The sequence below is a fragment of the Bacillus rossius genome, chromosome 10 (assembly GCF_032445375.1).
Source record: "Bacillus rossius redtenbacheri isolate Brsri chromosome 10, Brsri_v3, whole genome shotgun sequence".
In the NCBI taxonomy this organism is placed as follows: domain Eukaryota; kingdom Metazoa; phylum Arthropoda; class Insecta; order Phasmatodea; family Bacillidae; genus Bacillus; species Bacillus rossius.
The window spans coordinates 9,819,606-10,107,963 of NC_086337.1; the positions used below are offsets into that span (position 1 = coordinate 9,819,606).

Below are 288,358 nucleotides of genomic sequence, written 5' to 3' on the forward strand. Positions count from 1 at the left end.
GGAATAGTTGTTTGTTAATTTTGGTTGATGGTTTTAGTAAATATTGCGTATTTTTGCCGCTGAGGGATATGAAAAGTAGCCAGATTATAAAAGCCCTTGTGGAGAAGGTGTGGAGTTTGTTTGGTGGGCCCGAACAGGTTGTAACGGATAACGCCAGTTATTTTTGTAGTCAGCTGTTTCAAAGCATGTGTCTTAATTGGGGTATTAAACACATTAAAACGAGTCCTTATTATCCGAACCCAAATCTTGTTGAAAGGGTAAATAAAAATGTGAAAATAGCAATGACTATCTTTAGTGAGAAAGACCATCAAAAATGGGATGAGCCTTTAATTTTTTTAAATATGGCTTTTAATATGACGAAGCATGGGGCTACTGGATTTACGCCAGCGTTAATATTCTTGGGGCGAGGCATCTGCCATCCCCTATTAAATGTGTGGGGCATTTCACCAAAGAATTTGTTAATTCATAGCCCACGTAAGTTGGAAGAAGTGTGGGTAGATGCCGCCATGAATTTGGAAAAGAGTAAGGAAGTAGTTAGGGGTCAGTATAATAAAGGGCGGTTGCCGAACCCGTTTACTGTAAACCAGGAAGTTTTGTGTAGGGAGCACCATCTCAGCGATAAAGGAAAGCATAAGACGGCGAAATTGATGTATGCCTTTGGGGGTCCTTATGTAATTAAGAAATTTTTGGGGCCCGTTACTGTTTTGTTAGAAGAATGTGGGAACCATTTTCGCGTGAAAAAAGCTCACCTTTCGCAGTTGAAGCCCTATTGTCGGGGGTAGTCCGAATGTAATTTGGTTTCCAATTGATATAAAAGAGTTGTGATGTTATTAAGTGAGAAAATTTATATACTTTCATATCTATATTTATATTTAATTTATGATTGTAAGAATATATTTCGTGATTTTTGAAAGTGTTTTAGCGAGTCTTTTATATTTACATATTGTAATGTTTGCCGTGATTTTGGCAGGAAGCCGGATTTTTGGACTCTAATAAATTTAGTATGTATTAGACGTTTATGTGAGTTACCTATAGCCATTTGTGGAAAATTAGTTTGAAAAGAAAGTTCAATGGTCGCTGTACTTTTTTAAATGGTTAAATTTACATCCAGTATTAAATTATTTTAGTTTAGTTTATTTTTTTTTGTAAAACCTTTGGAGAGTTTAGCTATGGGTCACGCTTTATAGTTAGTGTTTGGTGCTATTTCGAGTTTGCTTTCTGTGTCTTAGTTTTGTGTTTTTCTCTTTCGCAGCTCTTTTGAGTTTTTCTTACTTCGTCTTCTACGTGTTGCTTTTAGTGTTACTTACTTTACGCGGACCTAATAGTTGAATAACTCAAAGGGGTATTATAATTTTTTTTATTTTTTTTTTGTCGGGGTGGTTGAGGCCATTTGTGGTGGCCTCAGTCGTCTTGATTTTTACTATAACTTTTATTGTGCGTAAACGTTGTTTTAAGATGAGTAAATTGTTTTATAATATTATTTATAGTATTCTATTAGTTAATGGTGTATGTAAATTATTTATTTGTTGTTTTGTTGTACGTTTATTTTCCTTATTCGGTAGTGGCAACCGCTAGATTTAACCAGAACGATCGAGCGGAGTCAGGGGTGGCAGGACAGGAGGGGGGGGTGATGTCACCTGACGAGAGAGGGGAGGCGCCGGCCAGCTGTTTTTGACGTTCGGACAGACGGTATGTGTTGCGCGCGCGCCGTGGAACTATCCGGCAGAGACGAGAATTGGCTTTTCAGCGATGAACTACGAGTGCGACGTTACGTGATTACGTGATGACGGTAATGCCATACACCCTCGGCGAAGTTACACCAGGTGCGGTGTATGAAAATGTGATATCGTGGGCCTAGTGCACTGGTCATCAATGTAGCGCGATGCTACAGGCGCTACAAGGTGAGCGGGGTTTACATCCGACCCCGGCGCACACCGACTACAGAGGTATGCCTCTAGAACAAGTAAGTGCAAGAACTGGATTTGTAACTTTTGACTCCGCTGGTTTGACTTGCAGGCAACGTGTTTAAAACAGAGTGCGGCGATGGAAATTACTGGTAGAACTATCTAGACGCCACTATTTCGTTTTTTCACCCTCCCCTCCTCGGTAATAGACTTTATGGGACTTTGGTTTATTTTAAGTATAGTGTAAGAGTGTTTGTATGTGAATGTCACCGGCGTACATTAAATTTAATTATAGCAATTGAAATGGTATCACGAATTGGATTTATAGGTTGCTTTCCTTTTTTACCGTACTTAACGCTGGTCATTCTATTTCTGGTAATTCATTATATATATGTTAACTATCACAATAAGTTTAGCAGGGCTGTCGGTCAATTTAGTACGTTAATGATTGCTTTTGCGCACTGGTCAAATTTTAAGCCAGTCCATGCGCGTCTATTTAAGTTAATTTTACGACACTATCATTTTCAATATGTCAATAGAGACGCGTATACGGGACTGGCGTGGCGGGTGCGGACGTGTTCAACTACCCCGGTATAAGGGGGGTTGGCCACAAGTCTAAACTTGGTGGCGGATTAGTTAATAGTTTGATAAACAAACTACCATTCGAATTACACATTCCAGGTTATAACTACTGTGGCCCGGGCACGAAATTAGCTAAGAGACTTAGGCGAGGAGATAAAGGTGTAAACAGACTCGATAATTTTTGTAAAAACCACGACGTTGCATATAGTAAAAGCGTTGATTTAAAAGACCGGCACGAGGCTGACAAAATCCAATCGCAGGCAGCGGAGAATTTGTACAAGGCAGGCGATACTAAACTAGGCGAAAGGCTAGCTTCATTTGCTGTTTCGAAAATCATGAATTCAAAAGTGAAACTTGGTATGGGACTCAAGAGAAAACGAAAAGTCAAAAAAAATATTAAGAAACGAGTCAAGAAGGGCGGATTCTTACCATTTCTTCCCGCTATTGCCGCACTGGCCGGGTTGGTCGGTGCAGGAAGCGGAGTAGTTAGGGCAATTAATTCGGCAAAGACCAATAAAAAAAACTTGGAAGAAGCCAGACGTCACAACGAGAAGATGGAGGCACTGGCTGTAGGTTCAAAAAACGGACAGGGAATGTTTCTACGTCCATATACAAAAGGAGGCGGGAAAATAAAGAAAAAACCGCGAAAAAACAAGAAGTAATAAATTCAATATCGACTCGCGCATTATCAAACGCGGAATTAATAAAATACGCCCATAAACTAAAAATCAAGAACTTTAGAGGTGTGTTTATGAGAGATGGACTTCCATTAAAACCTAATGTTAACGAATCCTCGATTGTTAATTTAGATAGTAAAAGTAACGAAGGTACTCACTGGACGGCATATGTGAAACGAGGTAAAAACGTAATTTACTTTGATAGTTTCGGGGATTTAAAGCCTCCAAGAGAACTCGTAATTTATTTAAAAGGCGTAAAAATATCATACAATTACAATAGGGAACAAAATTTTAACTCTGAAATTTGCGGAAAACTATGCTTAATATTTCTGTCGAAATATTCGTGAAATATTTCATGTAGCAGCCGCAGACAGTCACCAGTGTGTCGTCACCAAACTTTACGTGAAACATCTGCGCGACTAATGATAGTCTCCGCAAACTGGGGTGCGCATTCCGCAACTCTGACGTACACGAAATACGCACACGTTCCCCGACGAGCTGTGACACGCCAGGAGGTTATTTAACGACCTCTCTAACAACTTTCTGCAACCACAGCTTGCTACTTTATTTCCTAGAGTGCTGTGATACTTTGAAAACTCTACAGGTAAAACTTTTCACGTGTAAAAAAGTATATAAACAGCTGCATGTAAATTTATTAGTCAGTTAGTTACAAACATGAGTATTACGGCGATATTGTCTGGCACGAGCAGCGAATTAAGTTCTATATTCTTTCCACCAATACAACTGTAAGGAAACTGGTCAGTTGCGCTGACAGATTTACAAACTTTTAATTCTATAGCTAATGTCGACGAAACGAATAATGTTTTCAGATACAGACAGTCTGATGAAAACAATTTTAAAGAAATAAAAATACCCGTTGGATGTTACGAAATTAGCGATATTGAAGATTACTTAAAAAATATTTTACAACCGAATGAAACAATAATTCTTACCGGGAATATAAATACCATGAAAAGTATTTTAGTTAGCAGTTGCGATATAGATTTTGAAGGTCACAGTAGCATAGGATCGCTTTTTGGCTTCGAGCCTAGAATATACGAGTCGGGGAAAGTTCACGAATCTATTAATTCAGTAAATATTTTACCAGTAAATGTTGTTCGAGTAAATTGCAATTTGGTGGGGTCTTCCTTTTTAAACGGTAAACCAACTACAACAGTAGTATATGAATGGGCATACTGGGACAGGCTTCAGGCTGTGGTGCCTGTGGTGCCGACCGCCATATTGGATTGTGACGTCACGGCGGCCATCTTGGATGGTTGTGACCTTGACCTTTGACCTTGACCTTGACCCCGGCGGCCATTTTGAATCCGCCATCTTGGATCCGCCATTTTATATGACGTCATTGTGTTCTCGAAAATTCCGGCATTGTGTTTTCCGCCATATTGGATGATGACGTCACCATTGCAATTTTCGTTACGGCCGCCATCTTTAACTTTTTTATTTATTATCCGATTTTAACGAAAAATTTTTTAAAAATTATAAAAAAATTCAAATAATAAAATTTTAATAAATTATTTATAAAAATATACTTTTACGACACGGAATTCGGAGTCCTCGGTTCGAACCCGACGAGTGCAAAAAAAATAAAAATGGCGATCGATCCTTCCCTCACAGTGGACGCAGGCAGAAATACCCCCACCACTTTTACCAATGCATATATATCGTCACCTAGTATGACGTCATGTCCGCCATCTTGTCTTCGATGCTGGAGACCGCCATCTTGTTATCGTTGGCTAGAGTGCGCTGACATCATGTTAGTTTAATTCTTACCCCCTAGAGTGCAGTAATCATTTATTACTGTGACACCCGCCATCTTGTCATTTGGCCGCCATTTTGAAAATCCGTAATTATTTAGCTAGAAATTCGGGAAAAATTCCAAAATTCATTAAATAAATCACTCATTAATTTACATATTGATTCGATGGATCCCCGTCTTTGGTTCGATACCCGATCGATGCAATAATGTTTAATTTTATGTAAAAAAATAATAATTGCCATAAACCATGTTCAAAATTCATTAAATAAATTTGTAATCTATATACTGATTGAATAGATCGAATAAGGTCCTTGGTTCGATCTCTGACCGATACCAAACAACTTTAATACTTTAACAAAGTACCACTAAAGTGACAGGTTTGAGAAAATAAAAAACACAAGTTCTTTTAAAAAAACTTTTATTACACTACTACAAGTACAAAAAAATACACAGACAAATTACTAAAGTTTTTGGTTAAGATTTATTTCCGCATTTAATCCTGTGCTGTTCAAGACACTGTATAGCTGTGAGTCCTGATTTTCGAGGTCGATTAGCGAAATACTTAAAGCACATCTTACACATATAAATCTTCTTTTGATGTTTTGTAACCTGGGGTCTCACAAGTCGGGAGAAGTTTTTGATGTAGCAGTAGTGTGCAGAACCGCTTTCATTTGTCACAAGCAACAAATCGAAATGATTTTTTCTTTCTTGTTTGGTTACCCGAATCGGACACACCTTATTATCCTCATTTAGCGCATACACATTAACTGAGACTTCAGAGTTATTTTTCTCAAAAACTTTTATCTGATTTAATGGTGTCGGATAGCACAGTCCATCGAAGTTGTACTTATTCTCCAAAGCATAATACCTCTTATCAACACGGTTTTGATGACTTCCCTCGACAAATCTTGCCAAAATACTCCATTTAAAACAAAACTGGTCCTTCAAGTTTTGGCAATTCACTACTGCTCTTTTGTTGACTATCGCCTCAGGTAAGGCAATAAATGATGATGTCTGATGGTATGGAAGCATACTATCACTTGATTCGTTTCCTATGCACATAATCTTGTGACTATCCAGACTGTTACAATGCAAAAAAACCTTATCGCATTTGTCGCACTTATATGTCTCTCGAGAGATTGTCAGAGACCTACTGCAGGTTATTGATGCACCACGATATTTGCATTGACGCGATGTACGCTCTTCATTAACTGATGTCTGGAATGCAGATGATGAAACGTCAGCTGATGGTGGAACAGCATGTATCGTTGTCTCCTCTGCAGCAGGTATCGAGATCCTCACAGCTGTCGATACCTCAGCCATTGAGCTCTCTGCTGCCGTGGTCTCCTCTGCAGCAGGTATCGGGATCTCCGTCTCCATCATCGTTGCTGCCATTGAGGTCCCCGCTGCTGTCGGTAAACTTTCTATTCCGGTCGACATAACTAAATCTCACGAAACTTACTGGAGAGAGCACGTCCGTACTGCACCGTGGTCAGAGGTGAACTGCGGGTCTAGGCGTCTGAACCTCGCTTATATATCCGCGGTCTACTGGTATGCTACATGAGTCAAAATAATGTCTGTATTTAAAATTATTTTTTTTATTAGGTACCTAAAAATTATAGAAATAAAAACACACACAAGTTCAAGTTTTACAGATTTATTTATAAAACATACACAAATACATATTAGGTTAAGGAATCAAGCATTTTCACAAGCAAAGTCTTTAATGCCGCACACACTGTAACATCGACTCCGGTTCCAACTGGTTCGTTGATTCCGGTTCCAACTGGTTCGCCGGTCACGCGATCAGGAACACAGGTTTCCAGCTGGTCATCTTCTGCGACGTAGACAACTCCGACGAGACATGGTCGATGACGTCTGTGACCACGTCTACGCCTGGGCTTTGGCTCAGTGCTAGTTGGGACAGATTCACTGCCTGAACTTCGACGACGATACGCACACCGTTTGGACGTCTGCGTAGAAGGATCACAGGTCGCAACAGGTTGCAACACGTCCATGTTTGGTGTTGCACGTGAAGACGAGGCGACTACCTCAGCGATGCTAGCAGGAAGGATTGTGTGTGGTCTCATGTGATAGACGGCACAGTTTCCAGGTTCGCAACAATCTATCAGCTGCTGAGTCGGTTCGTAGGACACAGGAAAGTGCGCAAACCGCCAATGCTGAGCGCCTCCATCACAGGTTTCTGTATATGTAAGTAGATACCCGGAATCCCAGTAGCTGTACTCGACACTGCTGAAGCTAGGTCTTGCGCTCACGTACACGTTAGCAGGATGAAACGTAAACATCTTCTTGCAGGTCGAACGACAACTGAAGGCGCATACGTAGGTACGACTTTTATATATGCAGGCTCCTACTAACACTGTGTGTGCCATTTTTGCATTAGCTGCGAGTTTGTGCAGGCACAGACACGTTCAAACTTGTCACGTGGCTGCACGCCGTATATTGCACTAAGCTTGCGCAGGGAAGGACAGCCGTAGTCGGTCTGTATATCTACGATTTCAGCTGCTCCGTCGTCACACAACTTGCTCAGCCATTTCTTCTGTTCAGGTACGGCAACGTAGATTATTTCGTTTTGCAGTAGTAAATCTTGAAGTGTGTTTTTCACTTGGTGGTACGGAATTTTTTCTTCGTCCCACTCTAGTCCGTGATAATATTTACATAGCCATTCATTCGACCGTTTACTTTTTTCGTCTAGTAGTTTCCACGGATACGGAGGTCGGAAGCTGCGGGTTCGAGTCTTGTCTCCGGAGGTGACGCTAATTTCCTTGAGCACGAATCCATTTTGACTCTGGAAACCTTGCAGGTTGCAGTACATCTTGTCGCTAGCAATGCTCGGTCGTAACTAAATTATCATAGAAAACGAAATGGTATTTATGTCAGAATTTTCACAAGTTTGTCTCGACAATTGTACGATGCAAGCCGATCGTGAAGTATCAGACAAAAAGCATAGGTGTTTGGCGGAATATTTCCGCTAGTCGTTATCTCGATCCTACAGTCGATGATGTTTGAATTTATACGATCATCCTGTTTGGAAACATCAAACACCATTAACGGAGCCTTGTTCTTGAAACTGTCGGGACTCAGTATCGGTGACTGTCTCCGCCCATAGTAAGCTTGCTGAAACTTGGCGTACATTTGATATGCGAGAAGAAATCTTCCACTTTCAAAGTCCATGTTCATGTCAACGTACGGATAACTTTCGCTGTTTAAAAATATTTTTACATTGCGTATTTGACAGTTATCGAATACGGAGCGACTTACTCCTGCATTGAGCTGTCTTCCGGTCTGAAGCCCAACGATGATGTATCTTGGTTTTTCCGTAGCGAAGCTGGACTTTACTATCCAATTGATACGCTGACTATGAGGCAAGCCAGGATAAGTTTCCAGGCTCCAGGATCGGAATGGCACATCGAATTTCTTGCCATTTTCTATGTTCTTCAACATATTTACTCGTTCAACGGTGCTCACTTGGATGTGGGGCAGCATCCACTCGATAGACTGTAGTGTTAGCGAGACATCTTGAGGGTTTTCTGCAGCGGCGACAATTGCATTAATGTGCGTGTTGGCTAGAAGCAATACGAGCTCTTGTTTCGAATTAATGATTATATGCTTGTAGTCCTCAGCGAATCCAAGAAGCATGGACAGAGGAACACAAACTTCGAACTTCCCTTCGGCATAAACCGGAAGCTTATATTCATCCTCGAGAGCCCAACCGGCCATCTTTGCAGCAGACAGTTCATTTGGCGTGAGCGAAAGGTAATTTTTCATAGCAGATGTTATGCCTACAATTCTCGTCTGATCTACCTCGACGCCATTGAGTACATAAGTAATGCGCTCGATTAGGTGAAGAATACCATTGCAGGATATTGATGTCGTTGTCGGGTGCGTACCATCCGCTTTGGTAAGTGTGCCTCTTATACGTAGAAATGACTGCGAAGGTAAAGTACAAATATCTTGGTGCTGTACAGCAATGCGTACTTCCGATGGTAGTGCGTACGGTCCGAGCAGGAAAGGCTGGTACTCGTGCAATTCCATTTTCGTAATGCTGTCTTCAAAAATGACTGGATCTTCCACGTTGAGGATTTCGTCTTCCATATTTATTCGGCACTTGTCCAATACTGAGAAGATACTTTATGTTGTCAGGTGTTAACGCACCGATGTCTGGTAGAGAACTGTTCTTATTCACGACAATACGATTTCTTTAATAACTGTTCGGTGTTACGAACTTTATGCCCATCGCTTCAAGTGCAGACGTAATGTAATTTCTTCGTCTTGAAAATTCACCAATCGTCCTCGCTGGTCAACGATTCTGACGACGACTTCGTGTGCGCACTTCACGACGACTGGAACGTAAATGATACTTTGCTGTACTTCTACCAGTTTATATCCTGGCGGGACCATCGGCGAAAACTCGTGCAGCATGTTGCTTAGTCTTCCGTTGAGATACGTTCCACTTGCCAAATTACAGTTTATTCTTATGACATTCACAGGCAAAATGTTTACTGCGCGCGTAGATTCGTACGTTCTTCCTGTATCATACACCTTTGATTCGAATCCGAGCATCGTACCTATGGTCCCACGTTTCGTAAAGTCGACATTTTCACTGCATGTTAGAATGCTTTTTTGAGTGTTTGGATTTCCACGCAGTTGAAAGTCTACATCTTGTGGTAACATATCCCTGATGTATTTTGCAATGTCATCTATTTCGTAAGAGCCAACAGGTAACTGTATTTCATGAGCGGTCCCATCGCTTTTCAGGAAGCAGATCTTGCAATTTTCTTCGTCAATGTTCGGTATGGCATTATACGTTTGAAAATATACGAGCCCGATACACCATTCTCTGTCTAAATCCAGAGGCGGGAAATGAACCGCCCGCAGCTCAGATGCGTGACCTGTCAAGGTAAGTGTTATCGACATGACTAATAAATTATCTTCACTGCACAACCTTTAAGTAGCAATTTTTATTGGTCAGCTAATTTTTGTTTGTTAAAAAGCGAAGACACAAGTGTCCGCAATTTGTTTGATTAGGCTTCTGCTCCGTTTCGTAATTGTAAAACATCGTAGTGGACCGGCCCAGGTACAACCTAAGTTCTGGCGGAGGTCGTAAATTTCCAAAACTATCGTAGTACTCGGCCATGTTTCCAGTCTTTACATAGGCCACCCAGTGCGTGCCGCGACCCGCCGACGTGTCTAAATTAATTATAGCGCGCTCGCGTGTTTTCGGCTTGCTGGGCAAATTGTCTCGCATAAACACGCCGCGGAAATTTGGTATTTGCAGTTTTCGTGCGTACTTTATTAAATCTACGTTGGTGAACGGTCGTTTCGGTAGGGAACTTAGGATTTTCTCTTTACTCGTTTCTTTTTCATGCCTCGGCCTGTCTTGTGAGGTCGTAAGTACAGTCCTGCACCGTTTTTTTTACCCATGGCAATGGCTTCCATGCTGGCATTGTGTCGCTGTGCTTCTTTTAACTGCTTGCGTTCATTCTTCGAAGTGTTGACTGCCCGCACTATACCGCTCGTTGCACCGATTAGGCCGCCGAGAGCACCCAATGCAGGCAAAAGCAAAGGAAGAAATCCTCCTATAATCTTCTTGTCGAGAGTCTGTAATTTTTGCTTGGCTTTTTGCACGCCTGCACCAGTCTTGTGTTTGTTCTTGCGTGAGTTAGTCGTTGACTTGATGGAGCTGGCTCGTCGAGCGCCCAGTCCTAATTTCGTCTTTGCCTTCATGATTTTGGAAACGCCCCACGCTGCGATTTTCTCTCCAAGTCCCGCGTTCTTCGATTTACTTATATCTTCGGCTTCCTGTGCCAATATCTGATCTGCTCTGTGCCTAGATTCCAGATCCTTGCTTAATGAATATGCGATATCGTGCTGCTTGCACTTTTCGTCCAGAGAATTAATTCCCACGTCACCGCGAGCTAACCTTTTCGCTTGTTTAGTCCCGGGGCCGCAATATCTATAGCCGGGAATGTGTAGCTCGAATGGTAGGTTGTTTATCAGCGAGTTTACGAGTCCTGCACCGATGTGTTTTTTGTTCTTACCTCTTCGAGTCATTACGCACAACTGACCAGAAAGTATAAATACGCTTCTTTTATACAATTACTTTAGTACAATGCAGGTCGTCAAGCAAGACGTGTGTTTGCCCGTGCGCATTACGCAAGACGATGTATTTAGTGCGCGTGAATCACGACATGGCTTACTGTTGCCTTCTGCCGTACGATGCATAATGGCGGGTCCGTCCAACTGCGGCAAAACGTGTGTTTTACTGAGTTTACTGGAGGAACCAAACGGTCTTCGGTTCGAGAACGTTTACTTGTATTCCAAGTCATTGCAACAGCCAAAGTACCAGCGCCTAGCAACTGTTCTACGCTCGGTGGATGGTCTGGAGTATTTTCCGTTTAGCGATAATACCGATGTTGTACCTCCAAACGAAGCAAAGTCTAATTCCGTGTTTGTTTTCGACGATGTAATGTGCGAGAAACAAGGCATAATACAATAGTACTTTTCCATGGGCAGACACGTCAAGGTAGACTGCGTTTACCTGTGTCAGACGTACAGTAGAATACCAAAACATCTCCTACGAGACAACGCGAATGTCATAGTACTTTTTCGCATGGACGAACTTAATTTACGCCTCGCTTATGACGATCACGTAAACGCCGACATGACATTCCAGGAATTCAAAGACATATGCTCCTTGTGTTGGAAAGAAGAACACGGATTCCTAGTCATAGTCAAAGACTGGCCTCTATATAAGGGCAGGTACAGACGAGGTTTCGATCAGTTTATTGCCAAACATGAGTCATAGCATTTCAAAATTCGGTCGTAGCAGTCGAGACTTACGTACTGCTCTCAAGTCTCATGACTGCGATATCCGCAAATACATTTCGCTACTGGCTCAAAAAGTAGACAGTGTGAAAAAGGAATTACTAGAGTATCTCGTTGCCATCGACCAGCGTGTGGAAGCCTCGGATTCTCGCATTCGCGACATGATCGAAGTATCGAATGCACAAAGACGGGACGATCTGAGGACTTTTCAAAGTAGTCTGAAAGCATCACTATCTCACTTCACGACAAATTCAGATTCAGCCAAACACAAGAAAGAAGTTTCTGCGAACGAATAAAAAAGTATAAAAGGAGGTCTTGCAATAAGTTTTCAGCCAGTACAATGTCGGACCTGGCCAGTGACCTTCATCGAGCTATACAGTCTGTTCGTGAAAAATATCTACTTGCTAGACGAACCAGACTTGCACGTGAGATGGAAAATGAGGAGATATTTAAACCAATCACTAGTCGTCTCGACGAACTTAAAAACAAGGAAGAACCAGCCATCATTGTGAAGACAGAAGTTGAAGATGAAATGCCAAGTGTAAAGAAGAGAAAGAATGAACCAGATCGAGAAGAAGAGGACTTAACAAGTACAGAGTCCATGCACAAGAAAAAAATACCGAAAAAGGGACATCAAGTTAATGCTATGGTCCGACCATACCTGATATCGTTTACGAGTCGGAATAATGACACGACCTACGGAGTGTACAGAAAACATAATAAGTGGTTCCTCGGTGCTAAAGAAATAGACTTTCTACCAGGAAATATCGTGCGCGTAGCAGAATTCAAAACACGCGGGACTCCGGGTCTGTACGAATTGCTGTTTCGCAGGGAACCTAAAGGATATTCTCACAAAGACTTACAGGAGTACAAAAAACTGCTAGAGCTAACCAATGCACATTTTCGCGATAACGATCCAGATAGTGGTGTATATAAAGACGTAGATCATGAAAAAATGGACATTCTCGCTAATCTCTTCAGTGAACTAACAATACATGGCGAAGGTTTAAAAAAGCTAGAAAGTGGTCAGATATTTGACTATGTATATTGGGATGATCCCAATGAATTAGTTGATCGCCTTAGAATTCTACATGCTTCGCTTAGTGTAGGAAACTATTCGCACATCAATGAAATAGTCTCCATACTTGAAGAACTGAGGGAAGCCGGCTACATACAATGAGTCGAACCGGAATCGCTCGCGAACTTCATGCTCCTGCTAGACGGAAATACCTTCGTCGCAAAGTCATAGTTCGTGGAATTGACGATTTATTCCAGGCGGACCTGGTTGAGATGATACCGTATTCCCGATTGAATAAAGGTTTCAAGTACATGTTGACAGTCATCGATGTTTATAGCAAGTTCGCTTGGGCTAGACCTGTCAAATCAAAGACTGCAACTGACGTAGCCAAGGCCATGAACTATATTTTGCGTGATGGACGTGTACCGTCGCACCTGCAAACGGACCTCGGGAAAGAATTCTACAATGCGACCTTCAAGGCTTTGATGAAGAAGTATGGCATCAAACACTACTCTACATTTAGTAACGTCAAAGCCTCCGTTTTCGAAAGGTTTAACAGAACTTTGCGTTCCAAGATGTGGCGACAGTTCACGGCTAACGGAAATTACAAGTGGCTTGACATCTTGCCGAAACTAATAAGCGAGTATAATTCCACTGTGCATTCTACCACGAAAATGAAGCCAAAGGACGTAAAGGACAATCACCTGCTTCAAACAGTGTTTTCCAACACGAAGAAGAAAGATCCACGAAAGCGTAAAGCTAACGTCGGCGACATTGTGCGAATCTCCAAGCAGAAAGGTATCTTCGAGAAAGGTTTCACTGCGAACTGGAGTCCCGAACTTTTCCGTGTGACACACGTTCGTGAATCAGAGCCTAGGACCTACTACCTCGAAGATTTGGACCACAAACCTATCCATGGCGGCTTCTATGCCGAAGAGATTCAGCCTACGTTGTATCCCGATACGTACTTGGTGGAGAAGATTATAAAACGAAGAAATGGACTGTCCTACGTCATATGGTGGGGCTTTCCACCTCGCTTTAATTCGTGGGTGGCAGATGCAGACATCGAGAAATCCACAAGACTTTAGTAATTAGTCTGTGTATTTCTTTTGTACTTGTAGTAGTGTAATAAAAGTTTTTTTAAAAGAACTTGTGTTTTTTATTTTCTCAAACATTACACTTTTCTGGTACTTTTTTAAAGTATAAAAGTTTTTTTTATCGGCCAGGGATTGAACCAAGGACCTTAGTCGATCCAATCAATCATTACTTTAATGAGTGAATTATTTAATGAATTTTGAACTTTTTCCCGAATCTATAGCATTAATTTTATGAATTTACAATATGGTGGTCTTGATGTCTGATAGGATGATGGTAGTAGAGGATTTAAAGTCTCTTTACGAATGTTGAACATGGTATATTGAAATTATTATTTTTTTACATAAGATTAAACATTATTGCATCGATCTGGTATCGAACCGAGGACAGGAATCCATTGAATCAATATGTAAATTAATGAGTGATTTATTTAATGAATTTTGGAACTTTTCCCGAATTTCTAGCTAAATAATTACGGATTTTCAAGATGGCGGCCAAATTTCAAGATGGCGGGTGTCACAGTAATAAATTATTACTGCACTCTAGCGAATAAGAACTAAACTAACATGGTGTCAGCGCACTCTCGCCGACGAAAACAAGATGGTGGTCTCCAGCAACAAAGACAAGATGGCGGACATGACGTCATACTAGGTGACGATATATATGCATTGGTAAAAAGTGGTGGGGGTCAGTCTGCCTGCGTCCACTGTGAGGGAAGTATCGGTCGCCATTTTTTTTTTGCCCTCACCGGGTTCGAACCGAGGACTCCGAACTCCGGGTCGTTAATGTTTGTTTTTTATAAGTATTTTATTTAAATTTTATTAAATTAATTTTTTTATAAATTTTAAAAAAAATTTCATTAAAATCGGATAATAAATAAAAAAGTTAAAGATGGCGGACGTAACGAAAATTGCAACGGCGACATCATCATCCAATATGGCGGAAAACAAAATGGTGGAAAGTTCGAGAAAACAAAATGACGTCATCCAAAATGGCGGATCCAAAATGGCCGCCGGGGTCAAGGTCAAGGTCAAAGATCAAGGTCACAACCATCCAAGATGGCCGCCGTGACGTCACAATCCAAGATGGCGGTCGGCACCACAGGCACCACAGCCTGAAGCCTGTCCCAGGATGCCCATTCCTATACTACTTACAACGATACACGAGTTTGGAATAAATGTTCCTCCAGGCTACCGTTTGATTGAAATACCAAAAACTGCAATCTATATTCCGGTGATAGTTAAGTCAGTCAGTGAAATAACAGTTCAGCTCGTAGATCAAAACGGAAAACCAATACATTTTAGAGGAGAACAGATTACTTTGAGACTGCACTTGAAGAAAGATGGGAATTAATTTTAACAGAAAGTATAAAAGCGCGAATATAACTAAGAAAATAGTTAGTTTGCGAAAGAAGGTCAGAGGGTTAACAACTACTAATCAGACCTTTCTACGCGGTCTAGGGTATAAAGTAAGCAAGTATGGAGTCAGAAATCCTCAATCTTAATGAGGGAGTTAGCTTTGATGATTCAATCACAAAGTCGGAGATACATAGCTACTCTCCTTATATTTCAGGACCGTATTTACAATCTTCCGAAGTTATAATAACTATTCAGAACGAAGATATGTATACTCTTCCGAGTCAGTCTTTCATTCGAATAAGAGGTGTGCTTTTAAAGAGTAATGGTCAACATCCGACAACTACACGAATCATTCGAAATGGTGTTCTACACTTATTTTCTAAAATATCATATAATTTAAATGGGATCGAACTTGATTCTGTCAGGGATCCCGGAATTACAAGTACTATAAAGAATTATTTAAATCTTACGAGGAATGAATTGTCTGTAGCAAAGATGTCGGGTTGGGGTATCGAAGAAAATTTCAAAGTAGCTGTGTACGAAGGTGGTAGATTTGAAATTTGCATACCGCTAGCCACAATCCTAGGATTCGCAGACGACTACAAACACATCATAATAAACTCGAAGCAAGAACTAGTATTTTCTCTTACAAATACATGGAATAATGCCGTACTTTCGGCTGAAGAAAATCCAGAAAATATGATTTTATCATTATTAACAATCGAGTGTATGATGCCACATTTGGAGGTTAAAACTCAAGAACGAATAAGACTGCTAAAGTTTGTAGAAAAGGGGAAAGATATTGAAATTGCTTTTAGATCGTGGTCGCTGGAAAGCTATCCGAGTTTACCTCAGTCACAAAGTATAAACTGGAACGTGAAATCTACGTTTGGATCAGAGAGACCGCGATTCATTATATTAGGTTTTCAGAAAGAGAGGGAAAACACGATAACAGCCGATAAGTCTATTTTCGACCACGTTAATATAAAAAATGTTTCTCAATTCTCAGGCATATCCCTACTTGGATTTAAATGCTAATTTTAATAATGGTTTGTTCCTAATGGCGTATCAAATGTATTCAAGATTTCAACAAGCATATTTTGGTAGACAAGCATCTGCTACACTTGACCCGGAAAAATATAAGAAAAAGCACCCCTTCTAGTTTTTGATGTTTCCGCACAAGACGATCGAAATTGTAATGTTTAAACATTAATATTTTGCTGCTTCATTCCTTCTTTATTTCAGCTAATTACGTTACATTCATTTCCAATACAATTGATCGTTACATCTCATCACCACTTCCTGCGTGTCCGTCATTGCCAACTGCTGCCGCACTCTATATCCCTCACACAATGTCCAACCTTAATACTATACATATACCACACTCTCCTGCCTTAATTCACAATACTTATTTAAATTTAAAGAATTTTAGGTTTTTACAACTTAGCATAAAACAATTCAAAGTATTACAATGTTTCACTTATTCGTACAGTCTTATTCTATTTTCTGCAACATTCACACTCTAATGACAATTACAAATCCAGTATTTGTCTAGGTTTTACTTGTCTGCCTGACCTCCTTACTGTTTTATCCATATTGGCATTCTCCACTGCTTCATTTCTCATTACTACAAAACCTTTAAAATCATCGCTCTCATTCCCACTGACTTCTGCCTCCTCCTGACTACCCAACGGTGAATGAACACATTCATTCCCATAACAATCACCTACCCCCTCACTGCTATGTACATTGCTGTCAATAGGAATGTCGATTATAGATGATTTTTTTTTTACAGAAGGATTGTTCAGACGTTTTACCATTTGATTAACATGCCGTTTGAACACCCTGTTATCACTAGTTTGTACCTCGAACATCACATTACCTAACTTTCTAACAACTTTTGCAGACAGCCAAGTTACCGCTCTGCTTGTATAGTACTTGATGTACACTGGACTACCCACAGTAAAGTTACGTGTCCTATTTCCCAAACTATCTTTGACCTGCTCCTGCTGTTGCTTCTCAAAGATGTTATTATTGTCAGGAGTTAGCAAGTCCAATCTTGTGCGTAACTTACGGCCTAACTGAAGTTCCACTGGAGCGCATGCAGTCGTTATATGGGGAGTGATTCGATACATAAACAAGAACGACTGAACTGCTTTCACTGTGTCTGCACCTTGTAGTATTTGTTTTTTAAAACTAGCCTTGAATGTCTTCACACAATTTTCTGCAGCCCCATTAGATTGAGGCATATATACAGCTGTAGTTATATGCCGTACCCCATTATTCTGAAGGAATGTTGCAAATTCGCCTGACATAAAACTAGGTCCATTATCTGTCACAATCAACCCTGGTAAACCCCATGTACAAAAATATTGCCGGAATGCAATAATTGTCTTGGTTGATGTAATTTTACTCATCTCAAACACATCCACCCACTTTGAATAAGCATCCATTATCACCAAAAACATTTTACCGTGAATGGGGCCACAAAAATCAGCATGTAATCTTCTATTTGGTCCAGATGGCCAAGGCCATTTACTCAATTCTGCCTTTGGAGGATTTGTCTGGAAATGTATACAAGCATCACAGGCCTTCACTTGTTTTTCAATGTCTTGGTCTAAGGACGGCCACCAAAAATATGACCTTGCCAAGCTTTTCATTTTTACTATGCCCATATGACCAGTATGCAAGTCTGTTAATAATACCCCGTAAAGTTTCCTCGGAATCACCAACTTATGGCCCCACATTAAACAACCTCTGTCTACACTCAATTCATGTCGCTTATTCTGAAATGGTTTAAAAACTTCTGGCAGTTTGGTTTCCGGCCAACCCTTTAGAACAAATTGCATTACTCTATTGAAAATGATATCCTTCTTGGATTCATTTGCAACCTCCTGAATAGTTACCGCAGGTACCTCATTTGCAACAAAATTAATATATGAAGACCCGTCTGCTTCAATTTGAGTTTGATACACATTACTAAGTGGTAATCTAGATAACCCATCAGCCCGATTCTCTTTAGAAGTCACCAGTTTTATTGCATACGTAAATCTCGATAAAAATACTGCCCATCTTTGCAGTCTACTAGCTGCCATGGATAGAATTCCTTTTTTAGGACCAAATATCGATACTAGTGGTTTGTTGTCAGTTACCAACACAAACTCTCTTCCATATAAGTACTGATAATATTTTTTTACTCCAAAAATAATTGCTAAAGCCTCCTTTTCCACTTGAGAATAATTTAATTCTGCCTTCGTTAATGATCTCGAAGCATAAGCTATGGGTCTTTCATTTCCATCTTTACCCACCTGGCTAATTTCAGCACCTAAACCATAACTGCTTGCATCACAAGTTAAAATAATTCTCTGCTCTGGATCATACTGTGCCAGCACTGTGTTAGATGATAAAATCTCCTTAATTTCCTGAAATGAACATTCGCATGCCTCCGACCACACCCACTTGGCATCTTTTTTTAAAAGGTCATACAAGGGCCTCAATTTTTTAGACATATTTGGTACAAATTTAGAGTAATAATTTACTGAACCCAGAAAGGCTTGCAACTGATCTAAATTTCTAGGAATTGGTGCATTTACAATGGCCTCCACTTTATCCTGATCCATATGAAAACCATTTTCATCCACAACATAACCAAGGAATTTCACGTAATTTTTTAGGAATTCACATTTGTTTAACTGCAAGGTTAAACCACAATCTCTCAGTCGTTCCAACACCCTTTCAGTTCGTTTTATTACTATCTCTGTTGTTTCGCCACTGATTAATATATCATCTATGAAAACAACAGTACCTTGTATATCTTGCAACAATTTCTCCATTTCCCTTTAAAACCAACTAGGTCCAGATGCCACACCGTATACCAATCGTTGATATTCAAAAATACCCTTGTGTGTTGAAATATTTAGTAATGGTTTACTCTGCTGACTCAATTTAATCTGATTATAAGCTCTTGACAAGTCTAGCTTTACAAATTTTTTGGCTCCATTTAAAGTGCTCAATAGATCATCTACTTTAGGAACTGGATACCTGTCTACTTTCAAATACTGGTTAACTGTGATCTTAAAGTTCCCTGCTATTCTTACTGTTTCATCATCTTTCACAATTGGAATAATAGGCGTACCCCAATCTGAGTGATCTACTTGTTTTAGTACCCCCATTTCTACCAAACGATCAATTTCGTTTTCAACCTTGTCTTTCAAAGCATAGGGTATTGAATATGGCTGATAGTATATTGGCTTGGCATCTTCTTTTAATTCTAAGTTTAGCTCACTTCTGTTATATAAGCCTAACTTATCTGTAAACACTTCTGGATATTTTGCTGTAAGGTTCAAAACTAAGTTGTCAGCTTGTATGTTATGTATTGTCAAACCAAATTCTTTCATCCACATTCTACCAACCAGGGGTTTTGGCCCCCCATTTTTTATTACATGCAATAACATTTTTCTTGTTTTACCATTCAATTTAACATTAACCTCAATCATCCCAACACATTCAATTACATCCCCTGAAAAGCTTCTAAAGTCCCTTTCAGCTTTTTGCATTTCTACACCCTCAAATTTATTAAAATACATGTCCTCGCTTATTGCTGAAACATTTGAGCCACTGTCTAATTCAAACTTAATTAGTTTACCCTCAATTAGTACTTCTATTTCAAATTCATCTGCACTAACATAATTAATGTCAGTTTCAACATGACCATTCTGCATATTTAGTAAGTAGTCAAAGTTGTCCTTCCTACTTGTAGTACTACTGACCTCTACAGTTTGTTGGGGTGTTACCTTATCACTCAGTCTTCTGTATTCCACATTTCTGTCTTCACTAGTAGTACATTTGCAGTTTTTATCATTTGGTGCAGCTTCTATCTTGTGTATCTTCCCTTCACGAGATCTCACTTCTTGCTGATTCCTACACACTGCTTGCAAATGACCCTGTTTGCCACACGCCCTACAGTTATATCTTCTGTACTTACACTGATACGCCTTATGATTTGATCTACCACACACGAAACACGATACTGGCGCTTTTTCTGTTGTCACTTGCTGTTTAGGTGCCATATTTCTGGAATTCCTTTGAACTCGTGTATAATGAATGTTTATTCCTTCGGTGGAATCTCTTTCATTCTTCATTCCCTCTACTTCACGCACTGATGTTTCAAATGCTATAGCCAGTTCAATAGCTTTTTCATAAGTCAATTTTGGTTCACTAAGTAATCGTTTTTGAAGTCCAGACTCGCGCAATCCACATACTAATTGGTCTCGAATATTCTCTTCTAGGTTTGAGAATTTGCAGTTAAGCGATAATCGCTTTAGACTAGCCACATATTCTGCAACTGATTCATCTGGTAGTTGTTTTCTCTCCTTAAATTTGTATCGCTCTGTTACTTCAGATGTCTTTGGCTTCAGGTGGTTCGTCAAGAACGTCATAATTTCTGGTAATTTTAATTCTGTCGGCCTCTTGGGTGTACACAAATCCCTTAGCAAGGCATACGCTTCATTATCCAACAATGTCAATAATATTGGCACATGTTTTTCCTCAGCAACTTCATTTGCTATAAAATACTGTTCAAGTCTCTCACACCATATTTCCCAGTCGTCTTCTCCCAGCTTAAATTGCGTAAAGTTTCCGGCCGAGAGATACCTCGTTGCTTCAGCCATTTTGGCCTCTGTCGTTTTCTTTCGATGGCGATATTCCACATGAAGAAATTAAAAACTATTTCAATAAGATTTTATTTGGTGATGTACATGTGGCGGGGATCGAACAAAAACGCCTGTTAAATAAGTACTGTAAACCGGAAATTAACATAATAGATATTCAGAAGGAGTATGACTGTCCCTCGCTTGCACAACTTCGAAAAGAATACTGTGGGCAGGTTGAAACAAGCTTGCGGATGAATACATGGGTTCTGTGGAAATGGTGCCAAAAAAAAATAGTTCCGAGGTTATATATGGAAGCGAATTCAAAACGGATGAGTCAGTATCAGAATGACGTGTAACGTGCAAGGACTGAACTCACAGAACGGGTTCGTTCTTAAAGAACTTGCATTTACGGGTAAAGATGGTGTGACTACAGTAAAAACATTTAAGCCACCATACGACTGGAACTACCTTCATCAGCGATGCAAGAAAACCAACATTCGACTATCCTGCACTCAACATGGGCTTCGCTGGTGTCAAGGTGAACTTACATTCCGCAAGATCGGTAACACTGTAAGAAATCTACTAAGTGGTACGATCTACGTGGCTGACCGTCAACAGAAGTTCTGGCTGCAGAAAATTTGTCGAGGTACTGTAAATAGTGTTAATATTGTCGACCTACAAAGCGAGTTTTGCTGCCCGCCACTTGCATACCTTGTTGTGAAATATGCCGATAAATTACATGAATGTCAACGGCGTAAAAAGAGGTTGCAGTGTGCAGAGTGTAATTCGAAAGCTTTGGACGAATGGCTGGCCGATAAGCCGACTTGGGCTGTTTCTGACAACGAGGACGATTCCAGTTCCGACAATTCCATGGATGTGTCAGACTAACATGATTGTGCAACGACAAAAAATGTGCTACGAAAAAACAATGTCTGCCATTCTAGCATTTGGGAAGTGTGGTATGCTTACTGAACTCGACAAGACAGAAGAACTACCCTACTTACCTAAAGAATTTTTGCTGGTGTATGCAGCCAATCAAATAAAGTGGGTATTCGACTACTTGTCTACAAATTTGAAAAATGATCCGAACATAGTGGATTGCCTGCCATGCACCGAGTGTTTCGACAATGACAGGCCTGAACAAGACACACCTTCAACACCGCACAGTCGTGGATGGTGCAAGAAACTACATGAAATTATTTAAAATAATGTGTATTACATAATAATGTCTCAGTACGTAAAATGTTGCGCTACAGTGAGGACATGGATTATGTGATTTTATTAAAGGGTCATAAAACCATTACTTATAGTGTGGATGGATATGTTGTGTTCTCTGAACAATGTAATGATGGTTGTCATGTCGGCTACTTGCATGGAGAGAAATCAACAATAAAAATATTTGAAACTAAAACTTGCGATTCTTCTATATGTCCTGTGTTCAATATTAATTCCTCAAATAATGAACCTAATGCCGAAACAAGTTATACAGATATTAATTGTGATTGTAACTGTCATCACCACTATCATGGTTTCTGTGAATGTATTCGACGACTACTTAACTATTTTTTCAAGCGATGAGTCATACAGACAGGTTCTAACCGGTTATATGTAAAAGCCGATCGGTATATGTAAAAAGCCTGTCAGTACGAGTTTGGAAGCCTCAGAATGCAGACGTTTCATCCTGCTAATCCGTACGTTAGTGTGAAACAAGCTTTATCCCAGGTAAGCTATTCATACTGGAATGGCGGGGACTTAAAAAGCTATACGGAGACATGTGACAGTTTATTTCATACTTTGGTTTCCGATGACTTGACTTCATACGAACATTGTCAAAATATTGTTAGTTACCAAATTTACGGACAGTGCCCTGTGTTTTACATGAGGGAACAAACAGTGCTACCGAGTTCTATCGATCAAGTAATTGAGTTTGCAAAAAATCAAGAAAGACTGCCTCTTCATTCTCCCGAATGTGCTACTATACAGTTCTACAATCCTGCAACAAACTGTATTACTACGAGCGAAGTGGGTATTCAAACCATGAAAGATCAAACTTCCAACGTGCGAAAAGTGTACCAGAAAGAAAAGAATCCTCGCAAGCCTGCTAAAAACAATTTGAAAACTACAAGTACTTTCTTCGGTCTCGAACCAGCAGCCCTGCATACTGCGGATGTTCAACTGATTGTACGCAATGAAATGCAAAATATATTTAAAAGAATGTCGGAGTTAATAAATGTGGAATAAGTTTATTGTTTGTAAAATGTCTGTAATGTGTTCTTACTTTAAAATAAATGTATTAAACTTACCCGATTTATTTTATTTCCTTGCATTACCTGTATTATCATTTAGCTGCTCGAGTGTCAGCTGGCGCCACAAAGTCGCAGACCTTTTGTAGCATGTGCGTCATGACTGCAGCTCGAGTGCTTGGACTGTTGACGAGCTGTTTGTGGCAGGCTCAGACATTCCTGAGCACCTCATGGCGCCACAAAGTCGCGGACTAATGGACCTGCTACGACATGCACGGTCACGTATATTGTTCGGGCCCCCTCAGCACTGCGAGACGACATTCCTGAGTGATGAGTCACGATGCATGCAGTGCCTCGCGCCTTATCACCTAGGTCATTAGTGGTTTTACCCGATTCGCGAGTGCTCCACACCTCTCATAGACCTGCCACGACCTGTGCATGAGTCATGCCGGGTTTTTCCGAAGACAATGGTACTTACCCACAGATACATTCCTATTGGTAGGTTCGGTAAAAATACTCTGTTCCTATTGGCTGTATTGGGAGGTCCGCGACTATAAAAGGACAGGATTATGGGTCGGAGCTTCATTGTGAGTTTGGAGTTTGAGTGAGTTAGTTCGTGTGTGAGTTTCGCTGCTACCACGATTCCTGCCGCCAACGCTACATCGCCTTCTACAGCTCCACTGCACCATTTTCTGAGGTATGCTACATGTTTCATTAGTTTCTCAGCTTAAACCTTTTTGTAGGTTATCAGCTTAAACTTCTTTTAGGTTATCAGCTAATTTTTTCTGTATACTTTAACTTTTATGTATGCTAGCAGGAATATTTTTTTCAGCTTTGGATTTTCGACTAACTGTTTCTCTGTACTTAAACTTTTGTATAAGCTATCAGTAATATTTGAGTCGTATAGTTCCAAAACCTGCCTTTTCCACTTTTGGTGTTTTTACAATAATCAAGGAAAACGTATTCATATTGATCACACAATAAATTTAGCAAGATTTGTGTTTATATCAAAATAAAATGAATCAAAGGGCAGTTTTTTCAAAGCTAAATGTTCAAAAAATGTTAATTGTGAGCATTATAATGAAATCAAAATTGAAGAAGGCATGTTTTGGAATTAACAGTGGTGTTAGGAAACTTTTGGAATAAACACACATGGATATGACAGCTTTTGAAAATAACAAGAAAACTTAAATTTTCAGATTTAGGTTTTGAGGTGTTTTGAAAATACAAAATTTGAAGTTGTAATCAAGAAATACGTATCTCTATAGACATGACGATGTTACAATTACATGCAATTAAATATCTTATACATAAATATTACTATAAAATACAGTTACAATCTGTCAAACAAATGTAGCTTAAAATAAAAGCACTTTCAATGTTACACTTTCATTGTAAAGAATATACATATTTAAAAAATATTTATATTCTCAAATCGTTTTCTTCATAGCCACCTTCACAAAACTCGTGCTCCTGGTATGAACAATCCTCAAACTCATTATTACCACTATCTAAATTCTTGTAAAATGAAAGCACTGGCAGGTTTTGCCACAAATCTCCAAAATGTTTTTCAAGCAACTTATAAACATCTTTTACCTTCTCCTTTTTTATTCTGTTTTTGCAGAATGGGAGCACTGAGGCACTAATTTCTTGTACTGAATTATGTTTCTTAACAATGGACCTATTAACACATAAAATGTCACTTCTGTATGCTTCTTCTCCCCTGACAAGCACTAAAGAGCTTTTCTTAGACTTACTGAGGATAATACGTTTACTAGGTTTGAATTTGAAGTGCCATTTCCCAGGTGGTAGTTGGACGTCACTCACAGCTGTTTTTCAATCATAGACTGGGCATTCGGCAGAACCTAGGCAATGTAAAGTTCCATGGTCAGAAAATATCTGCATGTATTCACATGGTTCAATTATTGTATCCTTCCGTTTAATCACTTTCTCAATACGAGCAAACACTCGATCTGCAGGCATGAAAGAATGACCTGTCACGGGAAATATAAGTTCAATGGTATTCACATTTTTTGGTGCCTTAGAAAGAAGCCACTTTGAAAGCATTCCGACGGTAATACCATTCTTGTTTTGTCCCCCGCACCCATCTGCAAATAACCTAACCTTATTTACAGAAGGATCCACAGGATATGAACATAAATTATGATATACAGCACTTGCTATTTCATTCGCACCTTTAGGATGATCCTTTTCAGTCCAACAATAAACAAATACATTCCCTTTATCCAGTGTGTCTCGAGATGATCCTCTGCAAACAGTAAAATTAAATATAAATATTTGTCGACTATAGTACGCTGACTGGTCTGGTACTTTAGGCAAAACATGATTTTTCTGGCAGTCATATGACAGAACAAGCGTTTCCTCATTTTTCTCTTTCAAAAGCTGAAAAAATGCTTTAGCTCGCATTGAATGTACTCGCTTCTTAATTATCAGCTCAGATTTCTTTTCACTGTCGTGGCAACGTTTAATTTGCTCTGTTAACTGAAGACACTGAGAGCAAACGTCCATTGCCGGCTGGCCAAAACCTATAATGAAGTTTCTATTAACATAATTCCTGAAAAAAGATTTTGTTACTTTCAAACTTACTTCAGTGCACTGGGTATTATACATTCTCCACAGTGTATTGATCGACAAATCGCTTGGTAAATAATGCCTATTGCTTTTACCTCTGCAGTAGTGGGATTCAAGTGGTTTTAATTGCTCAATAAATTGTGCAATAGATTTGCGCTTTGGTTCATAAGCTTTCGACCTGGTGTCCCCACCTCGGCGTTCATTCAACACCTCACATTTCATGAAATGCTTCTTACAAATGTTTTGTACTCTTGTCTTTTTAACTCCTAAAATGCCTAAAAATGTCTTTTGGCAGACAGGAATCTTACCAGGTTCTCCTGGTCTCAATGTTGCCTTCTTAACGTAATACGTTATTGATATACCTTTACGTGAACTTCCTTCTTTTACTGCCCTTTTTCTTTTCGGCAACGATGCACTGCAGTACTTAATAATAATATAATCCTGTACAAGTTTATTTGGTGTCTTGTAGAAAAGAGCATTGAAATGATTTACATCCCTTTTTGTCAATGTGCAGCACTTGTATGCGTTTGATTTGTGACCACATTCGGGCTGCTTTGGTGGACACTTGGACGTGTATCTGAAAATAAATGACATTTTTAGAGTTGTACAATTGCAAATGTAATAAGTATTTATATTCTTTATAGTTATATTTGTATTAATGTTTTATAATGTGATTTTTCAAAACAAAAGCTTGCAAATAATATTTCACCCATTGGTGGCGACAATACTTACCTTTCTACTTTCTTTATGCTTTTTATCCACTTTGCAGGATCTCTTGTTCTCTTCCTCCCCCCTTCTGTAGTTTTGATGACAGAAACATCTAGTTCAGAATGTGTGTCCATTATGTGAGATTTATGAAGAAAAACACTATTTAATCTACATCACAGCACAAACTTCTTTCAGATATAACTCAGGAGCACAGGAACACATGATTTCTTTTCTGCAACAAATGAATGTGATAAATTCGAATACAGCCAGAATGTACAGCCTAGAAAAGAAAAATTATTAAAAATACAATTGTTCTGAACCATTGGTAGTTTCATAATAATAATCTTTAAATAGGCATGTTTTGGAACAGAAATGGATATGGCAGACTTCTAAAAATGAGGATAAAGCAGCATTTGGAATAAATTGAAGTAGGCATGTATTGGAACTAATTTAGAAAGGAGAAGGCAGTTTTTGGAAAAAAACTTAGATTTGCTATGGTGTTTAAAATAGGAATAGATTTTTTTTGGTATAATCTGACAACATCAAAGGATGCGAATTCAAAAACAGAAGGTGCCAGTACCACCAACTCATTTTGTGATTTTTGGGGAGAAGGCAGGTTTTGGAACTATACGACTCATTTTTCAGCTACTACTTCTCTGTACTTGAACTTTAGTGTATGTCAGCAGGACTTGGACTTAAACTTATGTGTGGGTAACCAGGAATTGTTTAGCTTAAACTTTTAACAGTACTTTAAATATTCTAGCATTGTTAGGTTGTGTATTAGACTAGTTTTGAACATGTTTAGTTAACATTGAATAATTTTTCAGCTTTAACTTTTATCAGTACTTTAAATATTCTACCATTTTTTAGGATTGTACATGAAGGAGTAGCTTTGAGGTTATGTTTGTAACTTTTTTTATTTAGTAAAATTGCTAACAGTTTAGGCTAGTAAGCTTGAGGACTAGAGTTTTGAGGGTATGTTTGCAACTTTTTTTATTTAGTTACATTGCTATCAGTTTAGGTTAGTAAGCTTGACGGCTAGAATTTTGAGGTTATGTTTGAAACTTTTTTTATTTAGTAACATCACTATCAGTTTAGGTTAGTAAGCTTGAGGGCTAGAGTTTTGAGGTTATGTTTGTTTTCGTGTTAACATCTAGCAACATTGTATTCTTAATTATTTTGTTACAGTTCTCCGTACGTCGAGCTTCCTTCGCGTGTTCCGTACGTCGAGACCGGACTACAGATAGCTGTGATGGCATCAACCATGCAGAAATGCCGTTTCTGTCCTGCTACCTTCACGGCAGGCAACAACCGCTACCGGCACGAGCGTCAGTGTGCTGAAAATCAGCTTCGTGACTTCCAACAGTGCCACCTGTGTGGGAAGATGGTCGCACGCAGCGACAAGATGCAGCAGCACCTTGTATCATGCACTGGAGCTGTCGCCACGACATCAGGCACCCGGTGTAGCTTCTGCTACAAGACCTTCACCTATGCTAATGATGCCAGACGTCATGAGAAGTCGGCTTGCGGACTAAACCCTACCGCAAAGCACATTCATGTGAAAACTGTGCTAAGGAGTTTTCCAGGGTAGATAAGTTAAAAGCCCACATCAAGGTATGCAAGGGACCTGCTCCACCTCCAACCAAAAAGCAGAGGATGGCAGCACTCAAGCCTACAGTTACGCCCAAGCCTTCGACCAGCCGTACAAAGCTGGTGACTGGTGCGGGTTTGGCCAATACCCACGGCTTCATCACCGCCAAAGTAGGTTTCAAGGGTAACTTGAAGACGTACATTGCTGTAAATACCTCAAGTTCTGAGAAGGATATCTGTACGTACCTCAACTCCATCAAGAACAAAATAATAAGCCAGCTCATAGAGGAGATAGAGGAGAATTGGCCGCTGAAGTTTAACATAATGCTGGAGTGCGACTACGAAAAACCTACGGATGCCAGCGAAGACAAGAGGGCATTCAAAACCATGAATGTCCCCCTCTACACAGTTCATGAGGTGGAGGAAGCAGTTACTGAATCCATCTCTAAGATCTGCAAGGAGGAGGAAGATTGCATGGGAAAGGGGTCCGGATGGACTTTGTCAGCAGTCAAGCGACTACAGCTTCGCATAAATAAGCTCGATCCACTCTGTGCCAGCTCCTACATTGAACTGCCTACCACCATCGAGTCAAAACATGCAGTGATAAATCCGCAGAACCTCGAAGATCACATGTGCTTTAAGTGGTCGATTCTTGTGAAGTACGTTGAAGGCGAGCACCCAGAACGTGTCAACCAGCGCTACAGTGACCTGGAGGGGAAGTTCAACTTCAACAACATTGACTTCCCTACTCCAATCAAGCAAATACCTCTGTTTGAAAAACATAATCCTGGAGTATCCATCAACATTTATAGTATCGACGAGAATCTGAATGTTGTTCCTGCACGAGTCACTCCTGAAGAGAAAGAACATCATTTCGATCTGCTGCTCTTGGTCAATGACAATTCGTCCCATTTCACCTACATCACTAATTTTTCTGCCCTGGTTCGGTCCCAGCTTACTACACACGAGCAACGAATTCATGTATGCAAAAGATGCTTCAAGCATTACGGTTATCAGGATAGGGTTAGCGGGCTCACTGGTATTCAGTGTTTGGAAAAACACAGTGAGCTCTGCAAACAACATGCTGCTGTTAGGATGGAAATGCCACAGCTTGATGAAAATGGCCAGCCACCTGTTCTGAAGTTCAAAAACTTCCATCACAGTGATAAGATGCCTATTGTTGTATACTGCGACTTTGAAGCTATTCTAGAGAAAATCCATACATGTCACCCGAATCCTAATGAAGCATACACACTGCAGTACCAAAAGCATAAAGCGTACAGCTACTGCATTTATGTGAAAGCAGATAATACAGTCATCCCTACACACCTCACTTCTTCTCTCCCATCAGAGCCTGAAGTGTATCGTGGTTGTGACGCAGAAGATAAGTTCATTTCCCGCATTGTGGAGATTGGACATGATGTCCAGAAAATTTTTTCTACGTCTGTTCCAATGACTCCGCTCACACATGCACAGAACACTGCTTTTCTGCAAGCAAGTGTGTGTTGCTACTGTGGAGGAACGTTCGGAGGGGTCGCAAAGAAAGTCCGTGATCATAATCACTTCACCGGCGAATTTATTGGACCTGCATGTAATGACTGCAAACTTCTCAGGCGCAGACCAAAAAAGTTGATTGTGTTCTTCCACAACCTGGCATACGATCAGAACTTCACTATCAGGAAGTTGGGGTACGACACTAAAGACATCTTCATAATTCCTAATTCGGAAGAGAAGCTGATAACTTTTTCCAAGAAGTTATGCGATAAGTTCAGCATTCAGTTTGTAGATACATTCCATTTTATGAGTCGGGGTCTTGCTTCGCTCGCTGAGTTCTTACCTGCATACAAGTTTGTCAGTACTGCTGAGTTTTTCGCTCCTGATGAGTTGGAGTTGGTTACCCACAAGGGAGTATTCCCATATGATTTTGGGGATTCTTTTGCTCGACTAGACGATACTTGTCTTCCACCCATCGATGAGTTCTACAACAGTCTGACCGATGCTGGGATTTCAGAGACGGAGTACGCTCACGCAATGAAAGTCTGGGACAAGTTTCAGTGTGCTACCTTAGGAGAGTACGCTGACTTGTACCTAAAGACGGATGTCCTGATCCTAGCAGATGTGTTCGAGAATTTCCGTTCCATATGTTTGGAGACATATAGTCTAGACCCGTCTCACTACATTTCTTGTCCTGGTTTCGCTTTCGATGCGATGCTTCGAACCACAGGTGTACAGCTAGAGCTTCTTACCGATTACGATATGTATATGTTTGTGGAAGCCGGTATTCGAGGTGGTGTAGCGCAAAGTATCAAGAGGCATTGTGTGGCTAACAACACATACGTCTCAGAGACTTATGATGCTTCCAAGCCATCCATATTCCTAGAGTATATTGATGCAAATAATTTGTACGGGTGGGCGATGTCTCTGTCGCTTCCTATTCGTCATTTCAAATGGTCAGATACATCCGTTGATGTCATGTCTATTCCGGAAAATTCACCTACTGGCTACATAATTGAGTGTGACGTGGAGTACCCTCACGAGCTCCACGAAAGTCACAAAGACCTTCCGTTTCTCACCGTGAATCAATATCCTCCCGGCTCAAAACAATCAAAGCTGATGACAACGTTGGAAAATAAAGAGCACTACATTGTCCACTACAAAAACCTCCAGCAAGCAGTATCGCATGGGCTGAGAGTGACTAAGATACACCGAGTCCTCCAGTTTGAGCAGTCGGCATGGTTGGAGCCCTATAAACGACTGAACACCAACAAGCGTAAAGCAGCAGCCAACGAATTCGAGAAGGAGTTCTTCAAGTTGGCTGTGAACTCCACCTTCGGAAAATTGATGGAGAACAAGAGGCGGAGGCTCAAAATGGAGTTGGTGTGTTCCGAGAAGCGGTTCAAGAAACTGGTGTGTCGCCCGTCCTTCAAGGACCGCACAATGTACGAACCGAATTTGACTCTAGTCCACCTGAACCACGAGACCATAATTTTCGACAATCCGATCTATGCCGGACTCACAGTACTTGATCTCTCAAAGACCCTGATGTACGACTTCCATTACAGCACAATGAAACCCAAATATGCAGAAAACATTCACCTAGCTTACATGGACACTGATAGTTTTGTCTATGAGATACAAACCGATGATTTCTACCATGACCTCAAAGCCGACCCTATACTGATGGGGAAGTTCGACACCAGCTGCTACCCGCCCGACCACCCTTGCTTCTCCCCAGTCAACAAAAAGGTTGTAGCAAATTCAAGGACGAGTGTGGGGGCGAAGTAATGAGCGAGTTTGTCAGTCTGCGGGCCAAACTCTATGCCTACAAGTACGGTGGCATGATCGAGAAAAAGGCCAAGGGCATCCAGCGTTGTGTGGTCAAAAACCGCATCACATTCGGTGACTACCTGGATGCCCTGCAAGACCACCGCACTAGGAGGGCAGGCGTTAGGGCCATACGCTCAAGGCAGCATGTGCTGTACAGTGAATACAGTAATAAGCTGGCCATAACATGGGAGGACGATAAGCGTCGAATATGTGAAGACGGTATCAGCACGGTCCCCCACGGGTATGTCGGTGATGACATGTAAATATTTTTCTGCGAATAGTTTGGGTGTTGCTGTTTCAATTTCTTGTATAGTTTCAGTTTTTTTTTGTTGTATAGTTTCAATTTTTTGTATAGTCTCAATTTTTGTTGTATTGTCTCCATTTCTGTTGTATAGTTTTCGTTTTTTGTTTTATAGTTTCCGTTTTTTGTTTTATAGTTTCCGTTTTTTGTTTTATAGTTTCCATTTTCGTTGTATAGTTTCCATTTTTGCTATATGGTTTCATTTTTTGTTGTATAGATTCGTTTGATGTGTATGTATTTTTCTTTAATCCAGAATTTGTTTTTGTAGCGTTCGAGGTTATTTAAATAAATATGATAATACCTACATACTGCTTATTATTTTAAATATAGAACCTTTATTCAAGTTAATCAAAATTTAAAAAATGTGAAATTGTACGTAAACATTTAAATATCTGCTTCCATGCAGCTTTTAAACACGAGTACGCAAACACGGACTCTGAAAAATTTCTGGTCCGCTAAGATGGAGTAATAAATTTATATTTTTTAAAATTATCATTACTTTAACTATCGCATCCGCAGCAATGAAATAATAACATATATGTTAGTTAAAACCTGTAAATGATTATGCCTTTAAGAATAAATGGTTGTCACAACAACAAAATGACTGAGGATTTTATGGTCTATAAGGATCATAACAACATTGGTACGGGATAGAAAGTCGGCCTTACATACACTAAGGTGCTTTAGGATGGTGATGACATCATCGGATGAAATCAATATGGCGGAATCCAGGATGGCTGCCTCCAGCAGACGATAATGGTTTAGATTATTGTTTTTATAATAAATTTATTTTAAAGATGGTGGTGTTACGAAAAATTGCGACAGGGATGAGTGGGGTGTTCGATGATGTAATCGTAATGTAGAAGAGTGGGGCGCTCGATGATGTAAACTTAATGTATAGGAGTGTGGCGCTAGATAATTGTAACATTTAATTAAAATTTAATTATTAATTTTTATTTTTTTAATTAAAATCGGATAATAAATAAGGATTTTCAAGATGGCGGACATGACGTCATAATAAGGTGGAATGTTCTAGAAAACAAAATGGTCGTCGGGGTCAAAGGTTAAAGTCAAATCCAAGATGGCGGCCGGAAGTGACGTAATCCAAGATGGCCGCCGGAAGTGACGTAATCCAAGATGGCGGCCGGAAGTGACATAATCCAAGATGGCCGCCGGAAGTGACGTAATCCAAGATGGCCGCTGCGGGCTAATTTAAAGCTTACTGTAGAGCAGAAACATCCCTGAAATATGTATTTTATGCTTACTACAAGACAAAGTGGTTTTTGTACCATTACATATTCAACCCTGGCTACAGACTTGTCAACAAACATTCAATGAAACGGACACACATTTGGATAAAACATTCAACTCAGTAGGATACGATATCTAGGATACATTAGCTAAAATACTAAAGGAAACGATAGGATCCAGCTCAAGCAGGCTACAATGCCTCCAACCACATTTGGCTCCAATTGATTTTAGTTACAATGTAGCACGTACCCACCACAATTGCCGTAAAGATGTTATTATGACTCTTCATTATGTTAGTCATTTATTACGAATTTTACATCTTTAAGTTAGAAGTTGTACTACGAGAACCCTACCATAGCTAGAAATTAGATTACAATAAATAAAACAAACTTTTTTATCCAATTTTGCTTTTCGCTTTTTATTATTGTATGTAGCACGCATTTCTTATTTCACGAAGTATAGACCATATTTGTTTGGTATTGGGTAAATTTTATTCATTTTTGCGAGGCAAGTAGAAGTCTTAACCTATCTACCAATATGTTAGAATTTTTCCATGTGGTGTAATAAATCTCTTCAGCTTCTAACATCTTACGTAAATTTTCATTAGGGTACTAATACTTTTAAGACCTCTGATGTTCCTTTTTTAATACCAGCCTCAAAGTCATTAAAATTGCAATAGCCCCACTGACCATCATATGTCTAATCTGAATAATTTAGTTTAATAAGTAGTTTCCATCATTCTGGTATCAACACTTTATCACAGTATTCAATCTTGTGAGCTTCAAGTTCTTAATCATAGACTTAGTTCTTGTAAGCTTCAGGTGAAACATCGCAGTCTTCGACATTTTCAGCTTTAGGCTGTTCTAAAGTGCTCTCAATTTCATGGAGGCGACTAGAACTTGGTGTAAATTTTTTTAATTCCCCATGAAACTGCTACTTTCTTCGTTAACTTTTAGTTCCAAATAGTTAACAAGACCTGGGATAGTACATTTAGAATCATCTTCTCATTTCTCGTGATCATTAAATATTTTGCTATCATTTCACTTCCTTGCTTTTATAGACACACCATTCTTAACATTAACCAGCCTTGTTTTACAGATAGAGGGCTCTGCCAGACCTCAAGGGGGAAGAGAATCATCTTACAAACGAGTGTTTCTCGGCTGTACTTAACCTATTTAACGAATGAGTAATGGATATTTTTATTCCAGTGCCATCTGATTAAAATGCGGAAATTTCTTATTTGGTGTCAGGAATTCAAAATACAAACGGATATCTCTCAATATATTCCAAGACCAATACAAAAAATAAAACTCAATAAAAGATATACGACACAAGAAAAACTGGAAGCACATTACATTAAATTAATTTATTAACTCAGAATCATTCCTTTATAATAATACAAATGTGTTTATTACTAATGTGAACACACATTTAAAACACTAATACTCATATTGCAAACACAAATCAGCATATTTCAAAACAATAATCTACACAATTCACCAAAACCGCATATTTCAAGACCAAGAACATAAGTTTGAAGTGATGTTCTTTTCTCTTCTAGAGCAGCACGTGATGTTACAATCATCTAGTTTTCGTCGATGCTATAGATGTTTATGCAGGCACGAGGATTCTGTTTCTCGAACAGAGGGATCAGGCGAAGTGGATTGGGAAACTCGTTAGTGAAGTTGAACCTTCCCCCCAAGTCATTGTAGCGCTGATTAAAATGCTCAGATGCTCACCCCGCATCTAACTTGACCAGAATTGCACACTTAAAACATATGTGCTCATCTAAGTATTTACAGACTGACCACCGCATATTTTTCTTTGATGCAGGTAGGTATTTCGATGTAGGAGCTAGCTCGAAGTGGATCAAGCTTGTTAATGTGTAGTTGTAGTCGCTTAACACCACACAAAGACCATCCGGGCCCCTTTCATAATTAGTATTCTTCCTCTTTACATATCTTAAAGATGTATTCAGTAATGACATCCTCCAAATCGCGAACTGCAAGGGGTGGAACATTCGTGGTTTTGAAGGCCCTCTTGTCTTCACACGTACCCATTGGCTTTTCGCAATTGCACTCAAGCACGATGTAATATTTGAGTGGACCATCCTCTTCAATTTCCTCTAGAAGTTGGCTTATTCGTTTAACTTTGATAGAGTCCAAGTATGTACATGTGTCCTTGACAGAACTGGTATTATTTTCTACCACACAAGTCTTCAAGTTACCACAGATTCCCACTTCTGCAATGATGAGGCCGTGGATCTTGGCCAAAACCTACCTCTGTCACCAGCTATGTTCAGCTGGTGCTCGGCTTAGGTATGACTACAGGCTTAAGCGCGGCCATTCTCTGCTTCTTAGTTGATAGTGGATCAGGACCCTTGCACACTTTGGTATGTGCTTTCAACTTACCAGCCCTGGCGAACACTTTAGCATAGTCCCCACTCGAATACATTTTATGGCTAGGGTTGAGACCACAAGCCATCTTCTCATGATGAGGGACATGACTGGAGTTTTCGAAGGTTTTGAAGCAGAAGCTACACCAGGTGACTGAAGTCGTGAGGGCAGCACCAGTACATGTTGTAAGATATTACCGCAATTTATCACTGCGAGCAACCATCTTTCCACACAGATGACACTGCTTGAGGTCATGCTGCTGGTTGTCAGCACACTGATGTTCATAATGTTAGCAGTTATTAGCTGCCGTATAGGTAGCAGGTCAGAAACGTCATTTCTGCATGGTTGATGTCTTCACAACAATCGGTAGTCTGTGCTGAATAGACGGAACACGTGAAGGAAACCCGACGTACGGGGAACTATAACAGAAGTCTTAAGAAAACAATGTAGCTAGCCATTACATGAAAATGTTTACATACATAACTTCAAACCTACAAACTACAGCTTCAACAAACCAATCCTTAAGTTAGCACTACCTTGCCCGAAAATAATCTTAAAAATCACTAAAATCAAAATGTTAAAGTACTGTAACTGACAAGTTACACAGAAGTAGTCAAAAAATATTCAATGTCCTGGTAACTGGTAAATTTTACAAATTTTTAAGTACAGAGAACCATTTAGCTGAAAAATATTCAAAGTACACACAACCCCCTCTTCACACAAATGTTTAAGTACAGAGAAGCATTAAGCTGAAAATATTCAAAGCCCTACATAGTTACATTTTCACACAAAAGATTAAGTACACAGAAGTATTTAGCTCAAAAATATTCAAAGTCCACACAACCCCCTCTCCACATAAATGTTTAAGTACAGAGAAGCATTAAACTGAAAAATATTCAAAAGCCCGCACAGCCGCATTTTCACACAAAAGTTTAAGTACACAGAAGAAGCTAGCAGAAATAATGTTCAAAGTTCTGATAGCTAACAAAATTATTTAAAAGATCATATAGATAGCTATCCACAAAAGGAAAAAATAATGAATACACAGCCTCAAATCCACTCATTTACACGAAATCCAAAAATTTAACCCACAAACTACAACTTATCATACTACCCCTCAATATAACAAAGAATCCCCTTGCTTGAAACCAACTAAACCTAAAAATTGTTACAATTTTAGCACAAAACGTAGCTCATGTGCAGGTTTTCATAACAACTCCTGAGTTTTGGTAGGTCTGTAATGTGTGAAGGGGTATGGGGTAAAAAAATGTAGCAACCATGCAACAAGTATGATTAACCTCTATAGCTTGGACCAAGTACAACCACTATTGGCTTTACCAATTAGAGATGGGCTCGCGAGATACTTTCACAATCATGACTCATCTCTCAATAATGTCTGAGAGCCTGAGCTATCCACAACATTCTTAAGCAATTCACGGCATCGTGGACCCAAGAGCCCCTCAGCACACAGCCATTATCTACACACACAGTTAAACTTCTACATGACAATACTTGACATGGTAAATGTTATAGTTATGAAGGAAATAGTTAGAAAAATTGAAATCTAAATCTTTTTTGGATTCAGAACATACACATACATGTGTGAAACTAAGCATGGGACTTGAGCGTAAACATTAGTTGCTCACGAAACATCTTGTGTAAATAACTTCATACCTACAAACCCACATTAAATCCATAATTCATAGTGATAAATTATCAAACCAACCCACAACACCATCAAATTAATCCGCACATTAGCATATTGCAGTTACCCCCACCGCCCTTTGAATTCAATCTAACATAAAAATCACTCAAATACCACGAATGTAAAAATTACAAGTCGAAAAATTATGCATTAATTCAGGTATGGAGGTGATCTCATCCATATCAGTATAGGCTCCTACACAAAAAGAAACAATTAAATGTATCACCCCGGCCACCAAGTTGAAAATTCAAGCTATTGTGGTTTAAAAAACATGTAGGGGAGAGTGGGGGAATGAGGCCCAGTGGGTAATTGGGCCCACGTCTTTGTAAGAGAAACTACTGACAATTTTCCGCTCCGTTTAGTGCTGCCACATAGCGACTGTAGTGTTTATTCTATAGTGGAAATATGGCTGTCAAGCTGTACATTCGCGCCTGTCTGTGATGAATTTTGTAAATCGCGCATATTTCTTCTAGTTTAAGTCCTTCTTCTCTTTGAAGGTAAGTCTCATTTTACTGAGCGAAATGTTTCAGTTTTTATTTGGTTACTATCTATTTTCTTTTAAGAACATGCACGTGTGAAAGAAAAACCGCCTTTGTTAGCAGGTAACTATTGTTGTCTAGGTTAAACATGACATGGCGTCGAGGGGTTATGGGCTCAGTTGTGGTTCTCATTACCCCTCAAGTGAGCCCCATTTCCCCACATGAAATTAAATACGAAACCTTTTCAACTTATCTAATTATAAGAAAATTATTTTATGCTAAGTTTTACAAATATTTAAATATATATAATTCACATTTCATAGGTACATAATTTGTATATGAGATAAAACTGCTTACAGACGTTGTTTGTGGAAAAATACCTAATTATATACTAACAAAGTGCAACTTGTAAATGTTTACTGTGATAAAAAATTTTAAGAAGTGTCTCTTGTGAAAACACTCAAAATAGCAAATTTTCATTTTTCGTGAAGTAGACTTCAGATTAATAAGCTTATTTGGTTTATTTTATTTGCATAAAATATGAAGTTTTCGCTGCTGGTACTGATAGCTTCTGTGTGTTTATCTAAAATGCCTACGTTTAATCCTTTGTCTACAAAATTTTACAAACAATACAAGGGAATCTTTTATTTCAGATGCCACGTATTTTTAAAAGGAAAACAAATAAAAGCTGCCTGGTCCGCAGAAACACTACAGGCTGTCATGACTGCAGTTGCTGGAGGGAGAAGGGTATTGTTAAACATCCTGCTGCAAAGCTAATAAAAAATAAAAATAGAAAAAAGGTTGTGTGGAAAAAAGTCTGATATTTGAAGAGTAATCAACAGAGCTTATGGGATTCCCTACACTACTCCGAGAAAACGCATCAAATCAGGTAACAACACAGAAGTTTCTCTAGGGCCGAAAGCAGTATTTTCGGAAGAACAAGAGAAGAAAATTGCAGACCACATTTTGCTTTTATCAAAGGTCTTTTACGGGCTAACGCCTTTAAAGGTACGCCGCATAGCATTTGAATTTGCTGAAAAGAATGAAATTGCACATAATTTTAATGTAAACAGTCGTTTGACAGGTAAGGACTGGTTGTATAATTTTTTTGAAAAGAAACCGCAGACTCAGTCTTCGAAAACCAGAAGCAACCAGTATAAATAGAATTACTGCCTTCAACAAGGAGGAGGTTGGTCGCTTTTATGAAAATCTGGAAAATATTGTAACTAAATTCATGATTGAACCAAATAGGTTATTAAATTTCGATGAAACTGGTATCTCCACCGTGCACCATCCAAGTAATGTGTTTGCAGAAAGAGGCCAAAAACAGGTTGGAGCAGCCACAAGCTGGGAAAGGGGCAAGGATGTCACAGTTGGGTGTTGTTTCAGTGCATCAGGAATATATATTCCACCGATATTCATTTTTCCTAGATAGAGAATGACTCCCCTTCTCCAAAAAGATGGCCCTCTAGGTGCTATTTATGTTGGTTCAAACTCAGGCTGGATGACTGAAGAGGTGTTCGTAATATGGTTAGAACATTTTAAAAAATTCACAAGTTGTAGTGTAGAAAATCCCGTGGTATTGGTACTCGATAATCACTGTAGCCACATATCACTGGCTGCTTACCAGTTCTGCAGAAGCAATGGCATACATATGGTCTCTATACCTCTACATACCTCTCACAAAATCCAACCATTAGATGTAACGTTTTATGGACCTTTGAGAACAGCATTCCATCGAGAATGTGGTCTTTACATGAAGTCACATATTCATGAGAAGATAACACCATATGAATTGGATATGTTGTTTAATAAGGCCCATAGTCGTGTTGCTACGATTGAGAAAGCAACTAAGGGTTTGAGGTAACTGGCATCTTCCCATTTAACCCTTATGTTTTCTCAGATGAGGATTTTGCTGCAGCCTGTCATCAAAATCAAGACTTTGAATCAACACACGGAACATCTAGGCCTAATGAAGACGAAAATACCCAGCCTGATGGTAACAGAGAAAAAGAAAAAGTAGAAAATGAAAATACTTCCTCTCAGATGACAATCGTATTTCCAATTGAAGAGATTTCTCCAATTCCTGGCCCATCAAAAAAGAAATCCAAAATAGCTATAAAGAAAAAAAATTCCGAAGTGCTTACGGTAACACCGTTAAAAGTATGCCTATAAAGAAAAAGAACAGAAGAAAAGACAAAATATGCCTATTGTTAAACATCCTGCTGCAAAGCTAATAAAAATAAAAATAGAAAGAAGGGTGTGTGGAAAAAAGTCTGATATTTGAAGAGTCATCAACAGAAGAGGAAGACTACAATGAAGAAGAACTTTGTGATGATGAAGACGAAGAAACACTGAATGTGAGCAACGACGATAATACCTGTGCTGTTTGTGGGGAGTTTGGACAGAACCAAGAACTGTGGTATAGGTGTACGATGTGTGGTGCTTGGGCACACTCTGAATGCAGTGGTTTTGACTCTCCAGCAAATTACATGTGTGATTTTTGCAAGAAATGATTCGCAACCTTGGATTGGTGTGCAGTGTTTCAATTCTCATGAAAAATCTAAAAAAGGAAGAAAATAAAGTATCTAAACAAAAATAGTAAATTATTTTATGCAACTTGTTATTTTGTAAAACTTAAATGTAATGCATGTTTCACTCTCTACATTTGTTCATACTGTGAGCCCCATTGACCCTCATGGTTGGGTAATGGGGCTCAGTGCAATATGTTGCATTTTAAATTAGTTTGACAAACTGGAATACTTAACATGAATATTTAATATGTCTTCTGCACAGTTGACATATGACTTATTACTCACATGAAAAAACAATAGAAGAAAGATCTGTAATTTTCAAATTTAAGAGCATTTCATCTAGAATTTTGATTTAATTTTTTTTTACGATGTATGTATTTCAAAGCAAAAAAAAATATGTTAAGAGGTTTGTTAAAGTTCTGTTGTCTGAATTGCTGCGTTTGCATTCACTAAAAAGAAGTTCATTTCAAGGTAGATCTGGACCAACATATTGGAAAATTCGAGGGGGAAAAATTTGTAAGTACCCTTTAAACATTTTTTATGGAAAGAAAAAAAAAACATTTTTCAAGATTGTTAAAATTATACGGATATAAATATTAACTAGTAAACATATCTCGTTTATACTGCACAAAAATATAAACAAGTCAATGTGTGAATGTATTTAGGCTATTTAACATTCTAAATTCAGCTTCTGATTTTAAAATTTATCAGCCCCCCCCTCCCTAATATTAATGTCTGGGCACGCCTATGCCTACAAGGCCCTGGATTCTGATTGGGTAGGACTCGTACTTGGTAGTGGTGCTCCGATCGCTTGGAGCAGGCTCCAAGGGTTCCCTAGCCCGATGCGGAGTCAACGTTCTGAGCGACGACACAGCTCCAGTACTAGCCTGGACAGCTAACAGAGGTTGGATAGGCCTCCACCAGACCACGGGTTCACTGGGTGTTTTGAGGGGTCCCAGCATGATGTGGGAGATCGGGGAAGGCGCCAGCAGTGCTGATTAAGTCCTAGGGCTCAGGACACAGCCAACTGTCTGGTTAGCTGAGTGTGGTAGAGGGGCTGAGGGGCTGACTTGCTGATTTGGGACCCCAGCCACTGGTCGTCTCTAAAGCTCTAATGCCCTCCCAATCAACTACAGGGAGTGATCCCTAACAGTTCTATATTATTAAAAGCTCTGGAATGATTTTTAAACTGAACTGGAAGTTACTCCCACACTACCCTTCAAGGCCGCATTTTGGGAGCCGCAAGGTCGGAATATATCAGTCTATGTGGCATCCGTGGAAGAAAGATCTGTCGTTTTTTTATTTTTTGTTCTTACCGGTTTCGAACCAAGGATGGGAATCGATCTAATCAATCAATATTCTAATAAGTTAATTTTTTGATGAATTTTGAACTTTTTTTCATTAAAATCGGATAATAAATAAAGATTTTCAAGATGGCGTCCGTAACGATAATTTATACAGTGATGACTTAATTCAAAATGTCGGGGTGATGTAAGATATTTATATTACTTTTTATTGAGAATTTTTTAAATACACTAATAAATTACTGGTTTACTCACGCCGGAAATCGAACCGAAGACTGAAAACGTTTAAATAACTTAACATTTGAAGTAGGCAATTTTTAAAAAATTTTTTGGAATTTTTTTGGAATTTCTAGCATTGAAATTACAGATTTTCAAGATGGCGGCCGTAACGAAACATGCATCTTTTTTTTTAAATATTTTAAATCAAATTTTGACTATTTTTTATAAATTTTAAAACTTTTTTCATGAAAATCAAGAAATAAATATAGATTTTCAAGATGACGGTCATAATGTCATACTAATTGACGATACATATACTTTGGCATAAGTGGTGGGAGGTCAGTCTGCCAGCGGCTACCGTGGAGGAAGGATCGGTCGTCATTTTTATTTTTTTGCCCTCACCGGGTTCGAACCGAGGACTCCGAGCTCCATGGCGTATGTGTACATTTAAATTTTTTATTTAATTTTTATTAAATTCGATTATTTAATTTTTTTTATAAATTTTAAAATTTTCCCCGTTTATCCGACACAAAAATTACGGATTTTCAAGATGGCGGCCGTAACAGAAATTGCAACACAGTGACATAATCCAAGATGGCGGTCATAATCCTAGATGACTTCAGAGGCTTATAGGAGGCTTTAGACATGGATGCTTAAGCCTCTTTTAGAACATTGTGTTCTTTCTAAGGCAAAATGACTTATGAGGTTTTTCGAAATCCTAATTTTTGAAATGTGGAATTTTTTGAGTTTTTTGACGGGATGTTTTAAATAAAAATGAAAAATTTGGCTAACTTTTCAATTCAAGGCCTATGTTCAAGGTCAAGGTCATCCAATATGGCCGCAATATCTCAAATCCAAGATGGCGGTCAGCTCCTCGCTCCTCACCCAGTACCCGTTTTCCCGCAGACCCATTTGTATACTACTCTTCAAGTTCTTGCTTTTATGCTACTTATCGTCGATCACCTCAAGCTGTGCAGATGTTAAGTTTTCTGTTGATGTGCGCATGTGCGCATGTTTGTGTTTGCTTAACTTGTGGTGCAAAGCCAGTGCCATATCCCTGTGATTTTTCATTTAATTTTAATATTTAGTATAGTCAGTTGCTATTTTTATGTAATGGCCCTTGTGTATGTTTCCATTTCAGCACTTAAACAATAAAGATAGAGCAGTGCTGCACACTTGGGAATTCAGAATGTGCCCTGTTCCAAAATTCATTTTACATAATTATATAATTTTAGAAACGTACTATCTACAGAATATCATGAAAGGGCTGATCTTATAATTTTAATAGTTTTATTGAATCATTATTTTTTTTTGCCTTCTGCATACTTTTGAAATTGACCTAACGGACAATCTAGTTTAGTGTTCGGCAGCTTCCTGCGGCCACGACACCTCGACCTCCCGTCCCCTGCTCGCCACACCCCAAGGCCTTCACTTCGTGTTCACTGATCTGCTGTTTCTGCCGCTCAGGGCCTACCTCGAGGAGTAGCCTGTTTAATTTAAATAGTTAATTTATTAGTTTACGGATTTAAGCTTCTTACTAACAACGAACACAACTTAGTCCACACTACGAGCTGACCTGAACTGCAAAGTTTACGAATTCCATGTCAGTAACAATAAGCTTTTGAAACTGTTAAGTTAACAAGTTGAAACTATTGTGTGTGGGAAGCATTAAGATAATTAACAGTAAGTAATGTAAGTAGTGTACCTGACACACAGACTGGGCCAGGTCTTGTGGTTGAAAGGGGGGCACACTCATACAGGTCACATCACTGCCCTGTTACGTAGTCCAGTTTTTTTCAATCTTTTTGATTTTGCGACCCCCTTTACAAGTTGAAAAATTCCGGCGACCCCATTGTGTCACAGAAAGACAAAGAAATTATTTAATTAAAAGACTACGTTAATGGTATTTTCTATTTTGGTACAATTATCTATTATTCGGATCTACACTCTGCAGGAAGCCGCGAGAGTTTTGAAAGTAAGTACGAGTTAAGTTGGTAAGGCTATGTGCGACTTAACTTGGACGCCAACTCGCGCGGGCCAAACTGTGTCGGCGACGGCCACGTTGCCACGCCGCATTGTCGTTGCGGCGACAGGAAGCAACCCGCGCGCGCCTCCCGCCGCCGCCCACAATGTTCTTTTGTTTCAACTCTCATCTCACCCAGTTAAGCGTAGTCACCAATGAGTACGGACGTCATTCTTTTGTTTTTCACTTGCTCGGCGTGTTTGTAAAATGGATAAGTTTCTCAAAAGATCGCAGCCTTCAACATCTGGTACGAGTGTCAATAGCGGTGGTGGTGAAACAAACCCAAAAAAAATAGACATTACGATGACAGTTATTTGAAATACGGGTTCACAGTCATAAATAATAAACCTCAATGTGTAATTTGCGGCGATGTTTTATCACGTGAGAGTATGAAACCGTCAAGGCTTATGCAGCATCTCACAACCAAGCATAAAAAAGAAGCTGATAAGCCGTTGGATTTCTTTGAACGAAAGTTGAAAGCTCTTAGTCAGCAGCAAAATACTATGATTCAGGTAATACAAGTTTCCCTAGTCTCCACAAAGTGTTGTTAAGACCCTCAAAACGCTGTTAGAACCTTGATTTTTCTTTCAGCCGGCGACCCCCTGAGTAAGGCTTCGCGACCCCCCTCGGGGTCGCGACCCACAGATTGAAAAACACTGACGTAGTCTCTCCTGGTGATACACAAGGTAACCGACAGACGCCACCTGCCGTATGAAACTTCAAAACCCCTTACACCCCAAGGAAATTGTGTATTATTTTATTTGTCTAAAGACATCATGAGTTAATAGTTAATTTGTAAGTTTATTGACTAGGTTGACACACAATTCTTTTTAATTTTATTCTGTTATTTCATCCCTTTTCAAGACTTTCATTTTTTTGTTTCTGTAACATTTATGGTAATAATAAAAGCATGGGAAAAAGAGTATATGTTAAAATAGAGTAGTAAGTGGCTATAAAAGAATAAAATAAAAAATCCTGAGCTTACTTCCCATTTAATAGTCTTAAACATTACATCATAATATAATATTTCTGACCATCATGTTGAACTATCCAATCAACCAGCCAAAGAGAAATAAATTCTTGCACAGTTGTCTTAAAGAAGTCAGGGAAATTCAGAGAAGACTCTATATAGTGGCTGATTTTAAAAATGATGAGCATAACAGAATACAGTAAAACTCACTTAAGATGTTTCCACATAACACATTATCCTGTTTATAACGTTTAAATAATTATTCCCTAGATTGCGTCCATACATCCCTACGTTAATTTTTCCTATGCAAGGTGACCGAATTTATAGATGCTTACCGCATATAACGTTTTTCATTCAAGGAATAAAATAATGTATTAAAGTTTATACTGACACTATAACAATATTTACCATTAAAAAGAACTGTAAAAACCCGAAATAATTAAAACAGCTCAGATTATGAAAAACTTGTGCCTTGGGTATAAACAAACATTGTCGTGGGAAAAAGTACACAAGATTGGAGGGGGGAAAAAATGTTTTTGAGTGATGATGTTATTGCAATAAAGTTTATTTTAAAGGCGATAATTTGTAGCGTGTGCTTCCTCAGAAATGTACAATATATTTTGTTTATAATCTAACATGACATTGATTTCAGTTCTCTTGACCAAGATGTTTATGGTGCTTTAACTGCTATACAAAAATAACTGCGTTCGGTATACATTATATTTGTAATTTTTTTGAACGTCCCATTACTGTAAACATATTATTCACAGTTAATTAGGTTTGTGCGAATATCAGTTTTTCAATTAGAATCAAATACTAATATCAAATTTAAATAGTAAGAATGAGAATTAGAATCACAAGAAAATAGTTTTTATATTAAAGTGAAAGGTTGGTCAAGTTAAGTCAGTTCCACGCACAAAAAAGCATGACTCATTGTCACGTTCCGCCTGAGCCGAGCGTGAAATAACCGGCCAACCACTGTGCAAAAAAATCTTCTATAATATCAAACAGGTTAACGCGGGCTTTTTAACTAATATTTCGTGATTATAATCAAACAAATTTGCTAAAACTGTAAATAATATTTGAAAGTTAAAAAATATGCAATTTTTCATCAATGATTTCTTATGACGTCACGTAAAATTATCGTCCATAAACAGACTTTACAGACAACCCCCTTTTTTTACTATATTTTGATCTCAAAAATAATCATGACCACAGTTAAAACAATTTCTTGGTAATGTAAAATTATTCTCAAAGCTAAAATTTTTTATTATGCCGCAACCTAACATAACCTAACCATCCAACCAACCTTTAATTTCAGTTCCTATTCGCTGTATTTTCCACAACTTGCTACTCTAAATTGGTATTAATCCAGAAAATTTTCGTGACCCGCAAAATACTGAGTTTCCAAATTAGTTATTGAATGAGCTCATATTTACATATTTAAACACGAGTTTTTGTTAACAGCAGCCCGGTAAATTGTATTTTAATTCAACAATATTATGAACACATTTTTTCTTATTTCATTTGGAATCTTAAATCATTATTTACTTTTTTCATATATTTTTGAGTCGCAATGTCCATTTTTTCATAGATTAATACAGCTAGTAAGCTGCTCCTGTATCACTTTGTGTTAAGATTGATTTTGACTATCAATTAATAAATTGTTGAAACTATTTCTTTTAATGCCCATTTGAGTGAAGTGTCTTTTTGTGTGTGGTGTTGTAGTCCATGGTTGTTAACATTTTTCCCAGTTTGGTGCGTGTGATGACAAAAATTACAAATAATATTTTGTTTTCATGTTTGAAATGACAAATACACCATGTTTTGAATTGTTTACACAATTTTTTCTGTTACTGTTTAGCAAAACGGTAGCGAAAAAAAATAAACTTTGAATGCTTGTAGCATGTTTAATACATTGCTTATTGTTCATGTTTTTGTTTATGAAGTCCTATCAAACTTCAAAGGGGTATTTATATTGCACAAATGACAATCTCAGCAGTTTACATAGGTATATGACAAACTCACGAGGTATGCTATGTCAAGTATTCGTAAGCAAACTAATACTCATTTCGAAGTGTTAGTTCTCAAGGTCGAATCTAATACAAATAGTTTATTATTGTATTTGAAAATTTGCACAGGCCTACAGTTAATCCATAAATAAAAAATTTACCACCCAGTAAATTTAGATACATGTATTAACGACAAAGACTTTACAGGAAATGTTTATAAATTTTGTAATAATCTTAAAGCAAAATTAACTAATGCTGCAAAAAAATAACTGCAGAGGTTAACACTAGTACCAAGAATGCTGTGTCGAAGACGGCTCTATTTGACCGCACAGGTGGGACATCGTACAGAGACCCTAGGGCCTAGGATAACAGCAGCCTACGTGATCCCATGCAACTAAGGCCAATTCCATCCCAGTGTTATTTTTTACATCAACATGTGCAATGAAACCAATTGAACTGATACATAGGGGCCTAATGGAATCCCCACAAACAGCACAATTTTAAAGGAGAAAGCTGAAAAAATAGCGCATAACCAAAGTATGACATTTGAGTGATTTTTTTATGGAGAAACTGATCTTTACTATTTTGCCTTTTACTAAGTTTTCCCTGTAAATAAGTTTTAATCATCCAGTCCTTGAAAAATGTCGTAACAGGGTTTTACTGTATATCCCAGAGAAATGATTGTGTATCAGTAAAACTTAAAACTAGGTCATTTAAGTGTTGAAATATCAAATGACTAATTTAGATGAGCTGCTTATTGAACTCACAGAGAAACATCCAATTTTTAAGATGGGAAGTTTAATGCTTAAGAGTTAAGAAATGTGTACCTACTAGATGAACAAGTGGCAGAGTGTCAAGACAGGCTTAAGGTTCGAGCAATACGACATTACAAATGGTGGACAGAGATAACTACACTGAAGAATCAATCGATGAGTGCTCTGGTCCACCTAGCAGACAAGCTGGATTAGAAAGCACTTGGGAATGTATTGTTCACCCAGACGTCACCGAGAACATTTAATTCGTATTACAAGATGAAATCCAAGGCCTTCTGGGGAAACCAGCAATGGTGCAATATTTATAAAAGATAATCACGTAAAGAGTCATTGTGTTTGCATTCTTAGTGATTACTTGTGACAACACAGTGGCCATCAATGCTTTTCAAACACATCTCTTTAAAAACATGTCCATTGCCCGCAGATATTCTGATGGTGTAGCTTGGCAGTTCATTAACATTGTCATCATAATGAAGGTTTGTGCTTGATGCAGAGCTTGCCACGAAGGAAATGTGTGCAGTGAAAAGGCAGTTTCAAGTGAGACACACGCAATGGATGAGCGAAACATAGTTTAGTTGCGACTTAAATTCATGTGAAAAGTGAAGCTACAATACTGGCCCAAATTGCAGGATCTACTGGTTTTCAAAGATACAGCCATGTTTGGAAATCCAACATTAACTTGATGGTTTTTGACATCAAAATCTGGAAAGTTTCAGGACTTTCAATTGTGTATACTGAGTAAAACAACTCAAGTGCTTGCGAAGGTGAACAATTCAGTTTACGTAACTAGGCTGTTTATTAACATCATCTATCCAGAAGGACCCAGAGTATTGTTTTTGAAGTTAGCAGAATATATGAGGGTGGGTAAAAACAGAAGATATTCTAAGAACATTGACACCAATGGAATTAATTCCTAATGGTGGATGTAACATTTCTTAAAAAAAACTTTGCCATGAAACATCCCATATATTCAAAACAACGTAAACTTTTAAGATACCTGTCGGCGGTGGATGCAAATAAGTTATACACTTGTAGTTTTATAGTCAGTTATAATGAAGTCAACAACCTATAATTGCTTTGTATGATATATTTCAACTACAGGTTTTGTTGAAGTGATTTACCTGGCATAGCTATGCTTTCAGTGGAATATAAAACTAAAAACTTTTTACTGGAGTTAAATACCAGATGCGAAACTAAAAATTTTATCACGTCCCACCAGCGATATTAACAGCTAAGTTGAACAAATAATGTGAACAGTAACAGATTTGGTGTGGTAAAAAAATCGTGGCTCAATTTTCCATATAAACCAGCCTAACAAAGGTACTTGCAAAAACATTACAGACTTGATAATTTAAAATTTAGCAAGAAATTTATGTAAAAAAATTTAATTTTCAATAAATTGCATGTCAAGTTAAGGATGTAATTCAAGGCATGAGGAAACCAGACAGCCAAATTGTACTCACAAAACAAATGTAGACATCTACAACGTGCCAAGAACTATTTTTTTTCCAGATTCTTGTGACAAATATACCTGAAACATGACCTTTAATACAAACTTTATAAATGCAAAAAAAAAAAAATATGCACAGCATTAATATGAAAATAATTCATACCATCCTGTGATATCAAACAAAGTTGTAAGAAAATTGAAATGTAGCAATTGGTTGGCCAGGTATTGAATAGTGTTCTGTGAACACACGGTGACGTGAGCGCCGGGTGAGGACGGCTCATGCAACACAGGGTCACAGTGAGAGACGCAACACAGGGTCACAGTGAGAGACGCAACACAGGGTCACAGTGAGAGACAACAGCAACTTGCTGATCACAAAGTTTTATTGGAAGAATTTTGCAGCGAGCAGCTGCCTGCACTCCTGAGCCATACAAAATTGTGGATTGTGAGTTACTGAACCTTTAAAAATCACGTCTTGATTAACAATAAAATAAACAATATTAGCACACAAATTAAATGCTACATGTGATTATGTATATAATTTAAGAAAATTAATTTGGTAGGCTCACAGCACACACTGAACAAATTAGATTCAACACAGTACCTGCATAGCAAAGAATACAAAAAGTAAACCACACGTACGGGTCTCCAAGTTACGTTTTTAATACTAGTGTTCTCTTTTTTTGTATTTTATAGTAAAAACTTTTTTTAATTGATTCATCACTCTGTTGTTGCCAGTGAAAACTGCCTTCTGACACGATACAATATTTATTTCATTTTAATACTCTTGAATTCACATTTTCCTTCCCTCCCTTTAAGCCAACATTTTATAAAACTTAACTTTGAGTTCGTTCTCGAGAAAAGCGTCTTCATCATTTGAATTATTATTATTTTTCTTTATACCAAAAAAACTAGCACAAAAATCTTGGTCTTCTTACTTCTCTTCTTGTAGGCAAGCAGAAGGGTGTGAGGTAAAAATGCTGATACATCGACTTGCTGCACATATTCAACAGTCTTTCGAAAGTCAGCACTTTCTGCATATATATAATATACATATTAACCATTAAATACAGATGACAGTATTGCAACCAAACAATTACAGTACTTTTGGTGCGGGAGCAAAATATTGCTTAGTAACTGTGGTTTCCTACGGACTACTGCCTGCTGCCTCTAGCGTAGCTGCCTCCCCCTCCGCGGCCGCCTCGGGGACCCCCGCGCCCCGCGGCGCTGCCCCTCGGACCTGCAAGCACACCACACAACCATTACATGCACATCTTCAAACCACTTTACATCAACTTTTATTCCGTTTTATTACTTACATGACAGCCCCAACATAGTCTTAAGTTAGTGTATACAGTACACTCCCGATTATCCGCAAAATTAAGTGGCCACTGCGGGTAGTGAAAATCACCAATAATCCGCAAAAGAGCCGAAAATAGGAAACAAAGGAAACATTAATTTCAACTTAAAAATCTAAAAATTTATGTACAGTAAAAGTTACACTTAACAGTAAAAAAAATTTAAATTATGCTAAAATTTTAGTATTTTACTGAATAATTAACATATACAATACATTTCAGTAATGTTTTACTGTATACTGCACACAATACACTCATCAGTAGAATTCAAATTTGCTCACTTGTAATAAAATACAGATTTACATACATATGTGCTGTATTTGTTCGTAGCATGCGCGGATACTCCGCACCGCAGATCATCCGCCCACGGATAATAGGGAGTTTACTGTAGCTTTAACTTTACAAAAATTGATAAAACAGTTAAAATTTTCACATAAAAACACAAAAATCAATGTTTTGACAGATTACTTATTTAAGTAATCAAATCATAACCATTCAATTAACAAAACTCTAACTAATAGAATGAAAAATTAAATTAATAAATTACACAACACAGCTTAATGCATCTCACAACTCAACTTAATGAAACACACACAACTTTATCAACAACTCGATCAAACATTCAACTCTAATTATTTTTCCAGCCAATCAGCAGTTATTACACAGTTATGTAAGATTGTTTTGGTAGAAAAGTATTGCAAGTTCTAAATAATAAGATCTCTTAATAATTCGCTACTTTATAAGAGCTGTGATATGATTGGTCAGCAAGACTACATGACACTTGTACTCCCGGTATAGATGCATGTAGACCTACTAGCAGTGTTTCAACCGTCTGCACTCAGATTAAGGTCGCGTCAGTCCTTGGCTCACGAACAAACACAAGAAATGTAATTTGGAGTAAGTTTAGCCTTTTCTGTCTAGGCTTTGCTGGTATTTGAACCTTTGTTTTCCAATTATTTAAATTATAAGTTTTGTCTGTAAGTGTCAGCATAAGCCCGAGTTATCATTTGCATTGTCCCAAGGACATTGTGTGTTTTCTAGGCATTACCGTGGATACAAGATGATCACTGTATTCCATCAGTGAGAAGCATATTTAATTTCTATACATTAACTTATTCAGTTTTTTGACATATTCAAATCACATTTCTATGTGAAAATTTTATTCATTTTACTTCAAAATTGTGTACGGAGTCCATCCTCAATTCATGAAGTTTCCGGATACTTTCGACAACTCCAAAATTATTTAAGTGTGTTGTGTACTGTTGCAAGTGTGTTTTAGCAGGACAATCCTGTTTAGTTTGTCCGTCAGCACTCCGACCCTCAACAAACACTCACTTTCCTTCATTACACGCATTATAGTCATGTAACATACTAATGTAATAAGGACCAAAAAAATTGAATATATAATGGTAAATACATTAGTTGGACAGTTTGTTTGAAAATTGCTATGCATAAATTTAATGAGTGGAAGGGAACACTAAAACACGCTATTTTTGTTAAGGAAACACTGGCTGAAAAGACGCATGATCGCAGCGCTGGCTCTCAACGTCTGCGCCTAACTTGTCGCCTGCTTCCCACACATCCTTTTCAGCCAGTGGAGTACGACTGCCTGAATGAGTGCAAAATTCAAAATTCCCACGCTATTGTTCACGCCTGTATCTTTGCAGGGTTTAGTCTCCAGACAAACACAACTTAACAAAAATTGCTAGTTTTGGCATTCCCAACCACCCATTAAATTGCTGCGCCACAATTTACGAACATCCTGTATTATTTGCTAGTCTTTGCACGACAGGTTAACTTTTACAACATGCAAATGATATCTCTCCACATAATCTACTGCCTTGTCATGTTGCATCACAACTGGCACAACATTATTACACTTTTTGGTAGTTAACACTACAATTATCAATCACTCACTAATGCCCCAAGTAAGCTGTTATATGGTGTCACATGGTGGTAGGTCATTTGTGACTTTCTGCTATAGTCAGAGGCGAAGCGTCCATGGAAGCTGTGGAAGCGGCGCTTCCCTTCCATTAACCAGTAAACAACAATGAAAATATTTAATTTTTATATTATCTAGAAAATGTAATAAGCAACAAAAAATATTATCTAGAAAATGTAATAAGTAACAAAAAAAGTCATGGGCAGTGTAGATGCATGTCACAATCTAACCGTACGAGCAGTCCGCCCATACAAACAACGACCAGCTGCTATCTGCGCGCGCAGCTGGACTGGTGCTTCTATCTAGGAGGGATAAAAGGAACTACGAACTGGGCTTGCGGGAGTTGCCGTTGGCCTGGAAGCGGCCTCGCCTGCAGCTTCCAGTTGTGCAAAAACAGTATACGAACCACATGTGAAATATAAAGGATAAAACATTATACGTATGTTTTAACGTTAACTTATAAGTATCGCGTATCTTAAAATATGCTTAAACATTTTGTTTTGTTAAAGTGAATAGTGTTGGTCTATAAATAAACCGTAAACTTTTCTTTCAATACACGAGCTGCGATATGCATACGTAGTGTGGCGGGCTATACCGCGGGCTGGAAGCTGCGGTGAAGAAAGCTTCCACGCCAGAATAATGGCGAGTAGTGAGGTTTCTCAACCTGGATTTTCAGGTAATGCTTTTTTGTTGGACTCAGAGGAATCGTGCGTCAATAATTGTAAATGTATTATAGAAAAACTAATAAACAGTCCATTTAGTGCTTTAACATTTGAACAAAAAAATGAAATAATCCTCAGTGGCAGACCTATACCTCCGTTAGCTCTGGAGACAAAAGTAAAAGCATTTACTAGGCATTTTCATCCACGCACTTACGAACATACAACTTGGTTATGTGGCTGCAAGAAACTGATGAAACTTTTTTGTTGGCATTGCTTACTCTTTTCAAAAGAAAATTCAGTGTGGAGTACTTCCGGTTTTTGCGATTTAAATAATCTTCAGAAAGCAGAAAAACGGCACAAATTATCCCACAGCCACATTATGTGTTTGAAAGAACTCAAAAAGTTCGGTAAAACACGTATTGAATTTGCGGTAAGCAGTCAGTATCGGCTAGGCATTGAGATGCATAATGAGAAAGTGCGGAAAAACAGACGGATCGTGAGCCATCTGATAAGAGCAACTTGTTTTTGGCTAAACAAGAACTGGCTTTTCGTGGTCACGATGAGTCTACTTTGTCACTTAACAAGGGTAATTATATAGAATTTCTTAATGAATTGGCTGAATATGACAATGAGCTCAAAGCTCACCTTGAGAACTCAACAGTTTTCACAGGTTTATCGAGTGACATCCAGAATGATATTCTGTTTTCTCTGTCCGACTTACTGATACGTAAAGTAAAAAAAAGAAATATCGGAGTCACCTTTTGTGGCACTGATTTTGGATCAGACAACCGACATAGCAGTCAAATCTCAATTATCCTCAGTACTACGCTATGTTACAAGAAATGGGGATGTTGAGGAAAGATTTTTAAAGTTCGTGGATGTCAGTGATGATAGAACAGCTAATGGACTTTACCAACATGCCATAGAAATTTTAGAAGACTTTAAATGTGTCGATAAATTAGTAGCGCAGACATATTATGGAGCTGCAGTGATGGCTGGAGAGCATGGTGGACTGCAAACAAAACTTAAAGCAGTCTGTGATCAAGCTATTTTTGTTCACTGTTACGCCCACAAGTTAAATCTTGTTCTTTCACAGTCTGTAAGTTACATCAAACAGTGCAAGGTATTTTTCATCTCTCTAACAGCGTTTGGCAGTTTTTTTGGAAAATCAACGAAGAGGATGCAGGCTCTAGATGCAGAGGTGAAAAAGAGGTTTCCTGCGCTTGCTCCAACTCGCTGGAATTACAATAGTAAGCTTGTAGAAACTGTGAACGAACACAAGGAAAATATAGCAGATCTTCTAAGAGCTATGATAGAAAATGCTGACAAGTGGGATTCCGAAACATTATGTTCTGCCCGTGGTCTTTTATCACATTTGAATGATTTCGATTTTAATTTCTTTCTTGTCATATTTTCGTACATTTTCCCGCATTCTGATTCAATTTTCCAAATACTTCAAGCTAAAATCAGTGACATAAATTTCTGTATGAAGAAGATTGAAAACTTTAAAACCTTTCTAAACGATTTAAGAAATGATTTTGACCAAATGTGGGGAAATGTTTGCTCAGAGTGTGAAAATACTCTCCCAACAGCAAAACGCGCTCGTGTAGATTTTTCCTCAGGTGAGGATAAAAAAGTTATTTACAGAAGACTTTTTTTTCCAAATTGTGGATGCCATTATTGTGCATGTAAATCAAAGATTTTCAGAAGTACCCAAGCTAAAATTCGTAAGCTTGTTGGATAGCAAACTTTTCCTTCAGCATGCACTAAACTTCCCTGAAGAAGCTTTCGTATCTCTAAAGAAAAACTACGGGAAATTCTTTGATTTACCAAGCTTAAGAAGTGAGTTGTACGTTTTATTCACGGACAGTGACATGCACAAATGTACTGTGTCAGATTTCCAATTGTATTTGGTAGCATCCGAACTAAGTGACGTATTTCCAGAAACACTAAAACTGTCAAAGCTTATCTTGACAATGCCAGCTACAAATGCTTCAGCTGAAAGATCATTCTCAGCTTTGAAGCGAATTAAAGACTACTTGCGGAACAGCCAGCGTCAGGAAAGATTGTCTGCCCTTGCACTACTCAGCATTGACAAAAAACTGCTGCAGAAACTACGTCGTGGATCATCTTTCAATGATGATGTGATCGATATCTTCGCAACTAAAAACCGCAGAATTGAGGTGAAATATAAAATTTAAGGTAAGAAGTACATTTTTATGAGGTTCTTCTCTTTATTTAAGTACTTACTTTGCCATGTGTTGTCTGTTTATATATTTTGTACCAGATATTGATGATACTACACTCCCAATTAGTATATAAATAATGTAGAGTAGGTATTTTATTATCAGAATAATGTAAGTCAAACATTATTATTTTTCAAAAATAATTTATAATTTTTAAAAAATGTCAATTTTTCTACCCGTGGAATAGTCAATGTTCAGTTAAGAAAACTACATAAATAGCACCCTTTTGTACCTTGGAATCCATATTTTTCCGGGGGAGGGCCCCCGGACCCCTCCCCCCCCTCGCGGACATGTTTTGGGGTGAACGGAGTTGTTGCTTCCCCTCATGTAAACCTCACGCCTCTCCACTGGCTATAGTCCATGTTGTAGACATTTATTCACTAGTCCAAGCATCAAAAATAGTCCCTTTTCAATTGTTCAAACAAATTTACTACTGTTTCACAAAAAGTAGTGAAATAAATTTAATTACTTGTTTTATGCTTAAAATGCTCAGTGAAGTTCTTTTTTTAAATGCTTAAATTTTTTTTACACCATTGTTTTTTGTTTTGAGTTTTAAGCATTAAATGTTGTAACGTTAAAGACATTGCCTTCTCCAGTTTTTACAATAAATTTGAAAATATTAAATATTATGTTTTTTTTTCAGTAATGCAAAAGATCAGTTTCAAGGTCATTGTGACCTAGTTTTCGTACTTGTATTTTATTATTTGTTATATTCTTGTAATTAGTTTTAATATTTAAGGAATTTATTCTGAAGGCCTTTCAACTATAATTTTATTGATTTTCAGTTTGTTGGTATGGGTATTAATTAAGAAAGTGTGAATTTCAGGATTTTATTGCATTAAAATGTTCTTTTTATAATAATAATTTTACGTATATGTTTTATAGTAGTTTTAAGACTGTGAATATTGTATATTGAAAGAGAGGGACAGACATTAGGCCAGACCGTGGGAATATCTTAAAAAGAGACAGAAGGTGTGGGAGAAGAACAGACACATGTCACAGAACTGGGGAAAGGCCCGCGGGGCGGGGAATCATTTAATTGTAATTATACGAGTTAATGTTGTAGCCAATAGTATGGCAGTATGTCGGGGTTAAGTCCCCAGCTAAGTGAAATTTTCCAAGTGTTTTGTGATGTGCTGTGTTTGTCAGTCATTGTTAAAGTACTATGCCAAGAGGTCGTGTGGGTGCAGCAGCTCATAAGTATGTATAATGTTATGAGCTGTTAAGAAGGGACAACTTCATATCTGGGTGTTAAAGCAGTGCCGCAATAAAGTTTTCAACAAGTGGTTTTAACAATTTTTGAAGTTTTTAATAGAATTTGGAAACCCCAGACGTGCGGCATAAGCCCGGGTGGTCCGCTGGCCCACCAGCATTTATTTTCCTGTGTATCTGCGTACTTAGACAACGGAGTTGCTAAGGACTTTATTTTGTGAAGGCACAGAGTGAGTGTGAGTGTGAAAGTGAGTGTTTTCTGCCAGATTTTATGTGTTCTGAACCTGTAATAAGTTTGTCGTCTAGTTTATTAAAAGTGAAAATTAATTTTGGATGTTTTTATTTTGCAATTATCACTAACAGTTAAAAGTCAGTTAACAGTCATATCCAGAATTTTACACCCCACTACTTGCAAGTCATCAGGATAATTATTTTTTTTTGTTTGTGCAAGGAACAGTCGTCATCTTAGCTGGGCATGATTGTGACTTGTCACAACGTGTAGTCACGGATTCGGGACGACTGAATTGCGCCCCATTGGAAAGGGAGCCTTTCAGGTTTTTTCAAGCACTCACACAATTATTTAAATCCTGATAGGCTGCCTTTCCAAAAAGAGTTATTAACTGAATTTTAAACCGAAAAGAATCCTGAAAATGCCCCATTGGAAAGGGTGCCTTTCAAGTTTTTCTACATAAGCAAAAGAATTTGTAAAATCCTGATAGGCTGCCTTTCCAGAACGTGTTACAGACTTCCCTTTAAGACAAAAATTATCCTGAAATATGCCCCATTGGAAAGGGTGCCTTTCATGATTTTCTTCATATGCAAAACAATTTACAAAATTATGATAGGCTGCCTTTCCAGGGCTTGATTTTTGCTTTGTTGTTTGCGGGAAAATATCCTGAATTGTGCCCCATTGGAAATGGTGCCTTTCAGAAATTTTTAGTCTTCGTTAGATCATTGTATGCACTGAATTTTGCCCCATCGGAAAGGCCGCCTTTCAGGTATTTTCCTTGTGCGCATACAGTTCGTAAAAACCTGATGGGTTGCCTTTCCAGAGTTGGCTGTTCGCTTTGTTTTAAGCGAAAGAAAACCCTGAATTGTGCCCCATTGGAAAAGCCGCCTTTCAGGTTTTATCCTTGTACGCATACAATTCGTAAAATCCTGATGGGCTGCCTTTCCAGAGTTGGCTGTTCGCTTTGTTTTAAGCGAAAGAAAACCCTGAATTGTGCCCCATTGGAAAAGCTGCCTTTCAGGTTTTTTCCTTGTACGCATACAATTCGTAAAATCCTGATGGGCTGCCTTTCCAGATTTGGCTGTTCACTTTGTTTTAAGCGAAAGAAAACCCCGAATTATGCCCCATCGGAAAGGCCGCCTTTCAAGTTTTTTCCTAGTGCACATACAGTTCGTAAAAACCTGATGGGCTGCCTTTCCAGAGTTGGCTGTTCGCTTTGTTTTAAGCGAAAGAAAACCCTGAATTGTGCCCCATTGGAAAAGCCGCCTTTCAGGTTTTTTCCTTGTACGCATACAATTCGTAAAATCCTGATGGGCTGCCTTTCCAGATTTGGCTGTTCACTTTGTTTTAAGTGAAAGAAAACCCCGAATTGTGCCCCATCAGAAAGGCCGCCTTTCGGGTTTTTTCCTTGTGCGCATACAGTTCGTAAAATCCTGATGGGCTGCCTTTCCAGAGTTGGCTGTTCACTTTGTTTTAAGCGAAAGAAAACCCTGAATTGTGCCCCATTGGAAAAGCCGCCTTTCAGGTTTTTTCCTTGTACGCATACAATTCGTAAAATCCTGATGGGCTGCCTTTCCAGATTTGGCTGTTCACCATGTTTTAAGTGAAAGAAAACCCCGAATTGTGCCCCATTGGAAAGGCCGCCTTTCGGGTTTTTTCCTTGTGCGCATACAGTTCGTAAAATCCTGATGGGCTGCCTTTCCAGAGTTGGCTGTTCGCTTTGTTTTAAGCGAAAGAAAACTCTGAATTGTGCCCCATCGGAAAGGCCGCCTTTCAGGTTTTTTCCTAGTACGCATACAGTTCGTAAAATCCTGATGGGCTGCCTTTCCAGAGTTGGCTGCTCGCTTTGTTTTAATCGAAAGAAAACCCTGAATTGTGCCCCATAGGAAAGGCCGCCTTTCAGGTTTTTTCCTTGTACGCATACAGTACGTAAAATCCTGATGGGCTGCCTTTCCAGAGTTGGCTGTTCGCTTTGTTTGAAGCGAAAGAAAACCCTGAATTGTGCCCCATCGGAAAGGCCACCTTTCCAGAGTTGGCTGTTCACTTTGTTTTAAGCGAAAGAAAACCCTGAATTGTGCCCCATTGGAAAAGCCGCCTTTCAGGTTTTTTCCTTGTACGCATACAATTCGTAAAATCCTGATGGGCTGCCTTTCCAGATTTGGCTGTTCACTTTGTTTTAAGCGAAAGAAAACCCCGAATTGTGCCACATCGGAAAGGCCGCCTTTCAGGTTTTTTCCTAGTGCGCATACAGTTCGTAAAAACCTGATGGGCTGCCTTTCCAGAGTTGGCTGTTCGCTTTGTTTTAAGCGAAAGAAAACCCTGAATTGTGCCCCATTGGAAAAGCCGCCTTTCAGGTTTTTTCCTTGTACGCATACAATTCGTAAAATCCTGATGGGCTGCCTTTCCAGATTTGGCTGTTCACCATGTTTTAAGTGAAAGAAAACCCCGAATTGTGCCCCATTGGAAAGGCCGCCTTTCGGGTTTTTTCCTTGTGCGCATACAGTTCGTAAAATCCTGATGGGCTGCCTTTCCAGAGTTGGCTGTTCGCTTTGTTTTAAGCGAAAGAAAACTCTGAATTGTGCCCCATCGGAAAGGCCGCCTTTCAGGTTTTTTCCTAGTACGCATACAGTTCGTAAAATCCTGATGGGCTGCCTTTCCAGAGTTGGCTGTTCGCTTTGTTTGAAGCGAAAGAAAACCCTGAATTGTGCCCCATCGGAAAGGCCACCTTTCAGGTTTTTTTCTTGTACGCAATCAGTTCGTAAAATCCTGATGGGCTATTCAGACAGTTTATACTCTTTATTTTATTCCAAGACAATTTTGAATTGTCCCCTATTGTTGAATGATCGGCGCAGATAAAACCATTTTACACACAAAATGCAATCAATGTAGGCTATGTCTATACAAATTATTATTCAACTTGTGGTGTACGACAAAACGAACAATTTTAGTTTCCTTGTAATATTTTTTTAAGCACTAGCAGCAATACCCGGCGTTGCTCGGGTTAATAAACATCGCATGTTTAATGGTATAAAAAATATATAAGGATACGTTTTTTAACATAGATATTATAGATTTCTATTTTCGATATTGAGAGACTTATTCGACCATTTAACATGCGGTATATATAGAGTATATCTAGTAGAGTAAACTAATTAACGAATTAAAATAATTTTAAGAAAAAGTATAGTAAATGAAAAATTCATGTTTTATTTACATATTTACTTATTATATGATTCATATAGCCTACATATTACATGTTACATTATATATTTACATTTATTATTTTAGTATTATTTTTTGTTTTGAATTTTTTTTACAACCCTTGCTTATACACTACATTTATAAATTTCGAGGTGATCCTACTCGTGAACATGCGACGTATAATTGGCCGTGTGCAAAGCATGGTGTAAGCAAACTTCACCGGGAACTGTAAGCATTTAAAAGTAAAGGGCAATCCATTTGATGTTAAAGGTATCCGTGGTATAAATACTATCTTTCCGTTTTCTTAACCAGTCATTATACTGGCTTCGATGACATTATTTTGTAGCTGTTTGATGCAGTCTCTCGTACCATTACACAGTTTCGGCGAGTTCAGATTTCGCAATAAAATAACTGGTTAACCAATTTTTAATTTAAGACAGTGTAATGGCATTCCTGGAACAATTAATGAATTTAAAATTTCAGTAGGAAATTGATACTTTCTAGCTCATCAATTGACATGTAAATTTTCGGAATAATTTCCTGGATGATGTTGTTGATGTCGTTGACAATGTCGTTCTTCGTGGCTAGAATAATTTGGTCGCTTAACCATTCTGAATTGGTATAATTTCCAACAATATTTGGATATACTTCATTAATAAGTTGTTCAGGTGTTTCAACAACATTAATAACTCATTAGTTAATGTTATTTGGCCAGTATTTTCGTCTATTGGATAGGTGCCTTCTCCTATTTATAAAAGTTTTCAGAAAATTCTTGTGCCTTTTCATCTCCTGAAATGTGCGCCCTCATGTTCGTTGTTAATTTGATTATTTTTGCGTGTTCCCATATGGACAACTTATTTAAGCAAGCATTAATTTCATCTGCCGGCGTCAATTTGGGAATAACAGGAAGCGTTTGACGAAAATCACCTGATAGTATTAACAACACACCTCCCATTATATTCGTGTTGTCGCGTAAATCTTTAAGTGTTCTATTGAGTGCTTCTAGTGATTTTCTATGGGCCATTGTGCTTTCGTCCCATATAATGGCTTTGCACTGTTAGTCCAGGCATTTTATGAGAAAAACGGGTCGATTTATGGACAAATTGCAAGAAAAGGGTTTATTATATCAAAATTTGCAGAACAATTCGTAGAAAAAAATATTCAAAATCCACTTTATTTTGGTAAAGTTTTTTCCGGGATCTGTCCCGGAAAAATGCGGGATAAATTAATAACTGGAAAACGTGCATTCTACGAAGAAAGGTATAAACAATAAAGTTAAAGCGAGCCAAATTTACCATAACATATCAAAAATGTACAAAAATCTACTAATAACTACTATTTTGTTTTCTGGAATTTGTCCCGGAAAAACCTAAAATATTGAAATCAATTGAAAATGGCGCATTTTACAGCAAAATGTTTCAGGACAAAGTTAAAGTACACAACAATTTCATAATATATTACAAATTCACAAAAATCAACACAAAATAGGTTTTTGGTTTTCCAGAAAATTTCCTGAAAAAAAAAAAAAAAGACAAAACGAAAACGTTGTATCGTACGTTAAAGAAAGTCGTGACTAAAATTAAAGACATTTTTTTGTATTAAATATAATTTCAATTCACCAAAATCTACTCATATATATATATATAAATTTATATATTTACATATGTATATAGTTTTTTTATGACTCGTCCTGGAAAATCTTTAAAAATTCAATAAAACGAAAACGGAACATCGTATTGAAAAAGTTTCGGTGGGACAAACAGAAGCACGCAAGATTTCCTATACTAGATCCTTAATTCACTGAAATCTGGTAAATAGATTTTATTTTGCGATCGGCCACGGAAAAAGTATTGAATATGTATGCTAAATAACAGAAAGCATTGTATCCCATGTCAAATTATGTCAGATCCGAACTATATTCATTTTCCATAATATATTTTAAAGTCACTTAAATTATATTCCTTTTTCAGTTAGTGATGTGTTAAAACATTTTTGAAATCTACCAAAATTATTTTCCAGAAGAAAAAAAACAGACTCATTTCAACTGCTTATCGTTTGAAAGAAAAATTCGACACGTCCATTCTTACAAAACAGACCATACAATTAAATTTACACAAGATTTCCAGTGACCTGTTTCGAGAAGAAATAGAAAAATATACACACATTGGGATGCACTCTGCAACACACAATACTAAATAAACATGCATGGATAAGTAGGAACACCCTACCTTAAAAGCCGTCACAGTAATTGCATTCCTCGGTAGGTAATTCACGCCAGTTTTTACAGATTGATCCATGACAATTTCCATAAACCGAAGAACATGAGATGCTGTGTTTCCTACAACTGCAGTTGGATGCACCGCAACCATCTTCCTTGCAAGTGCACCTGATTACCTTCAAAATGCATTCCGGAGTTTGGCTTGTCTGTCGAAATTGGCAAGAGAAGGTGGCCACATTTTGTCCATCCCCATTCTTCTGGATTCATCTTAATTCTCTTCCATTCTTGTATCTGATAGAAAACCCTTAAGAAATGGAAACGAGCTGAAGCAATAAATGGAGGTAACTGTTCTGGTTGTACACATTTGGAACTAGTACCCTAGCTGCTCTCTCACTAAACACTTTAGAACGCAAAGTGTCGAGTGTGGCACATCTCGACCCATTGTACAGGCGTACTAGCAGCTGTTCTCCCGATTTTACAATGTCTTCTTTTGACACACTGGGAATACTATCTGAAAATAACTTCGCAAGTTGACTGAAGGCACTGTCATTCTGGATCAGATCCATTATTTTCCCTTTTCCTCTACCATAGATGTGTGATGTTGTGTCACAACCCATGAATGCATGGCAGAAAAGAATATTACTACAAATTTCATCACCGAGCTTCAGCTTTAGCTCCTTAATGTGAAATGTTTTTAAGCCTCCTAGGTGAACATAACAACTTAATAAAAAAATAATTTTTTTTATCCTCCAGAATTTTACTATAGTTACGTTGATGGAACTGATAGTACGCGATTACACTGGTAAAACAAGTTAACAATAGTTTACTCTTTTGAAAAGCCTCTGGGAAATGATCCGTCCTAAAAGTTTTATTACATAGTTTTCTCCCACCTTATTGTCCGACGCGTCCGTTTAGTTTTCCTGCGAAGCGTTGCAGAACGTTGCGGCCGTTGCAGCTGATGGAGACGTCATCCTCTTCGTCACCCCAATCTGACCACCACCATGGATGGACGGCGCCAGCGCAGCCCAATCGGCAGCAACTCGTTCTGCTACAATATTCATAGCCGGGTCACTGAAGAGCCGATCACCCCTTTGCAGGCTTCCTTGTCGAACGGTTACGTTTCTGCTGCCCGAGGGACCCTCGATTGCTGTCCCCTCCAAGTCTCTTAGCCCTTCACTGTGTGCTCGCCGAGACTTCCAGCACGTCGCGTAACGTCTACCGCCTGACCACTCGGTCTCTCCTCTGCCACCTTAACAGTCCTCGCCGCCCACCACCGCTAGTGGCGCTGCCATCGCCTTGCGCATGCGCGACTACCAACCTCCGTGTAACTTGAGCCCACCTGACGTCACAGCGGCGCGGCCGTTTAAAACGTATTAACCGTTTTATTTTCTTCTGCCTTTGTTCACTTTTTAAACACAAGCAGTTATGTGATTGTGGATCAAAGTAGTAGAGTAAAAGGACAAGTAAATCTGTGTATGTTCCTATAACTGTTGTCAACTGTTCTTTTGCACATTTTAGAGCTTCTTGGACAATGTAAATATCTGCATCACCTGGTGCTTTGACAACAGGACATTCTGCTTCGCGTAAATGTATTGCTAATAACCTTAAAAATTGTCCTTTATTTCGCTCGTTCAAAAGAAACATATCTTTACGGAGTGATAGTTGCATTTCTCCTGTGAATTCAACTACAGGTGATGCATTACCTCTTGTTCTTCTCATATGTGCTGAGTCTTAAGTACTGTGAATTTTCCCATATCCATCAAATACAGTAGTTGCTAATCCATAATTGTGATAAAGGTCAATTATATAATGCAATTTTTTTGCCTTTAATTTAATTCACGATTCATTTTGAAGTACGGTGAATGGTTTCCGTTTTTTTATATAACTTTTTTTCCGGGGCATCTCCTGGAAAACAAAAAAAAAAACAATTAAATGTTGATCGGTGTGAAATTCTAATATATTATGAAAAACATTATTTACGTTATCTTTTTCTTAAACCATTATGCTGTAAAGTGCACAATTTTCGATTTATTTCATTTTTAATACATTTTTCCGGGAATAATCCCGGAAAACGAAGCAGAATTTATAAGCGGATTTGCTTTAACTTTGGATATGTTATTGAAAAGTTAATGTTCTTTAATTTTTGTCTCTACAGGGTTTGTCGTCAGATGCACCGTTTGAGTTTTTTTTTTTTCTTTTTCCCCACGTTTTTCCGTGACAAAACCCGGGAAAAAAGGTACCAAAAGATAGTGGATTTCGGTGGATTTTGGATATGTTATTCTACCAATTTTTCTGCGAATTTTTATGTAAAAAAAAAACATTTTCTTGCAATTTGTCCATGTTTTATTCATATCTTTCCTGGACTATGTTTCAATATTTGTCCACGTGCTGATGATTTTGTGATGTCACATACCGGAAATTCATAGTCAGCTACATTTAATGGTAATTTCAAACCAGAATGCGCTGTTCGTCCACCATCCATGAGTGTAGCCGCTATACCCAATGATGCTAGGGCGAGAACAATTTCTTTATTTGCACGGATTTCAGCTAGGATTAAATTGATCAAAAATGTTTTCCCGTTGCCGCCAGGTGTCTCTAAAAATATTGTGCCACCTTGCTGTTTTCTATAATAATCCATATTATATCATATGCCTATTTTTGACTCTAAATTAATAAGAGTTTGTTGTGTTGTATGTAAAGCTTCAAATCGTCGATATTATAATTTGTTTCTTTTAAAAATTCACTGTTCATAGCATCCAAATGACTTCGTTTAGGAGATTGAACACCTAGTTGTACTAACGTTTGGTTAGATATTGTTTAACATTTATCTTCCATCAATATCAAAGCTTTGTTAAAAATTTCTTCATTGAAATCAATTTCTAAGTCCGGTTTTTTTTGTCGTAGTTCAGCCAAGATTTCATTGCTCATATATTCTCGATATTTAAGCAATAGTCAATTTGGATTAGAAGGATTAGATGTAGTTAATATAATTGCAAATAGCTCACAAATTTTTTTTCGCTGTTGCAATTTGGACTACTTCGTTCATAGCTAACTCCCAATGATTATCGTTTTCTAGTAGACCTAACCTTTGATATTCCTCTCGATATGTTTCACAAATGTAACCATTGATAGTTTTTAGGTCTTCAAATCACGTTGGGCCACGAATAGTGTGTAGTAATAAACGTAGACAGAAACATTCAGCGTTTTTTGGATGCACTGTGTAGACTCGTCCTATTGTGTTACTCTTGAATACTCCATCGTGTCCTTCTACTGGCATTCCACGTTTTCGAGAATTAAATTGTTTACTTGTTGTATTCCATGTATAATAACTTGGTACTTCTGAATAAAGTAAAGTCTTAGCAAATGGATCTTTCTGGCATAATTGGAAAAATGCTGTTAAAGTTGTTTGTGTTGGTGGTTCTGTCGCAACATTTTGTGCCGTTTCTGTAGCGAAAAACATTTGTTGTCCATTTTATAAGTGGACGGATAAATAGAGAACCGGCGGATCTCGATCGTGAATGTAAAAACTTAAAATTCGCCAAATCGCTTCGTTGGTATTCATGTAACGACCTATTTGATACTGTATTAGGTATCTCATCATGTTGGTTTTCTTTGGTTACCGTAAAAACAGCCATATCACTGCCTTTATTAATATATTTGCACACATATTTTAATCTTTTTGACAGAACTACAGTATTCAACATTGATATGGGCATTAAACATTTTGGATAAAAGTGGATTGTATGGAACTGCCCATTGATTGTTAATTTGAATTTCTTCATTGCCTCGTACTTTAATTTTAGCTGTAAATCCGCCTTGTTCTGGTGGTCGACGTCTGTATTTCGGATATCCGTCTTCGCCAGTGACTGTTTCGTTCAAAAGTGGCTTCGGATAACGTTTCGTACATTTTTCATCTTTCATGCACGGAGATCTTCTATTTAGTTCACCACATGGGCCATGAACCATGTTTTTCACTATTATGTTATAAAGATCAGGATCTTCTTCCGGGTTTGGAAACTCAGCCTTGATGATATAATCTATGTATTTGATTCGGTTGAATTCTATTTTGAACCAAATTAAGTTGTGAGAATGTGGCAATCCTCATTTCTGCCATTCAATTGAAAACATGCAGCAGGTAACAGCACCAAATATTTGATTTTTTACGATGGCGTCAATAAATTTAATTTGTTTTTGACGAAAAACTCGGGCAACAATATCATGTCGATCACTGGCCGCCTTTCCATATTGTAATTCGTCTTTTTTTTTTTCCCCACTCATGAATAATTACATGTAAATGTTATAAATAAATCTGGTCGCCGTGTTTTCTGACAAAGTTATCGCATCTTGAGCTTATTCATGCATGTGACGTGGACTTACAGTAAACGTAGATGGTAAGATGACCAATTTTCCCATGTTATCGACGTTTCCATCATTCATCATAGCATCTTTCAAATGAATGTAGCCTATTCATCCGAACGCAACTTTCGTTGATTATGGCGAATAAATTCTAATCTTTCCATCTCAATTTTAGATACATATCTACAATAAACTGCTGAAATAATTGCGGACAATGTAAAATATGATTATATTCGCCATTTCTCGTCATAATTTGATAAGCATAAAATTGCATAGCCGATACTTTTTTGTTAGTTTCGACATTTGTAGCTGGATCGATTTGTTGAATATTAAAGTGATAACCATCCTTACCTTGCCAAAAAATTAGCGGATACTGTAGTGCATCATAACTACGATGTGTTTCAGCAAAACGTTGCAATTGATTACTTCGGCGTTGGATAATAATATCACGACGACTATATTCGTTATCAACAATTACTACAGCAACTTCGTTCGTTTGAGATGCATTGAACCTTCGTTCATGTTGACCGGCTGGTCGTTTATCTGCACGAATGACAATCTTATAATTGTCTGCAACCATTTGGTCTAAAGAAGTTTTAAACATATTGATTAGGTGATTATGATTATGAAGTAGACGTTGTAATTTTTTAATAACGTCTCGTTGTAGTCCCTGAATGTGAGAGCAAATTTCAAGGTCTTCATCACCAATAAAGTATACTTGAAGAAACTTTGGAGTCTCATTAGACATTGGCATGAGTGACCCTACTCTGTGATAAATTTGACCTTGAACCTTGAAAACTGGACTGAAATTTTCTTCCTGGCATATTAAAGTACAGTAAGTCCTCGGTTTACGTCGGGGTTACGTTCCTGAAAACCGCGACGTAAATAGAAATGACGCAAAATGAGCCAAGTTTCATTCCACCGGCCGGCCACGGCCCAAGGTCGGCCGGAAGCGCTGGCATACAGACGTGACAACGGGCACTTTTATCAGCAAATTACAACCGACAGCGTGGGAAACAAGTCCAACTAGTACTTCTCAGCTTTATAGAATGGTTATTTAACCAGCTGCTTTATTACCTTTATTGATTGAAATATAAAAACAGATATATAGTCGTTTGGAAGACATCTTATGAAGAAAAAATCATAAATTGCAGTGAGCTGATACTGTAGGCCTACTACAAACGCATTTAATCACGATAAAGTTAACAACGGCACGTTTAAAACTCCGGCCAACTCAATGATATCATAGCGACTGAAGTGTAGAGCTGTAGAAAACCGTATGTATTCGTTACTGAGTAACGGGTGCGGCATCTAGTAACGAGTAACGAAACGTTACACACGAATGCATTTCGTTACTCGCATTTTTCGTATGTTTTACGCATGCGCGCGCTTATTTGTTACAAAGAACGATGTTTGTTTGTTAAGAAAAGTATAATTTGGAAATTCGTCATCCAAGTTTTTTACTGTTTATTAAAGGTATTGTGTGTGTAGACAAAGTTTGAGATTGGAACAGAAACAACGTAAGAAAGTATTTTTTACAAATTATAAATATGTATGTTTTTGTTTTTTATTATCGCGTACTTTCACGTTTTTTGTTCTTATCGTAAAAGAGATATTATAATAAAGCTGCTCTAATGAGATTTTATTGTTTCTTGGTTAACAAAAGCTGTTAATTATCAAATACTTTTAATTGTTTATATTCGATTTATTATTATTTACGCGACGTCTAACTGTACGCGTACGAAATACGACTCGATTCGTTGCTGTTACATAACATAGCATGTTATGCGGTATCAGAAGTAACGAGTAACGATACGAAAGTAACGAGTACTAATTGTTATAGTAACGAATACATACGGGTACACTTTTTTTAGTTACTTTTACACCTCTACTGAAGTGCCAAGGAGTTGGACGAAAAGGGGTAGGAGAAAATGCTGTGTCGTTGCGGGAAGTAGATAACACTTCTACGTGCGAGATACGTGGGTGGCCGAGCGGGCGGGCTGGTAGTATTGCATCACCGCGCGGAGAGCAGCGGAGAGCAGGAAGCGTCCCTCATGATGTATGATAAGATAAGGCGGTGAACGTGTAGCTTACGCTACATAGCATAAATTAACTACCGAAGGAAACAAAGAATTATAAACGAATTATATACGGTGTTTTGGTTAAAATAAAGATTTACGGTCATTGTAAACTACGTTATTGTGAATTGGCGACAACTTAAATTGAAACATGAGTACTCAAACATTAGCGACGTTAATCCGAAACGACGTAAATCGGTACGACGTAAATAGAGGACTTACTGTAGCTCCAAATGAAGTCATTTGAAAACAACAGTTGTACCAACGTATAATTTGTAGAAAATGATTGGAATCTGGTGATTCTCCATTAATATATGCGAGTAATTCTGGTGGTGGTACATTTAATGCTGGTAAATTGACTTAACCATTTGAGCAGCACATACCAGCAGTTTCTCCCTTGAATTTCCGTGCATGGCAATACTCGCATATCGTATCCATTTTTCCTATGACAATATTTGATGGTCACAATATTTTTTTTGGCAATCATAATGGAATGCCTGAAGTTCTAAACTCTCATGTGTAGCAGCTTGTTGTTGGCGTAGAGTGACCATTGTTGCTTTACTTTTTCTCTTTTCCAATTCACGTTGGTCAGCAGACTGACGATTTCGAATCGATTTGACTCGGGATCGGGTTTCTTCGTTAGTGCGTGTTCTTTCTTCTTCGGTTTGATTTTCTCTAAGTCTTTTCACTCCTTGACGAATATTTGAAAGCTGTTTTTCCCTTTGTTCTTCTGTTTCATTTTGACGTGTTACTTTTCTTCTTTGTGAATCCACTTCAGATTTTGTAAATACTTTTTTCCGCTTTGGCATTTTAATTTTGCACATATATAAAAACGATGTAATAAAGTTACACAAAATAAATCTCTTGATTGTTACAATGATAACACTGACAAAAAGTCACTGCATTTCGGTTTATATACCATTAGAGACCGAAATTTCTAGTATTAGAACAGTCCAGACCATTCAGATAGTTTGTTCTTTTTCACTTGTGAAAATCACTTGAATTTTTTTCTGTAACTGTTTACTCTTGATTACAATTGATATTCACTCGACTGCAAACAATTGAATTGACAAAAAGTCACTGAATTTCGGTTTATATACCATCAGACACCAAAATTTCCAGTACCAGATCACTCTAGAATATTTAGATGTACATCACTTCGATTTTGTTCTTTTAGATCAATAATAACACTCGTACACATTTTGGACCTTTCCATATCAATCCAAAATTTTTTAGAACTTTCTCAAACATTTTAAATTGCTTATAATAAATTGCACTCATTTTAGAATTTTCTGGATCATTCAAGAAATTTCTAGAACTTTCTCGAACATTTGAAATCGCTTATAATAAATTGCACTCATTTTAGAATTTTCTAGAACTTTCTCGAACATTCTAAATTGAACATAATAAATTGCAATCTTTTGGAACTTTCCAGATCATTCAGGAAATTTCTAGAACGTTCTCGAACATTCTAACTCGATAATAACAGTTTTGTACATTTTGTAACTTTCTAGTTGAAGCCAGAAATTTGTAGAACTTTCTCAAACATTCTATATCGATTATAATAGTTTGCACTCATTCTAGAATTTTGTAGATGGTTCCAGATATTTCTAGAACTTTCTAGAACATTCCAGATCAATTATAACCGTTTTACACATTTTGGAACTTTCTAGACCATTCAAGAAATTTTGAGATCTTTTCAGAAGTACTCATGCATTAGAAAAGAACAGAAATATATGTTTTAACATTTTCGCCACCCACAACCACCCACCGCGACCAAACTCCCTTACTACCACCTGGAGACCAAGGGGTATTTACCACCCCCACGGGAAGTTGATTGGGGTTGGTGGTGATTGAGAAAACTGTGTATTTACGTACTAACAAAACATTTTATATATATTAGATTAGATTAGATATAGATTAGATTAGCTGCCCGGCTGCGGCTTTGCCCGCGTGGAATAATGTAATCCAAACAGTAACTCTGTTTAAAATATTGGTTACTGGTTATACTTACGTTCTTTGTATGTCATATATGTGTTAATATGTTTTAAACAAAACATTTACGCTGCAATCAGTCCCTCCAAAACTATCAGCCATCCAAATTTGTGGCAATGTGAGCAATACTTATTCAAATTCTATTCGTATTCTAGCTGACCAGACAGACGTCCTGTCCTTAGAATTTTTCCAATATTACTTATCTACGAACCTACTCTGACATAGCTACCCACCACCTACCTCCCTACCTTGAAAGACTGACTGATTATTCGCATATCTGTTAGTGGTAACAGCGCACCTAGTACATTAGCACGTGAGGCAGCTCGATCAATCGCGCAAAGTTTTCTTTTGATAAATTTTCTAATTTTCCACGCAACTTCATAAGAACCTTCTCCTGACAATAACAAACAACAAAAAAAAGGAAGTAGCGAAATCGGTCCAGCCGTTCACTCGTGCTACCGTGACCAAAGGAAATAGGGATTCACGTTCTGGCAAAAGATAGCAATAAAAATTAAATAAATAAAATGTATTTCTGAGTGATCATGTTATTTATGTCTCGACAATAAACGACGATTACTTACAAAAATATTTTTTTTATTTTGTACACTACAATACTTTATAAATGTGTTGATATTCATTCTAATGCTTTATGGCAGGGGTCGGCAACGTGTCGATCGCAATCTACTGGTAGATCACGAGACAATATTTAGTAGATCACGAGCGTTTTTGAAAATTCACAAATTTTTCCACCCACTACGAACCACTGCAATTCTTAAATGAAATTTAAACATCAAGAATATAACAATTCTTCGTTAGCTGATTGAGGAACAATTTAAAAAAACACTAAAAAAAGTACAATAAAAAAATGTGTTATTTTGCAAACTGTTTTTGTTATGTAACGAAAATATAAACAAACATGATACTCAGTTCAGCAGTGTAGCCATCTTGATCTCATCTTATAGCAAATGTCACGGATGTGGGGCTACATTTTGATGTTTTCTACACGCTAACAGAAAGGAAATTATAGTAGCAGAAAATGTATTGAAAGCGAAATAATAAATCTCTTGCTCTTAGGAAGTTATAATAAACTCATTTTCCGAATTAGATATTTTCATGCAATGTACTTAGAGAATTTTTGTGGGTACATATATTATATGTTGGCAATCCTGCTAGAATAAAAACGTAGTTTAAACGTTTCCTTGTGTATAACGGTTAATAACTTCAAAACCATCAAGTATGTAACGAAAATAATGGCTTTAATCATGATGTTTATTTAACGAATGCCTTTTAAAAATACACAGCCACAGTTTATGCATACGTGTATGACGAACCCATGTTAAAAAATAAACGAGATTGTTTTTTTTAGACCAGAGTCGTCTTGTGATGACACCTCTTATCCCTGATCGTATTCACAGCCATTGATTTATAACGCCAAATACTCTTATAAACAGGACACAACTGCGTGTAAATATTGTTTTCTGATATTCACGTGACGAATGTTGGCCATGCAACAACGTTTACTATTACATTTATTTTAAGCCCACATTTCTTAATTATTAACTGGTGTGATAAGTTAATCACTTATGATGAGTGCACCAAAGAAACAAAAGACTTACAACTTCCATGCAGAATGGGAGCATGACTTTTTTGTCACTGAAACAAACTGCAAATGCATTTGTTTACTGTGCAAAGTAAATATTGCATTCGTGAAAAAGAGTAATGTACAAAGACATTTTGAAACAGTACATTCAAACATAAATAAAGAGTTTCTCCCGAACTCAGAACTGAGGCGAGAGAAAATTAAGAAATTGAAAAATATGTTGTCATTACAACAACACATGTTTACGAAAGTGACAGATAAGGGCACAGCAGCCACAAGTGCTTCTTATCGCATTTCTTATGTGTTGGCAAAACATAAGAAGCCATTTGAAGATGGGGAGTTAATTAAAGAAGCATTTCTTGAAGCTGGTGATGATCTGTTTGAAAATTTCAAAAACAAATCTGAAATAATGGCAGCTATTCAGTCCCTGCAACTTTCAGCTAGAACTGTCACAAGAAGAGTTGAAAATATGGCAAGTGATGTCATATCTCAAATAAATAAAGATTTGGATGCATGCTGCTACTTCTCTCTCCAGCTGGATGAGTCAAATGATGCAACTGGCATTGCTCAGTTGCCAATATTTGCCCGACTTGTATTCAACGACTTTTCAGTCAAAGAAGAATTGTTGAAACTGATTCATTTGAAAGGTCATACTAGTGGTGAAGATTTTTTTTCTTTCAGTGAAGCAGTTTCTTATATCTGACAAAATTCCAATTCACAAGCTTGTGAGCATTATCACTGATGGAGCGCCTGCCCTTATTGGTTCAAATAATGGCTTCTTGGCTCAGTGTCGAAGAGATAAAAGCTTTACAAAATTTTTGTCATATCATTGCATCATACATCAGCAATCTCTGTGTGGAAAGTTCTTGAACATGAATGAAACCATGAAAGTAGTTGTGCAGATTGTTAACAAAATACGGGCCCATCCTCTCCAAAGACGACTCTTCAAAGATTTGCTGGATGAATTACAACTGCAGTATGGAGAGCTACTTCTGCATTGTGAGGTGCGTTGGCTGAGTAGGGGCAAAGTTCTTCAACGATTCATTCAAATGCTACCTGCCATTACAGCATTTTTGAAAGAACAGGAACACTCCATGGCAAATCTTCTTGAGGATGCAAGGTGGCTTCATAATTTAGCTTTCTTGGATGATCTCACAGAAAAACTCAATGATTTGAACATTAAACTTCAAGGGAAAGATAGGGAAATGGTTGAAATGATATCTGAAGTAGATTCTTTCATTGAAAAACTTAAATTTTGGGAGAAAAGCCTAAGAGGAGGTGATTTAAGGCACTTTCCTACCCTGAAAGCTCAAGTAGAAGCATTGGAGACCCCATATGAAAGAGAAGAACATGTAAAACTTTTGTCTCATTTGAAAAATGATTTTGACTCCAGATTTTCAGAATTAAAATATATTTCTCTGATATTCCAGTTTGTCTCTTTTCCATGGGCAAACCGGAAATTTGAGGAGTGTACTTCCTCAATGGAGACGACATTCAACATTGATAGAACTGCTACAGAACTCGAAATTATTACATTGAAAAATGACTTGTATGTGAAAAGTGTTGCAGAGCCAAAGACCTGTTGGCAAGTCATTCCTCAAGAGAAGTATCCGGTGCTCACTGATGTTGCACTTCGAGTGAGAGCCTTGTTTGCTTCAACGTACCTATGCGAGTCTTCATTTTCCAATATGAACTTCATCAAAAATAAGTACAGGAGTAGGATAACTAATGAACATTTGGAATCATGCATTCTTCTCAGTGTAACCAGCTATTCAACAAACATCAAAGCCAAGTTTCCCACTAAGTGGAGATATTTTTCAATGTTATTTTAATTTTTAGTGTTTCGTCTATAACTAACAGACCTCATTTAATTCAGTTATTTCTATAATTATTTCTTGATGTAAGTTTTTGGACATACCCCATTGCTAAGAACTTTTTCATAGCCAATGGTTACCCTGTCAACACCATCAAACAGCATATGAAATCCAACAAAACACTCAAATCCACAGAAACTGAGAAACCTGCAGGAACCCTAGTCATTCCGTATGTTCAAGGGCTTTCAGAAAAAATAAGACGCCTGGGAAACAAATATGGACTTCAAACAGCATTCCGTTCTAAATCTACTATTAAAAGCATTGTCACCAAGGTGAAACCAGCCATAGAAAAATTACAAACTCACAACTGTGTGTATCAGATACCCTGTGAATATGGCCACATGTACATAGGTGAAACTGGCAGAGCTCTATCCACCCGAATCAAAGAACACAAAAACAACTGCAAGAAGGGTGAAACCCTAAAATCCAGACTTGCTGAACATACATGTAAAAGTAGCCACAAAATTCTCTGGGAAGACTCCACACCACTCATACAGGAATCCGTAAAAATAAAAAGGAAAATCAAAGAATCAGCCTTCATTATTAGCAATAAAAATATGTTCAGCCAGCAGAGCATTAAATTAAAAAATATGTGGATCCCTTTGATAAAGAGAGAAACATCCCTGCAGCACAAAACAATAGCCAATACTCAACCTACTGCTTTAACTCCATGGTGCACAGCCAATGGGGAGACAGCTCGTCTGCCATTGGCTGAGCAAGATGTAGCCCTTTCTCTGATAAATACCCTCATTTTCCAGCCCCTTCTCAGTCGCACCTGTGTTTCCATACCATGTGTGTCTCTGCCCAAGGACGGGAGCAGATAGCAGTTCCCGAAACGTCGCTTGTTTCTGTTTTGGTAAAACTATTGTGTTCGTTTGTCTTTTCGTTTTGTCGTGTTTTTGTCTCGTTTCAACTGTTGTGCTGAATTATTTTGGGTTCAATATTTTTGTGTTGTCATCATTTGTGGGTTTTTTTTTTCCATTCTCTTAGTACATTTTTCTTTGTTTTCTTTGTTTGTTGACCATATTCCTGTTACGGAATATTTTGTGGTGTTCATATTCTTGTTGACAACAGCAATTGTTTGCTTAATTTTGTGTGTTTTTGTCTTTTTTGGGTATTTTTATTTATTTCTTTATTTTAGTTTTTCTTCAACAGAAAAAGTTCTTAGCAATGGCGTATGTCCAAAAACTTACATCAAGTCATGCACTCCCATTGCACAAATCTTTTAAAGATAATATAATTATTTCTTTATGCACTGTAACCATAAAAAGTATGGCATTTTAAAACTACCAGGAAAAACCAAATAGAGAGACTATTTTGTAAATGTGTGAAAGTAAACTTGTTTATGTATAATCAATAAAACAGAACAGTAGATCATTTCAACATGTGGCGACTTAACTGTATATCACCTACATTTCCAGGTTGCCTACCCCTGCTTTATGGTATACGATATTTTTTGTTTCATTGCCTGGCGCGTAAACAAATAAAGCTGGCGGTTTCCCAACGCGGGAGCAGGCGACATACAACTGTCCATGAGAGAAACATGGGTTTTCAAGATTAACGCCGCAAACACTCAACGCCTGACCCTGGGATTTATTTACAGTTGTTACCATTGGGATGCGGGGTATCAACACTTCTTCTCCCTTTCATTTTCCTTTTAGAATTGTTGCTTGGATCACATTTTTAAGTAAAAATTTCACTGCTAGACGTGTACCGTTACAAAGACGCGGAGGGTTAATATTTCTTAACATTATTACTACTGATCCTCCTTTCAATTGAAGATTATAAGGTGGCAATCTTGACAAATCCAATGAGTTCAAAAATTCTGGGGGATAGTTGACATCATCTTGATTAGTTGCGCAATCAACTGATTTGTAATATGTCCTTAATTTACAGGCAATTTCATTTTGAATTTTGAAGTTTATTTCATTTACATCCGTGTTTTTTGCAGCTGATATAGCACGTTCGCTCAACCAAAAATGATCTTTGTGATTTTGAGCGACGTTTGGGAACACCTTTTGTATGAGCTTGGTGTTTGTTTCAGTAAACTGACAAATATTGACAGGAAATGAAATGCAGCCAGTCAAAATATCTACAGGGATTTTGCTATTACCAATGTCAATGAGTTGTTTAGAAAATATTTCTCCAGATCGATCATTTTGCAATTCCACACGCACATTATTGCTTAAATTTAGTATCTTAACGTATTTCCACAAAATGGAGGACTAAAACATGCACCGAGTTCATCCGCTGGCGTTGACTGTGGAATCACTGGTAATGTTTGACGATAATCACCTGCTAAAAAAATCATCGCTCCACCAAATATGTTTTTATTGTTTCGCAGATCTTTCATAGTTCTGTCTAACGCCTTCAAAAACTTTTTATGTGCCATTGTGCATTCATCCCACACGATCAACTTACATTGCTGGAAAATGTTTGCATTGCTTTTACATGGTGGCCACTCACAGTCACCAAAAATATTCCCTGATTTGGTAAATATTTACTTGGGCGGTATTTCCGAAAAAAAATGTTAAAAATCCGAAAATACCTTTATATAATGCTCTTCAACTTCCTCTTTTCATTAAAAGCGGCTGAGATTAGAAATTCCAAATACTTTAGGAGATATCGAATTTTTAAATTTCTTCATATGTAGTTGAGCGGTATTTGCGAAAAAAAATGTTAAAAATCCGAAAATACCTTTATTATATGCTCTTCAACTTCCTCTTTTCATTAAAAGCGGCGGAGATTAGAAATTCCAAATACTTTAGGAGATATCGAATTTTTAAATTTCAGCACAAAACCAGCGCATTCCTGTGGCGTGCGTGGACCATTGTTTCTTGTTTACGTACGAGTATTTTTTTTTTTATTGGATAATGATGTCACGTGATTGTTCGTGATAGGCCAGAATTCAAATTAACTAATACGTGATTATTTAGTTCAATTATTGTTTAAAACGGTGTTTAATTACCGCCTCCAACTTAGGTGAGTTTTTAACGTTTCTAATTTTAAAGTCTTATTTGTTATTTTGATATTGTTGCGCAAGTAATTAGTAACAAAAAAATTTACCTCAGTTGTTACTGTACATCCTTTGTTACGGGTTTGTTAGGTAAGGTCAGTTACATTATAAATAATTTAAAACTAAGGAATAATTAAAATTAATTCACATTATTTTTAATATCACCTTAGTTTGAAAGTATTTATAATGTAACTGACCTGACCTAAACGACCATTTTAGTTTACTGTTCACCCTTTGTCCGGGTTTGTTTGGTCAGGTCAGTTACATTATAAATATTTTAAAACTAAACAGCCATTAAAATTAATTCACAAAATAATTTTTAATGTCGGCTTAGTTTGAAAGTATTAATAATGTAACTGACCTGACCTAATCAACCATTATATTAGTTACGCATTCACGATTCACGTATTCACGTCTCACGAACACACGGCAAAATAACAAAAATGGCGCCGCTCGAATGGTTCCACAGGTCTTGTATTGCTAAATTAAAAAATTCGATATCTCCTAAAGTATTTGGAATTTCTTATCTCCGCCGCTTTTAATGAAAAGAGGAAGTTGAAGAGCATATCATAAAGGTATTTTCGGATTTTTAACATTTTTTTTTGCAAATACCGCTCAACTCTAATGATGAAATTTAAAAATTCGATATCTCCTAACGTATTTGGAATTTCTTACCTCCGCCACTTTTAATGAAAAGAGGAAGTTGAAGAGCATAAAATAAAGGTATTTTCGGATTTTTAACATTTTTTTTCGGAAATACCGCCCAAGTAAATATTTACCCCTGATTTTTCCCTGATTTCCCTGATTAAAAATTCAATATTTCCCTGATATTTACAATTACAAAAAAAAACATACTTTTGATGAAAAATATATTATAGAAAGAGATTACTCATATTTTAGCACCCTGCTGTATTTTCTTCATTATATACATACGGAAGTTCGTTAAATAACAAATACATTTTAAATATGTCATTTTACATTATAGCGTCCCGTTCAATGACATGCAGTCTGTGTTTTGTTTTATGTAATGAGGTATTTCAGTGGCGAGTGCTCAAACATTTTTTCACACAACTTTTGATAACTGTTCTTTAATTCATTTTTGAAGTGTAACATTTCTAGTTGTGAAACAACTAATTGATAAATCTTCACTGCATTACAATCAGTACTCCCATCTGTAGCTAAAGCAAATGGTCCACTTACTAAAGATTCAACAGTTTCAATTTAGTTTCACCAGCCATATACTCCACTAAAGCAGATGTTTTTGCTCTCGCACAGCTGTATTTCTGTGCAATTTTTGAGTCCGGAAACATAGCTCTATACAAATTATCCGAATGATCGGCTACTGCTATCGGTAAATTGTGTTCTACCAAAAAACTTGTAAACAATAACTCTGCGTTTGTTACTTTCGTTTCTTCAGATGTAGCGAAAAACGACGATAAGAAATTTATTGCTCGTCACGGCTTTAAAATGTTCTGCATGTTTCTTTGATTCAATATGCCGTCCTCAGTCATCCCTTCCACCATGCGCAATCGAAAAGTCCCACGTGCATACATTACAAAAAGCGTGGCGTTCCAAAACATTTGAAGATGACAAGCATGGCCATTCTTTTATATAGTTTGGTCGAAAGTTCTGAAGAATAACGTTTTTTTTTTTGACCCAGATACACATTGTTCTGTCACACGCTTCATTTCTACAACCGGCACTGAAGAACACAACACTATCGAACAACATAAAAAGGTTTCACATCTGTACACACGACAAAAACACTTTGATGGAAAAAATGGCTTTCAAAAAAGTAAATAACACAAGACAGGTTAGCCAAAGTACCGTACAAAAATTATCGTGATGTAAGTAGCTATTCTCCGTTCACTCTTACCTGAGTTTTGGAATAAACAAAGCCTCTTGTAAACAAACATTTTCATTGGCTTCCGGCCGCCGCGCACATTATTCGTGCGCAAGAAATAGTCCCTTGGTTACGTACCATTTGTAAGTATTTTTACACTGTCTTTTTTATAACAATTGTTGATATATAGCATTATAGCGATTCATCATTAATTTCCAATACAGTTTAATGTGTCAGCAAGTATGTACTTACAATTATGTTAGCAGACGCCGTGTGTACGGTGGCATAGACAAAAGGTACTGTACAGTGTACAGTTGATGCCCGGCGCAACAGTTGCATTTCGGATTCGCGCGCGCACGGTTTGTTATGGCTGACGTCGGACCAAGTTTTGTAAAACACAGAACGGGAAAGCCTTTGAAAAGTGCACAGAAAACTATTGTGTTGAGTGTTTTTAAAACATTTTCAGACAAATATCCGGATTGTCGTGTGAACGATATTGCGAGTTTAACTGCGGAATTTAGGCGTGTTTCGATGAGCAGTGTGCTTCGTGCAAGGAAAGAATTACAGGACACCGTGACATTAACATCTTCCGGGAAGAAAAGGAAACTTGAGTATCCTGTTATAATAACTTGTGATGATTTTGTGAAGACGGTTATTAGGCGTAAAGTGCATAGTTTTTTCTTCGCAAATGAACCACCTACGCTAAATAAAGTGCTACGGTGCTTCCTGTTATATTACGTCTCCGTTATTTTATTAGCACCGACTGTACTGAAGTGTGTGTGTTGCAACTAGTGCTTGGCGCGCCAGATGAATTCAGCCTATCACTTGCTGACGCGGCGCAGTGATACGGCGGTGTTTGTTTATTTCAGAACTCAGCTAAGAGTGAACGGAGAATAACAGACGAAAAGTCCGAGAATATGTACTAGTTGTATCGTACAACGGACGTAATACCGTACCATTTCTATTACAAAACACAACAATTAATCTACTTATTTCGACAGTACATGCGCACATTTATCAGTTCCGTTATCTGCGCAACCACGTGATGTATTCGAACTGCGTTCACGAAACACGCACACCAGAAACGGAATTTTTTTTCCGTTACCCAGCAGCACAAAGCCTCGTTTCCGTAATAAACCAGCGATGTTCCGTAATTCCGTAATATTGTGTTAAATCCGTAATAATTACGGAAAATCCGTAATGGTTGGCAGGGAAATATACATGACACAAAAAATTCCCGGTTATTAAAAAAATTCCCTGACATTTCCCTGATAATTCCCGATCAACGTGATTTCCCTGATAAATCCCGGTTTTCCCGGTTTTCCCGGTGAGTGGCCACCCTGTTTTAGAGCCGTCAGTAGTTGTTTCCGGAACAATGAGTATATAATATGTTACTGGTCTTCAATACTAGAGAAGCACTCACTTCTTAAAGTAACAATTACGCGCAGGCGTATTAAAATTCTGTAAGGAATGGAGGTCTATACTATTCCGAAACTGAATTTCACCCACGGTTAATATCTAATGTTTAATTGTATTTGTATAATTTTGTTCAGGACTGATTTGGCTTAACACAAATAGACCAAAATATCTGGGAAGGCAGCCCATCAGGATTTTACGAACAATATGCGTACAAGGAAAAAACCTGAAAGGCGGCCTTTCCGATGGGGCACAATTCAGGGTTTTCTTTAGCTTAAAACAGAGCGAACAGCTAACTCTGGAAAGGCAGCCCATCAGGATTTTACAAACCGTATACGTACAAGGAAAAAACCTGAAAGGCGGCCTTTCCGATGGTGCAAAATTCAGTGGCCACGATGATCTAACGAAGACTAAAAATTTCTGAAAGGGACCCTTTCCAATGGGGCACAATTCAGGATATTTTCCCACAAACAACAAAGCAAAAATCAAGCCCTGGAAAGGCAGCTTTTCATAATATTGCAAATTGTTTTGCATATGAAGAAAAACATGAAAGACTCCCTTTCAGGATAATTCTAGTCTTAAAATGAAGTCTGTAACACGTTCTGGAAAGGCAGCCTATCAGGATTTTACAATTTTTTTGCATATGAAGAAAATCCTGAAAGGCACCCTTTTCACATTTTTGGGTGCAAAAAACGTAAGTTACAAATATGGTGAGTAGGCCTTCTGCGTTACACAGTTTAAACCCCACTACAGCCAAAAAAAATGTAACACTACTTCCACAAACCCGCAAGAACATAGACAAGTTGTCACAGCAATCTTTATAAAAGCTCAGTACTATCCCTATCCGAATGTCAACAACAAAACTGCCGTGTGCCTGTGGTGCACATCTACGGCCGTACAAGACGGTGTAATGCCCACTGGGTGTCCTCAAGCTCCGTGGTCTTATTCTGTAATAGTACCTAACAATAAGTTGCATTATAATTTTATTTACGTTGCATTTCCTTCACATATAGCTTTATGATCTCTTGGGTGATTGTATAAGCGTCGATTTTGTTTCTGATGGTAGAAATCAGTCAGCAGATAACTATAATGCTTAAATAAAATATTACAAGGAAACTAAAATTGTTAGTTTTGTCGTACACCATAAGTTGAATAATAATTTGTATAGACATACATTGATTGCATTTTGTGTGTAAAAGGGTTTTATCTGCGCCGATCATTCAACAATAGGGGACAATTCAAAATTGTCTTGGAATAAAATAAAGAGTATAAACGGTCTGAGTAGCCCATCAGGATTTTACGAACTGATTGCGTACAAGGAAAAAACCTGAAAGGCGGCCTTTCCGATGGGGCACAATTCAGGGTTTTCTTTCGCTTAAAACAAAGCGAACAGCCAACTCTGGAAAGGCAGCCCATCAGGATTTTACGAACTGTATGCGTACAAGGAAAAAACCTGAAAGGCGGCCTTTCCGATGGGTCACGATTTAGTGTTCACAATGATCTAACGAAAACTAAAAATTTCTGAAAGGCACCCTTTCCAATGGGGCACAATTCAGGATATTTTCCCGCAAACAACAAAGCAAAAATCAAGCCCTGGAAAGGCAGCCTATCATAATTTTGTAAATTGTTTTGCATTTGAGAAAAACATGAAAGGCGCCCTTTCCAATGGGGCATATTTCAGGATAATTTTTGTCTTAAAAGGAAGTCTATAACACGTTCTGGAAAGGCAGCCTATCAGGATTTTACAAATTCTTTTGCTTATGTAGAAAAACCTGAAAGGCACCCTTTCCAATGGGGCACATTTCAGGATTCTTTTCGGTTTTAAATTCAGTTAATAACTCGTTCTGGAAAGGCAGCCTATCAGGATTTAAATAATTGTGTGTGCGCTTGAAGAAACCTGAAAGGAGCCCTTTCCAATGGGGCGCAATTCAGCGTCGCCACGGATTCTAGGATATAAGGTGAAAAATTTTCCGACACTTAACTATTAATTTTGATTGCTGGCTGGCATTGCAGCAGACATGTGCACTGTGTAAACTAAATACACTACACAGGTACAGCACACTTCTTTACTGCAATGAGCTAACTCCTAAGTTGTGATGTGGTTATTGTGACGTTCCCTGGAATTTGGCATCAAAATAAGATGGGAATAAACCAAAATATATTTCTGTAAAGTAAGCAAGCATTAAAAATCATGAACTTTTACAACTGATTTTAATCAGAAGATACCACAATTTGTAATCAATAATTTGTCATAGTTAAATAAAGTTGAGTCCAGCTTTATGACACTATGATTAATGAATACTTGTATTTAACATTATGCAAAATAAAACTGTTTTTAAAATGTAATGTTATTGCTGCAAGCACCAGCTGCTTCAGTAGATTCACAGAATGTGTCTGTCCTCAAGGTCCTTTCTGCTCCTGTAGAGCAATGGGAACTGATGCCGCTTCTAGCCTGTGCAGACCCAGTGGGAGGTAAAACTAACTGAGAAGCTTCCAGTTACTATAAGCATTTTACAGTAACTCTTGAGAAATATGGAGTGTCTGTGGAAGGTTTAGTAGCCTCCTGGCCATTTTCATGGGAGGGTTTGTGAGGTCATGTTCCTGGATGAATAATTTATTTGCATAAAAATTATAAATTATTATGTTTAATAAATGTAATTAATAAATTAGAATAAACATTATTAATTAAAATTCATCTCAATTATTTCAACAAATTAAATAATAAATTTTATGCTTGTGTTTATATTAATACTGAATACTCAGTATTTATTTAATTAAATTTTGTTACAATAAATTTCAAAATAGTTCAGTGTCTTAAATTAAAAGAAGTATAATTTCTAATACATAGATTAGATAAGTACCATTATTTTTGTTTATGCAGCCAACACGCTAGAATCAAGAGATTTATTTTACGAACTGCTGATAGATACAGGATATTTCTGACATAATACATTTTATCACATATAGAGTGGAGCAGTGTAAAAACTTGAGTATTTTTGACTCAAATTTGAATAGACAGCATTTTATTTTTTTGCATTTTCCTTTTTAAGCTCAACTAAAATTAAAAAGTGCACTGTGCAGAGAATCTCATGATGGTTTTTTTAGTCACTATCATAGTGCTAAATGCATAATAGTCAAAGGAACTACCTTCAGTATCTATATTTACAAAATAATTTTACGACTTTATATTTCAATGTAAGTTAGCTATTTGAATTTTTATTTCAAAAAAATTGCAAGCAAACAGTAACTACCCCAATCCATCACTTAGCACATCTTCAGATTAAGCGAATTTATTTAGCACAATGTTATTTTCACTGCTCCAGCCCTTAATAGCACGTCTGTTAAATTTCATTAGCGCGGAATTTCCGCAGGCAAAACAAAAAGTCAGGTATGATGCCACCAAGTCTGTTTCAACTTCTGTAAACAACAGATGTGTCATGGGATACAGTTAGCCATACAAGGGGGGAAGAGATACACACACAGGTCTGACTACGCTATCGGCTGGTGTACAAACATCAGTTATGCAAGTTAAGTTATGGCTATGGAGTGTAAAGGACCAAATGTTTTTACGTCCGTGCGTATGCCTCCATGCTGTACCATTGTCGCCCAGCTAGAGACTGGGCCAAGATGAACTTCAGTCTAGCCAGTGGCAGGGAACTCGCATGACACCAAGCAACGTCTGCCCATTCATCTGCTGGTAACTGTACGTGCGCAAGCACCTGCAGTGGGAATTATAGTGGAATCATGACTTCCAAGTGAAGCATAATGCATCAGGTTCAAGCGTTTTGAGACAAAACTAGAAGTATTACGGCGTGCAGAAGTCAACTGTGCGCACAATCGTACAAAATAAGGACTTTATCAAACATTTATATAAGTCTGATGCTGTTGGTTCTACTAGTGGGAATATATATGACTTTAGATACCAGAACTAAAATGAAAAGATGATTCACATGGAAAAGGTTATCACATGAATGGTGCAATGAAAAAAAAATCACGGGCCTGAGAACATTGATGTGAACTAAGAGGTGATAAGCAAATAAGCACTTTAATTTTTGAAAGATTAAAATGTAAATATCCAAACAGTACTATTGGTTTCACTGCCAGTAAAGGATGGTTTAGAAAGTTTGTGGAAAGTTATGCGATGACAGTTGAAGGTCACGCCCGGGCGGGCAAGTCAACCAGCCAATTGATGATAACTATTTCCCCTTACACTATGTCAAATTTGTCATAAAAAGTATTCAATGTTAGGCTTATAAAGATAAATGGTGCGACATATTTATCATCGAGTGTTATTCTACACATTTATATTACGTGAAGAATATTTGCCTACACATTTTGGAACACATTAAGTATATTAGCCTAAGCCTTGTATTTATGGAGACCAGTGCTTCAGAATACGCAATTTCCGATAACACAAACATTTTTAGGAAAACATTAGTCGTGCTTAGTGAGGGATTGGTGTATTAATAAAAAAAATAGAATAAACTCTTTCAAATTATATGATGGCACACAAGGACTAAAATATGTCTTTCGAGTTGCATTGCAGTTAGAGAGAGAGAGAGAGAGAGAGAGAGAGAGAGAGAGAGAGAGAGAGAGAGAGAGAGAGAAAGAGAGAGAAAGAGAGAGAGAAAGAGAGAGAGAGAAAGAGAGAAAGAGAAAGAGAGAATGAGAGATAGAGAGAGTGTGTGCTGTGTGTGTGTGCACGTGCGTGCGTGAGTGTGTGTGTGCACGTGCGTGCGTGAGTGTGTGTGTGCACGTGCGTGCGTGAGTGTGTGTGTGCACGTGCGTGCGTGAGTGTGTGTGTGTTGGCCTAAGGTACCTTCCGAGGACATTCACTTGTTTTTCGAGCGTAACTACGAGGACATTTTTCCTTGTGAGGACTGGCTCCCGGTCCTCTCAAGGAAATTCACTAAGAGCTGTAAACTACTGGTGATGACAATGTCAAATATATATATAACATCGTATTTCGAGCCGGTCCTCGCTGCGCTGTTTTGAATACGGAATCGTAGTTCCGCAGTTTTCCACCAGACGTTATCCTAATCGACAACGATGCACACTTTTTCGAATCTCTAGATGTAATGGGGGGACCATTTTCCACACATCTGAAAGTGCGCAGATATGTATCTAAAACATATACTGCGAGTACCGTTCGTGTATAGATCAACCAGTACCAGATATAATAAATGAGGACCTTTCAAAGTGGCCAATGAGAAAGCATTATTTGAATTTTCAAAATTTTGTGCATGCATGTTGCTCAAAAAAGAGAGTGCGAGGACCATCTTAAACACATCTGGTCGCAATTTAAAGATATCAAGCGAGAACCAGCCTAAATAAGCACTATATTAGGCGTAACCACGGTCTAAGAAGGGGAGGTCTGGACACTCCCCAACCAGGCCAGCATGCATAAGTGGCACACCTAATGTCTCCGTAGTTCCGCTCTGCTCCACCATCTGGCCCGTAGCGCTGGTTGTTCTGCGGTGGTATTTTAAGCTTTGTTGTTATGAACAACTCAACATAATAATCATTTAAATGTTCATTTAAATGTTAAAAATGCATTCATCTCCAGATATCAATACAGTATTAAATTGGATGTGTTTATTTTTTATAAGTTTGGGAATTATTTCATAAATTAGGTAAATTAGGTTACAAAGTACAGTTTCCACATTGGCATTTGCGGGAAGCCGGAAACTTCATTGTGAGCAAGGAGCATTGATTGTTAGTAAAGAGAATAAGCGTATATTATTTTAATTGTGAAAATGCCTAACCATTGTGTTGCACCTGGGTACAAAACAAATTATAAGGCAAAATCGGACGAGAAAGTTGTAATATTCCGAGTTCCCAATGATGACAATGTTAGGCAATTGTGGCAGAAAGCAATTCCATGAGACAAGTTTGTACTTTAAAGATCCCATTATGTATGCGAAAAACATTTTGTGGAAGACGACATTCGCACAAAAAAAGGAACACAAAGATTAGTTCGGAAACGTCATTGGAATAGTAAGTTAAATTTTATTATTTGTATGAATGCAGTCTAAAGATTACTTATTTTTATATAGGCCCGACTTTTTTAAAAATGGAATGTATGATGTCGAATTTTATTAATGACCAGCACAACCCTGATAAAACCTGTTTGTAAGTAGTTTGACAATACACCATTTTTTATTAAAATACAATATTTGCAAAACGAGTGCGGTCTCTTCCTTAAAAAAGATAATAATAATCCCAAAAAAAAATTATTCAGTGCTCTAAACTTTCCTTTGTTATTTCAAATGGCGCAGATACGGAATCCCAACTCGTTTAGGAGTAATCGCTGTTTGTAATTAACATTACAATACCTGTGCATTCATGTGGTCGAAGCCATTATTTTTGCTTGCTGTGTATGTGCGTCTTGTTTGTTTTCGACAACTTATAAAAACGTATATATTTTTTACTTGGATATTGTAATGCAATGTAAATGAAAAATTAAAAAAAAATACGTCCCTACTATGCACCCAAGCTAAAGCGTCAACCCTTGACATGAGACACAAAACATTGACGATGGCACTTATTTGTGTAGCAAATAATGTATTGTAAATGCAGGTTTGGTATTGTTATTCAAATACGTAAATCAGCCAAGTTATGTAATTTGATTCAGCCTTTAATTTTAAATGTTAAAATATAGTGTAATTATATTAAAATTCATTGCAGTGCATCAAATACTGTCGTAACTCTCTACGTTTGTAATTATGGAGTAGAGGGCCACCATGGAAATAAAAAAAGTAAAAAAAAAACTTATTTTTACTTCCTTACATGATTCCTGATTATTCTGCAAAACGGCATTGCGATATTTCCAGTAATTTGCATTAAATTACCGTTTTAAACGAGTGTATTTTTTTAAAGTTTTATAGATATTAACATATTAGTTTACGGAAACGTGACTCTTTGCCCGATTATCACGTTACTGTGCATCCTCCGGCGATGATTTTAAACTATCGTTGTATCGTATATTATTTACCTCTTGTTTGTTTTTCACGAGAATTGACAAATTCATCATAACACCTAGTGATATATTTCCACCGCAAGACACCTAGCGCTAGAGTTGAATAGCGGACGTCGAACGAACTATGGAGACAGTAAGTTGTCACTTTTATCTGGCGAGTGTCCAGACCTCCCCTTCTTAGACCGTGGGCGTAACCAACGCGCTTGCTTTTGGCAAGCACATTTACTAAAGTATAACAGCAGTTAATGTCTAGTAATGGTGTAGGCTAATTTCTGTTAGTTTTTTTAGTTTATGCATTTTCATCTTACATATTTAACTGTATCGATGGTCCAATGTACGCGTATTTGAATTCCTTACGAGTTCAACTGATATCTCGCAATCTTTTCCATTTATGCGATTCTTGACTAAAAACAGTTTTGTAATGAAATAATTTCATTCGGAATAATTTCACTTGCTACTTTATTAGTGAGATCACATCCAACAACCTTCTTTGACTGAAAATTGTTCTTTAAAGTAGCAAAAATATTTATTTAGATGCAAATGAATTAAGTAATTCATCCCGGCTGATAGTAAAATCAAAGAAAACATCAACACATTCAAATAAAGTACAAAATAATTAATCACAGGCAAATGCTGTTATTCTCAAAGGGATCTTCGTAAATAAAGTTTAAAGTTTTTAACTAACGAAAATGTATTAAGTTGTGTTCGATATTATATCATTTACTTCACAGCAGTTTTAAATATATTTACCAAGAGTTATGATTTCTAACGTTTGAAACATATATATATATATATATATATATAAATTTTTTTTGAGACACATTTGTATTTGAATTGATTTATTGTCAATTTGTAAAGATGGGCAAGATTCATAACGCATTATCAATATAGGTTTTGTTATTTGCTAAATAAGATATGGAATAACATTTTGAAGGTTTTTTGTGGCCTGCACGGCTAACATCCCCTATTTCAAAATAACAGGAGTGGAAAATAATATTTTCCCTCCCTCCTCTTTACATCATCAATAAATTCAGGACATTTTTGTACAGTTGTGAAATGCCCAAATAATCGCAAAAATATTGCTATAATAACGCTTAAAATTAATTTAAAAAAACAGACAGTTCTTTTACTATGTAGTGCGAAAAAAGAAGCAGCGAAATTATTACACCCATGTTAAACCTCTTTCCTTATTTAAGAAACTACTGCCAACCACACAGCGCGAATTGTACTTAATTAAAATATTCTGCCGAAACATTTATTTACTGTGGAATAAAGAAAAAACACTGTTATTTCACTATTATGAGATTATTTATGTGAATGATGTGCATATGGGCAACATAGTTTCTCTAGAGCATAATAAATTTCAAAAGGAATTTGTTTTCACCCCTCCAGTGCATCATCCACAGCCACATAATTGTGCTAGATTAATAAATAATATTTTTAATATCTTGAACCGCGATTCATTTTTTTTAAATTTATTAAAGAAAAATAATTTATTTTTGTAATAAAGTAAAGTACATAATTAGCAATTACTTCACGTGTACATTAACAAAATGATTTATTTAAGTTTATATGTGATTGTAATGTTGGTATATGAGGAAGTTTTAATGCTCAATAAAAAAATTCATAGGCTCTATCTAGTGACACGGCTCTGTTGTGCCGTGTATTAGGGATTTAGGCACGTTTTATTTAAAATTTTGTAATCTTAAATATTTTTGGAAATATTTTTTTTTCTCTCATCTTATTTTCTTTACGGCCAGGCCCTCAGCCTCTGTTCTCAGAGGCGACCTGATTTTTTTTCCCAGCCTCATGCTAGGCTAGCATTCTGGCTAATATTTCTCCCGCCTACAGGCACGTCGGGGGCCGGTAACTTTATTTCTTTGCGTGACTACTTTTGCCTATAGCAGCTTGTGAAGCAGTGCTGAGCCCTGCTAACTCTGTCACGAATCGGTATAAGGTTCACTAGCAGCAAGACACGACAGGAGGATCCCGTGGGCCTTGCGTCCCACAGACCATGCGTTTTTTGAAGCCATCCCCCTCCTGCTCACCATCCCTTTCTTCTCAGAAGTGAAGCTAGGAGCGACGACCGCACGGGTACGTTAACCGAAGTCAAGGCCATCTCAGGCTTGACAGCCGCAGTTAAGATTCTGCACTTTAACGACATCTAGCGACGGCTGTGGTCACTAACGCCACTTGTGGGCGTCGGCAGCGCCGACACTACCGCGCTCGCGCGGAGGTAACAACAACCTTTCTCCCCCTTATGTCTCAGGCCGCTAGGTGGCACCTCTGGTTACTCCATTACCCCCTAGCTTGACACTCTCGTCGGTCACAAGTCGATTGATTAGTACTTCTTCTCGCCACCAAAAGATAGCGCCTCAGTCACGCAGTCACTCCAGTAAGATCTAATTTTTTTTATGCCGGACACCTTCGGGTGGGCTCGGTAATTTTCGGCTCAGAGCCTACCCCCCCTCTCATTCTCTAGAGACCCCGCGCTTATGATATTCTGGTGATATCCCGCTCTGAAGTGACTTCGGTGCGCGCCTCCTGACTGACTGGTACCGTTAATAACTGCGATCTTCGGCGAATCATCGGCATCGCATCGTATATTATGTAGTCTTTTCAGACTAGAGGGATGAAGTCCCTATCTAAAATTAATATTAACCAGTCAGTAGCTTAGTTGAAAGTAGAGAACCTTAGTTTTTTAAAATTATATATATATATTTTTTAATTAATCATGATGACTTCCGTGTCTACCGCGAATCGTGGTTCAAGTTTTCGGAGACGAGACGCCCTCTCCTGAGCGCCAGGACCAACACCCTGTTTTGGTAAGTCTTGACGTCATCCCCCCCTTTAATTTCCCTCTATTGGCCTTTTGCGCCATTTAAGTATACTGTCTGGAAACAGGTCTAATTCTTTGGAATTTGGACTTCTGTTTCAGACAGGGTTCCAAGTTTGGGGCAACCAAAATCCTCTGCCAGAACCTCTGGAGTCGGTTCCTGAGCAGAATCCACCATCTTTAGACCTACTACCTCGATCACCGTCTACCTACAGCTCCGGGTGATACCCGCATAATTCTATTATTCTATTCACGAACTCAAAAAAAAATAGTGTAACCCAGTTAAGACAGCGGACAGTAAAAGCAGTTCGAGGAGAAGAAATTTATATTATGTTTTGCAAGGACTATATGTACAACCTTTAAAGTTACCAATGTTGATTTCATTCATGTTTTTAAGTATTGTTATTTTTGTTAAACATTCAGGGCCGGCCCGATAGTAAATAAGTTCAAAGAATATAATATAATAAGAGTAATTGTGAGGAATTTAAGTAAGATCACTATCAATGAAAAACAGATGTTACCAAAGAAAATTTAATCTATAAAAAAAAAGAAAGAACAATGATTAATAAAATAAGGAAGTCTATAGACTTAACAGTTGTTTTTATTTATTTAATATATAATAACGATCCTTTTTCTTGATGTAAGTTTTTGGACATACGCCATTGCTAAGAACTTTTTCTGTTGAAGAAAAACTAATAAATAAAATAAATAAATAAAAATAAAAATAAAAATACTCAATTTTTTTATTTTTTTTTTATTTTTATTTTTATTTATTTATTTTATTTATTAGTTTTTCTTCAACAGAAAAAGTTCTTAGCAATGGCGTATGTCCAAAAACTTACATCAAGTCATGCACTCCCATTGCACAAATCTTTTAAAGATAACGATCCTTTTTCTCCCAAGTGTTCGTAGGGAGTCTCTAAATTTTCTTTGTTTACTCCTAGTGTCGCCTCTGTTGTTGACTTTTTATAGTTATTAATTGAGGGACCCAGTATTCAGAGTTTCCAAATATTTTAACCTACTTATTTAATTATTCTTAAAGACACTTGTGGTATTACACTGTCAAGATAGTGAGTGGGATGCAGCCCTACCATAGAAAAGTACAAAATGACTGGGTGACATCACGCGCCCTCGCCCGAATTTCCGTTACTCTAAACGACCAGGAAGGCCGGGCAAAGCTTTGAACACAACATGGCAGCTTACCCTCCCTCCCAGTCAGAGGGTGCGTCACCTACACTGAGACTATCGCCAGGAGCGTGAGGCTGTATACCTGGCGAATGACTGGTCCCATTCCAAGGATCTGTCATATATTTTGTAAAGTTCCTCGGTTCGCTGGCCGTGGTCTTTGGTTTGATAAAGGCTTTCCGTTATCGCTTGCTTTCAGATTGAAATATTATTTTATATTTAAAGACGCTTCTGAGACATCAATTGCTGACCTAGGATCTATTTCTTGATATTCAAAACACCGCAAAAAGTTTCACATCTGTGGAATGACTTGAAATGGATACTACTTTCAACTTTTTTCGTTACAATAGGCTTATAAACACTTATTATAAATATAAATTAACAAATAGGTAAAAACGCAAACTGTAATAAAATACGTTTAAATGTGTCCATGAGAGTATTTGGGCGGCTTTTAACTGCGATGTCATCAAAGGCGATGAGGGTGAAACGAGGTCAGTATGGAACAGCTCCGGAATGCAAGGGCGGGATAAGCGTGATAACCCCGAGGAAACCCACGGAGCAGCGACATCGTCCCGCAATGGAAACACCCGGGTGTGATCCCGCCGGGGATTTTTCCCGTATCGTCTTGGAAGGCGAGCGTCTAATTGCTGCGTCAACCGCGGCCCCTCCAAAATGCGTCCGTGTGATGGCCGAGAGCGTTAACACAAATTCACTCATAAGTCATAAGTCATAACTAAACAACCAGAGCACGCCACAATAGGCATGTACAGAGGGGGCGGGGGGGGATGGCTGCGTCAGAGCTTATATACATATTTAACAAGTGTGTTAAGTTTTATAATAATCTTTCTGGTTGAGTGAGAAAAATAAATTATAAGTTAAAGATTCAAAAGCCTCAAACAGATTTTTTTCTGAATGTCAGTTTTTAGTGTTAATACAATCTCTGGAAAGTTAAAAGCTGGCTGTTAATCTTATTCTCTATAATTAGTGATGTAATTGCATTGTTTATAACTGTATTGTGTGAATTGTGTGTGAAATGATATTTACATAGTAAGTGAAATTAAAATTATTTTCTCGAATAATTTTGTAGTTCACGTGGCAGTGGTAGAAATTTGTTGAAGACAATCTTTGTTTTGTTCATCTTCCATCGCAGATACCACGGCCCAATTGTTACATCTGCTGTTAAATACACTACTACAGTGTCATTATGCTAAATTGTAAGTTGACGTTCAGCCGTAAGGTACAACAATCGAAGACTTTAACAGTTGACTTTTACGTTCCTGTGACTTATACTTACTTATACAATATACAATACTAGCGCTACTACCGCAAAGTTAAAAAGCTAGACTATTGACAATCGATTATGAAATCATTGAAAAGTATAAATATTTCTATATCAACCTGGAAATTATTTTATGTACTATTTCCGCAGATAGGGTTACGATTCGTAAGAAATCCTTTGTTTGTAAAAAAGAGCCTGCCAAATGGTCACTTACATGTGCCGATGATTATGTTTTGCTATCTATATTTCTGAGAATGGATGGAAACTTCAATCAAGCGTGCCATGCTTCCTTCCACATTAGCTCCGATTAGTTCTCAACAAACCGACATCTTGACTTAAGAGACATTTCAGTTTTTCAAAAACGTGATCAAACCTACATGACTTAAGCTTCGCCAGCGCTATTGTGTGTCGCTTCCTTACGAAACAACGCGTTGAAAGTTATCGTAAAGTCAAAGGTGCACGCTAATTTTTTTGTGTAATCACCTATATGCGGTAAAACAAAAATGCATATGCCCATTGTATGAAATGCTGCCAGACGTATGATACACAGCAAATGATAGTAATATCCAAAAATAAGAATAAAAAACTCAGGGTTGTCCGAAGTGTTCTGATTGGAATAACACTCAATAATTAAGTAGTATGTTATATACATTCCATGTATGTTGCTTAAAGAATTTGTACTTAAATAAAATTATAAATGCCTGCTCAATCTTAGGATTTTCAACAAAAAAATTGGTTATCTGTAAAGTCGGTTTACGGACGATAGTTTACCGTGACGTCATTAAACATTGATGAAATGATTGCATACTTTTATGAATAACATTGAATAATTTTTATTGAATTATCACTATTTTGTATGGATACAAAGGAGTGAAATGAAATCTACAATTTAATTGATAAGTTTACTTTTATTTACACTCATTAATTCAAATATGTTTATTACTTTAACGAACAGATTATTTAAACTATAACTTTTATACATGTTTGCTATTTAACGTCTTCCAATCTGTGTTATTCTGTTAAGGATAGGATGATGATAGGAAAAGTAGGAAACGAATGGGAGTGTTTCAAGGATGATGTGAAGGAAAATGGCTTACCCAACACCAAGATGCTGTCAAAAATAATATATTTGCGCCACGGACTCTGCAGCAATGCTAGGAGGAACGGGTTAGCAAAGAGCAATGAAAATGTTACATTGAAATGCATGAAAACAGAATTACACCACGGACTCGGTCGCAATGCTAGGAGGTACAGGTTAGCAAAGAGCAATATAAAATGAGCGTAACGGGACACATTGAAACGGGACAATGTGCGTAACGGGACACTTTTTTGTGCGTGCAGCCAGCGTTCATCGATTTATTAGACGTCACGTCAAAAAAAATCATTACAACATGTTTACTGAATACTGTTATTGTAACATGCTATCAGTATGACATACCTTCTCCCAATTACTTTACTTTTAGTCTAAAAGCATAAAAATCAATATGAAGTTATTTAGCATACAACTACACATCAACTATTACTCGACGTTCTGTTACACTTGTCCTGATGCCCATCAAACTGCATTGTATTTAAATGTGCAAAGTGATGCTGATCTTGAATAAAGAAATTATCTGTCCAAATTATTTGCAGGGTTTTAAGAATATTATTTTCTAAGTTATGAGGTGTTTATCCATTCACACAAAACTGTCCACGGAATATTCAGTTACAAAAATGTTTTGTCTGTGAGATAAATTGGCCTATGAATCTACTATTATATTAAATGGGTTAAGGCGGGCTTTTCAAAAGTAGCTTTTAAATTTAGTACTTTAACTAAACTATCATTACATCAATGTTTTGTTATGACGTTGTCACGTTAAACTATCGTCCGTAAACTGACTTTACAGAACCATTTTTTGACGTGACGACGTCTAATAAATCGATGAACACCGGCTGCACGTACAAAAAAGTGTCCCGTTACGCACATTGTCCCATTTCGCTGTGTCCCGTTACACTCATTTCATATTGCTCTTTGCTAACCTGTACCTCCTAGTATTGCGACCAGGTCCGTGGCGTAATTCTGTTTTCATGCATTTCAATGTAACATTTTCATTGCTCTTTTCTAACCCGTTCCTCCTAGCATTGCTGCAGAGTCCGTGGAGCAAATATATTTTTTTTGACTGCATCTTGGTGTTGGGTAGGCCATTTTCCTTCACATCATCCTTGAAACACTCCCATTCATTTCCTACTTTTCCTATCATCGTCCTATCCTTAACAGAATAACACAGATTGGAAGAAGTTAAATAGCAAACAGGTATAAAATTTATAGTTAAAATAATCTCTTTGTTAAAGTAATAAATACAGGGTGTCTACCAGATCTAGTAAAAAATGAAATTCCCTGATTATTCCAGGTTTTCCTGGTCTAAAACTGAATTTTTCCAGGTTTTCTTTAACACAATTACGGCGTTCCACGTAACTTAAAAAACTGCATAACAGTACATTGACGGATTTCAAAGTATTTCAACTCACTTAAATTAGTAAAAAAAATTACCTTCTTCCAGACGTGGCCAAAGTGATTTAATTGATGGCAAATAAAACATGCTGTAACAAAAATTTCACACACTTACTTTTGCAAAAACATTAGTATGTAAAGGGAGCTCCCATCAATTTGGCAGTGACACTCAACTTTTGCGTCTATTGCACTTGCTTCAGATTGAGCCAAATCCAACACTCGAGCCTTCTTCAACTGCAATGTCTTGATCTCCTCTTCAACTCTTCTTCTGTAACTTCCTTTTCTTTTTGTTATGTTTGCAGGGCTTCCTTACGCCTACAACTAGCATTTCTTACATACTGTAACATGGACTTGGTGATATCAACATGCTCTACACCTCCAGAACGTTGAACAAAGTCGTACACTTAATTTTGTGCAATCCATGTTTCTTCCTGCAAGTTTTCAGTCAGCAGATTAGAATTCACTGAAAATCCTCTTTCCAACTACAGGGTTCCCACAGAAATATGAAAGTCAATTTCCCTGACTTTCCCTGACTATCACTGACCACTTCTTACAAAATTCCCTGACCATAATTAACATGGTTATACCAACACTTTATCTAATGTACTCTTTTTTACAGCCTCCACCATCCCCATAGCTGCCCATCACGCTCCTGTTTAACAATATATATATATAAATGTATTAATTTTTATTATAAATTTTTGAACTCAAAAAAATTAGAAATGTTGGTATAAGCATTTTAAAAATTGAGATTATTGAACGAGAATACAAACTAAAAAATAACATTATCATGATAACAGTACCATAAAATTTAAACAATTCACAAATCTTTCCCTGAACAAAAACCTATTTGAATTAAAAACAAAAATATTGCATTTGCCAATGGTTAACCATCATATGCTGCTTCAGTCCAGTATCTTTTTGTGTAGCAAATTAATCTGTGCTGAAATGGTTTCTTCTTCATGCTGTTTTTCTAACCTTAAAATCTTTCTTCTTTCTTCTAGTTTCTTTATTTCATTTTAGAGTTGCTGCTTTTGTATGGTTCCACCTTCTTCTTTCTTGTTTCGGTTTGCATTGTCTAGATGCTCACTATACCGTCTTCGAGAATTTCTGACATAAGACAACATCTTTTGTGTTAGCCATGGTGGCCACTCACAGTCACCAAAAATATTCCCTGATTTTTCCCTGATTTCCCTGATTAAAAATTCAAAATTTCCCTGATATTTACAATTACAAAAAAACATACTTTTGATGAAAAAATATAATATTATAGAAAGAGATTACTCATATTTTAGCACCCTGCTGTATTTTCTTCATTATATACATACGGAAGTTCGTTAAATAACAAATACATTTTAAATGTCACTTTACATTATAGCGTCCCGTTCAATGACCTGCAGTCTGTGTTTTGTTTTATGTAATGGGGTATTTCAGTGGCGAGCGCTCAAACATTTTTTCACACAACTTTTGATAACTGTTCTTTAATTCATTTTGAAGTGTAACATTTCTAGTTGTGAAATGTTCTTAGTCTTAGTACTCTCAACAAGGGATAACAGTACAGTGCAAATTTTACCTTGTGTTTGATTTAAAAATGAAACAACTAATGGATAAATCTTCACTGCATTACAATCAGTACTCCCATCTGTAGCTAAAGCAAATGGTCCCCTTACTAAAGATTCAACAGTTTCAATTTAGTTTCACCAGCCCTATACTCCACTAAGGCAGATGTTTTTGCTCTCGCACAGCTGTATTTCTGTGCAATTTTTGAGTCCGGAAACATAGCTCTATACAAATTACCCGAATGATCGGCTACTGTTATCGGTAAATTGTGTTCTACCAAAAAACTTGTAAACAATAACTCTGCGTTTGTTACTTTCGTTTCTTCAGATGTAGCGAAAAACGACGATATAGATTTATTGCTCGTCACTGCTTTAAAATGTTCTGCATGTTTCTTTGATTCAATATACCGTCCTCAGTCATCCCTTCCACCATGCGCAATCGAAAAGTCACACGTGCATACATTACAAAAAGCATGGCGTTCCAAAACATTTGAAGATGACAAGCATGGCCATTCTTTTATATAGTTTGGTCAAATGTTCTGAAGAATAACGTTCTTTTTTTTTTGCCCCAGATACACATTGTTCTGTCACACGCTTCATTTCTACAACCGGCACTGAAGAACACAACACTATCGAACAACATAAAAAGGTTTCACGTCTGTACACACGACAAAAACACTTTGATGAAAAAAATGGTTTCAAGAAAGTAAATAACACAAGACAGGTTAGCCAAAGTACCGTACAAAAACTATCGTGGTGTAAGTAGCTAACAAACGAAAAGACCGACAATATGTATTAGTTGTATCGTACAACGGACGTAATACCGTACCATTTCTATTACAAAACACAACAATTAATCTACTTATTTCGACAGTACATGCGCACATTTATCAGTTCCGTTATCTGCGCAACCACGTGATGTATTCGAACTGCGTTCATGAAACACGCACACCAGAAACGGAATTTTTTTCCGTTACCCAGCAGCACAAAGCCTCGTTTCCGTAATAAGCCAGCGATGTTACGTAATTCCGAAATATTGTGTTAAATCCGTAATAATTACGGAAAATCCGTAATGGTTGGCAGCTCTGCGGAAATATACATGACACAAAAATTTCCCAGTTATTAAAAAAATTCCCTGACATTTCCCTGATAATTCCAGATCAACGTGATTTCCCTGATAAATCCCGGTTTTCCCGGTGAGTGGCCACCCTGGTTAGCGGGACCTTGTGTATGGTCTCGTAATATTTTATGCCATCATAAACTTTTCTTTGAGCTATGAGACTTTCTTCCTGTAGATTTTCAACCAACAAGCTTTTGTTGATCGAAAAACCACTCTCAACTGTTGCATTGCCATGTGAAAATATAAGGCACAATTTCACAACTTCCCACAGTTCTTGGTATTCAAGTAAAATTGAAGAATAAAATTCATCTAAGCACTGAGAAGACTCTACATTATTTTCTTCTAGGAATTCACAAAACTTTTTCTGAAGACCACACTGTGCTTCATCACAAATGCCAGAGTACTGAGTCTTTGCTCTTTGTGCAACAGTTTCCGTTATTCTATTATGTGAATACAGAACATCTAAGAGGATATCAAATCTAATTTTTCCTTGCTCTGGCTGTTTATGAATAATTTTTGGGTCCAATGAGGACAACCCCTGAACTACTGGATATTTTAAGGGACTCCGTTCAAGTATCTTCTCTGTCATTCTTGTTAGTATTTTTTGGCAATCTTTCTTGAATTCAAGAACTTCGCGATCAGTTGAAACCACCTCTCTAAGAAGTTTCTTAGTCTGAAATCCCAGATCAATGTTTTTGAGTTCACGTAAATTCTCCGCACAGTGTAAATCAACAGCAAGAAGTTTCTTGACTGTAGCAGGCATCTTGTTTGACTTGACAAATCGTTGCATCAAAGTTTCAATCAAGTTTTTCAAGTCTGAGGACAAGTATGGAGCGAGTGGACTTGCTGTTTGATATTTCTTCAGGAAAGGTTCACAGTCATTTGATAATGACTTGAAAAAAGAAAGTTTACACTTCATGAACTTGTCTTTAGATTGGTCTCTAACATTGAGTAATGTCTTGGTTTTTACAGCCTTTGTGTTTTCGATAAATTTCTTAACATCATCAAACAGAAGTAAAGCTCTTTCTAAACATGGAACATTCTCCAACCACCTAGTAGTACAGTACTTTCGAGGAAACTCTTTTCTTCCAGTGACAGAAGTGAAATCTGCACGCCTCGCAGGTGATTCATTAAAGATAAAATAGATATCGCGCAGAAAAGTAGGGACATCCCAACCAACAGAATTCAGTCCTGTTCTTATTGCACCATTTACAACATGGAGACCACAAACACCAGTGTTCACAAGAATCTTGCCATCTGGTTCCGATTCTTCTCTTATCTTCTCATCAAGTTTCTTAAGGAAACTTAAGTTTACGTTGGGCCCATCCATTGAAATACTCAAGATTTTGTTTAGTGACATAGGTTGAATGCCAGATGTAAAACTGTGGAGAAGGTTTTCTGCTGAGGCATGTCCTAGGAATACACTATTATAGTACTGTGTACAAACCTTATTTCGATTGACATCAAAATATCTTACGAACAAGTCCATTTGTCCTCTCTGAACTATTTTATTTATAGATTCATCAAAGGAAACAACATAATCTTTGCATTCACTTAAACGTTCTTTCAACAGCTGATCAAAATATGGTGCAAGTCCATGGTTAATAACATAAGAACATTTAGTTTCACCCATTGAGAATTTTGAGGCAATCCCACTGTCTGGGAACATTGAACGAAATATTTCACCTAAATCTGCGGTTGAATGCAATGACATATTTTGGGTATTCACAACTTTCAAAGCCCATAAAACCTCGGCTCTTAAAACATCATCTTTCAAGCAGAACGAGTCTACTGACACCGAACAAGCAGGTATGGATACAGTTTTAATTTCAAATATAGAAGACTGAGGGTCACTACTGTCCAACTTAGTACACTCTTCTGAAATGTCTGTAGTTTTACTTCCAACACTTGTATCTGTGTTCGCTACATTTGAGGAGGATGATATATTCACTTCACGACTACAAAAAAAGGTCTTCACTGATGTCTGGGAATTCACACATTTTGTTAAGTTCGTGTGCTTCTTTCCTTTAGCATGTGAGATCACAGCTTGACGACCCATGTTACCCAATTCAAAGGACTTTTTACAAGCTCTGCAGTAAGCATGAAAAATATCTGGACCTTTACATAACCATCCCACAAACTCAGGACTCTGCTTAGAGTCAAGCCATAGTTCATTAAAGACTGTTCTTTTTGAGGTCATGTTACACTATTTATAAAAGCTTACTGGATACTGAAAAAAATGGAAAAGAAACAATTAGTAACCCTGAAGTAAATAAGATAATGTTTTTACACATTATCTTCAGTCAACCTGGAAAAAAAGTTATTAAACACAACACACATACACAAAATTGCTGCCCATTAAGAATGCCATTAATTATAAATTATATTCCAAGATAAAAAAAAAGAAGAAAGAGAATAGAAAAACTAAAAGCTGAACAAAGAAAGAAGCCTCCACAGCATAAAAGAAGTGAAAGCTGTGGAGGGGCAGTTTAACGTCATACCCAGGACATATTCACTGACTTTCTGCTATCTCAGCACAATTTTCCCTGACTCACCGGGTTCCAAAACATATTTCCCTGACTTTCCCTGACCAATTTTATTTTCACTGACTTTCAATGACTTTCCCTGACTTTCCAGGTCTGTGGGAACCCTGAACTATGCATTCCAATGGGAAAGTACCAACATCATCCTCACAAAGGCTTGTTTTGGCAGCTACTATGTGCCTTAAGAATGAGCATCCACAAGTGATCAAGGCTTCTCGAGAAAAAGACGAGAACAGTGCTTCAGAATCTTGCGAGGAACATACCAACTGACATGATCACTCAATGTTATCAGCTTCTTGTCCTGATAGCCACCTGTTTCGAAGACAACATTCTAAACTGTACTTCACACGCTGTTTCCTCACACCCGAATTTAAAGCCACAGATGGACATAAGCAGGAAATCCCCTTGGTAAGTTTGCACTTCAGGGGACTTTTGTCTTGAAGTTTTTTTACCATTACCTTTGGACAAGTCCTAACATCCTTTTTAGTAACAGGACAGACTTTTCTGGTACTTTCTCTTTCTTGATGGCATGGTGTACTGCATAGCCCAACTTGATATTGTTAGCAGTCAATAGATTTTCCTGGTTATCTACATCCAATCGAGATACATTGTGTTTCTCCCTAAAGCTCTTCAGTACCTCTGGTTTCACAAACTTTCCTGCCAAAGCTAATAAAATGTCTACCAGTGAATCATAGAGAAAAAGTGCCATTGGTGCTTAACTTTGGAACATTGTAAGAAACAATTCCATCTCTGATGCCAAAGAGTGGAATAATGTAAATTTTACTTCTAGAAGATTATATTTAAGAGCTCTTTTCACTACATTGAAAGATACAGATTAAATAGAAAATTCACTAACAAATTTCTTTAGGTGGGGTAACGTTTTCATGGCACGCTCAGCAACTGCAGTATTTTCTAACCATCTGATTGCACAAAATTTCTTGGGAAAAAGCTCTGATCCAGTTATTCTAATGTAATCTGCCCTCCTTGCAGATACATGCTTAAACAAATAGTAACTGTGCCTCAAAAAACTAACAACATTCTATTGTGTAGCAGAAATTCCAGTTTTGAAAGCACCATGGACCGTATGAAGCCCACAACTACCAATTTCTAGCAATGATGGCGAATCTTTACCAAAAGTGTCGGTGATACATATTTTTAAAGCTAACAAAAATGCCCAGTTTACGATGGGGGAATACATAGATACTTAAAATTAAATGCACCTGTCGGTATAATCTGAACGTCGGAAGCAATGCTGCAGCATGTCACGTCAGCAGGATAACAGACCAGCTTGAACCAGTTTGTATCATGTGAATTGACGCCACTTCCGAATCCGATGTTAAATAAAAGAAAATGGACGTGGGAACTGTTCGTTATTTGCCATTCAAAAATAAAAATGGGAGGGGAGACACTTGATGCTACGTCAATGCAAGCTGATCAATAAACAAAAAACGTATTGCCAACTACAACCTACCAAACAAAAATTCCCCGATTTTTTAAAAAATTCCCTGATTTTTTCCCTGATTATTCCCTGATTACAATATTCCCTGATTTTTCCAGGTTTTTCAGGGTTGGTAGACACCCTGTAAATATATTTGAATTAATGAGTGCAAATAAAAGTAAATTTATCAATTAAATTGTCGATTTCATTTCACTACTTCTTTTTGTCCATACAAAATAGTGATAATTCCAAAAAAATTATTCAATTGTATTCATAAAAGTATGGAATCATTTCATCAATGTTTTGTTATGACGTTGTCACATTAAACTATCGTCCGTAAACCGACTTTACAGACCACCAATTTTTTTTTGACGTGACATCTAATAAATCGATAAACGCCGGCTGCACGAACAAAAAAGTGTCCCGTTACGCACATTGTCCCATTTTGCTGTGTCCCGTTACGCTCATTTTATATTTCTCTTTGCTAACCTGAACCTCCTAGCATTGCGACCGAGTCCGTGGCGTACATAAAGTACATATACACAATAAAAACATGCGTAATGTTTTGATCAGCAATTCTTCAAATACATATTAGAAGATTGTTACTTAGATTTCAAATTTATAGCCACAAAAGAGGGTATTAAATGAAGCTTGGAAATACTGAGGCAAGCAGAGTTAATACTTTCAACACTTTCACTTTTACCAACATATACAGATGGAACAACAATTTTTAATAATAAACATGGAGTCGGAAACAAGTCGTTAAGTTACTATGGACATTAACACTCCATCTAAGTCAATATTGAACCAGTACATTATCTTTTATAGTCCATGCTCTACAACATTTCTATTAATCGCCGTTATTTCTTGGATGGTGAAGGAAGGCGGCGGGGCACAGTCCCCTTTTAATTTTAACATAAAATTGATATGTCGAGCACACATATGGTTGTCTACTCAATGTTTTATAATGAATGGTTTTTTTTTTTGTTTTTTTTTTTTTAAAAAGTTGAATGGTTGAGATACAGATACATTCCTCGAACTGGGTGGAGCAAGAAGAAAGAGACCTTCGCAGATTATGACTGGGTGAGGAAGAGAGTAGCAAATGGACTCGTCTCTTGTCCATGTATCACCCAATGTAGAACCCAGAGCCTGCCCCAAGGGCAATATTCGACATGCATTAAGAGCCCTATATAGCATGTTTTGTGGATATGTTTGTAGTGCATTTTTAGTTTGTAGATTGACACCTTCCCAGTGCAAATAGAAACCCCAAATTTTTTCCCCGCAATAGTTAAAGGGTTAATAAAGGTGCAATATTTTTCAGTTTGTATTTTTTACATTAATAGCATAGATAAAATAATTCTCATAATTATGGTATTTGCACTGGGATTTGCAGCTCACCTGTATATACTACCCAAAAAAAAAAAAAAAAAAGTGGTGAGCAGAGAATAGAAAATGCTGATTAAAATGGCGTGTTGAAACCCCTATGTCGTCGCTTTAAAACTCTCGGAAACTTCAGACGAAAAACAGTATTTGCACATTTTTCTGTGTCCGGGAGTTGCTTCCCTCGCGTGGCCGATGTTCAGGCAGTCGACGTGGGGCGCGTTAGTGGGGGTAGCAACCGTCCTTGGCTGCGAGAGGGGAGGTTATCACCCGCAGCACTCATGTTCAAGGTCGCTCAGAGTTGCCACCGATACCTACCTTTCTCCAAGGGGGGTGACAAGCTCATACAGACTGCCAGCCAAACAGGGTGGGCTTAGCCAACACCACCGACAAGATGACAAGGCCTGAGCGCTGGGGAAAGTTTAAGGCGTGACGTCACGCACAGTAGGCCGACCCTTAGCCCTGCTACCTGAACGAGCGAGGCAGTCATCTTGTACTTGCCTTGACGCGTTGTTGTGTTGTGATTTCTATTGCAGTCAGTAGTTTGCATATAGTGTTGGTGGTTTCAAGTGCACATTGCAATTACATAATATTTTAGAATGGTGTACAAGTGCTGTGTTCAAATTTCAGAGGAAATATACCAACGGGCCAACAGTGCACGTTTTTAAATTTCCTCAAGATGAAGACGCTAAAAAGAAATGGGTTTTAGCTATTCCAAGGGAAAATTTTGAGCCAAGTCTACGGTCACGAGTAAGAAATTATCTTTAATTTCGAAAGAAAGCACTACTTTTATGTAAACTTCAGTTTTTATTTAAAAACAAATTTATTCTTCTGTAGATACGTAGTTCTTTGAATTTTAAAGCCCGCACAACATAAAATATATAACATAATTCAATTCCCCTCCCCCTTTCCAATATTAGCTGTAACTATAAGCATAATGCGGAATATTTGAATGTTTGTTTCAGTACCTCTCATTTATGGTATGTATTACTATACACCGTAATCATACGTTAACATTCGAGTGTATTATAGAAACACAAGGCGCAGGTATCATTCACATAAACAAGCATTTCGAAACATAAAAATTTGTTTTTGAATTCTTTAAGCTCACACGTGTTGTTTTAAAATGTAGATCTACATATCTAGGTATACTGCCTAGTATCCCTGTGATGCAAAATTTTACATTGTACTAAAAAATAGTTGTGTTGGTTAGGCATTAATAATAATAAATAATAATAATATTGTTAAAAAAAATTCCAATGCCGAAAACGCACTGCGGTTAATTCTGTAGTTAACTCAGTCAGAATTTAATACTATGTACATTTAGATTAAATATATTAAATGTAAAATTAATTTATTGAAGTCTCTTTGCTTCTCCGATTGGATACTTTTGTGTTTAAAACTAAATTGATTTTATTTTTATTTATATATATATATATATATATATATATATATATATATATATATATATATACATACATACATATATATATATACATACATACATATATATATATATATAGCTATGAAATGCATACGTTGTATTAACTGTTCATGCTTAAAATCTGATGATTAAAATTAAATTTTCATACGAGTTATAAAAAAAGTTGAGAAAGATATTTGCAATAGTCTGAGCTATTTTAATTCACAACCATTGTAAGAATTTTTTTATCAATAATTCAATTTAGATAATTATCCGAATACAGAAATACGTATGTATAAGTTTGAAATGTGTTTACAGTCATTTGGGGAAATATCAATTTAAGTTTTTTGTAGAAAAAATTTATTTTATCTTATGTTAGTTCATAATATTTGCGAACTGTGTCATTTAATTCGGAATTATGTTGCTGTGTTGGTCAACAACTATTAAAGGCGTACACATTTTGTGCGTTATTGCTTACCTCTTTTAAAATTTATTAAATATTATTTTGTTTATCAAAAAATTTCACAAAAATATAAAATAACCCTATTTTAAATATGAAATGTCATCCAAATTATTTGGATTTCTTAAATTGTGTCAGGGGATATGATAACTTAGAAAATGTGTTTGCATAATGTTTTCCTTGTGTTAAGAATACATGAAAAATAGCCATGACACTTTTTTGACTTTTATATCAAATCATCATTGATATCGTTTATCGAATAAACGCACTTGCCATACAGTTGATATATTAGTGTATACATTTTATTTTATATAGTTCAATGGAAGCTATTAAAATCATACTTAGGTGTTACAGGGATTTGAACCCAAGATTTAATATTTTTATTATTTTATTACATTTTAAGGACTCAAAGTAACGTATTTTTGTAAGTCTGAAATTGCATTCGTTCTTTTAATTATTCTTGCAATGGGGAAGATTAAACATGGTTGCTACAGAAATAGAATCTTAGAATTCCCTGACTTTTCCCTGTTTTCCAGAAATTTAAGAGAAAAATTCCCTGACTTTCTTATGAAGTACATACCATAAATATTAACGTGCATATGATTAAATGTAATATAAAAATTTCATCATGAGGTAAAATAAGGTTTTTTGGTAAAGATGTAGTGTACGGATTAGCGCCAAAAAAAAATCGTACAAATATAAAATAACTTTCATTATATGCTCTTTTACGTCCTCTTTTCATAACCGCCTGCGGAGATAAAAAATTCCAATTACTTTTGGAGATATCGCCGTTCTTATTTTGCAATACAAGCCCAATGTAATCATTCAACAGACACCATTTTATATTTTGCCGTGTGCGTGAATGCCTAAACAGAAATTTTCCATTAGGTAAGGTTAGTTACACTATAAATACTTCAAAATAAACGGAAATTAAAAACAATATCAATTAATTTTACTTGTATAGTTTTAAGTATTTATAATGTAACTGACCTGACCTAACAAAACGGGACAAAGGTAGATTAGGTCAGGTCAGCTACAGTATAAATACTTTGAAACTGAACGGACATTAAAAATAATAAAAATTAATTTTAATTGTTGTTTAGTTTTAAAGTATTTATAATGTAGCTGACCTGACCTAACAAACCGGGAAAAAGGATGAACAGTAGGAACTCACGTAATTTTCTTTTTACGTGATGTAGGTAGTCGTTCAACTACGTCGCGAAAAAAAAAAAATCATACTTGTAAACAAGCAACAATGGTGAACGCGGGAAGCCTACGATTCACTCATCCTTCTGGACATACCCGAATACTCACGTTGGCAAGCCTTCTTTCAACAGACGAGAGGCAAACGCTCGATCGGGAGATAATACTTGGCCCGATCGTGCATCTTCGGTTTTTTTTTTGTTTATTGTAAATAAATATGCAACTCATGAAAACTAATGGTCAATTAGGTTATGTTAACTACATTATAAATACTTTAAAACATTGTGGATGGTTGATTTGGTTAGGATAGCTACATTAAAAATACTGTGAAATCGTGTGAACGGTTTCCTAGCCATGGATAGCTACATATTAAAAAGTTATTTGCTAAGCAACCATAAAATGATTTTACAGTTTTTTTAATGTAGCTATACTTACCTAATATAACCAACCATCCACAATTTTTAAAGTATTTATAATTACTCTTGCTAATTTTAAGAAAAGAAGGCTTGCCAACGTGAGTATTCGGGTATGTCCAGAAGGATGAGTGAATCGTAGGCTTCCCGCTGAACGCCGCATCAGTGAACAGCATGAAAATTAAAAAAATTCCATATCTCCTAAAGTATTTGGAATTTCTGATCTCCGCCTGGTTTAATGAAAAGAGGAAGTTAAAGAGCACAGAATAAAGGTATTTTTGGAATTTTAAATTTTTTTTAACAAATATTACCCAAATATGAAAATTAAAAAAATCAATATCTCCTAAAGTATTTGGAATTTCTTATCTCCGCAGGCGGTTATGAAAAGAGGGCGTAAAAGAGCATATAATGAAAGTTATTTTATATTTGTACGATTTTTTTTGGCGCTAATCCGTACACTACATATTTACCGGTTTTTTTATTGTGTTATTTTGACGGCAGAATTGCGAATATTTTTTTTCCTTTGACATGGCTGGTGAGAGCTCTTCGGCCCATATTGCTGAGTTGAATACTTTTGTAGCACAAAGTGCAGTATGCAGAATTTATGTTTTTAGCAGAGGGTTTGATATGCTGAAACTGTGACTCCTTGAGCCAATTCTCCTTAAAAGTAGTTTTCTTCGACATCTAAGCTAAAAAAAAAGTACATAATATTTTTAGGTTAGGTTAAAAAATTATTGTTTATGCATTCTTAAAAAAAATATTACTACACAAATACAAAAACTATTACAAATTCACACCTAGCAATATAACGGGCCTACTTAGAGAATTACAATAGCAGCATTACAACATGCAATACTCTTACATTCTTACAATGTTAACTAACGCTTAAGTGTCACGCAACAGAACTCACGGATTATAACGGTTGAAAAAAAAGTAATTAAAAAAATAGTTAGAAAAAATGCAAAAACATAACCGCACACAAAACCCACCTGTTTTCGTATCAGCTTGGTAGTTTTCAAAATGAGAATTAGTATTGCTTTAACAAAATGCACTTTATTTTCTTATGATCGCATCAAAAACTAATTTCACTTGAAACAACACCTTTAAATTCACGTAATAAGCTTTTTACTCATCTTATTCCACGTGAAAATAAGCCTTAAAAAGATAAACGACGCCATGCCCGTTCTGTAGTTCACTGCATGGAACGGAACAAAACACAAAGTCTCAAGGGCAAATTAAAAAGGATCAAAACACGAACAAATGAAGGCCGGGTTCGCTAGTGAACAAACGAGTGCCTGGATTGGCCAGAAGTTATGGTGGGTGGTTGTAACAGCCTATTGCAACGGACAATCGTATACCGAGTAAAAATAGTTGCAGTTGCCGTGTGCCTTAAGCAGCAGCCTTTTAGCGGAGACGTTCGGTAGCGGTACGAGCGCATCAAAACAAAGCTTTGTTTGAATTATAAGCAACTTTAAAATTTCCAGAATTTGTAGAATTTTCCCTGACTTTTCCCGGAATTCCCTGACCATTTTAATTTCCCTGACATTTCCTGGTTTTCCCGGTTTTCTAGTCCTGTAGCAACCATGTTAAAACATTTTTATGGATTTTATTTTAAAAGTTGATTTTTGTTGTGTGTATGATGTAATTTTGATGTTGTAAATTATGGCGGTAAAAGTGGCTATATGTAATAGGAAATGACTTTGAAAAAATGTGTAAATAAATACTTGAGATAAATAAGTTAACACTCTCAATGGTGAATTAGAATGCAGATCACTTTAATGTTAATAATAATTTTTTTCTGTACATTGCTAGCTACTTTGATATGTGCTGCTTTGATAAGATTGTCAGATTGATTGTGAATTACCTTAAACAGTTCGAAGGATATGTTTTCAGATTGTCATAAAACAAGAATAAATCATTACAATGTAAGATTTTTTAACTTCCTGCCAAGCTATTTTTTTTTAATTTATTTGACCGTTCCACTAGTTTAAAAGTGTATTAAATGGAGTCATTGATTTTTAAAAATAGCATTGTTTTTATTGAATTACTAAATCATCAAAGAACTGTAATTCAAAACCTTTTTATCCACAGTGCCAATAAATGTAATTATTTATGTGTTGATACTTAGATATAAGAATATATAGGCACCTACGTAAAAATTCTAACTTGTAGTACACTGTTATTTTAATATCATACAATTTATTTTCACAACAGAAAACTCTTTTTCTAAATAAATTCTTTATACAATACCTTGTCTAAATTGTAGTTATTAAAAAAAACTAAATTCAAAAGGAAGTTATATGAGTTTAAAAAAAAAAACTTGTACTGTGTTTCATGTCGTAACTGTTTTTATAGAAACTGAGAGACTTTCTACATAAAAATGTTTGTTAAGTTATTACTCTGCAAAAAGCAAACACTTGATACAAAAACCTAAAATCCTTCTGTGCAAGTTTGCCGAGCTCCTGTAACGGCCAGCACTGCCGTCTGAAGGTGGCCTCGGCGGGGGAAGGATGGCCTACTGTGGATGACGTCACAAGGATGCGCGCAGGCCTGAAGTTCTAGTCGGTGTTGGCTTAGCGCGAGATGTTAGTAACAATGGCCGGACAGCAAGCAATCAGAGCAGTCGCCTCCATTTTATCTGGAATATCCCTAAAACAGGGGGGAGGGGATGGAATCATAACATCAAAACTTGTTCAGAAATTAAAATTTGGATGTCATTCGCACTCCCGTAAATCTAGTCTTGTTTAATCACAATAAGGTAACTAAGTCAAATTTATATTTGAATTAATGAAATAAAATTAGATCCGGTTTAGGTACTAATTATTTTTATCACTGTAAACTTTTTTCATTTAGGTTTTGAGCTTCATGCCTGGTTTATGCCATTATACCGCAAATTATTGCAAGCATTACACGTAAGACGGTTATCGTAAATTACTAATTTTGATTTTTTGTTTCTCATTTCAGATTATATTTTTGTCACTGTTTGTGTATCTGGTCATTGCAATACATACCTAGGTGACTGTGAATTAGAGCAAAAATAGGTGAGATTTAAGATGGTGCTCGTTCTACATTCACACTTTGACATTTGTGTAACGGGTCCTCGCAGTTTATGTCAAAGCTAAACCCGTCAGTAAAGCAAGCTGTATGTAAGACGGTTCTGGTATCGTTATAAGTAGGGACACCTGTATTTCGCAATTTTATTTCATGTCAAGGTATTTCACAAAACACTGTAGCTTTTTCTGAGAGTCATGGCAAATTGTGAGGGTGCAGCAGTGCGGTGACCACATTCTAATTGGCCCTGTCAAGAGCGGGACGACACCTCTCCCCGACCTGAGCCAATAACCACAGGAGAAAAGCTACAGTATTTTGTGAAATACGTTGACACGAAATGTATTCGCGAAATACACATGTCCCTAGTTATATGTCAGACTTATCTCTTTGGCCACTAGGTCGGTCCTCACTATATATCCAAACATGCTCATCGCTTATGTTCGCAACATTACAAAACTCAGTAAACAAAGAAGTGTGTAAGATGGTTCTCGTATATTTTTTTTAATTTTCCAATACTCTGATATCATTGGCCACATAGATCAGTCCTCATTTAACACAGATAATTCACCAATAAAGTGTAGCTTAGTCTTCAAAGTGTATGATAAAATAAAAACGTGTGTATAGTCACCGTACATCTCCATTCGTCCTTTCTGTACCACACATATATGAATTGTTAATATTTTCATGTTTGAGCATTTCAGAAATAATTGTTTCAAAGGAACATGTCTATTCTTCTTGTCATAATTCAACACTTGTTATTTCTCAGAGTGTTTGGTTTGTTCACAATCAATTATTAAAGACAATCAAAAAGGATAAACTTCGCGCACGGCGAGTATAATGAAAGTTCTGTGTAACACGGTCCTCATATTAAAGTGTACGATTTGTTATGATGTGTATTTCACTTTGAGTGGTGCCCGGTCCTCGGAGCGCTGAAGGTCTTCGCGGTGCCGGAGAAAACCCATGCGCTGGTCCTCGCTTCATAAAATATTCCAACACGCACACGCACACGTATTTCCATGGCAAATTCAGATTCCGAATAGGCAAGGAAGCCACTGTAAAAATTGCTTATTTTATTTGAGCACACAAAATTTAAAAAAAAAACATTAAAGCCTACTCCAAACCGGCGTGTTCACGATAAAAATAAATGTATCATTTCAGTCTTGACATTTAATGTTACAGTAAGTAAGTAAACGATAGTGGAAATTAATCTTTGGTAGAGCTTATCACCAAAAAAAAAAAGCTATACTGTGTGTTATCTTACATTTTTTTAGAAATAGTAAGTCGAAAATTTGATTCCATGAATTAGGTACTGCTCCTCCATTCGACAAAAAAGAAATTACTATCGAGATCATGCAAATACATTTTAAACTCATATGTTATTTTGTTTGTGTTGCCACCTGAAAAAAAAGATTGTTTAAATTTAATAGAATTAAAAATAAGGTAGACTACACAAAAAATACAATAAAACTAAAAGAATTTAAAAAAAACATTTTGGTTCCGAAATCTTTGCAGTGTAGCCATAATGCACACGAACCCACATAGCATTGGCGCATACCGAGGACCCGGTCCTTACTTTTACCTGAATTGTGTGGAATATATAATGAAAATCTTAGTCGGTCCATACTTACAGCATTTGAACGAGCTGTGTAAAGATTCTGTTACAAAACTAGGCTGGTTCTCCCTCTGTGTGTTCTGAACTCTTGTGTGAAAAGTTCGTTACTTTTCGTAGGACCTCGTAAGGCCTGGCTAAAATCATGGTCCTAACAAGATACAATATATTCACAGTTGCAATACACAAATATTTAAATTGCGTAAATTTCCAAAATTTTATAGTGTGTGTAAGATATGTAAAATCGCCCCATTTCATCGATTACTTATATAAGATGTAGATATTTATTTCCTAGTGGTCCTCGTATGTTATCTTAAATTTCCGGTCCTCGGAAAATACTATGGTCCCGTATAAGTGTGTGTGTGTGTGTGTGTCTGTCTTCGGTGTGTCTGTCTGTGTGTGTGTGTGTCTGTGTGTGTGTGTGTGTCTGTCTGTCTGCGTGTGTCTGTGTGTGTGTCTGTGTGTGTGTGTCTGTGTGTGTGTGTCTGTGTGTGTGTCTGTGTGTGTCTGTCTGTGTGTGTCTGTGTGTGTCTGTCTGTGTGTGTCTGTGTGTGTCTTTCTGTGTGTGTCTGTCTGTGTCTGTGTGTGTGTGTATATAAAGAAATTAAATGCAAAATGATTTTCACCAAACTGTTTTCTTTCCTTCATTATTTATTGCAAAAACTTTACTTATAAAATGTTTTGCAATGTTTTAATAAAGCTAAGCTATAATATAATTTTTTTAATTTTACATATGGCTGGAGAACCTTTCATTCTCACCATTCAGTTTAAGACCTAAATGCTGGTCGTCGGTTCATTTTAATTCAAATAAATTATTTCTGTATGAGGTTCTGTTCAGCTCGGTTCGAAATTTTTTTGCTATGGTTCAATTCGGTTCGGTTCGGTTCGAAACCAGAGAACTGAGGTTCGCCCAGCTCTAGAAAATTGTATACCTAAACTATATTATGAAGGTTGTAACGCCCCTCATGCCTCAAAATTGAATTATTTTAAATTAATTAAAAAGAGCCTTGGAAACTTGCTGGGTAAGAATAATAAGAAAAATAAGTTTATTGACCAGAGGTGGCACGAGGTGGAGAACAAGACAATTTGGAACTCCCTGACACAAGCAACTGGGAAGCTGGTGGATCGTTTAAGGGAAGAAGGTATATCGTAAATAAATTAACACTACACAAGTAGCTTGGTCTATAGGTTCCCTGTTTTATTTAAAAATGTAAATAATGAATTCCGTTTTCCATTTTATTTGGCATTTATAAGTTTCCCAATTAATGATATTAACAATATACTTTAGTTTTTCGAGAAAGGGCCGGCCCTATATTAGTATAACAACACATACTCAACTTTCCCAACAAACAATTACATAAACAAAAATTTATAAGTATCACACCAAAATTTGATTTGTCCAATTATTACATCGATGATTAGTTTTATTGATTCTACATATTCTTGAGGAAAGCACTGTTCGCTGGTAGGCTATTCATTCGATTAATGTAGTTCGTAGCTAGAAGGTGGGGGGGGGGGGGGGGGGATGTTGATTTCACATTACCACCCGGGTCTTCAAAAGATAACGTCGGGTCGCGGAAACATCTCTTCTAACGTGACCCGCAGTGGAGGTGCAGGACCACGAGCTAAGAGCAATTTGTCTCTTCAGCACTTCGACCTTGTCTGAAACCCAAATCAAATTCAAAACGAATTAGACTTGCTTCCAGACAGTCCTACACCGTCGGAGCAAAAGGCCAACAAACGGGAATGTGGGGGAGAAGGCCGGATTACTCACCAAACAGGGTGTAGAGTACGGAGCTCACTAGGTGTCTCGCGCCGACATCAGGATGCCGCGGACCGAGAAGACGCGGATGCGCGAACGAAGCCGAAAATTTAGGAAAAAAAATTAAAAAACACTAAATCTTAAAAATTAGAGACATGACTTGAACTAATTACTACTACTGACCGACTACTGAAACAAATGGGATCACATCCCATAGATCAACTGACTACATCTCTTCTGCACCCGAAATCGCAATTCCCGCGAAAAACCTCCTAGCGCAGAGGACGTCGAGAAGACATGGTCAGTAGCCGCGATCAAAGGACTGAGTGCCACGATGGCGGATAAAGCTCCTAATTAAATCGGGCGGTGAGGCACCGGGTCAAAGGAGTGGGGAGGTTCGGTTCTAGGCCGAAAATTTCCGAAGGTGCCCGGGTGGTTGTACGCACGACTTCAGTAGTTCGCGCCAAAGGGCGACTGCTGCGGTCTCTACTGGCAGGACCGGAAGCAACCAACAATCGACTTCTACAGGTCGGGAGGAAGAAGCATAGGGCCATAAGGCGTAGCGGCGCTGCGCTCTGGCGGTGTAAAGGGGAACTAACGGAGGCAGTGAACTGACTCGCCGCCAGGTGTCACGGCGTAGTCTCAGCTCGCTGGCCAACATGGGTGAAGTTGCTTTTTTCTGCCGCTAGGTTTCGCGGAGGTCTCTTTAGGTCTCTTGGCTAAGTTCATGTCAGGTCACTGCTCCTTGATTTCTCAGAACTAAGGGGGGAGGGTGGGGGAAACAAAAGGGAAGGGGCTTCGGTCCACTGGCACAAAGTTTAAATCCGTGGCGTACACCGGCCTAACAAAAAGTAAATCACCCCCATTAACAACCAGATAAATTAAAAAATAAGAAACCCCAAAAAATTTTAAAATTATAGAAAAAATTAAAAAAGGTGACGAAATGCCTAATTTCCGGCACAAGGTAACGGAAATGGCACAAACATAAGATAAACTACGCTGCATTTTGTCAATTAGCATAACTACTCGATCATTTCCAACCTTCAATAATATAACATCGCAGAAAAAAAGTAACTTTTTTTAAATGGTGTCTGTTATACAAACGTATTTTATTGAAAACATAGGAAGGATTAATTTAACAGAGAATTAGACAGATGCAAACTTACATGTGTGGTTTTTGAGGTTATTAGTCTCTATTTTATATCTGTTGTATACACTATGCACTGATTTTATACATGTGATTTTTTTTAATACATAGGCCTATGTAATTTTTTAAAATAAATGTGTGATTTTTTTTTAATAACATATGATGAAGTTTAGTGTGGGACTGGGATTCGAGATTCGATGACAAACACTGAGGATTCGAACAAGGATTCGGATTAGACGAAAATGTGGATTCGTCCCATCCATAGAAAAAATTAAACATTATGCAGAATTATTTAACCCTTTATATTTTTTTTTAAAAACAAGGATTTTGACACGGTCTGGATCAAGACGATTCCATTTTTGGTCACATATGTTTCCTACAGCGCTGAACACTGTCGCAGGTGGTGAACACAAATATTTTTTGGACAGTTTATGTAGCCTGGGTGAACACACAGACTGAGTTTTCCAGTATTCGAGGATGTTTATTTCGGGGTTAACTGTAGGATCACGTAAGAATCTGGTCACTTCATCAATTGCTGTAGAATCCGATTTGGTGGATTTAAGGCATTCAGGCATTATCTGTGAGTACAGTGATTCATGTATCCACGGAAATCGGAAAACGAAATTCAACATCCGACGGAACAATATTTTGTAGTTACCAACTTGACGTTTGCAGGGTGTCTACCAGATCAAGTAAATGAAATTCCCTGATTTTTCCAGGTTTTCCAGGTCTAAAACTGAACTTTTCCAGGTTTTCTGTAACACAATTACGACATTCCACGAAACTGAAAAAACTGCATAACAGTACATTGATGGGTTTCAAAGTATTTCAACTCACTTAAATTAGTAAAAATAATACCTTCTTCCAGACGTGGCCAGTGACTCAATTAACATGCTACTGCAAATATTTCACACACTTACTTTTGCAAAAACATAAGTAAAAGGAAGCTCCCATCAATTTCGCAGTGACTCAACTTTTGCATCTATTGCACTTACTTCAGAACGAGCCAAATCCAACACTCGAACCTTCTTCAACTGCAATGCCTTGATCTCCTCTTCAACTCTTCTTTTTCTGCTTTCTTCTTGTCTGTAGCTTCCTTTTCTTTTTGTTTTGTTTGCAGGGCTTCCTTACGCCTACAACTAGCATTTCTTACATACTGTAACATGGACTTGGTGATATCAACATGCTCTACACCTCCAGAACGTTGAACAAAGTCGTACATCTGTCTTTGTGCGATCAGTATTTCTTCCTGCAAGTTTTCAGTCAGCAAATTAGAATTTACTGAAAATCCTCTCTCCAATGATGCATTTCCATGGGAAAGTACCAACATCATCCTCACAAACTTTAGAAGGCCTGTTTTGGCAGCTACTGTATGTGCCTTAAGAATGAGCATCCACAAGTGATCAAGGCGCCAGTCTTCTCGAGAAAAAGATGAGAACAGTGCCTCAGAATCTTGCGAGGAACATACCAACTCAATGTTATCAGCTTCTTGTCCTTATAGCCTCTTGTTTTGAAGACAACATTCTAAACTGTATTCCACACACTGTTTCCTCACACCCGAATTTAAAGCCACAGACGGACATAAGCAGGAAATTCCCTTGTTAAGTTTGAACTTCAGGGGACTTTTGTCTTGAAGATTTTTTACCATAACCTTTAGACAAGTCCTAACATCATTTTTCAGTAACAGGACAGACTTTACTGGTACTTTCTCTTTCTTGATGGCATGGCGTACTGCATAACCCAACTTGATATTGTTAGCAGTCAATATATTTTCCTGGTTATCTACATCCAATCGAGATACATTGTGTTTCTCCCTAAAGCTCTTCAGTACCTCTGGTTTCACAAACTTTCCTGCCAATGAATCTACCAGTGAATCATAAAGAAAAGGTGCCATGGGTGCTTCACTTTGGAAAATTGTGAGAAACAATTCCAGCTCTGATGCCAAAGAGTAGAAGAATGTCAATTTTACTTTCTTCAAGAGCACTTTTCACTACACTGAAAGACACAGATAAAATAGAAACTTCACTAACAAATTTCTTTAGGTGGGGTAACGTTTTCATGGCACGCTCAGCAACTGCAGTATTCCATCTGATTGCACAAAATTTCTTGGAAAAAAGCTCTGATCCAGTTATTCTAATGTAATCTGCCCTCCTTGCAGGTAGGTACATGCATAAACAAATAGTAACTGTGCCTCAAAAAACTAACAACGTCCAATTGTATAGCAGAAATTACAGTTTTGAAAGCACCATGGACCATATGAAGCCCACAGCTACCAATTTTGTAGCAACGATGGCGAATCTTCACCAAAAGTGTCTGTGAAGTGTATTTTCAAAGCTAACAAAAATGCCCAGTTTACGTTGAGGGCATCCATTGATGCACCTGTCAGTATAATCCTAACGTGGGAAGCACATGCTGCAGCACGTCACGTCAGCAGGATAACAGACCAGCTTGTATCACATGATTTAACGCACTTCTGAATCCGATGGTAAATAAAAGAAAATGGACGTAGGAACTGTTCGTTATTTTCCATTCAAAAATAAAAAAATGGAGCGCGATTCACTTGATACTACGTCAATGCAAGCAGATCAATAAACAAAAAACATATTGCCAACTACAACCTACCAAACAAAAATTTCCTGATTTTTCCCTGATTACAATATTCCCTGATTTTTCCAGGTTTTCCAGGTTTTCCAGGGTCAGTAGACACCCTGCATTTGTTTAAAGTCCCAAATGAAAATAAACGCTTTCCTGAAATATTTAATGGAAACTGAAAGGCACCATCTTGGCTTCAATGGTTTTAGGCCATAAGAAATAAGAAATATTGTTGTGCGTCTTTTTAAATTAAGCCTCACTAAAGCATAGTGATTAATATGCCCGAAGTTAAAAGTGACGGGGTGTTTTCTCTAGTTTACCCATTAAAATTCTTTATATTAATATTAGTTATTTTTTGTGTTGCTCAAAATGATTGGCTAACAAATTCATTGGTTGGCCATCATGGAATTCTCAGGTAATACATATTTTAATGTTGGTAGTCTACACAAACCAAACTTGGTCCTAAAAAAATTCATAAATAAAATGTGTATCAGAATAATTAAATTGGAATCGCGATTAAAATAATAATTGTATAATGTATTAATTTTTGTCATTCATTATTATTGTTATTACTACATGATTGTGCGACCGTAACTTGTGATGAAAGTCGGCATTATAGTTATAACGGTTCGTTATATATAAAAGAAACAGTTCAACGCCGATTGTATTTTTTGTTGTTTTTTATTTTTTTCCAACAGAATGCCCCGACGAATCCAAACACTTACAATGGTTCATTCACTCGTTCCACATGTATATCTGACTGTCGAAAATTGCTCGTAGTTCGCGTGATGAGAATTAACGGAAAAAATAGCGTCCTTCAGTAATGTTTTTACTAGTACACGAAGATGGTGCGACCTCAAACAGGGCCGCACCCAGCGAAAACGAATTTCGCTACGAGCCGAATGCCGACGAAGGTGGCCGTAATTTCTAATTATTGTCCGAAAGAAAATAAAACAAATTAGGTTGACTTAATACTCGGCCTGGCTCTGACCACCAACGTTAAGTTATCCATTAGCACATTACATCATAATTTAGCGAGAAGCCACCGAACGCGACCTACTGGGGCAGCGATCGACAGACGACTGGTGAAGTCCTGATCTGACTGTCGAAAATTGCTCGTAGTTCGCTTGATGAGAATTAGCGGAAAAAATAGCGTCCTTCAGTAATGTTTTTACTAGTACACGAAGATGGTGCGACCTCAAACAGGGCCGCACCCAGCGAAAACGGATTTCGCTACGAGCCGAACGCCGACGAAGGTGGCCGCAATTTCTAATTATGTACTGTTCGAAAGAAAAAAAACAAATTAGGTTGACTTAATACTCGGCCTGGCTCTGACCACCAACGTGAAATTATCCATTAGCAAATTACTGCATAATTTAGCGAGAAGCCACCGAACGCGACCTACTGGGGCAGCGATTGACAGACGACTGGTGAAGTCCTGCCACACTCTTCTCCACGCAGGGAGTAGACGTCACATGACCTCACCGACCAATCACATGCACGCTTCATTCATGCTACAGGTACAAGGCAATCACAGAACAAGTTACAATACATGAAAAAACCATTTACACACAGAACTCTGGGCTTCCCCTGATCTATCTCTTTTCAATTACACATCGAAATCGGGGACTCCCATTCTCGTTCTCTCTCCCACACCGTGAGACAGCAGTTATCACTCAGTTCCCACGCAGTGGGGGAATTACCGTCTTTACCTCGGTTGGCGAGGAAGCACTGTTTCTTTCTCACTTACACTTACAGGCCTCTCATGCCTCTCTTTCTAACCATCACACCAGACACAGTCCCTTGTTCTAGAATCATTCCATACGTTAATGAACATTATAAACAGCAATTATAATACAAATTACTTTACAACATTAAAATCATTTAGAAATAACCTGAAAAAGTAGGTTATTATTTTATTAGACATTTTCAATCAGTACTATTTTTTATGTAATTATTCACAAAGAAGTCGCTGTAGTAGAATTTTACCTGTTTAGCCCTACTTTTTCAGGTTTTTCTCAATAAGTTTAATTTTGGTAAAGTAATTTGTATTATGATTGCTGTTCTTAATTTTTATTAACGTATTGTAATATAATTATAAATCACGGGACTGTGTCTGGTGTGATGGTTAGAAAGAGAGGCATGGGAGGCCTGTAAGTGTAAGTGAGAAAGAAACAGTGCTTCCCCGCCAACCGAGATAAAGACGGTAATTCCCCCACTGCGTGGGAACTGAGTGATAACTGCTGTCTCACGGTGTGGGAGAGAGAACGAGATTGGGAGTCCCCGATTTCGATGTGAAATTGAAAAGAGACAAATCAGGGGAAGCCCAGAGTTCTGTATGTAAAAGATTTTTTCATGTATTGTAACTTGTTCTGTGATTGGCTTGTACCTGTAGCATGAATGAAGCGTGCATGTGATTGGTCGGTGAGGTCATGTGTCTTATTCTCCCTGCGTGGAGGAGACGGTGACAAGACTTCACCAGTCGTCTGTCGATCGCTGCCCCAGTAGGTCTCGCCAAATTATAATGTAATTTGCTAATGGATAATTTAACGTTGGTGGTCAGAGCCAGGCCGAGTATTAAGTCAACCTAATATGTTTTATTTTCTTTCGAACAGTACATAATTAGAAATTGTGGCCACCTTCGTCGGCGTTCGGCTCGTAGCGAAATCCGTTTTCGCTGGGTGCGGCCCTGTTTGAGGTCGCACCATCTTTGTGTACTAGTAAAAACATTACTGAAGGACGCTATTTTTTCCGTTAATTCTCATCAAGCGAACTACGAGCAATTTTCGACAGTCAGATATACATGTGGAACGAGGGAATGAACCATTGTAAGTGTTTGGATTCGTCGGGGCATTCTATTTGAAAAAAATTAAAAACAACAAAAATTACAATCGGCGTTGAACTGTTTATTTTGTATATAACGAACCGTTATATAGTTGTATTACTAAGTAACAGATTTCTCGGTAAAGTTATTAAAAAAAAAAAAAACAAGATTCATATTACTAGTCTAGGTCCTAAATGTGCTTTATTTTATTTTTTAGAATATTCAGAAAATACATGTGTGATTTATGCCTTATTTAATGCCAATGTAGCGACAATGCATCCATGTTCATGAATATAAAGTAAGTTTCCCAAATCAGTACATGCTTCATAATTTTTTTTATATAATAACGAATTAAAAGTACAATACAGTCAGTAGAACCTCGTTAATCCGTGATGCGCTAATTCGGGAATTAAATAATCCGGGACGATTTATAAGAGCAGAAAAAAATGATAAGTAAAAATTGTCTGCGCTTAAAATTAACATCACGCGGGCCAGCGGCCGGCAAACACTGCAAGCCATCGGGTGGGCCGCCAAACTCTGCAACGATGCCCTTTGTGTCGCCCCCCTTTCAGCTGTTACATTTGTCACTCTTTAAACTTGAAGGGGATGTCCTGACTTCTGCTTCCCATCTCCCTTTGTTTGAATGTTTTTTCACGTGCTGCTGAGTTATTTTCCACCCGCCAACGCCAACACACGGCAGGCGCACCTGGCGAGTGGTGTCTGGCTGGCATTCGGCTGTACGAAGGGCGGGGGAGGGGGGGCCTACCCAAAATTTATGTGAGCAAGGTCAGCACAATCTTATCTTTCTCTCTTTGGCTGTTGTAAATGACCATGAACTAATGGCTACGCAGTGCTGTATTTTTTTAAGCCGAGACACTAATTCCAAGACAGCCGGCCCTTACCGTGAACGGATTATCCGGGTTTATTAATTTTTTTACAGGATTTCAATTATCCGGGCATCTGCAGGTCCCATATAACACGAATAATGGGGAGTTTACTATTTTTTATTCATCTAATGCCAAGGCGCAGTAAGCCTCAGGAGATGTTATGTCACATGACCTTGGCCTTAACTCAGCTGCACACCGGTGTCTGAGAAACTTGACAAGACCTTCCGGGCTTTTAATCGCTAGTCCGTGAAATTCGGTAATCCGTGATTATCTCGGTCCAGACCATCACGTATTAACGAGGTTCTACTGTACCTCAATAGGATGTGTTCCAAGGAAAACGTAAACAGGCCAAGTAAATTGTAAGCATTTAAGTTTTTAAAGTACTACATTTACATCAATATTTTTCCTCGAATCCCGAATCTTTTCCCTTGAATTTCGAATCTTTCGAATACTAGAGATTCGATGGGATTCAAGGATTCGAGGATTCGACAGGCCCATCCCTATTTAAAACTCAACTCAATATTTTGAGTACTTGTACCCCACTAATCTCCAAAATTCTGTAACTGGTCATCTAAAACAATAATTATCATGGAAAATTATCTAATTATTATTACTCTTATTTCACAGAAGCCACACTACTGAAAAATTACAAAAATATTAATGTATTTCTAAATAAGGCAAAATCAAGATGCCAATAAAATCTGTTTTGTTAATACAGTATATCCAAACTGGTAACAACGAGAAACTATAGGGGGAAAAGTTAAATCTGAACCGTCTCTCTTATCGCTGCGCGCATGGGCTGCCTTCCCCTTTACCGCCCCTTAGCGCAACGACAGTGTCTGGAGGGGAAGGCGTGGCGACCCCTCCAAATCAAGGCGATGGAGTGTCAGCCCGTCTTACATGAACGCAACAGAAGGGTTATAACACATGAACTGCATCATGTAATCACAACTGGAAAATACACTACATCGTTAACCAATGTCCAAATCATTCAAACACATACATATTTACAAAAATAAATCAAGTTAACAGAACATCAGTATGCTAACAGTCACGCTATTTGTTTGCAGTCATAAAAAACCTCTCTGTGAAAAAACTATATTGTCATAAACAAAAATGCTGCATGTGTTAAATTATTCTTTCTTTGAAGGCTTAGTTATCAAATTATCATTTGGTTAAGGGTTCTGTAAAAATAGCATTTTCTTAAAGGTAAAATACAGAACATTTGCGTTTTGTCACTACTTTTTCCGTCACTAATGTTCGACGCAAAACTGCGTGTTGATAATAGATACATAATTTTAAGATGCCAACGTAATATTTTAATAGTTAGATTGTTATTATAGTAGCTATGTTATTTACCTAATCTGAGTCTGATGTGAAGCTGGCATTTTCCGTTTCACTTGAGGAATCTTCGTCTGTAGATTCTTCAAGATTAACAATAATCTTATCTATTTCAGTATATAATAACCTATCACTGTTCCAGTATTCATTCTCAATTTTTTCCACATGCCGGCAGCATTCTTTCCATTGCTCTTTAGAGTAGCTACTAAACAGCTGTTCACATAATGTCTTCTTGTCTTCGAGTGAGGATGATATTTCTTCGCACTCTTGTCCTTTAATATATCCCCACACTAACTCAATCGGATTGAGGTCCGGATGATAGGGTGGAAGCCTGATTACTTCGTGGGAGTTCATTTTAATGATTTCGTCAATTTTGTAAGTTTTGGAAGTGGGCACTTGTTTCGCAAGTAATAGTAGGTTGGCTTTTGTTAGGTCAGAGGAAAAAGTTATGTTGTTTATTTTTAGCCACTCTTGAATCACTTGTTTGGTGTTAGCGGAAGTCGGCTTCTTATTTGTCTGTACATTGTGATAACTTGTATTGTCGAGAACAATGACGGAGTTTTCAGGTAAATTTGGAAGCAGTTTATGTGTAACCCATTTCGAAAAGTTTTCGAAATTCATGTCATTATGATAATCTCCCGTTTTTTGTTTTGACCGGAATATCAACAATGCATTCTGTACAAATCCCTCCTCTCCTCCTGCATTCACAATTATTAAACGCTGGCCTTTCCCGATTGGCTCTGTAACACCCATTTATTAAACGCTGGCCTTTCCCGATTGGCTCTGTAACACCCAGCTCATTGTCCGATTGCCAACAATAACTAACGCTGTGGGTAGCATGGATGTACGTTTCATCTACATAAACGATTGAACGACCATCGTTTCGAAACTTGCCCCCTCCATGCTGCTATATCAGGCTTCTCAATCAAAATCCTTCTCCTTGACTGACACTTCGTCCAACGGAATCCCAGTCTCTTTAACAGTTTTCTCAAAAATTCTTTACTGCAGTCCAAAACACCATCATCTCGCAAAGCCGTCTTTAATTTATTTAAAGTTGGAACAGTTTTCCTGACAGTGTAAAATTCATGCACTTTTCTCCTCACAGCACCACACGTAAAATCGTCGACTTCTAACCTTTTTTTGCGTTCTTTTTTTTTTTGCCAGTAGGTGTTGAAAAGTTCAGACCAATTTTACTTTTTACTTTCCCCTCAGCCAAAATTCTTTTTACCGTTGATTCAGACACACCCGTCGCAGCACTTGTCGCTTCAGTAACATTGTATTTTAAACCGTACAGCAACTTCTTTTCTTTCAGATGCGTCGCAACGTTGTATACAATTTCACGCGCCTGTCCTCGCAAGGGTCGTCCTGGAATAAGGTTCGACTTAATTCCCGAGGTTGATGGGATAGGCTCGCTTGTTGTACCGTGTAACCCAGGTCCCGGCATGACGCGCTGACGCAATCCTCACGCAGCCGAGTGAAGCGCGTAACTGACCCCCTCCACTTCCCCTGGCGGCTATCACGTGACGGTAGTGTGCGTCAGGCCACGAATTGGGGTCTGCGCAGGTTCACAAGTATCTTGCCGGGCTATACTGTATTTACCAGTGTATAGGTAGCACTTTTATGTTGATTTTTAGTTTAAAAAATTTTAACGTGATCCTTATATGTGAGTTTTAAACCTTGGGTTGAAAAATGTTATATTGCCTGCGTGGTTTAACATGAGCCCAAATAAATAAGCTACATATTTAGGTTTTTAATAAATATAACTCCATGAGTAAACATAATTTGTTTAATCAAAATATATCAGCAGTAGTGTGAGCTCCATGAGCATCGCACGCCTGCCGTGCTGCCGTGTCGGTGCCGGCGAGTGATGTGTGTGTTGCGCTGCAAGGGTGAGGAGAGGAGGAGACAATATAAGATAACCCCCCCCCCCCCCCTTTCCCAGAGAGAGAGAGCAACTGTGTGTGTTCTCCCGCCCTCTCATCGTGGCGATATCCCTGACCTGGAACCCACACAACTAAAGTGTCTATCTGGACAGGTGTTCATGATGCGACTGTGCCCAATCATTATTGTTTCTGTGTGACTAATATCCCAACGCTTTCCACTGAACATTCACGAAAAAACATCAGTCATCTTCGGTGTTTATAAGTACACATTTTATATTCCTCCAGCCCTGCAGTAACGCACGTGCTAGTTTTGATGGAGGAAACTGACAGAGAGTGGCTGGCAGCCTCTTCTCCCTCTGCCGCTAAGGGGTGGGTAAAAAATAAAATACACTAGACCAAAGAGAAACAATAGGTATAGAAATGGCAGTCTTCTCCTTTTGTCTTTTTGTTAGGTAGATTGAGAACTGGAATGGTAATAAATATGGAGGGAAGAAGAAGGGGAAGGGGAAGGGGAAGGAGAAGGGGAAGGGAAGGGAGTGTAAGAAGGAGGGAGTGAGAGTGGGCCACCTTTAGTCTTTAGTGAAGACAAATATATGACGTGAGGGCAACCTTACGGTGAAAATGTTAGAATTTTTTGCCCAAAATTGAAGGTGCGACCCATACAAAATGGCAACCCTTGTGCAGGTAAATACAGTACTTTCAGCATTGATCAAAATATTTCTGTACTAGAGCTGGGCAGGATAGGGTAATAGGTTTGAGAAAATATTGGACAGGAAAAAAAAATTTACAGTGGGAAACACAATGTGATCGGTAATTATTTTAGGTTAATAATTTAAATAATTTCCATACTATTTTCAAAGAAAAATAAGGTCTTTTTTGTTGTTTAGGTCCAAATCAAGTGATCATGCTTTGATTGAAGTATGTAATTTTAAAAAAGACTGCAAACTACCACAAAACAAAGCTAAGCTTATTTAATTTTACGATAACTGTTAAATTAAAACAACACAACTGGCCAAATAGTGACAAAATGTGCTCATATTTACACTTATCACTCAAATTATTAAATTGTTTTAGTTATTTACGATGGCTATGTACCACTTTGGTACAGTAGAACCCCGATTTTGCGAACACGGATTTAACGAAAACAGCGATTTAACGTAAAGGTTTTCAGGAACCATCAAAAAAACACCAATTTATTAAAATAATAATATAGATTTCCAAAACATGAAAGTAAATAGTAATGGAATCTTATTAAAAATTACACTCTGTGGTGTCAGTAATAGAATGGAGGTACTATATATTAATATGTGTCTTTGCATCATCTGTCCAAATACGAAAAAATTAAAAAAATTGTTCAAATTGCTTAAAAACTCCGGGCGCTGTAACTGAATTGCGTAGGTGCGTGCCATTGCGTGCGCCTGGATAGATAGACTGTCCGCGACACATGACGTCATGAAGGGTTTCTTTGTCCGCATCCCCCTCCTCCATCAATATCCCTGGCTTGACTCACCACGTTATCTTCCAAACACGCCCACATAGTAACAGTGCTAGCCAATAATCACACGTTTCCAAATATTGCTTTTCCCATCCTCCAGGGTTTTTCAACTTGTGACCACGTCACACCAATACGCCATTATCATTATTCTCTAGAGGTGTAAAAGTAACGAAAAAAAGCGTCCCCGTATGTATTCGTTACTATAACAATTAGTACTCGTTACTATCGTATCACGTTACATTACTCGTTACTTCTGATACCGCATAAGATGCTATGTTATGTTGCAGCAACGAATAGAGTCGTATTGCGTACGCGTACAATATGACGTCGCGTAAATAATAATAAATAGAATATAAACAATATTTGATAATTAACAGTTTTTGTTAACCAAGAAACAATTAAATTTCATTAGAGCGGCTTTTTTATACTATCTCTTTTGAGATAAGAACAAAAAAACATGAAAATACGCGATAATAAAAAACAAAAACATACATATTTCTAATTTGTAAACAATACTTTCTTACGGTGTTTCTGTTCCAATCTCAAACTTTGTCTACACACACAATACCTTTAATAAACAGTAAAAAACTTTGACAACGAATTTCCAAATTATACTTTACTTAATAAACAAACATCGTTCTTTGTAACGCAAATTCATCGAATATGCGCGCGCATGCGCGCATGCGTAAAACATACGAAAAATGTGAGTAACGAGAACGAGATGCAGTCGTGTGTAACGTTTCGTTACTCGTACTAGATGGCGCACCTGTTACTCAGTACCGAATACATATGGTTTGCTACAGCTCTATTATTCTCAGTAAGAGCTTTGTGCACGGTGTTTAGTTTTTGGAATACGTTTTTTATATGTGCTGCGCAGCTCAGCGAACAAAGAGAGTCAGCCGGCGGCTACGCCGCGCCGTAACAGCAGCTGACCGAGTACAATGACCTTTCTCGGCGTACGGCGCGCTATTGACGGAAATTTTTCATCAATTTGCGACCATTTTTTTTTTAATTTTTAATTTTTTACTGTGACGCAATGTGTATGTAGCTCGTATTTGTTATAAACGCTGCAGGTTGCGACTGTATTTTAATAAACTTTAACGTATTTCTTACACTTTACATATTTTTAAACTTTTTTCTAATTTTATGCCTCATTTTTCACAGTTTCTGAAAATCTGTATGTACGACCGAGGTGTACGTACGAACCGGGGGCCGTACGAGCGAGATTAAAAGACGTTGAAGATGTAAAGTTGACGAAGTCTGAGATAGCACGGCAGCACAAGATATCAGCGTCGACCCTGTCTACGATATGGAAACGTAGGGACGTGATTATGAGTGCGGGGGGTCATTGAAAATCGGTAAATCGGATTAAACGAAACATCGATTTAAAGTAAACATTTTCGGTAACCATAGCACTTCGTTAAATAGGGGTTCTACTGTATTTCATTTACAGTGAATGTCCACTCTATGGCACTTTATTTACTTTTACGTTCGTTTTTGTTGCTTTCAAGGCACAAGTCTCAAATATCTTCAGTTAGATAAATGCAGCAAGTAAGTTACTGCCGTGTAAACATGGGTGGTAAATTGATCATACTGTAACTATTGATTTTAACATAGTTTGAAATACCATGTTCACATTTTGTCCATAGCACAACATGTAATCCATGGTCAAAGCCAATTTTGTTTATACATTTTATTACTTTCAGATACTGGTATGTGATACAAAACAAATAAATAACTATTCATCACACATTTCATACATCTAAAATTTGCGTTTTCAATCGTGGATGAGATTCGTACTGCAGACCTGCCAACATTCAAATTTAAAAAATCATGAGGTCCTCGATAAAAATTTTCAGACCCATAAATACAGGTTAGATATAAAAAACAACAAATGAGAATCTTTAAATTTAAGTGACATACCTGTACATATGTTACATGGTCTCTGCTTCAAAATTTATTTCAACAAATTATAGGTTGCAGATTTAATTTAGTTGAACATAATTTAGCGCTGTCGTGTAGTGATCATGCAGGGCCGCAACTAAAAAAGATGTAAAATAACATTCTGCTCGTGTAACACTAAATCACTGTTCACAGCAAAATTAATTTTTTTATTGGAAGCAATACACTTCACATGTTAGTTGTGTTTTTTTGTAGCGACATGTTTCACAATGTCTCCTCTTCCACTATGCGAGATAGAAAAATCAGCATGGTACACGCTACAAAACGCAAAATTGCTTCCTTTACGTGACTCGAGTATTGATGGAAACTCGTTACTGTAAGCTTTCGTAAAACTTGTTTTGTATCTTTTACAAACAAAATCTTGGGGCCCCAAAAAATCGTGAGGAAACACTATTTTGGCGTGAGGGCGTGAGATGGACCTTAAAATCGTGAGCCTCACACCAAAATCGTGAGAGTTGGCAGGTCTGGTACTGCTATCGTATCGTGACAGTAGTGAAATAACTTTGATTATTTGGTATGTTTCAAATGATGAATAAAGTACTTATATACAATTGTGCCTTTGAATATACAGCAAAACCCCTTATTTGCACTTTTCATGGGGACAAAGTAAAAAAGTGTAAAAAGCGGGAAAGTGTAAATAAAGGGAAAAGTATAAAAAGGAGTACAGTTTACCTTATTTAGAATTTTTTTCCTTTTGTTTAATAGCACATACTACAATGCAGGTACAAACACACTAACAACAAATTTTACTTTAGTATTTAATCAATTATTAATTTACCACATTTGACAAAAATAAAAAAAGAATGAAAGCCAAAATGTTTTTCTGATTACTTCCTAAAAAATAAATTTGAAATTTTCTTCTGCTTGCTTTTTTGGCTGTTCAAGGAGATTATTTGCCTCTCCAAATTATAAATACAGTTGCAACCGGCAGGGTTTATAACAAATACGGGCTACATACACATTGCTCACAGTAAAAAATTTTTTAAGAAAAGGCCGCAAATTGATGAATATTTACCGTCAATAGCGCGCCAAACGCGGAGAAAGGTCATTGTACTCGGTCAGCTGCTGTAACGACGCGGCGGCGCATGCGCACTCTATGCTCCGCCCAGACTCATGACGCCATCAGCCGCCAACCAATAGATGCGAGCTTAGCGGAAAAAAATATAAGCTCCACCTCCCGTGTACCAATTTTATCCAGTTCTAATACCAGTTTATTGGTATACGCACCAGTTTTCTCGCTGCCGTGACATGTTCAAGTTTACGTTTATCATGATGTCTTGATACCAATAATTAATTATTTACGATCCCCAGAAATAAATGGTTAGTTTAAAAAATATGGCGTCAACTGTACAATACTTCCCAAATTATAAAAGACGTATAAAACAGTTACCAAGACACCGCTCATTTTATCTTGTGAAGTTTATGTCTCGTACCAGTATTTCGGCTAAGTTGTGACATAAATACAGTATCAGAACTTACAAGCAGCCATGTTTGTACATTCATGAGTTTACGTTTTTCCCTCGTGCATTTTAGATTGTCTCCTGCTATAATTACTCGTACTTTTACACGCCTAGGCTTAAATTATTACATGTTTAGAAATAAAAGCAACTTTTCATGTTATAAAATATGTATATTTTGCTATTTAAAATGTTCATTGCCTACTAGCTCCACGGTATTTTCTGGTTGTTTATGGTTGTTCGTGACGTAAATAGCGGGATTGATTCGATTTTTGAGACGTAATTCGCGGGAAAGTATTGTATTGGACTATATGGGAACCAAACGGGACCTGAAGAATATAGTGCAAATAACGGGAAAACGTAAATAACGGTAACGTAAATAAGGGGTTTCGCTGTATATTATGCCAGTGTTAATTGTTTGTTTGAACAGCTGAAAATAGTGTATTTGTTAACAAAATTGTTGGCCACTGACATAAACACTACCAAAATAAAATCGTGAAATGAGAAAAATCATATTCCCCTTCTGACTTTTCGGGAAAAATACATTCCCGGGATAACCGGGATCCCGTCCAGTTCTAGTCTATACTAGTAAGTCTGTAGATGCATTATTTATTTTGACACAATCATAGCATAATTGCAATATGCTATCATGCTATATGCATTAGAAGCATAATCCATTATAATACTTCACCTAAAAACAAACCTTCAGCAACTATTCAAATGCAACTATTTTTAAGTACTCAACAAAAAAATAATCAAGTCTAAACTCAAATTTCAACTCAAATTTCAACTCAAATTGAACTCTGCTTGAATTTAAACAAAAATTTGTACTCGTCCGTCTCTATATTTCACAACACTAAGTAGCAACTACACGGAGCGTGGACTCACCGCCCCTGTCTCCGCCGCGGGCTGTTCCCCCTCTGGGGCCGCCCCGCTTGAAGCCTCCGCCCCCGTAGCTGTTGTAGCCCTCACGCTCACGCTGCTGGTAGCCGTTCTGCTGGTAGTAGTTGCCACCCTCGCTGCCACGGTAGCCGTAGTCTGCAGCATCACATGCATTCACGCATCAGCAACAACAAGAACAGAGCTGAGCTGACCCACCGGCTGGGAACCGCTGAAATATGTGGTATTGGAACGGCTCGTCGAAAAGAAACTGTTTATTTTTTTTCCTCTGCAGATTTCAAATTACTAATGTATTTCAAACACTTCACGTTATTAGAAACATTGTTCATACCATCATGACAAATCATTTAAATCACAATAGCGCACACTGCAAACCGCACAGTTCGGGGCTTTTTGCAATGTGATACATTTGAAACTGTTCTGAATATGCCAACCTAAACAAATGTCCATACTGTTTTTAGTGTTCGTTAAACATTATGATGGCACAAGCAACCTCACTGAATAATAAATATCTTAACATACAAGCATTAAATTTCCAAAGACGTACAGAAAAATACAACCTAACAACACACGCCGCCATTTACGCCACGGAGCTAGACGTCATATGAAAAGCGTAAGATATGCAGAATTTCCATACCACCATAATGTAGATTATTTTACGTAAACATTACAAATAAAAAAGGTAATAGTTGGCGGATGTAAAATACTATTAATGCAATTTCAAGTATTTTCATACTATTTTTTCAATTATTTTTAAACAGAACTTAACTGGTCTTGTTTTATGAAACTGATTTTGGAATACCGTACAGTAAAACCTTTTTATTGCGACCCCTTTTCTTGCGACCACCTTTCTATTACAACCCGATTTCGAGGAACCGTGAAAAAATTGCCGAAAATCCGAAGAAAATCGGACAGAAAATAAGTTTCTTGTGGTGAGTAGCGTGTTACTGCGTTTCTCTTGCCGAGTGCTGTACTGCCGTAGGCAGCGCATATCTAAAAATAGATATCACTTCCTGTCGACCGCTGTCAGCGCTTGACAACCCACATTCCACGAATCACGTTAACTGCTTCATTTTAACGAGAGTAAAAATATATTAGAACTGTCAGCAAATTGATAAAAGCTTTATGTGTCCGCAAAACAGGGCACAACACTGGCCCGCCAGTTGTTTTCATTCAAAACGTGGCTAAAGAACTTGCATGGATCAGGCTGAAAACATCTGTCAATACGTGCAGATTATAAGGAATCTTGTTATGAATTGAGATGTTATGTTTTTCGAGTAGATATACACAGCGACCGACTGGATGCACGCCCGCCTCGACTCGTTTTAACTGCCGCAGCGATGTTTATTTTGACAGCTCAAGCAATTATCTTTTCATGTGGGTTGACAGAAAAAGGTCGCTTCACCCAGCATAAAAAAAAAGGCTACGCCACTTATTCCCCACGCAGGAAACACACTGGCTGCCGTCTGTCACCCCCGCATTTATCTTTCTTCTAACATTCCACGTCTCGCCTCCGCGCGAGCAATAACGAAGCGACCACGCATTGGGCTGTTTTATGCTTTATTTGGTGACAGCAGCTTGATTTTATTTGGTATATTCTTTGCCAGAGATGACTGAATTCGAACTTGGTGTGAAAAGTGACATATTTTGACATACTTTTTTTTTGGGCGTGTTTGAGGGGGAGGGAGTGTTCCGAAAATATTTACAACGATCTTACCTCTCCCTCAACGCTTTAGTACCCCATTCATAATAGCCAAATTTTACGGGAGAAGATAGAGTGAAAAGAGTATTTTCTCACTGAAGGTTTTTCAAAGGGGAGCCAAGTTGAGGTGTGATAAGGGAGGACACTAGATGGTTTGTGTGTCTGGGAGGGATGAGCTAGCCTTGAAGAATGTGAACGAGGGGAGGGAGGGTTGAGCTAATGTGTCATGAAGCCGCTGCCGCCAGCCAGCCGGGCGAGCTTCGTCGCCCACTCGCGTTGCGAACCTACTGCTGCCATATTTTTAAAGGAAATGTCCCATTATTTTTTTTGTTATTCTTACATTGTTGCGTGGCTGGCTCTTCTCTGGCTCCTCCAGAATGGCCTTAAGCGCCAATCTTTAATTTGCTGCCTGGGTGAGAAGGGATCGGCCTGACTGGCGCGAGTAACTTCTGGCTGGAGGTTCCTAAGAGGGTTAGGTAGGATTCTCCCCCACCTTGGGATGCCCTGAAAGTGGCTCCCAGTGTCCCTCGTCGAATGCCTACTTACGGGCTGCGGCTGGTTTGGCTCTGCGGTCTCCCAGTAGTAGGGCTGACCTGCTTGCTGGCTGGCTGGCTGGCGGGCGGTTGGCTGGCTTGCTGGCAGGCGGGCGGCTGGCTGGCTGGCTGGCAGGCGGGCGGCTGGCTGGCTGGCGGCGGGATAGGTCCCCGTGGAGCTCCCTCACCCCGAAAGGACACTCTCAGATATGCGGTACGAGATTTATTAGAGTACTCGCGGTTGGTACCGACAGCCTCCCGATACACACTAACTCGCGGACTCGGTTGTCGGTCTTCTGCTCTTGGCTGGCAGGCTCGGCTGCCAGCAAAGGCGCGGTGAGCGGTTGAAGGCGCGGTGAGCGAGGCTCGGCTGCCAGTGGTGCCTCGAGGGCACCGACTGACTTCCTGGCCCAAAGGCCGGCCTTATATACCCCTCCTGAGGGCCAGGGCGTGACGTAGGAAGGGCCGAGGGTTCCAAGAATCACGGGCGCTTCCAGGAATTCCAGCCGGCCTACGTGACTTGGACGGACCTCGGCTTGGTGGGTGAGGGGAAGGCGGATGGAGGCGGCTGGGCAGGCGGAGGTGGGTGAGGAGGGGGAAGCTGCGCGCGCACTCGGCTGGCCTGGCGAGAGAGGGGTAGGCGAGGGGTGGCGGCCAGTAGGAGTGTGCGCGCGCACCCAGCTGGTTGGCATGGCAACCAAGAACGCGGCGCGGTCGCCCTGGCAACGGGCGACGCGGTGGTGGCCGGACGGTGACAGCTGTCGCGGCCGTCAGTGGCGGCGGCGCGCACACGTGTTTAGGAAGGAAGGGGCTGACGGCTTCGTGATTATAGACGTGCGCGGCACGTCGCACGTCAAACCCCCTCTCCTTGAAAAGGCGGCAGCCACTTTCCACGTGTGCGGCCTGATCTTCGGGGTGGTTCCTCCATCCTTCCCTCCGTCTTGGGGATGATGCCTTCCACGGTGCTCCGTCTTCTGGGAGGTGGGGATACGGGTAAAGGCAGGGATGACCCTCAGGTTGGGCGTGAATGATGGTGAAATGATACATGTCCCTCCTACCTGACTGATGATAGGGGGGAAGAAACAAGCTCTGCTTTCCGATGTGACTAGGGGGCTCAAATCTAAAACTTGCAGCCTAGTTCGAACTCTTTGCAATATCTCTAACTGGATGAGGCTCTATCTTACACGCTAAGGAACCAGAGCCCAGGCTACACCATCATCATCGTTAGTGTCCTTGGAAACATGGTGTGCCCTGCCAAGTTTACAAAATTTTTTAATCTTGGGTTGGTTCCTATCTATTTACATATACACATTATGATTATTGGGCTCTAACACATGTTTAAGCTTTATATACACTCTCCTTCCCTGGGGACGGCTGTCGGCTTTAAACATTTACAATTTTCACATAGGTACAGGTACATTTCTTAGAGTGGAGCTCTTCTTTCGCTCTTACTGCTATACATTGCATGGTTTGAAAAATGTCTATCGTAATTGTCTTTGTCATTCTTGCGGCTTATTTCTTTTTTCGTTGATCCTGCACCCGCACGCAGGAGTTGTCAGGTGGCTTATCGAAGCCCCTGAGGTGATGAGGTTTGCGACCCCATACCTTGTTTAAAAATGGCCATTCGCGCACTCACTACACTTACTGTTGGTGCGGGGGGCGGCCGATCCGGTACCTCCCGGGTCGGTCCTCGATGGCCGCTCTGCATACTCGCCATGGCTGCTCTCGTTGCTGGGGTGGCAACTGGCTGGCGGCAGGGTGGCGCCATGCTTCCGCTGGCACTGGGTCCGTCCTCTGGGTAGACTGCTGGTTCGGGGTTTCTAGTCGGGGTAACTGGTCCAGGGTTTGGACTGGCATACCCGGGAGAGGTGCGCTGTTGTCCTGGTGGTCCGCAGTCCTGGCTGGTGGAGTCATCTGCTCCACAGCCTTCTCCTTGGCTGCTGGGCCGGACGGGTTCAGGAGGTCCTTAGCTGACTGGTCAGCCTGGGAAGGGATCTCCTCGGGTTCCGGCGACCTTGCCTGCCCTTTCTGGGTTCCTGGTGATGGGCAGGTCGAGGTCACCGGGACGAACGGCATTCGGGTGGCCGTGGCTTCACTAGTATCAGAGACCCTGAGGTTTATTTCTGTGGCTGGGTCTTCCACTAGGTCGACCCGGAGCTTCTGGGGATGGGGCAACTCCTCTGAGTGGGTTGTTACGTTAGGTTCTGCCTGATGCGTTGGTTCGAAGCCCCTGAAATCTCCCTCGTCTTCCTCTTCTGCAGGTGTGATGGGACCTTGGCTGCCATCGGGATCCATAACTTTCTTGATTTGACTTAAAGGCACTTTCCTCATTTTACCCACCTCGTCTATGACCCACCCAGTATTGTTCTGGATGCGGTGGAGAGTTGTGGGGCCTTCCCATCTGGGCGCAAATGATGCACAGAACCGCTTGCCCTTGCTGCTGAGGGGGTGGTTTCGTACCCAGACCTGGTCCCCCTCCTTCAAGGGTGGTGACTTTCTTTCTGGTTGTGCGTATTTCTTTTGGATGTATTCCTCCTGATTTTTCTGCGCCTGCTCTTGCCTTGCTTGCGGGTTCCCCCATCGGGGTTGGTCCTCTGGTGGTGTCTCGGTCCACCTCCATTCCCCTGGCCGTTTCAGACCTTTTCCGAACAATAGTTCACTTGGGGACATCCCTGTGGCCTCGTTCCTCCGCCTCCTTAGAGTGAACAGAATGGTGGGGATGTGGGTGTCCCAGGAGGAGTGGTCATCTTTGATCCGAACCCTGATTCCTTTCTTGATCTCCTGGTTCCGACGTTCGGTCGGATTTGCCTGCGGGTGGTACGTGGGGGTGGTCCATTTTTCCACGTCCCAATTTCGACATGCCTTCTCCCATGCTTTCCCTGTAAACTGGGCTCCATTGTCAGTGAGTATTTTTCTGGGATATCCCCACCTAGCAAAGACTTCGTTCTCCATCAGGGTTACTATGTGCTTCGCCTCTGACTTTGCTATGGGGAATCCCTCGACCCATCTTGAGAAGAGATCGGTGACTACCAGTAAGTACTGCCTTCCCCGTTTGGTGCGTGGATATGGCCCCATTAAGTCCAGCGCTACAGTATCCCATGCTACCTTTGGTCGTCTTGGGTACATTTGTGGCTTTGGGGTTGAGTGTGCCTTTGCTTGGGCACAGGTTGGGCACTTCTGGACGTGGTCCTTAACATCTCGTGTGACTCCGTGCCACCAGTATCTTTCTGTTATTGCTTCCAGGGTTCCCTGAGTGCCTGGATGCCCTGCCTGATCGTGGTCGTGCATGTGGTAGAGTAGTGATTCCCTGTAGGATGGGGGCACCCATAGTTTCCATGTCTGTCTTCGGGGTGAGGTGCGGGTCCAAATTATCCCGTCCTTCTCTTGGTAGTGGTCTGGGTACTGACTGAGGAGGTTCCTAACTTGGGGATCTCCTTGTTGAGCCCTCAGAAACCGTTCTTTTTCAGTTTTGGTCGTGATGGCTTGGAGGAGCACTATTGTGTCAGCTCTAGGTCGGGGTGTGAGGGCTGGTGGAAATATTTTTCCTGTATCGTCTTCACCGGTGTCCTCCCTTGGGGAGTGGTTTGGAAACCTTGACAGTGCATCTGGGAGCTCGTTCTCCTTCCCGGGACAGTGTTCCACGTCGAAATCGAACTCACTTAGCAAAATAGCCCATCTGGCTAGTTTTGCCTTGGTGTCCTTGACCCTATGGAGCCATGTGAGGGCCTGGTTGTCTGTCCGGACTGTAAAGGGGGCATCCTCTAGGTAATACCGGTAACGCTTAATCGCCCAGACTATGGCTAGACATTCCAATTCGTTACTGTGGTACCTCGTTTCTGTTTCATGCAAGGTGGCTGAGGCGTAGCTGATGATCAGCTTCTGTCCGTCTTCTCCTCGTTGGTACAGCACCGCCCCTAATCCTTTGAGGCTGGCGTCTGTCTGCAGAATCATTCGCTTGTCTGGCGTGGGCCGGTGCAGGGTGGGCAACTGGGCGAACAGTTCCTTTGTTGCCTGGAATGCTTGCTCCTTCTCTGCTGTCCATGCCCACCTCTGACCTTTTCGCAAGAGGGGTAGTAGTGGCGCTGTCACTGTTGCCATCCTCGGTACATAGTCCCTTAGCCAGCCGCATGTCCCTAGGAAGCTTTTTAGCTGCTTGGAGGTTTTAGGTACCTCAGCCTCCTGGATAGCCCGGATCTTCTCCGGCAGGGGCTTGTTCCCTTTTGGCGTAATTAGGTGCCCCAGGTATTTAATCTGACTCATCCCAAACTCACATTTTTCCATGCGGCAGGTGAGGTTGTGCATCTCTAATCGTTCTAGGGCTCTCTTCAGGTGTGTCTGGTGTTCTTCCCAAGTCTTGGAAAAAATAATGATGTCATCCATGTAGGCGACACAGAATGTTGCCATGTCTCCTGTCAACACCACTGTTGACATGAGGCGTTGGAAGGTACATGGTGCATTTTTTAGCCCAAAGGGCATCACCCTGAACTGCAAGCTTTCACCATTGGGACTGGTAAAGGCAGTATATTTCCTGTGCTCCGGGGCCACTGGAATCTGCCAGTAGCCGGCCCTTAGATCCAGTCTTGAGAAGATGTGAGCGTCTCCCAACTCCCGCAGGGTGTGGCCAATATCGGCCATGGGTGGGGCCGCGCTAAAGGTTAGTTTATTTAGGGGTCGATAGTCGACACAGAAGCGCATTCCGCTACTGCCCTTCGGGGTAAGAACTATACGTGCGTTGTAAGGGGAGTTGGCAGGCTCCACTATCCGCTGCTGCTTCATTTCCTTCAATTGTTCGAGAATGATTTTCCGTTTCCCTGGGGAGGGCTTTCCTGGCCTTTCATACACAGGCTGTTCCGAGCTGAGGTGAATTTCATGCGCTGTGGTTCTGGTTTGCCGCAGGGGCCCGTTGTCCTCAAATAGCCCCCTGTGCTGGTTTAAGGTATCCAGGAGCTGTATGACCTGGGAGGGTTTCAATTGGTGCTTAACACCTTCCTTGTCTATTTCTGTTGAACTCCCTGATGGCTGGTCTTCTGACCACTGTTCTGTTATCCGAGTCTTTGTGCCGAAATGTACACGCCCGGTCCCAAAGTCCAAAATGCATTCCTGTGTGTGTAGCCAGGGCTGGCCCAGGATCATCTCTTCCTCAATCTGTCCAGTTACAAGGAATTTGACGGGCTGTGTCCCTATCCTTGTTTGGAGGGGTAGTTCGATGCTTCCCTCAACATGTATTTTCTGCGTGGGGTCCGCTAGGGAGAGACTGACTGACGAGGGTTGAAGTCTGTCCCTTAAGGTTAGAGGGATTTGGTCTGTCTGAATAAAGTTGGCAGAGGCTGCTGAGTCGAGGAGGGCCATTACCTCCTTTTCTCCGATGCCCACGATAAGTCTCGGGGTGACTGTCCTGGTATCTCCCAGCCCAGTGCAGTGGAGAGTTGAGACCTTTATACCTTGCTCGGGTCGGTCGGCCTCTCGTTCCTTCCCGCCTTCTCGTTTCCCTGCCTCTGCAGCTGTCCCCTGGATCCATCGCCGGCTATTGGCCCTTGGTTGTCCCTGCGTGTGGGGCAGTCTCTGTTTAGGTGGTATCCGGGGCAGTACCAACATCTGGGTGGCCTATTCTGGCTGACATGCTCGGGTGGCTTGGTTTGCATTACTCCCCTCTGGACTGGTCCTGTGTTTGCAGGCAGTGGTCGGGGAGGCGGTTTCTCGGGAGGCTGTCTGCATATTCGGTCCCTCTCAAGTGCTCGGGCTCGATCGACGAGCTCCTCAATTGTTTCTGCTCGGGGGGCCCGCAGAAACGAGCGGAGGTTCGGCAGTAAAAGTTCGATGATGAAGGGGATCCCTGTCCCTTCCGGTTCGTTGGGGTGCAATCTCCGATATATTTGTATCTTCTTTCGTATGAAGATTTCTGTTTCTTCGTGCGGGGATTGTTCCTGGCTATAGAATTGGCGACTCAGGTCTGCTACTAGCTCTGTTCCTGCATATCGAGCTACTAGTCGGGATCGTAGCTCTGCCCAAGTGGACACAAAGTCCCCGTAAGTGTTCCACCAGGTGGCCGCATTCCCTCTGAGTTGGCGTCGCCCATGTTGGAGCCAATGCCCATGAGGGATTCCCGCTTCTATTAGTTGGCCCTCGCACTGATCAAGGAACTCGGTTGGGTCCTCATGAGATCTTCCTGCAAACTCTGGAAGCATTATGCCGCTCCCATTTGTGATGACAGGGTGGGGCGGAATTCTGGAGTTAGCCAGTTGTTGGGTCCTGCAAGTGGTGCACGTGTATTCCAACCCTTCAATATTCAGCACTTCTTCCCTCCATCCTAGACAGGTCATGTGGTAGGGCCTAGCACAGTTTCGGCAGGTCACGCGTTCCTGACCGTCGCCTCTGCAGCTGGGGTGGGAGCATTTCCGGGCTTGTATTCTACAGTCTGCGCACTTGAACTCCATCCCCTCCCAGTCTCTGGCTTCGTCTGTCCAGCCTAGGCATCTGCCATGAAATTTCTTTGTACAGGTGTTGCATTCTAGGTAATACAACCCCTCTCCTGTGCAGCTGGGAGCGGGGCACTTTTGGGAGGCCTCTAGGGCCTGGGGGGAATAGTGGCTATCTCCCTGTGGGCTGGCAGTAGCCATGGTGTTTTCAAGATAGGTTTTCTGGGCGCCACTGAGTTTTGGGCAGTCTCAAAACTGGCTGATGAGTAAGTTATCTCAGGGGGCAGCTGTGGGTGGCCGTCTACTGACAAGTCCTAGAAGTGGCCCCACGTTGGGCGCCACTAATTGTCGCGTGGCTGGCTCTTCTCTGGCTCCTCCAGAATGGCCTTAAGCGCCAATCTTTAATTTGCTGCCTGGGTGAGAAGGGATCGGCCTGACTGGCGCGAGTAACTTCTGGCTGGAGGTTCCTAAGAGGGTTAGGTAGGATTCTCCCCCACCTTGGGATGCCCTGAAAGTGGCTCCCAGTGTCCCTCGTCGAATGCCTACTTACGGGCTGCGGCTGGTTTGGCTCTGCGGTCTCCCAGTAGTAGGGCTGACCTGCTTGCTGGCTGGCTGGCTGGCGGGCGGTTGGCTGGCTTGCTGGCAGGCGGGCGGCTGGCTGGCTGGCTGGCAGGCGGGCGGCTGGCTGGCTGGCGGCGGGATAGGTCACCGTGGAGCTCCCTCACCCCGAAAGGACACTCTCAGATATGCGGTACGAGATTTATTAGAGTACTCGCGGTTGGTACCGACAGCCTCCCGATACACACTAACTCGCGGACTCGGTTGTCGGTCTTCTGCTCTTGGCTGGCAGGCTCGGCTGCCAGCAAAGGCGCGGTGAGCGGTTGAAGGCGCGGTGAGCGAGGCTCGGCTGCCAGTGGTGCCTCGAGGGCACCGACTGACTTCCTGGCCCAAAGGCCGGCCTTATATACCCCTCCTGAGGGCCAGGGCGTGACGTAGGAAGGGCCGAGGGTTCCAAGAATCACGGGCGCTTCCAGGAATTCCAGCCGGCCTACGTGACTTGGACGGACCTCGGCTTGGTGGGTGAGGGGAAGGCGGGTGGAGGCGGCTGGGCAGGCGGAGGTGGGTGAGGAGGGGAAGCTGCGCGCGCACTCGGCTGGCCTGGCAAGAGAGGGGTAGGCGAGGGGTGGCGGCCGGTAGGAGTGCGCGCGCACCCAGCTGGTTGGCATGGCAACCAAGGACGCGGCGCGGTCGCCCTGGCAACGGGCGACGCGGTGGTGGCCGGACGGTGACAGCTGTCGCGGCCGTCAGTGGCGGCGGCGCGCACACGTGTTTAGGAAGGAAGGGGCTGACGGCTTCGTGATTATAGACGTGCGCGGCACGTCGCACGTCAACATGAACATTATTGAAAGTATTAAAACCAACACAAAAATACGCTGTGTGTTAAAATTAACAGATTTTAATGATCTTTCATTTCGTTTTTATTTTTTTTTTTTTTCTGATTTTCACATTTTGGTAAAAATGTCCAATTTTTTGACGGTTCCCGAGAATGTATTTGTAAAATCACTCCTTCGTTAAATCTGGGGTTCGTGACATCGGGGTTCTAGTGTATTTAACTACAGCAAGCAGTCAACAACTGTCTTGACATATTTTCTTTAGAGGTGGCCTGTAGGGCGACGGACTTGTCATGAAAGTTGAAGTGGGTTTAAAGCAAAGCCGTCTAGCATTGTGAGTGACAGCATCCTGCCATTTTACGGCTTAGCGGTTTGGGTGAGTGAGAGAGAGAGAGAGAGGGGGGGGGGGGGGGTTGAATCAACTGAAAATTTCGGAAAACATCTATTACGACCCCCTTTCTATTAAGACCCTATTCCTGGGAACCGTGAGGGGTCGTTTCAGAGAGGTTTGACTGTATTTACTCACGAATTTCGAGGAAAAAATAGATTTTTCTTTTTTTCAGATATGAAAAACTAATATTTAATAAAAGCAAAATGAAATACCACCACAACTTATTTAAATGCCAATTAAATTTTGATTAAGTGAAACAGCTGGCGGAATGACTGGCAAGTCGTGCATCTTTGTTTAAATGAGGGAGGGCGGGGGAGGCAGCGACGCGGCAGGAGGGAGAGAGAGGCAGCGAGTCCGCAGGGGGGGAGAGAGGCAGAGGCGTGGCTTAACCTCCCTCCTGCCAGCTAGCCAGCCAACCAGACAAAGGAGTGTTAGAAATACCACACACTTCCCTTCCTCCTTCACTTCCCCTCTTCTTCACCGACAACACTGCACATCAACACAAGCGCGCGAGTCCAGCTTTCTTTATCTTTATGTCGTTTGAGATACGACTAACTGCGTACGTCTGTCACGCCTCACGACAGTCCTACTGAGAGCGGACAAACTATAATACCAGTCTCTGTATCACTGCCGCTTACAAAATCACCTCCCGCCACTCACAATACATGGCTTGCTGTTTGATGCATGCCCAGCTGCCCTGCCCTCAGATAAACCCAGAAAAACACGTTTTTAAATTTTTTTTTCTCAAAAATGTTTGCAAAACAAGGAGGGGGGGGGGGGGCGTATACGCGGGCGGGGCCTTTACGCGAGCAAATTCGGTGAATACTTGCTGTTATTTCACGGAAATAATTACTAAACAAATATTTCAAAGAGAGTTAAAACTTTTCTAATTTCTTTTTGTGTTAACGAAATTAAAATTTTATATTACTTTGTCTAAATGTGGATCAGTAAACTACAATACTAAATTAAGTTTTAATTTTCTGAGGCATCCAACATGTGATACCTAGGTTAGAGCAATATTAACAGCAGAATAAAATTGTAGAATTGGTTGAAAAAAAACCATATTGGCTCAGCACTAAAAGACACGATGCAAAAACTACGATGGTCAAGTGTGACAACTTATCGGGAGGGCAGGAAATACTCACTTGCACCGCCACGGCCATTCTGATAGCCAGCACGCCCTCTGTTGCCCGAGTAGCCACCGCCAGAAGTGCCAGAGCCGCGCCCCGCACGGTTGCCCCTTCCGCCACGGCCGCCGTAGCTGCGCGAGCCACCCTGCGTTATGTAGCCTGCAAGCAGTCGCGAGAATCAGCCTAGACACTTCCAACGTGTCACTATGTCATGGAACTAACACTACATACATACAGGCATAAATTTATAAATAAATACATAATGATAACCAACGTGCCAACAGGATAAGATGAGCTATACCTGTAGTTTTGAGTAGTTTATGTATAAGTGCTTGAGTTATATTTGTATCTTTGTACAGTGTTCAAATTGAAGTTCCGCCTCTTTTAAGTAACTACTGTTAAGAAGTGCTAACTACGTCTTGAATACCCTTATTATAATCAATGACTTCATCTTGCTTTGGTTTAACATTTATTTCAAAATCAAGACTTCTAACCTTATAACCTTGACCTAAAATCCTATACAAACCATGTCACTTCTCTCCCGGGAAACTTCAAGACTTGAGCCATTGCACCATTAGAATCCCTGCACCTATAAGAGCACACCGACCTTAGGTCCCAGGCAGACAAGCGCGATGGGAGTCTGGGAATGACACAAGCAACGCACACAGTTGACAACAAAGTCAATCCCCTTGTCAACCCATCTCCTCTTTATTAGCACCCAGGTGGACCCAACTCCCAAAATGCACCCAACTCAGTACTGTTTCTTGCGTGACTACACTGTATGTTCAACATGCGCTGCCGATAGGTAGAGACCCCGAAAAATGGTGAAGCACGAAATAACGCGAAAATTTGATACTTTAAACGTATTTTGCGACTTTCCTTTGATTTCGACATAGTCGCGAAATTCACGCTTTTTCACACCAAATAATGCAAGTTCTATTTATTTACGCCATCATAAACATAGGCGTGAAATAAACATAGACTGAAAGACTAGTGCCGTGATATTTTATTTTTGACACGTTACTGAAATCCATGTAATTTTATTACTCTGTTTACAAGCAGTAAATATTGCCATCACAAATGAAAACAAAATGTAACAAATGTCAACAATCGATATGTGCGCACTACCAACATAACAAAATTGACTGTCCACAGTTTTCGTGTGTTGAATAATGGTCGTTTCTGCCGCAAGGCGCACTGGTGTCGATTTTTCTAACCTAATTTAATCGCATGGAGCTAAGATGACAGTCATTTTTGCGTGCACTTATCTATGAGTGTTTACAAATACCGTCCACATTTTGTAAGTTTTGTGATACAATTTATGACTAAGATGCCGAAAACTTCGACAATCTTTGATCGCGAAAGAGAGATGAAATTGCATGGATTTTATATTTTTGATCAGCGGGACAAAATTCTGATGTGCAAGTTCTGCAACGTGCGGGTTGACTGGACACACAAAGACACGTGCAAAAAGCATGTGGCAAATGACACACACAAAACAAAACAGAAAAGACAATTATTTTGTCAAGCAAATTCTACAGTGTCTAAACAAATCTCGATAGGCGACAGCGTGAATAAAGCAAACTCGCTTAAAAGTGCAGAAAACAAGAATTTGTTTCTGATTTTGTTAATATGATGCTGTAAGTTAACATTCCTTTGGAAAAAGCTGATCATCCAGCTATGAGGGAATGGTTTAACACCCATGTTGAAGAAGGTTAGCCTTATTTATTTAGAAATGTTTTTCCCCTCTAATAAAAGTTCATAAGCATATGTAGGCCTACAATATTATCGATTAACTTACCTGTAGGTCCAACTTACCTTTACTTCAAATAAATATGCAAGTACCTCAGATTAACAAACACATAAATAGGATGGATTGCATTGTGAAATGATGAGCACACCACAAGAAATTTTTGACTGATTGATTGATTGATTGATTGATTGATTGATGGTTTGACTCTGTAATCCAGCAGTAAGTTAATATTGAAAAGGTTAGGTTAGGTTTGGCTAAGAATTGTTTTGAGTAAATTAGCCCATTAATATTTTCAGCGATAACCTTATAAATGCTACCTATTTATAAGTATATTGTAAGTTATGTATACATTTTATGTGCAGGGGATTTGCCATCATCAGCCAACACTCTTAGAGAAAATTATGTCCTAAAATTTGGCTAGGCAAATAAGGAAGCAGTAAGGCACACTGTAGAAGACAAACTGATTGTATTCTTGTGTGATGAAACGACAGACAAAGTGGGCCGATGTAAGGCAGAGACTGCTACTTTGTAGTGCCTATGAAAGATACTATGGTAACTGTTGTGTTACACATTTGTGTACCAACCAAACCTGCAGGGGAGAATTCCTAGTATGTACAGTGAGATAGGCTATAATTGAATTTGGATATTGAATTAGTGTGTATTGTATCTTAGGATTTTTAATGGAATATCTTTAATGTTTTTACTTTCTTAAGATGTGTTTAGTCTTTGTAAAGCCCGTGTTCTTTAGTTTACAACAATTTTTTTATTTTCAAAATGAGACATCACTTTGATACTGTATAAAAAATACCGTATTTACTCGCATATAGGTCGCGGCAATTTTACCAGATATGATGGGGGGAAAAAAAAGTGCGACCTATATGTGAAGAAAAAATTTTTAAGATTTTTGGGGAATTTTTTTCGCAATACAGTAGAATCCCGCTGATGTGACCGCCCTCTGATGCGTCCATTCCGTTTATACGACCGTTTTTTTGAGGAACCGTGAAAAATTTGAGCAGAGAAAGTCGAAAATTTGAGTAAAATCGGCTGAAAAACAAGTCTGTTACACTTTGTAGGGCGCTATGTGTTCACGTTTATCTTGGCGAGAGCTGTACTGTAAGCAGGCAGGCATTAAAAAACGGCTAAAAATAGATACCACCCCTCTAGACTGTCCACGCAGCAGTGTCTAGCCGAGCTCGGCGCGTCCACTATCGCACGAAAAGCCGTCTCAGTTGTCATTTTATCCTACACCTTCTGCGTGAGAAACTGTCAGCATCCTCCTCCCCTCCCACACCGCGTGCGGCAAAAGCCAGGTTGTATAGTCCATTCTTGGTCAAATAAATATGTTTATGGGCTTATACGACTGTCCTTTGCCGTTAATAAATACTTTATAAGTTTAAGTTATCATGATACTATTTTTTTATTAGTCACACAGCAATTTCTGCTGAAAAATCACTAATACCTCGAATTTTATTGAATAGAAAAATTTAGCAGGGCCGTAAATATATTTATTTTACTGCATAGTTACTTTTCCATCTGCATTTGAACGTGTTTTTTTTTTTTCCTTTTTTTTACGCTGTGAAGGGTCATGGAAAAGATAATTGCTTGAGCTGTCAAAATAAACATCGCTGACGGCAAGGGCGGGAGCGCATCCTGTCGGTCTGTCGCTGTGATTATCTACTCTAAAAACATGTCACAGCATTTCAGGATAGCATTGTTCTTATATCTTTCGTTTATAGCCGAATGTTTTCTACCTGATCCACACAAGTTCCTTCGCCACGTTTTGAACGAAAATAACAACCAGCCGGCTAGCATAGACCAACTCGCGTGACGTGAATTCACTTAGCGTGAGTATTTATCAGAACCCATAACGAAAACCGCTGTAGATATAAAAAATTATAACAGGCCTTTTTTATTTGTAATTAAATTTACTACAACTTTTATTCTGTGCATTTTTTCAATACAAAGCACTGTTTTTGAGTTACAGTCAACAATTAAGACATTTTAAGAAGTCAGGAATCTAACTTGACTTCAATTTTCTATATTCGGTTATTACGAGTACTTGTTGTTACAACAATTTATCACGCCATTATCAGCTCTCGTAGTAGCGGAGTTTTACAGTACCTGTTAACTCTTTCGTGCACGGTGCGTCGGCCGTTCGCGTCATTAAATTACCGGTGCGACCTATATGGGGGGAATCTTAAATACCAAATTCAAGACCTCAAATTATGGGTGTGACCTATATGCGAGTAAATACAGTAATACTGACTTACAAAACAGGTTTTAAAACTGTACCAAAGTACCATGTGAGAATAAGTATTTTCTTGAGATGAGTAGTACCTAGGTATCATATGTGAAGTATTGTAATCAAAAAGTATAACAATGTTGAATTGAATGAATCATTTCACTAAGTTTTTACATTTTTCCTGTTTATGTAAAGAAGATTTTTACATACAAAATTTAACAGCTATTTATAATTGTATTTTTATGTACAATATAACATATTCGTAAACACCGCTTTCCTTATTTATATGTACCGCTATGAGGTTTTTTTTACACCGCCAATGGCATAATTTTTTCACAATTTTTTGGGGTCTCTACTGATTGCTTATTTTTACACCAATTTTTTGCACCGCTTGCTTATTTTTACACCGATTTTTTGTACCGCTTTTGCCATTTTTTTACACCGAAATGAGCCAGTTTTATTTACCATTTTCTGGGGTCCCTACTTATTACTACAACAATTTCGGCAATAAAGTTTAATTATTCTTGCATTTTAAAAATTTGATTAGTTGATTACTAGTATAATTTCAAGTACAGCAAAACCCCTTATTTGCACTTTTCATGGGGACAAAGTAAAAAAGTGTAAATGAAGGGAAAAGTAAGAAATACGTTAAAGTTAATTAAAATACAGTCGCATCCTGCAGCGTTCATTACAAATACGGGCTACATTACACATACGCATTGAACCACAGTAAAAAAATTTAAAAAAAAAGGGGCCGCAAATTGGAAATTTACCGTCAATAGCGCGCCATGCGCGGAGACAGGTCATTGTACTCAATCAGCTGTTGTTACGGCGCGGCGTAGCCGCCGGCTGGCTCTCTCTGTTCTCTGAGCTGCGCATGCGCAGTATAACTCACTCAACGCTCTGCCCAGACTCGTGACCTTCCATCAGCAGCCAGCCAATAGATACGAGCTTAGCGGAAAAAAATATAAGCTCCGCCTCCCGTGTACCACTTTTGTCCAGTTCTAATACCAGTTTATTGGTATACGCACCAGTTTTCTCGCTGCCGTGACATGTTCAAGTTTACGTTCATCTTGATGTCTTGATACCAATAATTAATTATTTACGATCCCCAGAAATAAATGGTTAGTTTAAAAAAATATGCGTCAACTGTACAATATTACCGAAATTATAAAATACGTATTAATCAGTTACCAAGACTCCGCTCATTTTATCTTGTGATGTTTGTCTCGTACCAGTATTTCGGCTAAGTTGTGACATAAATATAGTACCACAACTTACAAGCAGCCTCGTAGTCGTAACATTCCCGACATTCCCGGTACGTTTATACGTTCGTAAGTTAGTTTATATTTTTCCCTAGTTCATTTTAGATTGTCTCCTGCTATAATTACTCGGACTTTTACACGCCTAGGCTTAAATTATTATATGTTTAGAAATAAAAGCAACTTTTCATCTTATAAAATATGTATATTAGGCGATTTAAAATGATCATTGCCGACTATAAACGTTACGTTTTTCACAATGGTTTTAGGCCTACTATGGTTGTTACGTGACGTAAATAGCGGGATGGATTCGATTATTGAGACATAATTCGCGTGAAAGTATTGTATTGGACTAAATGGGAACTAAACGGGACCTGAAGAATATAGTGCAAATAACGGGAAAACGTAAATAAAGGTAACGTAAATAAGGGGTTTCGCTGTATTTATTCTTTTAATATTAAAATAAAAATGATTCAATTTTATTCATAAAAGTTTGCAATCATTTCATCAATGTTTTGTTATGACGTTGTCACGTTAAACTATCGTCCGTAAACCGACTTACAGACAACCAGTTTTTTTTCGTGCGTGCAGCCGGCGTTCATCGATTTATTATACGTCACATTAAAAATTTCTGTTGTCAATAGGATATAAACACCACATAATAATCCATAACAGGAATATAGTCAACAAACAAAGAAAAACAAAGAAAAATGGACTAACAGAACGGAAAAAAAAAAACCCACAAATGATGACAGCACAAATATATGTGTTTTCATACCATGTGCGTCTCTGCCTGAGGACGGGAGCAGATAGCAGTTCCCGAAACGTCACTTGTTTCTGTTTTGGAAAACTATTGTGTTTGTTTCGTCTTTTCGTTTTGTCGTGTGTTTGTCTCGTTTCAACCGTTGTGCTGAATTTTTTTGGGTTCAATATTTTTGTGCTGTCATCATTTGTGGGTAGGGATGTACCGATTCGAATCCCGATTAACTGTAATCGCCTGATAATAGAGAATCGGTAATTAATCTTAATCTGCGATATTTCAACCGATTATTTAGACAAAATCGTCAACATTTTCTCTTTATATTTATCATAGTGATCTCTTAGCATTATAAGAAAAACATGCCAATGATGCTAATATATTCTTTTAAAGGTAAATAGTAAACTCTTTTAAAAAGTTTAGTTCATGAAACACCGTTCAGACTGTAGGCCTACACACGCGCTGAAAATTTCAGAAACTTTGTCGTCTAATAAATTAAATATACTCTTATTTTATGCAATTGACGATTTTCTTCTAGCATGTATGGCTAGTATTTCCATTATTGTTAGCTCCATGCATCAAACAACTGCTTTGAGTGCCGCTTGTAATAAAATACAACACATAAAACAGTATAAAACACAACAGCATCACCACAAGATCTCCATTTTATGTGTAGGTTACGTACGTCATGTGATGAACAAAAAAAATTTGGCCAACTTATCTCACTTCACCGGAATTTCCGTTGTATACGTGAACCTTTTTCTATTATTTTTTATTATGATTGAAGTCGCTTTAATAACGGGAAAGTCTTCTTTATTTTTTATTTTTACTGTATATTAACAACAAAAATTTAACCAGGAATAAAAGTTCACGATTGCAATAGTTGGTGGTCGGTTGTAGGAATATTTCTGTTTGAGACCGAAATTAATTTATCGAATATTGGTAATGTCTGTATTAGCGAATACGACTCGGAGACTGTAGATTGTTTTATTGTTTTCTAGTCACGAATGCACGTCCATACATTACGTCAACGGAGTGACGAATTCTTTGATCAAATATTACAGTATATTTTGCTAAGTTTTCTATTTGTTGGCATTTACCAAAATAAATATTTGTTAAGAGCTGTTATACATTGCATTCACTATTTAATGTTGCATAATAATCATGGGTTCGCTAGTCGCAGTGCTGTGTGGAAATACTTTTTTTAGGATCCGGGCCGGATGCTAAATATGCAGTGTGTAAATATTGTTCTCAAAAAATATCACGTGGTGGCGTACATGGAAACAAAACGTCTTTCACTACAAGTAATATGTGGAGCCACAGAAAAATCTAAAAGCTATTAACTGTAGCTTGACGTGGCCGGGGGTTGTTGTTCGGATGTTAGGCTGTAATTTAATGGGCGCCACCACGTGTAGGGGCACGTGGACCCGGCAAGACTCCGATCCCAGGGCGTGACGTCGCCCGTGTGGAGACGTGACTCGTTTTCCCCCGAATACTGCCTATGCAATAACCAGACCTATAGCCCGCTCTCAGCGTCGGGCACGCTTTAATCCCTACCGTGGGCTCTTAAGGCGTCCCACACGCCCCTAGGTACTCGGGTAACACACACGTGGCCAATCACAACACAAGATACGGATCCGGGTTTTTATTGGCCTTGCATACACATAGACACGATAACTCCTTACACACTCCTAGTCTCGTCGTTTAACAGTCAAAAGCCTTACGGCGCAATAGGCTTAGGTGAGGCCGGCCACCACGTGGCCGTGCTAGAATGTTCGCGAAGGTTTCAAGTCCCGTTACCGGAGTTAACAGCTATTAATCAAACAGTCGGCTCCCGAGGTAGGCCCCGGGGATATACGAAAACGTTTTAGATTGCTTACGAGTCGACAGAATTACCGGATCAGTTGAATATCAAAGTTGAAGTCCCCGGAGTGCGGCGTGCTTCCTACCTCGGTGAGCGCTAGAGATCGACTGGGGCGAGCAATGGCCGTCGGGGTGGCTAGACAATGACGCAGCGCGCCAAACGGAGGGTACCGTTATTCGGGCCGTATTGCGCCGAGGCTTACTCAAGAAAACCCTAAAAGCTATTCTTTAATTTCTTACATAGAATTATAAAATATAAGAATTACATTAGAAATTTATTATACAGTTCTAAATAAAAGATGAAGATCGGTTTTGCATTATGGCCTCGGCAAGTCTACGTCTCTGGCGGCCTGCAGGATATTTCATCAATACACTTAAAATTTACGTTAATTATTGAAATGACAAATATTATAAAAATAACAGGGGTGAAAAAGAAAAGCGAATTACAAACATCCAATTACTAATAATTTAGGGGTCGAAGCACTGATTCTACTGGGCCCTCTTCCTGTGGTTCGCGGCACTCTCACACGCACACACACTAGTGTTGGGCCGATTCCTAAAATATACCGATTCCGATTCCATTTTCGATTCTTAAATTAAAGGGTCGATTCTTCGAATCCGATTCCGATTCCTTAATTTTTATCTGACAATGTTCAACAGAGTAATATACTAAGAAAAAAAAGGTTGTTTATGATTTTAAAAATGTAATTATGTTGTGTTTCATTTTCTGTGCAGAAATTAACATTATATACAGCTTATATAATGTTAAAAAGTATGTTCATTACCATCAAGTTACGCTACCTTGTATTTCTAGCACAATTTGGCCTTTTAACCTTGCATATAGTTAGACGAAACACGTGTTCAAACACTGCCAATAATCAAAGATGTCTAATGACTTAAATTGTAAATAATGTTATAACTTAACAAACTTTAGATACCTTACATTATCAACTCAATTAATTAATTGTAAAAAAAGAGGGTTTGTACGGTTAGGTTAAGAATTTTATTTTCAAGCACAACTAAATAATGATCCAAATAAAATGTCAATATAACCTCGTTTATACATATTTCAAGGGACCATGGCGAAAAAAAATAAAAAAGGGAAATGTAAAAATAAAACTTTATTATCTCATTATGATGGAAATGACAAACAAATATGCACCACACTAAAATAAAATGTCAGAGATGCTTACGTTTTAATATATTACCTAGAACTTAATTATCTCACTTGGTTAAAAGAATAAATCCATCCAGTCTTGCAGTTCCTCACAATCGTAAAGAGAAAATAAATTTTCGGTTCTTGATTAAGAAAGTTCTGTGCAATTTTTAGCATCTCAAAATTTTCACATTTTATGGTGAGATTTTCTTACACAAAATATTTAAACTCTTCAAATAATCGCGTGTTAACATTTAATTCATTTCAGAAATTTATCGGAAACAATTCTGTTAAACTAACACAACTACTTTCACAAGATTGTTTATGTTTGCCGTTTGGTAATAAAAATTTACGAACGTTTCCGCAGCAATGTTTGGAAATTCAGACTTGCCAACTGCCTTTCCAAAATATATCTAACGTAAAACGAGCATCGCTGAACACGCACAAGAACGCCGATTTAAAGCAATTTGGTTATGTTGCTTTTAAACTTATTTTAATATGGTTGCAATAATCCACTGTGAATTTGGGTAAAATTTCATTCAAAAATTATTTCATTTTAATTCTTTAAAGTTTAATGTGTAGAGATGTTCACGTTCACGTCACCAAAGATTTTGTTCATGGCCGTATGGTTTACCATGGCAGGTAGCACAAAAAAAAATTAGGTTGTTTACAATGGCAAATGTAGCTGCCATGATCAAATAGTTAACGTTTACATTATTTGCCGTTTACATTTACATAATTTTCTTTAAACATTTATGGTTTTGTCTAATTATTTTTGAAGGTTTGCTATTAAATGCAGTGCTGCTGCAACGTAATTTCCTAAAAATGCTTTCGCTTAAAGTGGGAAAGTAGATACTGCATTTGTACAGTAGGGAAAATGGCGGTGCAAGTAAATAAATACGTTAATCACCGTAATAAGTAAATCAGTTCCGTAAAAAAAGATTGTATTATGTAGTTTTAAAAATTATATTTGCATGCATTTTAATATTTTCTTACGTTGCGTAGATTATGTATTTTGCAAACTTAAAAACAATGCAGGAATCGGTCATGGTCGATTCCAAAACCATTGTATTCTGAATCCCACGATTCCAGTGGAATCGGTGGAACCGACCGATTCCGGAATCGGAATCGACCCATCACTAACACACACACATGTCGGCGGGAGATTCAAACGCCAGGGAAGGAGTGGAGTGGTGGGGTGTGATGGCATATCGAGCTGGGCGTAGCCCCGGACGATGTCAAGCTATTAATGTTATGTGCAATACCTTAGCTAGCTTACCAAAATCTTAAATATTTATGTAAATAAAAATGATTTTGTCTGCATTCTATACATATGTATGTACACTTATGGTCCATGCCTCCATTACATCAATTTTAATCACAATGTTGTTCTCTTTGTTTTCTTTTTTAATTTATGTATGTAATAATCGGGAAAATATAATCTGTATTCTTAATCGGTTTGGAACATCGGCTGAATTTGAATTTTTTAGTGAATCGTTAATCATAATCGGTAACCGGTTTTTCAATATCGGTACATCCCTATTTGTGGTTTTTTTTTTTTCATTCTGTTAGTCCATTTTTCTTTGTTTTTCTTTGTTTGTTGACCATATTCTTGATATGGAATATAATGTGGTGTTTATATCCTATTGACAACGGCAATTTTTTACTTAATTTGTGTTTTAGTTTTTGTCTTTTGGGTTTTTTGTAGTTTTCTTCTACAGACATAAATGAGCTTAGCAATGGCGTATGTCCAAAAACTTACATCAAGTCATGCACTCCCATCGCACAAATCTGTCAAAGATAGTACATTCATAGGCCAATCGAGTGGGAGAGATGCGGCGCAAGAGTACAATGAGTGTAACGGGACAATGAGCGTAACAGGACAATGAGTCATCCTTTTTCGTGCGTGCAGCCGGCGTTCATCGATTTATTAGACGTTGTCACATCAAAAATTAATATTTGCACTTATAGAAATTATTAACTAATTTAGAACATTTTCTATCATAGTTCCTAGTTTCGCATTACAACTACTTCAAAATGTATTCAAGATAAAGTCCGGTATGTATTATAACACCATTTTTACTTTTGTGATTATAATATACTAATATGAAACAAAACTAAATAGAATAAGTGAATCACTTTAGTGTACATATATACGTAAACGTAGCATCATTGAATATGTATACTACTTGAATAGCGCCCCGAATCACGAACGTATTTCTCCATTAGGAAGCGACTTCTATCCATATACATATTCAATGGTAGCACTGTGGCTGTGGCTCGCATCAGTTATTGTGCATCCGTGGTCTCTGGAAGGGTTTATCTTGACAAGGGGCCCGCAAGGTGGGGGAAGAAAGATAACACCTCGTGAATGGTGTGGAGAAGACCGTACGAGAGCGATAACTGACGCCTTTTTGTCTCCTCCTTTTGCTCTATTCGCGGTCACACACATACACCCAAATGCAGATGCCAGGCGCGAGCTGAGAACTTGCTGCTCTGATGAACGCTCTTAATGAATGCACAAAATATGAGATCCGTGCCTTGGTAAAGCGCGTGCACCATTTTCATAATCATTGCTAGTTTGCACCACTAGTCTCGCTTAGTGCTGGCCATAGATGCTACTAGCGAAGTGCACAGTCTTCTTGATACTATCCATATCTATGGTGTGATAAAGTTATTTTCTTACGTTTGCAAAGGTAAACAATGAATGTTTTTCAAAATAAAAGCACTAAAACGTAGTTTATCAGGAGGAATATAACAAAAAAAATTTGTGCATTTTAGGACTTTTCCGCTTCCTAAAAACGGATCTAACGGGAAATTAATGATTTTATAAGTGTATGTTCCGGGTAAGTAAACCATTGTAAATATAGTACTTTCGGCAGGACCAAAATTAATAGAGTTGGGCCGATGCCGATCCCCGATCGTAATAATCGGCCGATTTTGTTAATTTTGCCGATCATAATGATCGGCAAAACGTAGCCGATTATTTGAGCCGATCATTGGTCTCCTACTGCAAACTTATCACATTGAATAATTACCTGTACCTAACAACTTTCCATGTTTGTTTACGGTACTTTTCGGGAAGAAAATTTGATTATTCATCGAAAAATAATAGGATTTAATAATTTAAAACTAACCACACACGAAAAAAATATACCAATAAAGTAAACAAATACCGTAAGTTTTATAATCATTGAACAGTTACATACCTAAGTATCAATTTCCACGTATATTTACGGTACTTTCGGTAAAATAATTTTCCATTATACTATTTGCAAAGTCATTTATCATTTACGAACCGAAAACTATGTATTTGTTTACCATTTACGGTTAATATTACCGGAATGGCGAATGGCGACTGTTGTTTAGGTTGGTTATGTGACGCCAGAGATTAGAGTGACGCGCGTCGCGCGACGGAATTCGTACGGATTAATGGCGCTAGTAGTCATGTGGTTAGTAAACAACTACTCTTCGGGAATGCATCTATTTAGTTTTTTCTCGCTAAATATGGCCTATTGAAAGTTTTGTTTAGCGAAATTAATATTCTTATCCTGTTTAGCGGGAAATAGAGCTTAACTTTCTTTTGTATAAAACCTGGTTGATGAAGAGTTTTGTTTCCCACAGTAGAACCTCGTTAATCCGTGACGCGCTAATACGGGAATTGGATAATCCGGGACGATTTAAAAGTGCAGAAAAAAAAGAGAAGCTAAAATTGTCAGCGCTTAAAATTAACGTCACGCGGGCCGGCGGCCGGCAAACAATGCAAGCCATCGCGTGGGCCGCCAAACTCTGCAACGCTGTTTGTACCGACCCTTTGTGTCGCCCCCCCCCCCCCCCCCCCCCCCCCTTTCAGCTGTCACATTTGTCACTCTTTAAACTTGAGGGGGATGTCCTGACTTCTGTTTCCCGTCTCCCGTTTGTTCGAATGTTGTTTCACGTGCTACTGAGTTACTTTCCGCCCAACGCACGGCAGGCGCCTGGCGAGTGACGTGTCTGTCTGGCATTCGGCTGGTCAAAGGGGTGGAGGGGGGTGGGGAGCTACCCAAAATTTATGTGTACAAGGTCAGCACGATCTTATCTTTCTCTCTTCGGCTGTTGTAAATGACCGTGAACTAATGGCTAGGCAGTGCCGTATTTTTTTAAGCCGAGACAACAATTCGAAGGCGGCCCTTACCGTTAACCGATTATCCGGGTTTATTATTATTATTTTTTACATAATTTCAATTATCCGGGCATCGGCGGGTCCCAATGAACACGAATAATGGGGAGTTTACTATTTTTTATCCATCTGCTGCCAAGGTGCAGTAAGCCTCGGTAGATGTTACGTCACATGACCTTGGCCTTAACCCAGCTGCACGCTGGTGTCTGAGAAGCTTGACAAGACCTTCCGGGCTTACCTGTATAATTGCTAGTCCGTGAAATTTATAATGTCGTGATTTTTAAGTAATCATGTCAATGAAAAGTAGTTTTGTCTGGGAATATTTCACAGTTTATAGTGATCCGTCAAAAGCAATGTGTAATCAGAGGTACTTGAAAGGCTCTAATCGGCTCAGAAGATCGGCAAGATCGGCAGCAGATGATCGGCATCGGCATGATCGGCAAAATAGGTGATCGGCCCAGCTCTAAAAATTAATTGGAGTATGACACGAGAAAATGTATGAAACGGGAACATATCATCGAGGTTCTACTGTAGTTGTATTTTGTCCGATGGAGACTCAAAACTTAATTCAATACAAATGAACAAGCATTACGGTATCGAAAAAATGTATCGAACTTACAGTTTGGATACTCGATACTTTTCGATACCGTCAAGTATCGAAGGTATCGAGGTATCGAAGTATCGAAAATCGCATCACTAGCGATAACCTTATAAATGCTACCTATTTATAAGTACACTAGAGTCCCGTTATAGCGAGGTGTCACGGTTCCGGGTTTGATCCTCGCTATAACCGTGTCCTCGCTATAACCGAATTTGACAAATTTTGGCCCCCAAAAAATAAAAATTATCCGAAAATAGCATAAAAATTGTGTTTAAACCTGTATAATTGGAAAATAACAGGTTATATTAACGAAATCTTAATTTCTGTGAGCAGATGTGTGAATTCTCTTTAAAACGATACCCCATAAGTACGGATGCGATCACCGATTGCGTCAAAATAACCAGAATACCCTGCCACGCCACGTAAGTATAGCATCTCAACCCGCGGCCGACGCAGCATTGTGCTGCTATCTATCGTCGACGCGGGCGGTCTGCTGGCGGCCATGTTGGTTCGGGATGTTGCTAACAGGTGGTGCTAGTGTAGCGCAACGATTTAATTCCTTACAAAAAAGCAGGAGTGCGGCTGCGGCAACGCACGTACGCCTCAAACGTAATAGTCGCTGGAAAACTATACTTTTTTCATTTAAAGAAACCTGTCAACTTTTTTAGAAAATAAATTTGGGATTAAACTCAAACCATCACCACCCCTTTCCCGGACAAATACCCCAACCACTGACCGAAACAAAAGTTACAAGAAAACTGCCCTAGCGATTCGGAAATAAATACGGTAGTGCCTACTAGAGATGAAAAAGTAACGAAAAAATGTGTATCCGTATGTATTCGTTACTATAACAATTAGTACTCGTTACTATCGTTATGTTACTCGTTACTTCTGATACCACATAACATGCTATGTTATGTTGCAGCAACGAATCCAGTCGTATTACGTACGCGTACAGTATGACGTCGCGTAAATAATAATAAATAGAATATAAACAATTAACAATATTTGATCATTAATAGTTTTTGTTAACCAAGAAACAATTAAATCTCATTAGAGCGGCTTTTTAATATTATTTCTTTTAAGATAACAACAAAAAACGGAAAATACGCGATTATAAAAACAAAAACATACATATTTCTAATTTGTAAAAAATACTTTCTTACGTTGTTTCTGTTCCAATCTCAAACTTTGTCTACACACGGCACAGATAACTAACGGAAGTTTGATAAAAGAAAGAAAGGATGGGATTCTATTTTTAAGCCACGCACTTAGGTGGCGTCTGCACGGCTGAAGAATGTGACAGGCGTCAACGGCAAGATGTCTAGTGGCGAGCGAGAGGGCTGGAGATAAAGCAGACAAATAACAAAAGCGCGCTTCAAGCGATCACGCCGTAAATTCCTCAAAAATACCTCGTTATATCCGTGTTCTCGCTATTACCGTGCTCGCTATAACGAGATTCTACTGTATATTGTAAGTTATGTATACATATTAGGTGCAGGGGATTTACCATCAGCCAACACTCTTGGAGAAACTTATGTCCCAAAAATTGGCCAGGCAAATAAGGAAGCAGTAAGGCACGCTGTAGAAGACAAACAGATTGTATTCGTGTGTGATGAAACGACAGACAAAGTGGGCCGATGTAAGGCACAGTCTGCTACTTTGTAGTGCCTATCCGCTATGAGGTTTCTTTTACACCGCCAATGGCATAATTTTTTCACCATTTCTTTGGGATCTCTACCGATTGCTTATTTTTACACCGATTTTTTGCACCGCTTGCTTATTTGTACACCGATTTTTTGCACCGCTTGCTTATTTTTACACCGATTTTTTGCACCGCTTTTGTCATTTTTTTACACCGAAATGAGCCAGTTTTATTTACCATTTTCTGGGGTCCCTACCGATAGGCACTGCACATGCTGCACTCGTTACCCCTCATCCCACCAGATTTTCATTAAGTGGGCGTGGCAGCTGCGATTGCCAGGCACGACCTTATCGCAGACTCCCCTCATCGCCTTTTGAGACTCATCCTCACATCTCGATACTTCCTCTGCACTTCAGACACCTGCCCGCCGCTGGTTTGAACGTCCCTTCAGGCCTTTACACATGTTTCATGCTCATAGTCTCCCACCTGTTTACAGTCATCATTTCCTGGAAGGTAACAGTTCTTGACAGTATGTTTCTGGATGGGTCATGACAATATCATGAAACGCAACTGCTGTCGACAGCTTCTTTGTCTAGAGACGCATTGTGCAGCTGGCCATCCTGTTTCACGTCCTTGACTTGGTTATTACTACAAGTGCAGCTGTCAGTGTGTGTCAAAGGGGCCAGATTATGTTACATTAGAACCTTATTTTTAATTACTCGGGATTTACCAATTCCTATGATTAACATATTTTTCACTTGCAACGTCATTTTCTCCATAGTAATAATGCATTATTTGCCCACTTTATGCGAAAGCATATCCTGTCATTTACGTTGCAACAGAACTGCATTTACTAGCAAACTATTAGAAAAGTTTAGTGAATAGTGTTAGGTTTATTTAATATACGTTACTGTGTGTACTTGTGGTCACTGCCACTTCATTTGCCATTGAAAACAACTTGCTATTTTTTGCTACTGCCATTGTGAACCCTACGGCCATGAACCAAAACTTTGGTTACATGAACACGAAAATTAAGTTCATTTGACATCTCTCCCCTTTAAACTTTAATGTATTATGAATGAAAATAATGTTGTATAAGGGTTTTTTTACTTTTTACATAAAGAAACAGTGGATTACTATGCTCTTATTAAAATAAGTTTTAAAGCAACGTACCAAATTATACCCATTAATATGGCGCCTCTGTACATGTTTGGCGATGCTTGTTTTAATTTGGCAGCACTGAATTTCCAAACATTGCATTTGAATTTTTTTTTCCTAAACATATTTGTGAAAGTAGTCATGTTCTTTTAATAGAATTATTTCCGAAAAAATCCGAAATTAATTAAATGTTAATGTTCTATTATTAATAATGTCCATAAATGAATTGTGTAAGAAAATCTTACCATAATAACTAATAAGAGCTTCAACATACACATCTCTTATTCATGAACCAAAATGTTCATGTTCCAAAATTAAACAATTATGAATTACTGAAAGATTTGATGGAATTATTGCTTTTTACCATGTGAGATAATGAAATTCTATTCAATATAAAAAAGTAAGCATCTCTGACATTTTATTTAGTGTGATGTGTATATGCTTAATGTTTCCCATCACAGTGACAATAAAACTAATTATTTTTTTTAAAACTGCCCTCTCTTTACATTTTCCTGGTTTTTTACATATTTCTTTTTCCTGGTCCCCTGAGATATGTGAAGATGAGGTTCTACTGTATTTTTGTTCATACGGCATACAGAAAAGTGTTTCACGGGAAATTGCCTCGACCAGTCATTTACAGACGGCAGACCTTGTGTATGCTCTGGTGAGAAACCATCTTAACAGGACACTGCCTCGCATGCCTCGGACGAGCTGGCCGCTGTGACCCTGATGCATGTCACAATCCTCATTACCCTCTTACCGGGAGGGGCTATACTAACATAGTTGGTGGTCTCACCGTCGCTCTGGTCGCCGGGCTGGGCGCTCCAGTCGGCGGTGTTGGTCTGGTCGCTCTGCTGGCTCCAGTCCCCCGCGTTGTCGCTCTGCTGGCTCCAGTCCCCCTGGTTGTCGCTCTGCTGGCTCCAGTCCCCCCCTGCGCCCCCCTCCAGCTTGCTCCAGCCCTCCCCCTCTGCTGCCACCAGCGCCGGCTGCTCCGGCACGCCGCGGGCCTCCTCCCCCTCCTCCTGCCACGCACACGATAAGCAAACACTCTACCTGTATGGGTATTTAGCATGTGCCACGATGATACGATCACACAATACATAATTTTGCAAACATTTTACAACATAGTCTTTTATTTACATTCTTGTGGAGTTTTCTGGAAGTACAGGTAATTTAACATAGTTATACTACCCGAAAACCGTATATACTGACTGATTATGATGTTTTAAAACATTGAAAAACTACACCGTTTCGAAATGGCTTTATGTACATCATGGATTGCAACATAGCACTCAAACATAGAAATAAAATATTTCAATGTTTGGAATATGGTTATTTTCTACCATCATGGCAATTAATAGTTTGTTTTTTTTTGGCACAAACACAAAAGTGATACATCATGCATACAGCATGTGTCCATATACTTTTGATTATCTAGTCAAAATGGTATCTCGCTTCACTTTTGTTTACAACAAACATTATGAATTTTCAACCAAGTTTAATGCAGCTTCTTTAAAAATACATGAAAGGACGTTTGATAATGCCCAAGTACCTATTGTTGTTGTTGAAGTCCGTATAATGTTATGTAGAGATGTCAAAATAAAGACATTTCATCAATTCCAATAAGTCGACTCTTACCTCGATTCCAATTCTGGAAATTGGTTTACAAAATTTGTAGTTTTAATATTAATTACACAATATTTTGTGTAATGTAACAGTTGAAGTTAAATAATGTCTAATATACAGTAGCTTTAAAATAAAAAACCTATATAAAGACTACAGCACTTTTAGTACAAATGCTCTTTTTTCAAAACTATGTTGTGCCCTACTACATCCCAACAGAATAAAAACCTAATGTGCAACTTGTCTACATGAAAATATTCCCAGAATTTAAACACTTTACTGTAGCAATTGTTAGATGAAATAAAATTATAGTTACAAGTTACCGTATTTGCCCCTGCGTATGGATCGCACCTATAATTTTGGGTATAAAAATTTAACATTTTCATTGTAAGGGTCGCCCTCAAATAACTGTCGCACTAAATATCTGTCTTCAGTACAGTTCCAAAGATAAAAGTGAAGTCTTTCAAGAAATTCTGCACTGGTATTGAGACTATCTTTTTTTCTGATTTGTCATTCTTTATTACTGAGAGAGGGTATAAGGCAGTTCTGCGATCACTTCTCCCCTCTTTATGGCCCCTTTTAACTCTAACCTAACAACAAGACAAAGAGAATACTTTTTTATACCATTTTTTTCTCTACTCCGCTATTGTAAATGCTTTTTTACCATCCCTTTTCTCAAGAGAGAAAATGCAGCAAGATACTGTTTCTTGTAACATCCTATAAAAACTATCACGTCCATTAAGGTCAGGGGGTAACGTGTGCAGGAGCTGGAGTTATAAATTTTACCCTTTTAGGCCTGGTTTTAAAAATAAATGACAAGAAAAGGTTTAAATTATTACATGGTAGCCAAGATGTTCCTAAAAAAAATTCCAAATAATGAATACTTGTACCGTGAGTGAAAACTTGATGAGCAAAGCAGTCACTAGGGTTCTGCGAATATTCGAAATTTCCGAATTCGAGTTCGATTTTTTTGATATTCGATTCGTAAATTTGAATCGAATTCATTTTACAATAATTCGACTTGCAAAATCTGGCCTGGGTACACTAATATAAGACATCACCCTCCCCCAATTTTAAAAGAAATGTAAATGGACGATTACAAAAATTATACATTGAAACCCCTTATTTACGTTACCGTTATTTATGTTTTCACGTTATTTGAACCATTTTATTTCTGTCCCGTTTTAACCTCATTTGATGTAATGTAATGAATTCCCGTTGTTTGCAACGCTCCTATTGCTTTACGCAGTTTACGCCGTTCGTTCTGATAAAACTGCTTACTAACTTAATTAATCCTATTACAAAATAATCTGATGTGTAAATCGTGTTTTAAAGACGTTTTTAAAAGTTATAAACTTCATCTTTAACATCTCGGGAGTCGCTTTATACCGCTAATAAAAATGTAAGCAGCGTCAGTTCTGTTGTGTTGATTCCTGTATTCCCGTATACAGCGCGCGCACGTAGTCGAAAATTGATATCCATAGCTCGCAGACTGCATGCGCGCGCGCTTTCTGTCAGTAACAGAGTTAACCCGCACGATCGTTATGCGTATAGTTACAAATCACGTTCTTGTTACTGGTTTCTATTTTTTTTTTTACGTTGAATAAAATGGTTTTATTGCATCACTCATAAATTTAAATTATTTAGCCTGCTTTCGTGAAGTCTACTTTATAAATAAACGTACTTTCCATGAATAGGTTTTGTTTTTATTGATTACTTTACGTTTTTTTTTGCATAATAGTATTCTCCGTTCATTCTTACCTGAGTTTTGGAATAAACAAAGCCTCTTGTAAACAAACATATTCATTGGCTGCCGGCCGCCGCGCACATTATTTGTGCGCAAGAAATAGTCCCTTGGTTACGTACCATTTGTAAGTATTTTTACACTGCCTTATTGTAACAATTATTGCTATATAGCATTATAGCGTTTCACCATTAATATCCAATACAGTTTAATGTGTCAGCAAGTATTTACTTACAATTATGTTAGCAGACGCCGTGTGTAGTGTACAGTTAATGCCCGGCGCAACAGTTGTATTTCGGATTCGCGCGCGCACGGTTTGTTATGGCTGATGCTGGACCGAGTTTTGTAAAGCACAGAACGGGAAAGCCTTTGAAAAGTGCACAGAAAACTATTGTGTTGAATGTTTTTAAAACATTTTCAGACAAATATCCGGATTGTCGTGTGACCGATATCGCGAGTTTAACTTCAGAATTTACGGGTGTTTCGAAGAGCAGTGTGCTTCGTGCAAGGAAAGAATTATAGGACACTGGGACATTAACAACTCCTGGGAAGAAAAGGAAACTTGAGTATCCTGTTATCAAAACTTATGATTTTGTGAAGACAGCTATTAGGCGTAAAGTGCATAGATTTTCCTTCGTAAATTAACCATCTACGCTGAACAAGTGCTACGGTGCTTCGTGTTATATTACAGTCAAACCTCTATCTATCGTTTTTCAGGGGACCAACAAAAAAATTCAGTAGATGCGGACATTCAATAGATGTGGACTTCACTCTTAGATTTTGAAAAAAAATATTTCAACCTCAAAATTAGTGTCAGAAATATATCAGTTACTTGTCATTAAAGTTTAATCATTTGAAAAAAATAAAGATGGAAGCATTTTACTTAATTCAATTTACACTTGCAAAAAAAACACATACACACAATAAACCTACATGGAAATTAAAGTCTTTTTCAATATCCTGAAGTCTGAAATGTTTACTCATGCCATCAAATATAGATGTGTACTGAAGAAGCCGATTTTGCCAATATTTAGTTGAATCGGCATTTCTGCCTACTTCCGATACGCTTGTTAATTTTCGGCCGATATTACTAAAAAAACGTGAGAGACTGCCATAACCTAAAAATCCACGAGTACCCTTTTCACTTTTCGTAGTAGTACTGCATTCTTTCAGATCGCATTATTTCTTCGCAACATGTGCTAACCGTACATATAAATATTTAACATGCTTTTTTTTCAGTAATGTTCTTTAATTTTAATATGTCTTAAATAAATACGTACATTACCATCACGGTAAATATACATTTCGGTTGTTACGGTAACTATAGTGCAAATGTGGTAGCTATCGTGCTTCTGTAGTATTATGGTATCAACAAAGAATCTGTAGTTCTTTTTATGGTAATTATCGTAAGATAACAATTGGGTTTGTACTGTAGTTATGGTACATCATCCATATTTCTTCGTAGTTTGTTGTTCATTTGTCTTTTCTTCATGTTTACGTGCTCCATTACTCGGCTGCAGATTTAAGGTGATTTTTACTTATACAATCGTTACTGTTTTTATGACGGTTTCTGTCTAAGAAATGGTTATTTCTGCAAAATATTTATGGTTAAACGATCATTTATTATAATTTATAGTGACGGGACCACATATTTTGTACGATCAATGCGGACAAAACGATAATTCGAACATCGGTACAAGCGGACTTTTTTAACCTTAGTTGTATGGCAATTTTGGCGGGACCGTAGAAAGTATACGATAAACACGGACAATCGATACATGCGAGTTCGATAGATAGAGGTTTGACTGTACTTCGTTATTTTATTAGCACCGACTGTACTAGAAGTGTGTATGTTGCAACTAGTGCTTGGCGCGCAAGATGAATTCACCCTATCACTTGCTGACGCGGCGCAGTGATACGACGGTATTTGTTTATTTCAAAACTTAGCTAAGAGTGAACCCACGGTCTCACCCCTAATTATAAACTTGATTTTAGAATAAAATGTGCGATGCCTACGCGATAAAAACGGTAAATTTGTTATTTTTCTTTTGTACCACTTCCTTGTGCTGTGATATTTTAATTAATATTTTTATCCTTGAAAGTCAAACATGCTAAATAAGGTGGCAAGTGAGAGAGTTTTCTCTACAGCAGGCAACATATTTACCAGCCGCAGAGAATTGTTGTTGCCGCACCATGTTGATGAACTCACCTTTCTCCATGACAATTTGAAATGATTAGCGAAGTGTTAGTGCTATAGAGATATAATTTTTAATTTATTTTGTAATTTTTGAGAATCTGGGGTAAATATGAAGTTGAGCGGTATTTGCGAAAATAAATGTTTAAAATCTGAAAATACTTTTATTATATGCTCTTTAAATTCCTCTTTTCATTAAAGCCGGCGAAGGTAAGAAATTCCAAATAATTTAGGAGATATCGCCGTTCTTATTTTGCAATACAATACAAGACCTGTGTTTATCAGTAGACCGTCGCAATTTTTTTTTTATTTTGCTGTGGGTTCGTGAATGCCTAATTAATTAAAATGGTCGATTAGGTCAGGTCAGCTACATTATAAATACTTTCAAACTAAGCGGACATTAAAAATAAAGTGAAGTAATTTTAATGGTTGTTTAGTTTTAAAGTATTTATAATGTAACTGACCTGACCAAACAAACCGGGACAAAGGATGAACAGTAGGAACTCACGTAATTTTTTTTTACTTATTACTTGCTAAATAAAACATTAAAATTTGAAACGTTAAAAACTCACCTAAGTTAGAGGCGGGTACAATTCCTTTGCCATTAGTAGAAAATGATTTAGTCGTTCACCTACGTCACGAAAAAAAAAAATTCATACTCGTAAACAAGAAACAATGGTTAACGCCGCATGAATGCACAGGTATTGTGATGAGAATTAAAAAATTTGATATCTCCTAAAGCATTTGGAATTTCTTATCCCCGCCAGGTTTAATGAAAAGAGGAAGTTAAAGAGCATAGAATAAAAGTATTTTCAGAATTTTTAAATTTTTTTAAACAAATATCGCCCAACTATGAAAATTAAAAAATTCGATATCTCCTTAAGTATTTGGAATTTATTATCTCCGCCGGGTTTAATGAAAAGAGGAAGTGAAATAGCATATAATAAAAGTATTTTCGGATTTTTAACATTTGTTTTCGCAAATACCGCTAAACTACATATTTACAAGTTTTTCAAACGTGGTATGTTAAAATTTTTTAATCTATGTTATTTTAATAAATATTCCCAAATTCGATTCGAAAAAAATTCGAAACTCGTGAATTTTTTTGAAATTCGATTCAAATTCGTTTCGAACTGAAAAATCACAATTCGCAGATGTCTAGCAGTCACCTTGTGCGCGGCCGTGGGAACCGCTGCGAAGCTCTGGTTGGTGAAGGTCTGGGTGGGAATGGGTGCAACAGGCAGGGCGGCGACGGGCGGAGGAGTGGCCGCCAGCCGCTGCGGCACCAATAATGGTCCACTCAGGATCGCCACTTCCGACGAATCCAGCTCCGACTCCTGCCACACACATCCAGGCTCCGTGGCTAGCCACTCAACTTTCTGGACCCTTCATGGTCTTTTCCTGATCAAAATTCAACAGAGACAAACATAGGAAACAACTGACAAAATAAAAAAAATTACAAAACTACCTCGGAGACTGAGCCAGGCTGGGATTCTCTGGCTTATTCTCATACTTATACTACAGTAAAACCTTTTTGTTGCAACCCCATTTATTGCGACCACCTCTCTATTACAACCCGATTTCGAGGAACCGTGAACAATTGCCGAAAATCCGAAGAAAATCGGACAGAAAATAAGTTTCTTGTGGTGAGTAGTGTGTTACTGCGTTACTGCGTTTCTCTTGCCGAGTGCTGTACTGCCGTAGGCAGCGCATATCTAAAAATAGATACCACTTCCTGTCGACCGCTGTCAGCGCTTGACAACCCCCATTCCACGTCCCTTTGCTGGCAGGGTGCAGATAAAGGTTTTTGTGGCAACGTGTTTACGTTTAGCTTTTTGCGAGTGTCTAGTGTTGTACGCAGTTCAGGCAAAGCTACCTGCTGGATTTCTCTTGATTTTGATTACTATTGGTTGACAATGTTTGCTTAGTTTTTGAAGTCCGATTTGCTATATTTTCTGGCTTGAAATTGTGAACTAGACTTAATAAATAAAATACCATTAAAATTAATTACTATTAATACAATGCAAGAAAAACCCTCCGGCCGCAGCGTGTGAACATGGTAGTCGGCCGCTCACTCGCCCTTGCTCACCCTCTCCCCGTACCGTGCACTGCGGCCGACCTCGGATGCTGCTTGTATCTACTTGTTAACAATCAAGTTATCTGCTTAATTTTAACTAGAGTAAAAATATATTAAAACTGTCGGCAAATTGATAAAAGCTTTATGTGTCTGCAAAATAGGGCACAACACTGGCCCGCCAGTTGTTTTCATTCAAAACGTGGCTAAAGAACTTGCATGTATCAGGCTGAAAACATCTGGCAATACGTGTAGGTTATAAGGAATCTTTTTATGAATTGAGATGTTATGTTTTTCAAGTAGACATACACAGCGAACGACTGGATGCACGCCCGACTCGACTTGTTTTAACTGCCGCAGCAATGTTTATTTTGACAGCTCAAGCAATTATCTTTTCCCGTGGGTTGACAGAAAAAGGTCGCTTCACCCAGCATAAAAAAAAGGCTACGCCACTTATTCCCCACGCAGGAAACACACTGGCTGCCGTCCATCACTTCCGCACTTATCTTTCTTCTAAAATTCCACGTCTCGCCTCTCGCGCGAGCAATAACGAAGCCACCACGCATTGGGCCGTTTTATGCTGTGTTTGGTGACCCGCAGCTTGATTTTATTCGGTACAGTAGAATCCCGCCGATGCGATCCCCCTCTGATGCGTCCATTCAGTTTATACGACCGTTTTTTGAGAAACCGTGAAAAATTTGAGCAGAGAAAGTCGAAAATTTGAGTAAAATCGGCTGAAAAACAAGTCTGTTACACTTTGTTGGGCGCTTGTGTTCACGTTTATCTTGGCGAGCGCTGTACTGTAAGCAGGCAGACAAAAGATGGCTAAAAATAGATACCACCCCTCAAGACTGTCCACGCTAGCCAAAACCGGTAAACTGCGCACATCACCTGATAGCATCTACGCGCGCGTCTATTGCCGTCCCGGTCCTGGTCCCGTTTGACGATTGTGACTCGTTTTTCAATTTACACGGACTCGTGGATTCGTGAAAATGAGTATAAAGCGAGCCAGTTTGTCGCTAATGAAAAATTATGAGATTTTCCAGCAAGTGGATAAGAAGACAATTTCCAAGACGAAGATAGCACGGAAATATGGTATTCCGAAGTCTACTCTCTTCAGGATTCTCAAAAAAAAAAAAAAGCTAGCTTGTAAACTTATCATTGTTGAGCAAAGATAGAGTTCTAGTACAAGCTAGCAGAATCTGTTTATGTATTTTTTGTTTTTATTTTAAATTTTTTTATTAATTTATTTTTATTTTTAGATATTTTTTTTCGGTAATTTTATGATATCAAAGAAAACATGTGTCGTTTTTCTCCGTGTGCTCCTGATTATTCTTGCCAATATTATAATGGTTTTCTCCGTGTGCTCCTGATTATTCTTATCAATATTTTGATGGTTAATCCGTGTGCTTGCGATCATTCCTGCGGTTTCGGTCAAAGATCAAAGTCACACCCATCCAAGATGACAGCCGTGACGTCGCAATCCAAGATGGCGGACCGTGAGAAATCTGAGAAGCACTAGCAGGAAGGACGAACTTCCTTCTCCTTGAAGACTATCGATGCCATTCTTCTTATGCGATCGATAGTGAACAACCCGCATCCCGCATAAAATAAATAAATATTATTTTACCTGCAAGCAAAACGTGACGTCATCTGATGTTGAAAAGCGGAACTGCTTGCAGCAAGTACCTTTGCATGAAATAAATTAACTCTCACCACTGAATAGTGCTATTGTAGTCAGTTAGAGACATAAAGTTTCGTAGCCATGCGGCCAATTAGTCATGCATTCTCGTAACCATGCGTTCTGGAAGCTTCGTAGTCCTATAGCCTCGCGACGACGTAACCTTGAAGACTTGCAATCGCATAGTCTCGTAACCTCATGGCTCGTAGTCTCGTAGTCATGATGTATTGGAGCCTCGTAGACTTGAAGCTATGTAGCTTTGTAATCTTATAACATAATGCTGATGGTGTATATGTAGCAAAAGAGAAAATTCCATCGAAGACAGATGTGTCAATTGGAGCCTTGTAGACGAGTAGCTTCGTAGTAAAGAACTCATGCAGACTTGTATTCCTGTATCCATGCAGTCACGTAAGCTCGTTTTCTAGAGGCTTCGTAGCTTTGTAGCCTCGCAGTCTCGTAAACATGAAGATTCGTAGTCACGTAATCTCGTAACCTCATGGCTTGAAGTCACGTAGTCATGAAGTCTTAGGACCTCGTAGAATTGAAGCTACGTATCCAAGTATCCTCGTAGACTTGAAGCTACGTAAGCAAGCGGCCTTGTAATCTTATAACATAATGCTGGTGGTGCAGTTGGAGCAAAAGAGAAAATTCTGACGAAAACAGATGCTGTAATTGTAGCCTTGTAGACGAGTAGCTTCGTAGTCAAGTACTCATGCAGACTGGTAGTCCTGTATCCTCGCAGTCACGTAAACCTGTGTACCAGAGGCTTCGTAGCTCTGTAGCCTCGCAGTCTCGTAAACTTGAAGATTCGAAGTCACGTAGTCTCGTAACCTCATGGCTCGTAGTCGCGTAGCCAGGATGTCTTGGGACCTCGTAGAATTGTAGCCTCGCAGTCTCGTAACCATGCGTTCTGGAAGCTTCGTAGTCCTATAGCCTCGCGATCACGTAACCTAGAAGACTCGCAATCGCATAGACTCGTAACCTCATGGCTCGTAGTCTCGTAGTCATGATGCATTGGAGGCTCGTAGACTTGAAGCTACGTAAGCAAGAGGCCTTGTAATCTTATAACATAATGCTGATGGAGCAGTTGGAGCAAAAGAGAAAATTCAGTCGAAGACAGATGCGGTTACTGGAGTCATGTAGACAAGTACCTTCGTAGTCAAGTACTCTTGCAGACTTGTAGTCCTGTATCCTCGCAGTCATGTAAACCTGTGTACTAGAAACTTCGTAGCTCTGTAGCCTTGCAAGCCATGTTTAACTCGTAACCAGCTAGATCATTTAAGACTCGTAGCCATGTGGTCTCATAGTCTCTTAGACTCGAAGAATTCTAGCCTAATATATTTGGAGCCAAAAGACTTTTGGGACCAAAAGACTGTAGTTGTCAATGACTGATGGAGCCAATGAATATTGGAGTCAATGAATATTGGAGCCATTGAATATTGGAGCCAATGAATATTGGAACCAATGAATATTGCAGTCAATGATTATTGGAGCCAATGAATATTGTAGCCAATGACTATTGGAGCCAATGACTATCGGAGCCAAAAGACTGTTGGAGCCAAAAGGCTGATGGAACCTTTTGGAGCAATTCGAGCCAATTGATATTGGAAGCCATGGATATTGGAGTCAATGAATATTGGAGCCAATGAATATTGGAGCCAATGAATATTGGAGCCAATGAATATTGGAGTCAATGACAAATTAATGTGCTTCCTTTTCGTCGATGGTGCTGCCTTTCCGTTGTCGGTGCTTCCAAATGTGCTTCCTTTTCATTGGCTGTGCTTCCTTTTCATTGGCTGTGCTGCCTTTTCTTTGTCGGTGCTTCCAAATGTGCTTCCTTTTCGTTGGCGGTGCTGCCTTTTCTTTGTCGGTGCTTCCAAATGTGCTGCCTTTTCGTTGTCGGTGCTGCCTTTTCTTTGTCGATGCTTCCAAATGTGCTTCCTTTTCGTTGGCGGTGCTGCCTTTTCTTTGTCGGTGCTTCCAAATGTGCTTCCTTTTCGTTGGCGGTGCTGCCTTTTCTTTGTCGGTGCTTCCAAATGTGCTGCCTTTTCGTTGTCGGTGCTGCCTTTTCTTTGTCGATGCTTCCAAATGTGCTTCCTTTTCGTTGGCGGTGCTGCCTTTTCTTTGTCGGTGCTTCCAAATGTGCTTCCTTTTCATAGGCGGTGCGGCCTTTTCGTTGATGGTGCTTCCTTTTCGTTGTCGGTGCTTCCAAATGTGCTTCCTTTTCGTTGGCGGTGCTGCCTTTTCATTGTCGGTGCTTCCAAATGTGCTTCCTTTTCGTTGGCGGTGCTGCCTTTTCTTTGTCGGTGCTTCCAAATGTGCTTCCTTTTCGTTGGCGGTGCTGCCTTTTCTTTGTCGGTGCTTCCAAATGTGCTGCCTTTTCGCTGATGGTCCTTCTATTTTTAATGTTGTTTTGACTCTAGTATTATTGTAAATGATTCTTGATTTGACTAGCGTATAATTCCATCCGGAGCATGTATATAAGCGAGTCCTAGACAGCAGGTCGCTCAGTTTGTTACTGTCGACGACGGTGTAAGGATCATCTAGATTATTTCATCTGGTGCATAAGTCGCGTAATTACCTGTTCTTGAGAACTCGATGGCATCTTTACCGACTTTAACGCCGAACTCGATGGACGTTGTACCATCGTCTACGGGAACCTTGACGTCAGCGACGACAATGGTGGAGCAGATCTCGTTGGCAACGACGACGACGTCAACATTGGAGGAGATTTCAACAGATGTGATATCACCAGCAGAAGATAGCTTAATGACTACTGAGCTGGATGTGCAGGAAACCACGACGATCGACGATACGACCTCGATGGAGACTTCAATGGATGCTGATTTGACAACTAGCGAACATCGGTGATGTTACTGCGACAAGATTTTCTCAAACAACAGCAATGCTCGACGACATGAGAATAGAGAATGTGCCAAGAACCTATATCGTAAAATGTTTGTTTGTGAGAAATGTCATAAGCAGTTTGCCAGAAAAGATAATATGAAAACGCACATGAAGGCATGCAAAGGTCCTGCTGTTCGGCAGAAAGTAAAGGTTTCGGCGCAACAACGATGCATTGATGTTCATAAGAGTATGCCTGGAGATGGTGCAACTGCAGCAACGTCAGTATCTGGATCGGGTCTGAAAGGTTCGTCTTCATCACCACGGTATCCTTGCAGCTACTGTGATACGTCGTTCGCATTTGCTCATAATGCACGAAGACACGAGCGGAGCAAATGCACGAAGAATCCATCTCGCATGAAGTTTCGATGTGATGAGTGTCATGAATGGTTTACTCGAATTGATAATTTGCAACAACATGCGAAAAACTGTAAAGGTGAAGTCCGTGTGCCTACTGCTGAACTACCTGCAGAAATTTTGATTCCTCGATTTAGGTTGAAGGCTCGTGAGCGTACAAGCAAGAAAACCGATGTGCAGCAACCGATTGGTATGACGTCTGAACAGGAAAATAAACCTAAGACTGTGTTCGGCGCATTACAAGTGAACGATAATGGCTTCTACTTGGCGCAGTCTTCATTTCGTGGAACATTGAAGGACTACTATTATTTAAATACGTTAGGTGAGTCGAAAGACATTTGTAATTTTCTTGATGATATCAGAGAGGACATAATCAATCAGCTTACTGATGATGTAGCAACAAACGGACCTTTGAAATATAACTTGTGGTTGGACTGTATATATGGAAAGCCATATCCGTTCGATGACAAAGTGAAGAAGTGTGCATTCAAGACATCGGCTGCAGTAATTTACAGTTCTAACGATGTGAAGCAAACTGTTAAAAACGGTATCCAGAAACTCTGTCAAGAAGAGGTGGACTATGTCTGTAAAGGTTCTGGCTGGACTCTGTCTAGTATAAACCGATTGGAGCTAAGAATTAGTCATTTCACACCGCTGCGGAACTAAATGATTATAAGATTGCTGGCTTTCACAAATGATCCTGTAGTAGAATAGAAATTATGTAATAAATATTATGTTTGTAAAAGAACTTGTGGTGTTTAATTCCTCGAACCTGTTACTATTATGTTAAATTGATGTTATATTTTTTTTGCATCGTCCTAGATTGTACCATGGACCTTAGTCGACCTAATCAATAAGTATATAGATTATAAATTTATTTAATGAATTTTGGAATTTTTCCCGAATTTCTAGCTAAATAATTACGGATTTTCAAGATGGCGGCCAAATGACAAGATGTCGGGTGTCACAGCAATAATAAATGATTACTGCACTCTAGCGGATAAGAATTAAACTAACATGGCGTCAGCGCACTCTCGCCGACGATACACTGATGATGGCTTCCAGCAGACGAGGACAAGATGGCGGAGACATCATACTACCTGACGATATATATGCTTTGATAAAAAAGTGGTGAGTCAGTATGCCTGCAGCCACCGCGGGGGAAGGATCAGTCGCCATTTTTATTTTTTTTGCACTTGTCGGGTTTCAACCGAGGACTCCGAGCTCCGTGTCGTAAATGTTTGTTTTTTAAATATTTTATTAAAAATTTTATTATTTAATTTTTTATAATTTTAAAATTTTTTTTCATTAAAATCGGATAATAAATTTAAAGATGGCGGCCGTAACGGAAATTGCAACGATGACGTAATAATTCAAAAAATGGCGGATAACACAATGCCGGAATGTTCGAGAAAACGAAATGACGTCATCCAAGATGGTGGATCCAAGATGTCCGTCGGGGTCAAGGTCAAAGGTCAAGGTCACATCCTGATAGAGGCTTAACTGAGGCTTGAGTTAAGGATGCTTAAGCCTCTATCAGGACATTTCTAGCCGCTGGGATTTTTGAGGAATAAAACGGGAAATTTTCCCTCGAAACGGGAATTTTTCCCTTGAAAACGGGAAATTATTTCTTAAAACGGGAAATTTTGAGTCATTTTGAGTCAATTTTGAGGAATTTTGTGGAATTTTTGCCGCCATGACGTCACAAATCCAAGATGGCTGACCGACAATCCCAATCCACACCCTGAACCCTGATCTCGGACCGGCAGTACAGAAGGAAGGCAGCAATTTGAAATTGAAAAATTTGAGGGGTGCGACGTATTAGGTGCTTCAAGTGTGCGTGAGAGATAAGATAAAGAAGGTGAAGAGGGCGAGACCTGCCAGCCAATATATTTGTGGGAGGGGGAGACAGAGATAAAAGAGAGCGAGCCCTGCAGTAAGCGAAAGTGTTCAAGGTCGACATTTACCGTCACACTCTCGCTAGCTAACGATGCTGCTGGTCGCCAGCCTCACACACACACACACGCACGCGCGCACACACGCACGTGCGTGCCGCCAGACGGTGGCGACTGGCGAGTAGATGCGTGCGCAGCCAGCAGTTCCGCTCTCCTTCCCCTCATTTACCCGTCACACGTGTTTTTTTTTTTACGCTGTGAAGGGACGTGGAAAAGATAATTGCTTGAGCTGTCAAAATAAACATCGCTGACGGCAAGGACGGGAGCGCATCCTGTTGGTCTGTCGCTGTGATTATCTACTCCAAAAACATGTCACAGCATTTCAGGATAGCATTGTTCTTATATCTTTCGTTTATAGCCGAATGTTTTCTACCTGATCCACACAAGTTCCTTCGCCACGTTTTGAACGAAAATAACAACCAGCCGGCTATCATAGCCGAACTCGTGTGACGCAAATTCACTTTATAATTGGGGGAATGAGGAGGGGGGGGGGGGGGGGGGGAAATTGGCCCGAATTCTCTATTGCGACCATTCCGTTTATAAGTCCGTTTTTCCGGAAACCGTGAGGGGTCGCATCAGCGGGATTCTACTGTATATTCCTTTTCATAGGACCCTTGCTATTAAAATACATTTATATTTAATTTTGAAAGCTTGTAAATTCCTTGCCAGAGATGACTGAACTCGAACTTGGTGTGAAAAGTGACATATTTTGACATACTTTTTTTTGGGCGTGTTTGCCGGGGAGGGAAGGGTTCGAAATTTTTACAACGATCTTACCCCTCCCTCACCACTTTAGTACCCCATTCATAATAGCTCAATTGTACGGGAGAAGGGAGGGTAAAAAGAGCATTTTCTCACTGAAGGTTTTTCAAAGGGACCGAAGTTGGGGTGTTATAAGGGAGGACACTAGATGGTTTGTGTGTCTGGGAGGGATGAGCTAGCCTTGAAGAATGTTAACGAGAGAAGGGAGGGGTGAGCTAATGCGTCATGAAGCCGCTGCCGCCAGCCAGCCGGGCGAGCTTCGTGTGCGCCCACTCGCGTTGCAGAACCTACCGCTGCCATTCTTTTAAAGGAAATGTCCCATTATTTTCTTGTTATTCTTACATGAACATTATTGGAAGTATTAAAGCAGACACAAAAATACGCTGTGTGATAAAATTAACAGATTTTAATTATCTTTCATTTTTTTTTTCTTCTAATTTTCACATTTTGGTCAAAATGTCCAATTTTTTGACGGTTCCCGAGAATGTATTCATAAAATCACGGTTTCGTTAAATCAGGGGTTGGTGACATCGGGGTTCTAGTGTATTTAACTACGGCAAGCGGAAAACATACATGTAAACTAACCAGTAAAAATAAACCGTCTTTTGACATATTTTCTTTAGAGTGGCCTGTAGGGCGACGGACTTGTCATGAAGGTTGAAGTGAGTTTAAAGCGAAGCCGTCTAGCATTGTGAGTGACAGCATCCTGCCATTGTACGGCTGGTTTCTTAGCGAGTAATGGTTTGGAAAGGGCGGGGGGGTTGAAATCAACTGAAAATTTCGGAAAACATCTATTACAACCCCCCCTCTATTAAGACCCTATTCCTGGGAACCGTGAGGAGTCGTTTCAGAGAGGTTTGACTGTACTTCCCTCAGGCCATCTAAGTTTGCCACACCAAAGCAAGCCCGAACCTGTATGAAGTCGATTCCCCCGGAGCTGATGAACTCGTTGAGCGGGGTGGGCGGGGGCTGCGAGGGGTTGCTGGGGAAGGCCACCGGGACGGCAGCCGTCGTGAAGAAGGAGCTCTCGACCACCGCCACCGGCACGGGCACGGGCACGGCCTGCGGGGGGACCAGGCCTGGAACACGGCAGAGCTGCATGCCACCACACCCCGTACGAACACGGCTCCCAGACATACATACATACATACATACATACATATCCTGAGACTGACAAATAAATTATCACCACCGTAATCTCCTTGAAAGTCCCTATTTGACTATGTGTGAAAAACATTTAAAAGATAACGACAATTTGAAATGCATAAATAACTGAATTCAGTAGAGGTATACCGATTTGAGAGAGCATTCATTTCAATATTCTGAAAGCCCCATCGGTCATCAGCAAACAAAATTACGTGAACTACAACTTACTATGGTATGAGATACGTTACGAAAAAAGTTTCATAATTTTTCTACACACAGAAACTTTATTGCCAAAAATAAATATACCATGGCATCGTGAACTATACACCTTGCACTATTTTTCAACTGACATTAAGACATTTATCGTAGTGTGCAATCAGTTTGAAGAAACCCCTCTGGTAAAAAATCGGTGCTCTGCGATTCAAGGAATTGTCCCACAGCCTGCTCCACCTCAGCATTGTTTTGGAAGTAACATCCCGAGAGTGTGGCTTTCAATGCAGAAAACAGGTGAAAGTCCAATGGAGCAAGATTGGGGCTGTAGGCTGGGTGATCCTATCTCTCCCATCTGAAGCGATGAATCTGATTGTGTATGAGCCTTACTGTGTGTGGTTTTGAGCACATCTTCGCTCAAGAGCCCTGGCCTCTCATCGAATGACGGACCTGAGTTTGGTGAGGGTGTTGCAGTAGCATGCCTCATTGATGGTCCATTGATGCAGGAAATCAAATCTTTCACATCCCAGAACACTGTGGCCATAACCTTTTTTGTGGAGGGTGCCACTTTGAATTTTTTCCTCACTGATGACCTGGGATGTTTCCATGTCATTGAGGCAGCCTTGGTTTCCGGGGTAAAGTGGTGAACCCATGTCTCATCGCCTGTGATGATTCTGAACAGGAACGCATCAATGATCGAGACTGATTCACATTTTTCCACTCTTGTGATGTGGGGTCAGAATTCTCTGCACCCATCTTGCAGACATTTTACGGTAACCAAACACATCATGGAGCATGTGAACGGGCTGAGCACGACCAATACGCAGTGTGGACACCACGTCTGACACCATAATGCGCCTGTCCGCTAACACCATGTCCTGAAATCTAGCAATGTTGTTTTCATTCGTGAATGTGCCTTCCTTCACTGAACATGCAACAACAGCGACCAACCATTTGAAGAGACATGACCTCCTCCCTATACACGGTCTGTTTAAAAGACTTGATGGATTAATTTGTGATGAATGAGGTTACAGATGTCTAAACCACGTGTTTTTTTATAGTGATAATTAACTTTGTGATTATTATTTTTTTTTTTTTTTTTTTAGATAATGAATAATAGAAGCAATTTCTCTCACTACCTAAATCAAAATTCTTAATACAACTGACAAGGAGTTAACCGTTCAAAGAAATAATTCATTTCTATATTTTACAATCAATAATATAGCATTATAATTATTGTAGTTTTACAGTGAAGAATTCTAAACTATATAACTGCAATTTACAATTTACATGTTCTTAATGCTTTTTTTATTATTAATTTACATTTACTGAAGTAAATTAGGACTGATTTTAAGTTTAATCTTCATATATCTTTACTGAAGACTTGTAACAACCCAAGTTAATGCCCTTCCCACTTGATTAATATGTAGTTTAGTTTACAATTTATTATGTTAACTTATGGGAAATGCTAAGGTTTGTTTTCATTTATTTCATTTAAGTAACAGCTTGTTATTTTTTCTAAGAAGCATATTTGTGTTCACCAGTTGTTTATTGATTGTATTTTATATCATTTCATGCTTTGCTATTTATTTTACCAATTTGCTGACTTTGTGTTAAATAAGCCTCTAGATCATATTTTTACATGTTGGTTGGTCAATTTATGTTTTTAAGTGCTTTAATGTAACATATTAAATGAGGCGCTGAAAGGCCAATTGGTGTAAGTGAATTTTTGCTACAAATTTAGTTATACACAGTAAAGGACAGTTAAAAGTATTTTCTTTTAAATGGCATAGTGATTTATGTCATAGTTCTGTCTATGATCACAAGACAGCAGCACAAAATATATGTAATAAATACAAATAATGTTCTGTTAATAGCCAAACTGGTGTAAGAGAACTTACACCACTATGCATCTTTCCAATATCTTTATTACATGTTCTTATGGCTGTATCGTTAACTTGCTGAAGCCATTAATAGCCATTTGTTTGCATTGTATTGTGCATGTCTTTCAGTCTGTGTGCTTTAACAATGGAGTTTATTGAAGCAGTAGAAGATGATGAGCAAGATATTGAAAGGATTTTAGACAATAGTAGTTCAGAATATCAACCATCATAAACAGAATCTAGCTCCCTAGAAGAGAGAAAAGTAAATAGGAGATCTAGGAAAATATTGAAGAGTATTAGTAACAGAGATGCTATGAAAAAACGAAGCAACTCTGGGAGGGGTTATACATCAAGGAATGGCAGCATAGTGCAAGGTAAAATATTTGCTAACTCAGACTGTGAGTGCAGAATGAAGTGCCATAGCAAAATTGATGAAAAAAGTAGAAAAAAAGTATTTCAGAACTTTTGGAAAATGGGTGACTTTCGATCAATAAGTGCAGATGAACTCAGAAAAATGGAAGTATAACATGAACTTCACCTACGTAAAGCCGAAAAGGCTAGGTCGTGTCTCCAAGAAGACAGAATACTATCCCCAACTTCAGAAAACACCTATGCATTCACTTTCGATCTTGAAAAAGCTTTGCCATATCCGAAAATTTCGTGTTCTTTGGCGTATTACAAACGTAACTTATACTGTTATAACTTGGGCTGCCATAACCTAGCGTCAGATTGTGCTGTTATGTATGTATGGGATGAGACAGTGGCCTCTAGAGGCTCCCAGGAAGTGTCATCCTGTATTGTAAAACATGTCAGGGATTGTGCTGGTACAAAAAAACATGTAATCATGTATAGTGATGCTTGTACTGGCCAAAATAGAAACATCAAAATTGCTCTGTCATGTATGAAATTGGTTCAAGATTCATCACTTGAAATAGAAGTCATTGATCACAAATTTATGGTATCAGGACATTCATTTCTTCCCAACAATTCCGATTTTGGTTCGATAGAACAGTTTTCTAAAGGAAGGTTAATCTACATTCCTGATGATTGGATGGACATTATCACAAAATCAAGGAGGAAAAGACCATTCATGGTAGTCAAGATGTCTCCAGGTCCAGAGCTTTTCTTCTCAACATCATCTATAGAAAAAGTGGTAACTAAGAGAAAGAAAAATGGAACTGAACGAACAAGTTTCGTGGTTAAAAATACAGTGGCTTCAGTACAGGTGATCAAACCCCCTAACAATTTATTACAAGGAGACTTTGAACAAGGACATCGACTTTTGTAGCATAAACTTGGCACAAGGAAAGAGAGTGGGACAACCGGGGAATCAGGGTTTTGCCAACATTACGCAAGAAAAGCTTTACGATGGAGTCAGAACCATCAGTCACAGCAAGAAAAAAGATATGCTAGATCTTCTGCGGTTCATACCACCTATTCACCACGAGTACTTCCTAAGCTTAAGAGCATTATGTACCCCTTCACAAAACTTGGAAAACAATTACATTGTTTCAATCATTTTTTGAATGAAGTATTAAAGATAGAGCCTTGAAATTTTTAACCTTGCGAGAAAAATGTTGGCTTGTAATATCTATCAATTTTAATTTCACACGTCACAATGTTAATTGCCTCAAAAAATTTCAAAAACAAAGAAATTTGTGCCTCATTTCTTGTCGCACTTATAGAAAGCTGTAATTTTTTCATCAGTGCGACTGAAGTACACAATCATGTGAACAAAATGGTATCATAAAAGTTGGTGGTCACCGATCTGAATTTCCATGAAATCGTTTGTGAAAACTAGGTATTTTCGCGCGCCCAGTGTCAGCTTGGTGCTGCTTGCAGCGGAAGCGATGGTTGACGCTAGAGGTGGGTCGAAAAGTATCAACATGATACTTTGTCACTGATACGCGCTTGTATCAGGAACGGCAAACGAGTACACTTGAAAAGTATCAGAGACTTTAGTATCAGTTCAGAATTCACCTGGAACAACACCACGGCCAATGAATACAGTACCCGATCGCAGATGACGGTCACTTGGGCGGAGCTTGTGAAAGGGGAGGGAGCAGGAACGACGAATAAGGGATAAAGAAGGGAAAGAATGTAGGGGAGGAAGCGCAGGGGAAGGCGTTGAAGCCTTGAAGGAGAGGCGCAAAGCGATATTATTGTTACAAGCAGGGCTGCCATTCATGGGTTTTTCCACCCAGATCTGGATTTTTCCAATGGTGTTTGGGTTTCTGGGTTTTTAAATAATGAATTCCAACAATTCTAGGTTTTTTATAATTTTAATTATTTTTATACCTAAAACAATAATAAAGGTAGTAGCTACTGTATCTGTTGCAATATCTGTTTGATAAATGCAAACAAGTCTATGTGTTTCACACACAAAAATACATATAAACACAAAACTAGTTTTCAAGAAGCTAAGTCGAATATTAAATTAGACACATTCTTCAAAGAGGCTTGCAGAACACAAAACCAATGCAACAATTAACCTTCAAACCAATCTTGTAGAATCAGACTCTGAATAAAGACTAACGTACATGATGCAGTTTTATAAAAACAATTACCAGTTTAAAGAATGCAGTGATGGTGTTTTTTTTGTCATGTATATATTTGTAGGTTTTTTTATGATATGTGCTGGTCCAAGAATTACTTATACAGCCATTTTGCTGCAATGTAATTTTCTTGTATTGGTTGTATTTAACCGTTTTCAGTCTTGTAAGGTAATTAATTGTTTTATATTAAAACCAGTTATGTTTATATTTTTGAATTAGTACGCAAACATTTTCAACGATAGCATTTTAGACGCATCTGGGTTTTTTACCCATGTGTCTGGGTTTTTTTGTAGGTTATCTAGGTTTTTCATGAATATCAGAGTGGCAGCCCTGGTTACAAGTCGTTTTGTTTATTGTCCTACTTCAAAGTACGCTCAGTGCGCAGTGCGTGCACCGTCTCGTTCAATAATAAAACTAATGAAATTTTAATATTAAAAAGTACATTAATACAAGATATAATATTTATATTTGTGCACCTAACATCTATGAAAATGCAAATAAATTCTCAGTTGACACTAATAACATATGTAATCAACATATGGACTTTCTTTTTTCGAAAACAATTAGTAACTAGTGTTTTTATACATTAAAAATTCACGATTTTATCAAAAATAAAAAATAAAAAAACAGATAGGTACATTAGTGAGCATACTATATCAATGTTTACGTTTCAAATGTTTCTTCAGATTAGTCGATGATTTATAACTCAGTTTTTGTTTACACAAATTACAATTAGCAAACTCATTATTTTCCGTGAAAAAATTCCACACAAATGAAGTCTTTTTCGTGCACTTATCCATTCCTTATTTCACTATAAAGATACTAACTACAAAGCATGACAGCCCGCAACATGGTGATACACGGCCAGGACGAACTGCAGTGAATGTTGAACTGATTGATACTGGCTGTATCAGGCGGGCATGAGAGTATCAGAGATAGAGAATTACCAGGCGTGATAAATAATGTATCAGATTCTCCTTCCGGTCGCACGGTCTGCGTACGCGGAGCTTTGTTGCCTCCTGGGACCGTCTGATACAGAAATATCAGAGACTTGTAACATGGTACAATGCTGTATCAGTATCAGGTTGGAACAGATACCGAAAATTGCTGTAACAACCCACCTCTAGTTGACGCGTGGCGTGGCCGAGCAGGGAGGGGATAACTGGCGGCTGGAGGCGCTGGAGGGGAAGTTGTCAGGCGAGTTTCTGACCAGCAGAGATCACACCCTCACACAATGATAAACTTTCCTGCTACAAGGGCGTTTGACGTACCACTTTCTTGGTATACAGACCAGTTTACAGGGTGTTGTTCCAAGTACCAAGATACTATCGGCTTGGTACGAGAAAATACCAAGATTTCAGCATACTTGATAATTTCAACAGAAATCCCTCAAATCTGAGGGAAAAAAATTAATTATTAATTAAAATAATAACTTAGTATTTATGGTACAATCGACTAACTTAGGTATACAGGTATCTATATTTTCAAGCATTGCTTTGAGCATTCCAAATATCTATTCGTCTTATTCATTTTGTGCTGGCAAGTGCTTGCACATAAAAAAATGCAACTAAACCATCTGTTATCTAGGATACAGGTGAAAAAAAAATACACGCGCTACACTTATTGTCATATTCCATCTGGCACAAAGCTATGTTCTCCTAGGATCACGCATGCGCGATGTGCCAACGTCACATCCATGATCACTGAGGCGGGGGTGTTTTGTTAAAACGCGGGAAACAGTCTACGCGATGGAAGCAACAACCGCCGCCGTTTTGCTGGAGGAAGAAGCTGATTAGGATTTATTGTTCTCGTGCTTCCTAGACGATGACAGTGATATATTTAGAAGAAGAGATGACGAAGGGTGTTATAACATATTGATTTTACGTCGCGTAAACGAAAACGAAGCTAAATTTAAGGAATATTTCAGTTTTCGACAGAAATTTTTGATACAGTATTAGGCTTTGTTAAAGAAGACATCACGAGATCGCAGTACAACAGAGTCGAAAGACTAATATCTGTTGAACAGAAGGTGTGTCTTAACTCTCAGGTAAACAAATTCAACTAATTAAATTTAATGTTAAGTTTTTTTTGATGCATAGATGCATTACTTAAACAAAACTACTATCCAAATTGTTACTTAACGAAACTGAAATTATTGGTGTTATAACCCATTTAAATGTATTTATGTAAGTATTTTATTTATTGTATTAATTGATATGTCTCTGCATTCATTCACTCTGTGAAATTATACTGGTTATATTCTAAATGAGTCTCACAAAGCCTCCTTCTACATTAGCATCGTTACTGCTATTTCGGCCTGAAGATATGCAGACTTGAGTGGGGTCTATGACAAATACAGGAAAACTAATGTCAGTATCCACGTTTTGATAAGGTTGTTGTTCGTGATATGGATTGGTCTGTTTCTGCTGCTCTATCAACGATTTCAGTTCCATCTGACACAACTTGGCACACCTTTAGTCTAGTTTCCGCAATTAGTTGTTGAGAAAATTGCTTTCACTAAATCAATCATTTATTCATCCTGTTATGCAGTGAAACCCTTTGCCTCCATTATAAAACGCACGCGTGATCACGCTGAAGTTGGCGGCCAGGCAATTGCTGCGCGATACGCAGTTGCCGGAACGGGGAATCCTGCTTGCGCGTCCTTGAAAACCAGCCCCGTATCAACGCACAGACTCGAGTGCTGCGTGGTCACACAGTGACGCATCACGCACCACGCATCGCGCATGCGCGATCCTAGGAAAACGGAGCCACATTCCTGTATCCTTCAGTGCGCGTGAATCTGGTTCCGTGGGATAGCGGATGATATTCAAAGTGCGAGTTCCTACTATTGGTTTTAAAGGTTTGCGTAAAATGCTAACAGCATCGAAGTTTGGAAGAATATGTCGCCGACGCCAGACTACTAGTTGCCGAAGTTTGGTGAAGAATATTATATATTCTCCTGACATTCTCAACGTTTCATCACTGCCATATGGAAGAAAGTACGAGCCAACAGCTATCCAGCAGCTAGAAGAAGAAAACATTTCTGTTCAGCCTTGTGGTCTTTTTATAGATAAAGATTTGCCTTTCCTTGGAGCTACGCCGGATGGATTGATTGAAGAAGATGGTTTGGTGGAAATAAAATGTCCTTCGTCTGCAGCAGGCAAGGAACCCAACGAATCAGTGTTACAAGGAAAAATGCGGTCTTAACATGCAACATGGGTACAAATGAAATAACTGGTTTGAAAATAAATTACTTTTTTTCAAATTCAAGGTCAGTTACATATCACAAACAGGAAATTCTGTCTTTTGGCTATTTGGACATCTAAGGATCATCCTGTAAAAGTTACAAAGGTAGAAAAAGATGACCTATTCTGGAAAAATAAAATGAAACAGTTGGTTCAGTTTTATAATGACTGCTTGGTTCCTGAACTTGTTGACCCTCGCTACAAAAGAAATATGGAAATACGAGACGTGGCTAGTTCGTGTAAACAGAAGAAAACTAGCCAGAGTAAGCTGAAAAGTGTGAATTCTGTACTGGAAGTGATATCTATTGTTTACAGTTTCACATACAAAAATTTGTAAATAATTATATTACATTTGTATACTGACAGAAGTTTATTTAGTTAAATAAATAATAGTTTGAAAAAACTAAAAAACACGCTTTATATATAAAACCAAACTAAAAAGTAGAAAATAAATTTTAATAAATCTGAATTAAGAATAGTGTAAAAAATGTTAATAAATATAAATTAATAATAGTGTATATAAGAAAAAAATGTATTTTATTAAAAAAAAAAGTGTGGGGTGCTTTTTAAGATATTATTGAAATGATAATCCTTCTACTCATATATGTCAATAAAATATTTATAACTATTGACACCATGCACCCCACGCGTGTTTTTTTAGTTTTTTTAAACTATTATTTATTTATACTTTTTAGTTTGGTTTATTTATAGTTTAAAGTGATACTTCTTTATCGACGTATGAAAGAAATGTTATAACAATGTAAAAAAAACTTGATACTTATTACATCAATTTACTATTAAAGTAGATTTTGAATAGATTTTGGCTGCAGTTAAAATAAAATCGATAAATATTGTTATATCTCCGAAGTGTCTCTAGATGTGGCTCAATTTTTTATTTATTACATGACTTTACTATTAAAGTGTTTGAGTAGATATTCGCTGCTTCTAAAACATACCTATATCCAATATAGCGTGTTGAAGAACTACAGTACTCAATAATTTCAATATCCTGCTATGAAAATCAATATATTCGGGAAGTCATTAATGTTTATTCTAAGTCAGCATGTCTGATGGGTGACCATTCTGTGTTTGCAAATGTCTCACAAAAAATTTTCTCCCATTTGTTCCAGGCGATTCCACTGTAAGTTTCATTTGCATGCAGTTGTACCAAACTACACTGGAGTATTCTAAGAAATGTTTTAAAATTTATATTTTCTTTTTGTCTTCTTTGATTAGGAAACGTTCACATTCTTTGTTGAAATCTTTAATCCACTGGTAAGCATATGAGTTTCTGCCCGTGAATTTCTCAATCATGAAATCTTCTGCAATTTTCCCTAAATTTTGAGTTTCAGATATAGTTTTTTTTTTCTTCAAGAAATTTTTCCAACAGTTTTTCTAATTTTTTATTTGATCCACTAGGTAGGTAAAGATACAGCACTTTTTGTTTTTTCCTCAATTTCTTCCAGGTAAAAATCCTTAAACTGTTAGTTTTGCTCTCTATCCAAATATGTTTTTGACATATCATCTGTCAAACTTATCCATATTTTTCGTGTTTGATGTCTTTTATCTAATGATTTACTGACCTTGGCATAGTTTGGAGTATTTGTAACTGCTTGGTGTTGACGTCGTCCGGGCCTGCGGCCCCTTTGAGCCCGATATGACACCGCCCAACCACCATCTCTATTCAAACCTCCCGCTCGTGCGTGCGTGTGTTTCTTGCCCAGCAAGAGGGCGCTTAGATGCAGTGCGCTGCACCCCTAAATGTGTTAATTGATATTGTAACCCTTTTTCTTTCATTCTCTTGCCCCAGTGTTTTGTACTCATGTATTTCTTTAATTTAAATATTATGTTAATTATAAAACTATAGACGTTGCCCGGGCGGACCCGAATAGGCACGGACTTGGACGAGGGTAGGAATGTTTTATATAAATTCTCATTAACAACGTAAACATTATTGTATTTTAAATTGCCAGTAATTTTTATATATTTATTAATGTAATCTATGATTTACTTAACCTTCGCCGGGGCATGGAATCGCAGAATGTTGTAACGGTAATTGGGTTCGGCGCGAAGGGCGCCATGTTGCCACCTGCAAACCATGAGCTCATCCCAGTCTCTCTCTCCCGCCGGCCGAGGGCGGTCGTGTCACTGCCTTGAGGCGACCACGTGCGTGGCTCGCCTCATCACCTAAGCCTATTCGTGCCTCGGGCGTTTTTTCTCAGTTGTATCAGTGAAGGAGCGTGTACGGATATAAATCGTGAGTAGAATAAACCAATTAACTGTGTTACGTGTTTTTGTGTTCGGGGGGCCACGTGGGACCCCAACCTGGCCGGCGGCGTGTGGGGCGCCCTGAGAACCCACTGCGGATTAGAAGCGTGCCCGACGCTGAGAGCGGGCTTAGGTAGGGTCGAGAGCAGCGCGTTTAATATCTAGAGGGCTAAGTATCTCGCCGCACACGGGCCACGTAACGCCCTGGGTTAGAGTCTCTCGCCGGGTCCACGTGCCCACTCACGTGGTGGCGCCCACTATTTAGTACCGACAATTTCTCCATAACACCGTACGCCCTCAGTGTAAATTTGCAGGTTGGTGTTTGAGTGGAATTTCAAAAATCTGCCCATCAGGTGGAACTATTGAGGTTATGCATATGGTGTTTGATTTCCCATCTGCTGTTGGTTTCACAGCAAAATCATACCTAAATTTTTCCATGTTTCGTGAAATATTTGCAGAAAATGTTGTTTTATAATAATGTTTCACTTTTGGTTAATTGGTAAAATGAAACAAAGACGTAATTGTGTTTCTCTATTTAACGAAAGAAACAACATTTAAAGCCCTTATTTCATGTTTTTTTCATATTTTTAAAAATATAGATAATATTCTCTTCAAGAAAGTATACTTATTGTTCACAATAATCATAACCCACTCTCACTTTTCATTTAATTAAATGTCACAATATTTAGTAGGCTTTGTTTATATCGCGCTAATGACAAACTGAAAGAAAAGAGTTCGCACATGAGCAAAATGGTTTTCTTTACAATGTGCGAACTGTTTTCTTTCAGTTTGTCTTTGGCGCGATATAAACAAAGCCTACTATGTATTGTGAAATTATATAAATGGACAAAAATCTTATTTTGCAAATTGAATAATGGAATAATCTTATCAAATTAGTGTATTGTCATCGGTCCTCGATAAATCTACAAAGTTTGAATGAAATCTGGCCGTTTAAAGTGGGTCAAAATCGCACCAAAAGGAGTCAGTTACAAACATACAAACAAACAAACAAACAAACATACAGGTGAAGCTCATATAGAGCGTGTAAAAATGAGGATTCTGTAAGGGAACAGGTTTGTAATATTTAGAGCTTCATTTTCAAGTTATATTAAATGTGTACATTGACAGGAGTTTATAATTTTGGAAGCAGATTTCCAGTGATGTATGCTATTTTTTGTTTCTACGTTTTCCATTTTTGTATTGCTTATATATCATACCGTTGTAATTGTAGTCAATTGCTTACTTGTAAATTGTACTAGTGAATATTTACTACCTATTACCAATTGATTTTTAATTGTAAACAAAATATTTTTAAAAGGAAATGCGTCTGGGAGCCACAAGATTGTAAGTTTGCATCCTCGTCAATTCGAATAAAATAATTTTTTTTTACTTATTATTTAATTATTTTATTGAACCTTCGTTATGTCTAAATTAAAGCAATTTTTACAATAAAAGCAAGCAACACTGAAAAATAATATAACAATATGACCGACAACCAACAATACCTCACAAACCACATAACTGACTGTGCTTGTGTGTCTTCCTAATGGCCCGTCTGCTTTCTGATGAGTTACCTGGCTGTTTTAATGTTTCTTCCCTGTAAATATTAATTTTTTGGTAAAATATTTTTAATTAAATTTATATTTTTGCCCTAAATAATTTTATTTTTAACTTTCAGTGACGATAGAACCAAGAACTGAAATTGATTTAATTAATTATTAAATTAAAAAGGCGAATTTTTTATAATTTTATTTTAACTTTTCCGAATTTCTAAGCTGAATAAATTACAAATTTACTCTTGCTGGGAGTCGAACTAAGGATTGTAATCGTGTGACTTAATTCGTAAATTAAGAAGTGAATTTTTTTTAAGATGTTTTGTTTTTCGAATTTTGTTCCTTCATACAATAAAAACCTAAATTATGTTGATATTTTACCTTTTTTGGTCAATTTTGGCAAGTGACGGAAACTCTCGAATGTGGGCGAATACATACGAATGGCAGCCACAACTGACGCAGCCACCAAAATCGTAGTCCCATAAAAATAGCATTGTGCTCTTAGCCCCATAATGATACGACTACTTTATTAAGTATTATGAGGCTACTATTATCCAAAATATTTAAAGACCATATAAATTAATGCAATAGATAAATTTAATAGATTACAGTGTTCTGATAATACCAGCAAAAATTAAGCTTTTTTTATTCTCATACCAGACTGCTTGCTATGTTTCGCGCAGTATTTTACACATTAGAATTCTACTTGAATACCTAGAAAAACTTAAAACTCATTAAACTTTTTTTGATAAACTATTTTTTAAACAAACATGGTATTGAAATCATTATTTTCAGATGTAGCAATTTTTTCTTCCCCCCCCCCCCCCCTCCTATAATCTTAATTTCGGTATTGTAAACTCTTAGAGTAAAAATATTTTACTCTAAGAGTAGGTTTACGTGATTGTAAATTAGTACCTAACTCTAAATTTTATTTGGAAAATTATGTTGAAATGGCCATTATAAAAACAATACTTCAGCTCATAAAAGACAAAGTGTTTCTGTGAATAACCATAAAAAATATAATTGTTTATACTTCCCCTTCTTTACCGTGGAACATATTGAATTTCAGGCAATATATAGTGATTGATTCCTTCAAGGACATGAACTTCCATGAGAGTGTTATTCGGACAGTTGATAACTGCCTGCAAGCCAGTGTCGCCAGGCACTCCACGGCTAAGGAAAGGAGGGGTGGAAACCCTGAGACTCTCCCCACCCCGGCAGCCGGCCGCACGTACGTCACGGTCGCGTCTGCCCATCTGACTCTGCCCCCGGCTGTAAACCACGCCTCCCGGAGGGCAGAAACGTGTGGCCGGCTCGGCTCATCGCTGTGAGGGCTCCGCTCCATAAGAGTCTTAAAGGAGAATCCTGAAGAACACAATGAAGTTGAACTTGGGCATCTTGAAGAGGATGATCCTGAGTGAGGTCTTTGGTGAATGATCACTTAATTCTTTACGAACCATAATACTATTGAAATAAATTATTTTTCATGTCACTTTATGGAACACGTGAATTGTGATTATACATACTCTTTTCAATTTTAAAAAAAAAGCAATCAATTATTTGTAATAATAATAATAATAAAACCAAGTGATGTTTTTTAATATTAATGTATATTGTTGTACACATTATTTTTGCATTCACATTTATATGCAAAGTGGTGTAAGTCACAGATTTTCATTAAAAAGTCTAAAGCCGCTTATGTTTTACTTGTTGTAAGATGTAAGCAATAGATTTTATAATTGCAAAAGATAAAATACATCATTTGAGAATAACTAATACCATTGAACTGCGGTAATGTTGTCTTAGGAATTTTCTGTCAATCAACAACTTTAAACCTTAATATCTCAGATGTATCAATTAATGACTTACACCACTTGGCCTTTCAGCGCCTCAAATATTGCTTGTTTCTCTTGGCTCATAAATAAGAACGGTAACGTAATTTTTGTTCCCACCATGAGTCATTGTTTGAAAGCTGATGCAAGTGTAGCTGGTGGCACGAGATGAGAGACAGAGCTCAGACCGTGAGAAGAGACACTACTGTTCGTCAGGCCAGTGTTGCCATGCGCCATGATTGGCCGTTTGTTTTAAATTGCAATTTTCGATTGGGTGGTGAGTAGGCTTCTGCGAATCTAGGATTTTTGTCTCGAATCGAATCACGAATCAAATCTTTAAAGATTCCTGAACCTCGAATCTTTTTCGAATCATGAGAATTTTTTCCCTGCTGAAATTTGACACTTGACAGAAGTTTTTTCAGCTAGGTATTCAGTATAATCAGTTACATGGCATCTTTGAATTTGAAGAATAAGACATGTTGTTGTACCTAGAGGGGCAGGTCAGACATTCAATAATTCAATGTATTGCATATTTGCATGAATTTTACATAAAAACATAATACCTGTATACTTTGAAACCACATTAACGTTTAAGTTTAAATGTAAACAATTTACAGATTTTAACATCCAGTATAAATACAGTAAACTCTTGATTATCCGTGTTAATTGAGACCTTCCGATGCCCGGATAATTGAATGCCCATAAAAAAAACCCGGATAATCCGTTTCACCACTTAAAAATGGTATATTTACTGGCAAAAAAATGTCTCTCTTCAGTAGAATTCTATGAGTACAAGCAAAAGCTTTGTATACCGTGTCCCAGCTTATTGGACCGTAAACATTACTGGCAATGTGTTGCCGCCATCCTTCTCCTGTCCCCTTTATTGCTACGGGAGAGCGAGCTCAGAATCTCCCTCCACCCTTTTAACGACCTATTATCTGGGGTCACTACAAAATAAGTGTCTGAACCACAGCACAATATTATACACCTTTTTTTCCCCCTTCCAGCTATTGCATTTTATTTTTCTACCTTGCGCGGCAAGATATTGTTTCTTGTTAATTCCGCCTATTAAAATTAGGATGCACTTTACAGTCATAACTACGAGTATGGGATACTACGAGACCTTCGAAGTTACGAGTTTTGAAATGCACCGTCAGTTTGACTACGTAAATAGTAATCCTAAACTAATCTGGTTATTACGAGTGCTTCCTTGTTGGCTCTTTCGTAAGAAAGAGTGATTTAAATGGCATCTTCAAACAAGGAAAAATACCGTTGGAAGAAAAAAAGGTTCACGCAGTAAACTAAGGCTGCAAAGCGAGAGGGCCGTGGCTATGCTGGCGCCGGGGCTGTGGACCATAACTCGCCGCTAGCTGTCGAGAAAGAATGAAGGCTGTTGTTGGGTGAGGCTGTGGGGGGAGGAAGGGGTGTCTGGTGGCGAACAACATCCGGTACAGATTCTTGAAAGCATTCAAGGGAACAAAATGCCCCCTTTGTCAACATCTGCGTGGGTAGATGTTTTCATGCTTTTACGTTTAGAAGACCCTGCCACACTGTCTGATCTACTAGCAAACTGCAAAAGTTTTTCTTCACTTTTATTAATGTCTCGCACGGTTTGGATTCCAATTTCATATTCCTGTGCTAATTTCGCGGCAGTTTCTCCTTTTTTTAACCTGTCCACAACTTCTAACTTCTCTGCTATTGTCAGCACTTTACGTTTCCTTTTACCAGACATGATTACAAAAACAAATGTGCCTGGGAGAACTTATGTAAATAACTGCGTGAAAAATGCCTCTTCCAGCCGTCAGGAGTGTGGGAAGGTAAAAGAGGTAGAGGGACCTTTTTTTTTTTTTTTTTTAGCGTGGCGGGGCGCTGTGAAAAGAACACTTGAAAAGAAAATTAAAAAAAGGAGGGGGGGGGGGGGGTTGAGCCGGAAGCAGCAGTCAAGGCATTCCTTTATGGTTTAAAGTAATGGTGCACCGATATGACTTTACCGATTACCGATTCGATTACCGATTATGAGAGCAATAATCAGCAGATACCGATTCAGTTACCGATTATAAAGAAGAAATTTTTTTAAGTGTAATAATGCAAAAAAAAATTTATTCCCATGTGAATTTAATAACAAGATTAGGTAAAATCGAGAATACAGTTATAACAACAGTATAAAATATATAAAATACACTATTAAGTCATTGCAAGTGTAAATTAAATTAACTTCTATTTATATTTGTTATTGTAAACAACTTGAACTACAGTCTAATAATTGTAATTTACAATGGGTAAGTTTTTGTTGCGGAAAACTAGCATTATTATCGACTATCACATAAGGTTGCATCAAGAAATTACCGTTTAACAATGTAAACATGTTGCTTTATTTTGTTCACTTGAGTTTATAGAAAAATGTTTCCACACTTCACTTTTTTTCTCCCTACTCGCCATCTCACTATAATTATATAAAAATGACTAAAAACCAATTCTAGCACATGTGATTTTATTTATGTTGACTGAATATATAAAATTATAAATACTTTTTTACTTTTCACGTCATACAAATGACAAACGGATAATGTTACCAAAGACGCCCATAACGAGTTTGTAAAACGCAGTGATAAAAACTAGAAGGTATCGGGACCACGATTTTGAACCGCTACTACGACTCGAAAAGATTGATTGTCATAGAATCCACTGCAACTGTTTGTGGTATTTTGATTGCGTGCCATCTATTTTACGTCTCTGGCTATAGGTAATGTACAAGGCCACTAAACAAAAGACGAAACGTAAATAAACGTGTAGGAAAAATGTATTTATTATTGTTCGAGGCAATGAGATTTATTAAACTTAACGAAATATCTGTAATTATCATATGACGGAGTTAGATGAATTTTGTAATATATACAAATATTACCGTATTTTGTCCTTAAATGTGTAAGATAATATTATACGGTAAAAACCTACTTAATTACGCCGGGACGTAAATAATCGGCAAAGTAATCGTTAAGATAATCGCCGATTACGATTAATCGGTAAGTACCCATAATCGCCTTTTACGATTCATCGGTATCCGCATCGGTGCACCACTAGTTTAAAGTGTGACAAATTGACGGGTGATGATGGCAGTGGGAACGAGGGTCTGAAGAGTCAGGTCAAGTAGCTACACCCCCGTATTTTTTTTTACAACTTCATAAAAAAAGAAGCACGGATAACCCGAAAACCGGATAATCCAGGCCCGGATAATCGAGAGTTTACTGTATTGATATTTTAGTTAAGCGAAATTAACTAACAATGATACCAGCAATTACTCATTAAAACATTAATATTTTGTTTTAATTTTTATTCATGGTGCACAGAAAAGGTCAAAATATTATGTTGCTGCACACTTATAGTTAACAAAAAAATTAAATAACCACGATATTCGGTAAAGTAGATAATTACTTGGAGTTTTGGTGTTCTTTTTGCAATGTTTGCACATTGCTGTTTTTTCATCCACAACTTCATAGTTTCCACAAAGCCTTGTTCAATTTTCCTTTTGTTTTTGACTCAATCTCTGGCTGGATGCTGCCGCTCTGTACCGATTCAGGCTCAGAGGTACTCTGGTCTTCCATTGCAATCTGTCCTGTATCCATGTCCAATACAGTAAAACAATGGCCACGGCAGATGGTACACTGCTAGGGTAGACAAGCGTGGCCGAGCCAACGTAAAAAAAAATTAAGTAGATTCTAGTTGTCCTGCAATTTAGTAAAAGTGAATAACATGAATTAATAACGCATTAGAGTATATTAACATTCAATAGTATCGGTATTATGTGGCAGTAAATGTTTCAAGTCACTACAAAACACTGCGCAAAAAGATATTTTACGAGTCCGCATTCTGTGGTACGCTCAGACGAATTTAGCATAATGTACCATAACTATGTTGCCTTTTGTCAACAGGAGTCGTGTCTGTTGGACGCAGTTACATACAATACCTGTAGTACACCAGGAGTATTGGGGTATGTGTACCACAGCTATGGCATTCGTGTACAAGAATATTGCACGCTACTTTAATCACATGATGCTGATGAAGCTCAGCTGTTCACGTATGCGCAATGCAGTCAGTCTTGCATCGCCAAATACAATAGATTCCCGATTATCCGGGGTAATGGGTCCATGGATAAACAAAAAACACGGTTAACGTAAAGCCGAAAAACACAGTAATCAAAATTGTTTAGTCTTAACTATCTAGATAAACACTGCCGCGCCCTAATTAATTCGTTTCAAGAAAACAGCATTATTCAAATAAGTAACTTTTTTTTTCTTCATAAAATGGTTTTGTTAATCAAAATAATTCATTTTACAATTTGATAATTTAAAAAAATCTCGTACCGCATTGTTTACATAAGAGGTTTTGGTCTTGGTCGTAACATTCTTAAGTAGGCGCTAAAAACAGTAAAAACATTTCAGACTTATTAAATGATGATGTCATAATTATGGGAGTTATATTTTAGTTCTTTTGAGATTTTAAAAACTAATAAACGTAATGTTTTCTATTATTAGAAAGATTATTTAACCTGTTAACATAATTCCCGTTTACGTTTCCTAAATGCGTGTCCGCCATGATTCGTCATCATCACTAGCGCATCCTGGTGGGCACGATGCAAACTAGCTCTGGCTTTTGTTTCCAGAGCTGCTGTTTACATGTGGAATAGCGTATTATACACCATAGAGTAAACATTGGCTTAACACACTGGCGTCGTCGGAAATAAATACGCTATGATGGAGATGAATAGCTATTACTGAAAGAGCAAAATAATGTTGGTTGATTCGTCACATTATTAATTCGTTGCATTGCATTTAATGCCACACAAGTGCCTTTGTCAGTGTGCACGCACGGAAATTATGTTTGTGTTTATGGTTTATGTAAATGAAATATGGCACTAATCTTTTTAAACTAAGATTCAATCTGTCGAACCACACGAGATTCGATTCGAGATTCGACATTCTCGAAGCTTCGCAGAACCTTAGCGGTGAGAGCTCATACCAGCGTTCCCGCCACGAAGTGACACACAGTTGCGTGCTAGCCAAGTTAGTCATTGCCTGGACAATAAAATAGTATTTCATTAATATAATTTCTCTTTCTGCAAAGATGACATATAAAGCTATCACACACCATCATATTATAAAATGAGCAAAAAGGCTTCAAATGGACCAACTTTCAAAAAAATTGAATAGTATTATGTTCTATGAAACACATTTCTTCCTAAGTTGTAAGTTTACTATACTTCCATTGATTCAGTGAGTAGCTTCCGTTGATTAATGCTGACGGTGACTACCTTTGGGGAATGTAGTCTCCGGCTGCGTGGGTGCTTGCTCCTGTACTACCTCCTCCACTTCTTCCATCGCTGCCGCCTCCTCCACGACTTCAGTCTTCACTTCCTCCACCTACACACAACTCACACTTCTCTCTCTGGACTTTGCATCTGCGTTTACCACCAACACTTATGGTTATGGCTTTACTATAACATTATTACAAAGGTAAATGGAATGATGGATAAGTGATTTTAAGAAAATAAAAACTAAAAAATTATTCAATTAACACTATTTCCAACTTATTACTTGATCAATCAAATTTTAAAAAACATCAAATTACTAACTTAAATACTCAGATAAATATTCTCTATCTTGCTTAATATTAATACTACACTATGTACGAAGGTTTTCTGAAAAGTTTCCAACCTCAAAATGATGATGGCAGCAATTAACAAAAAAAATTAGGGAACGTGTTTGCTCAAGCTTTGGAACATAACCTCTGAAATTTTAGCCATTTCTGTCAACATGAAATTATGTGCAGTCTGGTTTTTCATTTGATATTGTTACGATCGCAGGTTCGTAAAGGATAGTCCAATTAATAGATTTTACTACACACTACACAGATTTATTGATGGCCACTACTTATGTCACTTACAAATAATCTTCTAAAATAGCAAATAATCAATTGCACATAAAGAAATGTCTCTTCCCCAGTCACTTGTTTTCACGCACCGCACACCTCGCTGGGCTGCACCTCTGACGCAACACTTGTCGCAGCACCCCTCGTGGGTCTCAGCCGCGGGACTCCGCCGCCGCCGTCACACCTCCCTTCGCTGAGGACCCACTCGACGCCTCGCTTGGAACTGAACTCTTCGCCCTGGAACCTTCGTCCAGGGATTTCGCCACTCTGCCACACCCGCGGCACTATCGCCCCGGAAACTCCGCTGCGGGAAAGCTCCCGCCTGAACTCTGGCTGTCTCTCCCGCTCGAGGCCGCCGTCCTCGTTTTATATATCAGCCGCAATTTCCAGAACTCGTGAGCACGGCCGGGGCCAGTCGCGTCATTCCGCGCCGACCCGACGGTAGAAATCTCTTGAAACACTTGTCGGCGTACATGTAACTCCGCAGATGTCCGGTGTCAGTTACGTGTCAAAGACAGGGTGCCGTGCGGGGAGTGGTGGGAAGGAGGGGGGAAAGCGAGAATCCTTGTTATCTTCCAGGCGCGCGCGGCACATATCATATTGTGGCAGCCGCCAGCCAGCTCTGCACCTGCACGTGTCACGGCCCTGCTCACGTTCATAACATTGCCACCTCCTTAAACCTGTTCATCCCGAACAGGTAACACTGTGCTGTTGTGAGCAATGTGGCGAAGCCATCCTATGCAGCAGGCAGATGTACTGAATAGGGCCCACTTCCTGACAGATGTAACATCGTGGCCATCTCTGACTCTTCGGGTCTGTAGGCCAGCTTTGCGGTGACTATGGGACTCACTCTTCCGCACCTGTTGCTGTGGCGCTTCCCTTTCCATTAGGCAACCCCGCTGAACACGTTCCCATTCCGGGCACCTCCCTCGAGAATGTCGGCACACAGAAAGAGAACACCGTAGGCGACTTCCCGTTCCTTTGACCAGTGAGTTACCACCCTCCTTAATCCTGCTGTCACATCGATGTCCTTCCTCCTTCGGTTTCTTCACACGATTCGGGCAGTCATATTGGACATGCCCTCTTTCTCGACACGTGTAACATCGTGGACGACCTCTTCTCCGTCGGACCGGTAGACTCTTCTCCTGTTCGATCGTTGTTTCACAGCATTGTACTTCTCCCTTGGGCTTCCTACCACGATTCAGACACTCGTGCCGGATGTGTCCTAGTTCTTTGCAGACGAAACACCGCTGTCTTCCCATTGTTTTCCGAAACTGCGATCCACTCAACAGCTTCCTCAGTGTTCCAAGTATAATCTCTTCGTTAGTATCTGAGCGGCTATTCGCTTGGTGGTAAGGTTCTATCACGGCCAGTTTCACTCTGATACTCATGTTTCTTGAGGCAATGCAGGCACCTTCGATTTCCAGGGCGTGAACCAGAGCATCGCGAATGTTTTTGTGGCGGGCCAAAGGAAGAGTTTGTTGAACCTCCGCATCTCTGAGCCCAACTATAAAAGCACTAGTGGCTAGCTGCTGGCAGAACTCTCTTGGTGCTTCTGGGTATGCGAGGTGCACGAGTCGCTCAATGTCGGCTTCGAATTCTTGGAGGGTTTCCGAAGATCTCTGTTGATGTGTCCTCAGGGCTGTTCTGTACACCTCGCCCATGTGTCGGATACCATACCTCAGCTCAAGGGCCTCTACTAATACCCCATATTATTTCTGGTCTGTAACTGGTATGGTCTGCAGCAGCTCTAGTGGAGATCCTTGCAGGGCCAAGACGAGTGCCGTAGCCTTTTCTTCATCATCCCACCCATTCACTTCAGCCGCTCCCTCAAACTGTTGCCTGTAGACAGCCCACGACGATTGCCCATCAAAGGTGGGTGGCTTGAATTTTGGGTGACCGGTTGCGCCTTTCACCTTCACACCTCCAGAATAACAGCTCCTTTTCGTAGCCGATGCAGCTTCCGGCACTCTTCAGTTACAGCTGCTACTTGCTGTTCAGTGGTCTTCTTGACCTGAACTAGCTGTTGTGCCATTCGCTGTTCTGTGATGTGCTTGAGTTGGGCCAGCTGTTGCGCTACTAATTCTTCATGTTCTGCTAAATGTTGCTCTTGTTCTGCAAGATGCTGCTCCAAACAATGCACTTTGCCTTCCAAATGGTTGCTGATTTCATCAATCTTCTTCTTCATTTCTTCTTGTGCAGCAACTATTTCGTTTCACATCTCTTCTTGGTTTTTCTTGATGTCTTTGATCTCGTTCTTCATAGCATTCTTAATCTCCTCTCGGCAGTTATCAATTTTTTTCTTCATTTGTTCCTGGCAACTCTTCATCTCGTCCAACCTATTTTCCATTTTCTCCTGGCTACTCTTCATTTCTTCCCTGTTACTCTTCATTTCTTCTCTCATTTCAGACAGGAATGCCATTAAATTCTTTTGTTCGTCGGCAGCCATCTTCCTTGTCCACATATACTACAAGCCTAATACTAATGTCTTATGAAAACACTAATACCTTCTACGAACTAACCAAAACCCCTACTACACACTAACACTAATTTCCAAACTACTACACTAAAAACTAACTACACTTCCTAACACTTGTTGCAATCTCGAAAATCTAATTAAATTTTAATGCAATATAAACTAATCCTAAATTCTTTAAATTTGGGCTTTCCCACTTCTGACACCAAAAATGTTACGATCGCAGGTTCGTAAAGGATAGTCCAATTAATAATTTTACTACACACTACACAGTTTTATTGATGGCCACTACTTATGTCACTTACAAATAATCTTTTAAAATAGCAAATAATCAATTGCACTTAAAGGAATGTCTCTCCCCCAGTCACTTGTTTTCATGCACCGCACACCTCGCTGGGCTGCACCTCTGGCGCAACACTTGTCGCAGCACCCCTCGTGGGTCTCATTCGCCGCCGTCACACCTCCCTTCGCTGAGGACCCACTCGACGCCTCGCTTGGAACTGAACTCTTCGCCCTGGAACCTTCGTCCAGGGACTTCGCCACTCTGCCGCACCCGCGGCACTATCGCCCCGGAAACTCCGCTGCGGGAAAGCTCCCGCCTGAACTCTGACTGTCTCTCCCGCTCGAGGCCGCCGTCCTCGTTTTATATATCAGCCGCAATTTCCAGAACTCGTGAGCACGGCCGGGGCGTCGCATCATTCCGCGCCGACCCGACGGTAGAAATCTCTTGAAACACTTGTCGGCGTACGCGTAACATTGTAAAAATAACAAATACTAAATATATTCTACTTGAAAATACTTGTCTTGATCTCCTTCCCATAAGAAAGGTATGAACTGAAATTTTATTACAAGTCTAGTATATTCTACTATTTTTCAATAACTCTTTTAATGTGCAGAAGCCAGTAATCTCCATAATTATTGGAAATAAATTTTGCGTTGGATTGATGCTAAGAGATACCAAATACAGTAGAACCCCAATTTTACATTACTACATTTTATGTTTTCACGTTATTTGCACCAGTTTATTTCAGACACATTTTAACCACATTTAATGCAATGCAATAAATTCCCGGTGATTACCACACGCCTATAATCTGCTTCCCGCAATTTACGCTGTTTGTTTATGCTATACATACATAAATTCATCATTCACATGTTTGTCATGGATATCTTACCTATGAATATATCACTATCGTGTGAAATACCACATCAAAAATGCTGCTGGGAATACTAGCGTTGTAGCTCGGGAATTTTTCAACATGCTTTTTCATCAAAAACAGTACCGACAGACTGTCAACACTGGACTAATAAAGGCAGACTTCAATAAAATGTTAGGACACGATGCTGGCGCTACAGTTTATAGGAATTCCTACTGTACATCGCTAACTTATACATTCAGGATTACGTACTGTATACATTTCCAGTATTAAATCTTTGTGAACTTCTGTTAAGAATAACGAGGTCAGCAATACATAACATTGTAAATAAGAGAAAAATGTTTTTTTCTGTACGTATTTTTACAAGATGGCAGCATGTAAAAAATGGAAAACATTTTCGTTTGATGAAAAACTCAACTTTTTAAAGGCGTGGACGAGCACAAAGGTACTCGTGTTTCACTCGCTGAGGTTAGGCGTGTCGATTTCAACTATGAACACAATTATAGTGAAAAATCGCGAAACGATTGAAGAAAATGCATCTTAGTGTGTGGTGGTTTTTCTAAGAGAAAATACATTCATGGATCAAAATATGAGGAACTTGAAGTACTTTTGAAGGAACGGTTTGTGGGTGCAAGGGCCTCGAATGTACCCATTCATTATTTTTTGAGAAACCTTGCTGTATTTTTTTTTCTTTGAAAAATATAACTTTTGCTTTAGTAAACTTTCCTTATGCTTTGTGATATTATTGATAATATTCTTAACCTGTAAATGTCATATTATGAATTACTAATTTAAGTATGAAAGTATATACATAGACTGTATGCTTACCTATACACTCTACAGAATGTAAATATGGGATTTAAGTGTATAATAATATTCTTTTTATATATGCTTCAGACACTCATAATGAATAATTATGTGTAAATCAAAGTACAATATGTCTAGGTCATATAATATCAGAGTTCTCTGAGCAAAAAAAATTGATTTTTCATACATTTCCTTTATTTTACAACATTTTTAAACCCCTCCCCCCCCCCCCTGCCCCACGTCAACAGTGTAAAAAAAGGGGGTTCTACTGTAAATGGAAGCATAGCAAAATTAACACCACTTGTTTAACATCACGTGTTTGTAAACAACTGCTATTTAACTTGTATGTAAACAAGCAGAAATAAGGTTTACAGGTATTTCCTGATTATTTTAATTTCCCTGACTCTTCTTTGTTTTTAATGTTCATGATTCAGTACACTTCTAAATAGCTAAGTGGCACTCAAAGAGCAGGCAAATCTCAAAGTCTTGTAACCAGGTTACCTGTTCCGTCGGAGCTTCCTCAGACACATGGTCGAAATAGCCACACGACTGTATCGTTCCTATCAGCTCCTTCAGTTTGCCATACGTAGTCCCGACAATGTCCTTCACCTTGCCGTCCACAATGGACAGTAAGTGCTCTGCACACTGCTGCAATTGTTCCTGCACAAACAATATGCAAGCCGTTTGTACACTGCACAAACTTATCATGATTTAAACCACTCACTACATAAACCAAAAATACCAGAGGAATAAACTTGTTAATCTTCATTATCAATCACTGCAAATAAAGTACCACTGTCCTCCACCAGTAATGTTACACACTGCTACAAGACCGGAGAGCCATTTGGTTATTTTAGTTGTTAGAAAATGAGGAAGGTGCATTCCAGATAGTATGAACAAGCTGAAATGACCTCAGGAAATCATCATGGTCCGTAGCAATGCAACATACCTGGATTACTATCGGGACCATATTAGAATACATGAATGTAAATTTTAATACATCTTTATGCTGAATACAGCTATATACATAATCGCTCATAGTGGCTACACAAAGAGGAAACAATTCCTCATACAATTATATAATGAAAAGGGACAGGCTCTTTAAGCATTATTAAATATTAAACATATGGAAAAATATAAGCAGCAGACAGTTCTGCTCGCAATTCCAACTCGGAAAAACTGTGACAATTCACAATCAAGCCTGGCCAAGACGACGACCGTTCCTTGTAACACACAAAAAACACTTGTTAGATGTTGCAGGAAGTTGGTTGTCAAATTCTGTTTACAACAGTTAGTTTGCTTGAAAACTGTTTATGGTTATTTTCAAATAAAAGAGTTTGAAATGAATTCAGGTGATTGATTCAAGCTTCTCCTGACGAAAATACACGTACATCAAACAATTCCATTATGTACCAGAAAATAAAAATGCACGATGTTGTCACTTGCTCGTCGGAGCCCTGTGCCTTGATAAAAGAAATGTCCCTAGCGACTGTGTCGTCTGCTAGGTACAGAATGAAAAAAAAGGAATTAGGTCCCAGTGAACCACCGGGCACCTGAGCTTGCGCTGCATGTCTGGGGCCTAATTACTAATTGGAAACATCCAAAACAATAAAAACTACAAATGTTAATCTTACAGCAGCATGGCCATGGCACCCACACGTGATATTAATTACCTCTATGCATTCATTGTTTTGTTATGAGCCGTCAAACAGCACAACCCTGATAATTTTACCGCCTCCTGTGGGAGCAAACACCTGCCAATATTCCCATCGCAACAACAGACACCGAAAAAGCCAAATTCTCTCTGCCAACTGAAAAAAATGTCCAGAAAATTGGCATCACCTGTCTCTCGTACTTCCTTTTGCCAAACCAATGTGAAATGTGGTAGAAACATAATGAAAGCTTCTAAATAAACACATACATAAAGTAAAAGCACAAAAACCATACTGAAATTATATAAAATACTGAAAAATGCATTTAAACAAATACTAACCTAAAGAACAATGTGAAAACCAGCAAAATTAAAGTTAAAAGGCTTTTTTTACATAAAATAACTAAGTAACAGAAACTAATCTAAAAATATTCATGTCAAAGTTCAAATACAACACTATGTCACCATGAACTTGAACCTCCATGATCAGCTGATATATAGCCTTACTGAAAAGTATTACACTTAAAGAATACTCTGAAAGTTGGGGAGAGCAGGTTTCTGCAATGCCACATAGCCCCTGACCCCTCCAATGAAATGCTTGCACTCAGTAAACTGAAAATTAGTATAGACAAAGGGTCATTCCATGTAAAAACAACCTATGATCAGACTTTGATGTCTCAGATTTCCATGATTTTTGGTACTTACATTGTTCCTATGATGTACATTAATAATATGCATTTAATTTTTTTTTCAGTAAATACTTTTTATCAAATAAATTATTTAAAATGAGAAAATATCATTTTCTGTCATATGTTCACTAAAATAGCTCTGGTTTTTAACCACTGTACCCAGAAAACTCAAATAGAGCTAATTAAAAGCTTTTTAAATATATACATAATTATGTTACATGGACTTTCTTGTACATGCTGGTAGGTATGTAATATTTCAGGATCTGCGAGTACTCAAAAATTTTGAATTTGAATCAAGTAATTGTGTATTCTATTCGACATTTCAAATCGAGTAATTTTTTCAATTATTTGGTACTCTTAGATACTAAAATAACCCATGTAAGTTCTATAGAAGTTTCGTTTCGTTAGCTGTCACACCTATACATAACATCACATCATTAATCCTGGCCTTGCGTGTAGTAAAAAGCCAAAAATAACTTTATTATACCTTCGACTTTTCTCTATGTCAAAATCAATAATATCGGACATCTTGATCACTAACATCTGTCAGTCATCTTTTAATACAAGCAGTTTTACGAGAGAGTAAAAAGTCTTTACAGAACTGAAACTTTTAACATGCTACTTAATGATTTTTCCTTTACCAAAGAAAATAGTACCTACTAATCCCGTTTCATTTTCTTTGTGCACTTAACCACATTTATCATAAAATCTTCCAGTATTTGATGTACATTGCCAGAATATAATTTTTTAAAAGTATTATTACACAAATATTTACTCAGCAATGCCTCTCTTCAAGGACTGTGATTGTTTCACGGTAAACTGACAGTTAACTTTTAACTTTGTGTGTCCTCAAACTCCACGATGGTGGTTCGTACGAACACATGTCAAAAGTTTTCATTCGTGAGCGGTGATATTTCAACAATCAATATCTCTACCATATATCGACTAACAATATCTAGAGCCTCAGCACGAATCGACTGTTAATATCTCTGCGCTCTGCTTCATTGAACACGTTTTCAGACTTGTTTACATCGTATATCCAAATAATTTTCATATCGTTATCATCGAAAGTGTTTTCAACTGAATGGCCTAAAGTATTATCATTATGAAGGAATAAAAAACATTAAAGAAAAAGTGCAGATTTTTGTGGAAATATTACCAAGAAGGTGATGGTTATGCAAAATGTTTGTATTGTCCACAGAAACTAAAAACACAAACAGGTTAGATAACTGAACCTCAAATTACGAATTATTTATGTTAATTCCATTAGGACTCTGTATATTGAATACATTTTTTAAGTGCTATTCAAATAAAAATTAACTCATTCGGCCCGCATAATATATAACAAATTTTATGTACTTTTACAAGCTATTCTATGGGCAAGGTTAGTTCCTACAGAATGATTTTCTGCCATTAAGTCTTACCTTTGTGTTTTATTATACCAAATAATTAGGCCTAAGAGTGTTTTTTTTTATGCTCACCCATATAATTCAAACTCAAGTTACTAAAAGGTTTCTTTGACCACATCTCTGAAAAACCATCTTTACCATCACCATTTCGCCCAGTACCAGGAGTTTTTGAAACAGTCAGACACAATGTTTGCAGCCACCCATCAACATCAAATGCAGGCAAGCAACAAACAGCATCAACATTCATGAAATTACCACTACAAGGTAAAGAAGCAAAAACCATAAATACAAAAATTGCCAAAATGATTGCAATGTGCCATCTCCCATACAGATTTGTTGAAGAAAAAGGTTTTGTTGAATTAGTAAATTTCTAGAAACCAAGTTATCAAATGCCAGTGAGTACAACATTCTCGCGGTATCAGTCTAAAAGGTAAAAGTTACAGTTGGTACTCAAACACGGTGTGATAGAGGTAGCGTCAGAGCATAACCCTGTGTGTGTTGCTCTCACAACTGATAACTGGACATGCCGTTATCTACATCACTTTGAGTACAAGGAAGTTACTCTGGGAAATGTTGCTGTGCATGAATCTCACACAGGAGAAAATCTCCAGCGAGTGTTAGCTGACGAGTAGCACCTACTGAACCAAGTCCTGTAAAAATATTCATCGTTACAGACAATGCCACCAACATGAAAGCTGCCATTAATGGGACAAATTAATTCTGTTTTGCCCACACGTTATAGCTTGCAATCTCTGATGCTTAAGACTTCAACCACCAACATAGCACACCTTGTATCGAAAGCAAGTAAAATAGTGGGTCATTTACAACAGGAGTTCAACAGCCAGAGCTAGGTTGCACAAAGTTCAGGAAAACATGCAACTTCCTAAACTGAAACTTATTCGGGTTGTTGACACCAGATGGTGCAACGAGTATGCCATGTTCAAGCGGTTATTAGTTTTGAGAGAAGCCATTGCTGTAGATCTTAGCTCATCAGATACAGACATTGATTCTCAATCATCAACTGAATGGAGACTGGCTGAAGGCATGGTAAACGTTTTAAGACCTTCCACAGAAGCGACTAAGGAGTCCAGTGGTAACCATTACCCAACAGCGTCAATGGTGATACCTATGATTAACTGTCTTAAAGCAGCAACAGAAAATTATGTCATGAGAAATATTAGTGAACATGGTACAGGTGTCCCTTTTGCGAGAAATCTTTTAAAGGCACTCAGTAGTAGGTTTCCACTATTCAAGATGGATGATGTAAATTGTCTATCGACCATTGTTGATCCCAGATACAAGGATGCACAATTTGACAATGAAGCAGAAAGAATGCATGCAATAAGCCTATTGAAGAAAACATCCAGGGTGATTCAGTTGTAAACGATAAAGTTCAGACTAATGATCTTGAAGCACAAAAACAGACTGAATCATTATGGGATGCTCTAGACAAACTTCCTCTGAAGCTTGATACACATACAGATGAGAACGACTACATAACAGAAGCAATAAATGCATACCCAACAGCACCATGTATAGCACAACACTGAAATCCACATGAATGGTGAAGAAAAACCACTACCTTTACTCTACAATTGCTAAAGTTGCAGCCAATAATCTTGCTCTGCCTTCAACACAGGTAGCAAGTGAGAGAGTGTACATGTTTTGGTAAGTAATTTTCATTGTTATTTTAATGCACATCAAGTGGGACTCATAAAGAGTTAATTTAAAAAGTGTAACATATATTAAGCAAAGAAAATTTATTTACACATGGATTTGTTAACATAGTACATACATAGTAAGTAAGTTTTCATGTTTTTACGTAACCACTTGTATTAATAACCAGTTTTATAACTTTAAATTGTATTTGTTGAGAAAATCATTGACAGGTAATTAACTTTATTGTATTTTACACCATACTATTATGGTTCCATATAAATATAATATATTTCCAGTTTTCCAGTACACATATATCTATCTTTTAACTGTTTACCATAAAAAAATTTTTGGACTCCTTAGATTTGCAAAAAAAAAAAAATTACTAGATTTTTTAATTTGATTTGAAAAATATTAGTTATTTGTGAATAATTTGATGTTCAATTTGAATTTTAAAAAAAAACTATTCGCAGAAGCATAGTAATAATGTATCTGCTCAAATCTGCACAATAGTGTTCCATTTTGCTCAGCACAGTTGTAGTTGTCTCTATGGTGTAGTAACTTCTCTTGTGTACTCAATGAGTATCAAAAATTTCTTTAAAATTGTAGGCTAGAGAATTTTTTATCATGGTGGGCAGGACTGGTCAACTTTTGCTGATAAGTGCTGTAATTCTTTTTCCTTTTGAATCTTTCATTAAATTTAAAATATTTGAAGAATTCCATGATCAAATGTATTTCAAACTGTGAGTTGTAGTTCGATGTACAATGGAGACTATGATTAAAGGATCAAGTGAATTTGTTGATGCTTTCTGAGAACTTATTAAGCTCAAAAGTCGAGAATTCTTTGCACAACAGAAATAATTTTACATTCCTTAAAAGAAAATATAAGTCACGAGGAGGTAACTGTCACATGTGATTTTTTCGACAATTATTACTTTATTCTACAGGATGAAAGTACAGTTTAATTATTGGAAAAACATTTAAACCACCTATGTGTTGTGTTCATCCAAGAAGGCACTTAACCGAAGCATTTTCGGTATATATTTTTAACTGTTTCAACAATGTTACTTTGTACACTTTTCAAACACTTATATCACTTTAGAAGTCTCGAATTAATGGACTAAAAAGTTATACTATGTATATCTTTGGAGTGCAGCTCAATATAAAAGAAGAAAAAAACTTTAATTTCTCCCACCACAAAAAGATTTTTTTCTTGGCTGCATTGTGGCATTTTTTTGTTAAAGCTCATGGCAAAAGTACATCTGATGGCTTGGGAGGTCATGTGAAGCAGCTTGCAGCCAAAGCAAGTCTTCAGCGGTCACATAACAATCAGATACTTTTTCCATCTGAATATTCTATGAATAAAGATTTTAAAACCAGTGGGGAAAATAATGTTCTAGATTACAAAGGACAAGAACGATCCACTGTGTGGTACCCCAGACACATGCCGATGTTGCAACAAAACTCTCTCATCTAGTGACAAGAAGAAAGCCACATTGCCACATCACTGCTGTGTGCCATGATGCACGGTGGGTAGCAAAGCACCACAACACTGCCACACTGCCACCCAAGTGGACCATCACCAACACCCTGACATACAGACATTTCTGTGGATCCAGTGCTCGGTCCAATAGGGCATGTGTACACTCGGAGTGAAAGTGACACTTTGTTGTTTTCAATTCTTTTTTTCAGAAATCACAAAAAATAGTTGAGCAAATCTAATGGCATTTCATCAATTACTTAACTTATGGGATGTATTATTTAGTAATCAAATGAATTAGATGAAAATGGTAGTGTAATAGTTCAATTTTTGTTTTCTATGTGATGAATACATACTTACATAATACAGTCAAACCTCTCTGAAACGACCCCTCACGGTTCCCAGGAATAGGGTCGTAAAAGAGGGGGGGGGGGGGGGCGTAATAGAAGCTTTCCGAAATTTTCAGTTCATTTCAACCCCCCCCCCCCCCCTCTTATTAACATTCTTCAAGGCTAGCTCATCCCTCCCAGACACACAAACCATCTAGTGTCCTCCCTTATAACACCCCAACTTCGCTCCCCTTTGAAAAACCTTCAGTGAGAAAATGCTCATTTCACCCTCCCTTCTCCCGTAAAATTGGGCTATTATGAATGGGGTACTAAAGCGGCAAGGGAGGGGTCAAAATATGTCACTTTTCACACCAAGTTAAAAGATCAGTCATCTCTGGCAAGGAATTTACAAGCTTTCAAACTTAAATATAAATGTATTTTAATAGCAAGGGCCCTATGAAAAGGAATATACCGAATAAAATCAAGCTGCTGTCACCAAACAAAGCATAAAACGGCCCAATGCGTGGTCGCTTCGTTATTGCTCCGCGAGAGGTGAGACGTGGTATGTTAGAAGAAAGATAAATGCGAGGGAGACAGACGGCAGCCAGTGTGTTTTCTGTGTGGGCAATAAGTGGCGTAGCCTTTTTTTTTATGCTGGGTGAAGCGACCTTTTTCTATCAACCCACGGGAAAAGATAATTGCTTGAGCTGTCAAAATAAACATCGCTGCGGCAGTTAAAACAAGTCGAGGCGGGCGTGCATCCAGTCGGTCGCTGTGTATTGTCAACCGATAGTAATCAAAATCAAGAGAAATCCAGCAGGTAGCTTTGCCTTAACTGCATACCACACAAGACACTCGCAAAAAGCTAAACGTAAACACCATGCCACAAAAACCTTTATCTGCACCCTGCCGGCAAAGGGACGTGGAATGGGGGTTGTCAAGCGCTGGCAGCGGTCGTGTCGTAAACACGTTGCCACAAAACCTTTATCTGCACCCTGCCGGCAAAGGGACGTGGAATGGGGGTTGTTAAGCGCTGACAGCGGTCGACAGGAAGTGGTATCTATTTTTAGATATGCGCTGCCTACGGCAGTACAGCACTCGGCAAGAGAAACGCAGTAACGCAGTAACACACTACTCACCACAAGAAACTTATTTTCTGTCCGATTTTCTTCGGATTTTCGGCAATTGTTCACGGTTCCTCGAAATCGGGTTGTAATAGAGAGGTGGTCGCAATAAATGGGGTTGCAACAAAAAGGTTTTACTGTATAATGATTCTAATGTGATAATTCAAAATTTTGATTTGTGCCATGTTAAAAGAGTGAAACAAAATAATTTGAAGTATAAAAACCTAAATTTCCACAAAATAATACTGCTTAAATGCAACACCAGACAACCCAAATTTTTGTGATTGTTACCAATAAAAATGTACAAATAAAATCTTTTCAATTTCATTTAATTTGCAACGTGCGCTTCGGCATTCAGACGCCCGCCGGCTCCTCCCCTTCCCTTGTTCCCCTTAAAGCCCCCTCCCTCCATCCCTGTGACGTCCGCGTGACATAGGCGCCTCCTTCCAGGCCTACTGAATGCGACACTAGCGCCATCTGGATTTTTTATATATAGGGGTGTAATTATTTTGCTCGTTCGGTTCTGTTCCAGGAGCGATCGCCGTGAGGGGTGCTTCGGCGTCGCGCCGTGTTACGCATGGCTACGAGGTGTTCTCTGGTCGGTGTCTTACATTTCTTTTTTTGATAATTATGTAATTTGCCTTCTGCGTCATGTTTGGTTTGCCTCCTTTTTGGCCTCATAAAGTAATGTTTGCTGGACACCGAATTTGTTTCGTAATTTCCTGGTTTGCATTGCCAGTGTGTTTCACCTTGTGCATTTCTTTGAATTTGTTTTTTGCTTTCGACCCTTTTTCCGTCGGGGCGTTTGTCGTTTTTCTCCGCCGCACCTCTCACATCCGGACAGACAGCATTCTACCTGCTATTACCATGATTTAAATAACGTTAGCACATAACATTTGTATATTGGCTATTTGTATTGCTCATCAGTACCTGTTTACGTAATTCTTTCTTTCGTAATTCTTGTTATATGTTGCCCCTCTATATTCATATGGGGCTTGATTTAAAGAATAATAAAATTGTGTATTTTTGTATATCTGATATTTACGCTTATTTCTTTAGGGGTTACACAACACGTCTGGCACTCTGCCTGTCCCTTTACAAGGGCCATAGTTTTTTTTATGTTTCTTATTTTTAACCTCATTGAGGTAAAGTGAGGTGGGTTTCCCCTTCCCCTTCACGATACTTCAAATTCTGCGCAACTCTGCTTGCTGAGTGTTTTTGCTGTTGTATTTACTGTTTCAGAGCCATGTCTTCGCCGGGGGTTGCCTGGTTATATAAGCTGCACAAGGAGGAACTCATCCAACATTGCGAAGAAAATCAATTAGAGGCTTCGGCGACGGACACCGTGGCGTTGCTTTGCGCGCGCCTCGCTCAGTTCGTGCGTGACTCGTGTGCAGCCATTCCTGAGCCCCGGACACGGCAGTCCCCTCCTGACGTGAGTCCGCCCACGGGCGCTTCCTTTAATCAGAAGCTCTTCTTTGTAGCCTTAAAGCCGCTCCCCGTGTTGGGCGGAAGCGAGCCGCGTGCCGCTTTGGATTTTGTGATCGCCGCGGAGCGATTGTTTAAATTGAATTTGGTTCCTGCTGAGGCTTTCATGAAAGCCCTACTGAGTAAGTGCACTGGCACTTATGTGCAACTTCTTACGCAGGCTATTTCACATGGAGACGATTTCGCGGCGTTTAAAAAACAGTTGGTTCACACTGTTTGTCCGCCCCGTGTTCTCGACGTGTGTAAACGAGAGCTGGTTTTTCGCTTTCAAAAGCCCGATGAATCTGTCACTCAGTTTGTAAATTCTGTTAGTGATTATGCCGATGCTTTGAGTTTGGGAATTCCTGAAGGGGAATTTGTGCAGTTGATCCTAGGTAATCTTGCGCCGGTGGTGCTTCAGAACTGCGCTATGTTGACACCTCCATCTACCCTGAATGCCTTACGTGAGTGGGGCGGTGAGGTAGAAAGCCGTATCGCTGCGGCAAGCAAGTACCGCTCTGAATTTCCCGTGTCTACGCGCGGCGCTGACTCTAAGTCGTCACCTTTCAGTAGAGAATATTTTCCCCCCAGGCATGTCGGCATGACTGACTGTCGGCCTGCTACTTATGCGCGACCACCTGACAGAAGTGCATGTTACGGCGACGCCGCGCCTGTTTTCGAGAGACGTGCCCCAGTGAGTGACGTGTTACGTCATTCGTTCGAAGAGTTGCTCCCGCATGTCGCCTCACGCCCCGGGGTGCGCGCTCATGTGAACGAGTCTCCCGGCGGGCCGGCCCGTCCGCGTGGCCGCCCGACCGGCGGTATCCATGCTTGTGTAAGCGAGCCGCCTGGCGCGCTTGCTAGCCCCCGCGGTGTGTCGAGCGGCGCGGCGCTTGCTCATGTAAGCGAGCCGCCCCTTGCCGCGACCTTGAACTTGGCCGTGAATAACGCAGCCGCGCTCCCCGCTAGGATTGATACTCGCGGCCGTGGCCGATGTGCTAATTGTTGTGTTTTCGGACACGTTACGGCCGAGTGTACTAGTTCTCGAGTTAATGCTGGCGATAGGCGGTGTTTCCGCTGCGGTCAGGCGGGCCATTACCGAGTTCAATGTCCGGGAAACGGCATTGACGACACGCAGGAAGGGTCGTAGTCGTCGTGTTATGCGCAAATCCTTTCCTCAAGCGTTTTTACATTTTCTTCCCTTGCTTGCACTGGGTAACTTTTACCCCACTCTCGTCGATACAGGAGCCACTTGTTCGTGCATCAGTGAGGCATGTTTTGACAGTTTGCTCAGCCAGCATCGTCATTTGAAGCGTTTCGTTGTCAATGAGCCTGATGTAATCATTTCCGTGGCCAATGGCGACATCGTGCGCGCCCGTCGCTCGGTGATTTTACACTTTAAGGTTCACAGATTTTCTTGGAGTTGGAAGTTTATTGTGGTTTCTGGACTTGCGTCTAATTTTGTTTTGGGTCTCGATTTCCTTAGGGTCATTCCACGGTTACGGACGGGACAGTTAGACCTTAAAAATAATTTTGCACACTGTCTCAAATGTATTATTTAACTATTTTATCAATATCTGCAGTTAGTCACCCTTAGTACGTATTATTCAACTTCCAATTGTTGATGTACGAGATAATTATTAATTTTGATCCTTGAATTATACATCTTTTTGGTACTGTTACGGACGGGACACAGTTTGGACAGGACGGCAAAGGTGAGTTTTTCACCGAATATTTTCTGTGAATTATGAAGTGATTTACATCCAGTTATTACAATACATGGTATAGTAGTAGTTAGTTCAAACATGCATAACCTCCTGAAATCAGAACTTAGTTTTAATAACCACCAATAAAATGTTTTTGAGAGTGTGACACGTTACGGACGGGACGTTACGGATGGGACAAAAGTCTGAATGACAATAACACTCTTAATTTAGTACTTTGGCTTAAATAATTTTCTTAATGAACAGAACATAATTACATTTAATAATATCAGCATATTTGATGCTATTATTTGTCCATTTTAAAGTTATTTTTGGCCTTTGAATCAAAGATGAATACTAAATATTTTCTGAAAATTATTAAGTGGTTTTTATCCAATTAATTTACTATTTAGTATCTAGATAACGAGAAGTTAAAATTATACTATATACTGACATAAAAAATTAAGTTTTAAGCAACAGTTAAAATGTTTGTTAGTGAGTGACCTGTTACGGACGGGACATGACCTGGGACAAAATATAATATACAATAGGTACCACCTTACTGAACATAACAATTTGGTTTATAAGTTACTCCTTAATGAACACAACAGCAAACTTTCTAACATTATCAGTCATTTCAGTATCGTAAATATTTTTTAAGTTCAGAAAAGCAGATTCTACATAATCGCAGGAATTATCTTTTCAAATTTGTAAAAAATGCTGTTTTAACTCAGGTTCTGGAAGTAAACCTATCACTTCTGAAAAGTCCACAACATTTTTCTTCCTCTTATCAGTTTTAAAAAGAATCTCCTGGCATCCATCGCGTACAACCTGCTCCATGTAGAAAATCTCAATGCTGCCATCATCTTCTACTCCTCCTTGGCTCACCACTACATATTTATGTTTACTCTGCCCTACTTGCTCAATGAGTAGGTAATGCCCTCCTTGAACATTGTTCTTGGTAAGCTTCTGCACAACACAGTCTTCATCTGTCTCCGAATCAGTGTACACTTTACGGTATATGGAATTCTGTTCCTTGGCTTCAACTCTCAAAGTAAAGATTTTTGTACATTACATTCTTCTAAATTTGTTAATATTATTATAGAAATTCTCATGTGAATGTTGGTTATTAGCACATGTTTAAGTAAATTTGCAATAATTTACAAAAAAAAACAACAAAATGGTTGTATATTATAATAAATCTTAAAAACGTTACGGACGGGACAAATCTTAAAAAAGTGATTTATTAGTCCAGAAAATTAATAATCAACATTAAACTTTGAGGTTCTGTTAACATCTAGTTGTAGTATCTAGTCATGTATGATAAACAATTACTTGATTAATATTTTATGCGTATAATAAACTTTCTTACTTTTTTGTTACGGACGGGACACCACCAAATAGGTCTTCAAAAAACACTAGCTGAAACCTCTGAAAAATAACTTTAAACCACAAACACCATACAGATGGAAGCCAAATGAACTGGTCCCTCCAAAACACAGCTGTTAGAGAAAAACATATAGCCAATGTTATAGGAGCGCTAACTTGACTTGTCAATATCACAATACATGGTAATTATTAGGTACCCATTTTAAAATGAAAAGTTATGTATGAAAAATTAAAAATAATCGAAAAATGTATACATTTCAGGTTAATTAAGGATATGTTGGGTAGTTACAGTCTTATAAAAACATTTTATGTTATGTTTTAGTTGTACACATTTGGTCCGTTTTGGCATGGAATGGCTGCTTAGTAACACGCGTTGCGTGTTGGATTTGCATAGACACGAGTTGTCTTTTGGTTTTGCGCCATCTATAAAAATTCAGCTGCGGCACGAAAAACGCGTGCCCATTGTCATGTCCTGTAAGGAACTGACGAGTCACGAATCCGACCAGGTTATCGCTGACTTAGTAAGCGAGTTTCCGGATGTGATAACCCGCAAGATTGGCAGGTGTGATGTACTGCCTTATCGCTTCTATGTGAGGGATGAGGTACCCGTTCGCAGCAGATATATAAAAGTGTCACCCCCGAAACTTCAGTTCATGAGAGAAATTATTCAAAAATTGTTGGCTGCCGATGTTATTACCCCATCTACATCCGATTTCAGTACCCCAACCTTCTTGGTACCCAAGAAGGACAGTACGGAATGGCGATTAGTTCACAATTTCCAGGAATTGAATCAGAAGATTATTGATGACAGATGGCCATTACCTACAGTGGAGAGTGCTCTACAGCACTTGGGCAAGGCTCGTATATTTTCTGTTATCGACCTTAATCATAGTTTCCACCAATGTCTGTTGGACCCAAGTTGCTGTAAATATACTGCCTTTTCAACCCCTTTCGATCATTACCAGTTTAACAGAATTCCTATGGGCGTCAGTTTTGGCAGCCAGGCCTTGAGCCGCGTGCTTGATCACGTGTTAAGTGATTTCAAATTTCGTTTTGTTTTCAACTACATCGACGACATTATTGTATACAGCAATTCTTTTGAGGAGCACCTTGACCACCTAAGGGAGGTCTTCCTTCGCCTTCGTGCTGCCAAACTTACGGTCAATCCTAAGAAAATTTCCCTTGGCCGAAAGTTCGTGAAGTTTCTGGGCTATGTTATTTCCAAGGGCTCCTTGCTCATGGACCCGGATAAGGTTGCCCCCATTGTCGCCTTCCCCAGACCTAAGAATATCAAGGGCGTGCAACGTTTTTTGGGCATGCTTGGGTATTATTCCCGCTTCATCAAGAATTTTGCTGCCCTTTGTGCCCCCTTAAATGCCCTTCGTAAAAAGGACGTTCCCTTTGTTTGGGGCCCGGAACAGGAAAAGGCGTTCGCTACCCTGAAGTCTTAATTGGGCTCTCCTCCCGTTCTGGTCCTGCCTGATTTCAGCAAGTGTTTTGCCCTGTTTGTTGATGCCTCGTCCATTGCTCTAGGAGCTGTTCTCGGCCACCTGGAAGAGGGCAAACTCCGGCCAATAGCCTTCGCCAGCCGCTCGTTACTGGAGTCTGAACGAAAGTTAGGTACTTACGAGAAGGAGGCTCTTGCCTGCCTGTTCGGCTTAGAAAAGTTCGAATGTTATCTCGACTGTAGGGAATTCGATCTTTTTACAGATAATTAGGCTTTGAGCTGGCTCTGTAACCATCCTCAACAACTGGGCAAGCTGGGACGTTGGATACTTCGTCTTTCTCGTTTTAACTTTGTTATCCATCATGTTCGAGGAGCCGACAATGTAGTGGCCGACACGCTTTCGCGGATGTTTTGTCCCGAGGAGTTTTTGGTTGAAGAGAACGAGTCACCTAGTCCCGATGAACTCCTATGTGTGTGCAAGGTTTTCCCGGAGTCCTACCTTAATGTTCGTGAGTGTCAGCTTGACGACGTCGTTTGTCAGAAAATCCGTAAGGACTTGCGAGACAAGAAAGTGGTCCCATTTGTGGAGGAACAGGGTCTGATTTATTTTACTGGCAGCTCGGGTCGAGCTCGTAAGGCAGTTGTGCCATTAATATTAAGGCCTATGGTACTTAAATACTACCATTCGTCCCTGATCGGAGGCCATCTTGGTATGGATAAAACCTTCCGCCGCATTTCTGCGCATTTATACTGGCCGGATCTTCGCAACGACGTTCGTGCCTTTGTCAGATCCTGTCATGATTGCCAGATTTCGAAGCCACCCCAAAACACTAGGGTGGGCCTGTACTGTGCAGACCCGCCAGTGGCACCCTGGCATGTTGTCCATCTAGATATCTTTGGACCATTGACGCGCTCGCGTAAGGGTAATATATGCTTGCTTGTCTTGGTCGATATTTTCACTAAATTTGTCATACTTCTACCTCTAAAAAACATGAAAGCAGTTTCGATTGTCAAAGCCCTTTGGGAACAAGTGTGGAAGCTCTTTGGAGCCCCTGCCATGCTCGTGTCTGATAATGCCAGATACTTCCAGTCTAACATCTACAAGGATATGTGCTTTGAATGGGCAATTAAACCTATCTATAGTTCGGCATATTTCCCTCAGGGCAACCAATCAGAGCATGTCAACAAGGTGCTCAAGGGGGTTCTCACTTCCTTTTATCGTTCAGATCAGACACTTTGGGATTCCGATCTGGACTACATTAACATGGGTCTTAACTCTGCTGTGCACTCCGCCACCGGTTTTCCTCCTTCCATTCCTTTTCTGGGCCGCGAGCTCACTCACCCTCTCCTGAATCTCTGGGGACTGCCGTCTCTAAGCTCCGCCCTAACTGAGGCTGACCTCGAGAAAATTCTTGATCTTGTTCCTTGTAATCTCCAGAAGGCCCGCCACATTGTCGAGACGCAGTACAACAAAACTAGGCAGCCCCATGGTTTTAAGGTTGGCGATATTGTACTGGTGCATTCATATGTTCTCCCTTCTTTAGCGGCACAGATCATTGTTAAGTTGCTTCCCCCTTATGAGGGCCCGTTCACTATCGTGCGTTTTTTGGGCAGTAATACTGTACTTCTCCAGGATTGTAAGAAAACATCCAGGTATAAAAAGTGCCATGTAAGCCAGCTGAAAGTTTATGTGTCTTAACGTGTAAGTTGTTTTGTTAGTGAGTATTAGCAGGTTTTCTCTCCCGTTGTATTTTTATTTATTTTACCTGCATGTCATTTATGAATATTCATCTGGAGCTGTTTGCTCTGGCCTAGCCTTATTGTTAAAATTTTCCCATGGAAGTTTGGAATTATTTTCTAGGGATAGTTTAAGACTTGTATTTTAACAGTTATATCCATATTCTGATTTATTATTTATGTCCTAATAATCTTTGAATAGGTGTTTACAGTATGCAACTAGTATGGAAGCCCAGCTCTATAAAAAGGGTTGTTGGCTGAGTGGGGTGCTATTTTTTTTTACAATGTATTTTATGTTTTATTGTATATTTTTTTCCCTACTAAATTATGTGTATCTTTCCAGTGCACTGGAAAGTAAGTTGTGTGATTGGGCTGCTATATTTTTAGTATTTGTGAATGGCGCAGTGTGTTGTATGTTTTTCTTTGTAATTTCCTCTCCGCCACTCCATTACCCTGTTGCTGGCGAGCCGTCTGCGCCGCTCTTCAGTCATCACCCAGCGAAGAGAGGAGACGTCCACTCTTCACTGCCTGCGTCACGCTATTCTGGCGGCTCCTGCTTCCTACGTGTTATGGACGTAAGCCTCGACAGTGACTGCGCCATCTCTTCTCGTCGGTGTGCCCGCCGCTCCTGCTGGTTGTCTCCTACGAGGTGGGCCCTCTCGTAGTGATAGAGACTTCCGGGTACTGTTTACGCAGCCCCTGCCTAGCCCAGAGATTCGTCGAGCAGTGATACCTGCTGTGGCGCGCTTTGTCGGAGTGTTTGTGATGTGGCAGCACGCTGGCGCCCCTCTTCGAGCGCCCCTGCGAGCCGCCTCCCCTCCGTGCACTGCTGCGCCAGGCGGTGGTGCCCTGTGAGACTTGCAGTTTCGGGCTGGATCGGGAGCTGTGATACATTCCTGCTCTTATTTTCCGATACCGCCGCCCCCTCTTCTAGTTCGCCTGCCACCAGCCCTTGTGGTGTTTTGGGGGCGGGCGCTTGCGCTTTGTGTCGTGTGGCGGCTTCTTCATGGATTGTGCTTTAGATACTTCTTCCTGCTTATCGCCGTTCCGCGCTGCTGGGGTGCTCCGGGCGCTGCAGTCCTGTTTGAAGCTTCCCCCGTCTGCGGACTGGACTTGGTGCGTGTGAGCCATCTGTACTCCAGCTGCCTACTGGCGTCGCTGAGTTTTCACGCTACTTCGAAGAAACCACATACAAGATACTCTACTTGTCGCTCCTCGTATCGTCGCATTCATCTGCTTCTTCGTCCTGCGGAAGGCTTCGCCAGGGGGCGGGAATTTGCAACGTGCGCTTCGGCATTCAGACGCCCGCCGGCTCCTCCCCTTCCCTTGTTCCCCTTAAAGCCCCCTCCCTCCATCCCTGTGACGTCCGCGTGACGTAGGCGCCTCCTTCCAGGCCTACTGAATGCGACACTAGCGCCATCTGGATTTTTTATATATAGGGGTGTAATTATTTTGCTCGTTCGGTTCTGTTCCGGGAGCGATCGCCGTGAGGGGTGCTTCGGCGTCGCGCCGTGTTACGCATGGCTACGAGGTGTTCTCTGGTCGGTGTCTTACATTTCTTTTTTTGATAATTATGTAATTTGCCTTCTGCGTCATGTTTGGTTTGCCTCCTTTTTGGCCTCATAAAGTAATGTTTGCTGGACACCGAATTTGTTTCGTAATTTCCTGGTTTGCATTGCCAGTGTGTTTCACCTTGTGCATTTCTTTGAATTTGTTTTTTGCTTTCGACCCTTTTTCCGTCGGGGCGTTTGTCGTTTTTCTCCGCCGCACCTCTCACATCCGGACAGACAGCATTCTACCTGCTATTACCATGATTTAAATAACGTTAGCACATAACATTTGTATATTGGCTATTTGTATTGCTCATCAGTACCTGTTTACGTAATTCTTTCTTTCGTAATTCTTGTTATATGTTGCCCCTCTATATTCATATGGAGCTTGATTTAAAGAATAATAAAATTGTGTATTTTTGTATATCTGATATTTACGCTTATTTCTTTAGGGGTTACACAACACGTCTGGCACTCTGCCTGTCCCTTTACAAGGGCCATAGTTTTTTTTATGTTTCTTATTTTTAACGTCATTGAGGTAAAGTGAGGTGGATTTCCCCTTCCCCTTCACGATACTTCAAATTTTTTCATCATGAATTTTTTAATGTCAAATTATTCTCCAAGATGATTTATTTTTTATCGCATAAGGCAAAAACTGTACTTACAATTTTTTTGCATATGGGTTAGTGTATTGTTTTATTAATGTTATTTTAATTCTTTAATTTACATGTACGTAATGTTCATTTCTATAGGGGGAAAAGTTAAATCTGAACCGTCTCTCTTATCGCTGTGCGCAGGGGCTGCCTCCCCCTTTACCGCCCCTTAGCGCAACGACAGTGTCTGGAGGGGAAGGGGTGGCGACCCCTCCAAATCAAGGCGATGGAATGTCAGCCCGTCTTACACGAACACGACACAAGGGTTATAACACTTGAACTGCATCATGTAATCACAACTGGAAAATACACTACATCGTTAACCAATGTCCAAATCATTCAAACACATACATATTTACAAAAATTAATCAAGTTAACAGAACATCAGTATGCTAACAGTCACGCTATTTGTTTGCAGTCATAAAAAACCTCTCTGTGAAAAAACTATATTATCATAAACAAAAATGCTGCATGTGTTAAATTACACTTTCTTTGAAGGCTTGGTTACCAATTATCATTTGGTTAAGGGTTCCGTAAAAATAGCATTTTCTTAAAGGTAAAATACAGAACATTTGCGTTTTGTCACTACTTTTTCCGTCACTAATGTTCGACGCAAAACCGCGTGCTGAATATAGATACATAATTTTAAGATGCCAACGTAATATTTTAATTATTAGATAGTTATTATAGTATGTTATTTACCTAATCTGAGTCTGATGTGAAGCTGGCATTTTCCGTTACACTAGAGGAATCTTCGTCTGTAGATACTTCAAGATTAACAATAATCTTATCTATTTCAGTATCTAATAACCTATCACTGTTCCAGTATTCATTCTCGATTTTTTCCACATGCCGGCAGCATTCTTTTCATTGCTCTTTAGAGTAGCTACTAAACAGCTGTTCACATAATGTCTTCTTGTCTTCGAGTGAGGATGATATTTCTTCACACACTTGTCCTTTAATATATCCCCACACTAGCTCAATCGGATTGAGGTCCGGATGATAGGGTGGAAGCCTGATTACTTCGTGGGAGTTCATTTTAATGATTTCAGCAATTTTGTAAGTTTTGGAAGTGGGCACTTGTTTCGCAAGTAATAGTAGGTTGGCCTTTGTTAGGTCAGAGGAGAAAGTTACGTTGTTTATTTTTAGCCACTCTTGAATCAATGGTTTGATGTTAGCGGAAGTCGGCTTCTTATTTGTCTGTACATTGTGATAACTTGCATTGTCGAGAACAATGACGAAGTTTTCAGGCAAATTTGGAAGCAGTTTATGTGTAATCCATTTCGAAAAGTTTTCGAATTTCATGTCATTATGATAATCTCCCGTTTTTTGTTTTGACCGGAATATCAACAATGCATTCTGTACATATCCCTCCTCTCCTCCTGCATTCACAATTATTAAACGCTGGCCTTTCCCGATTGGCTCTGTAACACCCACCTCATTGTCCGATTGCCAACAAGAACTAACGCTGTGGGTAGCATGGATGTACGTTTCATCTACATAAACGATTGAACGACCATCGTTTCGAAACTTGCGCATTTCTTGTAGGAAACTCCCTCCATGCTGCTATATCAGGCTTCTCAATCAAAATCCTTCTCCTTGACTGACACTTCGTCCAACGGAATCCCAGTCTCTTTAACAGTTTTCTCAAAAATTCTTTACTGCAGTCCAAAACACCATCATCTCGCAAAGCCGTCTTTAATTTATTTAAAGTTGGAACAGTTTTCCTGACAGTGTAAAATTCATGCACTATTCTCCTCACAGCACCACACGTAAAATCGTCGACTTCTAACCGTTTTTTGCGTTCTTTTTTTTTTTGCCAGTCGGTGTTGAAAAGTTCAGACCAATTTTACTTTTTACTTTCCCCTCAGCCAAAATCCTTTTTACCGTTGATTCAGACACACCCGTCGCAGCACTTGTCGCTTCAGTAACATTGTATTTTAAACCGTACAGAAACTTCTTTTCTTTTAGATGCGTCGCAACGTTGTATACAATTTCACGCGCCTGTCCTCGCAAGGGTCGTCCTGGAATAAGGTTCGACTTAATTCCCGAGGTTGATGGGATAGGCTCGCTTGTTGTACCGTGTAACCCAGGTCCCGGCATGACGCGCTGACGCAATCCTCACGCAGCCGAGTGAAGCGCGGAACTGACCCCCTCCACTTCCCCTGGCGGCTATCACGTGACGGTAGTGTGCGTCAGGCCACGAATTGGGGTCTGCGCAGGTTCACAAGTATCTTGCCGGGCTATACCTATTTTTAAATATAATCCAATTCTTGTCACAAAGTGCAATTTGGTAGACAAAGTAACAAAACCTGCATGATCTATACATTTTTATCCAGCCAAATTATAATTTGTGTACTTAATTTTTTTTACAATATTTTATAAACTTTTTTGAAATTTTATTTTTTCATAAAGTTTCTATGGAGCACATTTTATTAGTAACTTTCAAATGAGCTCTAGTTTAACTTTCTACGTATAATTGTTAAAACAGCCATTTTACTGAACCAACGTTGATCAAAAATAGCAGTATTCTCTTATTTTAAATAATTTGTTAAAAAATACTAATCACACAAAAAATTTAAATATTACATATTTTTAATAGGAACACTGTACCAAAAATCATGGAAATCTTTGCTTAAAAATATAAATCAAAATGTTGTCATGAAACAGTCACACAGTACTTATCTCTCGTTATCTATAGGATACCAAAGCACTAGGGCTGTGCGAATCCTCTATTTTCAGTTCGATTCGATTCCGAGTCGAATCCCTACCAACTATTTGAAATTCGATTCCAATTTCGAATCTTTTCTTTAATTTTTAAAGTTTATTATCATAAGAATTATCATTAACTTTTCATACTCGTATTACTGAAGGATAACAAATAAGTTGACAGAATATTATTTTATTACATACAATTTCCAGTTGGCAGTTGTAGAAATAATAATTAACTCAAATGTAAAATTTTTTAAAAATGCTATTTGTTACTTCCATTTATACAACATTCACAGATTTACATATACTAAATAAAACACTTTGAGTTAAGATTTATGGTAGGCTATACATAGAAACATTTAAACAAATGATTTTACAAAAATAAACATTATGTAGATCTACATGTTAAAGCTACTTATTCCTTTGACAATAAGCTAAAAATGATAGGCCCTAGGCTTCATGCAAAACCCCTTTCCAATAAAATACCTAGGCTATGTAAAAATGGGTAAGCTTAGTAAACATAAAACACTGTAAATAAAAGCCTGTAAGAGCGATGGTGTTTACAGATTATCATGTAAAGAAGTCAACTTCTCCACGAGTTCAGGCGCAAGACATTCCCTGCGAGAAGTCACAATATTACCGGCTGTAGAAAACATTCGCTCACTTGGCACAGAAGTTGCGGGAATTGACAGCAATCTTTTGGCAACCACCGAAATGTATCTGAACCGGAATTGATTTGCTTTCCACCATGCAAATGGATCAGTGTGTCTGCTGATGACAGGCTCATTGATGTACCTTGAAATGTCATCAAGCACACTCTCATGTGGTAAGGGATCATTCACTGCCACTGACTGTGAAGCTGTATCAAATTTGTTCCACACTGAGAACTGTGAGGATGATGATGGCTGAAGTGTATTTTGTGCCCCTGTTGCTTGTTCCTTATGGATGCCTTCGAAACTTGTGTCAGACTCTATGAACAATTTAAGAGAATGTAGTCCTTTCTTCTTTTCATGGTCGTGTAACAAAATTACTTTATATCTTGGATCAACAATCATTGAAACAACATATTCTTCTCTTAGTCTGTAATCAGGAAATCGCACAAGCATTGCCTTAAGCATGTTACGTGCAAAGACAATGCCACTTCCTGCTTCAGCTTGTGAGATGAAAGTTTCTAACAAATCTTTAATGCCATCTATAATGGGGATAACCATAGAAATGGTGGTATACTTTTCCCCACACAAATCATTAGTAGCCTCATAAATAGGTGCTAATATATCCACTACACCTGCAATCAATTTCCATTCAAGAGCATTTAAATTATCCATTGAGCACGAAGAAGCAAGCTCAGCTGCAATTACTTCCTTCTGTTCCAAGAGACGTTAAAGCATTGCATATTCACTGTTCCAACGTGTTTCGACGTCTTGAATGAGTTCATGTTGTGGTTTCCCCATTTTTTCTTGAAGTGTGTGCAACCGCTGAGTGGCTTGTGAGCTACGCTTGTAATGGCCCACAATGCTGCGTGCTTTCTTGCAAACTGATTCCATGCCTAAAGTTTCTCTTTTGCCATCATTTACAGCTAGTTGCAGGGTATGACCCAAACAACTGAATGGCACCCAAAAAGTTTTTGACAGTGCAAGTTTAATGTTCTTTGCATTATCAGATAAGACATACACATGTACGCCTTGGGGAATTTTCCATTTGTTTGAAACGTCCAATAATACATCACAAATGGCAGCACCACTGTGTTCCCCAGAAAAAGGAACGTTTCCCAATGTGCGATGTACAAGGACAAAGTCGCTAGTCAAGTAATGGCAAGTCAGTGACAAGTAGCTATCGTTACTACGAGATGTCTACATGTCTGTAGTGTATGAAATGGAGCCAACACCATTTTTAAAATCATGTTGCATTTCTTCTGTGACCTTCTTAACTGTATCTTCATACAGTTGTGGAATTACAGTCCGTGAAAAGGTAGTGCGGTCGGGAATCGTGTACTGTGGTTCTACCAAATTCATAATTTCAACGAAACCCCTGTCATTAACCATACTGAATGGCTGAAGATCAATTGCAATCATTCTGCCAATACTTTTTGTGATGGAGACTGCACGGGGGTTGTCAACTGAATATTTGGTAGTTTTTGCAAACAATAATGGTAAAGTTTGTAGAGCCTTTTTTACTACATGTGTCGGTTTTTGCTTTTCCATCTGCATTTGCAAGAATTCTGAATATTGCTTTGTGTGCAACCTTAAATGTTTGGCCATGCTTGATGTGCAACCTGTCGTTATTTTGAGTTCACGCCCACATGTATTACATTTTGATTTTAATTCAGACACTTTTTCAAAATAAGTCCAAACACTGCTACAACTTTTCGATGACGCCGGCTGTACATATGCCAAAGCATCACTGGTGGCGGCAGCGTTACTCATTCTTCAGCACAGTAGGCTACCACAGCAAACAGTAGTTACTTTACTGCACAACCTTCGATGGTGGACAAGTAAGCAAGCCCGAACATGAACGTGTGTGGGAACACATACGCAGATGCTTCAAAGAAAATTATATTAAGATAATTACAACTACCGCTACTTCTAATCACGTTTACAAGTGTGCTGACTTGAGGTTATTAACTCAAGATATGAATTTGATAAATAAACGGCAAACGATATTAACACACAATTACCAACCACATATAAAATGAGCTCCCATAAAAAAAACGGTATTCTATTTATACCAAAAAATATATTAGTTAACTTTTAACATTATTTTTTTAATTTTAATAAAACAATTATTTGTCTGATTATATATTATTTTATTCGTCAGTCGCTTTTCCTGTTAATTGGTGTTAGTGTTCGTGCTTTCATCCTACGAGTAATCTAATCCAACATTAAAAATGGCAGCTCGAAAAAAAATTTGCGTTGCGGCCTTGCGGGATGCTCCTTGCGTTCATTTTATAGTTGTAAAGATTTGATTTGTATTCGAAGCCCTATTACCAGTGATTATGTGCTACAGTAGGCTGCAAATTATACATATTTATACTGTCTTGAATAAATAAAATAGACTTCCGATTACCTGGGGTAATGACTGACGAGGGATCAGTGGATAATCTAAAAACACCATTAAAGCAAAGTAGGAAAAAACTTATATCTACTATATAAAAATACGGTAACACGTCTCTCAAAGTAACGCCCTAAATAGTTCCAGTAAAACAGGGTGCTAATCAACAGAGCTAATTTTTTATTAATAAGAGAGCATCTATATATTAATCAAAATAATTCGTTTTCCAAATAGCCTATGCACTTAAGTCTGATTGCTATTATTAATGAAGACACTACGCACGTTAAAATTAATTTACAGTATTCATGCGTATCTAAAAACCTTTCAAGTGCATTAAAATAAATGTTGAATAACATTTACAGTATAAAGAACACAAAATTACATTAAAAAATTTACGTACAGCGTTATTTACATTACCGGGCTTGGGCCGTGGGCATAACCCATAACATTTTTTTCCTCATTGTAGGCGCTACCAATATTTCTGAGTTGCAAACATTATTGATATAGAAGTTATATTTCAGTTCAAATAAGAATTTAAAAATAAAAAAACTTAACACTTTTTTAATTAGAAAGGTTATTTAATTTGTTAACGTAATTATCGTTTCTGCTTCTGTACTACATGCGTGACTGCCATGATTTGCCATTGACGCTAGCGCATCCTCGTTTCTGTGAGATAAACTAGTCCCGAAAGCTTCTGGCTTTTCTCTGTAGAGCCGTTGTCACGCGGGAAGCGGGATGGCTAACATGTTCTACGATGGCTAATGTAAACGTTTGCTGAACACTTGCGCTCCGACGGAAATTATTACTTTATGAAATTATGGAAGATGGATGCAAATAGCTTTTAAGTAGTGATGGTTCGAATCCCATTTTCCTCGAATCCGAATCTCGAATCCGAATCCCAAACAGTACCTCGAATCCACCCCTCGAATCCGAATCCAGTTCTCAAGGGTTAATTATAAAATAATTTATAAGTTAAGAGAAAAATTTAAACATTATGCAGAATTATTTAACCCTTTAAATTTTTATTTAAAAAAACAAGGATTTTGACACGGTCTGGATCAAGACGATTTCGTTTTTTGGTCTCATGTTTCCTGCAGTGCTGAACAAACATTCAGAGAACACTGTCGCAGGTGGTGAACACAATATTGTTTGGACAGTTTATGTAGCCTGGGTGAACACGCAGACTGAGTTTTCCAGTATTCGAGAATGTTTATTTCTGGGTTAACTGTAGGATCACGTAAGAATCTGGTCACTTCATCAATTGCTGTAGAATCCGACTTGGTGGATTTAAGGCATTCAGGCATTATCTGTGAGTACAGTGATTCATGTATCCACGGAAATCGGAAAACGAAATTCAACATTCGACAGAACAATATTTTGTAGTTACCAACTTGACATTTGTTTAAAGTCCCAAATGAAAGAAAATGCTTTCCTGAAATATTTAATGGAAACTGAAAGGCGCCATCTTGGCTTCAATGGTTTTAGGCCATAAGAAATATTGTTGTGCGTCTTTTAAAATTAAGCCTCACTAAAACATAGTGATTAATATGCCAGAAGTTAAAAGTGACGGGGTGTTTTCTCTAGTTTACCCATTAAAATTTTTTATATTAATATTAGATATTTTTTATGTTGCTCAAAATGATTGCATAACAAATTTATTGGTTGGCCATCATGGAATTATCAGATAATACATATTTTAACGTTGGTAGTCTACACAAACCAAACTTTGTCCTAAAAAAATTCATAAATAGAATGTGTATCAGAATATTTTAAATTGAATTGCGATTAAAATAATAATTGTATAATGTATTAATTTTTGTCATTCATTATTTCATTGTTATTACTACATGTGCGACCGTAACTTGTGATAAAAGTCAGCATTATTGTTGTATTACTAAGTAACAGATTTCTCGGTAAAGTTATTTAAAAAAAAAAAAACAAGATTCATTTTTAGTCTAGATCCTAAATGTGCTTTATTTTATTTTTTAGCATATTATGAGAATACATATGTGATTTATGCCTTATTTAATGCCAATGTAGCAACAATGCATCCATGTTCATGAATATAAAGTAAGTTTCCCAAATCAGTACATGCTTCATAATTTTTTTTATATAATAATGAATTAAAAGTACAATACAGTAGAACCTCGTTAATCCGTGAAGCGCTAATTCGGGAATCGGATAATCCGGGACGATTTAAAAGAGATGTAAAAATTGTCAGCGCTTAAAATTAACGTCACGCGGGCCGGCGGCCGGCCAACACTACAAGCAAATACTGTAGAGGGAGAATACAGGACAGCTCGCTCGTTTTCGCGAGAAACCGACGGTGCTGCGCTCTCGCGGCTCGGCGTGATGACTACCCCTAGCTGCCGCGACCACGGCCGCGCCATACGAAAACCTCTGAAACTAAACTCGCTGAAGTACAAAGAGTAACCGTCAGAATTGAAAGGAAATATTATTAAATATATTTTTTTTTAAATTAAATTGCCTTATAGAACGTAAAAATTTTCCTTTAGTCAAAATATTTCTTTTAGAAAAACATACTATCGTGAGTTGTATTATTTCCCACTTCCCGCTTTCATTGTTAACTAAATATGCCTTATTTCATGGTTTGTTGATATTATAGTGATTTTATGCTTTGTTTTTTCTTCTTATTTTCACACAATTCCTTTTCAGATAATGTATTTCCTCGCAAAATCATCGTTTACACCTTTTATAAAACAATTGATTATGACATTAAAATATTTGTTTTACGATGAATGTGGGAAACCCGGAGTAAAGAAAACAAAAAAGCAAAAAAGTCATGCACATGTAAATTGTATGGAATATCTAGCATAGCAGTGGTTATAAGGTATGATCGGGGAAAATAAACTTTTTGCTACCTATTTAGGTACAGCTGGATACAATTTTACAAGCATATTCGTCTCTTGTATATTATTTGCCTTTTTCATTTACAATGGAAGTGAATCTTGTAAAACTTGTTCTAGCTCTGGTACCATTGTAATAATGCATTTATTTAAATATTATTATTTTAAAGTAACGAGGTATTAATACATATTTAATATTTATGGTAGCTTAAGATGGTGCAATTGTAAGTTCTAATTTAAGGATTATATTGTTTATTTACATTGTGTCAAACGCTATGTACTTCTTCATATTTATGTCATACTGAAATTATGTATTTTTTCATCTCCCTTTAATTTTCAATATTATTTAAATGTCCATGTTATTTAATTTCATAATATCGTGCTCAAATCTCTGTTAACTGTACATATAATTATTACATACGTATTATACACTATATGAACAACTGTACTCATTATATTGCAAATATTCATAAAAAAAACTTTTAACCAATAGGCTGTTGAACGATAGCAAATCAATAGTATTTAGTGGCTAAAAAATTTGGATAATTTAATTAATTCATTAGATAATTCCCTAAATGAACGATGATTAGCAATAGAATGCTTTGAAAATTTTTACTTCAATTTTCCTTGAAAATATGCTGTTCATTGTTAACTATTTTTTACATCGAAAGCAACTAACTTTTCAGCAAATAAATTTACATCTGCATGGCCGCAAAAAATACGACGGTCAACACAATTTTTTTCAAAAGAATCTGTTGATTAGTCTAGGTGCAATGACTAGTTGAATTTAATACATTTTAGGCTTGGAATGCATGGCCGTGGGTGCTGTTATCACGCCGAGCCGCTAGGTAGCAGCACTGACGCTCTTCGCCCGCGCGGCTGTGCTATTAGTATAGAGCTGTCCTGTATTCTCCCTCTACAGTATTTGCTACAAGCCATCGCGTGGGCCGCCAAACTCTGCAACGCTGTTTGTACCGACCCTTAGTGTCGTCCCCCTTTCAGCTGTCACATTTGTCACTCTTTAAACTTGAGGGGGATGTCCTGACTTCTGCTTCCCGTCTCCCTTTGTTTGTTTACGCCCGCCAACGCACGGCAGGCGCCTGGCGAGTGACGTGTCGGCTGGCATTCGGCTGTACGAGGGGGAGGGTGGAGGGTGCAAGGTCAGCACGATCTTATCTTTCTCTCTTCGGCTGTTGTAAATGACCGTGAACTAATGGCTAGGCAGTGCTGTATTTTTTTAAGCCGAGACACTAGTTCGAACGGCCTTAACCCAGCTGCTCGCCGGTGTCTGAGAAGCTTGACAAGACCTTCCGGGCTTTTAATCGCTAGTCCGTGATTATCTCGGTCCTGACCATCACGTATTAACGAGGTTCTACTGTACCTCAATAGGATTTGTTACAAGGAAAACGTAAACAGGCCAAGTAAATTGTAAGCATTTAAGTTTTTAAAGTACTACATTTACATCAATATTTTTCCTCGAATCCCGAATCTTTTCCCTCGAATTTCGAATCTTTTGAATATTAGAGATTCGGTGGGATTCGAGGATTCGAGGATTCGACCGGCCCATCCCTACTTTTAAGGAAAGAGAATAAAATATTGTTTGTTGAATCTTTACGTGATTAATTCGATACATTACTTATCACTGCGTTGTATTTAATAATGCTACATAACATCTGTTGCCAATACCTATGTCCGCACGGAAAAAAATACTAAAAATAATTTTTGTTTTTATGTTTTGTGGAAGTGAAATATGGCACAGTTAATCCATCAATAGGATAATCCGCACCCGGATAATCGGGAGTATACGGTACGTTAAATTTTTGATGTGTATGTGTGATTATAACCTATACTTATTTCAAGCCTTTTTTTTTGGACTCTAAGCATTTCGAATCCCTTAAAATTAATCGGGGCGAGTTCGGGTATTCATGGAACCGAACCGAAATCGAAATTTTCAGGTACCCGCACACCCCTACAAAGCACCTAACCAGTAGACTTTACTTACCCTGTTTTATTGCATAATCGTCGCACCGATATTTTAGGGCATCAAAATTTGGATAAAAAAACCTCTCGCATAAACGTTGCATGATATTTTCGGTCCCGCTATAAGATTCCGCGCGCTTTGTGTAGGTATTTTTTCTGTATAAAACCATGTATTTTAAAGTAGAAATCTAATATTTATTCGGACATTACCACTTACTTCTTTAATTAATGGAAATACGAAGTTGTCCGACGTGTAAATTTTCTTTAAAAGATGTTTTTCAACGTTATAACCCCTTTATCTGTTCGTCTGTGTCGCTGCAGTGTACTGTTTATAAAAATGTAGCCAGCGCTAGTTGCCTTCATTCATGTTTGGTTATGTTGCTTCCCGTATAGAGCACGCACACGTAGTCGAATATCGATATTGATATCTCGCCGATTGCATGCAACACGCGCTCTCTGTCTTGTGCCGAGTTTACTACATAGCCCGCACTCTTTCGTGGTGTGTACTACGACGATAGTTATATGTTAGTTCAGGATCGCATTCGGGTCACAGATTTTGTTTTTCTATTTAAAGTTGAAGAAAGGTTTTTGTTGAATGACATTAATTTTAATTGTTTGGCGTGCTCTTGTATACTCCACTTTTTAAAAGAATGTACTTTCCATGAATGAGTTTTGTTTTTACAAATAAGTTTACCTAACAAAAAAAAATTTTTCGCAATAAATCGCACCCACTACTTTTCAAACTTGATTTTAGTATGAAATGTGCGATGATAATGCAATAAAACACGGTATTGCAAATTGTGACACATGAAGGTGGGATTTTGAAGAAATGTTCATTTTACAACTGTGATACAAATACATACACAGTGTGCACGGAGGATACCTCACCTTCCTGCCGTCATGATGTCCTCCCTTGAACAAGCATCACTGCCAGGTACACTAAAACACAGCTGAATTCATTCTCACATACACTTGGCTGGGATTACCTCAAAAGACGGGAGGCCCTCTTCCACGCCACGTTTGAGAGAAATCTCGAGGTACAAATCATCCAAGTACTTGAGATCATCCTCCGTGAGCTGTACCGCCCCGTTGCGCCCCGCCAAGAAGTCCTCGCGCACATTGTCCTGGCCCATGTTCTGAAGGACATCCTGCGGCACAACACACGGCACGGTTGTCCCCACTGTGTGCACGTCCAAACACACACTGCATGTATGTAACATTTTTATGTAATGCTACACAAAAATCTGTAGCAAAACCAAAACTCATCATTCTCATATCATCCTACTCATCAAAAACATACCCATCATCATAATCATCATCAAAAGAGCCTTAAAGTCTTTAGAATTTCAATTTTGTGACAAAGTAACAATTGCAGGATATGGCTAGTGATGCATATGTGACATCTCACACAACATTACTGACTCTGCATCTACATTACAAACATTTTAATAGAAAAAACCTCATGCCTACAAAGTGGTTCTTTTTTTTTTGTTCAATAATGACACCCAAACATTTTATAATTAAAAAAAATCTGTTTTGTTATCAATGATTACCAGATATTCTCAAAGAGTGGATGACCAAGTTCTGTAGTGCCCCAAGGGACGACAGCACAAGGCAGCACCAGAGAGCTGTACAATGAACAAGAAGTAGGCCAGTGCCAATAGTATAGTAAACATCTTCCAAAAAATAAAGATACCCAAGAAAAGCAACTGTCACCATAACGAGCATAAACACAGTGCAATGTTGAGTGCTACTGCATCTTTTACAGAGTACCAAGTCCATTTAACACTGATTTTATAAGGAATTCAATTTAATTTTCCTTAAAATATTGGTTTATTAGACGTAGGCTGAAACTATATACCACTCCCTTGAAGTCAAGAAGGTTAAGCGCTGTGACATTTCTTCGTTATCACTGGTGTTAGTAGTGAAACATGAAATGTTACTAAGGGTGCACACTGTGTAGTGCGCTGCACTTGGCAAACATTTTTTTTGCGATGTAGAGATACCTTTTTTTTGTCAAGCAGCCAACATAACCATCACCGGCTACTGTTAATAGCGCTACAGGGAAAGAGGTGGACTGCGAGCGTACATCTGGATATTTTTCTGTCGGATCGCATCCTATGCATCGCACCGTCACACTAGAAATTCCAGCAGCATGCCTTTCTCTCATAAAGACATTCACTGTTGAACTGGTGGGATGGAACAGGGGGAAGAAATGAAGAGGCTACATCTTACCTTCCATAAAGAAGAAAGCAATACGATCACAACTTAACATTCGTGGCATAATCTAGAAATTCACAGCCTTTTCCCCGGTTATTTCCCAGTCAATTTAAATCCCCACCATTTTCCTAGTTTTCACGGTTGGCAGACACCCTGTCATAGTGACCTGGGAAATTTTTCAGGTGTAGCACAATTGCACAGCTGTGTTAATGCCTGTCTGAGAATGTGGTCAAGATTATTTTTTTCAACTGAGAACGCTGTTAAGTTGCTGGCATTCTCGATAACTGCAGTAATGTTGGGACATTTCCAGGTGAGCATGCAGGGATGCAGTTATGAAATAATCTGAAGATTACTTTTGTCAGCCAATAAGACTGTATTGTGTAGTTGTATGACCCCTGAACACTCTATGGACATTTCATTGTACACCTACACCTCAAAGTATTACCATTCAATTTAAGTGGTTTTGGTGTAACTGCACCAATGAATTAGGGCATAATTTGAAGAAATCTTTTTCATAATGTAAATTTTTTATTTCCATGGATGCATAATTGCAATGGTACTTGCATAACATTAAATACCATACCATAAATTAATAATATGAAGAATAATAAAAGTATAGCTTAACCTTTTCTTAGTTGTTATTTTCTTTCTTCAATGCCTATTTTCTTAGCACAATCAAAATTGTACAATGACTAACACGCAGGTGTGCTCAGTCAGTATAACAACATGCTGTCTCGCAAGCCAACACTCAGCAGCAGCTCTGGTTAGAAAACCCCAAAACTTTCACAGCAAGTTTATTTCATGCCTGCCAGGCACATGGTTGAAAGACATGCATTATGTTAAAAGGTAAATAATCCTTCTCACTAATATAAGTTGGAAAGTTGATGCTTCTTTCTAATAAGACATCTAAGAAGAGCAGTGCCCACGACTTTGTCCGCGTGGACTTTGTTGGGGGGTATTGTGACTTTCTGAGATAATATTATGGTAGATGCACAGTTTTAGGTTATTCTCAAAACACTCATAACCAATGGTATATTAAAGTACTTCTTCGTAAACTATATTTTTAGTTTTGTCTTCCGGCAGAAGTAGAAATTGATTTTTTCCCGAACCAGATCTCGACAGAGCAACATATAGTTGCCCATACGAAAAACACTCTTGGCGTAAATCTATTCCTACGTACTTAAATGTTTGTCCCTGGGCCTTATTAATTGTTACCACAAACGATACCTTCACCGGAAATTGAATTCGCTTAAAGTGAAAAGGCAAATCCGTTGGTATCATAGGTATGCGAGGTATCAGCACTGTTTGCCCTACTGCTGGACCAGTCAATACTGTAGCACCAATCACGTTATCGCGAAGGAATTTTACTTGGAGTCTGGTTCCGTTGCATAAATTTGGTGGTTTAAGATTCCTTAGCAGCACAATTGGACAGCCAGTTTTTAATTTGAGTGAATGTGAGGGAAGGCCACTTGGTTTTAAAGAATTTAAAAATTCTTGTGGACAATGTACCGCATCTTCTTGATCCATTACTTTATCAATGGACCTGTAGTTCACTCTATCTCCTGGAAGTTTACCCAGTATCCAGTTATTGATGTTGTCAACGCTACTGTTTCTAGCTGCCAATATTGCCCTTTGACACATCCACTGGTAGTCTTTGTTTTCTATATGGACTACATATGGGTACACTTTAGAGATTAGGTCTTCAATGCTAGTCATACATGCGCGTGCAATACTTACACACTTACTACAACACTAATACTTACATTTTAAATATTGCGATACCTTTTGAATGAAATGTTCGAATTGAATAATTCAAAAAGTTCTAGAAAGGTATTGAATTCGTCTTCATATGCAGTAATTTATTTTGATAAGGATTAATACCAAGGTACGCAATAAAGAGTTTTTGAGGCGACTGCATTTTAATTATATAAAAAATAAAAGAAAACACTAATTGTGAGATAACTACAATAGTTAGACATATGGTTACGCGATATTTTTTGAAGACAATTATATGTTCTGCAAAGTGGTAGTACATTGTTTTGTTCTATAATCAATAGGTTTCGCAGCGCACGCCATGTAAGGATTTTTTCGGGTCATTTTTTTACACTTTGGGTTACCTTACTGGACTTTTAGTAAGGATCCCTAATGTTATTGATAATATTGTGTATACAGTTTGAGAAAAACAGTATAAGTCAACTCATTGTGTATTTTTGACTTATACTCTTTTTCCCTGGCACCCTAGATATAGCCTATAGCCTTCCTCGATAAATGTACTATCCAACACTGAAAGAATTTTTCAAATCGGACCAGTGGTTCCTGAGATTAGCGCGTTCAAACAAACAAACAAACAAACAAACAAACAAACAAACTCTTCAGCTTTATAATTAGTATAGATATAAATTATTTTTTACTTCAGGTATGTTGTTATTGCATGTTTATAACAGAAATGTTATACCAAAGACCTATTATTGTTACAAAAGGTTTTAGGTAGTTTATTCTCAAAATGTAATCAAAACATTTATATAAATGTACTTAAAATGTATTTATACCTATAATTAATACTGTAGACTGATATTAGCAGGAGCAAAGTCTGGATTGATATGGTAGGCTACTAACACACTTCAATGGTTGGGGAATGAATTATTAAAATAAATATACATGCTCAAATAAAAATAAGTACCTATAAAATTGGTGCTGTTTTGATGAGCACTCTTAGCCTGTAACTGTTTACGGCAATACTTTGAGGGGCGCACGTGTTAAAGAAAGCAGTTGTTAGTCCAGCACAGGCACACAGACCAGACCCACCTGGACCACCAGTATCTCCTTTATCTTGGTGAGGTCCTGCTGCGCACGCTCCAGCGCTTCCTTGCGCGCCAGCTTCTTCTGCAGCCGCGCCTGCTCCGCGGCGATCGCGCTGAACTGCTTCAGCAGCTCCCGCAGGTTCTCCAGCGTACAGCTCACCTCGTCGAACCTCGCCACCGCCGACAGCTGGTCGCTGTTCAGCGTCTTGCCGTTCTTCTGCTCCTCCTGGTACAGCTCTATCTTCTTCTGCGCACACCACCGACACACTTCACTTCACTTCAGCACGTCCGGGCGGTGCCGGGGATAGGGCAGGAGAAGTGAAGGAAGTAAAGGTGAGTGTTTCAACTGAATGGTTGTGCAAAAAAAAAATTTGAATGGGTTCTTAACCAATTAGGCATAAATGTTGTGCTTGTAGCCAACCCGAAGACAGTTTCAAACCCTTCCGATGAACGCGATGCCTGAATGACTGCTCCCGAGGACTGGACGTAACTGGAAGAGCTGAAGCGACAGAACGGCAGGACGAGTGATGACGTGATGGATGACGGAGATGAGGAAAGAGGTTGCGGTAAGAACAAATGTTCACCGATGCAATCACGAGGAGAGTGAAGCGTACGGAGCAAGGACGTCGGCCTGGCTACAGGTTGAAGATGATCACAATGATGATGATGATTGATTCTATGATTATTCATTAATTTAAGGAGCTACTTTGAGCTCTCTACATGTTGGGTAGCTTGAAACCAAAGGTTGGCACCCTTTTACCCAGCCTTGCAGCCTGCGAGTTTTAAGTTTCTTCAAGCAAACTCAGCAGAAAAATTCCAATCCAAACACAGTTCTAGTTTTCTCAATTACTTCATAAATAAAAACCAAGTTGTTCAAATGCTGTTTACGTGGGTTAACCACCTACTTAAATCCATGGGCTTGCTGACTGGTCACATTACACTCCACAGACAAGACAAACATCACGGTATTATATAGTTAATTTCACTAATAAAATTTAGTACTCTAAAATTACTTTTAGATTGATAAATATTTTTACCTTAAGCATAAATTGTAATTCTTCAAAACTTACAACTTTCTATTTTAATTTGTAGTTAGAGCACAATGATGAAATTTTTTTTTATAGGTACTAATTACTAGTTACTGAAAGTACATTTTGAGAAAATTTCAGATACTCGCTATGCTTTTGAGATATGCAATTTTGAAAATCAGCAATTTTAACCAAATCCCATTATCTGAAGGCTCGTACCTGGATGTAAATGTTCCCACATTTTCCAGTGGTCTTGTTATACCTTTGATGAAAAAAAAATTAAAAAATATATGACGTGTTTATATTCCTACTAGGAAGAAAAAAATTTATCATCATTAATTTTTTATTATACCAACATGATTTTCTAATAAATTAAGTTAATTTCATTAAAAACTATCAAATTTTTAGTTATAACATTATTTGTAGATAATTTCATGTTTATTCTTTAATAAATAAAATAGTGACCTATTTAAATTAAAACTTACATTTTAAAATGCACAAAATGACATCCTACTAATTAAAATAGCAACTGGAAGCCGAAGTGTTAAAATTATAAAAATTTTAAGGAAAAAAACTTTTAGGTACGAGCAGATATATTTGGAAACAGACAAATACTGAATGAAATACATCAACACACATGTGTTGATTTGATACGGATTGACTCACAGTGTGTGTTTTTCAAAGGTACCATCAGATACCAATGTTACTTTTCAAAATAATTTATTAAGAATATTTTAAAACACATAGGTATGTATGAAATAAAATTATATTACCTTTAAAATAAATACGGAGCATAATTTAGTAAAAGTACAGCCAGAAACTATAGTTGTTTCTATCAAGAAAGATAAAGGTGGGTGACTGCAGAATTAAAGATGAGTAATCGTAACTTATGTATCATTACAATTGTAACTTAACGTATCATTACAATGAGCAATGTCTTCTTCACGGTTATGCTGTTTGAAGTGCTTTCTTTTATTACGTCACTAAGCTTACAACAAAGATAATTTTGCGAGTATCATACGGGTTTGCTCAAATTACAGTATAAGGTTGACAGTTTCGCCGATTCTTGCAAATTGAATTTTGCGTGAGCTACGTAATTTCTACCTTTTGAATGTTGGTAGTCTCACTTAGCCATGAGCAAATTATTCTCTGGATCAGTTACAATCGTATTAATGTAGGTTTTATAATTTTTTACTTCATAAATCCTGTAAGTAATTATTTTCATTACCCTTAATTTAAGTTTGTAATACCCTTAATGTGTTTTTTTGTATTACCCTTGAGATAATGAGCAAGGCCTTATTCACTTTTATAGCTACTTACAGAGCCTACTCTATAATTAACTGTCCAGGCCCTTAACTTTGCATGTATGCAGCTTCTCTCTTATAGAAAGGAAACCCAATCTGCAAAACCCATCTGCAAAAGAAATTCTATAAAAATTTAAAAATTTCTCCAATAAAAAGTTTACTACCAAAATAACAACTCTAGGTATTTATAAAAGAATTCAACAAAGCAGTGTTTGAAAATAAATTATGGTTCATGGGGAAGCATGCGGGGGTTCCATAACCTCAGGCATAATCTAAAATTCTGAAAAGGCCTTGTCAATGACTCTAAAACAGATGTACAACAAAGCATCAATTATTTATTCTTATTTTCAATTACTTGCACTTGTACAAGAAATGCATCCAATAAATTTTACATTATCAGTTACAATGGCTACGTTCAAAAGTAGCCTAACACGAATACAAAAAGAAATACGTAAACATGTGGTTAAGAAAATGAATATACTAAGCATTGACAAGAAAGCTTGTGGTCAGTACACTGGCTTATGTTTGTTTTCACGTGTTTTTTGATCAACGTAAATAACTAAATGTTTTGGTAACTAATTTTGGTTTACATTTGTATAATTTAAATATTATTGGTTAGCATTAAATTATTTTGTTAGAAGTTTATTTACATTTTTGAGATGATATTGTTAGGTGCAGACATGATAAACAGTGTTTGTAAAAAAGTAACAGTTAAAGAGACGATATGCAGAGTAAAAATTATAGTAAATGGGAGTTACGAGGCTTGACAGACAATACTATTGCATTATGTGCATGTTGCTGATAACTGCTGCATGCCAAAGACACACGTGTGACCTCACAGTGGCATGTGCGGGCGTACAGGACTTGGCCCAAGATTGACTTGAGCACAGCCAGCAGCATCCTGCTGGGAGCGTGCTTCGCGGAACGACCGCTGCACTGGCGAGGTGGGAGCGTGCTTCGCGGAATTGCCTCCAGAAATCCTTTTTTTTAAGTTCAGCCACTTATTTAAGAAGTCTTAAAAGTGGTTTTAATATTCACATTGGTACGATGTCACACGGGCAAATTGAGGCTGTAATTTAGGATCAACGAATTTCACTCATATTTGGCTCCACCCATAACAACCGTTCTTAAAATCAATCTTCGTGCTATTTATTTGTAATTGCATACACAAACCATGTATAGTAATGATTTCAACTCTTTAATAAAAATATGAGCCACACTTCTTGTTTGAGCATAAGTTAGAATTCCCACTAAAATCTTCCTAACAAAAATGTTTCTTTTCGTTGCTACCCGCTCACAGTCAATTGTTTTAAAGTAATAAATAAACGTGAAATTTAACAAAATAAAATGGTATACGTGCAATCAATTTCAATATAACAAGATATGTTAAATAGTTTCCATATAGAAAAAAAAATTCTCAGAGACACATATTACACATCAGTAATTTAACCTGCCATTACTATATGAACTTTAAGATGAAAGAAAAATAAATAATAATTTATAGTTGTGAGAATATTTCTCCACAATGCTAAGAAATTAAGTAAAAATCATATATTAAGGGGACTATAACATGTGTAACACATAGGAACAAAAAAAGAAGTAAATGAGGCAACAATATTACAGCATCAAAAAAAATGTTTATTCCTCTATTCATAATTTCACTGTAAAAACATATTGTATATACAACAGTTACTAATTCTCACATAAAACTGAAATTACAATTACTTTTCAGCCCTTAACCAAACCAGTTCCATTCACTAGCCCTCATGCATTTGGCTGGTACAATTAACCAACATCCTGGGTGACTTCCCTTCAGCACCTACCACATCTTTCAGTGCACAAGTTGCACACAGCATTAAATTCTCACAAAACTAAAACAAATAAGTGTGCTTGAGTTCATGTCCATCGACACCAGACAGCTGTGCATGTTTTGTGTTGTGTACATGCTGTGCAAGTGCTAAACATTGGTGTAAATCCTAGTGTAAATGTTTGTGTCCTGTAAATTTTAGGCCAGCCTTTACCCTCTCTTCACCAAAATTGTTTTGTGGCCGGGGTCACTAAACATTTGCAAGTAATATTTTTTTTTTTTTACTTGTGATGTTGTTAAGTCACTGCTTCATGAAATTACGGTCAATAGTAATTAAAGTAAAAAGGTTGGCTAGGTTAGTCACGCTACATTAATAACACATAAATTTATATTTTAACAAATGTAGATGGCGTGTTCTACTAACCTTTCACTTTGTTATTATTCAACATATTTGCCATTCCACAACCTCCACAGGTAAACAATGTGAGCACACTGTAACAACCCAGGTTACTGCCATCCCCAGCTTTGCAGGGTAATTTTTTGCTGTTTTTTTTTAAGTAATATCAGCTGATATGATGAGCCAAGGTCATAGTGACCTAGTTTTTCACACCTACTTGTATTTTGTCATAATATTCTCATAATTTATTTTGACATTTACTTGGTTTATTCAGAAAAGGCAGTTAAGTATGTTTTTACTTTTTTTCACTTTGTTTCTTAGATTGTTGTGGAAATCCACTTTTCAGTATTTTTACATTTGGAGTTACTTGAAAGCTTTAAGTATGTTTCTGGAACATTGGTATTGTGTTAGTAAACGGAAGGACAAATAACAAATGCTTGACTCGGTGCACCAGTTTTTTTTTTTTACTTTTTCCATGTGTGTGTAGTCTTTCTGGCAGTTTCTCTACATAGTTTTATGATGGGAAAATCAGCAGGTGTTCTTTCCCAATAGAGGAAATAACTTTATCACATCAGTAGACCAGCCAATCAGAAGAGACTTCATGATTGTTTTTGATGCAATCTCTGTCAAAGAGACCTCGTTGCGAGGGGCAGGAAATTAGTATGCTGCTATGTTTTAGTGAGGGCTGTGCTGTGATTGGTTGATACTTCCCTCGGGTGGTTGGAGTTGCAAGTAGCCTCATAGTCGTTCAAGTACTGTGCCAAAAGGACGTGCAGAGGCAACGGCTCACAAATAATAGTAAGTATGAATCAAGGCAGATCATTTCATGTCTGGGTGCCGGGGCCATGCTGCAATTAAGTATGAATCTCCGTTTGAGAATTTTTCAGACTAACTAGAATTTGTAGGCCCCACATGTGCGTAGTAATATTGTACCTAGGCAAGTCACTAGGTCAGTATTTCATGAAGGCACAGAACTGCGAGTAACGATCAACAAGGGTGAATGAGTGTTTCTTTCGGACCTACCGTGTAAAAGAGACGCAAGTTTGGACGACGTGAGAAGAATAAATTACCTCACTTTATTTCAATTCTTTTATTTGAGAATCACCATCAACATTTTGAGTCATTTAAATCTCAGAGACAGAACTTTACAACCCACTACCTGCAATGTCTGATTCATTTGTAGAGTGTTTATGCATGTGCAATTCAGGCCATAGCCAGCAGGTTCAAGGTCTGGGTTGGCACAACATCAAAGCCCCCTTCAGCAAACGTGTTAATGTATCTACATGCATTATTTATCTCACTTGGCTCCTATGGGTGATGACTTTCAACATTTAGGTACCAATAAAATATTCTTCATTCGTGTGCATTTGACATTTTGTCATATTTTTTTTGTTGTAATTTTAGACATTTAATTTTGAAAACTTCTGTTTAGTTTGTATTTTTCATAACATGTATTTGATAGGTTACGTTAGTTGATATGGTTTGCCAAAACTGATACTTCTGAATTTGAACAGTTGAGCCTAACTGTTGGATTTCAGAGAATTAAATACATACTGTAGTACCAGAATTTGAATAATCTGTTTGTCTTTCAATGCTTCTGAAAGAGTTCATGGTGGATAATAATGCAATTAATAATAATTTTTCAAAACAGTTAAGTATTGTGTGAATTTGATTACTGGAGACTTTTAACATATTGGAACTAATTCATAGAGCAGCGCATATTTCTTTTGACTGTATGGTTATCACTAAACAAATAAAGGAATAGAGTAGTGCTAAAAAAAAACTGTAAAATCATGTCACACAAGGGATGAATTTTCTGTAAAAATAAAAAATCATAAAATTGTGTTTATGAACATTGCAGATGTTCCTGATCTATTTTTAAAACAGTGTTTTGAAATTCCTGCTAGATTCGGAGAAACTTGCTAATGGGTAGGTCCATGAGGTCATGGGTAACTACAGGCTATTGAGAAAGCTGTTAGCAAGCACAGCAGGAACTCACGCATGGCAACACCCACATTACTGCACAGGCAAGTGTAAAACAATTAACCACATGTTAAGTTCTTTAAATATTGGAATGTGCCTTCACAGAAAGATTAGAAATACAATAAGAAACTGAATAATTTAATTTTCAGATGTTTACCTTTCTTAGTGGCACAACTAAAGTAAACCATTACCATAGTTTCTAGTAGAAATAGTTTTTTATTACAAGGTTGTGTTTGTTTAGTTACTTTACATTGATTTTGGTCATGCATTTTTCTTAAATAGTCTAGATGGTTAAACAGGTCAATATGAACAAAAGATTGGTTAGGTTGTCAGGTCTGGGGCATTTAAAATACGGTAAAATCGTTCAAATGTATCAATTCTCGCAGAAATTTAATGTTTTATGTTCTCACTGCAATCTGGAAAAATCTGTGGTCATAAAGACTTCCATGCAACGGGATGTGTGGTTTACTTAATTCAAAACGAGCTACTATTGACGGCAAATTATTGGCTATAAATAGTTTGCAGCGAATTAAATAATTTAAACTCTAATAATTTCTTGATTGAATGCCTTTCCCGCATACAATTTCACTGCCTTCATCGCTCACCCACAACCGATATTTTTCAGAATCTATGAGAATTTGTAAATTGTGTTTCGAGAGAAAATCAACCAACATAAGTACTTAAGAACACCACTTTCAGGATTTTCTAATGAAATAAATAGCGACTTTTAACATTTACAGGCGATTTGTAGATAAACAACAAAACGCCGACAACGTATATGATGAAAACAGTTTGATGCGAACACGCTAAACGTATTACACGGAATAACCAAAATAACATTTGAAATTTTATGTGCTGATCACTACCGTCCACGCTTATATTTATTACAATGCTTCAGAACATAAATATATGTTATTCCAACCACATGGCTATGAAATATGGCGACCAATAACCAGCTACACTGACAGGTGATTCCCTGTATTTCACAAATTAATTACATCACTAACAATTGTTACTTACTTTTCTTTTCTCTAAATTTCTAATTTTGTGCTCAACAGCAGTAAAGGCTTGCCGAAATGGATCTGAGGTCTCCGTAGAGACCTGTTTTTCTAGTTTCGCATTAGCGGCAGAAGGCATCCTTCACGGGCAACAACACCGCTTAACTAAAACTTGAAAAAAAAAAAAAAAAAAAATTAGATTATAGTTGCACAACTCCTCCGCCAGAGGTCTACCAAGTTTTCAAAGCAATATTCCGATATGATCAAAGAACACTATAACTACTACTTTCAACCATACCACGAAAGACAAACAATTTCAGCTCATGAAGGTAACGTTGGCATACAAACGACCATCAGAACACAAAAATTATTAATGGAAGGAACATAGCCATGTGAATTTGTTTTCAAACAACTCTGAAATGTAAGACACTATTTTGTTAAAAATATTACATGTAAAGTTGTAATTTTGTGGGGAAAAAAATTGCAATCACTTGGAGTCGTGTGCTCGATGCTCGGGGATTGCCTAGTATTACTCTGACGCTACTCCCGCTGCCTGTTTCTGTTTAAAAATTAAATATGAATGCTTGAAAAGATCTCAGGGATTTTAATGGGGGTTCGGCCTCGTGGCTATAGGCAGGGGTGCGCCGTGGAACCGTATTCACCTGGGCTGTTCAGGCCACCCTGAACACCTTGAAAATGATTAATAAACAGATTACCAAAACACTGCACTTTATTCAACGTTGATACACTGAATGGTCCTGTTACTGGCCGCGTCCGTTGTCGAACCGCTGTGACACACGTAAACGCCGGCGAATAATACGCGCGACCAGGATAGATTGCAAAGTGAAATCAACGGGTTGAAGCGGTGGCTACGTGCCTCTGAGTAAGATTCAGTATACAGTCACGGAATTGTGGTTGCAACAAATTATGTAGAAAAGTAAACGAATAGCGGAGACCCTGTGATTAGGGTGGTTTGCAGTCTAACCAGCGACGAAAAACTAAAGTCTCGAAAAGTTACGTGATCACGTCAGTGTGCGACGTATACGTAAAGCCTCAATGAATGGCAAGATAGTCTCTTAAAACACACGTTACAAATTACACTAAAATATAAAGACAGTTACAATACGAAAGTTAGTCAGTATTTCACAAGATTCTCGACGATAACAATTAATTGGCTACTGAAGCCGAAAACTGCGTGCCAATATTACGCTGTCCTTAAACTGGACATGGCCTTACGTAGTAAGTTAAAGATCCCTGTAGGGAATAAATTATTAAGTTAAGCGTCGCACGAAGTATCGTGCGACTGAAGTGGGGTCGGCGCCGAGCTGATTGAAAGGTTTGTAGAAACTTACACTATTGCTGAAATGTTGAAGAGAAACTAGAAGTGCTGGCCCGACGTTCGCGGAGCGTCCGACCCCTGAGAGCCCCTGATGACGACTGAGCGCGAGACCGCCCGGCGGCCTCGCGCCTAAACGCGTGGAACGCGGGAAAACCGACCCGACCAGTTTTGGACTTAGAAACAAATTACACAACATATGCTTATAAGACAATTAGACATAATTTCCCTTACATGAACCCTTCTTTTAAATTGTTATTAATTTGGATGTTCTAATTAACAAAATAATCAAATGTTTAATTAGGCGCATTGCCACACCCGGCCGGGCGCTGTCATCGTCGCGGCGTTCGTTGCGGTGCACTTTCTTACACTTTGTGAAGATCACGCTCGGGCGTGTTCGACGCACTTCGGAGCCCGTGTTGTTGTGGCATAACGACCTTTGCGGACCAGAGGGAGCACCGGCGGTTGGCGTCAACTCCTTATATTAATTATTGTATTTTTCAGGTATGTTTTCAGGAGGGTGCCAAGTGAGCTCAAAGCAAGCCAGTGTTCGGGTCGTAGTGTTAAAAGACCAAGTGTGACATGTACTAGCCCAGATGGTTTTCCTTTGCACAGACACAGTTGCTCTACCTGACCTTAAGGGGATACCGTGTAATGTAGTTATATGTAAAGTAAATTAAGGTGCACTCAAAATTGGGCTACATATTTCAATGGCAATGGCAATTTGTGATACCTTATGAGTCAAAATGGACACACTGTAACCATTCAGAAGGTTAACATATTTATTATGGTTATTAGGTAGATATTTGTTTTAAAAAAAATAATTTTTATTATTTGTAATATTTGTATTGTTATAGCGAGCCAGTAGCGTAGACACAACGGAGCGAGTGGAGCAGTCGCTCCACGGCGGAAGGCATTGAGGGCGGAACGCCTTGGAAAAAATAATTGAATAGGCAATTTCAAGAAGGGCCCAACCAACAGGTTTTTCGAAATTTACTTTTTTATCCTAAAATATAATGTAAGAAGAGACACATTTATATTGGTTTCACAAAGGGCCCTAAATGGGGGTTGCAAGTGAGTTAAAATGAGTGTTAAAACCTCTGGATGTTTCAAGATGGGCCCCACTGCAGTAGTTGGGCCCTTTGCAATTGCAATTGGGCCTTTCTTGAAATATATATTTAAAAAATGTATCCATGCCATTACATTGTGTGCAGAGAGGGGTTTGCAAGCCTTCATGGCATAAGTGTGAAAAGAGTTCGCAGAATCACGTCTCTCTTGGCTGCCGCGGAAACCCTAAAGGACCTGCATGGACAACATAATAATAGGCCAAGGATCAAGTCACAAGATACAATAGCATCTGTAGAGGAACATATTCGTAGTTTTCCTTATTGCGTTACCCATTATGGACGCAGTGGTCATAAGAGGAGGTATTTATCTTCTGAATTTAATGTTTTCAAAATGTGCAAGCTATACCTGCAGAAATATTTTCCAGATTTTTACTTAGCATTAGGTACACAAAGTAGCAGTGATGCTAAATCTGTAAAATGTAATGTAATAAGCTACGACTTTTACAATAAGTATTTTAGGAACAACTTTAACTATGGATTTGGTAGGCCAAGAACAGATGTCTGCACAAAATGTGAACAGCTCACAGCATCTATTAGCAACAGTCCTGAAAACTAACAGTTTGAAACAGAACGTCGGTTACATAAAAACAAAGATAAGGTTTTTTATACCAAAATGAAAGCAGCCGAAATAATGGCCAAATGCAATTAAAGTGTCATACTGGCTTTTTATTTCAAACAGAAGATGCCTTTTCCTCACCTCAAAACAACAGATGTGTTTTACAGCAGGCAATTGTGGCTGTACGTTTTCTGCATTTACACTGCTAAATCAGGCAAAAGCACAATGTTCACTTGGCCTTAAAGTACTGCGAATAGAGGATGTAATGTGGTGGTTTCTATTCTACATTATTACATAAGTACCATAATGACCTCTACCATAAAACAACTACATGGTTTTAGTGATGCTAGTCGTGGCCAGAACCACAACATAACCATGCTGAGGTTTTGGCAGTCTTTAGTGATCAATGGTCGACTTTCAGAAGTTCATCATCATTTCCCTGAAAGAGGGCACAGTTTTTTGCCCTGTGATAGGCACTTTGGTACGATAGAAAAAAAGCAAAGGCAGAGAGAGGTAGTTGAAAGCTTCCAGGGGTGGAATGAGTTGATTAGAGAGAGTTTCACAGTTGTGGAAGTTAACAGGGAAATTATTGAGGATTTCAAAGGTGTTTTCAGCTATTATTACAGAAATAGTTGTGTAAGTGAGGGCATTAGGTTCATGATAACAAAATACAAGCTGATTGTGTTCAGTGACAAACACCGTTTTGCAATGAAAGTTAGTAATAGCTTAAATGGCTTATTTTTTTATGAGTTTTAAATGCTAAAACCCAATATTGGTAAAGTTGAAATGCCAATGGAGGCCTTGTATATGTGGGATTTGCCCATCTAGTCAGAAAAGTTGACAGATTTACTTAAATTATGTGTGTACTTATCCAAACATGTACAAAGCTACTACAAGAACTTAAAAAGTGACAACATACGAGGACGCCATTGTTGTGATTCAGAATGTGATGATAAAGGCCCGTCTACAATTGTCCTAACCTGTGCGTGGTCCGCGTCCTTATCCGAATGTGAATGGCGTTACATTGACGCACGGAAAACAGCTTTGTCTACAATTGTAGTGTCCTATGTCCAAAACTATTGATTTATAAAGTTGTCACCAGAGCACAGTAAATGTCTTTCGATTGTTTTTTTATTGTTTTCGTGCATGTATTGCAAACAGGAACCGGAAACTCGAATATCGTTAGTGTTCTGTTGCTGTTCAATGCTACCAAAGGACACAGGTTGGGACAAAAAGTTCAAATTGACGAATGTCTTCGGACAAAGTAGGTTCGGACCTTCGCCCACATGACGCATGGCGTCAGAGGGTCACGTGGACCAATTACCGACGAGTGTCCTTCGGACACAGGTTAGGACATTGCAATTGTAGACTAGGCTTTAGAGTTGTTTTTGCTTGAATATTGTAGAGTCAGAATAGAATTTGGTTCAGTATGGGCCCAATGTTATTTTTATAATATCTGTATGTAAGTAACGACATGAGAAATGAATCATAATTTTTATCAAAATGTGTATTTAGTTCTAGGCTTTGCAATAAAATATCAAAAACTCTAAGGGCGGTATTCCAAGACGTTTCAGTAAGGTAGCGAATATGCACTGCCTTGTTGGGCAACTGCCGTACCCTAACTCTCGGGTCATATTCCAAAATGTGTCCTAACTGAACCCCTGTAAGGTTTAAGATCGGCAGCCATTTTAATAAACGAGGACTTGTGCGAGGCTATAAACAGTTGTACTTCGTGGAATCCATCGTAATTTTAGCTTATTTTTTAAAACTATGGAATTATAATGTGAAATAAAATATTTAATTTTGGTTGTACAAGAATAAACGATGAATTTTTGGCTGTATTTACGTTTGCTGTTTTTTAAGATATTTGGGGGTGAAATTGTAATTGTAAAAGTTCCATTAAAGTTAATTAAAAAGGAATATATATATATATATATATATATATATATATATATATACAGTTATGGATCAAATCGGCAACAGATAGGACACCAAAAATCAGTGCCCTAAAAATAAGGGACTGGCCGTGTCCTATCGTGCACTTGGAATGTGGTTAGAGTACAGGTATTGCATATTCAACACCTAAACCCTTATTTTTGTGTCTTGGAATACGGCCCTAATACAGTGTTGTAATTTATGGAGAATAAGTTTTTTGTCTCTCCTCTAATATTTACTTTTCTCACCTAGGGCCCTTTTTGAAATCGCCTCTTCAATTGTTATTATTACAAATAACAGAGATATATGCATATATAATATAAAAAGTTGGCTCTTCTTCAATCAGTAAATATATACCGCAAACGAAGGAAAGAGAAAGAAAGTGCGGAACTAATTGAACTGGAAAAAAAAAAGAATGTTATCGTGTTATTTTTCGAAAACAAGTGAGATGTTAAATAAACAGCAGTTTTCTGAAGATAATGAAGAAGTAACACAGACTGAAACATCGGCTACTTCACCTGTTCCCAATGTACCCAGCACCAACTCAGAAAGCGAGTCTGTGGTTGTTCAAGGGCCCAGTGGCACAGTTGAGATTGCAAATGAAAAGGTAGAGTATGAACATATGAACAGATTGGTGATAAACGGGATGGCAAAGTGATTATTTCATGAGATAGAGGAAACTTTAAAGAAACCGTCACATCTGAACAAAATAGGTTAATAATAAAGTTAGGTCCTCACCAGCCGAAAGGTCCATTCCCGAAAGACCAATACGGTAGAAATAAAAATATGGGGTTTGACGTCGTCCAGCCGAAGGCCACCCAAAGCCCAACCTGCACCCGCCAGTATCCGACCCCGCTAACGGAACGCACCCCTAGCCATGGCCCACCCGAGTCATGCGAGCCTCCGATGCCAAGGTTGAACCAAGGGCCATGTCTAATTAATTAAACACCTCGACCCCAGTTCATTACCAATCAAACATAATATAATAGTAACTTCAATATTAATTAAAACCCCGACCAAGGAAAGTGCGATGCAGGAGTGCCCGAGTCACTCACATGTGAACTTGCCATAATGATTTTGTGAGTGCCTCCTTTGCGGCCTTCAGCTTAAATTAATTATAGTGTTGTGTTAATGTAAATATTTTCTCCCCGTTTTTTATGTATAACTAGCCACTGGAACAATGAATGAATTTAGAGCTGCTCTCAGGTTATTATTATTGAAATAAATTCCGAATAACGGAAATTTAGCAACTTTGGCACGAGAGAACACTGAGACCTGCCCTCGCGCCAAGGGCAAACGCCAGTACCGAGCGACTCGTGGACCGGGGCGGACGTGTGTTCCACGGGGAGCCATCATTCTTTGTTCCACACTGAGCAGTACTGGTAATTATAATCATCAACCCAAACCTATTTTCTTCGTATACGTAAACTCCCAGTGTGTCCCCGGTTCTTTTACAGTGTAGGGCCTAACCCAGCCACTTAACGTTAAACTCCCCGTACGAGACATTATGCGTGGTTGTTCACCTTACGGCACAGGCCGACTCCCGCTACCAATGAACTTTTATTCAATGTCGAGTGCACAGGCACCCACGACAGCTACGTGTAAAGCTTTGCACCTAATTTAACTGTGGGCCGTGGTTCACACAGGTGAATACAGGCGCCGCCAAATTAGCAATTTTCGGTATTGGCAGTCTCCAATCAACCTCCTTCTTAACCTCGGCTGGTGTGAGGGTTTAAACTAGTGACAGTGCGTCAGAGCACTCATTTTTAACCAAGTGTAATTTTGTAGGGTAATTCCTTGTACGCTGTGCAAGTGTACTGTAAGTGTAATTGCGACTGTAATTGTCCAGCTGATTAAACGACCATTCCGCACACTACGTGCGCGATGTGTCATCGACGGTATAAATATCGAGTTCGTGTTTGTTATTGTATTGAGCCTCCCTATCCCAGCTAGGAATCAGTGTATTATACTGCACAGGGCCTCTGATGTGATACCAGCTAGGGACCCCCCCCCTCCCAACCAAGAACTTCGCCGACGGTCCTAGCATGCCACGCAGGGGCAATGCACCCACGAAACCCAAATTTGGTTAGACACTGAGCTAACCTGGTGCCCTCCTGGAACACAATTAGAATCAGAATCAGTTTTTCCGCTAGGATACACGCCCGGTCTCGAACACGAGAACCCGGACGGCGGCAGGTTTGATGAGAAATGGTATTTTCAGAAAAATAAAAACAACCAATTAAAAGCAAAATGTAGCTGATTAAGCTATTTAAAGTCCTAAATATTTGCTACTGTCAAACTTGCTGGCTTTTTTATATGTCTTGTAGTGCAGTAGGGTTTACCAAAGATATGTCCGATTGGACAAATTTAGGACGAAACATAACAAACCATGAACAATCACACGGTCACGCAATTTCAAGTGAAATAGACTTTCGTTTGCAAATGGGTCTGACGACCGTGAAAATCTAGAAGAGATTAACAAAAGCAACTGATTAATTGAGGAAAGTGCTAAAACATGTTGTAGACATAATTATAACTTTAGCTACAAATGACTTGCCACTGAGAGAGCATCGGGTGTCAATTGACGATACTGTATCCAGTGCAAATTTCCTTTAAATAATTCACATGTTGGCAAGATATGACCAAGTCCTAGCAGACTTAATAAAGCAACCCAAACGAAGTGTAAACTACCTCAGTCCTCAAATTCAAAATGAATTGATAAGTCTCATTGCCAATGAAATAAGAAAACAAATAAAGGACGAAATTCAGGAAAGCCCCTTTGTAACTTTAACTTTTGACACAACTCAAGACATTGCAAAAATTGACCAGTTAAGCATAGTGTTTCGCTATGTGACAATCAAATCTGACGATGAAGAAAAGCCAGTAAAGTTGGTAACAGAAGAAGCTTTTTGTGGATTTACTGAGGTAGAAAGCCAAAAATCAGAATATTTAAAGAAAAAAAAAACGGTACTAAGTATAATTGAAGAATTCTCTGATGTTTTTAAAGTTCGAGGCCAAGGATACGATGGAGCCGCAAATATGAGCGGAGTTTATTCAGGCCTTCAAGCGAGAATCAAAGAAAAAAATCCGCTAGAAAAATACATACACTGTTGTGCTCATGCAATTAATCCTTACTAATATTATAAATGTGAAAGTAACTCTGTCTGTCTGTCTGTTTGTTTGCTACCTTTTCCCGGCTGAACGGCTGAACGGATCGTAATGAAATTTGCCAAGGAGATAGATTATATCCTCGGGATGGACATAGGCTATCTTTTGTCTAAAAAAATAAATATTAAACGTGTTAAAAAAATATATCTTAATTTTATGTAATGTGTGTCATAGATATACAAACTGTTAGTGTCATTCCTCTATGTCTGCCGAGCTATAGCTTTCAAGCCATTACGTTACGCTTTGCTATTGTAAGGAACTAAGTAGAGAGTAAGAATAAAATAAAGATCTTGACAGTTTGAAGTGTCGCCATATTTGTTTCAATTTTCAATACCGTTTTTTAAATTGCAGAAAAAATTCATGTTTCATAGACACATAAATAGTGAGTGTGTGTCATTTCTCTATGTCCACGAGGTCTCGCCGCGTTAATTTTCTCCTTGGGGCGAACCCGTCCGCTTGATTAAATAAACAGCTTTTATCGTTGAATGATTTCATGATTTATTTCAAGAAAATCTGCTCTCATAAGAAAGTTAGTTTTATAGACATTCAATAGGTGTCTCTCTCTCTCTCTCTCTCTCTCTGAAGATCAATCTATGAATCGTTACAAATTTATTTCCTTTATTTTTTTAGTTTGATTTTTGATACAATATGATTTCACTAAAAATCAATTTCTACCCCTTCCTATTTTCATTTCCACATTACGAAGTTTCTCTTCTTCCGCGTGGAGGGACTCCACGCAATATTTTTGCATGCAATTTAAAACTATTTTTTAATGATGCCAAAGAAGTATAACTTCTCATGCGCGTACCTAAGTACACGCACCCATTTTTTTAAATTTAATTTCTTCTATATATATATTTTTTCCCTACCAAGTGCACGCTCATAATTCTTTTAAATTTCACGTGTATGTTTTCAATGTCATTCGAGTTGTACAATTTTTTCTTGTCAAATTGGTCATTATTTATACTTTGTTTCATTTTGGAAACATACGTATTTTAGGTATTATGACAAATAAAAAAAATTAGTTTCACTAACATTCTTAGGTTTTTATTGTGTTGATAGTTTCAAGTTTAATATTATGTAGGTACATAAATTCTTAAACTTATAAATTTCTTCGAAATTTATTCATAGTTTGGTAGGGCCTACTAATATTTTCTATTTGTCAATATTGTTATTTTTTTACAGTACCTACTTATTTGCAAGGAGTTTGGTTTAGTGTTTATAATTTATAGCGACAGTTCACAGTGACTGTAATCTGTGGTCAGTCTGGATAGTGAATTACAGCATGATGTAGATTTGCAGGTTACCAAACATTTAACTATGGAGGTGGATAATAGTAGTTTAACTAAGAGGAAATTGCTAACTGAGGAAGTTACTGATTTTGATAGACAAGCTAAAGCTCATAAGATTACAGATCCACAGCAACACAGTTCTTCTAATAACAGGTAGGTATGTACATCGTTCAGAGTGTCGTTACCCCATTAACCATCCTGGCCCATATATCGTTCTGATAGAATCAATGCAACATAATATAGGTAACTTACACCCTTTGACCATTGGCAAAAAACTTCATCCTAACCCTTATATTGTCCAAATTCAGCGCTCGGGGCCTAACAGGCTGAAAATAACTTTCGCTACCCTACAGGCAGCGAACCAATTTGTTACCTCAGATCAAGTCAAGTCGCTTCAGGTTGAATATATTATTCCCCAAGGCTTAATCCAGCGGGAGGGATTGATCTATGGCATCCCTTTGGACATGGCTATCGACGATCTGATAGAGGGTATCGAGTGCCCTCAACGAGTCATACATCTTGAGCGGTTGACTAAATATATAGCTCCAGATACCCGAGTGCCCATCAAACTAGTTAAAGTGACGTTTGAGGGACAAACTCTTCCCGAATATATTGCCATCTTTAAAGAACGTTTCATCGTCAAACCTCGTGTTCAGTCAGTACTTCAATGCCATCGATATCATCGCTTTGGACACTCGATCAAGTTATGTCGATCTAAGGCTCTATCATGTGCAATTTGCTCTCAGGATCACTCCTTGGATACCTGTCCCCATAACGATTCTCCACTATGTGTCAACTGCCGGGGTAACCACCCCTCCACGGACAAGGTTAAGTGCCCTGCTTGGGAATTTGAGAGGGAAATAAAACGGGTAATGGCCTACAATAATCTCCCATATTCGGATGCGAAACAGCAGGTTCAGTGCGCTACTGGTCGAATATACCCATTACCTAAAGATCGTATGGATCCCCTCCACTTGCCGAGGCTCACCAGCTTCCCCCCTCTGACGCAGCCTTCACCTATCGGTCCACAACACATTCCCATTTCTGATCACTCTTACGCACAGGAAATTCACTCCGACTCCCCGAATCCACCCCTTCGACCGGATGGGTTCAGGGTTTGCTATAAAGCAGTACCACCAATCACGGATATAACAAGTCAGAATTCTTTCAATCTTCAACATTATTATTCTCAGTTTCGGCCCTACACGCCTGACATCACCACTGGTGTGGCACTGCCGGGGCCTACCGACAGAGGATATTCATCTTCTCCCCATATGATGAATACGCGTCTTCCTTCACAGGATGCCCTCCAGGACACTTCCTCTTCTGACATGGCTCCACCTCCACACTCCACACGATTAAGGCTTAACATGGAAAAACTTAAGTCACTGGTCGATACCATTGAAATTATGATAGCTACAGCAAAAAAGGAAACTGATTACGCCTTCGACAAAGAAAGCCTCATCGCGGCTTTTGTCCAGGTGCTCATTTAACCATGCTTCTCAAACACCCCTTCTTGCTTCTTCAGTGGAATGCGCAATCTCTTTCGGCTAATAGGTTCCCCCTGCTCCATTTTCTCTCTACAGCCTCATGTGATGCAGTTCTTCTTACAGAAACTCTCTTAAATTCAGGACATCATGTTACTTTTCCCAGCTATACCTTATACCTCTCGAAAAAGTTGGATAGGGGTACTGCAATTCTGGTCTCTCGAAGACATCCCAGCACGGAAATTAACGTGTCCTTCCCTCCCTCCATGCAACGCGTAGATGCTATCGCTATCAGGCTCCTCCTTGATGATGTTCCCCTCACCATTGTCTCGATTTATGTCCACCCCCGATCTTCGTATACATCTCAAAATTGGGAAGACTTTTTTCAACAATTCGATGGTGCTGTGTTCATTGGGGGTGATTTTAATGCCCATCATATTTACTGGGGCAACAAATCTAATGATGCAGCTGGGATCAATCTTCTTGACTATTTACATACATCTCCTTATATTCTATTAAATGGTACACAACACACTTGGATGGGTCCTCCTACTGCGTCTTCTACTGCAATCGATCTCTCTTTCATAACGTCTAATCTGGCTGGCAACTTTAAATGGGAGGTTCTTTCGGACAACTGGGGCAGTGACCACTTCCCTATTCTTATCACCATGTCACACCCCACTACCCAATGGCACTCGTACACACACTGGTATTATACTTTTATTTCATCACGGGCCGATTGGACTTTGTTTTCTTCGTGGCTGGAATCTCGGACCACAGCTACGTTCTATTCTTCCAATGATGACCTCCTTCACTTATACTCTAGCTTCTATAATAACCTCTTCCAAGCAGCTAGCGAATCTATGCCATTCCGGTTAAAGGGTCCTGTACATAAACAAAGTAAGGCTCCCTGGTGGGATGAACACTGTGCCAGTGCCAATCGGCAGCGCTTAAACGCCTTACGGACGTACAAAACACGGTCTACTATGGATAACTTTATACTTCTTAAAAAATCCCAAGCATTTGCTAAATTAACCTGGAAAAAACGTAAACAAGCTCACTGGAAATCTTACTGTGAATCTTTTTCACGTTCTACCTCTCTGAAAACGTTATGGCGACAATTCAATACTTTTAGACATAGTCTCACATCCACTGCCTGGGCATCTCTGCCTCCCCACTTACTCCATGACTTCATGTCACTGGTCGCTCCTCCTACAGTTTCCCCTCCGCCTTTCCTCGATGACGTTCCTCCGGTTCGCCCCACGTCAAAGGATAAGGTCTGTACCTCGCTCCTACAAGACTTTTCTTTTTCAGAACTCTCTCAATGTGTCCAGACTACACCTGATTCTGCACCCGGACCGGACTTGGTTACTTATAGTATGATCCGTCATCTTCCTGTAAATGCGCAGTCCTTCTTATTGCAAATTTTTAACCTCATTCTACGGCTTGGCATTATTCCACCTAGCTGGCACTAATTCTACATCCTTCCGATACTTAAACCAGGCAAGTCTCCTCTTGAGGCCACCTCCTATAGACCTATCGCTCTCCGATCATGCTTGGCTAAATTATTTGAAAAGTTACTCAAAAATAGGCTGGTGTGGTGGTTAGAATATTATAACCTCCTTCGTCCAGAACAATTTGGCTTTCGCTCTGGTATGGGCACTGAAGATGCAATCTGCTCCCTTTACTCCCAAATTCGTTTAGCCTTTCAACGTAAAGAGATATTCTCTGCCATATTCATGGACATAACTGCGGCTTTTGATAATGTCCAACTTCCCATCCTGTACTCGAAACTATATCAATTAGGACTTCCTAGTCAGATTATCAGGATCCTTTCTGCCTTACTCTCTTCTCGTACTAATATACCACGGATGGTACAACCTGCACCTTACACCCGCCAGGTGTCCCAGGGATTAGTGCAAGGAAGCTCTCTTAGCTCTCTTCTATTCCTTCTCTATACTCAAGACCTTATGTTTCACATTGGAACTTCGGCTAAATTAACTGCGTACGCCGATGATGTGGTGTTGTGGTATTGTGGTTCTACTATTCTTGACACTAGTGCTACTCTTTCAGCTGCACTCACTAAGGCTCAACATTGGTTGGGAACGCATGGATTCAGTCTGTCCTTATTGAAAACGAAGATAATACATTTCACACGAAAACGGGTTACGACGCCTGCTCATGCTATTTCATTGGATGGTGTTCCCTTACCTATAGTCACGTGCATCAAATACCTTGGTGTTTTCTTAGATCAACGAATGCTCGGTATTGCTCACATTAATTATGTCATTGATAAATGCTCTCGTCGGTTACACCTTGACGCCTTCTGCCTTCTGCCAAGGTGATGTTGAGGGTGTGGAGTTGCTTCTGGGCGCCAACTAGCAATAATAGCTACGTGCTAGTGCGTAGCCGAGACTCTTGACTCAGGGCGTGACGTCGCCACGTGGCCGGCAGGCAGTAAGGATCGTTCCGTCAGAGTTACCCCCGGCTGTTTTAGCCACCAGGGACGCTATACTACGGGCGTTGTAACAAATACGCGGGGCTCGATTCAAAGTGGTTTATTGTCAGGCACGCTATACATGCGCTGCGTCGTGCATGACCCGCTTACTGGGAGCCGCGCTCTACAGGACACGTTTCTGATGTGCTGAAAACTCACGCAATTCCGGTAGAGATGGCAAGGGCGGAGGTCGAGAGGCTCCGCGGGCGACTCACGTTCGTCTCCTTGGAGGGGGTGATTAACTGGCGATGGCTGTGACGTCCGCACGACTCCCCAGCCTCGCTCCCGCGAAAACGTGTCGTGTGCAAAAGTAATCCCGGGCCATGCACGCCACCTGATCGCGCTAAAGTACAGAATTACAATTAATATTTAAGCACAGTCATTACTTAATTAATATTGTTTTTTAGAGTGCTGAATGTTAATTTCAAAGTCCAGGTAATCAGGTCACCTAACAGTACCCCCTTGGTCGACTTTTGCGCGGGCGACAGTCGATTAGGCAGGGCAGCTTACGTTCGAGGCGTTGCACCACCCTGCACCCAGGTGCGTTCACGTCGCACACGCTCGGGGCGAGGCGGCGATGCGCCATAGCGGTCTGTGCGGATTCGAGGAGCACTAATGTTTGGCGTCAACCTCCTTAAGGCTCTAGCTGGGAAAACTTGGGGGGCTGATGTCCGTAGTCTTCTCTCATTTTACATTTCTACTATCCGACCGAACCTTCTCTACGGTAGCCAGGTATTAATGCACGCGTCCACTTCCCAGTTACAAAGGTTGGAAACACTTCAGAATAATGCCATGCGAATCATCCTAGGTGTATTTAAATCCACACCTATCATGTATATGTACATTGAACTAGGCCTTATTCCATTATCCTTATATCGCCGTATGCTATATGCCCGCCATTGGGTTCACCTTCGTATCGTACGGCTGCCAGGTTTAGGATGGGCTATGGACGCCCTATATGACATTCCCACTCCAGTTCTTACAGCTGCTCGATCCATTGATCCTGGACCGTATTGTTATAAATACTGCTACTCGTTTGATGTTCTTACATATATCCCCTCGGTTCGTATTGAGGGTCATAAAGACAAACCCCCCGCGGTGCTTCGGCAAATATACTTGGACCTTCTTGCTTCCTACCCCTCTGCCTCTCGCATATATACGGACGGCTCTAAACGTCAGGATGGTGTGGGTGCCGCATGGTTTGACTCCTCGCACGGTCGATCTGGACTTTACAGGCTTCCTGAATACACTTCCATCTACTATGCAGAAGAACTTGCAATACTTATGGCCTTACAATATATTCTGTCGCACGTGGTTTCCATTCCCTTGATTGTTTCAGATTCTGCCAACGTCCTCACGTCCCTCTGCTCATCTCATCTGACCTCCGACTTGCTTCTCTTACGTATTAAACACCTAGGCCTTCAAATTGAACCACATTCGGGCCCTGTTACGTTCCTTTGGGTTCCCAGCCATGTGGGCTTGGGGGGAAATGAAACTGTTGATAAGATGGCCAATTTAGCCATATCCACCGGTCACCTAGTACAACCCGCCTCGTACCAGCCTCTGCTCCCTCTCGTGAAGAGATACTTCAAGTAGATTATGTTCCAAGATTGGATTGCTTATGCCCACACGCATTCTTCACTCTACCCTTCTCTCCATCCCTCTACAGTTCCAGTTTACAAAACTCTTCCCCCATATGCTTCTCGCCGTCAGGCGGTCATGTCCTTCCGTCTTCGGTCCGAACATCTTCTGACTCCAGAGCACCTCTGTCGCCTGGACATGACACCCCATCCGACCTGCCCTTGTGGGGCTCCTGTCGCAGATGTTCAGCATCTTTTATTGGAATGTCCCCGTTTGAGTGCGAGAACACACCTCCTTCGTACTTTTCAAGAACTGGAATTGTCGTCCCCACTATCGTACCCTAATATGGTATACACCTCCACCCACGCTGCACATTTGGCAATCATCGCTTACTTTTTGTCCAATGGTATCACTTTTTAACCCTGGGGTTGCTCTTGTAACTTCCTTGGTGACTGGCCCTCCCCAACTCCTTGTTCCATGCTCCACGGCCTACTCCACCCTCGGTAGACGGGCCTCTACCAAGAAGATGTATTTTTTTGGTTTTTTCTTTTTTGTTTTTGTTTGTTTGTTTGTTTGTTTGTTTATTCTCTAGCCTCCTCTTCTAATTCACATGCTCCCGACACTCTGAACTATGGCCATGGGCTTCATGCTGTAGGCCACTCTCCAATAAAAAAAAAAAAAAATTATAATTGATATGCTAAGCGTCAAGAGTCTTAGGGCTGCTGAGACCGAAGACCAGAAATATTTATCAATTATGTAATATATTGTTGAAAAATTTGAATTTTACTATTTCAGGAAAGTTGATTTTTTTTATTAATTAGAATAGTTACGTGTAATTGCCCTTCATTAATTTCATAAGAAAACATTATGTTTGGTTGAGTGTGAGATAATTTTATTTATGTATGTTTCAATTTCATTTAATTTCTTATATATATATTCTTACCTACCTACTTCTATTAAATTTCAGGCGGATGGTAACATTATCATTCCAGTTGTATACAATTTTTTTTTGTCAAACTAGTTATTATTTATATTTTTGTTTCATTTTGGACTAAGTTTTTTTTTTTACTTAATTCAAAGATTTGTGGTGTTTACAGGGAGTGATATCTCTTAATTTCTATAAACTTTGGATAAGCGGAGTATTGCCACCACAGTTTTACATATAAACAAATCCTACAAATGTTTTAAACATTATGACAAATAAAAAATAGTTTCACAAACATCCTTAGTTTTTTTTGTGTGTGTGTATAGTTTGAAGTTTAATATTATGTATGTACGTAAATTCTAACATACAGTTATTTATTAATTTATTTAGATAATTATTCATAGGTAGGTAATAAGCTTTCTATTTGTCAATATTGTTATTATGATAGATAGGAGTATACAGTAGATGCCTACATTCTTAAATTCCTTTATATCTCTTTCGATTTGGAGTGTTTCCGAGCCATTCGGGGTCCTCAACATCACCCCCTCCCCCCCCCCCCCCCCCCCGCAAAGAGGTGCTTAAAGTCCCAAAATTTCGAAAGTTTAAAAATTTTTAAAAATCTATCTCTTTCGATTTTAAGTGTTTTCGAGCCATTCAGGGTCCTCGAACCCCCTCTGGGAAAAAAGCCCCAAAATTTCGACAATTTCAGGAATTTCAAATATCTATTCTTTCGAGATGGAGTGTTCCAAACCATTCGAGGTCCTGAACATCCACTTTCCGCAAAAGTGAAAGCCCTAATAATTCGAAATATAAGAATATATATAATTGGATGTTGGCATGTATGGCGTCGATAAACTCTTACACCGTTTGACCGATCGCCATGAAAGTTGGCACATCGAAGTGTTTTTATCATGGAGAAGGTTTTTATGCTAACCATTTTTTTTGTAACTCGCCACTAGATGGCGCTGTAGCGCATCAACTTCTAAACCTTTCAACCGATCACCATGGGTAAACAGAAAACCATAGGTCACAGATACACAAACAGTAATTATGTGTCATTTCTTAATGTCCACCACACTGGACATATCGCTATCCATTGTGCTGTAACTCGCGGACAATATATCACCCAGTGTTCAGCCCGGTGTGCCGTGTATTAAGTATTTAGGCACGTTTTATTTAAAAATTTTGTAATCTTAAATATTTTTGGAAATATTATTTTTTTTTCTCTCATCTTATTTTCTTTACGGCCAGGCCCTCAGCCTCTGTTCTCAGAGGCGAGCTGATTTTCTTTCCCAGCCTCATGCTAGGCTAGCATTCTGGCTAACATTTCTCCCGCCTCCAGGCACGTCGGAGCCGGTAACGTTATTTCTTCGCGGGTCACCTTTTGCTAATAGCAGCTTGTGAAGCAGTGCTGAGCCCTGCTAACTCTGTCACGAATCGGTATAAGGTTCACTAGCAGCAAGACACGACAGGAGGATCCCGTGGGCCTTGTGTCCCACAGACCATGCGTTTTTTGAAGCCAACCCCGCCTGCTCACCCACCCTCTCTTTTCAGAAGTGGCTAGGAGCGACGACCGCTCGAGTGCGTTAACCGAACTCAAGGCCATCTCAGGCTTGGCAGCCGCAGTTACGATTCTGCACCTTAACGACACCTAGCGACGGCTGTGGTAACTAATGCCACTGGTGAGGCGTCGGCAGCGCCGACACTACCGCGCTCGCGCGGAGGTAACGACAACCTTTCCCCTCCTTATGTCTCAGGCCGCTAGGTGGCACCACTGGTTACTCCATTAACCCCCTAGCTTGACACTCTCGTCGGTCACAAGTTGATTTATTAGTACTTCCTCTCGCAACCAAAAGATAGCGCCTCAGTCGCGCAGTCACTCCAGTAAGATCTAATTTTTTTTATGCCGGACACCTTCGGGTGGACTCGGTAATTTTCGGCTCAGAGCCTACCCCCCCTCCCATTCTCTAGAGACCCCGCGCTTATGATATCCTGGTGAGATCCCGCTCTGAACTTACTTCGGTGCGCGCCTCCTGACTGACTGGTACCGTTTGTATCTGCGATCTTCTGCGAATCATCGACATCGTATATTATGTAGTCTTCTCAGACTAAAGGGATGGAGTCCCTAGCTAAAATTATTAACCAGTCAGTAGTTTAGGTGAAAGTAGAGAAACTTAGTATTTTTATATAAATTATTTTTTTTTAATTAATCATGATGACTTCCGTGGCTACCGCGAATCGTGGTTCGAGTTTGCGGAGACGAGACGCCCTCTCCTGAGCGCCAGGACCAACACCCTGTTTTGGGTTCCAAGTTTGGGGCAACCAAAATCCTCTGCCAGAACCTCTGGAGTCGGTTCCTGCGCAGAATCCAACATCATTAGGCCTACTACCTTGATCACCGTCTACCTACAGCCCCGGGTGATACCCGCATAATTCTATCTTTTTATTCACGAACCCAAGATTAGTGTAACCCAGTTAAGACAGCGGACAGTAAAAGGCAGTTCGAGGAGAAGAAATTTATATTATGTTTTGGAAGGACTATATGTACAATCTTTAAAGTTACCAATGTTAATTTCATTCTTGTTTTTAAATATTTTAATTTTTGTTATACATTGAGGGCCGGCCCTATCGTAAATAACGTTAAGGAATATCATATAATAAGTGTAATTGTGAGTTATGTAAATAAGATCACTTATCAATGAAAAACAGTCTTTACTAAGGAAAATTTAATCTATCAAAAAAAAAGAACAATGATTAATAAAATAAGGAAGTCTATAGACGTAACAGTTGTTTTTATTTATTTAATATATAATAACGATCCTTTTACTCCCAAGTATTTGTAGGGAGTCCCTAAATTTTCTTTGTTTACTCCTAGTGTCGCCTCTGTTGTTGACTTTTATAGTTATTAATTGAGGGCTTCAGTAATCAAAGCTTCCAAATCTTTTAACCTTATTATTTAATTATTCTTTAAGACACTTGGGGTATTACAAAATGGTAGCAGAGCATGGTTACGTCTATAGGCATACCTAATTTGAAAGGTCATACCTAAAAATTAAAATTAAAAAAAAATTTAAAAAAAAAGGAAAATTTTATATTTTTTTGTCACTTAGAATCTCTTTGTAGTAAGTAATTTGTGAACTGTCCGCTGATACACGTAGTAGCTAAATTGACCCTTGAATTTTAAAATTATCATAAGTTTTGTGTGTTTACATTTGAGTGCGCACTGTGAGCAGCTGGCTTGCTGCCCGCCCACGCAACTCGGGCCGCGCGCGTGGCTTATCAACAGAGACGTGTCCGCTGGACAAGATACTCCCCCCCTCCCACACCCCTAGTTAAAGGCGCTGCGCGCCAAGGTCAGTCCTGCCGGCTGACGTGACGTTCCTTGTAGGTACCCTGTTGTGCAAGCTAACCTGACAGCTTGTTACACCCGAGTACACTGTTCATTTCCCGACGCGCGTAGTAATAATAATAATAAATTATAAAGGCACATACTTCCCACGCAAAAAAGCAATTGTTTTAATCATAAGCTAGATTTAAGTGTATACCTAAGTTTAAATTTTAAGAGATAATTTTAAGAGGGTATTGTTTTGTTTTGTGTAATACTATGAATCCGGACAGGATGATTACTCCGGAGCTATTACTAGTAGATGAACTAAGTTATGAGTTGCAGTTGCGTAATTTACCAACTACTGGAAATGCGCAAGAGCTGCGAAAAAGGCTTCGAGCCGCAGTACGTGATAAGTTACCTACCTCAGTACATAATCTAAATTTAGAAATACTCGAGGAATTCAACATAGCTTGCTCCAAATTTTACGACATAGCTGCTTTCGTAAGTTATTCAGATGTGGAAGAGAATTTGCCCAATGTAAAGCGACACATTATGCGATTAGAGCATGTCACCAGACGACTGGAAAATCTTGTGGTACTTTCCGCAGATGTGCTCAATGGTGTTTATCGAACAGAGCTAAATCGTTGTCTGCAACAGACAAATGCCTTCCAAATTAAATTGAAAGCTAGGGCAGCCCAATTAGAAACTCAACAAGACCTCCGGGCCAACATTGCCCAGGCAGAAAATCTAGGAATGGAAACACTAGGAAATGTAGAGAGTGGAAATCCGGAATTTCCTCAGGAAATAAGGCAACCCGACACACAAGTATCTTTGTGTCAAACAAGGCAGGTTCCGCCCATTTCATCAACATCAACATCTCAATCACTCATCACAGTTCCAACCCCTCCCATCCCAGCAGCCACCATTCAAATTCCCTCAGGCATACATGCTTCTACAGCTCCCATCACCAGTGTCACATTTTCCGGTAACTTGCCTGCAAATCCACATCCTTTAACACAACAAAATTTGTTTTTCCCATTCGCCACAAACCAGCCATATTTTAATCCATATTCCCAGTTTCATTCTTTATTGACATCCGGGCAAGGAACTCCAATCCCTACCATCCCCACCGCGCAAATTGCACATCCTTCACCCCCACCTCCACCATCAACGCAGAATCAACCAGAAACAACATTACCAGTTACGCCAAGGGCGGCTGAGTATAGCTGTTATGGGAAAATTGCCCATCCAGTCGAGAGATTACTTGTTGGTTTTCCCGAAACAAGTGGTCTTGACCCAGATAAATTAATCGAATTCATAAGGCACTTACTTAAAATCAGACAGAAAGGGGGCATTCCTGACAAACAGTTGTTGGAGATAGTTTTTCCCTACACCCAACCACCACTGGGTGAAAGAACGAGTCAAGCTATAGAAAATAGTTACTCTTTTGACAAATACCACGAAGAAATTTTGAATTTTTTTATACCTGCCAGACTTTTGACAAATTACCGTTTGGAATGGTACAACAGGCTACAGCGAAGTAATGAAGCATTGCCGCACTATGTAGCATCAATCAGAGAAGCCGCGGCGGTTCTCAGATTGGGCGTATCAGAGAGCGAAATAGTTAGTTGCGTAGTAGACGGACTAAATCAGGCAGAGCGCTCACGCGCTGTTTTCCAGGCTAGGCCACGGAGTTTTGTAGAACTAGATCAACTCTGTATACAGGCCATGAGTTACGAATATGCAGACACTCAGAGAAACAGGTCAGCGAAGTCCGTGGATAAGCATGATTCTCAGGCAGAAACTGCAAATAGTTTTCCATACACGAAACAACAGAATAGCCACCCACAACAGAAAACAAACTACTACAGAAATAATAAGTATAGTTCAAACAAGAACATACAACAACAAACACCTTTCTGTAATTATTGCAAGCAAACAGGACATTACATTGAGCAATGTAAACACAAAAATTTCAAACCAAATTTCAACAAGGCAAAAAACGCGTAAGGCGGTGGCCAGGCAAATTTCTACCTGGTCCACCTAAAACTTCATCCGAGAGGAATTTTTCAGTGCATAATGTGCATACTAATGAATCACAACAACAAAACAAAAATCAAAAAAGGCATAACGCAGGAAAACAAAAACACAAGAAAAATAAACGAAAGAAATACACAGAAAAACACAGGAAACACAAGCAGAAGATTATAACACAGCAAATTAATCATAAAGAAAATTCTGAGAAATTCACAAGAATTTGCAAAACATGTGTTAGCCTGACTAACCAAGGAAAACGTAAGTGTCACAACATTTTCGGTCACGTCCGAACTGTAGTACCATACACTAAAGCAATGTTTGGCAAAAATCAAATTATTGGTCTGATTGATACAGGAGCTACTCGTAGTTTTATTTCAGGCGATTTGTTTAGGAAATTACAGAAGAACAAGCAGGTTCTGAAAACAGAAGTCACGGATGTGCGCTGTTTTACTGCAGCGGACGAACCAATTAGTATATCCAAAGTGGCTATAGTGAAAATCAGGATAGAATTATTCACTTGGAATTTCCCTTTTCTTGTGGCAGAAAACTTAGCCACGCAGCTTATTCTAGGCTCCGACTTCATCGCTAAAACAGGTATTTTGATTGATCTACAAGCAGGAAGTTTTGTATTTAAATTTAATAAAAATCTTGTCATATCATTCGTGGAACCTGAAAATAAAAGGTCAGGACAAGTTACTAATGTTTCTACCAACACTGACGAGAGAAATTCTTTGTCCCTGGATCATCTCGAGCCCAGTAAACAAGTTGCTATTCGAGATTTGTGTAATGAATTTTCAGATGTGCTAACTAAGAAATTAGGTCGAACTAACCTAATTGAATATCAAATTGAATTGACTGATACCACGCCAGTCAAAAGTCACCCTTATCAACTTTTAGGTCCCAAAATGGAAATTATGAGAAAACACGTACAGAAAATGTTAGATAATAAGGTAATAGAACCTTCTAATTCTCCTTTCAGTTCACCTGCATTTCTAGTACCCAAGGGCACGGAACAACGTTTCGTCACTGATTATCGAAAACTGAACAAACAGATTAAAATACCGCAAACACCCCTCCCAGATTTGAACTCGGCCTTTCATTGGTTTAGTAAGGCCAGGTATTTCAGTGTGTTCGATCTCAATTCGGCGTACCATCAGATCCCACTCACGCAAGACTCAAAACCTATTACCGCATTTTGCGTACCTTGGAATCTTTACCAGTATAATGTGGTACCTTTTGGCTTGGCCACAGGTGCTCAAGTACTCACACGACTTCTTGAACAAGTAGTAGGAGATTTTAAATTTAAATTTGTTTACAATTATTTAGATGATCTTGTAATTTATTCAGAAAGTTTTGAGGAACACATCCAGCATCTGACTCTTGTCCTTGAAAGACTGCACAAGGCAGGCCTCACTGTAAATACAAAAAAGGTAAAATTTGCTGCTTCCGAAATATCTTTTCTTGGACATTTGGTATCACACAAAGGTGTTACAATTGATCCAGAACGAACACAGGCGATCAGGGAATTCAAACCACCTAAAGACACAAAGGGCATAGCTCGTTTTATTGGCATGGCTAATTTTTATGCCAAATACATACCAAATTTCGCCGAGCATGCGGCACCTTTAAATGCATTACGTAAGAAAAATACACAATATATTTGGGGTCCTGAACAAGACAAGGCATTTAATTTCTTGAAAGAAGCCATAGCGAATCCACCTGTTCTGCGCATGGCAGATTTTAGTAAACCCTTTATTTTACAAACAGACGCCTCAAGTGTTGCTATAGGGGCGGTATTGTCTCAGGAAATAGATGGCGCCAGGCAACCCATTGCCTTCGCCTCACGTACATTAACTTTTCAGGAAAGGAAAGCATCTTCAGTGTATGAATTGGAATGTTTAGCAGTAGTTTTTGGTATTGATAAATTCCGTCAGTTTCTGGAACATAGGGAATTTCTATTGGAAACTGATAATCAGGCGCTCGCTTGGCTGTTAGCTCACCCTAAACAATTAGGAAAACTTGGAAGGTGGATCACCAAAATTTCTTCTCTCAAATTTAATATTCAACATATTCGCGGGACTCAAAACATTGTGGCTGACACACTTTCTCGAATGTTCGAGAACCCCTCCGAAACAATATCTCAGGAGGAACCTCAGATTTCGTGTCAGGCACTCCTAACCGATTTCCCCTTAGCTTTTCAGGACATACAAACACATCAACAAGCCGACCCATATTTGGCAAAAATAATTGAACAAGTTAAAGCGGGTACAGCTCCGAAATTTTATAAGTTAGCTAAAGGTCTCCTACAAAAACGTACACAACAGTCAAGGCACTTTAAAATTGTTCTTCCACAAAATCTGCGTGATATGATTTTCACATATTACCATAGTTCACCTCTTGGTTCCCATTTAGGTATTTATAAAACCATTCAAGGTATCCGACGCCATTTTATTTGGGAAGGAATGCACCGGGACATTACACAGCGAGTTAAGTTATGTAAGCTATGTGCACTAAGTAAACCTGCACAAAATACACAGTACGGTTTTCTTGCCTCAGAAGTAGCCGAAAGACCTATGCAAAAACTTTTTATTGATTTTGTAGGGCCATTTCCTCGATCCAAATCCGGACACTCTATGCTTCTTGTGGCCATAGATGCCTTTTCGAAATTTGTTTGGCTTATTCCACTCCGTAAGGCTACAGCTGACACCACTGTGCGTGCATTACAAAATCACATTTTTAAAACTTCAGGATTACCGAACATAATTGTATCCGACAACGGAACACAGTTTACATCCAGAACTTTCAAGAACATGTGTTTCTCGCATGGTATACAGCATGTGACAACATCGCCATACTACCCTAAACCCTCGCACGCAGAGAGATTTAATAGAAATCTTCGTTCGGCGCTCATAGCGTTCCACGCGAATGCGCAGGAAAAATGGGACAGTAATTTGGTGTGGTTACAGATGGCATTTAATTATGCCCGACATGAAGGACACAAATCCACCCCATTTGAGATTATGTTTACTTATAAGCCCAACACACCCCTTTCCAATCTTTGGTCTCTCGAAGACCTACTGCCGGATGATCCCAAGGACATCGCGGAGATTTGGAGAAAGGCGCGTAGGAATTTAAATTTGGCTCACCAAACAAGTCAGAGAAGGTACAATAAGTACCGCTCCCCTAACCCCTACAGGGTAGGTGACACGGTAATGTGCAAAGCACACCCGCAGAGTAAGGCCATCGATAAGCGATCGGCCAAGTTATCGTATCGCTGGACTGGACCATTACAGATCCAACGGTTTCTAACCCCAGTGACTGTGAGTCTAGCCGACCCCAGTTCCGGAGAGTATGTGACACGAGCGCACATCTCCCACCTTAAGAAAGCGCATCCGAATTTAAAATAGGAGCGATTACTTTCTCTAAGCCTTGGCATGCCAGTTATATATATTTAAGACTCAATAAGGAGTTTAACTGAAGAATACAAAACCTAGGTAGTAACATTAAGTAACAATAAAAATCCATGGTACTAGTTTGTAAGAAAACTTAATATAAGGTGTTAGTTTAAGTGGCCACTTAAGTTAATAATTTTAATTAAGTTAATGAATTTAATTATGTTAGTCATTAAGAATGTGCACATTAGTTCATAAGAGTGTTTAATATTTTTTTTGTGTTTTAGCATGTAAGTAGTAGGATACAGGCGAACCTGGTACCTCGTCCTGCTGAAGTTTTTGGTTTCTTGTTTTTGGCTTTCCCCTAAGCTCCGCTTTAACGCGGGGGAGTATGTGCCGTGTATTAAGTATTTAGGCACGTTTTATTTAAAAATTTTGTAATCTTAAATATTTTTGGAAATATTATTTTTTTTTCTCTCATCTTATTTTCTTTACGGCCAGGCCCTCAGCCTCTGTTCTCAGAGGCGAGCTGATTTTCTTTCCCAGCCTCATGCTAGGCTAGCATTCTGGCTAACATTTCTCCCGCCTCCAGGCACGTCGGAGCCGGTAACGTTATTTCTTCGCGGGTCACCTTTTGCTAATAGCAGCTTGTGAAGCAGTGCTGAGCCCTGCTAACTCTGTCACGAATCGGTATAAGGTTCACTAGCAGCAAGACACGACAGGAGGATCCCGTGGGCCTTGTGTCCCACAGACCATGCGTTTTTTGAAGCCACCCCCGCCTGCTCACCCACCCTCTCTTCTCAGAAGTGGCTAGGAGCGACGACCGCTCGAGTGCGTTAACCGAACTCAAGGCCATCTCAGGCTTGGCAGCCGCAGTTACGATTCTGCACCTTAACGACACCTAGCGACGGCTGTGGTAACTAATGCCACTGGTGAGGCGTCGGCAGCGCCGACACTACCGCGCTCGCGCGGAGGTAACGACAACCTTTCCCCTCCTTATGTCTCAGGCCGCTAGGTGGCACCACTGGTTACTCCATTAACCCCCTAGCTTGACACTCTCGTCGGTCACAAGTTGATTTATTAGTACTTCCTCTCGCAACCAAAAGATAGCGCCTCAGTCGCGCAGTCACTCCAGTAAGATCTAATTTTTTTTATGCCGGACACCTTCGGGTGGACTCGGTAATTTTCGGCTCAGAGCCTACCCCCCCTCCCATTCTCTAGAGACCCCGCGCTTATGATATCCTGGTGAGATCCCGCTCTGAACTTACTTCGGTGCGCGCCTCCTGACTGACTGGTACCGTTTGTATCTGCGATCTTCTGCGAATCATCGACATCGTATATTATGTAGTCTTCTCAGACTAAAGGGATGGAGTCCCTAGCTAAAATTATTAACCAGTCAGTAGTTTAGGTGAAAGTAGAGAAACTTAGTATTTTTATATAAATTATTTTTTTTTAATTAATCATGATGACTTCCGTGGCTACCGCGAATCGTGGTTCGAGTTTGCGGAGACGAGACGCCCTCTCCTGAGCGCCAGGACCAACACCCTGTTTTGGGTTCCAAGTTTGGGGCAACCAAAATCCTCTGCCAGAACCTCTGGAGTCGGTTCCTGCGCAGAATCCAACATCATTAGGCCTACTACCTTGATCACCGTCTACCTACAGCCCCGGGTGATACCCGCATAATTCTATCTTTTTATTCACGAACCCAAGATTAGTGTAACCCAGTTAAGACAGCGGACAGTAAAAGGCAGTTCGAGGAGAAGAAATTTATATTATGTTTTGGAAGGACTATATGTACAATCTTTAAAGTTACCAATGTTAATTTCATTCTTGTTTTTAAATATTTTAATTTTTGTTATACATTGAGGGCCGGCCCTATCGTAAATAACGTTAAGGAATATCATATAATAAGTGTAATTGTGAGTTATGTAAATAAGATCACTTATCAATGAAAAACAGTCTTTACTAAGGAAAATTTAATCTATCAAAAAAAAAGAACAATGATTAATAAAATAAGGAAGTCTATAGACGTAACAGTTGTTTTTATTTATTTAATATATAATAACGATCCTTTTACTCCCAAGTATTTGTAGGGAGTCCCTAAATTTTCTTTGTTTACTCCTAGTGTCGCCTCTGTTGTTGACTTTTATAGTTATTAATTGAGGGCTTCAGTAATCAAAGCTTCCAAATCTTTTAACCTTATTATTTAATTATTCTTTAAGACACTTGGGGTATTACACCGGGCAAAGCCGGGTACTGCAGCTGGGAAGCCTACATTGCACAAAGGTATTGGGACATGCCCGAACACGCACGAAGTCACCTTCGGTTAACTTCGGGATTTTAATTTTCCTTTTGACAAAACGCGCGGGAATTTAGAAATAGTGTGTAAACATGAGCAGTGAAATATTAAAATTGTTTAAGGAATGCCTTGAAAATAAACAAGAATACTTGGTTGGGTATGTGGAAACAGAAGATGGCTTTAAAACATTTACAGATGGATTGCTACTTTTAGGATATTCATACTGTGTGCGGAGCAGTGTTAACTATGCCACAGCAGGTAAACTTAATTTTTTTTTTATTAAACGACAGTTCTATGTAGTTAGAGTTGTCGGTGACGGCGAGGCCTGGAGCCGTGAAATTTGGTACTGTTATGCTCCAGGAAGGGTCCGTTCGCACCTTCAAGTTTTTTTTAAATTGTGATTTCCGACCACATTTTCCCACCAATCTATGAGGCAAGAGATATTGCATTGTTGATAATTTTCTTCATCTCCTGGCAATAACTATTACTTTGTAAACAAGGGCTCTTTTCAACTGTGCTTAAATTAGCTCTATCTGCTGGCTCTATCCAGCTGCCCGGGAAGGTCATGTTTGGGACAACTACGGACTAAATTACTTTGTGATACTACTAAATATTGCATCACGTTTTTTTTATTTTTTACATCAAAATAGGCAGGGATACCGATTTAGCTGATACTTAACAACCTTCCTACAGGCATCTTCTATCTATAAAATATTATTTTGTGAGCAAAAAACGGTCAAAGTTCCGTATTGCGTATCCTGGTGTATTCAAATATACCTTTGATCCTGTTGGCATGATCCTGTACACCTGATCCTGTGGTACACGATGCTTATTTTTTTTGCAGTAGGGAGGCGCATAGCGCAGACACTATTCGCGCGATAGCGCGAAACCTGATATAAAAACTAAATTACATATAACACCAGGATACGCAATACGAAACTTTTACCCAAAAAACATTGTATAGTTTACACCAGGACAAAGTGAGTGAAAATAAAATAATTATTGTAGTAAATACCATAAATACTTCTCTTCTGAGACCCTCAGTCTCTGGTGATAGTATCAGCTCAATCGGTATCCTTGCACATTTTAATGTAAAAAATATTAAACTGGGATGCGATATCTATTAGTATCGTGTAATGACTTAGGCCGTTGTCCCAAGCATTTATCTGAATAATTATTAAAAGTAGTATTTTTTTAAATTATATTCATACCATATTTAAGTTTAGATCAATGACCTAGCTTTACATAATTCTTGGAGGTTATTATTTATACTGGTTTCATTGACTTAAAATGATTAAATATCATTATTTAAAACAACCAGGTCTGCACTGATAAATCTGTAGTTTGATTTCCTGTGTTCCTAGAAAGTTTGCCTAATTGTTACAGCCTATTTAACACTTCTACAAAAGTACTGTAAGCTCAACATGACTACTAAACTCACTATTTCTCTTGTGCAATTTATGATTTTATGTTGTTTCTTCTTATAATTATTACCTCACTGAAAATTCATGGGAACATTTTACAATGTATGTAACTGATATAAGTACATTTGTTTCAGGTGGTGAAGAAATTGAAGGATGTTCTAAGAGAAAAAGTACCCATTACAAGCTACCTTCGATACTATGTTAAAATCAGTACAGATGAGAGCCACAACCACACACCAACAGCTGCTCATCTGTGCGAGCAGATCCATCCAACCTTGTAGCAGAAATTAAGAGACTTGTGTACCAAGGTGTTACAGCCACAAGGGATGTGAAAATATTACTTGAACAGTATGTGCAAAGTAAATTTTCTGGTGAAAAAACATCCAACAGGCTCAGCAAAGCCTTTTACCCAGAACAGTCGGTAATTTATGCACATGTTTACAGGGAAATATTTTCAAAGAAGGGAGACCAAATGGACCAAAAGGTACTGCAGCATACCATTAATGAATGGAAAATTGAAAATAGTGAGGACTGTTTTTTTTACAGACCGTATGAAGATGTTTCTGATTGTGAAGTTTCACCCTTATTGTTTTGTCACCAAACAAAGTGGCAACAGAAGTTGCTGTTGCGATATGGTAGTATGTGTTTATTAGATGCCACTTACAAGACTACAAAATATGCTTTGCCACTTTTTTTTAGCTGTGAAGACCAATGTTGGCTACAGTGTTGTTGGTACCACGCCAAGCATCGGTGGACGCAGTGTCGCTGCTTATGGGAAGTATGACCTTTGTGCCATCGACCAGCTGGTACAGTACTTAGGACCGTGTTATTTTCTGTTATAACAAGTCAGTCTAGTTGTTTCGGTCAGTCGCCCACTCTCTATCTTCAGTCTTAGTGAGTTGCTTTATGTAGGCACAAGCATGTCTTCAGCTACACCTTTGTGTTTGTAGTTTAGGATTATGTTATACGAAACAGTCAGTAACCTGCCTTACTGGAACATTCTATGGGTAGCACGGTGTATACCTAATGTCTAACTTCAGTCTTAGCTAGTTACGTATACGTAAGAGTGGACGTGTCAGCATCAGGGTCATGCACCAGTATTGTATATAGTTTTCACGTACTGCAGCTGGAGGGATACACCACCATGGCCAGTTCATAGTTTGCCTTACTAGACCACTCTGCGGGTTATACGGTGGGTGCGTAGGGATGTGTTTAGGCCTAACATTCCGGTTTCCAGCGCCTATCTTGTACATATTGTCAACATGTGTTTCGTCACTAGTCTCCTCTGTTACCCGACTATAGTTTAATTGCTGCGATATGTCCTTGTGAGTTTACACCTTATGAGTTATGGACTTTACATCGCTACGTCTGGACAGAGTAGGGTCAACCTGACATGCGTGGAGCTGGGCTTCACCCAAATGGACTGTCACAGGGGAAAGGCCCCACAGCCTCATGCACAGGGATTGCGAAGAACATTAAAACGGCACTTGCTTTTTCATTTAAACCTGTGGTAAGCTAGATCCCTCTGCCTGAAGGCCCCAACCACTCAACTGAGCAGCTGGAGAATTCACAATTACTACGGGAGCAGCGCTCCGGTCAACAACTTTATGAATTACATTCTAAATGTGTTGAATAGGTATTTCTGTTACTTATCCAAAGTCCTTGATATTTGTAATTGTATTCATACAGACACATTATTTATAACAAGAATGATTGCCAAACTGTAAAAATGTATAATTACTTACTCTAGAACTAATTAAGTAATTTGATTTATAAATTTAATACCTAAAAAAAATTAATTGTAGTACATAATATTACACAAAGTTGAGACAAAGTATGTATTATGGTAGATTGATTTGTTACAAGTATTCCAGAAAATTGTTATTTAATTTCTCTACACAAATATTGTTTAGTTTATAAGTGTTTCACTATAATACATATTTCTCTTTGTATCTATAGCATGTTATATAAGTGTGTTACCAGAATAGAAAAGATAACTTTGCAAACAAACTAGATAAGAAAATTTTTAACATTTTAAGTAAATAGATTTGGTTCCCTACAATAAAAGTCATTGTACATATAGGTAGATACTGATGTTTTCGTAATAAAATAGTGTGATTTTAGACTATGTAGATGCATAGGAGTGTCACCTGGTGGTAGAATCTAAAGAGGAAATATTACTGTCCAAGGTTTATTTTGGTAATGCTCAGTTTAGAAATAATACATAATTTATAAGAAAGTTAAGCCTAAATTTCCAATCAAAAAGATTAAATTTATTTATGAAATTTGACTTTGAGTAATAGACATTTAAAAAATGTCAAGGTCAACAGTCATCTCTTTCTTTTGTATTATTAGATCTGCAACAGCCCTACCTAAGAAAAACTCTATCCATGTACCTTTTCTAACTGTATATTGGTTTAATCTATATTTAGACACTGGGTGAATGTATCTTTAAATCAACATTTTTTTTCTTCCAACCTATACCATATAAATGGTTATGTGCTTCATTAAAATATGTGTGTATAGTTTTTAATGAAATAATTTATGTCCTGTAACATGAACAGTACTATGAAATTGAGTATGTAAACAATAATTTTTTAAGGGCATTTAATCTTAAACTTTTTTCCTTGTGCTAATAGCTGCACATGTGTTTGAAAGATACCTATCAAGTTAAACTGTGAAATCATTTATTATGAATGTTCAGCAAAAAATCTTTACACTTTTCTTTCTGTCCAATTGACAGCATTATTTATCCATCTCAAACAACCACATTTGAGAAGTAAAAGGTTATTACATTCTTTTTTTTTTTTTTTTTTTCATAAAACAATTTTTATTTTAACATTCTTAATAACTATCATAACAAAGAAATAATATTTTAAGTGTAATTAAACAAACACAGTTATAACGAGGATCAATTCATTAATTCTTCATTTGCATCGGGCGTCCAAGGAATTTAATGTACAAGCAACATGTCTTCACATGCCTGCAACAAACAGAAACAATTTTCAAGTGAGCCCACTGTGGATGCAGTGAATAAACCATATAATAAAAAGTGCTCAACAGATACAGTATGGTGAACAAATATTTATGGCAACATAATACACAACAGATCAATACTATATTTCATACCGTAAATATATGTATGGTTTGATTAGGCAAATACTTTTGGTATCTTATTTATTAAGTGTGCTTTTTTTTTTTTCATTTATTCACACATTTCACTTCTTTTTCCAAACAAATTTTTGCAAACATTCAGTTATGTAAAAATTATGAAATAATGCACCACAAACCAATTTAAAAAAAATTACAAAAACAATAATGTATGTTCATTTAAAGTGACATGTGTTATACCATAGTAGGCTTATTTATCTCCGTAGGACCGGAGGTCACGCCTATCCCCCATGCAGTGCAGATATGAATATTTGAATTTTTTCTAGTGAAATTTATATTCTGAAGTTTTAAGCAAAACATTTAGGATGAAAGTGCAAGGGAAGCAAGGCGTAAATGTTTTGATCAGAATAAAATTTAAAGGGAAAGATCTCACTAAAGTTGAGATACAAAGAGAAAAAATTGTTAGTAGCTAATATTGATAACAATGAACTACTGTTTATTGTGAAAATTATTGCAAATGATGGACAGCGTTTCTAACAATCCAGAACATTAACTAGATGACATCAGTCTAATTGCACATATACGTACACTTTAAGAATTTTTGCTGGGCATTTATAATATAGCTAGGTTCCAAAAAAAAAATGTTTCCTTCATTGATTTTTAAGTTAAATAAAGTGTCTTGAAGCTTCTAATGATTCCAAGTGGTTTTTATTTCTTCCCAAAAATTGAACACAATGACTTACATCTTTTGATCACAAAATATTTACAGCACAAAAGGAACATTTGCAATAACCAATTGACCAATGCTACTGCCTTTGGTCGAAATCATGTAATTAAATCTAAAAATATCCGAAAATGAATGTTCTGACACCACAGCCCGGACCACAGGCAAAATTCTGATGTAAATCATACTAAAACATTAGGGCTGAATGCCAGACTAGGGTACTGAACCTCAAAGCCCACAGGGAAGTATCAGGAAGTGAAAAGTACCCCACAACCTCCAGTATTGAATTATTAAAGTTAGGGAGAGGTTGTTTTTTGAGAAAAGGAGAATATGAAATTGCTTTGTGACATTCTATATATTTATTAAATTCTTGGCAGAGGCGCTAGCCTATATTTTTCTAGGGGGAGGGGGGCGGGGAAGGAAGAAAATGGTTCAAGAACCAACTGCATTTCAATACAAGTAAATTAAGGTGGGTTCAAAACCTAAGTTATTTGCGGAATTTTTTATTCAATTGAAGCTGATTTATTTAAAGGCTATATGTTGTTTATGCAGAGAGTACTTGCCAACGTGACACACCAAACAATCAATCACACATCGGCCTATCACAAAGGATAAATTAAGGCCACGTGGAAAAAAAATCAGTCACAAAACTGAGGATAAATTAAGGCCATGTGAAAAAGAAACCAGTCACAAACTGAGAGCTTTTCATGTAAACTGTTCCCACACTATTTAACATCGTTAATGCACCATCCTAATGTTCAAGAACTATATCAATCCACATAGGCGTAAGTAATAAAAAGGCAAACAATAAAAAATCTTGAATACACATAAACACTTCAATTAACAAGCAAAAACTGTTAAACATAACTTTCGATGGGTGTTAAAATAAGTATAAAATATGTATTCAGTAGGTAGTAAATAATCGTTTAAATGTTCCAAATTAAATTAAGCAAATTGCTACCACGTACAAAAACCTTTCTAGCGATCCTTTAAGCTTTGCTAACGTGAGCCTACGTCAACCTTGCAACCTGAAAAAATAATTATGAACTACAAAATTAATAACCTCATACAAGCCAGTACTGCTGGGACAACAGGCATTATAGGGCAGCCACGTATATAATGCAGCTAAAATATCCTCAAATATGATTTGAACGTAAATATGAACGTTATTGCTACAACTAAGTCTTCTACAGTACTTAACTTATTAACAAAATTATTTTCTAACCTGTATATTGTGAACTGAGAATTAACGTCTGAAACACTAACATAAGACTTCGGACGAAAAAAATTAGAGAAATAAGTACTTACCATAACATTTAATGAGTTTTCGATTACCATAAATACACCGGGTCCGTAATGTTTACGATTTTTTTTTTTTTTTTTTTGCCTAACCTAACTAAAACTAAGTGTATTTTGGAGGGGTCCGGGTTAGGGAGGGACCTAGGTGCGTCTCAGGCCGAAGCCTATACGCCTAGTCATGCTGGGATTAGCCATGCAGGGAGAGGGTCGCATGCATCATGTGCTAGGAGGGGATTGGCCAGCCATGGCAGCGATTGGCGCCATGACTAACTCCCCTCACTCTTAAATCTAGACTATAACTAGAGATAGGTTGGGCCCAGGTAAAACCTGCATAGACACAGGGAAAACCCTGGGCACATTCATGCGGGATGCAAATTGGCATGCATTACGTGTAGGAATTTACAGGAGACAGAGGATGGTCAGGATGAAGTGTTGGACAGAGTAGAAAAGAGTCTACCATGCGGGGGTTGGGCACTTGGACTCGTGGTCCGCTTTACTAATTTTCCAGCACTGGATTTAGTGACCAGGGACGCAAGCGCCCCTGGTGGTGAGTGGTTGCACTGACCACTCACTCCGCCGCCAGTCAGCACCTAAAAAACTAAGAAACTAAGACAGAAAACAGATAAATGACTTACAAACTAGGCATTTCGTTACGAAATATGCAAACACCCAACTCATGGATGGACGTGCAGTGCTTAAGATAAAACTACAATAATAACTATAAGTATTATTTTTTATTATTTTAATTTTATTTTTTTTAATTTTTTTAATTTTTTTAAATTATTAATTTCGAAATATATATTTTTTATGACTATTACTTAGTATCTAGGACTTATTACTAATTTACAAATCTCTAATATCTACTACTATACTACTAGTTAAATATAGAGGAACTGTCGGTGTATAAAGTTACAGGTGAATTAAGTCAAGACCTATTCGCATTTTGGTATTTGTTAGAAGCTTGCAATTCAAAATCCCATGCCTTTCAGAAACACAACCGGCACTGGAGGTGAAGCCTGCCAGGCGGGCCATGCCCATCGGACATAGGGAGTCAGCCCTAACAGCACAGGCAGTGAACTCCCGGGAGTCAAACCTACACCTGCGTGCTTCGGACCATTTTGAATTAGCTAATTATTTCATTAATGTCTATAATTAAAGTTTCAACTCGCGGGAGACTGATTGGCCGGTCGCTCAGCCAGCCACAGCACACTACGGAGGTCTGTGAGCCAAGATTGAATTTGGCATTTTATATTTTCCATGCAACTCTGGATCTTGTTCGCCCAGTGATGAAATATATGGGTTTCTGCTTATGGCACATTTATCATAGAATTTTTGCGCAGTTCGGAAATAATAATGTTTTAAAAGTTCGAGTTTGAGCTCTCTGTGCATAGCCCTTACGGGGCAATACACAGGCGCATCTGTCGCAATACGAATACTCTTATTCTGAATTCTCTGCAGCTTGATTAAGTGAGATTCCGCTGCTGTTGCCCACACCGGCGCTGCATACGTGATTATTGGTTTTATTAGTGCGTTATAAATTATTATTCCGTTTTTAACAGCGCTACCTAAACGTCTGCTCATGACGGGGTAGAGGGCCATGAGCCTAGTGAAAGCTGTTTTTCTTTTCGCCTCTATGTGATCGCGCCATAGTAGTTTCCTATCCATGTGCACGCCTAAATATTTAACAACATTTTTGTGGGGAATTTGCTCATTGAAAAGTGTTAGTCGTGGTCTATCTTTGAGTGGCGGGAGATGTTTACGCGTAAAAACTATAGCTTCTGATTTAGTAGGGTTTACCTTAATTCGCCATTTTGTGCACCACTGTTCTATTGAATTTAACGCGGTTTGCAATCTGTCTGCTGCGAGTTCTAGAATACTAGATCTGCTAAACAACACCGTATCGTCCGCGTAGCAGCCAAACTGAACTGATCGGTGTGCGGGCTTAGGCATATCATGGATATAAATATTGAATAAAACCGGCCCCAAAATGCTGCCTTGTGGGACTCCTGCTTTAATTATTTTTAAATCGGACTGTGCTCCTTCTGTCGTGACTCTAAACGATCGATTTTCTAAATACGAGGCCAGTAATTTAATATAACAATCGGGGAAGCCAGTTTTATATAATTTATAAATTAAGCCTTCATGAAGTACTCTATCAAAGGCTTTTTCTATGTCCAAAAACGCTGCGAGATTATAGCTATTCTGATTGAACGCAGTTATTATATGTTCTGTCATACGGACCAGTTGATGCGTTGTTGAATGCGCGCTGCGAAAACCAAATTGTTCGTCCGGCAGTACGTTATTTTCTTTAATGTGAGCATTTAGTCGCTGCAGAATTATGCATTCGGCTACTTTTGACAATGTACTCAGCAGACTAATGGGCCTATAATTTTGGGGTAGTGTCTTATCTTTTCCGGATTTGTGAAAGACTATCACATTCGCTTCTTTCCACTGCAATGGAAAATACTGTAGTTTAAGTATTCCATTTATTAATTGAGCTAGGTATTCCAAAATTTCGTCGGGCAGTTTCTTAAGGACTACTGCCTGAATGCCATCGTTTCCCGGTGCCTTACGTGGTTTCATACGCCTGATAGCCTGTTTAACTTCCTGAGATTGAGTTAAGTAAGGTTTTGAAGTTAAAGGCTGATTAAGTTTAATTGTAAGGTCTCTGTATATTCCGGCATTAAATTGTGGGTCACAGGGTTCGATATTAGGTTGAAAGGCTAATTCAAGGGTATTCGCGAAGGCTTGTGCCTTGTCTGTCGGTGTAAAAGCGAACCCAGTGCGAGTTTGTAGCGGAGGTATTTTATCTATCTTATGAAGGAATCGCTTTGTCATACTCCAGGTGCTACCATCTTGCACCTGTAGCTGAGAGACTTTCGTCTCCCATTGGCTGTTCCTCCAAAGAGTTATTTCATCGGAAATTATTTTCTGTAATTCATTAATTCTCGCTTTAATGTCGCGCTGCCTACGTCGAGTATATTCGCGCCTTAATCTATTTTTCTGAGAAATTAAATCCCTAATATACACCGGCAGTTCATCTTGCTTAAATCTAACCACCTTTTCTGGGATGCACGAGTTAATTGCAGTTTGAATTTTAACTGTAAGTTCAGTGACTGCTGATTCGATGTTATCTTTCGTTTCGAAGTTGGCAGCATCGGCTGCAGGCAAATTATCGACTAAATACGTCTGAAAGCCTCTCCAGTCGGCTTTCTTGTAGTCTTTAATTTTTCTCGGAGGACTGATGTCAGTGTCCACGTCATCGAATAGTATATGTACTGGAAAGTGGTCAGACGACATTTCGTGAAAGACTCTGAGTTCGAATCCCGTTTGAACTCTTTTATTTAATGCAATATCTAAAATATCGGGGTTGTGCCTTAGTACTCCGCTATCGTGAGTGGGCTCTGAGGGAGCATGCACTTGATAATTTTTGTTAGACTCGTGTCTTTGCAGCAGTAGGCCATTGGCTGTATTGCTCCGACAGTTCCAGTCTTTATGCTTGGCATTAATATCGCCGACTGCTAGGAATGTGGGAGCTGAGCCATATAAGATGTCCAGCTCGTTTTCAGTTAGTGACCTGCCCGGTGGTGCATACATCGAAATAAGAACTATTTGTTGTTTATTGACTTTAAAAGTAATTGCAACAGCTTCTAATTTATTAAATTCAGGTAAATGAAATTCACTATGTTGTATACTTCTGTGGATTAGTAGGGCAACCCCTCCACTTCTGGTATCGCGGTCGCGCCTATAAATAGTGTAATTTAAGATAGTTAGACGATCTGTTGGAATTAAGTGTGTTTCGTTTATCGCCGCGATTCTAATATTATGTTTAATTAAATGATCGGTAAATTCGATTATTTTATTTCTAATTCCTCGTGCATTCCAGTAAAGGATGGTACTTAATCTACTGTCTACGGGGGTAGTATTAATGGCAGAACCTAAATTAAGGGTGTGCGGCATTAAAGCTGGCCGCTAATGCTGTCACGAAGCCCGTGGTGGCTTTTATTTTGTCCTCTATTGACTTGGACGGATTACACCAAATAGCCATTAAAATGCACATTGGTTCCAGGACGTGTGCAAGGTTAGGGTCCTGTGCAATGGCATCCGATTGGCCTACGAGCTTCAGAAAGTCACTCGCGCCCATCGCTGGATTCTCCAAGGGTTTTAGCTGCGGTGAAGCAGTTGGCAATTCTGTTGGTGAGTCAGTCTGCACCGGGCTGGCTTGTTTCCCAGGCGCGACTTTCTTGGAATCACAGGGGGGAGGCAAGGGCGCCCATATGATAATTTGTAGGGGGGGGCCAGACTTAGGGGTATGAAGTATTTTTAATATTTTGGAAGACAACTGCGGCTTGTTACTAGCCATAAAATAGTTCCAGTTCTGACCCTATTAAAATTTTTTGTCCTGTTACTAAAATACTAGACTACAGTACTCATTCGCCATAAAAAATCTATATTGGCTTTTTTATTAATTAATTATTAACTATTTAATTGAAACAAATGAATTTTTAGCAACAAAAATGCAGGAATACAGTCCTTATACTTTTACAGCGTCTCGGGTACACGGATATCAAGAATACAGTCCTTCAACTAATTGCTCTCTTTACCCATAAATAAATGTCGCGTACAAATTAAATTAAAATAATTATAAAGTTTAAAAAATGTTGGTCAAAAGATTCAACTTTGGGAGAGAAGCGATTTAAATATGTTATCACAGTCAGAAAACAGTTGTTTTTAAATGTAAGACCTGAACTACGCTTATAATTATAGTCAAAAATTGTTTCACAATTAAATGTATATTACTATGTTTCGATATGAATCATAATTGCTTATCATTTAGAATTAGCACAGATGGATTCAGTAGTCGAGGACTATAAGTTTATTTAGTGATAGAAAAGCGCAGAAAAAATTAGTTTATTATTTAACTAGACAATTTAACCAAACAGTATTTAGAGGTTAAGGAATTAAGTGACACCAAAACCAATGAAAATAATCGAAAATTTCTAAATGCTGACATAACTCATATATCAGCTTTCCACAGAAGAGTTTAGTTCGGCGCAATTAATCCACACAAAACAACTGGACACTATGTCGACGCATATTTTAAGAATATAAGAAGATCCACGTCGCAGTATAATTTTTTTTTTCGTGTCGTGTGGTGCGGGCCCCCATTTGTGGTGCGGGCCCATAGGCTACAGCCTAGATAGCCTGCGCGTAAATACGGCCCTGATAAACCCTTAAATAACATGTTCAGTACTTAACTTCAGAATTAAGAGTACATTAGAACCTCGATTTTACGGAGCCCGGACTCAACGAAGCCGCGATTTTACGAATACATTTTTCAGGAACCATCTAAAATTCGGAAAATTTGACACCAAAATATATTTAATAAAAAATTAAAAAAACACAATGAAAACATATAAAAATATTAATTTTAATGCACAGCGTATTCATATTTTTAAGCTAATACTACATCCATTTACCGTTAGTGAATATTGTATACGTTATTGCGTCATCAAACTCAAAATCGAAAAGAAAAAAATGGACTAGGTACACTATTTGTCGCAAAGTTCGAAATTTCTTCGATTGAAAAATTATGTCAAGGCTGTAAAAATATTAATTTTACCGCAAATGAACTATACTCAACATTCCTTACCCATTCCAACATTTCCAGCTCGTGAGCATAGCAACTGAGCTTCAAACCTTGTGAAGCGTGAGAGAAAGAAACGATATTGAGTACCTAGCTACTTCCTCTCCTTTCCGCTAATATCCAGCAACCCATGCCATTAGGCATTATCTTGACATGTGTCGCATTCATTACCTTCGCTGCATCGGTTTCCCAGTAAAAAACGCTCAAAAATGGTATAAGTGACGCAGCAAGTAGACGTGACGAGCGGGTTTTTAACTAAGCTTTTTTTAACTTACTATACAAACAAATAATTCCCTATGGCTATCACAAATTCAAGGGCTTCTCGCACTAAAATGTACTGTGTTTTTAATGGATGTCTGTCGTTACAGAGCAGCGTTTTTCTTCACCAAATAAGCCTATGATTAGAGACCGTAAATATTCGTGGATTCCTTTCAAGACAGGCTGGAATCCAAACTCGTTTAGCTTAATGCTGCGTCAGTGATTGGACCGCAATTTACCTGAAGGACTCTGAGCCAATGGCAAACACTCAACAAAAGAAGTATCGAATCATAATAATCGCAATAAACAGGTGTCCCGAGTCGGTAGCCAATAGCCAGGTGATATTTGCCCGAGTACATAGAGAATCGTGGAGTATATCCTAGTGGTCATTGAAACCGCGAATTTTTCCAATCCCTACCTATGATCACTTTTATGAAACAATACAGGTGTACACTGAACTGTGTGCTTGTTCTCCTCGATTATGTTACTAAAAGTGCGTTCATTAATATTTTTCAAGCCGATCTGTTAAAGATTAACTGATAAATATGATAAGGTGAAGTCCATAAAAATGCAAGGCAGGGAATTCTTCCAGCTCATCAACCCTACCCTGGATAGTCTCGTCTGTGTTCAGTCGTCTCTGGCAAGGAGTGGACAAGTTTGCAAACTCAAATATAAATTTATTTTAGTAGCACGCGTCTTACGAAAAGGAAAGATATCCAAGAAAGGCATGTCGGACAACCTACTGTCACCACACAAAAGTTAACATGATGCAATGCGTGGTGCAACTGTGTTTAGTCGCTGTGATGTCACTTTTATATCACTCGTGCAATGAGGCAAGTTGTGGAATGCTAAAAAAAATAAGGGGAACGCAGGGGAGGGTAGAGGGCAGACGGCAGTCATTGTTTTTACTATTTTATATTATATATATATTCCGTTCAATAAATTATAACATGTATCTTCACGGGGTGGGGTGTTTAAAATTTTATGAAGATAACGATTTTACGAATGCAATCCAAGCGACCGTGAGCGTACGTAAAATCGAGATTCCAGTGTAAATTGCTTCCGAGTCTACTGAAGGTAGCGGAATCCTTATCCCTTTAAACACTTTTGAAGGGGAAAAAGTGGTTTTCCTCTAAATTCAAAATTCCAACATAAATTTTACGTTGTAGACTTTTCTGAACAATAATTCTTATTTGAGTAACTTTAAAGGTGTTAGCTTACCTTAAAAATTGTGAATATTCTGAGCGGATGTGACGAATGAGGAAAACTAAGAAACACTACATAATAACAATGGTTTTTATCTTTACACTTTTCACTGATTTATTTACACTTAAGTTATCTTTACTGACTGAATACACTAAACTAAATCTAGACCAGATGCATAAAACTGTAGACCTAAAGACTATTGAAAAATCTCTGTTTTGAGATGTTATTTGTGAAAATACACATTATTATGACGAAAAAGTAGCAAAACATTTTGCCGTCTACAAGTACATGTCAACTGTCGCGTCGTCTAACTCTGACTTGTCTAAATCTGTTGCGTTGTGTTATCGAGTGAGCTTGGGCAGGATTACGAAGGGGAATGACTCGCCACGGGCGTTGCGCTTGAACAGCGTTTTCTCCCTGTTCACAACACCTTATATCGCAGCAGCAGAAACTAATGCTTCAACTAACATAAAAAATGAAGTAGACATGTAAAAAACGATATACAATAATATCTTCGTGTTGAACCACTTCTACATAATACCGAATTTAAATAATTTTCTTTAAAGTAAAACACCTGACTACACTATATTTTTTTTCCTTCCCTGAAAGCTAGGGGGGGGCCACGGCCCCCCCCTGCCCCCGGGTATGGGCGCCCTTGGGGGGAGGGGTGGAGTTGGGTGGCGCCTTAGTACTAAGCTGATCCGTCACCTGACCTTGCACCCGGCCTTTACCGTTTTTGTGCCCCGAATGGTGTTTCTTCGGGGGCCTCTGGGGCAGGGGCTGGCCTCTAGGCCTGGGTAGGTTTGCCAAGACAGGATACTCCAGTTCATGTCTATCGCTCAACACTGAATATTGGTTAGGGCTCTGCCATTGTGGGGGGGCGGGGAAGCTCGGGGCTAGCCACGGCTGCCTTGGGGGCTGGGGGCAGTAGCCTGAGGGGCCGGCTTGTTGTGGGGGCGGGCGGACTTGAGCTGCGGCAGCTGCTCGCTTGTTTTCACGCACTGCGCGTTTGGACTGCAGCTCTCTGTCTTTCCGCTCCTGTTGCGGGAGGTGACGCCAGTTCTCCCTCTTGTAGGCCATGCAGCCTCTGTAATTGGCGCAATGCGGGCCTTCACATCGCGCGCACTTTGCCTTCGTCCTGTCACCTCCCTGGGGGCAAACCTCGGTTTTGTGCCCTTGGCTGCACCATCGGCACACAGGGGAGGCTCTGCAGCCTTTTGCGGGGTGGCCAAACCTCTGACAGTTGCCACATTGGAGGGGGCCTTTGGGGTGTCGATAGTCCTCAACACGAATGCTGAGGCCTCCGAATGACTTCAGGTCGTAAATCCTTTCTGGATTTACGGCCTTCGGGAGCTCTACGACTAACTTATTTATAGGCTGCCTGGTCTGCCTGTTGTACAGAAACCAGAAGTTCTGCACTGGAAGCCCCATTGCGGTGAACTCGGCCTGAATGAATTGTTTGTCGGTGCTGCTATGCACTCGACAAAACACAAACTTGTTCGGGATCTCGTCCCGTTGCAGCAGCACAGAGTGTTGCACTCCGGCCTGCTCCAGTGCACGCACTGCCCTGTGGTACTCCTCCACAGTGGCAGTGTGAATCATGAGCTGGTCATGGCCGCGACTGACGCACGACCAGCGCTCCTGCAGTGCTGCATCCAGCACTGTTTTAATGGCCGGGTAGCTGTGGCCAGAATCTACGAATACGTACAGGGGTTTCACCTGCATTTTCTTTGCCTGAGGGGCAGGGTTTGGCGGGGCAGGGCTCGAACCTGCGGACGTGTTGGCGGCCGTTTGACTGGCCGAGTTGTTTGCCCTTCTGACGGGCTGCTTGCGAAGTCGCTCGGCCTGCTGCCTGGCGATCGCGGGGTTCGTCAGTGGGGGGCGCAGTCTTTCGTCCTTTCCTCCCGTTTTTTGTTTTTTTGAGACGACTGTTGTAAAGCCGTCGTCGCTAGACATTTCAGTTTCGTCGTCGCTCGGCAGGGGCACATCGATGCACTCCTGCATCACCTGCTCGTCGCTTAACTGTTCAGTCATGTCGCTAGTTACACCCTACAACGTACTAACACCCACTGACCACGCACCCGGTATTAAGCCGGGTTGTGGCTAGGCTGTAGGGTTAGCTACAACCCGGGTTGTTTTGCACGCTTACACTTCTTAGAAAAACCTGGGAATACCACCTGGCCTGTGCGCGAGTAAACAGGCTGTTCCTGGAATCTCGCAGCTCCGCTTGACGCGTCCGTCCTCGGCCAAGGCTCGAAGCGAACTCGTAATGTTTACGTTCTACAAAAACAAAGCCGAGGAGGGCCGAAGCTGAACCCTTCGTGCGTGTTCGGGCATGAACCAATACCTTTGTGCAATGTAGGCTTCCCACTGCAGCTAGTCTGGTAATAAATGATTGTGTAATAAGTATTCCTGAGATCAGAAATTTTTTCGACAATGTTCAAAACCTCTATGTAAATTCAAAGCCATATCAAGATGGACATTGTTGAGAAAATCAGATATGTTAGAAAAAAAATCTGAAAAAGGTGTGCCCAACTAGATGGTCTTCGAGAAATCAAGCCATCAACGCTCTTCGTAGTGGTTATTTTGATACTATGAAAATACTAACTCTATTGAGCTTGGATAGTAAAGACCAAGAAAAGATGGACCAAGCGAAGTCACTTTTAAGGGCCGGTTTTATGACCTCTGGCTAAAGTTCCGGCTAAAATTTAACCGCAGGCTAGCTCTTATTTCGGTTTTATGACTTCCTGTTAACGTCTACCTTCCAGTTAAAGTGCCGGCTAACCTAGCGGGTGGATGAACCGGCCGCTAACTGCTTAAACGGAGGCTAAGCAACAGAAAATAAAATGGCGATGTATCAGGCGAGGTTAGTTGTTGTTGTGATGATGACTATTTGAGGAATTCTATTGAATATTTGCAGGATGCGATGGAAAAATTTATTACTAAATGTAAAATGCTTCGCTTTCGTCAAAGTTTTATTAAAAATTACATGGCATGAAAGTGTAGTCACGCTTTTCTATTCTCGTCGAGTCGTGTATTATTATTTGACTTTAATTGATCACGAAGTACATAAACGTATGCTATGTATATAAACTTAAATGTTCCTGCTTAACAATATGTGTAAATAAGTGAATTTTAAAATTGCAAAACGAGGGTTATTATTACCGGTAGGTACCTATAAAATGCGTGTTTTCGTGGAAGTTGTATCTGTGAATTTTTATTCGTAATACAGTGGACATATGCCGGGAATGAAATGCACTTCATACGACTTCAGACGTGGTTATAATTCAATGAATACAATTGAATGTGAAAATAAATGTTACCCAATTATCCCTTGCCTATCTTAAAAACCATTTGGTACTTATTATCTACCTGCCACGCAAGTGAAAAACGAAAACAGCACTGGAATTATTCTGTTTACCGTATCCAAGTTTATCCCTTGATCCTATCGGCATGACCCTTTATATGTTGGTCTTGTTTTACATTATACTTGCTGTTTTAATTTAGAATGTTGAAAAATCCTGTACACAACACAAAATACCTAACATATCACGATGCAAACAAATTATGTCAGGTCTTGTAAAAATATATTTCTTTCGTATACATTTTACAATCATAATTATTTCCCCAGTGAATATATCTAGGATCTCTCGACCTACTAAATTAAAACAGCAAGCATCCTATACCACAAACTAATTCCATCAGGATCGGATTCATTTGGATACGTGATACGAAACTATTAGTACAAAAATGAAACCTACACCAGTGAAATGAAAATCGACAAGTATTTTCCCGAAACGGGGTCTATATTATTTGATTATGAAATAAATTTATGAAAGAAAAAAGTGTTCTCTAGCAAAAATGTCATCCCTATTTATTTGTTGGTATAGAATTACTTCGTTAGTTTTGGCTTAATATATAACCTAACAAAATCATGAGTTCCAATACAAGAGTAAAGTTGAAAACACACGGTTTTGAATCGTAAATTGTAATTTTATGGTTTAATACAAAGCAGGTTTGACGTCAAAGTAGTTTTTGGTTAATTTAATTATATCTGTTGCAAGATAAAGTTCGCGGCATATTTCTTTACTGCAGCTGTAAATATTCCGAATCACAATACAAACAAACAGCTGACTAACATTCTACCAGAAAAAATAACTGTCTTGCAACAAAAGTTACCAAATTCTGTTTTATTTCATTACCAACACACCCATTATTACACCACACGCTTCGTCAGGTTCCGGTTAGCCAACCGCAGGCTAATGCTAGAATCACAATGCCCCGACGGCCCCGACACGACAGGCCCGACAAGTTCAATAGCCAATGAAATACAAGCTCGCCGTGACGTCAGCCCGACAAAATACGCACCCCGACGGCCCGCAAGGAATAGATTCTATTTCTAATTTCGTCGTGTCGGGCTCCCGACAGAAAAGAAAACGGCAACGGAAAGGAAACAGTACAGAACTAAATTTCAAAAATATTTACCTACTTGGTAATTCTTTTTTACTGAAAAGTGAAATTTCGTTTTACGTGTGGGTGAATTTAAAATTTTGTAGCTTGCCTTAGCCTGTTTGTATAAACATAAACAGATATCATCGTGTTTATGGTTAGTGACGTTATTTTAGAATCCATTTTTTAACATTTCGTTTCTTTTTAATTCTTCGCACAGCTAACATCAGGACTATTTTTCTGTCCCTCACTGACATATCTTTATCTTGTTTCCTTGTTACTATAACAAACTACTATTTGTTTTACGAATCAACTTAACCTTACTTCGTATCGCAGACGACTAAATGTTTTTTTGCACTTCAACTGTCAATAATAAATAAAAGAGCCTACTTTTTTTTAGCACTTTCTATAATGCATTTTAATTGAAGTATTTAGCTTGGCACGATTTGCCGAAGGCCAAATTGAAAATCGTCGGGTTATTTGTGTCGTGGTATTGTGACCCTACGCTTTTAAATCTGTCGTGCTGAGATGCTGCACGACAGTTTGTCGGGCCTGTCGTGTCGGGCCCGTCGGGGCATTGTGATTCCAGCTTAAGTATGGGTCATAATACACCCCTCGTTCGTTAACCGGAGGCTAGCCTTACCTGGAGGCTAGCTAACCTGTAGATTTAGCCGGAGGTCATAATATCGGCCCTAAAAGATTTGAACCATTTCCTAAAGTAATTTTGATTTTGATAGAAAGTGTTCTACTAAAATCAATTGAAATTACCTCTAAAAAAATAAAAAGTGTTGAAGAAGATATAGATATATAGATATAGATATAGCAAGATGCTATTAAATCTCAAAACATAAACAGTAAACTCAGAAAAGAGTGGCAAACCGTAAAAAATGATGCAACTGAGCTTTACTTAAAATTTAATGTTCCGCCCCACTTTCCTGTTCCAAGAATAAGAAGGAAGAAAAGAATGCTTGATGAAAAGCAGGTTGATGATCCAATTATAGATGAAGAGAAGCTTTTTCAAGTTGAAGTGTTCAACCAAAGCTTGGGCATAATAAGAACTCAGGTTACAGAGCGTTTTATCACGGTCAGTGAAATCTGTTCAACTTTTAAGTGATTGAAGCCCTCGTTTTTAATGGACTTAAATGATGAACAAGTATTAGAATCTTGCAAAGTTTGACGCCACCGTCAGTGCTCCCTCTGAGAGCACAGGCCGTTATGTGTCCTCAACACCCGATCAGTGCCGCGCCTCGAACGCGCCCGCGCGGGCAACGTAGTGCAGTGCCCCGAACGGCGTGACGTCAGTCACGGCCTCCTACGTGTGCAAAGCGCCCGGCCGGGTGTGGCACTGCGCAAGGGTATTATTTATTCATGCATTTGAGAAGATAAACATAAACTAATAAGTCTAAAACCATTAATAATTAATGTTAATTTAACTATCATTTTATAAAGGGTTATCATTCACAAAACTGGCCGAAGTCATCTTCCCGCGCTCCGCAGTTTTCCCGCGGAATTTCCCCCCTCCCTGGCCCTGGCGGCCAGGGAGGTTGGTCAGTCGCCATCCAGCACTCGCCCGGGCCGGCAGCCTATGCACGGGGAGCCCTCAACTTTCGCGCCAACATCCAGTAACTACAATAGGTAATTATAGCCAAACCGTTTTAACTTAGCTCCCCGGTCGGCCCGAATCGACCGTTCGATACCCCGCGCGGTCCTTGACTAAAATGTGCAGTCCAACACAGGACTTTTAATATCATACGTAATTAACTAGGTGACCCATAGTGGCACCTGCGCCTCACGCTGTTCAGTCCCACATCGGGACATAGTTCATCGCCCACGCAGGGCGGCACTGCGCCAAACGCGATATCAAACATTCAGACGAGTCAGTAACTGGGACGTGCCACGGCCACATGTGTGATATCCTGCAAGATTCCACCGTGTCCGTACCCAGCTTAACGTGGCCCTCGCCACCACGCGGAGTAGCCGCCTTTGTATATCCACCTGTGCGGGACTAACCACAGTGATTACAGTGTTATGTGTTATCTTAAGTAATTTTGCGGGACCTATCGTCCACGCATTTCACGCCGCGTCCACGTACTTTCACATAAGCCGGAGTATGTTCATCGTGCGCGGAGCTTAGGTCGACAATGAAGCGGCCAGTTACGTGAGCGTGTAACGTGTAGATTGTGCGACGGAATAAAACAGCTAACATTACGTGTGTGTTTTATTAATAAGGCGTCCTGGGAGGCCATAACAGCCCGGGGGGCCCTTTGTCGCCGCGTCCCTGCCTGCAGCCACGAGGCCAGGAACCCCGCCCTTGAGATCCAAAATTAATTAAACAGTTTAGATTCACGTAAAATTCAGATCAGGCAACGGGGATGGCGTCAAAATGGCGCCCAACTAGTGTGGCTAGAACATCACCAAACTCTTTCGACAAACAAGCCAAGAAAACGAAACGGAAAAATTAGCAAACAAAGGGCTCGAGTAGGGATAAGTGCAACAGCGCGCAACGTGGCAACACAGCGCGGCAGAGCGGCGCCGCGCCAGCACGATAAGCCGGGCCGAGACCAGACATCACCCCTCCCTCGCCCCTCCACCCGCGCTATCCACTCGCCTACCACCCCCGCTCGACACATCCACCCCCACCCCCTCATCACCCTCACTCTTCACCCCTCAGCACCCTCGCTCTTCACCCCTCACCCGCCTGCATAGCAACCCCGCTCCCCACCCCGTGCCCCTCCTCGCACACCGGCAGTCAGCTGTGAACAGACGTCATGCAGCCACGCCGCCACGGGCTCCCGCGAGGCAGGAAGCGAGCGAGCATGGAAATGAACTCTGTTGGTGAGGGGAGGCGAACCCCCCTACCTGCTCGCGCCCAGCCATCGACGTCCCCACCCGCCGCTCGGGTCGGACAGCCGCGAGCCAAGCACAGTGGAGCAACAAGGTCATAAGTCACCACGAGTCTGAAGATGAACGACTTCCAGGAGGCCTACGAGGCATGGGCAAGCGAGGGCTACCCATGCCCAGGGTACAACTGGGAGAACGAAGAACAGGACGAGTGGGAGGATGACGTCACCGCAGAGTACACTGAGGGGCCGGAAGTAGACTGGATGCCGCCACGACTGTACCACATGACACAGCACGCATCGCCGCTTCCACACACGGCCAACCATCATGCCGCTGTCGCGGCCAAGATGCCGCCCACTTTAAGAACGACCGAAACGCCCGTCCGCACCTTGTCGCCGCCCCCGACGCTGACGCCGCCCCCGCCATATGGGGCGGAGACGACATCACCACAGGCGGAGAAAGGCACGCCCATCCAGCCCCTGTGGTACAATTGGCACGCGGGGATCGGGTGGACACGTCAGGCCGATGCAGACGCGCCGCCTCCGATGCCGCCCCCTGCCGCTGCGCAGGTGGCGATCGAGCCAGCGGACACAGCCACAGGGAGATACAGTCCGGCAGATCACCAGGTGACGGATCACACGCAGCACCACTGCGGATCCCGAACACCACCTCCGGCACCACCGACGACGCCGCCCCCAGCCACTGAAGGAGCGACTGGCGCGGCCGCAAGTCTCAAAACTGAAACTTCGTGACAACGTCGGCCGGATCACCAGGTGGCGGATCACACGCAGCAGCACTGCGGATCCCGAACACCACCTCCGGCACCACCGACGACGCCGCCCCCAGCCACTGAAGGAGCGACTGGCGTGGCCGCAAGTCTCAAAACTGAAACTTCGCGACAACGTCGGCCAGATCACCAGGTGGCGGATCACACGCAGCACCACTGCGGATCCCGAACACCACCTCCGGCACCACCGACGACGCCGCCCCCAGCCACTGAAGGAGCAACTGGCGCGGCCTCAAGCCTCAAAACGGCCACTTTGCGACACCGTCGGCCGGATCACCAGGTGGCGGATCACACGCAGCACCACTGCGGATCCCGAACACCACCTCCGGCACCACCGACGACGCCGCCCCCAGCCACTGAAGGAGCATCTGGCGCGGCCGCAAGCCTCAAAACGGCCACTTTGCGACTCAGTCGGCCGGATCACCAGGTGGCGGATCACACGCAGCACCACTGCGGATCC

The 288,358-nt window shown here is 39.0% G+C and overlaps 1 protein-coding gene across 2 annotated transcripts; it reads right to left on the reverse strand.

The window, feature by feature from the left end:
* Positions 1–49,153: 49,153 nt before the first annotated feature.
* On the reverse strand, positions 49,154–239,366 carry LOC134535771 (caprin homolog). Of its 2 annotated transcripts, none has more exons than XM_063375016.1 (11): positions 239,215–239,366; positions 231,680–231,922; positions 227,641–227,802; positions 198,265–198,423; positions 192,707–192,815; positions 173,619–173,785; positions 164,143–164,310; positions 158,209–158,434; positions 140,832–140,975; positions 129,242–129,391; positions 49,154–50,028 (listed from the first exon to the last, which is right to left on the reverse strand). In XM_063375016.1, exons 1-11 carry the CDS (start codon positions 239,329–239,331, stop codon positions 49,943–49,945), a joined length of 1,731 nt encoding a protein of 576 aa, XP_063231086.1. In that variant the 5' UTR covers positions 239,332–239,366; the 3' UTR covers positions 49,154–49,942. The 2 variants fall into 2 exon arrangements, with proteins under 2 accessions (XP_063231086.1, XP_063231087.1); XM_063375017.1 differs by lacking the exon at positions 49,154–50,028 and adding an exon at positions 108,674–108,992 and having other exon boundaries at positions 239,215–239,352.
* Between the last annotated feature and the right edge of the window lie 48,992 nt (positions 239,367–288,358).

Bases quoted from the DNA above. Each gene is read 5' to 3' on its own strand.
- LOC134535771 (XM_063375016.1), bottom strand. From the start codon at position 239,331: ATGCCTTCTGCCGCTAATGCGAAACTAGAAAAACAGGTCTCTACGGAG. The intron at 173,786-192,706 runs GTAGTCACCGTC...GCCGTGTTCCAG, and splicing joins GGAGACTACATTCCCCAAAG to GCCTGGTCCCCCCGCAGGCC. The intron at 158,435-164,142 runs GTGACTGCTAGA...TGTGCGTGGCAG, and splicing joins TTCCCACGGCCGCGCACAAG to GAGGAGGGGGAGGAGGCCCG.